This window comes from Delphinus delphis, chromosome 5, assembly GCF_949987515.2.
Source record: "Delphinus delphis chromosome 5, mDelDel1.2, whole genome shotgun sequence".
Lineage (NCBI taxonomy): Eukaryota > Metazoa > Chordata > Mammalia > Artiodactyla > Delphinidae > Delphinus > Delphinus delphis.
Genome location: NC_082687.1, coordinates 116,917,386 through 117,128,955, shown reverse-complemented (window position 1 = coordinate 117,128,955; position 211,570 = coordinate 116,917,386). Strand labels below are relative to the sequence as shown.

At 39.1% G+C, this 211,570-nt stretch overlaps 2 protein-coding genes across 7 annotated transcripts; one reads left to right on the top strand and one right to left on the bottom strand.

The window, feature by feature from the left end:
• Positions 1 to 15,932: 15,932 nt before the first annotated feature.
• SEC24D (SEC24 homolog D, COPII coat complex component) lies at positions 15,933 to 127,976 on the top strand. Of its 2 annotated transcripts, none has more exons than XM_060012929.1 (23): positions 15,933 to 16,180; positions 18,359 to 18,517; positions 26,637 to 26,766; positions 31,868 to 32,016; positions 33,597 to 33,875; positions 34,158 to 34,288; positions 50,201 to 50,312; positions 60,061 to 60,188; positions 83,244 to 83,382; positions 86,796 to 86,911; positions 96,091 to 96,215; positions 101,093 to 101,284; positions 102,240 to 102,333; positions 109,864 to 109,980; positions 110,999 to 111,169; positions 112,189 to 112,285; positions 112,418 to 112,563; positions 113,523 to 113,661; positions 114,454 to 114,572; positions 119,749 to 119,928; positions 122,199 to 122,390; positions 123,353 to 123,442; positions 126,610 to 127,976. In XM_060012929.1, exons 2-23 carry the CDS (start codon positions 18,400 to 18,402, stop codon positions 126,748 to 126,750), a joined length of 3,105 nt encoding a protein of 1,034 aa, XP_059868912.1. In that variant the 5' UTR covers positions 15,933 to 16,180; positions 18,359 to 18,399; the 3' UTR covers positions 126,751 to 127,976. The 2 variants fall into 2 exon arrangements, with proteins under 2 accessions (XP_059868912.1, XP_059868913.1); XM_060012930.1 differs by having other exon boundaries at positions 15,934 to 16,180; positions 34,161 to 34,288; positions 126,610 to 127,975.
• Positions 124,018 to 179,983, bottom strand: METTL14 (methyltransferase 14, N6-adenosine-methyltransferase non-catalytic subunit). Of its 5 annotated transcripts, none has more exons than XR_009519602.1 (14): positions 179,625 to 179,983; positions 175,485 to 175,573; positions 171,607 to 171,694; positions 170,133 to 170,213; positions 169,686 to 169,773; positions 164,780 to 164,870; positions 163,437 to 163,578; positions 159,306 to 159,398; positions 156,470 to 156,586; positions 155,138 to 155,348; positions 142,991 to 149,756; positions 140,366 to 140,532; positions 125,516 to 125,716; positions 124,018 to 125,386 (listed from the first exon to the last, which is right to left on the bottom strand). XR_009519602.1 is itself a non-coding variant. In XM_060012932.1 (11 exons), the coding sequence occupies exons 1-11, from the start codon at positions 179,688 to 179,690 to the stop codon at positions 149,452 to 149,454; spliced, it is 1,371 nt and encodes a 456-aa protein (XP_059868915.1). In that variant the 5' UTR covers positions 179,691 to 179,983; the 3' UTR covers positions 142,861 to 149,451. The 5 variants fall into 5 exon arrangements, 1 of the variants encoding a protein (XP_059868915.1); XR_009519603.1 differs by having other exon boundaries at positions 124,018 to 125,080; XR_009519601.1 differs by having other exon boundaries at positions 124,018 to 125,716.
• Between the last annotated feature and the right edge of the window lie 31,587 nt (positions 179,984 to 211,570).

The window sequence follows — 211,570 nt, the reverse complement described above, 5'->3', positions numbered from 1 at the left end:
CTTCAACATTAGCTTTTTTGAGAAACAGAAACTCAGTACTTAATTTTTCATGAAACACTCTTGGCTTTCAGCCTATTACTGTCAAAAGAGTTGACTGCAATTTTTATAAAGGCATGGATAACAAAATAAGAAAATTTTAAAGATTTTTACCATGGGATACTGACAAAACTGCTGTAGCAAGAGTACTCAGACCACTCTTTGTACACAGTATGGTAACCAGCCTCCATTTCCTGAACATATTTCGTGGACAACTAATCTGTAATTACCCACATTTCCTAATGACCCTGCTGATTAGCAGCCTGGCAGCTTGTTACATCATGAAATCTGTAGCATGGGCCATGGCATAATTGGCTAGAACACCAAATAGATTGCAGGGGCAACTGTGTTGAATACTTCTTCCTCCACCCTCAAGACCAGAAGGATTTAACTGTTCCTAGTCACCTGAATCCAAGGGCACATCATTTTATCAATTAAGACTCCACATGCTATCCTGAACAGCAGTTGTTATTTTATGTATGTATAGTTTATATATAATACATATATATATTATATATATATATATATATATATATAAAATATATATTTAGAAAGGTTCTGGAATAGAAAGATATTCTCTCTAACCAGGCAACTCTCTTTATATGTCTTAAACTGAGAATTCTTTTCCCTGCGTATTAGCCTCATACTTCTAGATGAGACTACAGCAGAAGTTGCAAGTACAGAATAAAGGCCCATCAAATTGATCTTTGCTTATTTTAATACAACACTTAACACTACTTGTTTAAATCAGGAAAAAAAATCCTAAAGTGGATGGTACAAGGGAATAGGCATAAATGGGGATTGTCTCAGGCATACTGGGGCATATGAAAACCCTAAAGTAGTTTAAATTCACAGTGGAAATAAATTCAATTCAAATCCACAAATATTTGTTGCGGACCTACTAAGTCCAAGAACTTTAGCTATAAGCTGAAAGGAAAATACAAATAGGAATTGAGCTAATTCTTTCCTCTTACCCTTAGGAAGGATAAGGCATATATACAAAGGATTCATATTCAGAGTAGAATGGTATGACATTTTCTTGAAAATTAATGATGTAAGACTCTTGCATTGAAGAAAATAACACAGTATTTGTTTCCAATGATTAAACTTGAGCTTTTGAGTAAAAACGAAAATTTGGAAAAATTGTATCCACCACTGTGAGTTTGACAGTTTCCCAATATCGAAAGGCTTTTCTGATGCGATTCATAATATGATAGTAATATGAACAAATGTGATAGTGAAAAGTGTCAACATTTCAAGGACTTGCATAACTCAGTGGATCAATACTTTCCAAATGACTAATGTGTAAGCAATGTTACAAAAATCACACATGGGTAGAAAATGGCCATCCAAATTGCAAGATAGACAAATGGATTTTAATATAACAGTCTGAACATTTTATTGATATGGTTTCAGAGTTCACATTACAAACTAACCTTTAAGAAACAACCCCTTGTTAAGTTTTGGTGTATATCCAAAAAAGAAAGAATATCCACAGTTTTCTGAAAAGGCTATTAAATACGTCCTTCTTTTTCCAACTACCTATCGCTATAAGGCTGAACTTTCTTTCTGTCCTTCAGCCAAACAGCTAATCACAACAGATTTAATACAAAAATGGTTATGATAATCCAGCTGTCTTCTAGTAAACCAGGCATTAAAGAGGTTTGCAAAAATGTAAAACAATGCTACTTTTCTCACTAAATTGTTCTGTCTTAGAAAATATATTTTTTCATTAAAATATTACTTACACTGACATGTAATGGCCTTATTGTTATTTTGAAAGGAATTAATATATAAAGATTGCCTTAAATAATACAACTGTGTCTAATTTCATGACACTGGTGCTACAGGGAAAACAGGGGAAAGAGAGATTATGGCAGAAAAGATACAGAAAGTTTTCACAAAAGACCTGGTATTCCACTTTAGACTCTGAAAAGTAGGACTTTAAGAGGAACTCTTTTTGAAAGGATGAAAAGTCATACGTAAAGGCTTAGAAACAGGAAAGCATCTGTTATTCTCAGGAAATAATGAGTAATGAGTTCAGTTGGCTGAAATATAAGGAAGGCACCATTCTCTCCTGCTTCTCTTGTTAACTCTCCCTCTCCCTCTCCCTTTCTGGCTTTTCTTTCTCTCCCACTCCATAAATCTTGATGCTTCCAACAGTTTTGTCTTTGGATCTGTCTTCTCACTCTATATGTCTCCCTCAACAATCATGTCCATCTTCAAGATTGGAACTTCACTTCTTGGCTGCTGAATTCCAGATGTTTATCTCACATTCCTTCCTGAGCTCTAGAATTATATGTTCTGGACATCTTGAAAGCAACAAACCAAAAATGGAATAAATGTTTTCCCAGAAGCCACTCCCCCTCCTATATCCCCTTTCTTGGCATCCCCCCATATTCAGAAATAACTCAAGTCAAAAACAGCAGAGTCACTTTAATCTTCCCTCTCACCTTCCTCCCCTATCTTCTTTCAATTTCATCCCCTTCCATCACCACTCTTCCTTGTTTTTCTTTTCTGTACTATTATGGTATTTTCTTAGTTCTTTTCTGCCACTAGTCTCACAACCTTCCATTTTATCCTCCTTATTGCTACTAAATCCAATAGTACAAAAGCAACAAATCTAATCATGTTTCCCTGTCTTGAAACCCTTTGATGCCTGCCCCCCTCCAAGGATTCCCTAACACCTTGGTGGAACATAAAATGTCATCCATTACCTGGCCCTTGATTACTTCTCCATCCTTAATGCTTGGCAGGTACCCTCCACAGCCCATAGCAAACCTATTTCTTGATTCTGCCATATTAAAGAACTTGTAGTTCTCAAAATGACTCCAGGTTGTTTTACTTTTCCATGACCTTGTTCAGGTGTTTTCTCATCCAGGAATGTCTTTTTCTGCCCCATCAACAAAGGATACCAATTCACCTTTCATCATTATTCTAGAGATACATTTCCTCTAAGAATTTTTCTCTTCACATTGGCTTAAGTAACATATTTATTTTCCTCTTTTAATAATAACATTTAAAGTGATTATTAGCATGTGATATCTGTTTCTGAAGCTGTTCTTAATTGATTTCCCCTCTTCACAGCACAAAATACTGAATAAAGCATTTTGCAAGGGTTCATCTTGTTTTAAATAAAAAGCAAAGAAAATTTAAATATCTAGCAGAAAGTACCCAAATCCATATTTCTTCTAATATTTCTACATATAAACTGGCAAAAAAAAGAGCCAAGGTTTACAAAACACATGTCCAATAGCCATGTGTGTATTATGTCCTTTCAAAACTTTTTTCACAAATAATTTTATATTTCTGGAATTCCTTGAATATTTTGCAAATTTAATTTTTGATAGATTTGACATTCTTTTATATCACAGAGGTATTTTGTTTTGAGAGGTTTTTTCCTCAAACTGAGTCACATTTCTAGTCTTTAATATTAATATAGCTGCTTATTCACAGCTCATTTTAAAAAGGATTAAAATTCTTAAGCAGCAACATCATAGCTGTATTTGCCATCCCCTGAATTCAAGTGATATCAGAGGTACAGATATGCCTGCCAGAGACTTGCTTCATTACTGAGCTCAAGTCCCCCAAATCAGTGAGCGTCCAATCCAGCAGATAGAAAGAAGCTCTGAGCAGCTGCACAAAATGAAAGGCTTTTATAGGTAGAAGGGAGTGGGAACAAGGAAGTTTTATCAGGCAAAAAGCAAATTGGTTACTGCAAGGTTATTTTCCTTTAGGGGATGGCACGGGTCTATCAGGCAGCATGGGTCTATCAGGCAGATTACCTCACTACTGCTGATCAGGCAACTCCCGATTGACTGGTGTGAGATTTCATTTCTGGGAGAGCCCAAACTGTAATTAAGTCTTGGTTTGGTGACGTGGGGCTTAGTATGAGTGACCCCATTTGAGGCCTGTTGTCTTATCTTAAAAAAAACAAATTTGGATGGAGATATACGGAGGAAATGCAAAATGTTCAAAGCTTTTATGCCTAATTACATGAGGAAGACATTATCCCAGTTATAGAAACGACAGGTCACACATTTACATAGGAGCCTAGACTTCAGTCTATCACACTCATGCAAAGAGCAGGAACAATGATTATAAAGACAGGGAAGTGCCGCTCATTTGCTAACTCAGGTGATTCAGTGATAAGAGATTTTTTTCATCGATCTGTAATTGCAGGGATGTTTTTCAGGGCCTTGTAAGCACCTGATGCATGGGAGGAGGGAGCTGGTTCTTTTAAAAGGGCTTAATAGAGAGAGGCAAGAAATAAGGAAGCAAGGCAGTGACGAATTAGAAAAAAGAAAAGGTTATGTGAAAACCATCTGAGAAATTAGCCAACATTTGTGGAGAGAATATAGAATGTAGAAGTTAGGGTTCTTTATGTAGATAATGAGACTATCAAGATTTAGTGAAGCCAAAGTTTTATGACAGAGTGGTGAGATCTAACAAATCAGATTTTCCCTCATTTATATTACCATTTAAAAGATTTTGTTTCATTGTAAACTGTATGGTTAATTTAGTGGGGCAATAAATGGTTTAAAACCATAGTAGAAACAGTAGATACATTAGTGATACGTTTAAACAGGACAGAAAGTTCAACCTCAGAAATAGGAAAGAGGAGGCGGTTCCTCCTCTCCAAGAGAGTACATGGAAGGTCATCCTATCTAAGGAGAAGGTTTTGATTTCCCACTTTCTGCTTCCCACTCAGTGACACTTTGCACCTGCTTTCTGTAAAGATGAGCTCTTAAAGCTGAAATTTGGAGGCAGAAGAATTGGCTTTTAGAGTTAAAGCATTGTGCTACAAAAACAGATTTGTATCTTCCCTTGGACGGCTTGGAAACTGTCAGTGCAATCCAGGGTGAGAAGCTGTGGAACCTAGAAAGACAGAAGGTAAGAGCCAAATTCCCAGGAACTCAAGCACTGTGTACAGTGTTGGGTTAAAGTGAGCCATAAATGGATGACTTCCCTTCCCCTCCCCTCCCTTCTCCCCTCCCCCTCTCTATTTGTTACACATTTTAATGTGTGTGTGTGTGTATATATATATATATAGAGAGAGAGAGAGAGAGAGAGAGAGAGAGAGAGAGAGACAGAATTCTTTTATAAAATTTTGCTTCAAAGTATTCTCTTGGGGCTTCCCTGGTGGCGCAGTGGTTGAGAGTCCGCCTGCTGATGCAGGGGACACGGGTTCGTGCCCCGGTCCGGGAAGATCCCACATGCTGCGGAGCGGCTGGGCCCGTGAGCCATGGCTACTGAGCCTGTGCGTCCGGAGCCTATGCTCTGCAACGGGAGAGGCCATAACAGTGAGAGGCCCGCGTACAGCAAAAAAAAAAAAAAGTATTCTCTTGAAATGCAGTTATAATTCAAATTTGCTTAACTCTTAAAATAGGCTTTTTTTTTTTTTTTTTTGGCTGTGTTGGGTCTTCGTTTCTGTGCGAGGGCTTTCTCTAGTTGCTGAGAGCGGGGGCCACTTTTCATCGCGGTGCGCGGGCCTCTCACTGTCGCGGCCTCTCGTTGCGGAGCACAGGCTCCAGACGCGCGGGCTCAGTAGTTGTGGCTCACAGGCCTAGTAGCTCCGCAGCATGTGGGATCTTCCCAGATCAGGGCTCGAACCCGTGTCCCCTGCATTGGCAGGCAGATTCTCAACCACTGCGCCACCAGGGAAGCCCAGACTAGAATGATTTTTAAGGCTTCTTCCAACTCTGACATTTGATTATCCTATGAAATCTGGGTTAAGTAGAGGGGCACATTCGTATAGCACATTAACATCTGGTAGAGGCACACCTGAAGTGTAAGAGCAGAGAGGGACAAAATCAGCTTCTGAAATATTGAAATTGCCCCTCCTCAACAAATGAGTAGCTTGCTTTGTAACAAAGTAAGAACAAAAAGGATCACATTATAGCAACAAGTAGAATTTGTTACAAGTGAACAGGGCTAAAAGCAGCAAAGGCAAAGAATACATAGGTGAGATCACCAAAAGACAAGTGCCAACATGTATGCTGGGCTGTTCTTATTCAATCTTCCAAGTGAGATAGATAATGCAAATAAAATTTAGATAACAAATAATGCAATTACAATACAATAATAAATCCAATGAGAAGCAACCATGCTCATTGGGACAGTGTTTTGACGGATATACTTGTGTATATTTATTTGGCTTGACCACTTACCAGCTGTGTGTACTTGGGTTAAGTTATGTGTTCCCTGTAGAAAATTTGAAAAATACAGAAAATATCAAAGAACGAAAAAAATCCTCAATGCAAGGAATTCTGGAAAATATTATTTTAGCTTTCCAACCTTTATACTAAAGGAAAGCAAACCAGAACAGGTGTTTCTGTATTTGTGATGTTTATCACTTTTACCTAAAACATCATTTGAATACATGTGCTAAAGCCATTTCCTTTAAGAGCGCGAACAGAAATGTTCACCATCGTTTTTTGTTTTTTTTTTAATTTATGTATTTTATTTATTTTATTTTTGGCTGCGTTGGGTCTTAGTTGCTGCACATGGGCTTTCTCTAGTTGCGGCAAGCAGGGGCTACTCTTCTTTGCAGTGTGCGGGCTTCTCACTGCGGTGGCTTCTCTTGTTGAGGAGCATAGGCTCTACGTGCGCGGGCTTCAGTAGTGTGGCTCATGGGCTCTAGAGCGCAGGCTCAGTAGCTCAGGTGCATGGGCCTAGTTGCTCCGCAGCATGTGGGATCTTCCCAGACCAGGGCTCGAACCCGTGTCCCCTGCATTGGCAGGCAGATTCTTAAGCACTGTGCCACCAGGGAAGCCCACCATCATTTACTAATCAACATTATTTTGGAAGTTTCAATGAGAGCAATAAAAAATGTTAAATGAAATAATTTGTAAAACCACTGGTATAAAAAATATAGAGAGCTGATGATGTAGTTGTACACCTAAAAAAATCAGTTTTAAAGTAATAAAAAAGAGAATTTGATAATTTGATCACATATATATTTAAAAATCAATAGCTTTTCTTTCCCTTACTATCAATAAACAGACACAGACATGAGAAAAAGCAAACACACATAAAACAGATAGCAATAAAGAATTAAGCTAAAAAGAAAAATACAGGACCAATATTAAAAAAAAACAACAAAAAATAGAAACCAAAAAAATCTATACTAACTTATTGAAGGGCTGAAAGGCAAAGCAATCAACTGAGTATGGTCTGGGTTGGAAAATCTTAATATCACAAAAATATCAAGCCTGTAGAAAAACAATAAATTCAATTAAAAGTATGTAATTAAAATACAGTAAACTCTACATAATTAAATACACAATTTGAGATACACAGACACGCACACCACACACACACACCTGTAAAACCATCATCACAATCAAGATAATGAACATATCCATCAACCTCAAAAGTATCCATTGCCCCTCTATAATCCCCCACTCTGCCCCCTCCCCATTTCTAGCAACTACTGATCTACTTTCTGTCACTATACATTAGTTTTCATTTTTTGGATATTTATGAAAATGGAATCTTCTGTTCTCCTTTTTGTTTGGCTTTTTTCACTCAACATAATTATTTTGAGATTCATTCATTTGTTGCATGTAGTTCATTCCTCTTTATTGTTGAGTATTTTACTGTATGGATATACCACAATTTGTATACCTATTCACCTGTTCATAGAAATTTGGGTTAATTTCAGCTTTGAGCCTTTACAAATAATGCTGTTATGAACATTTGTGTACAGACATGTGTTTTTGTTCTTGGAACATTGAAGTCTCTAGAAGAAAACAGGAGAAAAGTATTTGTGATCTAGATTTTAAAGTTTTAGGTTTTTCATTAAGATCTATGTTCCATTTTGAATTAATTTTTTTTTTTTTTTTGCAGTACGTGGGCCTCTCACTGCTGTGGCCTCTCCCGTTGCGGAGCACAGGCTCCGGACGCTCAGGCTCAGTGGCCATGGCTCACAGGCCCAGCCGCTCCACGGCATGCGGGATCCTCCCAGACCGGGGCATGAACCCACGTCCCCTGCATTGGCAGGTGGACTCTCAACCACTGCGCCACCAGGGAAGCCCTTGGATTAATTTTTAAATATGATGCGAGGTAGGAGGTACAGATTGAAGTTCATTTTTTTGCATGTGAATATCAAATTGTTCCAGTACCATTTATTGGAATGACAAGAAAAGCCTGTTCTCCTTTTTTAACTTTGTTGAAAATCAATTGAATATAAATATATATATTTCTATATAAATATATCCAGAATCTCTAATCTGTTTCCTTAATGTTTTTGTCTATTTTGTTGCTAATACCATACTGATTTGATTATTGTAGCTTTATAATAAGTCTTAAAGTCAGATGATATAAGTTCCCCAACTCTGTTCTTTTTCAAAGTTGTTTTGATTTTTTTTTTAAAATAAATTTTATTTATTTATTTATTTATGGCTGTGTTGGGTCTTCACTGCTGTGGGAGGGCTTTTTCTAGTTGCAGTGAGCAGGGGCTACTCTTCTTGTGCAGGCTTCTCATTGCGGTGGTTTCTCTTGTTGCGGAGCACGGGCTCTAGGCGCACGGGCTTCAGTAGTTGTGGCATGTGGGTTCAGTAGTTGTGGCTCGCGGGCTTAGTTGCTTCATGGCATAAGGGATCTTTCTGGACAAGGGCTCGAACCTGTGTCCCCTATACTGGCAGGCGGATTCCTAACCACTGTGCCACCAGGGAAGTCCCTCAAAGTTGTTTTGATTAATATAGGTATTTCATATTTCCATATGAATTTTTGAATAGCTAGTCATTTTCTCAAGAAAAAACCCTTGCTGGGATTTTGATTCAGGTTGCATAGAATCTACAGATGAATTTGGGAAGAATTGACTTCTTAACAATATTAAGGCTTCCAATTAATCAGAGCCAAAGTGAGAAAGAACCCTGCCCTACTCACCTCTAAACAATTGCTCTCAATGCCTGTTGGTGGAGATGAATGGGACTCAGAAGTGCTCGTAGAGGCTGCAGGTGCTCCAGAGGAAACGGGCTTCTGCTCTTACTATTGCCACCAACACAGGACATTTGTGGCCAGGATGAGCTCTCCAGACCTACTCCCCAACTGGCATAGTGGCAGACTTCTCTGTGTCTCTAAGTCTAGACTGAACTTTTAGACCTAGGAGAAGGGGAGAGGGAACCCTCTCCTTCCACAGTCCAGAAAATCACCGTAGTTTTTGGTCAATAAAACACTATCCATTTTGATTAATGATAGAAACATCTGCTCCCTTCAAAAGAAAACTCCACCCTTACCCATCAGGGTATGGTTTTAATGCTAGACTCCATCAAAGCAATAGAATCACCAAACTGTCTCTACATTTTCTCATATTTGGTTAATTCAGTCTTATCCATAGTACCCTTGTTATTCTAGTATATATGCTGATCTGTTGTTTATGACAGATTTACTCTGACTAGTATAATTATATATTTTAAATTAGTATATTCAATGTACAATTGACAGGTATTACTTTTTTTTTTGAATATACTAATTTAAAATATATAATTATTTGTTGTAAGAGGTCCCTCCTCCACCCAAAATCACTGGCTCAAACTAGAGTTTATTTTTCTGTCATATAACAGCTCAGAGGTAGACATGAGTTTCATGGAGATATCCAGGGACCAGAGTTCCTTTCATCTTATTTCTTGTCATCACCCCTAGAGAATTGTCCTCATTTAGATGGCTAATTTGCCTTGATCGCTACCATGTCTACATCTCAGCTTGCAGGAAGATGAGAGAATTGGGATGGAAACTCTAAAGATGAGACAAAGAAGTTGCACACGTAATTTCCACTCTGGTCAGTGCATCACAGAATGAAAACCAGTTGTAAAGAAGGCTAGGGCTGCTGTCTTTGGCTGAGTAATCAATCACACACCAGCTGAAACTCAGAAGAATGGATAGTATCCCAGAAAAATTATCAGTCTCTGTCACAAATATAATATTCCAAAATCTAAATTTCTGATATTTTAATTTATAATTAACAATATAGAATTGCATTATTTTTCTAGGTAATCAAGTAAGTGGATTCAAGGAAGGAATCAAAGGAAAATCATTTCTTCTTGTTAATGATCATGTGTTCAAGCACTGACTTCAATTAAGTTGTGAGTACCATTTCTACTTCTTCCTATTTTAGTGAATTATCAGCTGCTTTTTATTTCTCAATTCAATCTTAATAGCAAGATTGTGATAGAATACCACATAATAAGCTTTCAATATTATGAAAGTGAGAGTACCTTCTTTATAAGCACTTTGTTACATAAAAATTGGGTTTCATTCACCTCTTAAGTGCCTGTTCTCCTGACTTTTTTGCTTAGATCAAGAAAGTCAGTGCAAGAAAAACACTGAGTCTTATCTCAGTTACTTCATCAATTGGAAAACCTTTCAAGTCACCAGGAATATGGTCTAAGGGGTGAGCTATGAATACAGAACTATGGCCATGCAGCCGTCATGACTCAAGTTTTCCTCCTACTTTTATAGTAGGTCCTAAAGCTACGTTTGCTGTTCCTCCTCAAACCTTAGCCAGCACCAAGAAAACTTATGGGAAACCAAATGATTGAAGGATAAATTTCTGAGGCCTAAAATCTCACTGAGACTTTGTAAAATAAATGTTTTCTGAACACCAGATTCTCTATGAAGAGATGCCGCCTCACATATAAGTAAAAAAAAAAATTGAAAAACAAATCAGATCCTACCATTCCTCAGTTCAAAACTTGAAATGACCCCTTTAAAAAATCAGAATAAAAATCAAACTCTTTTAAAATGGCCTAAAGTATCATATACCATCTCCTTCCCCACTTTGCCCTTCTATCCTACAATTTTCCCTCATTCCCTCAGCTCCTCCCTTGCTGGTCTCCTCCTCCTGGAGCATGCCAGGCACCCTCCTTCTTAACATGGGGACTCTGGAGGCTCTCCCTTCTGCATGGAATGCCAGGCCCCCAGGTAATCTGCATGGCTGCCTCCATGACCTCCTTCAAGGCTTTGCTCAGATCACACCTTGCGATGCTGTATCAATTCAGGCCCCCTGAAAAGCAGTCACCAATGTGGAATTAGATGTACAAGAGAGTTATTGGGGAAAACACATGTGAAGAATATAAAAGAGGGAACAGGAGGCAGGAGGCATGCAGATCTGACACCTGTGAAAAGCAGTGGAGGAGGTGGGAGGATTGGGTAGGATGAGCCTCAAATTGCACTGCAGCTCTCTGAGGAAGTCTTGGCCAGGGCAATAGGAACCCCAGAGGAGAGGTTTCTTACAGAGGAGTCCCATGTTGGACAGAAATACTGTGACTTTAGTATTCCACCATACTCAGCCATTGGCCTGGAACTGCTGAGAGGGCATTTGCTTTGGGATGAATGCCCCAGCAAGCCCAAAGGCATGAAAACTGAAGGCTGTCAGTCCCTTACATTCCTTGAAGCAAGTTATCTTGAAAGGAGATCTGAGTGAACTGCCTCCAGGGCCCCCTCAGAACCCTACCCTAACTACCCTATGTAATACTATAATCACTTAATTACACCATTTAATACTCTCCACTGCCAACTCAGCATTCCCAATCCTCCTTACCCTGCTCTATTTCACCTTATTCCATAGCACTTCATTTATTTTATATCCTTTAATGTTCATGATCACAATGAGAAGAATGTATCCGACATGTACAAATGAGCCAAGGTTCGTAAGCTTAGAAACTGCACCCATTGTAGGGTTCCCTGGGGTTTCATCCTTAGACTTTATCTACTTACATTCAATTGTCACAAATATGCTATTAATAATGAAGGTTATGACAATGGCACCAAAACATCATTGAGCACTTATCATGTGCCAAACACTGTACTAAGTGCTTTATCTGCATTATCTCATTTAATACCCAGAACAATCTTTGAGGTTACTATTATTATTACTCCCACTTTTATAGATGAGGATACTGAGGTTTAGACAGGGAACACACTCCCTCTACCGGGAGATAGCTCTCACGTTTCAAGTCTGGGCTAAGTGTCCCTTCTTACATTTTCCTGTGGCAACCTGGATCTTCTCACTGAATGCTAATCCACTGAACTAGAATTGTAGGTCCCACCAGACCAGGGGTTGGCAAGCTTTTTCTGTAAAGGGCCAGGTAGTATATATTTCATATTTTGTGGGCTTTGTGGTCTCTGTCACAACTACTCAACTCTGCCATTGCAGTGCAAAAGCAACCACAGAGTATGTTAATGAAAAGTATGGCTGTGTTCCAATAAAACTTTATTTATGGACACTGAAATTTGAATTTCATGTAATTTGCATGTGTCACAAAGTATTATTCTTCTTTTGATTTTTTTCAACCACTTAAAAATGTAAAAATCATTCTCAGCTCACAGGCTTTACAAAAACAGGCAGGTTGGCCAGGTTTCGTAGTTTGCCCATCCCTATACTATTCCATGAACTTTTAACAGCCAGAGCGGTATCACATCTGACTTTGTATCCACGGCACTTAGAATAGTATCCAGCTTATAGTGGGTGCTTAATAAATACTTGTTACATAAATAAAACTCACATAGCTAGTAGTGAGTGATAGTGTCAGGATTTAAACCTGAGTCAACTGGTTTGGCAGTGCAATCATACTGCCCACTCTGTGGCCAAAGCCATAAGTGATGTAGCACACTCAGAGCAAGATACTGAGATACTCAAAAAGTAATTCTACCTAGGAGTGAAAGTACTGGGTCATATGGTAGCTCTGTGTTTAACTTCTTTTCTGTTTCTTCTTGAATCAGCTTTGGTGAGTTATATTCTCAACTGATTTCAATTTTAATTTGTTTTTTTTTGTGGTTTGCATTGCATATTTTATTTTAAAAATAAAATTTCATACAGAGTGACAATATTGCATAGTTGCTAAGAGCACAACCTTTGGAGCCAGACTGTCTGTTTTTTTTTTTTTAAGTACATTTTTAATTTGATTTGGGAATTAAATTCCCGAGAGGAATGCAAACATATATCCAAACAAAAACTTGTACATAAGTGTTCATGGCAGCATTATTCATAATAGCCAGAAGGGTGAAGCAACCTAAATGCCCATCAACTGATGAGTAGATAAATAAAATGTGCTATATCCACATAATGGAATATTAGTTGGCAATAAAAAGGAGAGAAATACTGATACATACTACAACATGAACGTGTAAAAGGATCATCACAAAGGGCCACGTATTATATGATTCCATTTATATGAAATGTACATAATAAGCAAATCTATAGACAGAAAGTAAATCAGTGGTTGCCTAGGACTGTGGAATGAGGAAGGTAGGGGGGAAAGGGGAGTTACTATACCAATGGATAGAGTTTATTGAGGAGGGATGAAAATGTTCTAAAATTGATCGTGGTGATGGCTATACAACTCTGTGAACATACTAAAAACCATTGGATTGTATACTTTAAATGGGTGATTGTTAATTATATCTCAATAAAGCTGTTATTTGTAAAAAAGTAATTCCAGAAACACGTTGGTGTTGGCCCTTGTAGAACACCTGAACTCTATTGTTACTGTTATTGGTTGCTACTCAGCCTACCATGTACCCTTTCCCCTAGCCCCACTTAACTTGGCCTAATTTACTGTGCTTCCATGTATGTAACATAGTCCAAATCTTGGCCATTTCAGTTTTTTTAAAAAAATATAAAGCTGCTTCAAACTGTAGCTTTGTAATTAGAAACCTCTTAGTTTACATAAATGCTTAGAGCATCATAATTCTGACTTTCCAAAGGCCACCTATCAGACAGAACCCTGAGTATTGTCAGGAAATTCCTTCTTTCTGTATAGTCTTTGCAGAGTTGACTCTCTTCTTTCTTTTCCTTTTAAAGTTAGAACAGAAAGACCCTAAGAACACAGAACCCCAGCACATGGGCATTCCCTGTGACCTCACCTTTCAATTAGGATATGGTTACCAGGGTGACCAAGTTAATTACATATGGAATATCAGCAGCTGACCGCAGGTGGAAAGAGCTCAGGTCAGACCCAGGAGGGCTGGGAATCCAGGCTGACCCTCAGGTCTAATGAAGTTCAGGGGCCCAATCACAGGAATAAAGTAAGAAGTTAGTCACTTAAGGGATGGGTACTGGGGTCGATGAGAAGGGAAGCAGGACTGAAACCAGAATTCCATGTCATCAGAAAAAGAGATTTCTGATTAGTAACTCCAATCACTGGTGGAATTGTGTGGTTAATTAATATTTTAGTTATTTGAAAGCTTGAATATAAAGCAGTAACAGGAGAAAAAGGCAGAACCAGTTAATAGAGAATAGCAAATCAGAGTAATATCAAAAAGAAAAAACAATATGAGATGAAAAGAACTTTGGAATTAGAATCAGAAGGCATGACTTCCCACTGACTCTAAGACTAGTAAGTCATCTTAATTTCCTGAACCTCAGTTTATTAAACTATAAAATGATTGGGTTGAACTCAGACCTTACTGAATATTGAGTTGAATATCCATCTCTCTAAAATCCCTCCCAGCTTTAAACATTAAGGAATTAAAAACGGTCTTAGAACTGAAACCACAAGTTGTTTGTCCTGGTGCCCTGAGTAAGGAGAGAGAACAAATGTACTAATTCAAATTTAATGGTTTTACAGGAGCTACAAGCTAACGAAGTCATCACTTCCTATTTCCAAGTGACTCTACTCTCTCCTACATTGTGTCATGGCTGTGATATGAAAACTTTTTTTTTAATTGCTCTTACAAGTTGTACTGCTTCAACAAGGCAAAGCTTCCTAAACTCTATCAAATATTTCCATCATATTGAGAATATAAGAAACAAATTTAAAACCAAATTTTCATTGCAGATTTTCAAACCTGACCAGTGTTGAACTGGACGTGGGCAGGGCATCACAGCTTAACATCTTACAAAAGTAACATGCGGAAAGGGACCATTAGTCTTCACTACCCTGGAACAACATAAAATGCCTGCAAAACTCATGGAGCATTTCAGCAGAAGCATCATACTCATGTAAGTTTTTACTAATACCTAGGCATTTCATCACTAAAGGAATCTGTCAAGTAGCTTTCATTTTCTTGTACCCCAGAAGAAAGTGTGTTTTGAAAACAAAACACTGGTCTGGTTTTAGTTTGAACAAAGTGGTAGTGACACCAAACCTCGGGTTGTCTGAAGGTCTTTCTATTTAGCAGTGGGGGGTTGTGAGAAAGCAGCCGGATGGTCCTGATTTTTAAGTCTAGAGAGAGAGGTCAAGTTCCAGGTCCCACATAGGTCACCTTTCTTTCTCAGCTGTTTCTCACAGTACAGTGAGCTAAACGTTGGGTGCTTACACATGTAGCGATCCTTATTTTGGGGTGGGATCAGTCATCCTACTTCACAGACAACGAATATGTAGACATTCGTTGAAGGAATACACAGAAATCTAGCAATCCTAGCTTGAGTGAAGACACGTCTTCCCATACTTTTCAGTTGGGACATCCTCTCCTCCCTTTTTGCGCCGCGCTGACAGCTGCCTTGGGAGTTCCTTCCTCTCTAGTGCATCGCACGAGTACGTCATCAAGTTGCCCGTGTACGCGTGCCAGATTCGCCTTTAGACTGCAATCTCTTCGAGATCCAGGAAGCGTGTACCTTCCGGTATCGGCAGTGCAGTGCCTGAAATATCCTAGTTACTCAAGTAATATGTAATGAATGAACAGCCGAATCTGCAACCTGTTGAATGAAAGAATGAATGAACCCTCAATACAAACTCCCTCCTTCCTACGGGGCTGCACGGTGAAAATGTTGCTCTGATTCAGCAACAGCATTAAAATCTTTGACCTGTTGGAGGGAAAGGAACAGGCAAACAAGACGGACAGGAAGGGGCAAAAAGACAAAAAAAAAGGGAGGACGCGCGGCCAATACGCGTGCCGCGCTGGGTGGCGGGCGCCGCCGCAGGCCCCGCCCTGCCGGCGTTTGTGCGCGTGCGCCGGCTGGAGCGCGGCCGCTGGTCAGAGCCCGGGCGCCGGGGGCGCGCAGCCGGGAGAGTGTTTGACGTGGCAGTTCCCAGCCCAGCTGCAACTCCGCGAGCGAAGCCACCCTGTGGGGACACCGGCCCGAGGCGAGGCACGGCGGGAGAAGCGGCCGCCGCGGGACCTGGGTCACCGGGGGCAACCGGCACTGGGAGCAGAGCGCAGGCTCTCGGAAGCCCGGCGGCGTGCGGGAGCCGACCAGGTAATGCCTCGCCCAGCCTAGCTGCGCTCCGGCGGGACCCTCCCCAGGCACAGCTGGAGTGGGGTGCGGTGCCCGGACGGGGGTCGGGGGTGGGCAGAGGCTGGATGCTCACCTGTGGCAGGGCAGCGGAGGAGACCTCCTACTTTGCTCCTTTAGCCCCTTCGTGCAGTTTAATAATTGGGGGTGGGGTGGGTGGGCGTGGGCATTTTTTACCCGCCCCCATCTTTGTGTCTGGGGATGCTGGAACTAACTCCCTGATTACGGCCCTCAGTAGCCACGGTATTCCAGCGTCGCTGCCAGTGGTTTTCTGATCTCCGTATCAACTTAATTTCCCCTTCTTTGGAGGAAGGGAATGTTGTGAATTCTCATGGTAATATTGGCAGCTGTATCTTCAAGCTTCGGGACAGCCTGATAGTGAAACTGATTTGTCCAAATCTGAACTTGGCCCAGGGGCAGATTCCATCTTGGCTGGAATGGTCGAGTGACAGCGGACTGGGGGTTGTCCTGGGCTTGAAGCTCCCCAGATTTTGAGCCTCGGTCTGCTCGTGGCAAGTGGCTTTCTGCCATGTTGCCTCTTGAAGCTGAGTCAGGTTTCTGTAACTTGGGGCTCCGTGTGAGGAAGTTTGACGTGGCAAACTGGATTGCGTGGGGAAGCAAATTCCTGCCAGGACCAGTTAAGAGGGACCCGACTGCTTCCTGCTCTTTGGAGTGAACATCCCTGCCTTTCCTTTCTGTCACTCAGCAACAGGCTGCTACGTAGGTGTGTTCCTGCTGACTTCCTAAATGCGCTTGGTTGGATGAGCTTGACCAAAGCTCAGGCTGCCACGTCTCTCTCCGCTAAGTGGGAGGAGGGAAAATATATTGTCAGTAACACAGTGGACCAGCAGGCCTATCTCTCCTTTCTTTAGATCTCCTTTTCCAAGGAGAAGAAAGTGATCTTATAATATTTTTACTTCGTTGCTTTAATTTTGGAGTCTTAGAGTTTAATACGAAAACGAAACCAAATGAAGAATGCAGTTTCCTGAATATAGATTTCAGACCTTAGCAGGTTGCACTGAACTTTTAGCGTAAAAGGTAGCATCATAAAATAACAAAAGGAAGAATATTCCTATGCTGGGTGAAAAAACTGGAGAGAAATCATAGAATCATTGTTTTATATCTGGAGAGGCTTTTAGAAGCTTTATTTTGTAAGAGGGACCTGATGCCCAGAGAGGTTCTTCAGCTTATTCCGTGTCACACAGCCAAGTATTGGCAGATTTGTAGTGTAAACCCACTTCTCTTGCCAGGATTCAGAGCTTTTTCTATTATAAATTTTTTTTAAGAATAGTTCTATGAAATGTCTCTTATTTATGAAACTTGGAGAAAATGACAAATTTAAAACAAATTGATGTTTGGGTTCTGAGTAGAATCAAGATAGATCTGTTGTATTTGTGAGTTGTGTGTGTATGTGCCTAAACACATATGCAATTGGACTTTTTTCCTTAGTTTCTTAAATATATGTGCATATGTTCTTAGAGGTATGATATTTAAATCAGAAAGAAAGTCTGTCATCTTTGACCGAGAAACCACTGACAACTCTCAAATAGTTGTAGGCTGCCACCTGGCTTCATCAATATATGACTCATAAAGTCAGTCCATTATCACCTTACCTTCTGCTATATTTGTTGGACTTTTGATTTCTCTTTATCTTAACTGCCTGGTTAAAATGACTAATTAGGATAGCACTAAACTGACACAAGTCAAAACATCTGATTGCAGACTACTGGCAGTTCTGCTGGTCAGTCGATTGAATGACAAGGTGATTATTGCCAGTGACAAGCTCTGTGCTGTAATGGGGCTGTGGAAACCAAAGGCACCAAAATAGTAGATACGTTTATGAGAGACTGTGAAACAGTTTAGTCTTACAATGAAAAAGTGGTTGGCAGCTGTTATTCAGGATTTCATGCCTGAGAATTTGCCTAGGGCTATAGAAGTGAGTTGCTGAGTTCCACAGAGCTATGGTTAGAGCCTTTTTAGGGGGTAATGATATGATATATTGTATGATATGAAGCTGTCTCATGCACCTGATAATTGTACCTTTCCTCAAACCATCAAAAACATTTATTAACAGTGTTTATATTTTTAATAATGTTAAGTGACTCAAACCCACTTGTTAACAATTTCTTTTTTCTGTTGCAGGGTTCTTTTATAGAACTGTTCCTTGGAATGATATTTTCATAATGAGTCAACAAGGCTATGTGGCTACACCTCCTTATTCTCAGTCCCAGCCTGGAATAGGCCTTTCTCCACCGCATTATGGGCACTATGGGGACCCATCTCACACAGGTTCTCCACCAGGTAAAGTGCATTATTTTGACCCATATGTGATTATCGAATCTCAGCCTCAGAGACATAAGATGTTCTGAAAGAGCTTTGGAAGAGTTGAATGGTCATGGCTTGAGATTATAGGATTATTTGGAAAAGCCTACCTCATTAGTTTGGTTATTGCATGGACCAGAATGAGTTTGTTTGAAAACAAAGACACTTGCTGAGTGTTTTGTTTTTACTGTTAGACTTGCTCTTGCTATTAATCAGTGGTGTGAGGTTATTGTAAACACTAAAAAACCCCACAAATTATGTATGTATGTATATATATATATATATATACACACACACACACACTATATATACTAAATATATGTATATTAAATATATACATATGTTGATATTGGAAAAATATCATTAGATTTGTATGCAGAAGATTACTCAGTGATGATAATAACAAGAAAAACATGGCCTTGTTTTGAAATCATTATTGAATAATATTGGTTGCCTTAAAATATGGTACCCAGCAGGGAATCTTGGCTTTGGAGCAGAGGTGGGAGAAAAAGGAGTAATGGAGTGGGATTGCTATTGCTCTGATGGCAGTTGACACGATGAAGTCACCTCCTGTTATCAAGGGGCTGCTCTGAGGGACCAAGTTTCAGTCAGAAGTGAGGCTAATACGAGCTTGTTTCAGTTCTGATGATCCTAGATTCCTGAAAAATATTTGTGTAAGACAGTTCTTGGGACTTCTGAGGGAATTCTGAGGAATTCAGTTCAAATCCTTGGTGGGAATGGGCTGTGTATAAATCAATGAGTGTCTCTTGGGGTTCACTAAGACTGACTCAGGTGTGTAGGATCCAGGCTGTGCTGAGTAGCATGTATGGGTGCAGAGTCAGCCAGGGGTGAGGAAAGCCTCTAGGGAGGCTTGGTGGTAGCAGCCATGCACAGTTTGCTGTAGAAGATGCTGTGAGACTGTGAATTTCCTGTGGGAAGTCACTCTGATGACTTAGTCTGCCCATAATTTTTAAAAACCTCCAAATGAGGCATCCTCCTCTTGAGGACCAGTCCTCCCCATGACATTTCTAGGTCTGGATCCTGTAGGAACCATTTAACCCATCTTTCTCTGGTTTCTTTCTGTCCGGTGGTTCATTCCCGCTCAGCATTTATATATAATGATAATTATAAATTTCTCTTTGCATGCTTTCCATGTATCAAAAGCTGGTCCTAAAAGATTTATGTGGATTATTTTCTTTAATCCTCATGCAGTGCTACTCAGGACGTTATTAGCCCTATTTTGCAGCTAAGAAAACTGAATGTCTGGTATACGATGATTTATCCAAGGTCACAGAGCTGGTGGTGTAGCCAAGATTCATGCCCCGGTCCCTCAAGAAAACAAACAACAAACTCCAATACACACCTAAGTATAACATTCAGTATTATTCACTTTTCCTACCTGTCTTCACAGCCATCTTCTTAAACAAGTACTCACTTCACTCACTCACTCTCCATCCTTGCCTTGCAGCCCCTCCATGGCTCAGTGTGGTCTCTGCTCCATAGCTTGGGCCCCATCCACCCTTCCCCTTCTCCACCGGGGTGGTTGGTGGCCTCCTATTACCAAATGCAGTAGACGCTCTCCTGTCCTCTTTTGAATTTGACACTGTTTATTGCTCTTGTTTGTACAAAACTCTTTTCTCCTTTGGTTTCAGTGACACTATCCTTTTGTTATTTTTCTTGGTGGGTTTCTGGACATCTTCTAAGGAGTTCCCACCCCTCTACATGACCCGTAAGCAGTGCTGTTTTTCCTTCTTTCTTCTGTCTCCACCCCTCTTTTCCTCTCACTCTAGATTTTTTCCCTTAACCGTATCGTTCCATATAAAGTACTAGTCTCTCAGATCTATTTCTCCAGTTCACATGTCTCTCCTAAACTCCAAATCTGTATTTTCAATTGCCCACCTGTTTACATAGTATATCAAACTCATCGTGTCCAAAATAATTCTGTATTTTTTTTATAAAACCTATTTTTTTCTGATATTCTGTATCTCACCCGGCAGCTATCATTCATTCAGCTACCCAAATTAGAAAGTTTCACTGTTTAAAAAAAACTCTCCCTTTTACCTTCTCTAATCCAAATTCTTCTGGGGTAATCGTAAGTGTCTTTTCTACCTATTTCCTTTTTATCCTGTTGTCACTATTCTTGTTCCAGCCATCCACCTCTCACCTGGATTACTAACATGGTCTCTTAACCCTCTCTGCCTTTCTCCAAACATTCAGCCCTGTGCTGGAGGGACTCTTATAGCCTGCAAATCTAATTCTGACTTTCTTTTGCTTCAGACCTTTCCGGAACCACCAGAAAGCCAACCTGTGCCTGTATTTTCTTCCTCCCAGCAGGGTGTACCTCACACTCCTCCTTCAGACTCAGTTCACCTGTGGTGCTTGCAGGCATTTCTGACCATTGTTCTCATCAAGCTATTTGTAAATCCTCTTCTCCTGTGTTCTCTAACACCTGTGCAGCCTCACTACAATTTACCATACTGTGTCTAATAGATGTGCCTGAGCAGAGAAGGTCTTCATTCAATGTATGTTCGACGAATGAGTGAATGACCAGCTGCTGCATTCATCAGCAAAACACTCAGGTGTTTACCAATAATAAAAAAAAACTGTCTTTGTTGGATTAAATCCTTCATGCTTTAATTTAAACCTCTTTCTCCTTATTCAATTCTCAGATGGATACCAGGCTCTCTGACTCTGTATACTTACCTTTCTGTAAATTATGGTGTCTTTGTTTAATGATTTAAGGAGGTCACTAAATTACCCTAGCCTCTATTTCTCTGTGCTGAATGACCTTAGATCTCTTAGTCTTTGGTCATCCCGTGCCTTCTTTTCTAGCCTTTTGGTGATCCTTTTGTTATTTTTTGTGTGTGTGTGACAGACACAGGCAACTTAGCTGCGGTTCCTTGAAATATCTATTTTACTGTAGATCTGGCCAGTGCTAAGTCTTGGTTTGAATTTCTTAGATGCCATATTGCCATTTGTGCCTGTTGTGTAATGCTAGTGCTATATAATAACAACTATAACAGATTTATTGAGTGAGCAAAGTACTTGTGGAGATACGACAATGAATAAAATGAACCTAATCTCTGTCCTTATAGTACTTACTTGTCTGGCAGGACATGCATTAAGGAAATTGACAATGACAGTGCGGGGGAAGCACCATCTTGAGGAGGTAGAGGTGGGCTGGAAGCACACAGTGGGTGCACCTAACCAAGGCTTACAGGTGAAGGGAGTCTTCCTGGAAGGAAAGACCTGAAAGATGAGTGAGAGTTGGCCAGGTAGGGAGGCAGTTTGCTGGGGTTGGGGAGGTGCCACTTTTGAGGACCTGCAAGAGGTTTACCATGGCTGAGGTGTAGAGTGTGAGCAGTGAGAGGTGCCTGAAGTGGAAAGTGGGGCCACTAAGGCTTTATTTAGGCTTTATTCTAAGGGCCGTGGGGTGCTGCTGAAGCATTGTAAGCTGGGAAGGGTCACGATCCCGTGCATATTTTTCAGTTACACTCCACATTAGGAAGAGTGTGGAGAAGGAATCAGAGTGGGCACACTGCTTTCTGGAGCAAGGTTTCTCGTCCTCAGCACTGGTGACATTTGGGGCCAGCTAGTTCTTTGTTGTGGGAGGCTGTGCTGTGCATTGTAGGGCCTTTAGCAGCGTCCGTGGCTTCTGCCCGTTAGTATTAGATACCGGTTCTCCCTCTCCTCCCCCAGCCCCCGGCCCCAAGCCCTGGCAACCAAAAGCCCTAGACATTGCCTGTTGTCCCTTCAGGTGCAACATCGCCCTTGGTTGAGGACCACTGGTCTGGAAGCTGAGGGGCAAGAACTGTTGATGTCCTGGAACTGAGGCTGGGGGCTCTGGGGGTGGTGAGGCTTCTGATAAATAGTGAGCTTATGTAGGTACAGCACCAGGCACAGTGCCTCGGGAACAGTAGTCATTACAGTTCTGCCCATATAATAGGGAGTTTATCTTTGTTTATTTTAGAGAAACTTTTTTTAACAAATGGTTTTTAATTTTGGTTTTAGTTTGTCAGATCCAGGGCCAAATCCAAGATGTGCTTCTCTGCGATGTTGTTTTGGTCGGGGTTCTTTTGCCAATAACAGAAGCCAGTCTAGCAGAAAGAGATGTGTAAAAGGGTATCAGGAAGCTAAGAGAATATTAGAGAGTCAGAGAACCAGGCTTGGGACTCTGCGGTCCATAGAGTGCGCACCCTACATGGGGCTATTCCGTCAGCAGCCACTGCCTGTCTAACCTGGAGCCACCATCTCTGCCCCCTGGCCAGGGTCTCCCAAAGGTGTTTGGCTTTGCTGAATTTAGAGCACATGGCAGCCCAGTTTATAAGGGAGTCTAGGAAATGGAGATTCCATCTTTCCAGCTCGGGACCATACAGAAAGGCAAGCCAGAAAGGAATTGGAATTGGTATTGAATAAGCTGGTCTATAAAATCTGTCACTGCATTAAAGACCAGTTTATGATTTTAGATATTTTTCTTTGAGCATAAGCATAGTTAGATCTTTCTCTTGGTATGGTTTTGCTTTCCTATTAAAATTCTCATACTGCTCTATAAAGAACCTGATTTCTCTTTATCTCTGATCACTTATGAAAATGCCAGTGACGTGGCCAGGCAAAGACTATGACTTTGCAGATAACAGTGATACTGACTTCCCTTTGCCCTGAGTATAGAGTCCAAATGGCACCCAGGACTTTGCAGTCTGACCCCAGCCAACCTGGACAATCTCTGCTCCAGCCACTTTCCCCACCATCTGTTCACACCGCACCTTTTGCCAGTCCCTGATCACACCATGCTCTCTCAGGTCTTCACTTGAGCTTTGCCTTCTGCCTGGAATCCCCTATCCTGTTTCTGTACTAAGACAACTCCTGCCTGTCCTTCAAGATTCAGCTCAAGTAGTCCTTCCTCTTTGAACTTTTCTTGATTCCCCTCGGAAGAGTTAGGTAGTCCCTCTGCACATTACAACACTCGTCACAGGGCACTGTAATTGTTTACATGGTTATCTCTTCCCTAAGAGCTCTTAGTGCCTCAGAGGCACATTGAATGTATGTTGAACAAGAGTGAGTTTGAGTCATTGCTATAGAGTTAATTTCCAAAAATAAAAGGGATTGACATGTACACACTACTATATTTAAAATAGATAACCAACGAGGACCTACTGTATAGCACAGGGAACTCTGCTCAATATTATGTAACAACCTAAATGGGAAAAGAATTTGAAAAAGAATAGATTCATGTATACGTATAATTGAATCACTTTGCTGTACACCTGAAGCTAACACAACATTGTTAATCAACTGTACTCCAATATAAAATAAAAAGTTAAAAAAATAAAAGGGAAAGAACATTTTAGTAAGATTGGTGTATGACATTTCTGCTTGAGTAAGAACTGTGTTTTGTTTTGTTTTGTTTCAGTTCTGTTTTTAGAAACAAGTCAATATGTGCATCTCATGTACACATGACATGAGTAACTCCGAGGACAGTTTTTTGATTTTCTAGACATATATGAGGGTTGTTGATGAAATTGCTGTTTACCTACTTATTTAAGAAACGAGAATATCTTTAGTTTCTTGTAGTGCATGTGATTGTTTACTGCTTTAGTGCTAGTATTGTAGATTTTCTACTTTTGTCCAAAATAATGTTTTAAAAATGAAAATACTAGTGTGCATATAATTATGGTATATATGTGTTGTTAGAATATAAATCCTTGAAAAAAAGGGCAAGGGATATGGCCAGGGAGAGAAACTAAGATTTCTTGAGAGATTACTTGATTTATCGGGCATTGTTCTGGATGCTTTTATACCCATTGCCTCATTTAATTCTCAGAACAATCCGCAGAGACAGGGGACATTATTGCCGTGGTACAGTGTTAAAAGCTTAGGTTTCGAAAGAACAACGTATCTTGTCAGGGTCACAGGTGTTTAATGGTAGGGGAGGAATACAAACTCCAGTCTGTGTGACTGCAAGTCTCATGTTTTTCTAACTTTGCTGGATTTGGGGTTTAAACTCTATGTAAAAATAAGAGTAATATTTGTTGTTTTTGTTCATGGTATATGGAAAATGGCTAAATATACTGTGACTGTAAAGGTAATATAAAATTTTTCTTAAGTTTGAGGAATCCTGTTTTAAGAAAAGAAACCTTTGTAAAAGTTTCAATAATATTATTCACGAATACTGCCACCTCACTGGTTATATTTCATCCTGCATTACCCGGGCATCTGAGAGCATGCGCTCCAAAGAATTGGCCAAAAAGTTCATTCGGTTTTAAGTAGAAATGAAAGGCACATTTTTCGTTTCACCAAGAACTTTATTGAACAATATATTCATTAACGTATTCATTAACCGAACGAACTTTTTGGCAAACCCAGTGTGACAATGTAAGAAATTCTTTCGGGGCTACTGCAAGGTCATCCAGTCACTTCCCTTACTGTCTGAGCGAATAAACTTTCTAGAAGAAGATAAAAGCAGAAAGGAGATGTTGAGTATGAAATACCATCATGAGGTCACATGGAGGAGTGCACAGAAGCCAGCCAGGAGGTCACTGGTGGTGGTGCCAGAGAGGAAAATGGGGTCAAAAGTAAATTGAATGGTAGAAAACAAACTTATGGTTACCAGGGGTAAGGGAGGGAGGGATAAATTGGGAGATTGGGATTGACATATACATGCTACTACATATAAAACAGATAACTAATAAGGACCTACTGTATAGCACAGGGAGCTCTACTCAATATTCTATAATGGCCTATATAGGAAAAGAATCTAAAAAAGAGTGGATATATGTATATATGTAACAGATTCACTGCTGTACAGCAGAAACTAACACAACATTGTAAACCAACTATACTCCAATAAAAATTAAAAAAAAAAAAAAGTAAATTTAATGGCCTGGAGCAAAAACAAGCAGGATGGAAGTAGAGAGAGCAAATAGAAGAAATATACTTCTTCTCTTTTTTTTTCCTTTTAAAAGACTGAAAGAGGTGTCGCAAGTAATCTAGTCTAAGCCTCTCCTTTTGCAGTAAGGGAAAACTGAGGTCCACAAAGATAAACTTCTTTCCCAGAGCCATCCATCTGCTAGTAAGTGGCCAGATGGGGCGTCGAACTGCTCTAACCCAAGCTCAATGATTTTTCTCCTCTTCCATGATTTCTCTAGAAGAAGGAGAGAAAAATGTCTGAGAATGGTTTTAAAGAGAAACCTTTAAAGATCTCTATTGGAGAAGAGCTGCTTATAAATTAAAATGCCGGCACTGCCAAGAGCATCTCTTAATCACGTGTGATTCTGTATTTTGTGGGTTTTTTTGTTTTTTTTGTTTTTGTTTGTTTGTTTTTCGGTACACGGGCGTCTCACTGTTGTGGCCCCTCCCGTTGCGGAGCACAGGCTCCGTACGCACAGGCTCAGCTGCCATGGCTCACGGGCCCAGCCACTCCGCGGCATGTGGGATCTTCCCGGACTGGGGCACGAACCCGTGTCCCCTGCATCGGCAGGTGGACTCTCAACCACTGCGCCACCAGGGAAGCCCTGATTCCGTATTTTGTATGAGTGACCATGATGACTTGAGAAGTCCCTCAACTCTTGAGAATCCTGGAAAAATTATTAACTCTGAAGGCCGTGCTCTGGATTCATTGGAGAAACAGATGCTATTCTCCGTTCGTGTTCCTCCTGCTGTAACTCAAATAAAGGCATTTTCAGAGGCTTTTTCCCCCCATAATTAGAGTTAGGATGTTTTGTGATGCCTCATACTGTTTTTTTTTTCCAGATTTGTATTCTGATATCCAATGGACATTTTTCACTGTGTATTCTAGCATTCTTTGTGTGATAGTGTGTTCCATCAAGTTGCCTCTCTACCAAATGCAAAGATTTATTTCTTCTATTTTAGTTTCTGTTTAGCGTTAAAAGGATTTCTGCTCTTCTATCATTGTGATGGTCAAATAGTGATGCCACAGCCTGGCATTGGTAAGCAAGATGGTTAAAGCAAGTGTGAAGGAGAACTTGTTCTAATCTGTTTTTCCTCCTCCCCCTCCTATTTTGCATTTTTAACCTAATATCTTTGTGTCCTCTCTCTTTGCACTTTCATACTCTTCTAAACTCATGTCCTTCCCTTGCAGGTATGATGAAGCCAGCAGGGCCTTTGGGGGCTGCTGCCCCCGGGGGGATGTTGCCTCAGGGCCATCCGCCTCATGGACCCCATCAGTTTGGCCAGAATGGAGCTCATGCCCAAGGTCCTCCTCTTCAAAGGTGAGTGAGATTCCAGCCCTCATTTGTATAATCTACTAAAATGATCTTACAAGTCCCTTCTACACTTGGATGTTGGTTGATTGAAACTTTGACCTCCTGATACTGCCCACATCCTCTAAAGGGTCTACTGGAAAACTGCCAGGAAACAAAGCATTTAGAGAAGTTAGGCCAGTGGTAAAGCCTGTGGATTTGATGTGGAAGGCACACGGATGCCAGTGAGGGACTCTTGAAAGGCAGGGTGATAGTAAAAACAACACGGGGAATAAATCATCTGTGTTTATAAATTAAGGAAGGGAGAAGTTGGAGGCAGGCCTGGAAAAGCCAAGGTATGAGATGTGGGAGATGCTGGGACCATGCAACCCCTCAGGACTGTGCCCTGGGAAGGGAGTCCGCATCACACCTTCCCTGCTGGAATCCCATTGTTGTTTGTCCTGTGAGGTGTTGCTGGTGAGAATCCCAGTGCCAAGCTGTACACAGTGTTTACGTTGGAATTTCTCCCAGGATCACCCAGAGGCTTCATTTCCCAGGTTCCTTTCTCAGGTTGTCAGGCTGCCAGGTTGGGGTTGGTGGAGGAGTAACCCTTCTGGAGGGTTCTGGCCCTTGCTGATGGGGAGGCCATTTCGTTACCCTCTGAAGGAGCCTGTAGTCCCTGCTAGTGGGAGAACTCCCTCTGGAGTGTTTTAAATCATCAAGTTCATTCACTGACAGGGCATTTGTGAGGTTGACATTCCCTGGCTCTTGTCTGTTGTGATAACATTTGCCATTGACGTGGTAGCTCTGAGATGCAGAGTGAAGGTTGATGTAGGAATCACTGGCTGAGTGAGACTGAGTAATTGTGTTTACATGGGATCGTGGTTTGAACAAGGAGCACGAAGTCAAAGGGCCTGACTCAGGACCTGCCCCTCCTGTCTCTAGCCTCAATAGCATGGTGGGGAGGCACGAGGGGAGGGCAGAAAGCCTGAACCAAGACGCTGCCTCTGGTTCAAGCAATTCACTAGCCTTGTAATGCTGGTGACGTTCCTGGCCCTCTAGACCTCATTTTCCTCACTTGTGAAATGAGGAAGTAGAATTCTCAGTCCAGAGTATGGAGGAGAAAATCTGTAGAAGTACATTGTTGTGAACTGCCAAGCAAGTCAGATTTTTTTTTTTTTTTAAGAAATGCGAAAATTGAAAGCCACTTTGAAGTTAAGAAAAGATTTGAGTCACCGGTATTAGCCTAGATTGGATTGAACTTTTCAGTTATTTCTACTTGTTTCACTTGAATTAGGTTGCTTAGAAGTAGGTAAATCACAGACGTTGCCATCAGACCGATCTAAGCTGTGTGATTGTGAGCTCAGCACAGCGTCTGGCACAGTGATGAACAGAGGCTCTAGGGTTGGGCACGTTTGATACCCTTGGCTCAGGGAGTTTTGGCTGGATAAGTTACTCTGCCTCTATGTGCCTTGGTTTCCTCATCACAGTTGTAGCAATAATAGTGTGGTGGTGAGGATTTTGATCACTAATCCATGCAAAAAACCTTGCACAGTGCACAGCGCCCATGAAAGACAATGCATGTTAGCAGTTATCAGCACTGTTTCCACTGCATATGGAAAGTCTACGGTCTCTTACTTGCCCTTCCTACTAGCTCGGTGTTGCTACCCACCTCAGCTCGGTTTAGGAATCTGCCTTATTGTGATTCCCAGGGAAGCACTGACAGATTTTGCCCCATGTCTTCCTCCTCCACTGTTCACTTGCCTCAGCTTGAACTGCGAATTAAAGGTTGGAAATGGGATTTAAAGATGGAAAAGTCTAGTATTCAGGCTAAGCCTCCATGGTGAGGCTACCTAGCCTCATGGGACATATTTCTGTGTATACAGTTCAGTGCAACCACAGAGGGCTCAGTGACTGTGCAGGTGAATCACACCAGTCTGATAACAGGGGTTGTCAGAGCATAGATCCCATATGACCTGGCTATGGTTATAAGCACTTCAGGGAGTCATTTGTACTTAGAGGACCCATCATGGACCCATCATAGAAATCTTTTGATTTTTACCATATCGAAACTGTCGAATAAAAACGTGATTAATTCAGAGTCATTATGTTGATTTAAATTTAAAAATTATAAGTTTTATTTTTAAATGTTGCTACTTCAAAGGTAATGTTTCCTAAAACTTAAAAATAATACCTAATCACTTGTCTTTTGATGTTGGCTAAAGCGGAATAAATGTCTTAAACTTGTAAGTGGTACTAAAGTTATCTACAAAGTGTTACTGCTGGGTGGGATTAATCTCCTAAATAAATTCCATAACCTAAAGTTCCTTTTTTTAATTATAGGGGAAAAAGTCAATTGTAAGTGTTCTGTTTTGACCAAGAAATGGCAAATTGGGTGGGAAGGAAGGTTGGAAGGAGACTCGTCTTCCCAAATCGAAGCTATTATTAGGGTGAATCTAATAAGAAATTGGTTGCAATGGAAAAGGAGAAAACAAGAAAAATAAGAGAAATACATACTTGTTTTCTCTTCCATTTGTGTGTGTATGTGTAAAGCAATGACATGATTGAGCAGAGCTTTGTTTTTCTCTAGTCTATGGGCTAAGTATTTAACAATCTAGATTTTGTATCAGTCAAGTCTTGAAAAATTTGGTACCTTATCTCCAAATTCTCACAAACTTCAGCATACAGCTCACTTCCTATGCAATTTGAAAGTGAAACTTGAAAATGAAAAGTATTTGAGGTTGAGCAGGCCACAGACAACTGAGTCAACTCTCTAGAGGTTTAGGGTTAAACTGAGGCTAAATTTTCATGTTTTGTTAATCCTCTGGTTATGATCCTTTATGGTTCTTTTTGGTTCTTTTTGATGGTGAATCTGCCCTCTTCTGACAGTCAATGAAACAGTTAATTAAAATATGTAATTGAATGTTTCTCAGCCCAGAAATATGTTAAATGAAGTAATCAATGAGAAATATTTAAATCTATATGATTGTTAATTCTAACCACATTATATTTACAGCAGGGAAAGGGATTGTTCCATTTTTATGGATTGAAAGCTGAAAGCTACAGAGAACTAAGTGGCTTGTCCATGCTCACACACCAGCTCTCCAGGCTAGGGTCAGGGGCCTGGATTCTCATCTAAGCTCTGACACCCACATGCTGTGTGGTGTTGGATAAACTAATTGAGTAAAGTAATGAAATTGAAAAATATTAAACCACTCTGTATGTTTAATATGTTTTGTTAATCTCTTTTTTCATATGTATGTCAGAGTTCTTTTAAATTTTTTTTTTTTTGCGGTACACGTACCTCTCACTGTTGTGGCCTCTCCCGTTGCGGAGCACAGGCTCCGGACCGCAGGCTCAGCGGCCATGGCTCACGGGCCCAGCCGCTCCGCGGCATGTGGGATCTTCCCGGACCAGGGCACGAACCCGTATCCCCTGCAGCGGCAGGCGGACTCTCAACCACTGCGCCACCAGGGAAGCCCTAAAATACTTTTTATAAAAAAAATACTTAATAAAAGTTACCCTTTGCTTTTTTACTTTTAAGTTGATAATATTGCATTTAAAATCCAGATCTGTTTAAGACTTAGTTGATCAGAAAAAAAAAATTTGTGAATTTCTGACGCCTAACTCCTAGGATATGTATTATGCAATGAATGATGAGTCGGTTTTTTCAAGTCAAAAAGTAATAGCTAATGGTGTGCATTCTTTCATTCTGTATTTTAAATCTTTAACCTTTTGTTAAGTTAAAAAAAATACTTGACTGGAGCCTGTGCTCCGCAACGGGAGAGGCCACAACAGTGAGAGGCCCGCATACCGCAAAAAAAAAAAAAAAAAAAAATACTTGAGGGTGCTTGTCATAACTTCCATTTGAAACATATTTCATCCTACCTGTACTATCTCTATAAAAAATGATTCACAGAATGTTATATTTTAAAAATATTTTTAACATCTGTGAAATATCTCTGAACATGTTTGGGGGAATTTTTTTCTCAAATGATTAAATAACACTACCCACCACCTCCTCCCATTAACTGCTGGTTAGCCCAAGCCCTGTAACCATACTTCACACTACAGCCACTAATACATTCTTGTAGAGAATGTACATTCTGCCTGTGTGCAATTGTTTCATGTATCTATGAAACTCCATGCATGAGTTTTAAGAAAAAGACAAAAAGCATCATTTCTTGAGAAAAAGAAATGATTTCTTTTTGTGATGCAGTGGATTTACAAAACATGTCTTTTTTTTTTTTTTTTTTTTTGCGGTACGTGGGTCTCTCACTGCTGTGGCCTCTCCCGCAGCGGAGCACAGGCTCCAGATGCGCAGGCTCAGCGGTCATGGCTCACGGGCCCAGCCGCTCTGCGGCATGTGGGATCTTCCCGGACCGGGGCACGAACCCGTGTCCCCTGCATCGGCAGGCGGACTCTCAACCACTGCGCCACCAGGGAAGCCCTACAAAACGTATCTTTAAGACAGTTCTCAAAATCATTTCTAAGTGATCATAAAGATACAGTCACAGAGCATTTTAGTTTTCTTGACTTCTGGTCTATTGATCATTAGCCCTAGCATAGTTTAGGCTGTGATGGACTCAACTTCCCAAATTGATTTCCAAAACTTGTTCTTTGTTTATGTTAGAATTTTTTTTTTTTTTGGCTAGGTGTCTTGATATGTTTAGCATGTAAGCATAGATATGGGATGATGCTACATGATTCATTTTGAGCTCACATTGAGGTTAATTAAAGATTTAGTGTATAACTGCTGTATTTAAAATGGGTAACCAACAAGGACCTACTGTTTAGCACAGAGACCTCTGCTCAATGTTATGTGGCAGCCTGGATGGGAGGTGAGTTTGGGGGAGAATGGATACATATATATGTATGGCTGTGTCCCTTTGCTGTGCACCTAAAACTATCACAACATTGTTAATCGGCTATACTCCAATATAAAATAAAGAGTTAAACAATAAATAAATAAAAGACTTAGTGTATAATATCAGTCATTTTCCTAGTGCCACTAGATGGGCTGATTTAATTTTACAAGTTACTGACATTTGTTGTATGTCATTTGCATATGAGACTATATGATATTTTGCATATGAGACTATATGATATTAACACCCCTTTTCTCTCTCAGATTTCCTGGCCCTCCACCTGTCAACAGTGCGGCCCCCTCCTATGCACCATACTCACCCTCTACACAATCGTCTTACCCAAGTCCAGTGTCCACTTCATCTGTCGCCCAGCTGGGCACTCAGCTCAGTGCTATGCAGGTCAACAGCTATGGTAACAATTTCATTATTCATGCTCATTGATTGTCTTGTCTCATGAGTATTTTTACTAAGAAAGGTTTTCTTCAAGTTCAAAATAGACATACCTCTGACATACCATATTGAAGTAGTATTTGGACATTTTCGTATAAATCATCTGTATTATGTAAGGCAATAATTATTTTTTTCCAAATCATGCTGCCATTTATTTCAAGATAATTGAAGGGCCCTCAGAATACCTTATGTTCAACACCACATCAATAAAGAACAAAAAATGCTGACTTCACAAATAAACATTAGACCAGTGAAATTATTTTAAGAAATGTGAGGATAGTTCAACCCTGTGTTTATTATGAGGCCCCCAAATCAAAAATATAGTACTCTTTGTTTCACAGTGCTTTTTTTGTTGTTGTTGTTTTTAATATAAATTTACTTATTTATTTATTTTGGCTGTGTTGGGTCTTTGTTGCTGTGCGCGTGAGCTTTCTCTTGTTGTGGCGAGCGGGGGCTACTCTTCGTTGCAGTGCGCGGGCTTCTCGTTGCAGTGGCTTCTCTTGTTGCAGAGCACGGGCTCTAGGCGCACGGGCTTCAGTAGTTGCAGCACGTGGGCTCAGTAGTTGTGGCTCGCGGGCTCTAGAGCGCAGGCTCAGTAGTTGTGGCGCACGGGCTTAGTTGCTCTGCGGCATGTGGGATCTTCCCGGACCAGGGCTCGAATCCGTGTACCCTGCATTGGCAGGCAGATTCTTAACCACTGCGCCACCAGGAAAGCCCCACGGTGCATTTTAATTCTGCATTTAGATGATGGGAAGAATGGAAGCTCAGATGCTGTGGGACAGAAAAGAGAACACTAGGAGAGAAAACAGTTACAGTACCGAGATTAACATCAATAGCAGTGCTGTATAAGAGCCATAGAAATTCTCTCTGGAACAACAGCATAGTCAGCCATTTATCTTGATGACAGATGTTTTCATTACTTAAAGTTAGTTTCTTAAAAGTATCAGTAGGAAAAACCCTCAGAGTATTTCTTTTTACTGGTTTCAAAATGGCTAAGTCTCCAAAGCAGCAGCAGTGCAGTTTCACATAATCAAAGAAAGGAAAAAATAATCTGGTTTTATGATTTCCAGTATAATTCGGTAGAATTTTAGTGACCCATCCCGTCTCCTTGGTTATTTCTACCTACTTCCAAAATCCATTCGATCAAGTCAAGCACAGGATGCAAATAATTTATTGACTTGAGTGAATAATGCTTGTCATGCAAAAAAATGTTTTTCTTCTGTATGATTTTCTATATTCTGTACCAGGTAAAATTCCTGAATTAATGCCATGTGTCATGAAAAGTGAATGCAACTGAGTTTAAATTTATCCTGCTAATTTTCTCACTATCATTATAAGTGTTGCTCCACTTGTATGCAGTACTCCAAATAGCATTTGTGTCACTTTCTGAATGATGATTTCATCTTTGGGGGAAAAAAATGTGACTTTTACGGGTGCCTTCTTGCTTTATTCTGAAAAGGAAGTGTCCCTGTTGTATACGTGGTAGAAGTCAGAGTGTTGAGAAGTGTGGCATTTAGGTGGGCTGGTCTTTTTCTGGCCTAGGTTCGGGCATGGCTCCCCCCAGCCAGGGCCCCCCTGGCCCTCCATCAGCAGCAGCAGCATTCCAGGGTCCTTCACGGTCTCCGCAGCCATCCATCTTGCAGCCTGGATCTCAGGTTCTCCCACCACCACCCACTGCACTAAACGGCCCCGGTGCCTCACCCTTGCCTCCATCAACGCACAGACAAGATGGGCTTCCCGGGCCTGCTCCTCCGAACGCCCAGTACCAGCCCCCGCCTCTTCCAGGACAGACCCTGGGCCCTGGATATCCTCTGCAGCAGGGTAAGGTGGGCAGGGCTCAGAGGAATGCCTTGGGCCCCCTGAGGGTACCCTTAATTGGGAATCATCAGATTTGTTCCTATGTTACTAGGCATCTATCACTTACTGTTTTTGAATAGTGTGGCAAGTGCAAAGTAAAGGGGAACTGTAAATATTCACGTTTAACTCCCTGCCTTATTTAATATGAAAAATGCAAGGTGCTTGACTGAACAGTATAGTATTGTCAATGAGCCCTACATCTGGGTTTGGGGATTATAATCATTTCTTTTTAAAATTTTTTCTAAGCAGCCAACTATGGCCCCCAGATGGCAGGTGCACAGCTCTCCTACCCAGGAGGCTTCCCCGGAGGTCCTGCACAGATGGCTGGTCCACCGCAGCCCCAGAAGAAGCTGGATCCTGACTCTATCCCCAGCCCAGTAAGTGCTCTTTTCACTCTCACAGTCTACCTAACAAAAAAACATTCTTCATTCATTGTTCTCAGAAACTATTCAGTTTGTTAGCATTTGTCCTGTCCTTTATTGTCAAAGCACAATACCCATCACATGGATAAGGCTTGCTTCCTTCTGTGTATGTATGGGGGTGGTGAGGGTGGGTTATGGCATACCAGAGGTCTCCATGAGAGAAACAGCCTGTGCAGAGTTTTTTTTGGTATCACGTAAACTTGGCAGTATCTATTGATGTTTATATTCACATATATTGGCAGTATGTATTGATATTTAATGAGTAATTAGTAGTAAGAGTATAGTCTATATAAAAATGCTATTTTAAGAAACTAAAGGACCCTTTTCAGGATACTCAGAGGAGTACAAAGTATTTGGCGTATTTAAAAAAACTGTTTTAAATAAAATTAGAGCTGTAACTTAATTCTCCTCCACCCAAGTGATTTTCTTTGGAGAATTACTTTTTAGTAACTGTATCAGTTGGCTTTTATTAGGTTAATCTGCATAACAAACAGTCCCCAACTTGGCTTACATCCACAAAGATTTATTTATCACTTAGGTTACATGTACACTGCAGTAGCTGCAGTTTGGTTTTAGGTTCTGTTCCATATGCCCTTATCACTCCAGAATCTAAGGTGAAAGGGTACCCCTTATCGGGGACATGTATTCGCATGGCAAAGAGAGAAAAGGAGGAAAACTGGTGAAAAGGTTCAATAGCTGTTAAAGCTTCCAGTCAGATGTGGGACATGTCACAACCACACACATGCCCTTGGCTGAAACAAGTCATATAACAAATCTGATGTCAATGGGGGAGGGATATAAACACTTCCCTCAGAAGAAACTGCAAGTCTTATGGCTTTGAGCAGGGATATAAAGTCCTTTAGAATAAGAATGAAATTGTCTACAGTTAACTTGCATCTTTGAAGTGGTTCTATAAACATGAGTAGAAAAAATTAGAAAGAGACTAAGGAGCACTAAGAGGTATTATATTTCATATATATATACATATATATATATATGTATATATATATATGGCCTAACTTTTGCATGTAACAAACCACCAGCAAACTTAGTAGCTTACAACCACTGTTTATTATGCTCATGAGTCAGTAGGTCCTCTGGGCTGGGCTTGACTGATTTTGGCTGGGCTTGCTTTGTGCATCTGGGGTCCACTAGAGGCTTGACTGGAGCCCAAATGGTCTAGGATGGTCTATGAGTTTTCTGCGGTTGCTATAATCCAAGTACCATAACCTGGGTGACTTTCCAGCGTCTGGTGGCTCCAGGCATTCCTTGGCTTGTGGCCGCATCATTCCAATCTTTGCCTCTGTTGTCATATCACCTCCCCCTCTTCTCTGTGTCTTTTCTTCCGGGTGTTGACCTCAGAACTCCCTGTGTCCCTCTCATCAGTTTCATCCACCCAGATAATCTAGGATAAGCACTATCTTTCAAGATCCTTAATTTAATCAATCCTTTTGCTATATGCAGTGTTAGTCACAGGTTTCAGGGATTAGGACATGGATGTATCTTTTTGGGGGGCTATATATTCAGCCCACTATAAATGGTATCATTCATGCATTTGGTATTTGTTACCCATCTGTTAGCTGGGGATGGTTGAGTCCTGTCACCAAGCAGGATAGCCTAGGTTTGGCGGTGCCAGAGATCCAAGAGGGAAAGTAGGAATATGCAAGGCCTGCTGAGGATGGTCTGCAGTGTTCTCTCATCCAAAGCAAGTCCCAAGACCACCCCAGAGTCAAGGGGCAGAAAAATAGACCCTGCCTCTGCATGGGAGGAGCAACAAGGTCCTTAAAAATGGCATAGGTATAGGTAGGGGTGGAGGATTTTGGCTGTTTTTGTACTCTACCACTTATTCTATATTTTTTAAAATATAAACTTGAAGACTTGTGATAAAGTATCTGATGCTATGTTAGAAATTAATTTTTTTTTTTTTGCGGTACGTGTGCCTCTCACTGTTGTGGCCTGTCCCGCTGCGGAGCACAGGCTCCGGACACGCAGGCTCAGCGGCCATGGCTCACGGGCCCAGCCGCTCCGCGGCATGTGGGATCTTCCCGGACCGGGGCACAAACCCGTGTCCCCTGCATCGGCAGGCGGACTCTCAACCACTGCGCCACCAGGGAAGCCCAGAAATTAAATTTTAATAACTCTTAGTGCCCTTATTGATGATCATGTTACCAGCCATTACTTTTCTAGTTTAATATTATTTGATTATTCCAGTGGAAGAAGTATCATGTATTTACATGATTTACATTTTGACTTCCTGTTTCTCTGCTTGTATACAACATCTACAGACCATTTGGGTCATTCCATTTCATTCTCTGATGTTTCTATCTCCTGGTTCATTGTTAGTTAATCTCTCCAGTACTGTTTCTGTTACAGTTATTGGCAATTTTACTATCCATCTGTAGAAACTTCCATTTCTCTGGCCTCTCAGTTCTTGATCTTATTTTCTTCCAATGTTCTTTGTATCTACCCCACTTACTCCTATCATAACCAGTGACTGTACACCTTCAAAGTCTCAGCTGAAAGCATCCCATCCTCCAACCACTGCCTTCTATCTTTTCAGCTCATTCCCTTTAGGACTCAAACTTCAATAATAATTCACCTACCAGGATTTACAGCCTACCACTTTTTCTTGACTCACGCCACCTTCATCTTCGCACTTCTCCTCTGCAGCTTATATTATGTGATCCATGATTATAAATCTGTCCCTTGCATCTTCTACCCTGAACTCCTTTGCCCCGTCCCTCCACTGCATTCACCTAGAAAATTCCCATTTGTTGTTAAACCAACTCTCCACCTACGCCGTGCCTGCACCCCAGATGCAGAAGGCAACTTGAGAAAGATGCACACCACGCTTACTGGTCTCACTTTGAATTCATAACCACTAAACTAAAGTGAACCTTTAGTTGTGTGTTTCTAAAACCTGACTGCACAGAATAATAACTGGTAGAGCATTTAAAATTATTGATGCCTTGCTCCCAGCCCCCCAAATTACGATTTCATTGTACTGGGCATTGGAGTTTTTCAAAGTTCCTCTGTTAATTCTAACGTGTAGCAAGTTTGGAGACCATCATCCAACTCCGCTGACCCTCCCATTTTCCTGGATGACTATCATTTCTTCTCTCTTGAAACTCCTAACACTACCTTTTCCTTTTCTGACTCTTTAATGATAACCTGCTCCTTATTACACTGAGAAAATAGAAGAAATCCAAAGAGGACCTCTGCATGTTTCATTTCCACATCTCGCTGCATCTGTGCTCATTTTTCCCTCTTCCTCCTGTTAGTGTGGATAAGCTTGTCCATACTCCTGACCAAGGCCATCACCTCCACTTGTGCCCTAGAATCCACCTCTACGGCCTTTCAAGAGCAGCCCTTCAGAAAATGTCCCCTGTATTAGAGTTCTCCAAAAAACAGAACCAATAGGATATATGTCTATATATGGAAATAAATTTATTTTAAAGAATTGGTTTACTCAGTTGTTGGAGACTGGCAAGGCCAAAATCTGCTGGGCTGGCCAGTGCTCTGGAGACACAGGAGGAGCTGATGTTGCAGCTTGACTCTGAAGGCATCTGAAGCAGAATTCCCTCTTCCTCAGGGAGACCTCGGTATTTTTCTCATAATCCTTCAACAGGTCACAAGAGGCCTACCCACACTGTGGAGGGTACTCTGCTTCACTCAAGGTCTACTGAATAAATGTTAATCGCATTTTAAAAAATACCTTCACAGCAAGATCTAGACTGGTATTTGAAACTGGGTACCATGGCCTAGCCAAGTTGACACATAAAATTAACCATCACATCCCCTCTCTGCTGCATTATCTTTACTTATTTGAAGATAAACTGAAGTTTTTCTCTGTCTAGATCATTCTCATCAGAATATAAACCTCCCGAAATACCTCTTATTGTTAATGAAAGAAGCCTCCTTTGTCCCTTCCCCATATCTATCCAGTTTCCTCCCTATTTTGTGGCTCTCTTTTACAGCAAGAAATCTCTAGAAGGGTTGCCTTTACCCACTGTCTTGGTTCATCTCCTCCTATTCCCTCCTGAACCTGTTCCAGTTTAGATCTTATCACTACAACCCTACTAATACTATGCTTGTTCAGGTCTCCAGTGACCTCCCATTTCCAAATCTTGTGGCCAATTCTCAGATCTCCTCTGTCTTGACCTGTCAGCAACAGATTTGACACATCTGTTCATTCCATCCTCCTTGAAACACCTTTTCAGTGGGGTTACCGTGTCCCCAGCACATAGAACAGTGCCCAGTACATAGTATGCACTCATATTTGTTGAACGAATGAACGTTAACAACAAAAGCAATGAGCAGTATATTGTATCATTCATCCAAGACCCTTAAAATACACACATACAAATCAGTCCAATATTATTTTATCTTAAGAGTAATGGCAACACCACCCACTCCTTTACATCTCTGCTTATTTCACTGGTGGCTCTTTCCTGTCTCCTTTGTTGGTTTCACCTTGTCTTTGCAACCTCCTCGTGTTAAAAGTGTCCCAGAGTCTTTGGACCCATCCCCTTCTCCATCGACATTTACTCTCTAGTCAGCTCTACTCGAAGTGTGCTCCTAGGACGGCACATGAATATTGGCTGGAGCAACCAAAATGTCCATCAGCAGATGACTAGATAAGGAAGATGTGGTACATTTATACAATGGAATACTACTCAGCCATAGAAAGCATAAAATAATGCCATTTGCAGCAATATGGATGGACCTAGAGATTATCATACTAAGTGAAGTCAGTCAGACAAAGACAAATACCATATGATATTACTTATATGTGGAATCTAAAATATGATACAAATGAACTTATTTATGAAACAGAAATAGACTCACAGACATAGAAAACAAGTTTATGGTTACCAAAGAGGAAACGGGATGGGGGAGATAAATTAGGAGTTTGGGATTAGCAGATACAAACTAATATATATAAAATAGATAAACAACAAGGTCCTACTGTATAGCACAGGGAACTATATTCAATATCCTGTAATAAACCATAATGGAAAAGAATATAAAAAAGAATATATATATATGTATAACTGAATCAATTTACTGTACACCAGAAACTAATACAACATTGTAAATCTACTATACTTCAATAAAAAATTAAAAACAAAGCAAAACAAAAAAAACATTGACTTGGAGCTTAATAGAAATGCATGTTCTCAGGCTCCACCCCAGACCTGAATCAGAATCTCTAGGAATGGGGCCCTGGAACCTGTTTTAACAAGCTCTTCAGATGTTTCTTAGGCACCCTAAGGTTTGAGAAGTACCACTTTAGGGATTTCCCTGATGGTCCAGTAGTTAGGACTCCACACTGTCACTGCTGAGGGGCCGGGTTCAATCCCTGGTCAGGGAACTATCATCCCACAAGCCACACAGCACGGCCAAAAAATAAATTAAAAAAAAACAAAACACAATAACAAAAAAACCCCAAAACGTGGCCCGAGAAGTACCGCTTTCGATGACTCATTCTCATGGCTTTAAATGAGAATGTAGATACTCCTAGTCAAGACCTTTTCCTTGAAATCTAGATTAAAACCCCATTCTTCCAGGTCCTCTGGCCAAAAAACTTGGAGTCATCCTTGATTCTCTCTTTCTCACATTTAGTCCTTTAGCTAATTCCATTGCTTCTGCCTTTTGTGCTCATCCTGGTCCAAGCCTCTACCATCTGTACCCACCTGGATTATCATAAGAGCATCCTAACTGGTCTCCCTGCTATTCTAGTCTGCACAGCAGCCAGGGTGATCCTTTCACATTCTAAGTCAGATAATGTCACGGCTCATAACAAACCCTCCAATACTCCTCTAGTTAGAAACCAAAGTTCTTACAAAGGCCTGCAAGACCCTACCGTATTTGCCACCCCTGACACCGCCCACCCCCGCCACACACACACGCACGCACGCACGCACCCACACCCACACCCACACATGCACGCACGCCACTCTGACCTGGTCTCTTACCACTCTTCTCCATCACTTTGCTTTGCGTCACACCAGCCTCCTTGTTATGCCTCAGCCACGCCAAGCGTACTCCTGCCTCAAGGCCTTTGCACTTGCAGTTTCCTGTGCCTAGATTCTCCTCCCCTGCGTACATACAGGGCATGGCTCAATCCTGCATTTCCTTCACGTCCTCATTGCTCATCCCCCATCTCACTGGCACCCCATCCATATCACTTCATATCCACAGCACTTATTACCTGACATAGGATGTATCTTATTTACACATTTATATATCGCCTGCCTTCCATACTAGAATGTCAGCTCCAAGAGGTCAAGGATTTGGCATTGTTCACTGCTGTGCCCCTAACACATAGAACAGGGCCTGGTACAGAGTATGTGCTCACATATTTGTTCAATGAATGAATGTTAACAACAAAAGCAATAAGCAGTATGCGATGTGATTTATTCAAGACCCTTAAAATATGCACATATAAGTCAGTCCAATATTATTTTTATCTTAAAAGTAATAAAATAGCAATACCAGATGGAGCCTGTTTTTATATTCTTAATACCAGAGTAGGATGCTTTTGCTAACTAAATTAATTCTTCCTTCTGGAAAGAAAGATGTGAAATCATGTTTACCGAACTCCTGTTGCCTTCCAGCCCTGAGCTAAGTGCTCACTACAACTCTTTTGGATGGTGGTCTTAGCCATATTTTGGAAGTGAGGACACTGGTATCACCATCAAACTCTTCCTCACTCCTTGTATCAGCAGGAGGATTATTCAGCAGTTGAGATCTTCCTGTTCTCCTCTTTCTCTCACTGTGCCCAAGTGCAAATAATTCTGCTTTAGGCAGCCTGCCTTAGATGTGTACATGCATCTTATTATCTTGTCTCTCCCTTATCCTTTTTGTTCATTTATCTCAAGAGAATCACTTTCTTTTTTTCTCTTTCCTGATTCTATTTTGTGAAACTAGAATACTCTGTTCATAGCAGATATGTGTGAAAGTAATTCTAGTGGCGGAAAAAGAAATCTATACATTTTGAAGTAGCATTGGCATTATCAGGAGTCACCGTCACCAAATTTGAAACCCTTTAAGAACTGAGACACAGTCACAATCTCTATTGAAATTTCTGTGTTTTATCTCTAAGCTGTTTTCCGAGAATATGGATTTGAGGTAAAAAAAAAAAAAAAAACAACCACCAAAAAAACCCCTGTATTTTTAGAAATTACTAGAACTGTTTGTTATATTTCTCACTCTCTTTGTAGTATTCTAGCCAAGATGTGAATTAATTTAGAAATGTAATTACTACCAATGACATTGTTTCTTTGGAGGCAGTGCTTTGTGAGTTGCAAATGGCTAATTTAAAATAAACTTTTTAGAGGTAGAGTCTATCTGAAGACTGAGAGCTATCTATGTTCAATATATACATTATTATGACTTTTACCTCGCTTTCGTATTTGACACTTCATTGGTTGAAATGATGACAGTAAATGTAAACTACTCCAGTTTTGAATGAACCACATGAACCTTGTGGTTGAAATGTAGAGTATAATTACAGTGTTTTGATTTTTCTGTTTGCTTCTTGTCTCTGCCCATGGTAGCTTTTAGTCTCGTTTGTATCTTAACAGTAGTTGTGTTTGGAGCATATTCTATATCCTTAATTTAATAAAAATTCAAATCCTATGAAATTAAAAAGACAGAAATGCATGGATTTAAAAGCAGGCTAAACCTGTCTCTGATATGCTGTAAAAACCAATGATATCAATGCCAGGTGGGGCCTGGATTAGGATGAGATGGGAAGGGAAAATGGAGCAGGTAACGTTTCAGAGCTTGGGGGAAGACAGTTTTTATATTAGTAGTAGTTTCTTTTTTTTTAATCGAAATACAGTTGATTTACAATATTGTGTATGTACAGTGAAGTGATTCAGTTATACATACATACATTTTTTTCAGATTCTTTCCCATTATAGGTTATTATAAGGTATTGAATATAGTTCCCTGTGCTATAAACACAACAGTAAATCCTTGTTGTTTATTAATTTTATGTATAGTGGTGTGTATATGTTAACCCCAAACTCCTAGTTTATCTCCTGCCCCTTCCCCTTTGGTAACCATAAATTTGTTTTCTATGTCTGTGAGTCTGTTTCTGGTTTTTTTTTTTTTTTTGCGGTACGTGGGCCTCTCACTGCTGTGGCCTCTCCCGTTGCGGAGCACAGGCTCCGGACACGCAGGCTCAACGGCCATGGCTCACGGGCCCAGCCGCTCCGCAGCATGTGGGATTTTCCCAGACCGGGGCACGAACCTGTGTCCCCTGCATCGGCAGGCGGACTCTCAACCACTGCGCCACCAGGGAAGCCTCTGTTCCTGTTTTGTAAATAAATTCATTTGTATTATTTTTTAGATTCCACATATAAGTGATATCATGTATTTGTCTTTATCTTACTTCGCTTAGTATGATAATCTCTAAGTCCATTCACGTTGCTGCAAATGGCAATATTTCATTCTTTTTTATGGTTGAGTAATATTCCATGGTGTATATACGTGTGTGTGTGTGTGTATGTATGTATACACGCACCACATCTTCTTTATCCACTCATCTGTTGATAGACACTTAGATTGCTTCCAAGTCTTAGCTATTGTAAATAGTGCTGCTATGAACGTTGGGGTGCATGTATCTTTTTGAATTAGTTTTCATCTTTTCTAGGTATATACTCAGGAATGGCATCACTAGATCATGCGGTAGCTCTATTTTTGTTTTTTGAGGAAACTCCATACTGTTTTCCATAGTGGCTGTACCAGTTATATTCCCACCAACAGTGTAGGAGTGTTCCTTTTTCTCCACACCCTCTCCTGCATTTATTATTTGTAGACTTTTTGATGATAGTAATTCTGACCAGTGATACCTCACTGTAGTTTTGATTTGCATTTCTCTAATAATTAGTGATGTTGAGCATCTTTTCATGGGCCTTTTGGCCATCTGTATGTCTTCTTTGGAGAAATATCGATTTAGGTCTTCTGCCCATTTTTTGATTGGGTTGTTTTTTTCTTTGATATTGAGCTGTATGAGCTGTTTGTATATTTTGGAAATTAATCCCTTGTCAGTCTCATCGTTGGCAAACATTTTCTCCCAGTCAGTGGGTTGTCTTTTTGTTTTGTTTATGGTTTCCTTTGTTGTGCAAAAGCTTTTAAGTTTGATTAGACCCCATTTGTTAATTTTTTATTTTATTTCTTTTGCCTTGTGAGACTGATCTAAGAAAATATTGCTATGATTTATGTTGGAGAATGTTTTGCCTATGTTCTCTTCTAGGAGTTTTATGGTGTCATGTCTTATATTTAAGTCTTTAAACCATTTTGAGTTTATTTTTGTATATGGTGTGAGGGAGTGTTCTTACTTCACTGATTTACATGAGGCTATCCACCTTTCTCAGCACCACTTTCTGAAGAGACTGACTGTTTTCCATTGTATATTCTTGCCTGCTTTGTTGAAGATTAATTGACCATGGGTGTGTGGGTTTATGTCTGGCCTCTCTACTCTGTTCCATTGAGCTGTGTTTGGTTTTGTGCCAGTACCATACTGTTTTGATTACAGTAGCTTTGTAGTGTTGGCCGAAGTCTGGGAGGGTTATGCCTCCAGCTTTGTTCTTTTTCCTCAGGATTGCTTTGGTAATTCTGGGTTGTTTGTGGTTCCATATAAATTTTAGGATTATTTGTTCTAGTTCTGTGAAAAATGTCTTAGGTAATTTGATAGGATCACATTAAATCTGTAGATTGTTTTGGGTAGTATGGCCGTTTTAACAATATTAATTCTTCCAATCCAAGAGATGGGATATCTTTCCATTTTACTTTCTCATTCTGATATTTCATTATTAGTATAAAGAAATGCAACAGATTTCTGTATATTAATCTTGTATCCTGCTACCTTCCTGAATTCATTTATTAGTTCTCATAGTGTTGGTGTGGAGTGTTTAGGGTTTTCTATATAGAGTATCATGTCATCTGCATATAATGACAATTTTACCTCGTCCTTCTAATTTGGATACCTTTTACTTCTTTTTCCTGTCTGATTGCTATGGCTAGGGCTTCCAGTACTATTTGAATAGAAGTGATGAGAGAGGGTATCCATGTCTTCTTTCAGAATTTAGCAGGAAGGCTTTCAGCTTTTCACTGTTGAGTATTATAATGGCTATGGGTTTGTCGTAAATGGCTTTTATTATGTTGAGATACGTTCCCTCTGTACCCACTTTGGTGAAAGTTTTTATCATGAATGGATGTTGAATTTATCAAATGCTTTTTCTGCATCAGTTGAGATGACCATGTGGTTTTTGTCTTTTGTTGATATGGTCTATCTGATTGATTTGCATATTTTGAACCATCCTTGTGACCCTGGAATGAATCCAACTTGATCATGGTGCATAATCCTTATTATGTGCTGGATTCAGTTTGCTAATATTTTGTTGAGGATTTTTGCATCTATATTCATCAAAGATATTAGCCTGTAATTTTCTTTTTTTGTAGTGTCTGTCTGGTTTTGGTATCAGGGTGATGATGGCTTCATAGAATGACTTTGGGAGTGTTCCTTCCTCTTCAGTCTTTTGGAAGAGTTTGAGAAGGATAGGTGTAAGTTCTTTGTATGTTTGGTAGAATTCCCCAGTGAAGCCATCCATTCCTGGAGTTTTGTTTGCAGGGAGTTTTTTTAAAAGTTACAGATTTTATTTCACTTCTAGTGATTGGTCTGTTCATATTATCTATTTCTACTTGACTCAGTTTTGGCAGGTGGTATGTTTCTCGATATTTGTCCATTTCTTCTAGGTTGTCCAATTTGTTCACATATAACTTCATAGTATTTTCTTATGATTTTTTGTATTTCTGTGGTATCGGTTGTTATTTTTCCTCTTTCATTTTTTGTTTATTTTTTAAATTTATTTATTTTTCTTCTTGGTGAGCCTGGCTAGAGGTTTGTCAATTTTGTTTGTCCTTTCAAAAAGCGAGCTCTGGTTTTATTGATTTTTTTTCTTTTTCTTCTTTTTTGGATCTCTAGTTTATTTATTTCCTCTTTGATCTTTATTCTTTCCTTCCTTCTGCTCACTTTGGGTTTTGTTCTTTTTCTGATTCTTTTAATTGGTAGTTTAAGTTGTTTGAGATTTTTCTTGTTTTTTGAGAAAGGCTTGTATTGCTATGAACTTTCCTCTTAGGACTGCTTTTGCTGCATCCCATAGATTTTGTATGGTTGTGTTTTCATTGTTGTTTGTCTCGAGGTATTTTTTGATTCCCCTCTTGATTTTATTGTTGACCCATTGGTTTTTTTAGTAGCATATTGTTTAGTTTCCATGTAATCATTTTTTTCCTCATTTTTCTTCCTGTGATTGATTTCTAGTTTCATACCATTGTGGTCAGAAAAAAATGCTTGAAATAATTTCTGTCCTCTTAAATTTGTCCTAGTATGTGGTCTGTCCTAGAGAATGTTCCATGCATGCTTGAAAAGAATGTGCATTCTGGGTTTTTTGGATGTAGTGTCCTGTAGATATCAATGAAGTTCAACTATTCTATTGTGTGATTTAGGATCTCTGTTACCTTATTGGTTTTCTTTCTGGAAGATCTGTCCATTGATGTCAGTGGAGTGTTAAAGTCTCCTACTGTTATTGTATTCCCCTCAGTTTCTCCCTTTATGTCTGTTAGTATTTGTTTTATGTATTTAGGTGCTCCTATATTGGGTACATATATGTTAACCAGTGTAATATCCTCTTCTTGTATTGATCCTTTTATCATTATATAGTGTCCTTCTTTATGGCCTTTGCTTTAAAGTCTATTTTGTCTGATATGAGTATTGCTACCCTTGCTTTCTTGTCGTTTCCATTTGCATGAAATATCTTTTTCCATCTCCTCACTTTCAATCTATGTATGTCTTTCACCCTAAAGTGGGCAGCATATTATAGGTTCTTGGTTTTTTTTAATCCAGTCTTCCACTCTATGTCTTTTGATCAGAGCATTTAGTCCATTGACATTTAAAGTAATTATTGATAAGCATGTATTTATTGCCATTTTAAACCTTGTTTTGCAGTTTATTGTGTAGTTCTTCTTTGTTCCTTTCTTCTGTTTTTCTTTTGTGATTTGATGGTTTTCTTTTGTATTATGTTTAAGCTCCTTTTTGTTTTTTGTGAATCTATTGTATGTTTTTGATTTGTGGTTACCCTGTTTTTCAAGTATGTTAACCCATAACTATTTCTACCTTCTTTAGACTCATAGTCATATAAGTTCAAATACATTCTAAAATATCTACATTTTTTATGCCCCTCCCCCACATTTTGTGATTTTGATGTCCTATTTTACATCTTCATGTTTATTTTATTTGCTGTTCATTATAGTTATAACTGCTTTTATAAAAATTTTCTTACTGGCTTATTTAAGTGATCTTCAATCTTTTTATATATTTGCCTCTCCTATTGTGTTTTTCCCTTTCCTATAGATTCTTGCTTCTTTTCTGCTTAGAGAAGACCCTACAATATTTCTTTTAGGTTAGGTTTAGTATTGCTATCTTCTTTTAGTTTTTGCTTATCTGAGAAATTCTTAGTTTCTCCTTCTATTCTAAAGGATAATCTTCCTGTGTAGAGCATCCTAGGTTGCAGGTTTTTCCCTTTCAGGACTTTGAATGTATAATGCTACTCCCTTCTGGCCTGCAACATTTCTGCAGAGAAATCAGCTGATAACCTTATGGGGGTTCCCTTGTACTGACTCTTTGTTTTTCTCTTGCTGCCTTTAGAATCCTCTCTTTATCTTTAACTTTTGCCATTTTAATTATGTTATGTCTCATTGTGGGTCCATTTAAGTTCATCTTGTTTGGGACCCTCTGTACTTCCTGTACCTGGATATCTGTTTCCTTCTTAGGTTTGGGAAGCTTTCAGCCATAAATTCTTCAAATACGTTTTTGATCCTCTTTTCTCTCTCTTCTCCTTCTGGAACCCCTATTGTATATGTGTTGGCATGCTTTGTATTATCCAGTAGATCTTGTATGTTCCTTTAATTTTTTTTCTTCTTTTTTTTTTTTTTTACATTTGTCTTCCTGTCTGCTGTTCTGATTGGGTGATTTCTATTATTTATCTTCCAGATCACTTATTTGTTCTTCTGCATTATTTGGTCTGCTATTCATTGCCTTTAGCTTGGTATTTATCTTGGCAGTTGAGTTGTCTAATTTTGATTGGTTCCTCTTTATAGTTTCTAGTTCCTTGTTACAGTGACCTGCATTTCTATAGATAAATTTTCTTAATTCCTTCAGCATTTTTATTACCTCATTTTTGAACTTGGGATGTGGTAGACTGGAGTTGTCTTTTTCATTGTTTATTCTTTCAGGGGGTTTCTCCAGTTCTTTTAATTGGAAGTAGTTCCTCTGCTTTTTCATTTTACTTAAATTTCTCTGACTCTGTGAATTTAGGAGAAACAGTTATCTACTGTGGTCTTGAAGGGCTTTTTTTAATGTGCGAGTGTCCTTGTGTAGACTGTGTGAGTCCAGTATTTTTGATATAAGGGCTGTTTTTAGTATGGATGTCTGCCACGTCTTTCCTCAGAGTGTTCTGGCTATTGTCCCCTTGATATGGGGTGTGTTCGGTGTTGTGACCAGAGCCTGCACTGGATTTTGGGTGGGGCCTCCTCTTTGCTATGTGGTTGTCACAGCCCTGTCATGGGCAGGGTCAGCTCCCCAGTTGTTGTAGTAGAAGCCCCTAGATCTAGTTCTAAGCTGTGATGTGAGATCGGTGGGACTGGAGTGCTCCCGCTGGGAAAGGAGGCGCTGTATATTCCTCCCCAGGGGCTTTCCGCTGCAGGCATGCAATTCTGTGAGGATTCTGTGACACCACCCACCACTTGGTGTGCTTGCCCACAAAGTCCACCACTGCTGGTGTGCCCCCTGGACCTTCCCCCACTGTGGGAGCACTGATAATTGACTGGGATGTCAGCCCCACCTCTGGCGTGTGCCTGCTGCCAGAGGCCACTGCCACCAGAGGCATGACCTGCCAGGAGCATGCCAGTAATGGGGCTTGTGTGGTGGACCTGTGCTCCATCTTGCGCACACCAACAGTGGCGTCCCCGACCACACTCCAGGCCCCCTGGGCTGCCTCTGTGCAGCCAAACTGAGTCCCCTCCCTGGGTCTGTCCACTGAAGCTTATGTTTCAAGACCCAGCCACTGTGCACACCAGGAGGCACATGTCTCGGGCTAGGAAGTGGGACAGCATGGCAGCCCTCAGAGCTGGTCCCTCTCTGTGCTGCCTACCAGCAAGCCAGAACCTACGCACTCCTCCCGAGCAAAGTCCAGGCCTCTCCCACTCCCCCTCTGTCCCGGCAGACCTCCCAGCAGGGGAAGGAGGTTCCCAGGGTGAGAGAACCTTTCCTCCTTCACAGCTCCCTCCCAGGGGCACAGGTCTCCTCCCGATTCCTCCTTCCTTTTTGTTTATTCCCTTTTGTACTACCTGGTTACATGGGGATCCTTCTTGCAGCTTTGATCTTGTGCCAGCTTTCAGTTGGTATTCTCTGAGAATTCTTCCACATGTAGATGTATTTTTGATGTGTTTGTGGGAGGAGGTGAGCTCCACATCCTTCTACTCTGCCATCTTGATCTCCCCTCACATTAATAGTTTCTTTAGGGCCACAAAAACTTCGTATCCTCCAAGGCTACGTGTTGCAGTCTGGGCACTCATCTCATTTCTCCCCTTTTTTCCCTCTTTTTACTGCCTCCTTTTTTTTTTTTTTTTAACCCCCTTATCTCTTGTCATTTTTATCCTATAAAGAAAGAAGTGAGGACAGGGAGAAGATAAAGAGGAAGAGAAAGATCCCTTTATTATTAGAATTCCTTCTTAACTCCATGCAACTAGATTTTGCTCATTATTTTAATCCCTAGACAGTTACAACAGAAAGGCAATGTTTTGTCTCTATAGTCTTCATCAATAAATGTTTCAGTAGAGAAATATAAGATGTTTCCAAATTAAAGGACAAAACTTAAGGGGACTTCCCTCGAGGTCCAGTGCTTAAGACTCTGAGCTTCCAATGCAGGGGGCGCGGGTTCAATCCCTGGTTGGGGAACTAAGATCCCATGTGCCGTGCGGCACAGCCAAAAAAAAAAAAAAAGAAATAGGGACTTTTGTTCTCATTTCTATATGATAGGCAAAAATCATATGGGAACACGATATTGTTTGTTTCTTTTGTCTCAAGGAGCAGGGGTGTGGTGGAGGAAACTTGAAAGGCAAATTGAACATCAAGAGGGATTTGAGGAGAAAAGTCTTCTTCAGCTTATATATTTTAAATCATTTCTTCTGAATTTATTTTTAGCCTTTTAGAGTTTTCTTTAACTTCAAAAAATATTTTCTTTGGGCTTCCCTGGTGGCGCAGTGGTTGAGAGTCCGCCTGCCGATGCAGGGGACACGAATTCGTGCCCCAGTCCGGGAAGATCCCACATGCCACGGAGCGGCTGGGCCCGTGAGCCGTGGCCGCTGGGCCTGCGCGTCCAGAGCCTGTGCTCCGCAACGGGAGAGGCCACAGCAGTGAGAGGCCCGCGTACCGCAAAAAAAAAAAAAAAAAAAGTATTTTCTTTTAAAAAAAAAAAAGGTATTTTCAGTTTCTTATCCTATGAGAATCTTTTCCCAAAAAACTCTTATTTATGGGCCCAAGAAACAAATTGAATAAAAATAAAAAGATCAGGGCTCAAGAACATTACAGAATAGAATTTGGAAGCTACTGGCATAAAGTTGTGAAAGTAAGCAAAAGTGGGACTGAAGACATGGTGGGTTCTCAACGAGAGTTTGATCTGAAATGAGCTGAAAGGATTTAGAAAATGCCTTTGTGTGTGCGTGTGTGAATAGTGTGAGGGGAAGGTTGGGAAGTTTTAACTTACTTTAACGTGCTCTTGATCTCTTATTTATCAGATCCAGGTGATCGAGAATGACAGAGCCACCAGAGGGGGACAGGTTTATACCACCAACACCAGAGGCCAGATCCCTCCCCTGGTCACTACAGATTGTACGATACAAGACCAAGGTATCTCTTTTCAGTTACGGTTTTGACTAAGGTCTTAGTATTTCTCACAGTTTTTAAGCAAATACATTGATACCCTTCAATAATGCTGTCACCGATGGGCAACCCCTTTATAGCTGGTTAACAGGAACTAATTTGCCATTAATCAAGTAACGAGAAGGTACTGTCGTCTGAGTTCTACTGTATTCTCTGCTTGTAAAAATCTAGAGAGTTTCTGGTGAGGTACAGTGCAATGTATCAATTTAAGAAAATTTTAAATTTTAATTTATATGTTTAAAATTGTTCATGCCCTACTTTGGTTTAATTTATTTACTACAGTGGAAACCTGGCAGTATGACATGAGCAGAGCAGTAGGGGATTGAGTACTTGAGTCAGCAGACCTGGTGCTAGTCCCAATGACATTTTTTTCAGCAGGTCCCTTAACATTTGGGGTTCTGGTTTCCTACTTTTAAACTGGGATGAGGAGAGGCTGAGCTCTGTCTCTACTGCCTCTGTCCCATGTCTGCTATCAGTTTCATATATCTGTCAAGCCTCGTGCAGGTTTGATCTTTCTGGGAATATATTATTCTGTTATTTATGGCAAGTTAAAATATAGCCTGATGAGATGTGGCATCTCAGATTCTGAATAAACCCTTTTAATGGGTCATATACTCAGTCCTGGAAATATAACATTGGTATACAGGCAATCGTGTTGTCTCATCTCAAAGTTGTCAAGCCACCAGTTTCCAGATGGGGCTCCCCTCCCTTCAGTCCCTCCTCTGTGCTGCCTTCGGCACTGTCCTTACAGGGCAGGCAGCACAGCGAGGCAGAAAGCGCTCCGATTGGGAGCCTCACACGCCTGCACGCAAATCCAGGGTCTCTTCCTTAGTGTCCTGAGCTCTGCTTATCCCACCTCTCTGAACCTCAGTGTCGCCCTCTGTAAGATGTTAGGACTAAGACCTGCCCTGCAGGGGCAATGTACGGGTTAGAGGTGACTCATGTGTGCGCGTGTGCACACGTATGTATGTTTATATGTATGGGGGCTCGACATGTAGAAGGGGTTGATGTAAGTCACAGATGATGTTACTGTTATAGGTATTAATATTAAAACACACTTCAGATTACTTCATTTTCTATTCTAAAAATAATCTGTTCCTGACTACTTACAGAATCCATCCAAACTTAAATGAATTCACATTTGTTAAGCACTTAGGACCTGGTATATAATAGGTTGAGGTATATGAAATTACTGATTTTTTTCTATTATTGTTGACCTACAAGAATGGCAATTTCATTTCAACCTAATAGTAAGTGTTATGTTCATGTTTTTAATATTTATTTATTTATTTAATATTTTAGTTTGAGGCACTTTGCAGACCTAAAGAATATTCCTTACCAGCCTCATCTCTCGGCTGTTTCTTCCTCTGCATCTGCCTCAGCCATACCAAACTCATCCCCTTCCCCTCCTGTCTCTGATTCTCACTTTGTACTGCTTTCTCTGTAACGGACTGGGGACTGTTTTTTGTTCACTGTTGTACCCCTAGAAATTCACCTGGTATTTAGAATATAATGGTTGCCCAACAAATAGCTATTGAATAACTGTATTTGGTATATATAAGTCTCACCTTTCTAGTTGGGAAATTCTTAGTTCTTCTAACCTCAATTTAATTTTTTCTTCGAAATCTCCTACAGTTTCTTCCCCCACAGTGCTTTGTATTCACTTCTTTCATAGCTCTTGTTCCATTAAATTTTACTGTGCTTTGGGTCTGTCTTTCCCACGAGCCTATGAGCTACTTAGGAGCAGGATCGTACTTGTTCATTCATTCATTCACTTATTCAGCAAATATTGATTCAGTACCTAATACCAACGTGGTTAATATTGATCAAGTGCTTGCTATGCATTAAGATGGTCTTCTAAACACTTTATGTGGCTTAATCCCCCCTGTAACTTAATGAGATAAGCATTAATATCATTCTCATTTTACAGAATGTGAAACGGAGGTGCAGAATGCTTAGGTAACTTACGCAAGATACGCAGCTAATAGGAAGCAAAGCTAGAATTTGAACCCCAGCATTCTGATGCTAGAGCCCATGCTCTTAACCACTCACGTACTGCCTTTATTCAGAAATAAAAGTCACGGTTCTATCCTTAAATGGGTGTACAATCTGGCAGGGAAAAAGAGATAACTTAGTATTAATTAAACTGTTACAATAGCAGGATAAAAGGAATATTGCTGTGGGAACTCATATGTCAGGTAACTAACCCAGCCTGTCCTGCTAGAGTGGGGACAACTAAGCTGAGTCTCAAGTGAGCAGGTGTAAACCAGAACAAAAGTGGAGACGTCGGGAGAGGAAAAGGTTGCCCGGCCGCAGAGTGGATGTGCTAAGGTTTGGCAGTGGGAGAGGGTGTACGTGTTAAGGAGCACCATGTGCAGTTTTTTTGTTTTCTGTTTTATTTTTGAACGTAGAGGTGATTTTATTATTGTGGTTAAATACACCTAAAATAAACTTTGCTGTGTTCATGATTTTTAAGTGTACAATTCAGTGACATTAATTACATTCACAGCGTTGGGCACCGTCATGATGATCCATTTCCAGAAGGTTTTCACCAACCTGCACTGACACTCAGTACTCAATAAACAATCACTGCCCACTCCTCCACTCCACCAGCCCCTGGTATCTCATATTCTACTTTCTGTCTCTATAATTGGCCTGGTCTAGGTGCCTCACATAAGTGGATTCATACAATATTTGTCCTCCTGTGTCTGGCTTATTTCACTTAGCATAGTATTTTCAAAGTTCGTCCATGTTGTAGCATGTATCAGAATTTCATTCCTTTTTAGGGCTGAATGATATTCACTTTTATGTATATGCTGCATTTTGTTTATCCATTTATCTTTTGAAGGACATTTGGGTTGTTTCCATCTTTTGACTACAGTGAATAGCCATAGCTATGAACATTGGTGTACAGGTATCTCTTTGAGTTCCTGCTTTCAGTTCTCTTGGGTGTATACCTAGGAGTGGAACTGCTGGGTCATATGGTACATGTAGGGAAAGAGTATGAGGAAGAAGCAGAAAGAGAAGGAAAGACTAGGATGGCAGGGTCCACATCATTATCTTCTCTCTATAGCCTGCAGCCCAGCCTTTGGCAAAAAGAAAGACCTGCCTGCCATGGAGGGAGCCCCGAAGTTGGCCCAGTCACATCCCATTTACTGTAAAGCCCCTTCCTTTAGCCTGGGTTATTTGTTAATACTTATTAGTAGGCTTTAAAAAATTTTTTTTTAATTGAAGTATAGTTGATTTACAATATCATGTTAGTTTCAAATGTACAGCAGAATGATTCAGTTTTATATAGATTCTTTTCCTTTATAGGTTATTACAAAATATTGAGCAGAGTTCCCTGTGCTATGCAGTAGGTTGTTGCTGATTATCTATTTTATACACAGTAGTGTGTATATGTTAATCCCAACCTCCTAATTTATCCCTCCCCAACCCTCCTTTCCCCTTTGGTAACCGTAAGTTTCTTTTCTATGTCTGTGTGAGTCTCTTTCTGTTTTGGAAGTAAGTTCATTCCTGTCTTTTTTTTTTTTAGATTCCACATGTAAGTGATATCATATATCACATGATATTTGTCTTTGTCTGGCTTACTTCACTTAGTATGATAATCTCTAGGTACATCCATGTTGCTTCAAATGGCATTGTTTCATTCTTTTTTATGGCTGAGTAATATTCCATTGTATAAATATACCACATCTTTACCCATTCATCTGTTGATGGACATTTAGGTTGCTTCCATGTCTTGGCTATTGTAAATAGTGCTGCAGTGAACACTGGGGTGCACGTATCTTTTCAAATTATGGTTTTCTCCAGATATATCCCCTGGAGTGGAATTGCAGGATCATATGGTAGCTCTATTTTTAGTTTTTTGAGGAACCTCCATACTGTTCTCCATAGTGGCTGCACCAATTTACATTCCCACCAACGTAGGAGGGTTTCCCTTCTCTCCACACCCTCTCCAGCATTTATTATTTGTAGACTTTTTGATGATGGCCATTCTGACTGGTGTGAGATGATACCTCACTGTAGTTTTGACTTGCATTTCTCTAATAACTAGGGATGTTAAGCATCTTTTCATGTACCTTTTGGCTATCTGTAGGTCTTTGGAGAAATCTCCATTGAGATCTTCTGCCCATTTTTTTGATTGGTTGGTTGGTTGGTTTGTTTTTGATATTGAACTGCATGAGCTGTTTGTATATTTTGGAGATTAATCCCTTGTTGGTAACATCATTTGCAAATATATTTTCTCCCATTCTGTAGGTTGTCTTTTCATCTTGTTGATGGTTTCCTTTGCTGTGCAAAAGCTTTTAAGTTTAATTAGCTCCCATTTGTTTATTTTTGTTTTTATTTCCATTACTCTAAGAGACGGATTGAAAAAGATACTGCTGCAATTTGTCAAAGAGTGTTCTGCCTATGTTTCCCTCTAGGAGATTTATAGTATTCGGTCTTACATTTAGGTCTTTAACCCATTTTGAGTTTTTTTTTGTGTATGGTGTTAGAGAATGTTCTAATTTCATTCTTTTACATGTAGCTGTCCAGTTTTCCCAGCACCACTTATTGAAGAGACTGTCTTTTCTCCATTGTATATTCTTGCCCCCTTTGTCGTAGATTAATTGACCGTAGGTATGTGGGTTTATTTCTGGGCATTAGTAGACTTTTTAGGGTGTAGCCCAAGGATCTCAGACACACACAGAAATTCACAGATATAAATATAGAAACAGAAGGAGCCTTGGACTTCGTTTAGTGTGCTCTCTCACTTTACAGACCTGAGGGCACTAAGACCCAGAGAGGTTAAGTGATTCGCCCAGGGCCACACAAATGATTAGTGGCAAAGCCAGTGAAGAGAAACACCTACTTCAAGAATATTACTCCTTTGCCTTTGGCTGCAGGATCTAATTTAAGACTCAACTTGTCCTTTGTTTCTGTGCTTCTGCCCATCCTACAAGACCCTGTTCAAGCACTGCATCCTTTGTGTAATCACCTCTGATCCACGTGGCAGACTCATTGCCTCCCTTGGGCCACTTCATAATTGATTTGCTCTTCTGTGATACTTGCCAGCCATGTTGTAATTATCTGTTTTATTATTATTCTCTTCTACCAGACCTTGAAGCCAGAAGCTTCATTCTGTCCTGTCTCTAAGCTTCTAGCATGGGGATTGGCTTCATAAATATTTGTTGAATGAATAACTTATTGAATGTTTTTAGTCAGATTATCCCATAAGTTTCTTTATTAAGCATATTAGGAATTTGGCTCTTAATTACCAAGGTTGCTAAATTATCTACTATTACCTTACCTTTCACGCCCCACTTCTGTATACTGGCTTAAAAAACAAATTCTTCATTGCTTTTTAAAAATTTTATTCTTTGTGTGCATTGTCTTCTTGTAACAAGTTTGTTTAGTCACCTTCACGAGCTCATTCATATGCATATTTCACTGTAAAAGATAAGTGTTTTAAAGATAACAAATAATTTCAATATATTATTGGAAATGTTGAGTAGTGAAAATTGAGTACAATGAAAAAATATACTTTAAAGTATTCAAAAATTCTTATTTCCCACTATGTGTAACTTTGTGTGATGATGATAATGAGGAAGATTTTATCTAAGTTATATGAAATATACAATAATAAGGGTTCAAGCATATTTACATTTACTACCTAATATTGGATTGGCCAAAAAGTTCCTTTGGGTTTTTCTGTAACATCTTATAGAAAAACCCGAACGAACTTTTTGGCCAACCCAATATTTCTTCTTCTATTCCGGTTGCCAAAACTCTTGTTTTACCCTGTGTTAGTATTCACCTGGATTCTTACAGCAATGGACCCATCTACCTGTCTCTGATCTTTTTTCCTGCTCCCAGAAGCTATCCAGTACATTCTGAATAGACTAATTTTCTTCAGGTATTTATTTGATCATATTGCTAAAAAATGTCCCATCATTGCCCCTGGGCAAACAGGATTGGTCTTAACTCCTCATCCAGGATTCAAGACCTGGACCCAACTTATCTGGGATGTTGTAGAGAATTGTGATAGGTTCTAATACCAGTTTTGCCATTTACTAACCCTTTGATTAAGTTAAGTCCCTTAACCTCACAGTGTCTCAGTTTTCTCCTCTGTAAAATCGGGTCATAGGGTATCAACCTCATAGGCGACTGTGAGATGAAAGTGAATTTACATATAACAGTCTTAGAATAATGCCTAACCCACTGTCAATTATCATTATTATTGTTATCCTTTTTGTTAGTACCACATTTCTCCCTTTTCTCAGACCCTCGGCAGCAGAGCCCCCGAACTGGATTCAGCCTACAGTCATGTTAATTAATCATACAGAATAATTTGTTTCTATTTGAATTAGTTGCCATTATATAAAAATCAGAATATTTTATGTAAAGATCCATATTTCTAGCTGGTCCCCCCCAAAATGTAAAATGTGGCAATAATAGATTGAAGATGAAAAGAAACTCAGCTTTCTTAGGTCCAGCCTTCCCCTCTTTCTGGACCCACCTGTGCAGTGAAACATGGCCAGAGAAAGGCTCACAGCCACACTGCACGGTCTGTTTAAACTCAGGACCATGAACTTCCCAGCACATTGTCCTTCCCAAGTCCTTTCACTTTTCCACTCTCCTTAGTAACTGTTTCACAATCCCTTCTGAAACCGGTAACCTCCCATCCTTTCTTTGAGCTGCTCTTACTTCCTCCTTTCTGAGAAAAGTGCACAATCAGAAGAGAGTTCTCACCATCATATCAGCCCCCTGTTGTAATGTGTCATCAGGCTCTGCCTTCCTGATTTGGCCACAAATGTGCTCTGGTTGTAAGCCAGCCTCTCCTGCTGTGCGCTACTCAAGTGTGTTGCTACCATAAGTCTCCCTTCTTTATTCTTAGGTCATCAATATTTCCGCTTTTACACAAGTATTCCCATCTTTTAAAAAATCTTCTCCTATCTTAAAAAAATAAAAATGTTCTCTTGATCCACTTCTTTTACCAGCTACCCCTCTTTTCTTTGCTCCCCTCCACGATAAAACTTGAAAGGACTATTGCCAATTCCTCGCCTGCCTTTCTCTCTTAAACTCACTCTAGGCAGCCCCCCTACCGCACCCCCACTCCTCACTCCCCCATTCCACCAATTCTGTCTTCCGGGTCTCCACCACCCTCCACGTTGATAAATCCAGCGGTCATGTTGATCTGGAGGCACCGCCTGGCACAGATGCTCCTGCCTTTTCCTTGATGTACTTCCTTCACTTCACCTCCAGCACACCCAGACTCCCTTGTTTTTTCCCTTCTCAGTCCTTTAGCTGATTTCTCCTTTTCCTCTGGCTTCTTTATGTTAAGAGGACCAAGGGCTCAGTCCTCGGTCGTCTTCTCTTCTCTGGCCACCGTGATTCCCTGGGTGGCTTTAATCTAGTTTTGTGGTTTCAAATGCCATCTATATGCTAAGAACTCCCAAATGTGTGTCTCCAGCTCAGCTTTCAGCCCAACACCAAGACTCATGTATCTAAGTGTTTGCTCAGCATCACTGTTTGATTGCTTAATAGATTTCCCAAATGGACATGTCCAAACCCAGATTCCTGATCTCCACCCACACATCTGTTTAAAAAAAAAAACAAAAAAAAAAACCCGTTCCCTCCCTGCAGCCTTTCTCTTTTCTGTTGGTGGCAACTTCGTGCTTCTGATTCCTCAGGCCAGAAACTTTGGAGTCATCCCTAACCCTGTCCTTCTGTCATAGCCCCCATCTTCACACCTCATACATCATGCCCATCAACAAGTAAGCCACTGTACCTTCAAAATATGTCCAGAATCTGCTGCTATCAGGCTGGTTCCCACCGCCACCCTGTTTCTCACCTTGTTACTGCACAGCCTCCAAACTGGTCTTCCTGGTTCTCCTCCCTATTAGTCCATCCTGAAAACCACAGGTAGAGTCAACCTAAGTCCGATCACAGCACTTTTCTGCTCAAAGCTTGGCAGTGTCTCCCCATTTCATTCGGAGTACAAGCCAGAGGGTTGAAAAATGGTATCAAGCATCTAGCTAATCTGGCTTCTGTGACTTCTCTGAACTCCTCAACAGCTGCTGTGCCCCACTTACCCCACTGTCAGGCTCCTGACATTCCTCTACCAGGCCAGGCACGCCCTTGCGCCAGATACCTGCCAGATAAATCCCTTGCCACCTTGGAGTCTTTGCTCAAATGTTGCCTTGTGATGAAGACCAACTCTAACTATTTAACATAGCGGCCTGCTTCCCACTATGGCACCCCTTAACCAGAAATGCTTTCTTCGTAGCATTTATCATCTTCTAAGGGCCTATATAATTTACTCATTTATTGAGTTTAATACTTACTGTCTGTGTCCTCTGCAAGAACATAAGCTCTGCAAGGAAGCACCTAGTCTAAAACTTAGTAGACACTCAGTAAATATCTGATGTTCTTTTGCCAAAATACATTATAATTTAATTCAAAATTTATTTTAGATAAGTTATTCTGGTGATTTAAAAATATTCTTCATGTCATGGATAGAGTTTTAATTCTCATGTATGCCTTGAAAAAAATATTTGGTCAGGAAACCTAATGTGTTTTTTAAATAGATTAGGGTGTTTAAAAAATATTTCTATTATTTTATTTATTTATTTATTTTTTTTTGTGGTACGCGGGCCTCTCACTGTTGTGGCCTCTCCTGTTTTGGAGCACAGGCTCCGGACGCGCAGGCTCAGCGGCCATGGCTCACGGGCCCAGCCACTCCGCGGCACGTGGGATCTTCCCGGACTGGGGCACGAACCCGTGTCCCCTGCATCAGCAGGGGGACTCTCAACCACTGCGCCACCAGGGAAGCCCATATTTCTATTATCTAGAATTTTCATTTCTAAATTGAATTTCAAGTTTAGAAAAAAAAACTCATAGTCAAATGGAATCATATTTGACAAAGTATAACTTGCTGATGTGAAATGGCATACAAATACTTACCATTCCCATAGCAGATGTATTGATAGAAGAGGATGAAGAAGAAATTTTATTCTTATGTTTTGTACCTTTGCTTTATTTCTCCCATTGAATCTAAACACCTCTCAAGTCTCTGAGCGTCTATATTAATACCCGGCTTCTGAAAAATAATAATAAGTTTAAAATCTCTTTTATATTTTTGCAGTAGAATGCAGAGTGTTTTATTTTACAAGAAACTACAGTGTGCTTAGACTATGGATTGTAAAGTTAGACAATACTACCTTTTTTGTAGAAATCATGAAGAAGTTTTACAAAGAAGACAATGCATTGTCTAGAAGTACCTTTATTTTTTTAATAAATTTTATTTATTTATTTATTTTTGGCTGCGTTGGGTCTTCATTGCTGCACACGGGCTTTCTCTTGTTGCGGCAAGCGGGGGCTACTCTTCATTGCGTTGCGCATTTTTCATTGTGGTGGCGGCTTCTCTTGTCATGGAGCACAGGCTTCAGTAGTTGTGGCACACGGGCTCAGTAGTTGTGGCTCGCAGGCTCAGTAGTTGTGGCTCACAGGCTGTAGAGCTCAGGCTCAGTAGTTGTGGCACACAGGTGTAGTCACTCCGCAGCATGTGGGATCTTCCCAGACCAGGGCTTGAACCTGTGTCCCCTGCATTGGCATTCTTAACCACTGTGCCACCAGGGAAGTCCTAGAGGTACCTTTATAAATATTTAAATATTATAGGGCAGATTTTTTTTCTAAGCCGATTTTAAGTATGCATCCTTGAATATTTCAGGTAATGCAAGTCCTCGATACATCCGTTGCACAACATACTGTTTCCCATGCACGTCAGATATGGCCAAGCAAGCTCAGATTCCATTAGCTGCCATCATCAAACCCTTTGCCACGATTCCCTCAAACGAGGTAAGTGATAAAAAAAAAATTCAGTAATTTATCAATTCCAGAATTTTTCTTTCATCATTATTTCTCTGTGCATTATTCTGTATTGTAAACAGAAAGCTGGAGTATATATAATGTGGAAAACATGTAGTCATTCACTTCATTAAGGAAACAAAAATCTGACAAACTATGTTTTTTGGCATCCTGTATTCCAAACACTGATGGGCTAGGTCACTTTTTGGCTTAGTGTAACAATGCACATATATGGGAAATATGGACTATCACACAGTGACAAATACCCAAACCTCTTGTGAGGCCCTTATGCCCTAGTTCAGGGCCCCAATATCTAGGTGCTCAGGTAAAGGAAGATAATAGAGCCTAAGGTGCTTGGTCTTACTACTACATCTGCTTTAATAATCACTGGGCCAAGATGCTCATAAACTCCTATTTAAAGTCAGCATGATTAGAAAGCACGAGGTAGATAAATCTGTATCTTTCAACTGGGGAAGCTGTGCCCAATTTATAGTTAATGGGGAAAAAAGACAAGAAGTGGTGTACATTTAAGATTTCTGATATTAGGATGCTGTTAGTGGATATTATGATCAGGGCATCTACTCTATGCAGCTGCCATTCCTCCTTTTGATGCCCCTGAGTGGTGGATACCCACATGCACACGGAGACAGACACAAGGTACTATAGCAGAGCTGGTCAGATGGGAGGTGAAGAAAAGCCTTACTTCTGGCTGGAATTTCTTTACAGTGGTCCAGTAAGCTAGGCTGAACTGAATTCTTGATTCCTTTCGCTCACTAAAAGGCCGAAGCCTCAGATTCTCTTCCCAATTTAAACCTCAGCTTGGCTTTAGTGATCCTTTGAGGTTGCTGATCTAACACACACCTAGAAGCACCTGAGCAAGAGGTAGAGCATCTCTAAGAATAGATTTGTACCCTTTCTTGGGCCAGTCACGCCAGCTGGGATGGGGGGTAAAGTGGCCTGGGATGGGGAGGGGGCCTGCTTTGTGTCCCCTCAGGGAGGGAAGAAAGAGTAGAGAGACAGTGTCCACATGGGCAGTGGCCTTTGAGATGTCCACTTACTCGTTTTATGAGTGTAGCAGAATGCTGCCATCTCTTCTTTTTGAGAGTATAGTGAACTGGGTTAGAGCTGGGCATAGAAGACAGACTGGGCTATTCCTAAAATCCAGTCTTACATGCAGTGTGGTCTCATAGTTGTAAATCAAGAAGTACATTCAGTATTTACTTATTTTAGACATGGTGTCTTCTATGATGGTCCCAGAAATTTAATGTAATGCTCATAAACTTCTCTTTAAAATCTCTATACTTAATAAAGTGGACCAATATATAATGACAAAGAGATCCATGCTAAATAAGATATATGTGTTTTGAATACTAGCTAGCTATTTTAACCAGATATTTTTCGACATTTTATTATGAAAATGTTTGAACATACAGAAAATTTAAAAGAATTTTACAGTGAACGCCTATATACCTGCCACCTAGATTCTATCATTAACATTTAACTACACTTGTTTTATCACACATTGACCCATCTGTTCATCAATCCATCTTTTTTATGCATTTCAAAATGAATTGCAGTTATAAGTATACTTCCCCATAAATACTGCAGCATGCATATCATTAGCCAGGGTTTAATATTTGGTTATATATTATTTTTCCTTTTGCGACAAAATTCATTTACAATAAAATGCACATATCTTAAACATTTTACTGAGTTTTGACAAATGCGTACACCTGTGTAATCCAAACCCCTGTCAAGATGTGGCACATCACTATCACCCTAGAAAGTTATCTCATGCCCCTTCCTCAGTCAGCCTCCCAGCCCTTCTCACAACCTCCCTTCTCTGACAACCATTGTTCTGATTTTTTTTTTCCCACCGTAGATTTGTTTTGCCTGTTCTAGGTCTTCACATAAATAGACTTACAGAGTCCAAATTCTTTTGTGTAAGTTTCTCTCACCCAGCATCATGTTTTAAGGAGCCATCACGTTGTTGCCAGTTTCAGTGGTTTGTTCCTTTTTTATTGCTGAACAGTATTTCATTGTGTGGATATACCAGTTTGCTTATCTACTCCTTTACTTATCTACTCCTTTACTGATGGGCTATTTCTACTTTTTGGCTTTTGTGAATAAAGCAGCTTCTATAAATATTCTAGTACAAGTCTTCCCGTGGATATGTATTCATTTCTCCTGGATTAATACCTGTGAGTAGATTGCTGGCTAATGGGGTACATGTTTATTTAGTTTTATAAGAAGCTGCCAGATCATCTTCCAAAGTGGTTATATGATTTTACAGTCCTTTCAACATGGTATCTGGGTTCCAGTTGCTTTACATCCTCTCCAACCTTTGGTATTCTCTTTTTAATTTTGGCAGTTCTGATGGCTGTGTAGTAGTATCCATGAGAGATTTTTTTTTTTAATCTTGATCCTTTGAACAAAATTTAAAGTACTAGTGAATAGTATCACACCCACGTACATACCACCATCATTAACAAATATTAATATTTTGTCGTATTTGCTTAAGATCATTTTCTGAGAATTAAAACTTCATAGCTACGTAGGATGTCTCCTCTAATCAGGCCATTCTTCTCTTCCCCCCCACTCCAGACACAAACACTAATGAATTTGATGTGTAATCCTTCCTACATGAGGATTTTATATATTGACTTCATATGCATGTATCCATAACAATATGTAGTATTTTTTGCTCTTTAATGAATCAGTTACTTTTAAATAAGTAAAATATAAACATTCAAAAGATGAAAAGGGTATACAATGAAAAAGGTCCATTCCTGGGCTTCCCTGGTGGCGCAGTGGTTGGGAGTCCACCTGCCGATGCAGGGGACACAGGTTCGTGCCCCGGTCTGGGAAGATCCCACATGCCGCGGAGCGGCTGGGCCCGTGAGCCACAGCCGCTGAGCCTGCGCGTCCGGAGCCTGTGCTCTGCAGCGGGAGAGCTCTGAGGGCCTCTGAGAGGCCCGCGTACCGCAAAAAAAAAAAAAAAAATGGTCCATTCCTACCCCTCTACTCCACTCCCCACCCTTACAGACAGTTTTTACCCATTCTTTGTGATTCCTCCTAGAAATAAATATGCATATACCAGCATATCAATATCCATCCTTAAAAAAAAATAAATATATAAATGATAGTATAGCACACACACTGTTCGGCCCTGTTCTTTTTTCAGTTAATAGGACTGGCACTTCATTCATGTTGCTACCTACAGAGCGGCCTCATCCTTTGCAACAGCTGTGTAGTATGATATATTAGTAAGACAAACACTGTTGTAACTGTAGGTGTCAATTTTAATTTACCTACAGATTTCAGAAACGTGAAAATTTAAGAACATGAATCCTAAAATTGAAGGAAATATGTTAACATAATGTACATGGGTTTGCAGCAGATGTGCACGCTGTCTTACTCATTCCCATACTGTCTGAATCTTTCTACAGTGATCTTCTGTTATTTTCATAATCAGGAGAAGATGACAGTTCTACCCTGAAAGAAATCTAGGCAGCAACTTTATTGTTTTATGGGATGTATGCTCCCCAGCAGGGTTAGCTTGAGTGCATCTTGTTCATGGCAATGAGTTTGCAGTTTTCACTACATGCTAGCAAAAAACCTCTCCTCCCTGCCCCCTCCCCACTAGACAGCTGACCTGGGTCATGCATGCAAGGAACAGAACAAAATTCAACGTTCTCCAGACCCCAAACCAGAATGTGTAACCACCCTCTTGTTATCACCATTTCATATTAGCAACGAAATTATTCAGTAACGTTTCCTGAAAATGAAACCTTGTATTTAGTTTTTTGGTTGAAAAAAGGTTTCAAACATTAGTCCAAACCTCCCGCTAAATGTATATACACATTCCATACACACACTGAATGTGTGTGCTTTCTATTTTCTGAAGTTGTTTGATCTAACCAAATAGCACCTTCTCACCAGCATAAGGTTTTCCCTTAGTGAAACTTATGCTGTATTTTAGTTTCTGTGCTTTCCAAAGTAATAAGTAGATGAGTTTAGAGTGATGGCTTATTTTCAGAATCTGACTTAGGGTGAAACTCTGCTTAAGCAAATAACACACTCTAGTCTTTTCATGTTGCTATAGACCCTGTGTGCTGACCAGGTAAACGTATTTTCTCTATTCAGGCTCTCTCTACAGAAGCCTTTCCTTTTTTCTTAGACCTTCAAGAACAGGATTACTCAAAGATATATTTATGTATTATACATATGAATATTTATATATAATTAATTTATATATATTATATATATAATTGAGGTAAAATCAATGAACAAAATTGTAAGCTATTTAATGGATATACTGTATTTGAGAAGGATTGCTATTTCTTATATAGCAGTGTGTCCTGGGTTGAATGAAGACATTCTCTATTTTAAAGAATACTTTAACTTTTATTTGTTGGAATAGACTTAAAGGTGAAAAAAAAAGAAATGTAAAAGGGATGCTAAAACACCAGGAAGAAGTTCCTAAATGTTGTGCCCTCAAGAAAGTTGTCTCCCTCTTTGGGCGTTTAACTGGACCTGAACGTGGAGAGCCGCTAGCATTAGGGAACCATCACTGCTCCTCTCTGCCACTGCCTGGATGAAAGTCTAGGTCACCAAGCATCTGGGCCTTCTTGGCAGCTTCCCCTCTTGTGGTTTCCATGACACCTTTTCTGGTATATTTTTTCCTGCTTCACAAGCAGGGAACATTTGAGTTCCCTTTGTTGTCTTCCTGACATCTAATATTGGGGTTCATTAAGGCTTGGGCTTGGGGTCTCCTCTTTTCTCTTGCATACTCCCTGTCCCCCCAAGGACTTAGGTATCATCTATAACAGCTACTAGAGTAGCTAGAGAGAATAATAGTAGTCAAAACTTATAGAGTACTCATTGAGCACGATTATAAGTTTTTAAATGTATGTTTATTTATTTCATCCTCACATAAACCTATTTATTGTTCCATTTTAGATATAAGGAAACAGGCACAGAGTTAGATAACTCATTAAGGCCAATGGCTGCTAAGTAACAGAGCTAGGATTCCAAGCCAGGCAGTCAGAACCCGAGTCCCTAACTCTAAATCACTATGCTGTTGCTCCCTTATTCATTCATCCCTATACCTGTAACCCCACAGTCACATATCCAAATGCCTTTCTGAAATCTCTCCTTGGGTAACTTATAGACCCCTCAAACTTAACATGCTCAAAAGTGAATTTCTGATCTCTACACCCTAAGCCTGTTCATACTTCCACATATACATAAATGGCATTATCATTTATTTAATTGTTCAAGCCCAAAGCTAAACAATTAGCGCTAATAATAGAAAATAAGGGGCATGCTGATTTTTGATATTTATAACCTATAATCAGGGAAATAAGTTTTAAAGTATGTTTCTTGAAGGTAAATGAATTACATGAATACTGCTATTCTCCCTGTGAGTAGCATTTTAATTTATTTTCCTCTAGAATAAATGGCTTGCTTATTTTTAGGTATAGTAAAACTTTCCTACAAGGAAAATCCAGATAAGGATTTTATTCCTTATCTGACTAATATTACCATCAATACTGCAATTTAAAAAAAGATATCCTGATATGGCATTGATCAAAAGGATTTATTTAGTACAGTTTTGTGTGTGTTTTTTTTTTTTAAGTCCTGTTGTTTGACAGAACCATTAAAGCATGTCATGGTGTTAGCAACGGACTATAAAAATAAACCTAGCCCGGGCAGTTACCATCTCAGAATGTTCCTTGTGAGCGTTTGCTTTGGAGATGTATGCTATTTCCAAGGGCATATCTGTGTCATCTTTGTTTAATATTTCATATTCCTTACCATAAATTTTAACTTTTTTTGGTATGTGTTTTATATGAAACCCATTGCCATATTTAATATACTTAACTATGAGGTATTTATTCAGCAAAAGTAATCAGTTATCTTGTAAGCTCTTTTGCTTAGTAACCTGTGATTTTATTTTTGATGCCATATTTTAAGACTGAGGTAGAAATGGTATAGATTTCCAGCACAAAGGATTGCAGATTATACTTAATTTTGCATTTTCTTCAAAATAGGAAATCTTTAGATTTTGGGCAAGTACATACGTCATCTAATTATACATGAAATTAAATAATTTCACCTATAAACCAGATGGCAGAAGCTTTTACTCCATCTGTGAATAGATTCAGGAATATCTGTGTATTTTTTTTAGACTATAAACGGATATAACAGTCAAAGTAATTTCCTTCCTTATTGAATTAACTTAATCAGATAAATTTTTATCCAAGACTTTAAACTTCACTTGATTTATAATCCCCTACTTACTTTATAGGAACTGAGCTGGACTTTAGGAACATGGGGAAAAACAAGACCAGTTATTCTTGTCTAGAACGTATAGAAAATCTGCTGGGACAGAGCTAATTTTTGTACAGTGTGAAAAAGGCTGTAATGGAAATAATCTCATTCTTTTGAGTTTAGGTTCAGGGAAATTTTACATTAGTTATGACTTAATGAATAAAGAAGTTTGTACTGTTATTAAATACTGTTTAAATTATTTTTCTTTATGATTATTCATATTCTGATAGATTCGGTAGGTATGAAGAAGATGCCATTGGAAAGAAAAAGGGTTGGATGTCAATGAACTGACAAATGAGGTTAACAAAAAGGGAAAAGACTGTTAGAGAATAAACTAAACACCAACACATTACGTCCACATCCATCACCTGCAGAGAGCGTTGCTTGGTCATACACTTGACCTAGCCAGTCTTGCTGGCATGAGTTGGCAGAGTTTAGGCAGAGTTTCCACTGCTGTTTAATGCATCAAAGGAAAAAAATTCTGCCTCACTGTAGTATTTTGTTTGTGTGTCAACAACTTTTTTAAAGGAAGATAGCTTGTGGAATGGGTGTTATCCGAGTTTTATAGGTATAGAAGTTCTACAGGTTCTGGGGCAATGAAAGTCACACAGCTAATAAGTAATGCTGCCGGAGCTCGAGTTTCCAAATTCCGAGTTCTTTCAGCAGCATCTGCCTTGTCGAGGTTTTATTTGGTTAAACACATAAAATAGCATTCCTTTCTCTTGCTGGCAGTTGTTTTAGCAATGGGCCTCCTGTTTCTGCAAGCTTGTGAGTTATCTTGACATGTCCATCTTAGACCTCTTTTCTTGAAGTCTTTTGACTTCAAGCTGCTGCTTAGTACTCCCTGAAGGCAAAGACCATCCAGAATCTGGCAGTGGGCTGGGCATACAGTAGAGGTTCTAGGTGAGTAAATGCATTCTTCTGAGGATTGGGTAGACATGACATTTAAAAGACAAAGACAAATCAAACTACAAAACAGTGGTTGATTTCTAGGTATTTTAGGCTTCTGACAGACTCTGTGGATAAAGAAAAAAATCATTTGAGAGATCATAGATATATTCTATCACATTAATGAGAGAGGTTATATTTCATTATAGAGCAGAACAGCTAAACAAGTAGGAAGAATTTTTGACCATATAAAGATATTTCAGAAACCAATAAAAATTGACTACTTTCTCCAAAGCACCATAGATAGTAATCAATAGGTGGAACACCTGTTGGATCAGGAGCCAGGAAATGACTGTAGGTCTCCGCTGTGCCTTGTATTGTGACCTTGGGCGCCATTCCCAAGAGGCAGAAGCCTGGCTCAGATGTTCTATAAATCTAGAAGGCTGCTAGTGTCTGCTTTACTTTTCCACTCTTTACTGGACTTTCAGCGTGGATTACCATGTATTTGTCACACATCCTATGTGTTATTAGAAATATATGTGAGTATGTTGTACAACCCAACCCAAAGGGGTTTCATTTATATTATGCTTTTACTATAAGAAATCTGTAGTATATTATTCACTTTAAAAAGCACATGAAGATTGTGAGACTATGCATTTTTTATATATAGCCCCAATTTAGCTAGCTTTAGTGATAAATATGCTCTGAAATGAAACTGATTACTGCATAATATTGCGTCCTTTGAAGAACTTAAAGAAGACTTATATCTTAAATTATTTTAAAATGAAAGCTTCAAAAACCTGAATCTATTTTTTAATATGTGCATTGTAGTCTTAAATTGTTTGCTTTAATGCAATATTTTAAAAGTATTAATATAAAAACTTGGAAAAATAAAATCTATGTACTCGTGTAGAAATAGAATTACGAATATAACACTTAAAATACTTAACGTATAGGGCTTCCCTGGTGGCGCAGTGGTTGAGAGTCCGCCTGCCGATGCAGGGGACACGGGTTTGTGCCCCAGTCCGGGAAGATCCCACATGCCGCGGAGCGGCTGGGCCTGTGAGCCATGGCCGCTGAGCCTGCGCGTCCGGAGCCTGTGCTCCGCAGCGGGAGAGGCCACAACAGTGAGAGGCCCACGTACCGCAAAAAAAAAGAAAAAAAAAAAAAAAAAGTATAAAGTTACTTTAGAAACTAAATCTTATCCCTTAAGGATTTTGGCCACTGTTTGTATAGTGCTATGAAAAAGTACTATGAAAAAGCTAGGCAGCTGAAGAACAGAATGTAATCCCTTTTTAGAATGGTGTTACAGCAGACATACGGGGAGAGTCACATTTGTCAGGTCAAAGGTTGTTAGAATTCTATTTTAAGTTACAATTTAGAAGTTTAAATATACCAAGCTTATGTTTTCAATCACAGAATTATTCATGTAACTCTTTAGTTTTATTTTTTTTAATTAAATGGAGAGTAACATCAGGAGAAACAAGAATGAAAAAGAAAGCATTCTTCCTTGGTTTAACTTTCAGTGAATCCAGGTGTGGGTTTTATGACCTTCACTGCCTGGCAATTGAGTATACAGCATCCATCACATAGGAGCCGAGAAGACCAGGCTCCCTGGATGTAGAATGCTGGGCATCTGTGAGGAGCCACCACAGGAGAGGAAGTATCTTAGAGCCTCTCACTATCATTTTCATCAATTCTAAGGCCCACATTTTCTCACATTTTCTTCACATTTCAACATTTCTAAAAGAGAAATATATCTTCCTAACAGTGACTTCTTAGCATTGTGTCATGTTGAGTTGGAAGTTTGATGAGATTTTAGAATCGGTGAAGTACACTGTTTCTACACTGCTTCGTTATTACTAACTTCAGTCACATTTTATGGATATTTAGGTAATACAAGAACTTAACATTTCTGCAGTTGATGTGTCTCCTCAGTGCTCAAGTATACGAAAGTCAAAATTTTAAAGGTTTTTATTTGAAAGTTTCCTAAGCAACAAGTTCTCACTGAATAAAAGGCTAAAAAAAATTAATAAAGTCATATTTTTAAGGGTGGAAGGAAGAGAAAGCCCTATGCAAACTGTAATTTGAAATTGTTTCATGAAGTGTTTGAAAATAGCACCCAAGTTTGTCTGATGCATAAGTGATTTGGGGACCAGTTCTTTGTCAGGAATTGAACATCGTGTGGGTAAGGTGGCACAGGCAGGAATTTGAGCGTCAATTGAAATTGGGTGCACAAATTGCCTACCACTTCTAGCAGTATGACCTTGAAAATTTTTACTTAACTTTTTTGAACCTCATTTGTCTCATAAAATTATAGCACCACTTAACTCTTGTTGTTTAAAAATAAAATAAACTGGTATGAGAAATGATATCTTTGTCATTAGTTATGATTATTTTCTGTACCATATAAATTCCTGTTAGGAAAATTTAATTTGATCCAACAATCATTGACTTGGGGTTTCTACTATGTGCAAGGAAGAGAAGTATGAAAACTACAGTAATTTAAATTTACCAGAAGTGTATACATCTAAGAGAGATATTATCATACCCCTTCAGTGATTCTAGCTACATATCTTACATAAGAAGAAGGAGGAAACTGATGTGGATGCCACAGTTTATATTCATATAAAAGGGAAAGAGCTACTCATTTACGTTTTTTAAAAAATGTTGCATGGTCTCTGTCATTTGACATTACATCACTATTTTCTATTTTTACTATTCAAATGATAAACACCCACCGTTATATAAACATTTCTATAGCTTTTGTTTTTTCATAAGGTGCTTCATGGACATTTGCTGGAATAATTTTCTCTCCATCTCCCACACACTGTCCTGTCCTTTTAGCCTAGTTAATTACTATTCACTTTTTAGATTTCAGTTCAAGGTCACCTCCTCCGGATAGCTTTCCAGGATACCCCGCATTATACTCCCTGGAGCTCTCCTAATACTATGTATCACCGTTTGCAATTTTGTATTTGTGTATTTGATTCCTGTCTTTCTCCCACTAGGTTCTATGAGGGTAAGGACCACCTGTAATTTTTCCTCACTATTTTATTCCCAAGACCTAAAACAGTTCCTGGAAAACCTTTGTGTTAAATCAATATTTAACATGATAGTTTCATTCCACACAATATCATTTGTATTTGGAAGTAAATTAGACTTTTGAGGCCAAGTAATTTGATGAGATTTTCACATAGAGATCTATGCTGAAACACTTACTGAGCATGTACTTTATGTAAAAATGCTGCATTTGCTACTGAACAAGTTCCAAGGTAATTTAAAAAGGAACCGACAGGGCTTCCCTGGTGGCGCAGTGGTTGAGAGTCTGCCTGCCGATGCAGGGGACGTGGGTTCGTGCCCCGGTCCAGGAGGATCCCACATGCCGCGGAGCGGCTGGGCCCGTGAGCCATGGCTCTGAGCCTGCGCCTCCGGAGCCTGTGCTCCGCAACGGGAGAGGCCACAACAGTGAGAGGCCCGCGTACCGCAAAAAAAAAAGAAAGGAACTGACAATCCAGGAGCCAAGTTGTGCTGACTAGGATAATAGTTGCTTAAAGAATTTCCTGGACAGTAAAATTCTTCATACGTTTAGCTTAGGTTTCACTTTATTCTCCCTCCCAGTATTTGTTTCTTTCCATATCATCTCACTATAAAGTGAAGATGTACTCTGTGTGTGTGTGTGTATTTATGAGAGAGGGGGGAGGATATATGGACATGTTTAAAAAAAAGGATTAAAATCTTTAAAATGTTATTATTTGGGAAAATAAGAGCATCTTTGACTTTCTTGAACAATATATCTGCAAAATACAGGTAAAACAGGAGAGCCATAATGTTGAACTCTAGTGTATGTAGATATCATGGAACTCATCCACCACAAAGTTCACTCTTTTTAAAAAAATAATTAATTAATTTTTGGCTGTGTTGGGCCTTCGTTGCTGCGCGTGGGCTTTCTCTAGTTGCAGCGAACGGGGGCTACTCTTCGCTGAAGTGCATGGGCTTCTCACTGCAGTGGCTTCTCTTGTTGCGGAGCACAGGCTCTAGGCGTGCGGGCTTCAGTAGTTGCAGCACGTGGGCTCAGTAGTTGTGGCTCGTGGGTTCTAGGGTGCAGGCTCAGTAGTTGTGGCGCATGGGCTTAGTTGCTCCGCGGCATGTGGGATCTTCCCGGACCAGGGCTCAAACCCGTGTCCCCTGCATTGGCAGGCAGATTCTTAACCACTGCGCCACCAGGGAAGTCCCAAGTTCACTCTTCTTAATCCAGAACTGAACTACCAAGGTAAATTGATGTATATCATAGTCTTTAACATGAGCATGAGATTTAAGTTTCTTTTTGTTTACTATATTCCATACTCTCTTCTCCTCCACAGTTTAAAAAGTTTTGAAAAACTCTTTTATATAAGTACTTCAAATATCAGTTTTGTCTGCATTTCTCCTTTTCCTGTAGAAAAAGGATAGAAAATTTATTAGCTCATATTTATCAATTTTTATTATTTATTTGATAAATTAAAAAGTCATCTTTCCTCTCCTTCCAGCTCATTATTGATATATAATAAATATATAAATGTGTTTATTTCTCTAGATGCTTTCAAATTGGTCACACACATTTTTTAAATTAAAAATTTCTTCTCAACTTTTTTTAAAACCCTGTTTTCAAGTCTTACCTCCCAATGTCTTTGGTCTATTTGCCCAGATCAAATTAACTCACAAAAGATGATTTGCTGCATTACTTGGAAGTGGCCTGGCCAGTGCATGGGGCTGTCCACCAGGGATGGTGACCTTGATAGCACATCGGACTGCATGAATCTTAGAGTCCTGTGTTTTTTTCCCACTCTAAAAGCAATTCATATAAAAAGCTTGGATAAATGTGTAGCTTCTGTAGGTGTCAACTCTGAAAAGGGAAATAGTAATTTGACTTTTCTGATACACTTATTTACAGAATCAGTTTTATAGTCACATGAATTTTTAGGAAGTTTTCAATTGTTTTGTACAACATAATCTGGACAATAATACATTGTTTTGTGATATGATGAGCAGTGTCCATTTTTATGAAGGATTACTAATTTACTTTATTTCAACAAGATTTTTTTTTCTTTTTTTATTGAAGTATAGTTGATTTACAACGTAGTGTTAATTTGAGGTGTACAGCAAAGTGATTCAGTTATACATACACACATATATACATATATATATATTTTTTCAGATTCCTTTCCCTTACAGGTTATTACAAAATATTGAGTATAGTTCCTTGTGCTAAACAGTAGGTCCTTATTGGTTATCTGTTTTATATATAGTAGTGTATGTATGTTAGTCCCAAACTCCTAATTTATCCCTCCCCCCCCTTTTCCCCTTGGTAAACATGTTTCTTTTCTATGTCTATGGCTCTATTTCTGTTTTGTATATAAGTTCATCGTGTCATTTTCCCCCTAGATTTCACATATAAGGGGTATCGTATGATATTTGTCTTTCTGTGTCTGGCTTACTTCACTTAATATGACAGTCCATGAAATAGTGGAGAAGGATAGAAAATTTATTAGCTCATATTTATAATGCAAATGGCATTATTTCATTCTTTTTTATGGCTGAGTAATATTCCATTGTATAAATATACCACATCTTCTTTATCCATTCATCTGTTGGTGGACATTTAGGTTGCTTCCATGTCTTGGCTATTGTAAATAGTGCTGCTGTGAACATTGGAGTGCAAGTATTTTTTCGAATTAGAGTTTTGTCCAGATATGTGCCCAGGATTGGGAATGCAAGATCATACAGTAGCCCTATTTTTAGTTTTTTAAGGAAGCTCCATACTGTTCTCCATAGTCGCTGTACCAACTTGAATTCCCACCAACAGTGTAGGAGGGTTCCCTTCTCTCCACACCCTCTCCAGCATTTATAATGTGTAGATTTCTTGATGATGGCCATTCTGACTGGTGTGAGATGATATTACATTGTAGTTTTGATTTACGTTTCTCTAATAATTAGTGATGTTGAGCATCTTTTCATGTGCCTTTTGGCCATCTGTGTGTCTTCTTTGGAGAAATCTCTATTTAGATCTTCTGCCCATTTTTTGATTGGGTTGTTTGGGTTTTTTGATATTGAGCTGTATGAGCTGTTTATATATTTCGGAGATTAATCCCTTGTCGGTCATATCATTTGCAAATGTTTTCTCCCATCCTGCATGTTGTCTTTTTGTTTTCTTTATGGTTTCCTTTGCTGTGCAAAAGCTTTTACGTTTAATTAGGTCCCATTTGTTTATTTTTGTTTTTATTTCCATTACTCTAGGAGACGGATCCAAAAAGATACTGCTGCGATTTATGTCAAAGAGTGTTCTGCCTGTGTTTTCCTCTAGGAGTTTTATAGTATCAGGTTTTACATTTAAGTTTCTCATCCATTTTTAGTTTATTTTTGTATATGGTGTTAGAGAATGTTCTAATTTCATTCTTCTCCCTGTATCTGTCCAGTTTTCTCAGCACCACTTATTGAAGAGACTGTCTTTTCTCCATTGTATATTCTTGCCTCCTTTGTCGTAGATCAATTGACCGTAGGTGCGTGGGTTTATTTCTTTCTATGCTATTCAACAGGTATTGAATTCAACAAACATTTACTCTTTACCCAGTATGTGCCAGGTACTCTTCTTGGTCCTGGGATATGTCAGTGAACAAAACAGACAAAGACCTCTGCCCTCATCGAGCTCACATTTTAACAGAAAGAGGCAAGACAATGAACCTGATAATAAGAAAATTATTGAACAAATGGAGGAGGGAAAAAGTAGAGCGGATTGTGGGATGAGAACTGCCCGTGGGAGGGGGTAGAGTGCAGGTTTCTGATTGAATAGGTTAGACAGGTATGCTTGATTGAGAGGGTGTCATTTAAACAGTAGACTTGACTCATGCATAGGGGGGAACATTTTGAAGGTGTTTTCATGGCCATAAAGAAGTGAGATAAATGGAGGGAAGATGTTGTCTGACTTGTAATTCTGTCAGAGAGACAAAGGAAGTTTGCCTCTAGGCTTATTATTTTTAACGCTTTCATCTTTAAAGTGGAGTATTTTACAACTTTCCTTTGAGGAACAAAAAACTGCCAATCATTTTGTTATGGAAGAAACAAACTTGATTCATAGAGTTTTTAAGTCTACAATATATTTTCATCATCTGCGGAACATTGTGCGTTCTTATAGCAGTTGAAGCAATTAAACATGGCTTCTGCAAGTGGTCTATAATTAGACAACAAAATGTAATTCTTCCTTAGGGACCAAAGATAAACTGTAATAGGTCAAAGTTTAAAAGAAATGTGGGAAAATGTCTCTCAGCTATAGAATTCCTGAATATCATAGCTCCTTGAGAGGGAATGTCTTACTCAAATTGCCAACATGTGTTCCAGGAAGAAAAATGAGGCTGATCTTTGCAAATATACCCATAACTTGAAAGACTGCATCAGCATAACCCAATCCAAACAGAGCAGTTTTTGGTTAAGAATCATTTCTCACGGTTTATAATTTAGTCATGAACTATGACTTCCATTCAGGAAAACTGATATTATTGCTCTCCGAACTGCACTGGTATTTATTTTCACTTTCGAAACTCTGGATGCCCCATCACGAGGAGCAGCCCTTTCATAGACTTCAGCATATAGTCCAATTTGACCTTCCCACTAAAAAGTCCCCCTGGCATTAGAGGGCCTGGGGAGAAAGGTCACAGCTGTGTTTGCTTTAAGATGCTATCGGCCATTGCAAGAGAAGAGTCTCCCGGTGTAGTTATTTGTTGGGATGAACTTATTTAACATATTAAGGTTTTTCACACCCACACCTAATCTTCTGTGATAAAAACTGGCAAATATCTTCATGTCCAAACGTGACTTCTGTATTTTCCTTCTTCCTTCATTTTTTTTTTGTTTTCATTCAGACTTCAGTTTTTCCTTTTCCCCTCCCTTCCTCCCTCCTTTTCTTATCATGTATTCAGTAAATATTTATTGAGCATATACTCTGAAATACAGGCCCTGGGGATCAGTGGTGAACCTGAGGTTTACCTAGGCTGTTGAGGAATGAATTTTTTTATAGTTAGAAATTTACCTTAAAAATTAGATCTAATATTCAAACATCTTTTGAGTTTATGTTTAAAAGAGTTTTTAGGAATTGAATAAAATACAGGGGATGATGAAACAAACAGAAATTCTAAAGATTCCCTCATGGTAATTGTAAAACATATGATAGAATTTACTAATTGATAGGCAGGTTTCAAAACCTATACCAACCATTCTTCCAAAGACATGATTTTTGTTTTGTGCACGGTGAAATCTCTTAACTATGTTCTGTCAGAATTGTTACTGTGCAGCAACAACTGATTTGAGATGGGAGAGAGAGAGAGAAACCTGGTCAGTGAGGACATACTACTCTACCTGGCTTTGACAACTCTCCATAAAATCACTCCATCCTTCCTCTTTATCTTCCTTCTTAGCTGGACTAGGCTACTTGCATGCTACTCACCAACAGACGCCAAGCTCAGGCTTTTCTTCCCGAGTTGTGCTGTTCTCACTCTTCCCTCTCTGTCAGTCAGTGGAAGTGTATCTCTGAGTAACTACCCACCTTGAAAGAATGCTTTATTGACCACTCCCCCGTGCCCAGCCCCGCCCCCCATCACCACAAGTGATTTCTTCTTTTGTCTGTGCCTTTTGCTTAGCACCTATCATGAACTGCCCCTGAGTCATGGTGGTATATTTGTGGGTAACTGGTGGATATTCTGTTCATTCATTCAAAAACTATCACTGCCCACCCTCTCAGGTATTGTGCCACAGGAGACACGCGATAAAACAAATGGTAGACATGTGAGGCATGGGTCTGAGAATTTAGCAGTGATGCTGAAAAGTAAAGCATCGTGATGAGTGCTGTTGGGCGCAAGGTCCTATGGTAACACACAGCTGAAATGCCTAAGCCAGCCCTGAGGGGCCAGATTGAGACTTGGTCCCAGTTTAGACAAGGTCACTGACAACAAGTCAGGAGGAGGGAGGGATACCCCTTCTGTTGTAACAGGAGGGAGAAAGGAAGACCTTAGGTAGGTGCTGGTAAATCCGTGGGGAAAAGTCAAGGGAGTTCCTCTCTGAGGTTTTTTGTTTTTCCTTAAGAGCAATGCGGCAAAGTTACCTGTTGAGGGCGGTGGGAGGAAAGCTTATTCGAAGGATAAAATGGAGTTTAAAAGATATAAAATAGCTCCTGTAGAGAAAGAGAGAGAAATGGCAGGAGACACTTCATGGATACCAGGGACCACCAAGGGCTTGGTTCAAGTCACAGACCGTGTGTGATGGCAGCTTTCTCTGAAATTATGTGCTTTTTCTACAGAAGCGAGCTGCAAGCTGTTTCTGAATGTTTCACACAGAAAATGCATGGGGATTCAAGCTATAGCTCTGCAGTTTATTGGACAAGTCACTGCCCCTCACATGTCCATTCCCTTCTGAACAGCATGGATGACAATTCCCACTGCCAGGGTTGTTAGCATCTCAACGTCACGATTAGAGTTTATATACATGAAAGCATTTAAAACTATTGAATATAAATCATACAGATGACAGTTATGATCTTTCATATATTATAAATTTGAATCAGTAACGTTTTCCAGGATTTTTCAATGCTGGATAGACCAAAACAAAAAATAAACCCCCCCCCCAAACCAAAAAAGACCAATTTCCAAATAAAAGACATGTTCAAATCCAATATAAGCTCGAGATATAGTTATAACAAGAATAAATAGACTTAACAGGGATTTCCTTGGCAGTCCAGTGGTTAGGACTTCACCTTCCAATGCAGGGGGTACAGGTTCGATTCCTGATTGGGGAGCTAAGATCCCACATGCCTCACAGCCAAAAAGCCAAAACATAAAAACAGAAGCAGTACTGTAACAAATTCAATAAAGACTTAAAAAAAAATAAAAATAAATAGATTTAACAGCATTGTTGAAGAGGAAAAAGTTGAAAATAATCTCTCAAGTGCCACAAATACCGAAACTAGCAAGAGATTAATTTTCTGGAAATACGAAAATGCCAAGTTTTAGGGCCAACTGAAAACATTTTTTAAAAGTCTAAATAATTTTCATAATTATTACAGCACATTGAGTATTTTATTATCAGGCTCGGTTTCTTTTTAAAGGTTGCATAACATGATTTTTAAAAGGCATTCAGAAAATATTATTCTTTCATGCCATACTTGTTATTTTAAAGAGTCCAACAAAATAGAACTGCTGTTGAGAAAACGTGTGTACAATAAGCAGCCTACTGTCCTGTACTTTTTCTGCCCATGTAGGCTGACTGAATGTCATATATGGTGAAGCCAAAAATAGAAAACACACACAAGCTGCTTCTCATTTCTCTTTCCTATGGAAATATCTTTAATAAGTGCAGTTGATACAGACTCTCTTTTCATTTTCGCTGCTGGGCATAATCCTCTGGGAATCCGACTCTGCTTGTCCTCCAGCGTGCCTAACAGTCTGAATGTTTAACATTTTTAGAGGGTAGTTGTTTGTCACAGGTTCTGGATTATCTTTTCACATACCATTTTCATGCTTGTACTTATACCCCCTGATTAATCCAAATTACCAACTGACCTCTCTTGAGACAGATCCAAAAAATAAGATGCACTCCAGTCCCAAAGAAGTAGCTGTGTGCCGGAATCACATTTGACACAAAACCTTTGCTGACCATTGTAAAGATCACATTTATTGGGGAGTATAATCTGATGTTGAATACGATCCTTTATCGAGCTGGAGGACCGTGTCACATTTTGGCAGGTCTTCTTGCTGTAAATCTTCTGATCTGATTTAGGAACCACTGTAGGCAAAAATGTCTCTCCCATTACTAGTAATTATTTAGCTGAGATATTTCCTTCAGGCACTTAGTAAAGTAGAATATTGGTCAGGTGGGAACAACTATATCATCCCAGGACACTGATTACTTTCCTGGAGACGTCTAACGCAGGAAATAGAAGGAGAGGAAAAAAAGGAAGAGAAGTATACATTGAAAATGGGAAATGTGTATATTTTCAAAATCAGTAAACAAGTGTTGGAAGACAGGGGAAAGTAGGTGGTTAAAGTGTGAGCATGTGTGTGCGTGCGTTAGAACTTAGGAGAACGCTCGTCCTGAAAAAATGAGGTGAACAGTGGAGCAATGGAAGAAAGAAGAAAGAGGAGAGGGGGACGGTTTTCGCCCAGGAATATCCTGGAGATAGGCAGGAATACCTTCCCAAGCCAGGGTGTTCCTGAAATCTCCGATTTGGCCACTCTGTCTCGTCTCTCCCCTCAGCCACACTGTTGCCTGTGATTTGATGTTCCAACAGGAAGATCATTTCTCCATCACAGTGCATTGCTGAGCACCATGATGCAAGCCTCCTTGTCTTTGCTTTGTTATTTTGCACCTCGAGTGCGAACGCAGAGAGCGGGGGCTGGGCGCTGGCAGCAGGAGCGCTGGCTTCCTCACCTCCCAGGCTGCTGTCAGCGGCCTACTGTGCCTGCTGTGCTCGGGGCTGCCTATCCCATCACTGTGTCCGTTTTCCTCCATGTAGACAAGGAAAAGTTGGAAGAGGATTAGAAACTTTTAAAATAAGTTTTTCTTGGCTATTGTCTTCAGTTAATTTGGCACACTCTGTAATTTCTGTGTCATTCATGCTTAAAATAGCCTGTATTTCATGTTTAATCACGTTTTGTTTCACCCACAATATTTTTTAAACATTATCAGAGGATTTTTCAAGAAAAGTATAAGTTTCTTCATTTTGTGATGGTAATAACTGATGTCAGTCAGGTCAATGTTATTATAGTTACATAAAATGAGTGTAGCATAATTATCTTGAGTATTTTATTACCTACTGAGGAAATTATAGTTTTGTTTTAATTTTTAGTTGTACAGTGCCACCTAGTGGATCTATGCTATAAGAACACTTTCATATTTTCTTCAGCTTTCCAGATTTGGGATAATCAGCTTGTAATATTTAGCTGCCTTCTGTTATTCATCACTTTGCTAGGACAAAGACTATACAGCAAGACTTGGGTATTCAGACTTTTCTTAGTTATAGAGATGCCAAAACAAAAATACAGAGGCTCTAAACTTTGCCAGAATTCTTCATGTTGGATCTTTCTAGGTTGTGCTTCATTTCTTTGTTTGTTTTGGATTACAATCTGTGAATGGTTTAGCGGTACTTTTTATTAATGATGATTTCGCAAGTATTCTTTCTACTCTGGCCTTGCTCTTTTAATCGCACGTTTGCCTGCTTGTTTGTTTGTCTGTCTATCCCGCTGGACTGTATGCCCCACCAAGGCACACAGCCTACCCAGCACCGAATGCACAGATGTTAAAGAGGATGGCAGTAATGCTTAGACAACTGGTAATATGTAAATACAGGAAAACTTTAAAAATTGTATCAGTAGTGCCGAGGAGTTGTTGATTGATACATTTTGTTATCTACTCCTTTTACGCGGAATAATAACTGAAAGTTTTACCACTGAACCTAATTTCTCAATGAATTATATTCTTTCTTGTTCTCCAGAATCGACCATGGTGTTACATATGCACAAAAGAGAGATACATTTTATTCAATCAAAGCATCTTAATTAAAACTACTACCAATAAAGTATTTGGCATAACCCTGGTAGTCCAAAAATACAAGCCAAAGATTCAAATATTATTCTCCTCCCTCTTCTTTCCCCAGCATCCCCATCACTTACATGTTATATAAACTCATGCCACACAGGACCAGAGCCAAGAATAGGCAGATGAAGGTTTTAGAGCAAGGCTCTCCATCCTTTTACTTTTTCCATTTAAGAGAAGAACAGAAAAGAAGGAGCAGGCAGGAATATACCAGAGGCCAAAAGATTAAAACACACTTATAAACAAAATTGCAAAGTCTGAAAATAGCTCTGAGGTAAGTATAATATAATGCCCTTGGTAAGGAGAAAAAAAAAACGTAGGCAACTTTTTGGAAAGTAATGTGATTTTTTTTTTAAAGCCGTATATACACTGAAGTTGAACTCAGAAGAAAAGTGAGATTAACTATTTCTGAGCTCATGTACGCTACTGTAGAGCAGATAAGCAGACATCTGGAGAGAGCAAAGAAAAATCTCTGATGGTCTTCAGCATAGTCTAAGAGAGATGAAACAAGACAGTGTAATTTGGAAACCCTTGTCCTGTTGCCCAAAAAGAAAATGCAAACAGTTAAAAAGCTTTTAACATTCTTTACTGTCACCTCCATTGTCTGAGGACCTTCCTTACCTATCCATCATCCAGTTTCCAGAAGAGTGAAAATAGAAAAAATGCAGGCGTATTTCACAGGCTCGATACAGTCATTACTCGACTCCAATTTGTTACTAGACATTCATTTTCAGTTCTGCAAGTTTGAATCTGCCAGGACTGGAATGCTTAGGTGGTAGCTGCCGACAATTTCACAGTCATTTTAGGCTGGGCCTGTCTTTCAGTAAATCATATCAGTAAAAATAAGGTTAATTTTCCTTCCATTACCTCTGCTTTGTCTAGCAAGTAATTGCATCAGATTTTGTTTCTAAAGTGTCTCAGGGAATTAATTATAGCCTTTGAACTCTTTGAAAATAAAAGGATGAGAGAAGTAAACTTGGCTGGAGTTTATGCACATTGCAGGCTTTAACCCTAGTTTAACTCTCTTGAAATCATCTCCTCAGCTGCGAGGTTGAAGCTGGAGAACAGAGCAGCAACCAAAGTCATGACCGATGACTGGATTTCTGACCCAGAAAAAGCTACCTTATTGTTACATTTTTTGTTGTCTTTCACTTCTTATTCTGATTCTCTGTTCACTGTCCTAAGAATCTCTTGTCGGTACCAATATCTTTGTTTGCTTCCCTTTTGTCCCCTCAGGTTATTTCTTATTATTACCAGTTGAAGAAGATACACATTCATCACTTTATGCTTTTCAAACAAAAAATTTATGTTAAGAAAATATTGTGTATGTCAATATTTTATCGAAGGATAAAATGGAGTTTTATCCTTCGATAAAATATATATGTGTGTATTTAAATCAAACTCCTAGAATGTCTTTAAAATCTGCTGTACCTGTCAACTTTTGTAACCATCAGATACTATCAAAAGCTCCAGCAAGGTAGATTCCCTGTCTTCTAGATCATTTTTTACAGTAACATTTTACAGTAACAAGGTAGCTAATTTGAAAGTTTATGTAAATAAATGCCTTTAGAAACTCAAGCCTATCTCACACTTATCAGACTATAACTGTCCTATTAAATATACACTTTCTCCTGAGCTGAGTGGTTTGGAGGAAAGTCTGTTCAGCACAGATGTGGTAACAACAGTTAGTTATGCCAGGCTTAGTAGTCTGTCCTGCACATGGCTTCCTCATTTAATCCTGTCACAACCCTGTCCATGGGACACCAGAGCTACGCCATGCGTACAGATCAGAAGAGACCAGAAATAAGAAAGTCCAATCCATCTTCTGGCTTCCTTGAGGCAAGAGATGGGGGAGAGGGCAGTGCAGAGGGAGTGATTCTGAATGTATTTTTTTTTATCCTTTTCCTGATTCTTTTATGTATTCTACTATCTATGTCTTCCTGCTCTTGAGGTCTCACAACTCATTTCTGAAACCTCAGCAGTGGATTAGTTTCCACACTGAACGTCTGGGCAGCGACAGACAGTAGATCTCTCTCATTTCTTTTTTTTTCCCCCCAAGAAAATGGCAGAAAATGGCCTTATGACCCCACTTCATCGACACCTTCCTCCTGCTCTTCAAGTCTCCATGAAACAGCAGTCTGCTTTATTTACATTTTTTTCTTTAAAGAAAAACTTGGTTGATGTGCCAAACCCTGTAATTGTCAAGCTTTTCCAGAAATGTTATCTTTAAGGAGATTTATAAAAGCAAAAAGAATCTGTGTGGTTTTATTCTGAAAGCTGGAAGTGTTGAGGAACAAGGCAGACTTCTAATGCTGAGTTTTTTCACTTTCAAGCTGTAAAAAGATGTGTTTCTATGCATGTTTGTGAGGAAGAAGCAATTGAAATATTTATTTTGTTGTTCTGGCAAAGCATGACCAGCCACATTGAAAGTACTTCATGAGGCGTTTTGTCCTGGGATTAAAGAAACAGAAAAGGCAGAATCAACCTCCTTGCCTAAATAAGTGAACATTATTGCATATTTCTTCAGAGAGTTGCATTTTTGAAGAAACATTTTATATACTGTGATGGAATTAGCTAAGTGGCATTACCACTATGCAAACTAGAGCATTTATTTGTTTGTTTATTTATTTATAAATATTTTGGGTGCTCTTTGTGACATGTGGGATCTTAGTTCCCTGACCAGGGATCAAACCCACGCCCCCTGCAGTGGAAGCACAGAGTTTTAACTGCTGGACCACCAAGGAAGTCCTGCTCTGTTTTTTTTTTTTCTTTCAAACCAGAGCTTTTAAAATCAGACCCAGTTCCTCCTTCTTTGTTTATAGTTAATGAACAAACTTAGCAAAATATGTGATACACGGTGTGCGGGACGTTTCCAACATAAGCTTTATTAACTGTTACTACCATCATGGTATTTTTTCTCTGTCTTCACACATGTGGGTAAATACACATATACATAAATGTACACATATGCTTATTAATTACATGTACATTTAAATTAATTTTTGTTTGGGTAGTGCCTTGAGTTCCACAAGGTACCAAGAGAGGCAACCTTACTCCCCAGGTGAACACTAAGAGTTGAGTTCCTTAATGAGTCCAGAGTTTTCAAATTACAATTAATACGTAAGACTTCTGAAATAACCTTGGTTATTTAGAATAACCTAGAAATCCTGTACCCACATGTCTCTTACTTGTGCTTGCTTCCTGTAGACGCCCCTCTACTTGGTAAATCATGGGGAGACTGGACCAGTCAGATGCAACAGGTGTAAAGCCTACATGTGCCCATTCATGCAGTTCATTGAAGGAGGAAGGAGGTACCAGTGTGGATTTTGCAACTGCGTGAATGACGGTAGGTGGCGCCAGCACGTGCCCTCAGGGAAAGTTCTGTAGTAAACGGAACATATTATACTTCTTAGCTTAGGAAAAAAATATATGTCTGTTAAGGCTCTTAGTTAGACCTGAGCTTTTCCTAAACACCCTCAAGAATAACTCAAAGGAATGATGAGACAAGGAACAATCTCTGAGGTTTATCTTCTGTAAACATAAGAGGTAAAATTTCATTTTGCCTCCAACTGAGTCTTTGTGGAAAGGAATTGAGAAATTAAGTGACTTCCCTATTTTTGAGTTTTATAAGAAACATAGCAACTTCCCTGTGGGACTCACGCATTTATATGAGAGTAGGAGGGGCTTGGATATGATGTCCTAAGCTGAGGGTGTTCTGGTTGGCTTCCCTTCAGGGAAATTACACAGAACTGTCTTTTATCTACGTTTACAGATGATAAACTTGAGAGATTGTTCCATCTTTCACCATTCCTCCGAATTATTCTTGAATAAGTTCATCAGTATTTAGGAAAAGCTCAGGTATAGCTAAGGGCTTTAACACATATATAGATTTTTTTCCTCCAATATGAATGTCAGATTGTTTAAAAAAGAAAAAAAAACTTTATTATGAAGGGCTTTCCCAGATTCACTGTATTTTCAATTTCATCCTGGTATGAATTCACAGATGTTGAAAAAAACTGCAAGCTTGCCAAAAGTGTTTACATTCATTATATTTATAACATGTCTGTCTTTTTAATTCTTTGGTGTGAAATGAAGCACATTCTCAGGCTGAGAACATTCCCATATTCATTTACATTTATAGAGTTTTTCTAGAACCACATGATGATTATGAGAGCATGAGTCTTTTACGTGTTTTCCTCTGTTTCTTATCTTTGTAGACATCCTTCCCTCCAGGGCACTAGATCTGAGGCACGTACAGCACTCTGCCCAGGAGCCTGTGGCTGCTGGCTGCTCCTTGATGAAAAGGGAGCTCAGGCAGTTTTCTGCCTGTGTCACGGCGTTCTCGGCCCCTTGGTTCCTGTGTGTGCTCTGGTGGGAGAGCAATGCTGGTCTCCTTGTTTACCCGCCCCCTTATCACAGTCCATGGCTTTGCCCAACTCCCAGTGCCAGAGACTGACATGGGGAGGCTTACTCACAAAGACCTTTAAAAATGCCTTGCTGTGGGGTGGATTCATTGGTTCCCAGCCTCATCTCAAAGACTGGGTCGTGGTCCTCTTGGGCGGTCTGTTTCCTTGCTCCACCTGTGGCACCTACTCAGTGCAAATTGGATACACTAGTGAGACCAGACCTTGTTCGTTCTCCACCCTTACTTTTCTTTCTAAGGAAGATCTTATTCCATCTCTCATCCTGGACGAAATCTACAACCAAATCCTTGGCTGTCACACAATCTTGGGACCTGGATTTTAGGAACCCTGTGACCGTGCACTTCCCGGGGCTTTAGTTTTGGAGGAAAAAAGTCACGAGACGGCAGAGGCCTCTCCTGAAGCATTTTGATAAATGCCTCCACCAAGGTCACCACATTTCCACTGTCTTCACTCGAGCCTTCAACCTTCTTAGCAAGGTGATCAGAAATTTGTCCAGCATCTATCCACTTAGAACATCTAGGATCTTCAATTTGGGCTGACCCTCTGGCTTAACGCCCAAAGTGTCAGCTCAGAACCTTAAAAGGCCCCGCCACTTCCTAGTAGAGAAAAACCACACAGAGTTCCTGTATTTCTACACAGTAAATTCCCCTCCCTTGATATCCACGCCTAGGAAGCTGCCATGTTCATTTTCTCCAATATTAGTTCCTGCAAGAAAGCCAGACTCCCTTAGATTGACACAGATGCCTGCATTCTTCATTTAGGTTTAAAGGAGACAGAGGTTTGTTGGAGTTAGAAAGAACCCACCGGGCTTGGTCACAGGGCTCCACTCTGTTTCCCTTCAAAGCGTCCAGAGATTACACAGTGGGAAGCACATGAGGCCAAAAGACAGGCTGGAAGACGAGTATCGTGTGGCTGTGCACGATTTACGGGGGGGACTTGAATTCTGGTTTATAAAACATGGCCGATAATATTAAATGCTAAAATTAATTGATTTGATTTGATTGATTTGATTCCCCCTAAAATTAATTGATTTTAAGGGGAAATTTTTTCACATCTTACATGCAGATGTGTGAAAATAAATTACAGGAACTGTAGAAAGTACCACCCATACATCCTAGGACAGCCAGTGCAGCATCCTTCATCGCATCTAAATGTAATAAAGTAGCAGTTTAAGGCCCCCATAGCTTTCTTAGCTCAGCCAAGACTATCAGTGTCCCACTTCCATAATCTTTTCAAGACATTGAATTTTCCTAATTCAGAGATCCGTATGTACCTATGAATCTTATAAAACTTGTTTAAAAAGAAATGGCCATGATATGGTAAGAAAATAGAAAAAAATCAAGCCTTGGTGATTATTTTCTTAAGGCAAAAAAAAACTAAGAAAACAGTCCTGTTGTAACCCATGTGTTAGTTCACAACTGAAAATAAAGAATACTGAGTTACTGGTTTTAAAACAGGTCATTACTTCTGTGGTTTTACAAATGAAAATGTTCTTTACGAAACACTTAAAACCAGAGCATGACTGCTTATTCTAAATACTTCTATTGTCAGTGGTTTAACAGCCAGCTGTATTAATCTCAAGGCAACAGGAGTTCATTTTCACAGAGATACCAGGCCATATTTGTCCAAGTGTTTGGTGTGTGACTCATAAGTGTTCCTATGCTATTGGATGACTTCCAGCGCTTTGCCAGAACTAACCTTCTTAGACATTTGAATCAAATTAAGAGTTCCTCAGCTGAGATCTTAGTGGTGTATTCTTTCCCAAATACAGTAATCCTTTCCACTCTGAAGCCCAAACATTAAAGATTACCATGCAAACTACCCATGGCTGAAGACATCTCTTAATTAAAGGATAATAAACATTATTGTTAATAATATGGTCCAAATAAGAAGATAGTATAAACGAGTCTTTCTTTTCTCTGTGTGTGTAGACTTCTGTTTCTAATATTCTGAGGAAAATTCTGGACCAATTACCTGCTTATTGTTAAATAGTTAGAAAAGTCAAAATTCCTTTTAAAAGAGGTAATTAAATAGGGACAATTAAATTTTGGTTGTGACAATTTTAAAACGCCAGTACTTTTATCCACTATTTCTCTGTAACGATCCAAGTCATTAATGATTCTTTGTCATCAATAATTTGCAGAAGGGTCAAGAAGATATTTTAGAAAACCCTTATTCTTTCTAAGACATGCTTTTTAATAGTGGATATTTAGAATATACTAAAATATTTTTTTCTCATACTAACTCCTTTCTTCCCGTAATAAATTTTGAGAACTTACTAAATTGTCTGTATTGTAAAAATAAAAGATTTCCTTTCCTATTTTGTTTTTATTAGTTCCACCATTCTATTTCCAACATCTGGACCACATCGGAAGAAGACTGGACCACTATGAGAAGCCAGAGCTATCTCTAGGATCATATGAATATGTTGCTACTTTGGATTACTGCAGAGTAAGTGTTCCCAGGACTTCAAGTGTTTATATATGGATGTCAGATACAAGTGAATTACTTTTATATGTCATGAACTGACCTTTGATTCACAGACAAAGCATTCGGGTGGTGCCACGGGGATGTAGAAATGTCTTAAGACACAGATCAATCCTCCTAGGCTGTTAACGTGATTAAATAGCCAGACCATCCACTGCAGTGATCATCTTTAAAAACTAAAAAGTGGTGGCAGAAAAAAAAAATAGGGACTTCCCTGGTGGTGCAGTGGTTGGGAGTACACCTGCCAACGGAAGGGACATGGGTTCGAGCCCTGGTCCAGGAAGATCCCACATGCCGTGGAGCAGCTGAACTTACGTGCCACAACTACTGAGCCTGCGCTCTAGAGCCCGCGAGCTGCAACTATGGAAGCCCGTGTGCACTAGGGCCCATGTGCTGCAACTACTGAGCCCACGTGCCACAACTACTGAAGCCTGTGCACCTAGAGCCCGTGCTTCGCAGCAAGAGAAGCCACTGCAGTGAGAAACCCACGCACCGCAACGAAGAGTAGCTCCTGCTCACCGCAGCTAGAGAAAGCCCGTGCACAGCAATGAAGACCCAACACAGCCAAAAAATATATATATAATAGTGATAATTTCATTTGTATGTCCCTTTCAGATAGAATATGATGCTAGGTTCTTTTTCTTTCTTTCTTTTTTTAAGTTTTTTTTGATGTGGACCATTTTTTTATAAAATAAATTTATTCATTCATTTATTTTTGGTTGCGTTGGGTCTTCGTTCCTGTGCACGGGCTTTCTCTAGTTGCAGTGAGCGGGGGCTACTCTTTGTTGCGGTGTGCGGGCTTCTCGTTGCAGTGGCTTCTCTTGTTGTGGAGCACGGGCTCAAGGAGCGCGGGCTTCAGTAGTTGTGGCCCACGGGCCCTAGAGCACAGGCTCAGTAGTTGTGGCCCACGGGCCCTAGAGCGCAGGCTCAGTAGTTGTGGCCCACGGGCCCTAGAGCGCAGGTTCAGTAGTTGTGGCCCACGGGCCCTAGAGCGCAGGCTCAGTAGTTGTGGCTCACGGGCCCTAGAGCGCAGGCTCAGTAATTGTGGCACACGGGCTTAGTTGCTCCATGGCATGTGGGATCTTCCTGGACCAGGGCTTGAACCCGTTTCCCCTGCATTGGCAGGCAGATTCCCAACCACTGTGCCACCAGGGAAGTCCCTTGATGTGGACCATTTTTAAAGTCTTTATTGAATTTGTTACAGTATTGCTTCTGCTTTATGTTTTTTGGTTTTTTTGGATGCGAGGCACATGGTATTGTAACTCCCCGACCAGGGATTGAACCCACACCCCCTGCATCGGAAGGTGAAGTCTTAACCACCGGATTACCAGGGAAGGCCCTCCGCTAGGTTCTTAATGCAGCAGTTTCATATAGTGCCTCTGCCTTATTTGTTTTGTCAATCATCTCAGAAAAATTTCCCTTCCAAGGGAGAAGCTCAGCTGATACGGTCAGTAAGACTATTGACGTGTTTCTGTAGCTCCTTCTCCACTCCAGCTGTCATCGCAGTGATTTAGGCTCTCAGAGTCTCCCTGAGACTGTTTCAGCAGCCTGGGATCCTGGCCTCTGGTTTCCTTGCTTTAAAATGTAACCATGAAACTCCCCCCACTACCTTAATCTAAAAAATTAAATTCAAAAATTTAAGTTTCTTTATAAGACCGTTAGCTACCACCTTAGCTACGTCTTCAGTTGTAGAAAATTCTGGCTCATGTACTCTGAACACATCACTCCCCTGTACAACTCCATGCTTTTATCTGAGATGCTCTTTTGACCCAACTACCTTTCCATCCTCCTGTTACATCTATACATACCCCACCTAGCAAACTCCTACTTATTCTCTAATCCCTGGCTGAAATTTTGTTTTATGTGAGTGTGTGTGAATGTGCACACACCTTTCTCTGACTTCATCGTGGTTGTTATTTACTAAATCTTCTGATTTTTTTCCCATATAATTTGGTCCATATGTCTGTTTTAGCAGTTATCCCCATAGAATTTAAATCTTCCTATATTTTCCCTCTTCCTAGATTCTGATATCCTTGGGGACAAGAATCTTGTCCTAGCTGTCTTTACAGCATCTATCATAGTGCCTGCCACAGCGTAGGCAGTTGATCAGTGCATGTGGATGAATGAATGAATGAGCAAGTGAATGAGTGAATGAATTTGCAGGTGGGTCGCTATTCCCAGGGCTGGCTGTTTCCCTTCTCCAGCGTCATAGTGATAGTGACATCATTATGGATATCTTGAATATCTTTCAAATTCTTCAGTGATTTGAAAATATCTTCGTGAGTATTGGTTCAGATTTCAGCTTGTATCTGAAGTACCTGTGTAGACTTGAAGAAACAGAATCATTCTGACTTACTTCCTTTTCCACAAATGAATGCCTCCTAGTGCCCAGTCCTCAGAAAATAGCCTCTGACCACAGATTTCTTTCCTAGATATTTGCTAGGGGACCAGTCCATGTTGTGTTGAATATAAATTACAAAGAACATTATTCCTAACTAGAAGTTTTTTCAACTGAGTGGATTTTAAAACGTTTTCCAATTAACATACGTTTTGCATTTATTTTAGTATTTTGTATGAGTTTTTCAACTAGTTATTAAAGAAGAATTAACACTTTATTAGTTTTAACTGTAACATTTGAACATATTTTGGGAAACATAAGAACATTTTTGGTGCAAATGATTTATTTCAGGCACAGAAAAAAACAAAACAACAAAAAAATGTCCTAAAATGCCAGTTACTTTTGGACAGTTTATTTGTCCTTTACTGTTGTTGGCTGAAGGAGAATGATCAGGCAGAACATAAACATTTGAAGTTCTAATTAAATGTAATAAAGCCATTGTATCTAGTGATGGAAAATTTATTCACTCATCTTTCCAACCGTAGTGTAAATCTAACTATGCTCTGACTTTCCAGTTCTCTGCCAAAAAGGCTATATTATCTTGATTTTATGCTTTTCTTAGCAGAAACTTAGGCAGGGAGTCAAATCTATTTCTGGGAACAAAAGTCTCAGTATCTTCAAACTCTTTTATCTGGAAATGTTCCAGATGTCTAATTGATGGGAAAGCTCACAGAGCAGGCAAGGAACCAAATAAAAACTGTACATTTTGAAGAGTTTTTTCTAAGGTTAATCTTCCTTTTATTATTCCAAATAAGGTTCATAATAAAAGAACTCTTAATATCTTCAAATTTAATTATACCTTAAAATGTAAAGGAAGAATAATAATGAATTGCCTTAGGGATTTGGGTGATGAATAAGAGCTTATATAATTGGTATGTGTATTTTTTAATACCATACAAACTTAAAGGAGAATTACAAAATAACATTTTTCCTGTTCATTTTAGATAATCTTAATGCCAATTTTAGATAATAGAATTAACATTCATTGAACATTCACTATGTGTGATGCTCTGTGCTAAGTGCTTTCTATGTATTGTATCATTTAGTTCTCACAGTGACCTCATGTGGTGAGTATTACCATGATGTGGGGAAACTGAGGCTTAGAGAGGTTAAGTACCAACCTCAGGCCATACATACAGAAAATGACCACAGAACCCCTATTTCTCTATCACTGTGGATATGTAGGCATGTATTTACAAAATCACCATGGAGTTCCCCTGGAAAAAAAGACCCAGCTCTGTCTAATAACTGACAGTTTTTCACTTAGAAGTTTACAGAATATATCTATCTACATATAAAGTGTACCTGAAAGGTAAAATCTCATTCCAAGCCAGCCTGCTTTTTTTTTTCCTAAATAAAAATGTAGTTTCTCCACTTAATTTTAGTTCACTTTGACATTTATTATACACCTAGCATGTCCAAGGCACTTTGGCTGTGTTTGTGAGTGATAATAAGATTAGCAAGAATATGAACCTGATCTCAAAGTCCTTAGCGTGCATAGACCTGATAATTAAAGTATATAATTATGATATAAATAATATGATAAATGCTGTAAGAATAGAATAGTCAGAGTGCCATAAGAAAACAGATGAGCAATAATTTATGATTTGGTGAATCAGGGAAGGGTTCTAAGAGTAAGTGACATTTGAGTTGGTTAAACCACGAGCAGAGAAGTAGAAACTAAATGGTAAGCAGAGGCAGTTTCTCAGAGGTATTTGCAACTTACTCCAATTTCTTCAGGGGCTATGGGGGGCTTTGTAGATGAGTGATGGGGACCTAGTATAGAGACTAGGATAGTTGGAGCGTATATTCCCCCTTCTCCCAAAGCACATTCAAATTCAAATATTTTTTAAAACACTATGCCAAATGAAATACTTTTCCAGCCAAGGAAATACTTTTCTTGGCCCACACCCACTAGATTGGGACCTCTGGATAGAAAATGTTTTGAAAATGGCAAACACTTAAATTAGTTGGAGGAATGTGTATTGGGGCATAATAGGAAGTAAAGCTGGGAAATTGTTTTGAGACACAGACTATCCTTTTATTTTCCACTAGACTTGGCATCAGAGCTTTGATCTCTTAGGCTTTTATACGTGTTTGCTAAATGAGTATTATGGGGAGTCTCAAATGCCAGGCCATTGAAGGATTGTACTAATTCAGTAGGCCTTGAGGACAATTAAAGGCAAAGTGGGAGTTGTTTCTATTCATCCATCCATCCATCTACACATTCATTCACTCATCTAACAGTATTGAGCGCTCTCTTGAGCCATGCTCTGTGCTTGGCTCTGGGGACTCAGTAAACTTCCTGTCCTCAGAGGCAGTAGCCTTGGGATCTATCTTGTGCCTTGGATAGTTTATTCTGATAGCAGTCTGTATGATGAGAGGAGATTGGAGGTAGGGAGGTAGGTATTAGAAGTTATTAATCTCCAAAATTTACAAGCAGCTCATGCAGCTCAATAACAAAAAAACAAAAACCCAATCCAAAAATGGGCAGAAGACCTAAATAGACATTTCTCCAAAGAAGATATACAGATTGCCAACAAACACATGAAAGAATGCTCAACATCATTAATCATTAGAGAAATGCAAATCAAAACTACAATGAGATATCATCTCACACTGGTCAGAATGGGCATCATCAAAAAATCTAGAAACAATAAATGCTGGAGAGGGTGTGGAGAAAAGGGAAAACTCTTGCACTGCTGGTGGGAATGTAAATTGGTACAGCCACTATGGAGAACAGTATGGAGGTTCCTTAAAAAACTAAAAATAGAACTACCATACGACCCAGCAATCCCACTACTGGGCATATACCCTGAGAAAACCAAAATTCAAAAAGAGTCATGTACCAAAATGTTCATTGCAGCTCTATGTACAATAGCCAGGAGATGGAAATAACCTAAGTGTCCATCATCGGATGAATGGATAAAGAAGATGTGGCACATACCTACAATGGAATATTACTCAGCCATAAAAAGAAATGAAATTGAGTTATTTGTAGTGAGGTGGATGGACCTAGAGTCTGTCATACAGAGTGAAGTAAGTCAGAAAGAGAAAGACAAATACCATATGCTAACACATATATATAGAATCTAAGAAAAAAATTAAAATGTCATGAAGAACCTAGGGGTAAGACGGGAATAAAGACACAGACCTACTAGAGCATGGACTTGAGGATATGGGGAGGGGGGAAGGGTAAGCTGGGACAAAGTGAGAGAGTGGCATGGACATATATACACTACCAAACGTAAAATAGATAGCTAATGGGAAGCAGCCGCATAGCACAGGGAGATCAGCTTGGTGCTTTGTGACCATCTAGAGGTGTGGGAATAGGGAGGGTGGGAGGGAGCGAGACGCAAGTGGGAAGAGATATGGGAACATATGTATATGTATAACTGATTCACTTTGTTATAAAGCAGAAACTAACACACCATTGTAAAGCAATTATACTCCAATAAAGATGTTAAAAAAAAAAGTTAAGGTAGTAGTCGAAACAAGAGAAAATGAGGATAATATAACAATTCCTCAAAAAATTAAAAGCTGAATTTCCAAATGATCCAGCAATTCTCCTTCTGGGTATATACTCAAAATAATTGAAAAGAGAGTCTCAAAGAGATATTTTCACACCCATGTTCATAATAGCATTAGTCACAATAGCCAAAAGGTAGAAGCAACCCAAATATCCATCGATGGATGAATGGATAAACAAAATGTGGACTATACATACCATGCAATATTATCAAGCCTTAAAAAAGAAGGAAATTCTGACATATGCCACAACACGGATGAATGTTCAGGACGTGATGCTAAGAGAAATAAGCCAATCACATAAATGACAAATACTGTATGATTTTACTTTTATGAAGTACCTAGAGTAGTCCAATTCATAGAGACAGAAAGTAGAAATGTAGAAAGATGGTTCCCAGGGCTGGAGAGGGGGGGAAATGGTAAATGATTGTTTAAAGGGTACGAAGTTTCCGTTTCCGCAGGGTAGAAAGAGTTCTAGAAATGGATGGTGGTTACAGTTGCACAACAACGTAAATGTACTTGAAACCACTGAACTGCACACTTAAAAATGGTTAAGATGGTGAATTATATTCTGTGTATTTTACCACAGTTGAAAATAGTTTTTAAAAAGGATGAAAATGAGGGTCTAAATTTGGGTACTGGAGCAAGAAGGAGCCGCTGAGGGCTTCACAATTAACTAGGTGTGGATAGCAAGGGGGATGAACAATTCCACAGAGGAGATGAGGCGTCAAGCCCAGAGCATTCTGGAGGATCATATTTTCTGTAAGTTCCTTGTAGAAAGGGCCAGCATAGTGGGAGAAATGTTGTTTTCACTTCTAAGATTTTGAGTGTAAGGTGCTGGTGGGACCTTGCTGTGGAGGTGTGCTGTGGTTGATTGGAATGCTGGTCGGGAGCTCAGAAGACAGACCACATGGAGAGAATCTGAGGGGTCGCCTACAGAGAGGTGCTGGTTAAAAATGAGCAAATGAGATTCTGTGATGGAGCATGTGGTAAGGAAAGAGAAGAGAGTATCCTTTGGAGAAAGATAACAAAATGAAAAACAGAAGCAGCAGTCAGAAAAGTGGGAGAGGAAATGACACCACGGTACCTGGGCTGCTGAAAAAGGGAAAGGGGTCTGCCCGGCCGAAAATTGCAGAGATAAGAGAGATTGAGGATGAGAGCCGGGTTTTATTTCAGATCACTGTAGTTTGCAGCCAGGAGATCTGTGAGCTTCAAGATGTCACGGTAAACCAGGTTATAGAGTTCATACACGCTGAGGTTGACCGGACAAAGCCAGCTGGATTGAATGGGTAGAGTGATTGATTAAGGCAGCCAGGGATGAAGCCAGTACAGTTGTCTAGGTGCAGGAGGATAGACTTCCGGGTGGTTAAGAGTGGGGATGGGGTAAAACATGTGGAAGAAGCATTTTGAAAGAATAAATCAATGGGGCTTGGTGATGGAAAGAAAAGGAATAGTCAAATCTAATTTCATGTTTTCAAGCCTTTGGGTTGACGTGTAGTGATGTTATGGATAGAGATATTGGAAGAGAACGTTATTTATAGAGGAGTGATGTATTAGTTTTGCATACGTAGAAAACAAGTTACGGTGAAGCATTCTGTAGAAACGTGTAGGTTGGAGATATCAGAAATATTCAGTGGGGAACTGGTGATGCTGAACTTGGGAGAGAATGTGAGAATGGTAAGCCACATTTGGATTGGTCACAGGTTTTGGTTTAATTAGTGGAAACGATTGTTATTTTCATTCTATGTAAATCAGCATAAGTTTCTGTTATGAATTAGATTAGGTGGGAATCAGGAATGGTTTGCAATAAAAATCATTGCTCATGGGACTTCCCTGGTGGTGCAGTGGTTAAGAATCCGCCTGCCAGTGCAGGGGACACAGGTTCAAGCCCTGGTCCGGGAAGATCCCACATGCCATGGAGCAACTAAGCCCCTGCGCCACAACTACTGAGCCTGCGCTCTAGAGCCCGCGAGCCACAAATACTGAACCCGCGCACCTAGGGCCCGTGCTCTGCAACAAGAGAAGCCACCACAATGAGAAGCCCACGCACCACAACGAAGAGTAGCCTGCACTGGCCGCAACTAGAGAAAGGCCACGCGCAGCAACAAAGACCCAACACAGCCAAAAATGAATAAATAAATAAATAAATTTTTAAAAATCATTGCTCATGTAGACAGCAACAGAGTCCCTACATTTCTTTGTTGGTCTGATTTTGGATGTGGCAAAGCAATGGAGTTTTCAGGTTGATAACTTTCAAGTCCTACAATTTTTTTCCTTTTTTCAAATGAAAGACTTTTATTAGAGGAACGTTACATCTAGCCCTATAGTGGACATAGGATGAATTAGTAACTTAATTTGGAGATAGTGTCATCTAGTTTTATAATTGTAACAATTAAAATTTAATCTAGAGCATTTTTTTCATTTATCACAAAGATTAGCCTTAATTCTTTACCCTCTAGTGTGAGTCACTAAAGTTGTTTGCCTGTGGTTCTATTTTCTAAATATTTTGTAAGATCCAACTGAAGAATTGCTTCCTAAGAGCTGTTTGAACACCAGCCAGTAAAGGGACCAAAAGCTGCAAAACATTTATGTAGCAGCTGCTTTATGTTATAGTGATTGTTTTAAACAGAGAAAAGGCCCAGTATTCAATTTTTTTTTACCATAAATATGTAAGGAACAGGTACATATTTAATAATACAGCACAATTTTTTAAGTATACAATTATATTTTAGTATTTAATTTCATATCTTTGAAGAGCTTATAAAGGAAGAGAGTTGAAAATGGTGATATCAAGTAAACGAAGCTTTACTTCAGTTTCAAAAACAAACACTAATTATAGTTTTGTACTATTTTGGGCCACAGTTTGCCAGGGTTCCAGACATATTTCTTCCCCTAAGGCAGAGTGTTCTAAGCGAGGTCGCCACAAGACTGTACTCACCTTTGGGGAATTGTGGTAATAAGGTCTTCTGAGCCTTTCTCTGCTAGCTGTCATAATCCTGTCTAATTCAATAGTGGGACCCAGGTCATAGCCTGGAAAATAAACAGCTTTTATCTTTTTTATAGCATCAGAGACTGTTCCAGAAAATGACTTAATTCCACACATGTTATATTAAATGAGATGTCTGATGACCTTAAAGAGTTTCTGGGGGTTTTAATTTGATTATGAAATGTTTGTACATTATAATTATATGTGTGTGACTTGTTTGCTTTCTTGTAGAAGAATAAGCCTCCCAACCCACCAGCCTTTATCTTCATGATTGATGTTTCTTATAGTAACATTAAGAATGGACTTGTGAAGCTCATATGTGAAGAACTGAAGACTGTGCTGGAAAAACTTCCGAAGTAAGGGAACTGCCATTCTTTTTGTGACTCATACAGTATTGCTGAATTAGTATATTGGCCAGAAAACAAGTGCTGAATGGCCCGTGGTCTCTTTTGCTAATGGGGACATCGGATAATCGTTTATAATTTATAAACAATTATAAACAGCATCAGACCTTAAAAAATCAGAGTGATCTTTTGTACAAAGCAAAAGAAACTCAACTGATAAGAAATAATGCCACGGTAAACAACATTCAAAAAATCCATTCTAGATTATAAGGAGAATCCCAGCAGTGTGGTGGAAAAGGCCTTGGAAGTCTGTTATTCACTTTTCAAAAACATTGATTTTCCAGCAGAAACGGGTAGGTTGCTGGGCGTGGTAGGGAGTTCTAAGGGATGCCAGGAAACTGAACTGTTGTCTCATGGCAGGCCCCGTGGCTTTTTGGCCAAATTCCTTTTTGCCCTTAGAGTACCCTGTCTAACCCCTCTGCAGCTTTCCTGCCTCTATGTCCTGTAACTTTAGGGCACAGGGTACATCATTTGTCCTGCTGTTGCAGGGGGCAGCGCATAAAAGGAAAGGTGGAAAGGTATATTAGAAAACATGACTATGTTTTATCGTGTATAAACCAGTTGTTTAGGCTAGGAACTAACTTCTAGTAAGGAGACTTGTGAGCAGGGAGAAAGCTTTCCTTTATGAGAAGATGACATGCTTAAGAAAATAAAAGAGGTTAGAAAAAATTGTCTGTCTGAAACCTAGTGTCTGCACCAGTCTTAGCATCTTCCACCCCTCCCTATGTTCTGAACATAAGCAACCTCTGTTCTGAACGGGGATGCTTTGAGGGGCGAGTTGTCCGCAGCCCCTAGGTCTCCCCAGGTCCTCGGGTGCCCACTCCTCTGTATTTGTTCCACATGTGGCGGGTGCTTGGGTTGCCTGTGAGGCTCAGTTGAGCGAACTCTGGACCTCCCAGGAGTAGTTTTGTTTGTATCCATGAAGCTGAAGTCATAATATTCTCAAGGATGGTTTGGAAAAGCAGTGGGGATGTTTAAAAAACATTGAGGTGATTTCAAACTGAATTCTACAATGAAGAATGAGCTGGGAGCAAGTTGAAGATGGGGCAAAAGAAAGGCCTCTGATGCCTGCCGACTCTTGTGACTATAGTTTCTGTGACCTCATTCTCAGGGACACTTGACAAGTATGGACTTTCTGCCTAAAATGGCATATTTGATCACAGACCTCCCCCAGGGCTGCTTTAACACTACATCTGAATTTTGAACTTGAGTTGTATGAAAGCAAACTACTCTAATTTCTGGAAGTGGTCTCTCTCTCTCTCTCTCTCTCTGTCTCTGTCTCTCTCTGTTTCTCTGTCTCTCTCTCCTCTCTCTCTCTCTCTTTTCAAACTGGTTCAAATTAGTTTCTCATAACCTATTTTCATAGTCACTTCACCAACCCCTTGTTTCTTTTCAACACACTGGTGATATGAAGCTTGTAACCTATTGATGCAAGTTATGAAATCACACTGTTAGGTGTCATCATGACCTTTATATCCCATTGGAGCAGAAGTGTGGCTTTGGCAAGAGATGGCGAGCGGGGGGCGGGAGAGTACTGCTGGCTATTCCCCTCCACTTTTCAAGTAACTCTCTTGAAAGTTTTTATTCAAGCCAAAATACCTTCTCTTTCTTTATCTTTTAAAATAAATCTGTTTTCTCTTTTCTCCTCTGAAATTTATTTTGGGCTGCGTGTATGTATAACTTTATATTTTCGATGGTAAGATTGCCATCAATTTGATTTACTTCTGTGAACTAAAGCAGTGTTTTTAAAGCATAGTATATAAGTCTTGATTAATATCTAAGGTATGTTCATCTCTCAGCTAATCTTTTGAAAAGGGAAAGCCCATTCCTACTCTTTAACTTTGAATTTGCATCTTTCATATTGCCAGGTTGCCAGACTTTTCTGTCTGACTTCTCTGGAACAGGAAAGAAAAGATTTGAAGTGCTTCACTCGTTACTCAGATCAAACTCTCAGACTTTTTTCTGGTTGTTTTTTTTTTTTTTTTTGCGGTGCACAGGCCTCTCACTGTTGTGACCTCTCCCGTTGCGGAGCACAGGCTCCGGACCCGCAGGCTCAGCGGCCATGGCTCACGGGCCCAGCCGCTCTGCGGCATGTGGGATCTTCCCGGACCGGGGCACGAACCCGTGTCCCCTGCATCGGCAGGCGGACTCTCAACCACTGCGTCACCAGGGAAGCCCTGGTTGTTTGTTTTTAATGCTGCTGTAGCTAAGATGTTCAAAATGCTTGATTTTGGAATATTCTGGTTCTTCCAGTTACTAATATCTTCAGTGTTGCTCTGTCAGATTCATTCCATTAATAGGGGCAACTGTTGAGGGAAGGGGTCATTGAAAAATGGAACAAAACATGTTCTTTATTAAGATATCCCTTATATAACTTTACAAAATTTGTGTAGAATCAAATGAAGGAGAGACTGAGGTTTTGTTTTCTCGTGGATATGATGTAACAGGGCAGCTATACTGTTGAAAAAGAACATTTTAGGATAGTTCTTTGTTTCTCAAATTTAAAAAGAGTTGTTCCAATGGAAACACTACTACTATTTTGTAATAATGTGAGATGTCCTGATTAGATGTTTATAAAAAATGTTAATTAGATTTTAAGTGAACCCTATGAATCCCAGGATACTCTTTCCCCATCACTAAAAATGTCCAAATCCAATGGGGAATAGCAATCCAGATTCTTCTCTTTAATTTTTCTTTTGTGTCTTTTGCCTTGGTTGACTCCAAATTAACTATTACAAGGAATAAATCCCCTTCATGATTTGCTGGACATTTTTCACCCTATGTCGTAAAAGGTTTACTGGGAAATAGGAGCTTAACTGGTGGTGTGCTGGAAAACTGGCTCTCAAATAAATAAAGCCTTGATTTGTAGTGTTTGCTCATTCCTGTGGTATAAATACTTCCAGCTGGGCTGATTTTAAACTACCAAGGCGACATCACTCCATGGGAGCTGAGAAGGGATACAGACAAATCAGTTTATCAGTTTGGGTTCTAACTTGCCCTCTCAGACAGTGTCCCACATCATGACAGTCATTCTCAACGAGACCTCTATTCTTCTCCACGTTGTGCTTGACCCTCCAGGAGCAGAGAGTGTAAGCCTTGAGCCCTGCCCTTTATTGGTTTATTGTCAGGGATTCCTGAAATGTTAACTAAAAGGCACTTTCTACCAAGAGCCAAATGTGAATGAGTTGTAGAAATTTAGGAAGAGGAAATAACTTCTGGTTGGTAGCATCGGGGGAGACTTCACAGAAGGAGGATTTGTGCTTGGCCTTGAAGAGTAAAATTCTAATAAATAGGGAGGGGGAAGGGGAACACGGATACAATATAGTATAGTCGTTGGTTGCATAAAGTCATACAGTTTAGATTGTGGAGGGGGGTGTGTGTGTGTGTGTGTGTGTGTGTGTGTGTGTGTGTGTGTGTGTGTGTGTGTGTGTGTGTGTGTGTGTGTGTGTGTCAAGTCTGTGTATGTGTAGCTACAAAGGATAAGGATTCCCATTTCTAAAAATTTTGCAAGACTCCAAAATGTAAACATTTACCAAGTGCTTTTGGGATTATGAGGATCTATTTAAACTGCCTGGCCATTTATCAAGGCCACAATGAAGAGCAAATGTCCTCAGTTAGCAAAGTAAGTAGAGAAGAAATAGAACAGAGTTTAAAGTGAATAGTTTGTCAGCCTGTACTCTGCTGAAACATCAAGGAAATTGGGAAGTCTTCGGTGGGAACTTCAGACACTTCCATTGTCCTTTCTCTTGTACTCAAGGAACTCTTTAGGCTATGTGCAAAATGTAGAAACTGAGCAAACTAGGTTCTTTTTCACAAAAGTTGTCCCCGAAGCAAAATAAGTTTTACCGATGTCTAAGGGTCAAAGAAAATGGCTTTCATGTAGCCGCTGAGCACTATGTTATATCCACTGCTGAAAATGAGTAAGAATATCAGTGGTGTCGAGGTATGTTTCTTTAGGAGGGGGTGTGGAAGGAGGGAGGGGGAGGAGAGACAGAATAAAAACGAGTCTAGACCACTCAACTCTGAATATACTCAGTATAGACTTTAACAGCAATATTCATGCCTTTGTACTCCTTTCCAGAAGATTAAGGCCTTGTCCTGGAACTCCTCAAAAAAAATTTTACTAAAAAAAAAAATTTTTTTTTACGTTTTGTTACAGTTTTGGAGATTTTATTGCTTTTATTCTCTAGCCATGAACATCACAAATCGTTACCTAATAAGAATTACATTGTCAATTCGTATATATGATTTATTTTAGTATTTAAACTATATGTTTATATGGTATATAGCTTTTAAAATCTAGCCCATTTTCTGTTGAGAGTCTTGAGAATGCGTAAAAAAAAATCACAAAGGAGGAGCAAGTCCTTGATAAAAATAGCTGTCCTGTTTGTAATCTGAATATGCCTTTCTCTTGCTTCAGATATGCCATTTGTTACTCTGACCTTCTGGTGACTTCTGAGAGCTTTGTTTCTAAAGACTGTAATAATCCTAGCTTGTTTGTGGGGGGAAAAAAAAAGCACCTTGTAATTGCTATGGTTAGAATAAATATAGTAGAAAATATCAGCACATGTTTTCATAATATCTATTTGGTTTTTTACCTAGATTTTTGAGAATTTTTTTCAAATCAACTTAAGTTAGTTTTGTAGTATCTCCCATCCCCTACCACTGTGACTCAGTATTATCTATATCCTGTAAACGATAATTAAGACCAAACCTTTACACCTGTCTTCTGTATATTTTATAGAATGTGTTCTTACTGAATTTCTCATAGAAGCCACTCTCTCAGGACTTCATGGAAGAACGTCAAACCCTTTTTTGCTCTCTCACAGGGAGGATCAGGAAGAGACTTCCTCACTTCGAGTCGGTTTCATCACGTACAACAAAGTCCTCCATTTCTTTAACGTAAAGAGCACTTTGGCACGGCCCCAGATGATGGTGGTGACCGACGTCAGCGAGGTCTTTGTTCCTCTGTTGGATGGCTTCCTTGTCAGCTATCAAGAATCCCAATCTGTGATTCACAAGTAAGTATCGAGTGCTTTATAATTTAGATCCTCATCAGTTGTCTGTTTTTTTAAAATAAATCTTTATTGGAGTAGAGTTGGTTTACAATGGTGTGTTAGTTTCTGCCGTACAGCAGAGGGAATCAGTTATACATATCCCTGTATCCACTCTTTTTGAGATTCTGTTCCCATGTAGGTCATTACAGAGCACTGAGTAGAGGTCCCTGTGCTATGCAGTAGGTCCTTATTAGCTATCTGTTTTATACATAGTAGTGTGTATATGTCCATCCCAATCTCCGAGTTACCCCTCCCCACCTCTTTCCCCCCTTGGTAACCATACGTTTGTTTTCTACATCTGTGACTATTTTTGTTTTGTAAATAGGTTCATTTGTACCGTTTTTTAGATTCCACATGCAAGTGATATCATATGATAATTTGTCTTTCTCTTTTTTAATGTTTTGATTCAATCACACATGTTTTGTTTTGTCATTAGCAAGGGGGTTTTAACACATGGATTATAAAGCTTTATTATTTGTGTTAGTTCTGTCTCTTTTCATTGCAGACTGGTATCTAAAAGGAGGAATTTTTTTAGTACACATACTCAGCCCTACCAGTCCCTTCTCTTTGCTGGAAGGCAATGCAAGGGAGTTATTTCCTGATTGCGCATGAGAGTACTTGGTGATGATATAGCCACTGTTCCATAATCTATAGTCTAAGAGATCAGAAATGTAGTAAGTAGGAAAAAAATCTATCAAGAGTGTGACTTTGTAAATGTTCCAACCACATCATAAATTTTGGTGCCAAACCATGCCAGGATATCATTCCTTGAGGAATAACCTCTGAAAGTCCCCCACAGGTGTTCAGTGTAAAAAAAACACCATATGTACTTAGGCCTGAAGTGTTCGTGATTTATTTCCTGATGTTTATTACACATATGCTAAATATTTAAAACCTTTTGCTCATTCATTTCTTGCAGTTTATTGGACCAGATTCCAGAGATGTTTGCAGACTCTAATGAAAATGAGACCGTCTTTGCTCCTGTCATCCGGGCTGGCATGGAAGCACTAAAGGTGAGAAGAAGGCCCTTTTAGTTGCTAGTAAATAAATTCTAAAAACACACACACACACACACACACACAGAGGAATTTTCATCCATGAAAGGTGATACAGCCTTCATTAAAACACGCAGGTTGCTGGAGGCTGTTCAAACTTCCCTACAAATCTCAGGAGGAAACGGCCCAAACCACAGCTTGCTCCCAGCGTTTACATTCCAGCACTGTTAGCATCTGAACAACTGATTTTGTCGGGGTTTCCAGTTTAGCTCCTCCTTTTGGCTTTTATGTGAACTTTATATGATCTATTTTTAAATTATTTCAACAATATCTGAACCACCAGATATGAAAAGAAAAATCTCCATCTCTCTCCTTCCTTGGGGTTTTCAAACATGCAAGGGCAAGGTCGTCACATTCAGTGACAGAAGTGAATGCTGCCTGGGGCCTTGCTGAATGCCAGAAGCAGAGTGGGGTTGGCTGACTCCCTGGTTGGGAAGCTGAGCCCAAGGGACTCTGGTCATTTTCATAGTAATAACGACATTAATCTGAGGAAGGCAGAATGGTTGGAAAGTGCTTACTCTTAATCATTATTACCTTAGCACAAGAGTCAAACCACTTTGGCCCAGACAGCTAGTTCCTAAAATTGATTTTTAAATTTTATTATTAAAGTTACATTTGAATTATTTTTTAAGATAAAATGGCTAGCAGTAATAACAAACAGCAACAACAACCCTGCAGAATTAAGTTTGTGAAATACTTACACGTAAATTTTATGACCCAACATTATAGTCTGGATCCAGCATAGTGATTCTTGCCTGGGTTCTTTGGTCTTCAGAGTGTTCACTTACAGGATCAAAGACTCGTAGATATCCCTCAAAAAGCCTCAATACAAGTTAATTTAACATAAAATTAAAGATAAATTTTACATCAGAAAGCGATTTGGAGATGTTGAGTTTCATCCCGTGGAAGCCAGCAGTGATCCTTGTTTGGACTACAGAAAGACTTGGGAATTTCTATTTTATTCCACATTGCTAAAGACTAATATCTTCTGTTTCAATTTGAAAGAGTTTTGCAACTGTTGTTGTTCTCTCCTCCATTAAGGTGTCTAGAAATTCATATGTAAATTTCCTGATACGTGATAAGTTATATATGACGCTACAAGTCTTTCTACTCTGAGAAGTTAGTACTGGGAGTAACATTGTATTCACGTGCTCATGCCTGAAAGATGAGTGGATATTCATAAGCCAATAAATCATTAGTTAAGACAGTAGAGTGGAAAGAAGAGTGCGGCATGGCTCTTCTTTAGTTGCTGGTAAATAAATGTTAAAGAAGACAGATAGGCACATGCGTGCGTGCGCACACACACACACACACACAGGAAGCTTCATCCATGAAAGAATATACAGGCTTCATTAAAACACGCATCCAGAATCCCAGCTCAAACGAATATATCGTTTCTAAAAGGGAGCAAATACTGTCTTGTCACAATGGGTTCCACACTGGCAGTCCACAAGAGGTCCAGAGGCTGCATAGCAGCCTTGAAAGAAAAAATATGTAAAGCACCTTGTGTACATGCATTCCACGTATCTAAAATGTGATATTATGACACATGACTAAAAACCACTGTGTTCTTATTAAGCATGATGTTCTTCGAGGTTGCTCAGTACCATGATAACTGCGCTGTCAGTGTTCTCAGCTGCCTGTCGTTTGCCAGAGGCCAGTGCATTTCAGTCAATCTACTTTCATGTCTTTTGCATGTTATTTTTTGTTATACTTTCAATTTTTAATGTTAGAGTAGCATGTACTTTTACACTGAAGTTTAAAGATGAGAAGAAACTAATATCTAAATATAATCAGAATAACTTTACAAATATCAAAGTAAATAAGTAGCATTATTCTTACAAAGTAGAATGAACTCCCTTTAGAGAAGGTAAAGAACTTTTTTTATAGCTTTTTTTCTTTTATAAATTTATTTTATTTATTTATTTTTGGCTGCGTTGGGTCCTTGTTGCCGCGCGCGGGCTTTCTCTAGTTGCGGATAGCGGGGGCTACTCTTCATTGCAGTGTGCAGGCTTCTCATTGTGGTGGCTTCTCTTGTTGTGGAGCACGGGCTCTAGGCGCGCGGGCTTCAGTAGTTGTGTTACACGTGTTCAGTAGTTGTGGCTCGCGGGCTCTAGAGCGCAGGCTCAGTAGTTATGGTGCATGGGCTTAGTTGCTCCGCGGCATGTGGGATCTTCCCAGACCAGGGCTCAAACCCCATGTCTCCTGCATTGGCAGGCGGATTCTTAACGACTGCGCCACCAGGGAAGCCCCAAGAACTGTCTTTATATGAAGATAAGAAGCTACCTTTATAAAATGACACTGTTGGACATAATGTTAGTGGTGCTTACTGCCCTGTGCCTGCTGGCAGATCGCTCTCCCAGCCCGTCTTCACACAGACTCCACGGCTGCAGAAGACCGCATGCCCCAAGTCGTGGAGTCACGTATTAAAGGGCGGGTACTTTTTTCAAATGCAGATCTCTGGCCCCACTTCCAGAGATCCTGCCTGATTCATTAGCTCCCCAGCTTGCTCTGCTGATTATCCATATTTGGGAACCACCAGCATAAAGAATTGTTATTCATTCTGCCATCTCTTGGAATATCCTTACATTAAGTTAACTCACGAGAAAATTGCATACCTGACCCGTACAACTTCACATTACACTTGCACTAAGAACGCTTGTGTTTAACTCTGATTTAATGTCTTGCCCTAAGCTGTTAATTAATGGTTAAATTAAGAAAGAACACTATGAAGAAAGTTCTTTCTTGTGTAGAACATTAACTGGAGACCTTATTGCATGATTCAATCTCTTACACGTAGAAAGATTCGCTAGCTGGTTTCCTAGAGTCGGTTGCTATAAGCAGTCTAACGCATAATGTTTCTTTTAGCTTTAACTACTAAGATACTACTTAGGGTAGATATTCTAATATAACGATTTCTTTTCCCTGACCTTCTTAGTGATTTCCAGTTCTTTACATTTGCCTTAGCATTTCTATTATATATGTACCTTTAATCATCTGTTTCCTCAACACTTTTTTGTATAAATAGACCATTGCCATAAATAACCTTAATGAAAAAGGTTTCTTCTGCATCTTCCAAGAAGATTCGGGGTGATTATAATTCGTTGTATAAGAGCAGACACTGCTGTAGTACAATTCGATACTTTCTCCCTCGTAGCAACTTTATCAGGTTTGGATGAAGGAAAAAAAATTCCAAATAAGATAAAAGTGTGTGTGTGTGTGTAAATGTCTGATGTGTGTAAATGTCTGATGTGTGTAAATGTCTGATGTGTGTATGATAGCTTAGCTGCCTGTGACCGTCACATCATCTCATCATCTTTTCAGGTCCCGTGTGGCTAAGACTTAAATTTGTATAACATATACAGGGTACTAAAATTCTTGCCTGAAGTCATTATTAGGTAAGAGCTAACATTTTTGAGAATGTGCAGGGTAATATCTAAATACTGAAGAGACCACATCATTCATTCACTTATTCTTTCAGTCAACAAAGATTGATTAAATGCCTGTGTTTTGTTAAGACAATGTGAGGACTACTGTCCCTGCTTCTAAGTTGCTCATAGTGTAAAAGAGATGTAACTCTGTAATACCATGTGTGATGTTCATTGCTTATGTTCCCAAAAATAAAGGGGGTGGGGGAGGAGAGCAAAGAGTAACTTTGGGAAGTCCGGGACCGCAGCAGGTCAGCCGAGGAGCTCAGGGTGTTCTGCACGAGAGGCCGGAGCTGAGAGTCTCATTCTCTGTGGAGGGGAGGAGAAACTGAGAGAGCATCAGAGTGCAATGTTTCTTATTTGTGTCCAAGTGGAGACACTTTAGAACTGGACTCCCCCATTTGAATTATAGCTCTACTTTCTATCAGCTAGATGCCAAGTAAAATCTATATATAATTAGTTGTAATAAACTTTTTGAAGCAAAGGAAGAGAGTAGACAAAAACTAACATAAAACATGTGCTAATTTGTCACAAAGATAAAGAGGGACTGTTTGGTAACTTCTGATGCATACTTTCTCAAAATCCCTTGAACTATCCAACTAAAGGTTTCCATTCCCTATTTTCTGTTGTACATGCTTCCGTGTCCACAGCCTCTTGTACTCCTAGTGTCTTTTTTTCCATATAGTCTTCCAAAATCTGCATCTCTTTCAAAATCTGACACTCATAACTCAACTATATGTGAATTTCTGGCATTGTCTTTTAAGTTGGCCTCAGAACAGTTTTCTGAGTTAGCTCTTCCTTCCCCCATAAAACTAGATAAATAGAGTTTGGCAAAATGTTGGAGGGAAATGGCCTTCAGTGGTTATGCTTCAAATATATCATTAGGTGGGGGGAATTTATGTTTCAGTTGTCTTAATATATGCTTAAATTTGGATTCAAGACGATGCATCACAACATTCCTTCCACAAAAATGTACGGAGCATCTATAGAGCGAAAGGTACCAGACCCTGGGCAGGGGCCTTGGAGAAATACATTGTAGAAAAATCAAGGTCCTTCCTTTTTCATGGAGCCTGTGATCCATGGAAGACAGTAGAATACCTAAAGTTGTAACACAGTGTCATTAATTCTAGAAAAGTCTTATTTACAAAGCAGAGTAGGGACATAGAGGTAGAGGCAACCAGCTCTGCTGAGGGGGATAATAACACATCTCTCAGAGGAAAGGACATCGGAGCTGAATTTCAAACAATGGGTTCTCCAGGCCAGCCTTTCTCAACCTGTTTCCACCATAATAAGAATGACATGTCATTCGTCTAACCCTACATGTTGCACTTATGTGGGCACAATCAGATTTTGGTAAAAACATAAATTTTGTAGGGATTATAAAGCATATAATGCCATAGGAGCTCTTTCTTTTATTGCTACTCATAAAAGATTTTATAAGGATGTGATTAATGAAATAATAAATCTGAAATTAATAGCCATTATATAAGGAAAAAAGATAAATAGGGCTTCTTTATTTTTTTCAATATTGTACTTTTTTTTTCCTTCAGAGTTTTACTCCATAGGTAATATTAACTAGGCAATCATGTATGTGTAATTATGATTAACACCATGTCCTGGGTCATTGAATTCTCTCAACAATATTTTGTAGTTACTGTTTTTCCTGCATCATATAATTAGGTAGCTGAGGCTTAGAGAAGTTAAATATTTTGCCCAGTGTCACTTAGCTGATAAAATGGCTGGGATTCTAACCCATGCAGTTAGGAACTAGGACCCATGCTTTTAACTACTGTGGTATAAAGTTACAGTGCATCTGTGAGTACAGAAGATCTAGATGATAGAAGAATTTTTTATTTTTTATTTTTTTTGCGGTACGCGGGCCTCTCACTGTTGTGGCCTCTCCCGTTGCGAAGCACAGGCTCTGGACGCTCAGGCTCAGCGGCTGTGGCTCATGGGCCCAGCTGCTCCGTGGGATGTGGGATCTTCCCGGACTGGGACACGAACCCGTGTCCCCTGCATTGGCAGGCGGACTCTCAACCACTGCGCCACCAGGGAAGCCCGACAGAAGAATTTTTGACAATGAATTCTTTAGGGGAATTGGGCAGGCGAGGCATGAAAAGTCAGGGAAAAGATAGACGTTTAAGAAAAGTTTTATACCTTTTCTGCTACTTGGATTAAAATTAAAAGTACTTTTATAAAAGTGATAGAAATGAAAAAAATTTAGTCATAGAATTGCAAAATATTTAACATGTTATTATCAATATTACTGGAAATTTTACTTGGATTTGGTCATTGGAACTACTGTGTTTGTTGGCCAAAGTGTTGAAAACACCTTTTCCTATGTGGTGTGTATACACATGGAGGGTCACTGTCCGTGCTCTTCATTCAGCCTTGCCTTCCTTCTTATGAATGCTGTTATGTATCAGTAATTTGCGGTAAAAGACTTGGGCAACAATAAAGTCACTGCTCACTACTGGACACACAGCAAAGACAAGATGGGGCATGGGTTACACACCCTCCCCAGGGTGTCAGCTGGGACCCACTCCACAAAGCATATCACAGTGTCACTCGGTGAGACACATTAAGACAGGGCTAGCCTTGAATTCTCTTCATTTGTTTTTTAAGGAACTTATTCACAAACCCAAGTACCTTATTATTAGTAGCAAATGACTTCACATCTTGCAGCTGACCCAGGCACACAAGTGTGCAAACAACAGCTCCAGGCCAAGGAAAAGGAGAGATGGATTCCAGGCAGAGGGAACAAATACGGAGGTGTGTAAAGCACGTGGTGTGTTCCAGGAAAGCAAGAAGGTTGTGTGGCTGCAACTTCCAGTGCAGGGGATGGTCAGGGGCGAGATTAGACTGGAAAGACAGATTCAGACTGAACTCCAAAGGGCCTCAAAACTGTTGCTTACAGGCTGTGTGAACTCGCCAGATTGGATGAGCCTCCGTTTTCCTATCCTTAACATGCAGACAATACTACCTTTGTCACCAGGTTGTGAGGATTACATAAGAAATGTGCGCGAAGGGTCTGGTGCAGAGCTGCACACAGCGAAGGAACATTGGTAGCAACACATCTCACTGTTTCCCAGCCTTCCTGCTCCCACCCAAATAAAGGAATGTGGACTTTATCCTGTAATGGAAAGGCTTCAGGAGTCTTGAGGAGAAAAGTCACCTATGTGATCAGAACAGTTGCCTTGAAATTATTTCAAGGCAACAGTGTGCCTGGATGGTTTGGAGAGAGGCAAGATGGGAGAGGAGCAATATACTGAATCATTTAATTTCAGTAAATTTTTCTTGTACGTTACTTCTTAGCTCCCTAAATAAGATTTTAAATATTTTTAATGCTGATTTGACTTTCATGGAGCCTCCCTGGGCTTTTTGTTGCTTCCCAGGGACTACAGATAGTGTGATGTTGATCCCGCATTTTTTCCTTTTGTCATCTTGCCTGATAGCTGATTCCTTGTGTCTGCTGTTGCCACACCACCGCTGCATTCTTGTGCATTCTTCCTTGAAGTACCCCTTCAGGTTTAATCTGTTTACTAATGATTTCAAAGAAGAGCTTGTATTACATCATGATCCTGGGAATCCTATCATCAGGGGATTTACCTGGTCCTGAAAGACTACTGTTGGCTAAATGAGAAAGTATTTTTACCTGGACACATCATTTTAATAGGTGTTTAAAGCATCATGGTATAGAGACCTACATTTATACATTGACTCTTTGGGGAATTTCCTGGTGGTCCAGTCGTTAGGACCTGGTGCTTTCACTGCTGTGGGCCCGGGTGCGATCCCTGATCAGGGAACTAAGATCCTGCAAGCCGCACAGTGTGGTCCCCCCAAAAAAAAATTGGCCCCTTCGTTTATAACTTGTGTGACTTTAGGCATATCACTTAGCCTCCCTGAGCCTCAGTTTTCCAATCTATAGAAGACACAAGGTTACTGTGAGTATTAATGAGATGTATACAGTGCTTGGCTCATAGAAAGTACTTATATTTTATTTTCCTGAGTCCCTTAAAATAAAACTTCCCGCCCAAAACTCTTTTTTTTTCCCCCCCAGGCAGCTGACTGTCCCGGGAAGCTGTTCATCTTCCATTCCTCCTTGCCAACTGCGGAAGCACCAGGGAAGCTCAAAAACAGAGATGACAAAAAACTGATTAATACGGACAAAGAGAAGGTATTTGTAAACAGTTGCCCTTTGAAGTCCATATGTCAGTTCTTAAGATGGAATAAAGGGAGAGGGAGTGTGTGCTTTGTATAGGAAAGGGGGAGAAGCTACATGTAATGTATAAATCCAGGACATTGTATTTTGTAGGAAAATTTTGAATTGTAAATAATTTAGGAAATTGTATATTCCTAGAAAAACTGATGTCTGAAATAAGATAAGGTCTCAAACTTTTTTCATGTATAATCTGTGTAAGAGACGGAGTAATAAGACTATTAGGGGAATGGAAGAAATGGGGGGAAATGCAGAAAGAAGATAAAGGTAGAGGGCGAATGTAGTGGACGGTCCCGTATGACAGCACTCCCGAGGCATGAAGCAGACGTGCCTGGGGCTCAAAATATGCTTTGCTCAGACCCTCTCTGGCAGTGTAGCCGTGGGGACAAGTCGGGGGAAAGGATAAACCGTGAGGTAAGCATCCAGCCGCGGCCACGTGACACCAAGCAAGTTGCCTCATCTCGGTCTGTCAAAGGGAGGACTAAACATCAGCTTCCTTAGAGCTGTCGGAGGATCAGATAACATTGCGCACATACGTGTATTAAACACGGCACACGCCTGGCGCACAGGGTGCTCGACACATGGCCTCTGCACTGATGATTATCACGGCTCACTTCTTCTTCTGCATTTAACTGGGAAAAAAAATTCATTTAAAAAACTTCAGTGAGGGGCTTCCCTGGTGGCGCAGTGGTTGAGAGTCCGCCTGCCGATGCAGGGGACACGGGTTCGTGCCCCGGTCCGGGAAGATCCCACATGCCGCGGAGCGGCTGGGCCCGTGAGCCATGGCCACTGAGCCTGCGCGTCCGGAGCCTGTGCTCCGCAACGCAAGAGGCCACAACAGTGAGAGGCCCGTGTACCGCAAAAAAAAAAAAAAGAAAAAAAAAAAAACTTCAGTGAGAATTCAATAGAAATTAAAAACAGAAACCAGAAACATTACGTGGTTTTCTTTTTCCCCTTTGTGTATCTTTTTCTTCAGATCCTCTTCCAGCCCCAGACAAATGTCTACGACCCTCTAGCCAAGGACTGCGTGGCTCATGGCTGCTGCGTGACGCTCTTCCTCTTCCCCAGTCAGTACGTGGACGTGGCCTCCTTGGGTCTCGTGCCTCAGCTCACGGGAGGAACCCTCTACAAGTACAACAATTTCCAGGTAAAGGCCAGCAATTTGTTTGCCTCGGTTTTCCACTGCTGGTTTACTTTTGGTGCTTAGATCTGTGAGAAAGCTGTGCCCCCTTGTGGGCAGCCGACACATGTAAATTCTAGGTCCGATGGAAAAGGATGGACAGATGGTTAGGAATTGCTTGCCTGCTCCCTAAGGTATGGCCACAGATTGACTCATTCAGCCTCCGAGTTGAATGTCAATGTTAAGCTTCCATGTTGGGGGGAAATATATTTAATATAAAATCTTGGTATTTTATATTAAATATATTTAAGGTATTGTTTTTAAAAGTGACTATATATTTGTTTTAAAGTGTTATGATATGGGGGCGGGTCAGTTCATGATACTCCTCCCGCCCCCTCCAAGCCTGAACTGAGAGACAGAGTCAAGAGACGATCAGAACGCCAGCCCTGGAACGGACCTAGGTCTGTGGGCAAGTGGGGTTCCTAGCGCTTTCCCCTCAGTGAGACAAACTTTACACCGAGGCGGCACAGACAAAAGCGTCTCCTGCGGACTCCTGCCTCCTGCTGCTGTACTGAGGGCCAGGAAGCGTGTGCTTCCTGCAGGCAGGCTGCTTCCCCAGAAAGAAGATGTGGAAGAGGCCGAGCTACGCCTGCCCAGTTCCTTTTCCCAAGCTTAGAAATTGGATAAGTCACCTGTCCTCCCCTGAGGAGAAGAGGTTGGGGGGCACCTCTAAGTTATGTGCCTCCAGAGGGAAACATGGAGGGGGAACGAGTGTTCCCCCAACATAAATGACAGTGTTCATCATCTAGTTGTATTTTGATGAAAGCAGTTATTTTTCATTGCCTAGCTACATATTTATATTAGGAACTAGATGAGGGATTTGATAAGACCAAAGAGTATAAATGAAATGACACTGAAAAAGCTTTCAGAACCCTTTCTGAGATTTCTGGATAAAGTAGGTTTTAATCAAGATTTGTTTAAAAAAGAATTGTTATTTTAAGTATTTTGCCGCCACCTGGTGGGCATGATCATACTTTATTTTTTAGGTGCACTTGGACAGCCAACAATTTTTGAATGACCTCAGAAATGATATTGAGAAGAAAATAGGATTTGATGCTATTATGAGGGTTCGTACCAGCACAGGTACTTCTCGTTTTTATTATTTTTCAGGTCTCTGTTGTGTAATTGTTTCCTCTTCAAACTCATTAACAGGCCAACAAAGAAAGTAACAGTAAAATAAGGAGAAGCAAAATTTCCCTCTTCCCTCATCCTTAGGTTTCAGAGCCACTGACTTCTTTGGTGGCATCTATATGAACAACACCACCGATGTAGAGATGGCAGCCATTGACTGTGACAAGGCAGTGACTGTGGAGTTCAAGCATGATGACAAACTCAGTGAAGACAGTGGAGCCTTAATCCAGGTGATCTAAAATGTCTTCCCATCTTTTGCTTTGTAGTTTGTTACTGACAGTGATCAGTGGGGGAGACTCCAGGGCCATCAACTGTGTTAGTCTCTCCATAAAGAAATTCAACTCCATTTCTCCAAAGGCAAAAGTGACTAGAGCACTCTGTGGTGTATTCTCCATACTGATTCATATATGCTATTTATGTGAAGTAACCATTATGTATGTCTTTGCATGAGAGCCCCGCAGACTTGAGGTCAGAATGACAGGCATCAGTACCCACTCACTCACTGGTTTGCTGCATTCCTGAATGCCGTGTGCGGGACACCATTGCTGAGACGTGTTATCATAACAGAAGCAAGTAACGATGGGATTTGGCTTTGTAGCAAATAAGATTAACTAGAAGCCATGGAGACTTTGAATTAAAACAGGAGAAATTCTAATGGTCATAGTTTTCAGACACGAGCATCAACCTCAAAGAAAGGAGAGAGACTGGCATCAAGTTGAGGAAAAACTCTGTTTATTTTAAAATCACACCTATTTGGGGAAATGGTTACTTGTTTGCATTTTTGAAATGTATGCATATATTATTAGTATAAAACCTAAGTACCTCACCAAAGCTAGTTGTCCATTTTTAATCGAAGTGAGCCTTGAGGAGGACTATGAGAACATGAAGGTATTATTTCTGGACCTGGATCCCTGGTAATAAAATCTGAGCTACGAAATGTAGACTAGTTGTGGAAATGCACAGTTATTTGCATGTGAACAGCCCCATTAAGTTTAAACCAGTGAAATGCTACATGAGAACCCAGTGTATGACTGGTCATTATTCCTCCCTTATGTGTTGTTGTTCAGTCTTTAGCAATAATAGAAAAAATCCTGTAGGAAAGTTTAGAGGTCTTTTGGCCGTACACACTGTTCTGCTTGGGTGAATATGTTAACCAGAAAAACATGTGCCCTCCATGTTGCCTCTGCAGTGTGCCGTGCTTTACACGACTGTCAGCGGGCAGAGAAGACTTCGGATTCACAATCTGGGCTTGAACTGCAGCTCCCAGCTGGCTGATCTCTATAAGAGCTGCGAGACTGATGCCCTTATCAACTTCTTTGCCAAGTCAGGTAACACTTTGCTAATTCTGGGGTGCAGTATACCTTGCTGGTAATGCAGGCAGGCCTGCATTGGTTAATCGAGTTAGTAGCTGACAGGTCCTGCGGTAGTGCAGACTTTCGGTGGGTAAATTCAGAATTTGTAAAAGCTAAGGGTGAAGGAGAATAATCAGCATTTCTAACTCTAGACTAATAGGGACAGCAGTGAGTCAGGCCGTGCTATCCAGTTTTGTTTAAAGTTTCTTTCCCAGGGGGACTGAGTTGAAATTGAGGAAGGTGATAACTTAGACTCATTATGGTATGAGTGTGCCCTCTGGGACATGAGGATAATAGAAGATGGTCCCTCATGTGAGACTGAATTTGCTTATCCATGCCAAGATAATTAGGAAGTGGTAGGGGCCTGAGGTGGAGTTTTCTGGCTGCTTCTCCCCTCCCTGCTCCAAACCCCAATTGAAATGCTACAGTAAGGTTTAGAAGAAAGAGCAATCCAGCCCATAAGAATTCAGAACATCAGAAGATAGTAAACTGGTCTTTCTTTTCTGTGTGTGTGTGCAGAGTTCTGTTTCTAATATTCTGAGGAAAATTCTGGACCAATTACCTGCCTATTGTTGTAGGTAGGCTATTGTTCTTCATTTGCTAAATTATAATTAGTCAAGTGGAGAGCATTAACACATGGCGTGAACATTTTTAAATGCTGTTATCCCTTGCTGAGTGGTCTGAAGAGCAATTTTTTTTATTATTATTTGAAGGGATCAATTTCTGAGCTAAACCTTTGATGCCCTTTTCACTGTTTTGTGCAAGTAGCTTTTAAAGCAGTTCTACACCAGCCCTTGAAGGTCATCAGGGAAATTCTGGTTAATCAGACCGCCCACGTGTTGGCCTGTTACCGGAAGAATTGTGCTAGTCCGTCTGCAGCCAGCCAGGTAAGTTACCTGCTGTCCTCAGGTGCTGAAGTGTTATAAACACCTACTTGTTCATTCAGCGTTCTGCTAGTAAAGGCTTATGACGTTCCAGGCACTTAGATGCTGTATAGTAAACCATACAACGAAAGATTGACAATGCCATTTTTGGGGGGCTATGGTTTATTTATAGCAACATTAAAATGCTTAGTGGCTTTACAAGATGCATGAACCCAAAAACGTGTTGAGGGTCACTACATTATTTATAAACAAAAGCATGTTATATGTAAGAAATGTCAATATAAATGGGGTTATCTTTTGCATGGATGAAGATGGATATAGAGTTATGAAATGGCGGTGCTTAAATACTTTTTGGACATTTATTAACAATCAAAGTTGACATGAACTAATGGCAGTAATGATTCATTTATATATATATATATATATTTTTTTTTTTTTTTTTTTTTTTTTTGCGGTACGCGGGCCTCTCACTGTTGTGGCCTCTCCCGTTGTGGAGCACAGGCTCCGACGCGCAGGCTCAGCGGCCATGGCTCACGGGCCCAGCCGCTCCGCGGCATGTGGGATCTTCCCAGACCAGGGCACGAACCCATGTCCCCTGCATCGGCAGGCGGACTCTCAACCACTGCGCCACCAGGGAAGCCCCTCTTTTATAAACAAATAAAATTTATAAATTTTGGCGTTCTTTATATTTAAAAGTTAATAATAGGTATGAAGAGTTTTGAAAAAATTGTCTCTCTCATCTAGTAATTTGAAATTTTAGAAGATCCTTTAAACCTCTCTCTTGTGAAAACAAAACACAAAAAAAAGCAAAAAGAAAAGGTAGAACCTCTTGTCCACATTTATTTTTGCATCTGTTTTCTTTTTCATATTCTTCCCCATCAAAGCTAGATGCCATTTTTCATAGTTATGTATTGAATATCTGAGTATAGAATTTGGATTAAAGAGAAGGCAGTAAGCAACAGATGGGAAAACTTTCTGGTTAATTCCTTGTGGACAGTGACATCTGAAACCCCACCCAAAGCAACCCTTCAGCAGCAGCGATAGTGCAGATACATCTGGGGGCCAAATTCATAATCTGGGTAAAGAAGGAAATTAAAACAAACATAGTTATTAGCTTGGACTTCTCACAAAAATTCCTTTCTGTGCTGTCCGGAGAGATTAGAGTAGCCATCCATTCTTTCATCTCCTGTTGATAATCACAAAAGCAGCTCTTAAATCTGTGTAAGTCAGTTCTCTTTATTATTCAGAGGACTTGCCACTCCAGTAAATTCCAGTATCAGTCCTGTTTCAGAGCACACGTGTTTACTTTATACAAAGCCCCCCAGGTGCACCTGGATATAGTCCAACCAAGACCACTTTACTCCCCAGTTTTACTACTTGTTTTGGAGCTCTGGAAACATGGAGTGTTTCCATACTCTGTCTCTGGAGTGTCTCATACTTCGGAAGGATTGTTGAAGAAGAACAGGTACAGTTAGTGTCCTCTCAGGAAGTTTATTTGCTAATGTTAAAACAACTGGATTCAGAGACCTTAAGTCAAAGATCTGTTGCCTATTAAGGGAAGAAATGAAACTGGTCGGTTGCTGCTGGTTTAAAGTTAAAAGATTTGACTCTACTACTAGATCATCTGTTTGCAGTTGAATTGTTTCTGGAGTAACAACATTATGATGACAATTTTTTTTCTGAAAAAATGGATAAAGATTATTCCTGTTCTTTTGGAGATTTTTCTTTCTCCATTAGCACATTTCAAGTGTACCTTTAACCTAGGATTATCCATCATGGAGTGGGGAAAATGTAGAGATTATAAAACTGTTAATAACAATAATATATTAAAATATACCATTATTTAAAAACAGAATGGCTGGACTTCAGGTTCTCCTCAGAGAATGTAACTTCAAATTTGGTGGTTTTCCATAGTTCACTTGCAAGAAATAATTTCCATGGAGAAATTCGTAAAGGAATTGCACTGTTTTACTATAGAGCCCAGTTTCCTTGATCAAAGCAAGACTGTTAAGGACCTATATACCTGGATTATATGATACTGGACCTCAGGAGATATGCTTTTACTGAATTGCCAGGGTCAGGACTAGGCTGATGCAGAAGAGGTGCTTAAGGTGTAAAATTTAAGGAGACACCCACCTTGGGCTGGGGGGGGGGGGGCGGTCACAGGATAGATGCTGGGTTAAGACATATAATTAAAAACAACATTAAAACAAATTTTTAAGTTTACATAAGCAATGTAGATTCTTTTTCATTAAATCTAACAACTTACTGTTCTGAACTTAAATATATTACATCATATGGGAGTACACTGACTTTAAAAGGCAAGTCACATGAACTTAACTGCAAAGTAATCGTTTTTTTCATTACCACATCTGTTACTTCAAAACCCAAAGTGGAGAATTCTTCAAATTCAATTAAACTGTGGATTCATGAATTTCCACTCCTTCCTCACTCACACTTTTTCTCCCTGAGAATAATTTCATTATTTATGGAGAGGATCAAGGAGGTGGGGAAAGGTTTTAATTGCCGATCTGTTGCCACATTTTCTTCCCCACCTCAAAAACACTAAGACTGTCTCTCTGTTTTCTTTCACTCTAACTCCATTTTTCTTCTTTATAATAAAATTTCCTTCTTACCTCCTCTGTTCTCTTCCCCCTGCCCTCTATAATCCAGTCTCCTCTAATCAGATTTTTTAGTCCTGATAGTGTCATCATGGGCCTCTTTGTGGTTTTCAGGACAACAAATTTCTAAACTGTCTTAATATGACCTGATTAATGAGCAGCAACCAGTGAACTGCAAGACGATATTAAAAAACTGTACATATATGCTTCTCTATGGGAATCTAAGAACATTCTTAATCCATAACATCTAAGATGCCTAACTGGTAATTAGCCCCAAAATAGTATTGGAGCCACGTGGCTCTGGAATATGACCATGATCTGTGTCCTATACCTTTGGATAATATTTTTTTTCTTTTTTTTTTTTAATCCTAATTTTCCTTGGCTGAAAACATATTCCAGTACCATAGTTGTCAAATAAAAATACTTTACGCTAAACAAGTGAAAGAAGTCAGAGAAAGACAAATACCATATGGATCTCATTTGTATGTAGAATCTAAAAAACAAACAGAAACCAAGCTCATAGATACTGAGATCAGAATGGTGATTGCCAGAGGCCTGGGGGGTGGGGGGTGGGCAAAATGGTTGAAGGGGCTCAAAAGGTACAGACTTCCAGTTATAACATAAATAAGTCCTGGGGAAGTAATGTACAGCATGGGGACTGTAGATAATAACACTGAACTGCATATTTGATAGTTGCTAAGAGAGCAGGTGTCAACAGTTCTCATTACAAGAAAAGATTCTGTAATTTTGTACGGTGATGATATTAACTAGATTTATTGTGGTCACTATTTCACAGTATATACAAACATGAATTATCACGATATATACCTGAAACTAATATAATGTTGAACAGTGATTATTCCTCAACCTAAAAAAAGAAAAAAAATTTATGCTAGAGAGCAGATTACAAGAAGAGCTTTTCCTCATATGAGGAAACATAAATTTATTTAACTGTCTTTGGTTCTTTGAAAGGAGATAAAAGTTGAGAGGGAAAACTAACTACAAAGTAGGATTGTTCTGAAATATGTTTTCCTGAACCAGTGAAGTAAGTTCTGTTTACACATTCCTTAATAGATCATGAGAAGAGACCTGTGATAAAGGGATTTAAGTTGAGGAATAAATCCTTACAGAGCCCTGAGGAAAATTTCCTTTTTGGTATGGATTCTGAAAAGTATATATTCTTTTTCATCATTAAGATAGAAAGCTAAAAAGAAATCATGAATTTATAGACCAGATATTTCTATTTGCAGATTATCATTATCTCCTATATATACTTTTTTTTTTTGGATATTTCGTTGTCCATTGACCTACTGTTAAATGGAAGGAAGTGACACTCAGATCATTCGATCTTGATTCTTAGCCATATTTATAAAATTGAGTTGGGAAGAAGGTTAAACACACAGGCAAATTACTTGTAATTTTACAAATTACAAATTATTTGTAGTTTTTTTACCCATCAGGTTGTGTTTCTAGAACTGTTTAATTGTGTTATTATTTGGAGCGTCACTTTATGGTATGTACTTTGAGGCGGCTAGAATGAAGTCAGAATGAGGTCACGTGAGCCAAAGAGAGGATGGAGAGGAAGGTACAGGTGGATTATAAATGTAGAATAGAAAGAATTCATGTACTAATTGAAGGTAAAGAAAAAGTGAAATTAGGGTTCATCTGGTAGTTCTAGTATCTAAAATAGGAACCATAACAGGAAGAACATGTTTGTACGTTTGTGGAATTGTAGGAGTTTGAGTTTTCGTTAGCATACAGTAGTTACGCAGCTAATAAATTCATGAAGCACTTCCTGTTTTATTTTCTACATATGGTATTGCAATTTCCTTATTATGGTTTATCTTTTATATGTATATCATCCCCAGTAGACATTAGACATCTTGCATGTGGACTATGCCTCATTCCTCTGTAGATCCTTGATACTTTGATAGAACCTGTGACGTGGTGGCACTCATTCAATGTCTGATGAGTCTATGACTAACAGATGCATGAAGAGCAGAGAGGAAGAGATATCTCGTGGACAGTTGGAAATGCTGTTCTTGAACTCAAGAGGTAGAAGCTGGTGATACAGATTAGGAAATAACTTGTTTATTTCATTTTATTTAATAAACATGTATATGATACTATCTGTTTGGCACTATTGTAAGTGCTTCACAAATTAGAAATAATTTAATCCTCGTAACAACCCCATGATCATGAAGTAGAGGGGCTATTATTCCTTTTTTAGAAGAGAAAACCGGGGGAAAGAGAGGGTAAGGAATTTGCTCAGTGTCACACAGCAGATGAGAGGCAGCGCTGGGACGGCACTGCCGGCCGTGAGTTGTGCTGATAAGCACTACACCAAGCTGCTAGAGCACTAGAGAAAATAAAACCCCCTGCCGCGCTCTCAGTATCTACTCTGTGCCAGTGTCTGTGCTCTAGGTGCTTTACGTGGGTTACCATTTAATCCTCTCCACAATCTCAACAGCAAACCTTTCTATTTTACAGGTAAAGTGCTGCAGGTGTTGATTTTCGGTAAAGACCAAGCATCTGAAACTAATGTCTCTCTCTTCCAGCTTATTTTACCAGATTCCATGAAAGTACTGCCAGTGTACATGAACTGTTTGTTAAAAAACTGTGTGCTGCTCAGCAGACCAGAGATCTCAACGGATGAGCGGGCCTACCAGAGGCAGCTGGTCATGACCATGGGTGTGGCCGACTCTCAGCTTTTCTTCTACCCACAGCTTCGGCCAATAGTAAGCACACTGCGCTGGTGCATTTCCTAAGGAGTCTGGAAGGGAATCATATTTTGCCTTTTCCCATATGTTATGTCTGAAATATTTCGTTCTTAACAAGAAACTTACGAGTCACGTATGGCTTCACAACGCGTAGTGTGGGCCTGAGAGCCGGGGCTCTGGGCGAGCTGCGCATGCGCTTCAACCTGTGCTCAGGGTCCGTGTGGGTGGTGGGCGGACCTGAGGAGTTCTTCACGGAATCCTTCCGATGACTGCTTTTCCTTCCTCATTCCCAAATTGGTACTCTTCAGTTGAATAGGCAGGTTGAAAAGTGAGTCGACAAGTTGTTGAAGAAATCCAGCCTTACGGCATGAAAGGCAACTGATACGTGTGTATACGGGATTTCACGTGCACACGTTATCTGTTTTTTGACAGTATATGAATGTCTAAGTCACCACATTTAATCAGAATGGCTATGATTAGTCTTAAGCAAATGCTATCAGGGTTTACAAATCAACATATATTTGAGGCTACCTACACTGTACACGGAAGGAACTGTCCTTGTCCTCAGAGAGTTTACTTGGCAATGTATTCTACTTATTTAAAGGTAATCCTTGATGTCGTGAATGCCCTTGTACTCTCTGACTAGACTCCTTCCCCTGAGACCTAACAAGTTATAATTGAGGGATAAAAGGGGGGAAGGCTGATGGCTTATTTCTATCTCCTGTATCCAAACTCGTACCCAGGCCCTCAGTGCAATTGGAGAGTTAAATTAAGTTGGAAATAAAAAGCTATTGATCCTTTCAATCAATATGAATGTTAGATGTAAATTGTTAACAATTGATTTTCATATAAAATTGGATTATCAGCTATGTGCCAGAGAAACTAGAACTCTTAGGGACATGAACATCACCACTCCACTAAAATCACCTTGCTAAATCCAGTGGGCAGTGCTTCTCTTTTCTGACTTGTCCACAGCATCTGACAGTTTTCTCCCTCTGGAAACACCCTCTTTACTTGGTTTGTCCCAGTTTCTCTCCTGCTTCCTTTGCTAGTTTACCCTGTTTTCCCTGTTCAAGTACCCCAGAGCTCAGTCCAGGGAAGCTTCTCCTGTCTATCTACACTTAATCCCTTGGGGGGGTCTTACCTATGCTCTCAGCAACATTTCTATACTGATGGTTCCCAAGTTCCTATCTCCAGCAGTACCGCTGCCCTGAACCGTGGGCGTGTCTGTGCCTGTAGCCTCCCGAGCATCTCTCCGTGAGCGTGTTAACGGGCATCTTAAACTGAGTCCTGACTGGGCCTCCCAGGCCTGCTTCTCCTGCAGTCTTCCCCATCTCCATTTATCACCCCTCCCTCCTTCCAGTTCTTCAGGACCAGCGTCCTGCAGTCACCCATGGCTGCTTTCTTCCTCATCCACCCCATCTCATCCATCAGCAAACATGTCAGCTCTCCTTTCCAAGATTATCCAGAGGCTGACCACTTTTCACCCCCATATGTCACCACCCAGACTCAAGCATAATCACCTCTCCTGTGGACCACGGCAATCCCTCCTAACAAGTCTCCTTGCTTGCCCCTCCAGTCTGTTTTTGGCACAGAAGTTAGAGTGATCCTGTTAAAATAATTGTCAGTTCACGTCCCTCCGCTACTCAGAACACTCCAGGATTTCGCATTTCAGTAAAAGCCAAAGTTCTTACTGCCCTGGCCCAGTGCTGCCTGTGCTACTCTGCCCTCCCTTCTGTCTGACTCATCTTATTACTCTCCCCTTTCTCACTCCACTCCAGCCACACTGGCCTCCTTGCTTGAACATCCCAGATAAGCTCTTGCCTCAGGACCTCTGCACCAGCTGTTCCCTCCATCTGAATGCTCTTCCCCAGATATCCCCATGGCCCTCCACTCATGCCCTCAGGTCTTTACTCAAAAGTTATCTTTTCAACAAGCCTTCCTGGGCTCCCCTATTTAAAACTGTAACACTGCCACCGTGGACGTGCCCTATCCCACTTTCCTGCTTCTTTTCTTCATAACTCTTAACACCACCTAAATTTCTATATATTTAACTTAGATTATTTGTTGTCTCTTCTTCCCTCCAGAAAATGGTTAGCTGTACAAGGCAGGGATTATTGTCTAATGACTAGTAGGATAGTAGTAGATAGGACTAGTAGAGAGTAGGAACTCATTAAATATGTACTGGAAGGAAGGGAAGAAAGGAGGGAGGGAGGGAGGGGAAAAGAGAGGAAGGAAGGAAGGGAAGAAAGAGGGAGTTTCTAACTCTCTTGCCTTTGCCTGCATAGCACACATTAGATGTCAAGAGTACAACATTACCTGCTGCTATTCGTTGCTCTGAGAGCCGTCTTTCAGAAGAAGGAATATTCCTATTGGCTAATGGTGTGAACATGTTCTTATGGTTGGGAGTAAGTAGCCCACCAGAACTCATCCAAGGAATATTTAACGTGCCATCTTTTGCACATGTCAACACAGATATAGTAAGTATATTTTTTCTTTGTTTTGTAGTAATATACAAATCCTTAGTTGCTTTCTTTTTAGAGGCAGTTGGCACTTTGAGACATACATATGAAGTATACTTATGTGTTTTTTTTAAATAAAAAGATCTTAATAGTCTTAATGTCAAAGAATACACAGAGGGAGTGGAATGTGAATATAAGTAATGAATTTCCTGCTTTTTTTTTTTTTTAACAACTCCTATGAAAAATATTGGCCATGATCTTTCCCTGAGACTTGTGACTTTGTGGTAAAATGTTCTAATTCACTTTTTCAATGGCTAACTCAAAGATGATCTATTAGCTCTTGGTGTCTTCTTGCTTAGAAGTAAGCATTAGCATTTTACTGTCTTAATGGAGGAAATCTAAGTCCAGATCTTTCACATCGCCCAGGGGCCACATGCAGCTGGGTGTTATCTTTTGTTCACCATGAACCAGATTTCAGGGAAATCTAAGAGGCCACATTCCCTTTGAGAAATCACATTTGGTGGTTTATTTTAATGTTGAAACAGTGGTATTTGGATAGCATTTTCCAAATGGGGTAATGCCTCAGGGTCCTGCAACTGATCCGCTGAAGGAATAAAGTGTGTCCTTTTCTCACACAACATAGCCTTGAAATATCCATCTTGCAAAGGGATTAAAGACATCCTTTGTAAAAAAACATAACACCCTTTGTGTCATTTCAGTGATATACATGTGTCAAGTTCCAGGGAAGGATTTTTATTTTCAAAAGAGAGTTCATTGGTGGAAATGCATGCTGATACATATGAATAATTTTTAGTACATTTTTTCATATTTTTGGTTTTTAGGTAAATGAACTAAGCCAAGAGTTCAGTATATGGTTTAGAAAGATGTTTTTTAACTTTAACATTCTAGTAATCTCATTCTGCTTCTATCTAAATGTCAGAAATTGTACTGAAACTTAAACTTGAATTTCTTAAATTTAGACATCATTGCCTGAGCTGGGAAACCCATACTCACAAACACTCAGAATGATAATGGGTATTATCCAACAAAAGCGGCCATATTCAATGAAGGTAAGAATGAGATTTTATTTTTTCCCTTTTTCAAGTCTTTTTAAAAAAATTTCCTTACAAACTTTTAAAATGCATGTCCTATATTTTTATAACATGATTTTTTGATAGAAAACTCACATTAACCTCTAAGTATATCTACCTACTTGTCAATCACAAACATAAAAATAAACAGCTATCACTATGGGTTAACCATGGGTCATCTTACTAAGTATTAACTTAGAAACAATTGATAATATTAACAGGCTTTGAAATGATTTTTCCATCAGTGCTTAAAATTACTTAGAACATTTGTTATATTTGGATTTTATAATTTTTGATTTATTATCTCTGAAAAGTTTTGCTATTCTAGTCCGTCTAAGGACTCCTTTTTGAGTTTGAGGAGGAGTTTAAAATGTCTGTATCTCAGGAAAATTATGCCTTGTCGCTAAATCCCATGTACTCGCCTCTGTCTTCCTTCTCAAGCTCAATATTAGAATCTCCTGGAGTTTGGAATGTACAGATGACAGTGGTCTATTACTGTACTACTTCCTGCAGAGGTACAGGACACTCACCTGAAGGCAGGCCTATATAGGATATTATGGGGCTATTTTTCCCCTGAAACATAAATGTGATATCAGTTTACGTCAACATTCTTTACCATTGATACTCACGCATGCAAACATCAACTTTGGGTAGAACTTAGGAAATTTGAACTAATATAGAGCTTTATAATCTCTATGATCTCTGGAAAGGACAACCTTTCCAGAACTGTTTTTACATCACTACTTGGGTTCAGTTTTAGGACAGGACCTAGAGATGGCAGAGAAGGTTCAAAATAAACATGTTCTTCACTCTCTGAACACCCTGGAGACATGTAATGAAATCTTAGGGTCTTATGAAACACAAATTGAAGACCGCTGGTACTCAGAATGCACAGCAAGGATGATCCACCTTTGTCCCAGCAGCAGCAACTGCATCTCCACAGTTGACCCCATTTGCAGAGAAGAGGCCAAACTAAACATGGGGATCATCCTTGTGCTCAGTAGCCCCTCCTTCCAGGGGGAAAAAAAACCCTTTCCTCTCCTCTGCTTTCTCCCACCTGCTCCAGTAACTCCTTATCAAGGTCATGTCAGCTTTGGTTACTAAAATATCTGGGGTAAGCTCTAAATATGATATGTAAATAAAATATAAGCAATTGTGTAATAAAATAATTTTAGCTTGAATGCTTAATCAGATTTTTTTATGTACCAGTGGCAAACTTATCTGTTGTTTGTAAAATCCTTGACATTTTCAGGGTATCATCTGAAAATCCCCTTGAGGAGAAGACCACTAGCATGTCAAGACAGCATATCCCACACTTCTATAAATGCAATTCCCTGAGACCTTCCACCAACAAGTGCTGGGTGGTCCAACTTTGTAGAGACTCAAATGGTAGAGCAGGATATTAATTACTTTACCTTATAGTTGAGTTTCCCCCAAGGCCGAAATTCATTCCCCATTCTATTTCCCACTTCACATGATGGCCAGATGCATTCATCAGAGAAGGTTTTACAGTGAGTACCACATGAAAACCAAAATGTTGAGGTTTTGGACCCACAATGAGGCTGGACCCACACTGCTGTTGCCGATAATGGACAATGGCAGAGGTCTTAGTGTTACCTGGTGAAAGGTGGAGAAAACACAAGAAAAGAGAAAACTGCCTTGGTTTCAGGCTCACCAGGATGCACATCTTAAACTCCTTTGGAGATGTTTCCATGAAGGGGTTCGTTTCTTTCCCCATGTCAGAGTGGAATATGACTATCCACACAGCTGTTCCAGTGTCAGCTCCCAGGGCTTGGCACTAACAGGCCAAGACATCACACGTGTCCATATCCACATAGAATTAGCTGGCTTGTAATGGTAGCAGCAGTTGTTATATTATTATTATTAGTTCAGGGTTGGTTCAGAGTTTATCAGCCTAAGGCCCTGGCCAAAATAACACAAAGGAAAAAAAGCAAGCCATGTTGACAACATTATTCTACTTGATTAAAAAAAAAAGCCTATATAAAGCAGCAGTAGGGAGGGCTGGGCCCTCCCAGCCAATATGTAACAAACCTTCCTCGCTGCAGCTGGCGTGAAGCTAGTAGCTGCAGGCCCTTTGGGTGATTCCGCACATGAAAGGAAGTAAGATGATGTCCTGGCTCTTCTGAATTATACAGGAGGCAGGTGGAGACAGTGATTTGCATGTGTGGCTCCATTAACCACGCTCATGGCTCAACAGATATCAAATTCGTTCTGATTATCTGCTCTGAATTCCTGAAACAGGAGTGAGTAAGGAGGCAGTAAGTAGAAGGGCTCAGAGTATTCATGACGGACTACCCTCTTCTGGGTTTCTTCTCCACGTGCCTCTTCCTCTAGAGCAGCATCGTCCAATAATGTAAGCTGCACATGCAATTCTATACTTGGTAGTAGCCACAATTCAAATGTAAAAAATCCATTTTGATAACAGATTTTATTAATCTGGTATATCCAAAATATTATCATTTCCACATGTAATCAGTGTAAAAATTGTTCTGAATATTTTTGAAGAATTAATTTATTAATTTTAGTGGTTGAAGAACTTTACATTTTCTCTTTCATCCACTTCCTTTGCACCTACACTGCCTAATTCAGATCCTGATCATCTCCCACCTAGATGCTTCCGACTGCTTCCTGTCTGGTTTCCCTCATCTCCCCAGTGCATTCTAGGCACCATAACCAGTTCTTAAACACCTTCACTGGATCACATTCCCTACAAAAACCCAAAGGCATTACCTCCCATTGCCTCTCAGAAGTGTGGGCTAGTTTACATACCAGGCAGGACTGTGTCTTTTGTATGTGGTCCCCGCATGGAATGCTAGCTCGGCCCCCACCTCCTTAAGGAAATCCCACCCTGTCCTTTAAGGTTCGGTACAGTCACTACATTGTGAAGCCTTTCCCGTAGCACTCGGCTTATGTTTCATTGTTGCCACTTACAATTAATTGTATGTCTTGGTTTTTGTGGTTTTGGGGTTATTGCCTCTCTCCACTCTGGATAATAGGCACTTTCCTATCATCCTCCAAGGCCTCACAGACAGTGGACATTATGTAATTTTGGTGAAATTGAAGGATACAAAATTTAGCCACATTCAGAAAATGTTTATAACCAGCTAACTTGTTTTTTTTCCTAGCTCACGATAGTAAAGCAGCGAGAACAGCCAGAAATGGTTTTCCGACAGTTCCTGGTAGAAGACAAAGGACTTTATGGAGGATCATCCTATGTGGATTTCCTTTGCTGTGTTCACAAGGAGATCTGTCAGCTGCTTAATTAATTGAAACTTCTCTATTGTTAATACTGCATTTCTAAGGAGATAATCTCCTTCTTGGTGCCTAATTCTCCTGACAATAACAGGCTAGTTTTGATTTCTTACTCATTTTCAGAATAGCTTTCCAAGACGGCATTTAGAACTACAGCTTTGGTGCTCAGGTATAAAGCCAATGAAGGTACAATTGTACCTTAAAGGGAACAGTCTATTTCTGATTGCACAATTTTTACCTGTTAAAACTGATGCAGTTTGCATTTCTTGAAAGGCATAGTTTACAGAACTGTAAACATCCTCAATTTTCTTTCTTTGTGCTAGACATATAAATTATTTTTCAAAATGTATAGATTTGGAGTAAAAAGTTTTGGTTCCTCTCCCATTTGCAGTGAGGAAAAAAACAACTTTTTACATTATGCTTAATTTTTTTAAAACCATGTAACCCCATTGAACACATTTTTCAACTTAAAGTTTGCATAGCAGACTTTTAAATAACCTTGGAATCTATTTGGTAGAACAATTTGTGTTCTATATTTTTTTCATAATTATATGTTATGTATGTTAAAACTATTTTCCAGTTGTCATTTTATCTGTAAAACTGTCTTTATCAATATTCTTAATGGTTCCCTGTACAATTTTGATGGTTTCTACCTGTATATAATGGATCTTAACCAGGTCAATAAATCACTTCATATGCTCTTACTCAGCAGACAGAATTCATTATTTAGGTATTTTGAGATTTTAAAAAGAAATAAGGGTAGTAGTTAAAGCGTCTTGGAAAACATTGTTTGGATGGATCACTAAAAACTAAATATTTTGGGGGGGGAGTTGAGGAGAATTAGGTAAATAAATAAATATAAGCAATGTCAGAGACAGTGTACTTGAGAAAGGCAATTTAAAAGTTCTCCAATATGTGGGGCTTCCCTGGTGGCCGAGTGGTTAAGAACCCATCTGCCAATGCAGGGGACACGGGTTCGAGCCTTGGCCTGGGAAGATCCCACATGCCACGGAGCAGCTATGCCCGTGCACCACAACTACTGAGCCTGCACTCTACAGCCCACGTGCCACAACTACTGAGCCCGCGAGCCACAACTACTGAAGCCCGTACGCCTAGAGCCCGTGCTCTGCAACAAGAGAAGCCACCGCAATGAGAAGCCCACACACTACACTGAAGAGTAGCCCCCACTCACCACAACTACAGAAAAACCCACGCGCAGCAACGAAGACCCAATGCAGCCAAAAATAAAAATAAATTTATTTAAAAAAAAAAGAAATGTAGGTTTGTCAACATGAACGTTCAGTGGGATGAGTCCTTTTTTACAAGGACTGCCTGCCTGTCAAGTAAGTATAGCGATGATCCCACTCCACTCTGAGGTGAGTGTTCAGTTCTAGGCACCATACAATGTGTGAAACAGAAGCCCAGACCACATTCCTTAATTCACTTGAAGACAGTCTAATGAATCAGATCAGCCAAGATGGCAGAGTAGAAAGATCCTGAACTCACCACCTCTCACATGCACAACAAAAACACTATTTGCAGAACAACCATTGATGCAAAAACACAGAACCTACCAGGAAAGATATACAACTAAAGATAAAAAGGAACCACAGGGAGATGGGTAGGAGGGGCGGAGTCATGATACAAACAAGTCTCATAACTCCAGGTGGGCAACCCACAAATCGGAGAATAATTACAATTGCAGAGTTTCTCCCAAAGGAGTGAGAGGTCTGAGCCTCATGTCGGGCTCCCCAGCCCAGGAGTCCTGGACTGGGAAGATGAGCCCCCAGAGCATTTGATTTTGAAGGCCAGTGGGGCTTACTTTCAGGAGTCCCAGAGGGCTGAGGAAATAGTAACTCCACTCTCTAAGAGTGCACACAAAACCTCACCTGCTCCGGGACCCAGGGCAGAAGCAGTAATTTGATAGGAGCCTGGGTTAGGCCTACTTGCTGATCTTGAAAAGTCTCCCAGAGAGGCAGGAGGCATCTGCAGCTCCCCTGGAGACACAGACACTGGTGGCAGTCATTTTGGGGCGCTTGTTCTACCAGGTGGACACTGGTGCTGGCAAGTGCCATTTTGGAACCATCCCTCTAGCTTATCAGCCTCAGGACCCAGCCCTGCCCCACTCAACAGCCTGTGGGTGCCAGTGCTGGGATGCCTCAGGTCAAGTAACTAACTGCATGGGAACACAGGCCCACCCACAGGGAGACAGGCTGATTGAAGACCCTCTGTGCAAAGCCCTGCCACCACAGGGCTCAGGGCCCAGCCCTACACAGCAGACCACAGGCAATAGCCCTGGGACAGCCCAGGGCTCTCCAGCCAGAGACCCCAGGACCCAGCCCTATCCACCAGAGGGCAGACACCAGCCAAAAGAAAACCGCAGCTCTACATACCTGGCCCACCCACTACCAAGCTAACAGAAGCTTCAGGATCCCCCAGACCCCACACCCAACTGTGTCAGGAACCAGCCCCAACCCCCAGCCATCTGACACCAGCTCTGGGACACCTGGGCCCTGCATCCAGACTCCAGGACCTGTTTCTGCCCTCCAGTAGGCCAGCACTAGCCCCAGGAGCTGGCTTTACCGACCAGTGGGTGGGCAAATGTGCACGGGGTCTCCTGGACCCTGACTCCACCCACCAGTGAGCCAGCATTAGCCACAGGGCCCCTGGGGTTCTGCAGTCAGTCACCTTGTGACCCAGACCTGGGCTAGGAAAAGGTAAAACAATTGAAATTTCTTTCTCAGACTCATCAAGAAAAAAGAGGGCCCAAATCAATAAAATCAAACACAAAATTAGTTACAACCAACACCACAGAAATACATAGGATCATAAGAGATTACTAAGGACAACTATATGCCAATACAATGGACAACTTAGAAGAAATGGACAAATTCCTAAAAAAGTACAGTCTCCCATGGCTGAACTAGGAAGAAACAGAAAACATGAACAGACCAATTACCAGTAATGAAATTGAATCAGTAATATTAAAAAAAAAAAAAAAAAAAAACAACTCCTAACAAAGAAAAGTTCAGGACCAAATGACTTCTCAGGTGAATTCTACCAAAGGTTCAGATAAGAGTTAACGCCTATCCTTCTAAAACTATTCCAAAAAGTTGCAGAGGAAGGAACACTTCCAAACTTACTCTATGAGGCCAGCATCACCCTGATACCAAAACCAGATGAAAATATCAAAAAAAGGAAATTACAGGCCAATGTCACTGATGAACATAGATGCAAAAATCCTCAACAAAATATTGGCGAACCAAATCCAACAATAAATTAAAAGGATAATATACCATGATCAAGTGGGATTTATTCCAAGGATACAAAGATTTTTCAATATCCACAAATCAATCAGTGTGATACTCCACATTAACAAACTGAAGAATAAAAACCACGTGATCATCTCAACAGATGCAGAAAAAGCTTTAGACGAAATTCAACATCCATTTATGATAAAAACTCTCCAGAAAGTGGGCAAAGAGGGAACATACCTCAACAAAATAAAAGCCATATATGACAAGCTCGCAGCTAACATCATACTCAACAATGAAAAGCTGAAAGCATTTCCTCTAATATCAGGAACTCTTGTGTGCCCACTCTTACCACTTTCATTCAACAGCGCTGGAAGTCATAGCCACATCAATCAGACAAGAAAAAGAAAGAAAAGAAATCCAAATTGGAAAGGAAGCAGTAAAACTGTCACTGTTTGCAGATATCACACTATAGGAAGAAAATCCTAAAGATGTCACAAAAAAACTACTAGAGCTCATCAATGAATTCAGTAAAGTTGGAGGGTACAAAATTAATACAGAGAAATCTGTTGCATTTCTATATACTAATAACAAACAGAAAGAGAAATTAAGGAAATAATACCATTTACAATCGCATCAAAAAGAATAAAATACCTAGGAATAAACCTACCTAAGACATGTACTTGGAAATCTATAAGACACTGACGAAAGAAATTAAGGACAACACAAACAGATGGAAAGATATACTGTGTTCATGGGTTGGAAGAATTAATATTGTTAAAATGACTATACTACCTGGGGCAATCTACAGGTTCAGTGCAATCCCTATCAAAATACCAAGGGCATTTTTCACAGAAGTAGAGCAAATAATTTTAAAATTTGTATGGAAACACAAAAGACTCCAAAGAGCCCAAACAATCTTGAGAAAGAAGAAAAGAACTGGAGGAATTATGGTCCCTTACTTCAGACTATACTACAAAGCTACAGTAGTCAAAACAGTACAGTACTGGCACAAAAACAGACACATAGCAATGGAACAAAGCAGCCCAGAAATAAACCCACACACTTATGCAATTAATCTATGACAAAGTAGGCAAAAATATACAATGAGGAAAAGACGATCTTTTCAATAATGCTGAGAAAACAAGACAGCTACATGTAAAAGAATGAAATGAGAACATTCTTTAACACCATATACAAAAATAAACTCAAAATGTATTACACAGCTAAATGTAAGACCAGAAACCATAAATCTCCTAGAAGAAAACATACGCAGAATGCTTTTTGACATAAATTGTAGCAATACATTTTTGTATCTGTCTCCTGAAGTAAAGGAAATAAAAGCAAAAACACAAATGGGACCTAATTAAATTTAAAAGCTTTTGCACAGCAAAGGAAACCATAAACAAAACGAAAAGACAACTACTGAACGGCAGAAAATATTTGCAAATGATATAACCGATAAGGGATTAACATACAAAATGTATAAACAGCTCATACAACATCAAAAAAACAAACAACCCAGGACTTCCCTGGTGGTACAGTGGTTACAAATCCACCTGCCAATGCAGAAGACACAGGTTCAACCCCTGGTCTGGGAAGATCCCACACACCGTGGAGCAACTAAGCCCATGCGCCACAACTACTGAGCCTGCACTCTAGAGCCCGCAAGCCACAACTACTGAGCCCGAGTGTCACAACTACTGAAGCCCACGTGCCTAGAGCCTGTGCTCCACAACAAGCCAGCACAATGAGAAGCCTGCACACCTCAACAAAGAGTAGCCCCCACTCGCCACAACTAGAGAAAGCCTCTGCACAGCAACAAAGACCCAATGTAACCAAAAATAAATAAATAAATTTTTAAAAAAAACTAAAAAAATGGGAAGAAGACCTGAATAGACATTTTTCCAAGACATACAGATGGCCAACAGGCACATGAAAAGACGCTCAACATCATTAATCGTCAGAGAAATGCAAATCAAAACCACAATGAGATATCACACCTGTTAGAGTGGCTAGCCTCATAAACAAGACAAAAAAACAACCCTCAGAATGGGAGAAAATATTTGCCAATGAAACGACAAAGGATTAATCTCCAAAATATACAAACAGCTCATGCAGCTCAATATCAATAAAACAAACAATCCAGTTAAAAAGTGGGTGGAAGACCTAAATAGACATTTCACCAAGGAAGATATACAGATGGCCAAAGACACATGAAAAGGTGCTCAACATCACTATTAGAGAAATGCAAATCAAAACTACAATGAGGTATCACCTCACACCAGTCAGAATAGCCATTATCAAAAAATCTACAAATAGTAAATACTGGAGAGAGGGTGTGGAGAAAAGGGAACCCTCTTGCACTGTTGGTGGGAATGTAAATTGATACAGCCACTATGGAGAACAGTATGGAGATTCCTTAAAAAAATAAAAATAGAGCTACCATACGACCCAGTAATCCCACTACCGGGCGTATACCCTGAAAAAACCATAATTCGAAAAGAGTCATGTACCACAATGTTCATTGAAGCACTATTTATAATAGCCAGGACATGGAAGCAACCTAAGTGTCCATCAACAGATGAATGCATAAAGAAGGTGTGACACATATATACAGTGGAATATTAGCCATAAAAAGGAACGAAATTGAGTTATTTGTAGTGAGGTGGATGGACCTAGAGTCTGTCATACAGAGTGAAGTAAGTCAGAGAAAAACAAATACCATGTGCTAACACATATATATGGAATTAAAAAAAAAAATGGTACTGATGAGCCTAGTTGCCGGGCAGGAATAAAGAGGCAGACATAGAGAATGGACTTGAGGACGTGGGGTGGGAGGGGGAAGCTTGGGCGAAGTGAGAGTAGCATCGACATATATACACTACCAAATGTAAAACAGTTAGGTGGTGGGAAGCAGCAGCATAGCATAGGGAGATCGGCTCGGTGCTTTGTGATGACCTAGAGGGGTGGGATAGGGAGGATGGGAGGGAGGCTCAAGAGGGAGGGGATATGGGGACATATGTATGCATATGTCTGATTTGCTTTGTTGTGCAACAGAAAATAGCACAGTATTGTGAAGCAATTATACTCCAATAAAGATTTAAAAAAAAAAAGAATGGCTAGCATCGAAAAGGGCACAACAAATGTTGACGAGGATGTGAAGAAAAGGGAACCCTTGTACACTGCTGGTGGGAATGTACATTGGTGCAGCCAATGTGGAAAACTAAAACTAAAAATAGAACTACCATATGACCCAGCAATTCCACTCCTGGGTACATATCTGGAAAAAACAAAAACACTAAGTTGAAAAGATACATGCACCCCAATGTACACAGCAGCATTATTTACAACAGCCAAGATAAGGAAGCAACCTAAGTGTCCATCAACAGATGAATAGGTAAAGATGTGGAATACATATACGATGAAATACTACTCAGCAATAAAAAGAAAACGAAATTTTGCCATTTGCAACAACATAGATGGACTTGGAAGGTATTATGCTTAGTGAAATAAGTCAGAGAAGATAAACACTGTATGTTATCACTTACATGTAGAATCTAAAAATTAAAACAAGCTAGTAAATATAACAAAAAAGAAAGACTCACAGATATAGAGAACTAGTGGTTACCAGTGGGTAAAGGGAATGGGGGGAGAGCAAGGTAGGGGTAGGGCATTAACAGGTACAAACTACTACATATAAAATAAACTACAAGGATATACTGTACAACACAGGGAATATAGCCAATATTTCATAATAACTATAAGTGGGGTACAACTTTAAAAAAAATAAAAAGATAGTCTAATGACTGCCCTGTGTGTTCCCAAGGGTACAGAAATAGAACCAATAAATAGAAGTGACAAGGTGCTGCTCAACTGAAAGAAGAACCTAAGTAATTAGGTGCTCAAAGAATGTGCTGTTCAAAGAGGCAGTATGTTCTCACTTAACAAATATTTATTTCACACCTGCTATGTGCCAGGCACTATGCCCTCTACTGGGGAGACAGACAACAGTAAGCAGCACAAACCAAATCCCTGCCATCTCTACAATTAAAGTTTCATAAATGTCATGACATGCTATATATATATTGTATGTATATGTATTCCTGATATGCAAATATATATGTAGCATATATACTAGGGATATCTGACCTAGTCTAGCTAGGGGGCAGGGTGTAGTCAGTAAAGATTTCACAGTAGTTACACTGAAGCTGGGACCTGGAAAATTTAGTAGACATTAGCCAGGTCATTGGGAGTATTGGTAAATATTCCAGAAGAGGGAAAAATATGCATGAAGGCCCCGAGTAAGAGAGGGCATATATTACCCTTTCAATAAACTTAAAGGATTTTAAGTTTAAAGTTGACTGGAACTTACTAAGGAGAAAAAAAGTGGCAAAAGATAAAACTGAGTGAGTCCTAGTCAAGGGGGAGTTTGGACTTAAGCCTAAAGGCAAACTGGAGACATTCAGTGACTTCAGCAAGAGTGAAAATATCACACTCTAGGAAGATCACTTCGGGGGTGTAAGGTGGCAGAACTAGAAGCAGAGAGCCCATTTAGGCGGCTCTCAGAGTAGTCCATTGAGGATACATGTGGTGGCCTGAACTAAAATAAGGGTACCTGACAGAGGGGGACAGGGAGGAATTGGAGTTAGTGAGGGAAAAGGAAGTGTCTGAAAATGATTTCTGCTTTGGGCAGCTAGGTAGACAGTGAGACCATTCCCTAAGAAACTGGAGTTGAAGCAGATTGTGCATATGTGTGTGTGTCTCTCTGTGTGTAAGGGGTAAGGGGCAGTAGTTCACATCTGTACATGCTGAGGTCCCTTGTAAGCTATGCAAGTGAGATCAACTATATAACCTAAATATATGGGGTCTGAGGCTCAGGAGAGAACTCTGGGCTGGAAATTTGCAAGCCACCTACATATAGAGGGGAAAAAAAGCTACACAAATGGATGAAAAAAACAGGGCAATACTGTAGTGAGAGCACAGCAAATCCTTGACAGAGTGAAACAGAAACCTGAAGAGACTGGGGAGGAAGCGCCAGAGAAGTAAGAAGAAAAACCTGGCGAGAGGATGTCACAAAGCCAAGGGAAAAGAGGGGTGCAGGCAGGGTGGGCAGCCAAGTTGCAGGCTTCCCAAAGGCAAGCTAAGACTAAAACATGTTGAAATTAGTAAAAAGGTCATGGGGAATTGGTGAGAGCAGTTTTACTGGGTCAACGAGCTTAAATGCTAGATTGGAATAGCTTGAGAAATGGGGGGCAGAATGGCGGCAACTCAAGAAGGGGATGAGGGGGGTCACAGACAGAAGGGAGGATTTTGTTGTTTAGGACGGGCAGGGATGATTTGACATTTAAATGCTGGTGGAGAGTCCAGTATTATGCTGGAAAAAAAAATAGTGGCAGTACTCTTTCATTCTTCAACTCTAAAGAATGTTGAAGATTGAAAACAGAAAAAAACAAAACCAATCAAACAAACAAAACCCTTAGAAGAACAAGACTTGGAGGACAGAAGGGAACATAATACAGAGTACAAATGGAGAGATTCGATTTCAATGGTAGAAGAACCCAATATATAATGGAACTGCTCCAGTGAATCCTGAATGAGCACTTGCCAAAAATGGTGTGAGTGCTGACCCATGGTGTTTTGAAACAGTCACACCTTCCCCCAAACCTTGAGAGGCACTAGAACATAATGGCTAAGAGCATGAGCTCCAGAACCGACCACACAGATTTCTATACCAGCTCTACCACACAGCTGTGTGATACAGGTGAATTAGAAACCTTTCTGTGCCTCGGTTTCCTACTCGGTTGTTCAAGGATTAGGTTAATAAGTGTAAAAGGTTTAGAACAGTCCCTGGCACAATGTGGCACCCAGGCATCACAGTTCATTGCCGTTATTATTTTATTAGGTTTTTAAATTAAACTTGCTAAGGATCATGAAAAGTAGGACTAATCGGACTCCTACATGCCATGAGAATCTTAATTTATATCCTTAAAACCAAGCATCTTTAAATGCTATAGAAGGATCCAGTTAAAAGATGGTTTCAGAGATTTCACTTCCTAGAAATCTAACCTAATGACAGTAGGTTGAGAATTAGGAACAGTATATTAGTCTTTTTTGTAATGTTGTCAGATGGAAACATGGTTCTCTATTAATGTAATAATGAGGAGTAAGGATCAAAATTTACATCATGTTCAAGGATAATCTGAAATTGAACTTCAGCTCCTCTAGGAGGCATTACACACTATAGTGTCTGAAAGCTTCCAAAAAGCTTCGTCAGTAATCTTCCAGAGAAGACAATTCTTTGGGGAGAATTAAATGTGTGATTTATAATTGCTGAAAACCTAAGATGTAATACTGAATAACCTGGATAAAAAGGAAAAAAAATCTTAATTGAAAAGGCAAGAGAAATCCCCTAGTCATCATCTCTAACAGATGTTTTCTGGCCTCTGCTTGAAAAAAAAAGTGATGAGAAGCTTACTCCTTCCCAAGCAGCCATTTATGAACAGTTCTGTTAGAAAATCATACTTAGCAGACTGTTTTAATGAAATATCCCCTTTTTGTGCAAACTGTCTTTTGAGGGCACAGGTGAATTCTTCTTCCACCTGATGGCAGTTTTCAGATAGTTCAAAGGCTATCACGTATCCCTATCATGTCCCTTGTCCAGGCCAAACTCTCCCAATTCCCAAAGTATGTCCTCATGAACATAATTTCCAGAGCCATTGTCATCCCAACTTAATACAATAAAATCCAGTTTTAAATCACATAAAGAACAAACTCAATTTGGGAAGCAAAATGACTAATGTCTAGTTTAGGGAACTATCATTATAATAGTGACTGCAGATCCAATCCCACTAGTATGACTTGTGCAAGAATTTCTAGGGTGTACTTTTTATTTTCATGACATTTAAAAAAATTGTTACCAGTTATAAACACACAGCTCTTTTACGATAAGAATTTTCAATTTTAAGACCTTTTACAGAATAAGACTTTGAAGTCAGTATTTTTCAAACTGAGGTATCCTCTGGGTCCATGGAAAACTGTTTCTTTGGAAACATATTAATGTTTGAAAAATAGTTTTAGGATACCCCATGGGATTTAGAATAATGTTACCCAATCAGTGTTTTAGGGACTTAATATGCCTATTTGGCAGAAAGGTTATTACATTTATAAATTCGGGGAAATCAGATTCAGCATACTGATATAAATTTGCAGCAGTGAACTTTAGTGTACAAAAAAAAGTCATGTTTTAGAAATCAACCTAATTGGGCTTCCCTGGTGGCACAGTGGTTGAGAGTCCGCCTGCCGATGCAGGGGACACAGGTTCGTGCCCCGGTCCGGGAAGATCCCACATGCCGCAGAGCAGCTAGGCCCGTGAGCCACTGCCGCTGAGCCTGCGCATCCGGAGCCTGTGCTCCGCAACGGGAGAGGCCACAACACTGAGAGGCCCGCGTACCGCAAAAAAAAAAAAAAAAAAAAAAATTAAATTAACCTAATTGGGGCTTCCCTGGTGGTGTAGTAGATAAGAATCTGCCTGCCAATGCAGGGGACACAGGTTTGATCCCTGGTCAGGGAAGATCCCACATGCCATGGAGCAACTAAGCCCGTGCACCACAACTACCGAGCCTGTGCTCTAGAGCCCGTGAGCCACAACTACTAAAGCCCATGCGCCTAGAGTCCATGCTCTACAACAAGAGAAGCCACCACGAGAAGCCCGCGCACTGCAACGAAGAGTAGCCCCCACTCTCCGCAACTAGAGAAAGCCCACACGCAGCAACAAAGACCCAACACAGCCATAAATAAATAAATAAATAAATATTTTTTTTTAAAAATCAACCTAACTGAATCAGAATCTCTATTTCATAGGACTGGCAGGTAAGATTTCCTATCTTTGGTCCATACTGATGACTAGTGTCAAAGCCCCACAGTCTCCTGAAGTCCAGGGCTCCTCTGCTTCCACGTTGTGTTTTGGGGAAATGAATGTGTAGCCTGGGGACGACACTTTCCTATGTGCGCAACTCAGCTACCTCCCGGTGAGGTCATCTCTCCCTGAGGCAATATTACCGACTAGCAGCAGTTTCCCAAGACTCCTGGGAGCCACCCTGTGCCCGTCCTCAACCATCCTGTCCTCTCCTCACTCTCAGGCAATCTACTCTCCCTTGGGTCCACTGTTACAAATAGGAGGCATACAGTCCAACTTTTTACTTAAGCCATTATTAACAAGGTGATACAGATGTGGTTAAATAATTTGTCTTTTTTAATAGGTTGCATCTGGCACAAGTATTTTAAAAATTTGTTCCTGGGGAAAGAGTCAGATGCCTTTAAAGTCAGACCAAAGTAAATTGATTCTGTAAGTCCACTGATAAGTAGTAAGTCAGTGGAAATTACTTTGTTTCCTCAGCCTCAAAGATGATATTCTGTTATTTGAGAGAAAAAAAATCCCTACTAGAGAAACACATTCCTCTTATGCAGCAAAAAAGTAACAACAGAAGGGAAAAGAAGTGAAAAGAGAAGGTTATTAAAAAATCCTCTGGGAATTACTTACAATTATTAGTCAAGCAAAGAGTAAAGGATTATTTATTTATTGAGCACTTACTATGTGTCACACAGTAGACGCTGAGAAAGCATCCTGCTGCCTTTATAAAGTCAATGACACAGACCAATTGCTAAGAGCATGAGCAGCAGGGTTATTAACTCAGAACTAAATGAGCCCGCAAAGACAGGTTATCAAATGGAACGGGAATCTTTCACTTAAGAAGCAATCACTCGAAAGCAATCAGAACTGGGAATGTTCCCCAAAGAGGTTCTAATGCCATTCTGACCCAATCTCCTGTCAGTATCATCTCAAGGACGTGGGTGGGATTTAAAATTTAGGAAGTCAGTTGGCTGACAAGCTTACATGTGCTTGTATTTTCTTAAATTTTGCTTTGGAATTATTTTTATAAATACAATATTCTTAATCATGCTTATATGCTTTAACATTTTTATTTCATAAGACATAGCAGTAGAAAAGTAAGCTATAATCTTGAGCTCCTATTTACCATGCATATATATATGCCTTGCTTTTTGAACAAGGCCAAATAATCCGTCCACCTATGCAGCTTATCTGAATCATAGTCAACATGATTACATCAAAAACCAATCCTTGGGGCTTCCCTGGTGGCGCAGTGGTTGAGAATCTGCCTGCTAATGCAAGGGACACGGGTTCGAGCCCTGGTCTGGGAAGATCCCACATGCCGCGAAGCAACTAGGCCCGTGAGCCACAACTACTGAGCCTGCGCATCTGGAGCCTGTGTTCCGCAACGAGAGGCCACGATAGTGAGAGGCCCATGCACCGCGATGAAGAGTGGCCCCCGCTTGCCACTAGAGAAAGCCCTCGCACAGAAACGAAGACCCAACACAGCAAAAATAAATTAATAAACTCCTACCCCAACATCTTCTTAAAAAAAAAAAAACCAATCCTTTACTTAATATGAAAGTATGTACCTACCCAGTTGTCCTGAAAAGCATAAACCTATAAAAGGATGGCAAATTCTGTAAGACATTTAAGCAATTACCTTGGAAATTTAACCAGCATAAACTACTAAACTGGGCATCTCTGAACAAAACTGTGTTTGACATTTTGTCCTCTGCTTTAAAAAGACAAAGAAAACAAAAAGAACACGCAAAAAAGGTAGAATAATGATGTATTCTTTTATGATATTAACAACTGTAATTATAAACTAAAGACTTGTGCAGATGTGGAATTCTATAAAAGGTGTGACAACACAGGCCTATACCTCCACATTTTCTCCACTGGACAGATGCATGAATGGCTGCAGTAACATCACTGTATTCAACTTTAAGGTATTAGTCCATGTCTGCACTTATTTGTGTGTTCCAAAGTATACCAACTACATAACTTGTTTTCAAAGGTGATGGTTTCTGTCCTAATCAAGTAAAGTTTTTTCTTCAAATAAATAGTTTTCTTTAAGTAAATTTGGTCATAGTATTTAGAAGCCTGAATTTAAAATATGCATGCAGTATTTAGCTAGTCAAATTAATTTTTAAAAATTTTAGTTCTATGAAAGGAAAATATAAGCAAGGACACCAAACTATTTTATTTTATTTATTTATTTATTTTTTGCCGTACGCGGGCCTCTCACTGTTGTGGCCTCTCCCATTGCGGAGCACAGGCTCCCGACATGCAGGCTCAGTGGCCATGGCTCACAGGCCCAGTCGCTCCGCGGCATGTGGGATCGTCCCAGACCGGGGCACAAACCCATGTCCCCTGCATCGGCAGGCGGACTTTCAACCACTGTGCCACCAGGGAAGCCCCCACCAAACTATTTTAATTGCCAACATCTAGGGAGATTTCACATGAACATTTCAGACTTACCGTCTTCCCTCTGTGGTGACGATCAGCTGGAGTTGAGTAGTGATGTCCGCCTTACCTAGGGAATGAGGTCTCTCCCCATCTCCCTCTCAGGTCTCCATGGCCCTGAGATCAAGTCAGTGTATGTTTATTAAGGGGCTCTGGGCTGCTCCACTTTTCTTAGAGAGGAGCTGAGAAAACCCACCAATGTGGGAAAACAGCACAGACAAAAGGGAGAAAGTAAATGAATGTAAGTAAATACTCCCACATTAAGTATGCAAATAAAATGTGTCTAAAAAAGAATTATTCCACTATAAAACAAACTCATGGCTTGTTTCACTGATTTATATTACATGCTTAGTTCCTATATGTGTTTTACATCATTGACTTTGATTTCAATTTTTTAGAAGTATTTTTGGAAAAAACCTACCTTATCTGATTTCACTGTTTATTAGCACCTCCAGTTAGAGGCAAGAACTGTAGCACGTACTTAAACTGATCATTTTGACATTTTGCCTAATTCTAGAAAAAGGGCTTACTGTAAATGAACATCTAGATTAAATGAGGTAGTATTTTCTCTGTGCACTGTAGCTAGTAATGTTTATATTTGAGTAATTGACTGGGGACCCTGAGAGCAGAAGCAATGTGACTTTTTCAGAAATGGAGTCTTCGATGGGCTCAATTTGCTGGATTAATGTTCTAACATTCTGGTGAGTCCCAAATTTATAGCTTCAAAACTGATGGCAGATACTTGAGACCCAAGTTGGACAATTCAATCCCTATCACTAAACATCAAAGACAGGATAATGCTAAAAGTCCTACATGGACTCCAAGATTCAGGATTGTTCTAAGAAAGGCCTTTCTTATAAGCAAAGTCTTATGTTTTTAATAGCTCACACAAATATGAAACACTTTGAGATCAAGGACTACTATTCAGAATGAATCCCAACTGGGCCATCATTTTGTCAAGTTAATAAAAATTACATTAAATTGGTAAATCTGGAACTATACTTCAAAGACCAAATCTTATGTTCTCAAATTCAGGATGAAAATAGTACATGTTTTAAAATAAGCTGCTGTAACTAATCAGAACATTGTAATTTATCAATTAAGATGGGTAGGAAGTATTTTAAGAGACATGAAAAAGAATCATTCCTAGTAACAGCCATGACACAAGACTCTCAGCTATCAACAGCACACTCAAACTCACAAGCATCCTACCATTACGACTCTGTCAACTTAAAATGAAACTGTGGCATGATGCTTACTGGGTTTTCGAATAAGAGAGACATGTATTGACAGTTTAAGTTTCTACATTTATGATCTAGGCACTCATAGGTGGCTCTTCTACTTACCAAAGTAGCAGCAGTATACTGCTGGTACAGTACTGATCCACTCCAACTCTGGATATGTGACCTGGCTGCCAAGCCAGACTTGATCCCCTGCTCACCAGCTTGACACCTCTTGCACTGTGCTGTCTCATTCCACACTTTGATTGACATCTCTACAATTCCTTGGTCTAATCTGGTGCAGCAGTATTTGGGTATGATATTCCCCACCACGAACTCTACCCTATCTGACATCATCAACCTGCTCCCCTTTTCTATTCTACACAGTGAGGAAAAGTCAAAAAGTACTTTGGGCCTCCTAATCTCCATCCTCTGAAAGGAGACAGGTAACAGGGAAAACTGTTGCCAAGGAAAATAAACATCAACATTTAGCTTAAAATACCTAGAACTGTAATTATGTATAATACTAGGAATGCTGATCTTAAAATTTTTAAACTAAAAAAGTTTAGGGTTATTACAGAGTTACCGGTTTCAATCCTCCATAAGGAATTAGTAAATAAAGCAACTAAAAATCATTTTTGGTGATCCCTAGATGATTCTGTGACATATAAAAATGATCAATATAAATAGATGACCAAAAGTCAGAAGAGGTCAGAGTAACTGAGTTTTCATTGGAAACCGTTCCTCAATGAATGCAGATCTGTTGTAAAACTGATATCCCAACCTTTACTGAAAGTGAAGGGTAGCAAAACTAGTAGGTCAATTCCATCCCATTATAAAAATGATCATTACGTTGTCAAAGAGAAATTCTAGGCCTTACTTTTTTTTTCCTGACACCTACACTTTTCTTATTTACTCTATTCTAAATATGGTGGGCTGTGGCTCCTTTTAACTTTCAATCTACAAAAAAGCCATTCCTAACTCTCTGTAAGATGACATTATGATACAGATCTCACAGATGACTAGAGCAGCTAAGTACCAGAAATGCTGCGTCTCTTGGCTAGGCCCAGGGCATGGACCAGACTACAGTCCTGTTTAAAGAACAGAGTCACTCCCTAGCTGATATTTCTAAGGACCTACACTGGGCAACTGGAGCATCTCTTTTTTTTTTTTTTTTATACAGCAGGTTCTTATTAGTCATCAATTTTATACACATCAGTGTATACATGTCAATCCCAATCTCCCAATTTATCACACCACCACCACCACCACCACTCCCGCCTTCTCCCCCTTGGTATCCATACGTTTGTTCTTTACATCTGTCTCTCAATTTCTGTCCTGAAAACCAGTTCATCTGTACCATTTTTCTAGATTCCACATATGTGCGTTAATATATGATATTTGTTTTTCTCTGACTTACTTCACTCCGTATGACAGTCTCTAGATCCATCCACGTCTCAACAAATGACCCAATTTCGTTCCTTTTTCCATTGCATATATGTACCACATCTTCTTTATCCATTCATCTGTCGGTGGGCATTTAAGTTGCTTCCATGACCTGGCTATTGTAAATAGTGCTGCAATGAACATTGGGGTGCACGTGTTTGAATTGTGGTTTTCTCTGGGTATATGCCCAGTAGTGGGATTGCTTGATTGTATGGAAATTCTATTTTTAGTTTTTTAAGGAACATCCATACTGTTCTCCATAGTGGCTACATCAGTTTACATTCCCACCAACAGTGCAAGAGGGTTCCCTTTTCTCCACACCCTCTCCAGCATTTGTTGTTTGTAGATTTTCTGATGATGCCCATTCTAACTGGTATGGGATGATACCTCATTGTAGTTTTTGTTTGCATTTCTCTAGTAATTAGTGATGTTGTGCAGCTTCTCATGTGCTTCTTGGCCATCTGTATGACTTCTTTGGAGAAATGTCTATTTAGGTCTTCTGCCCATTTTTGGTTTGGGTTGTTTGTTTTTGTAATATTGAGCTGCATGAGCTGTTTATATATTTTGGAGATTAATCCTTTGTCCGTTGATTCGTTTGCAAATATTTTCTCCCATTCTGAGGGTTGTCTTTTCGTCTTGTTTAGCGTTTCCTTTGCTGTGCAAAAGCTTTTAAGCTTCATTAGGTCCCATTTGTTTACTGTTGTTTCTATTTCCATTTCTCTCAGAGGTGGGTCAAAAAAGATCTTGCTGTGATTTATGTCAAAGAGTGTTCTTCCTACGTTTTCCTCTAAGGGTTTTATAGTGTCGTCTTACATTTAGGTCTCAAATTCATTTTGAGTTTATTTTTGTGTATGGTGTTAGGGAGTGTTCTAATTTCATTCTTTTACATGTAGCTGTCCAGTTTTCCCAGCACCACTTATTGAAGAGGCTGTCTTTTCTCCATTGTAAATCCTTGCCTCCTTTGTCATAGATAAGTTGACCATAGGTGCATGGGTTTACCTCTGGGCTTTCTATCTTGTACCATTGATCTATGTTTCTGTTTTTGTGTCAGTACCATATTGTCTTCATTACTGTAGCTTTGCAGTATAGTCTGAAGTAAGGGAGTCTGATTCCTCCAGCTCCGTTGTTTGCCCTCAAGACTGCTTTGGCTATTCGGGGTCTTTTGTGTCTCCACACAAATTTTAAGATTTTTTGTTCTAGTTCTGTAAAAAATGACATTGGTAATTTGATACAGATTGCATTGAATCTGTAGATTGCTTTGGGTAGTATAGTCATTTTCACAATATTGATTCTTCCAATCCAAGAACATGGTATATCTCTCCATCTGTTCGTATCAGCTTTAATTTCTTTCATCAGTGTCTTATAGTTTTCTGCATACAGGTTTTTGTCTCCCTAGGTAGGTTTATTCCTAGGTATTTTATTCTTTTTGTTGCAATGGTAAATGGGAGTGTTTCCTTAATTTCACTTTCAGATAATTCATCATTAGTGTATAGGAATGCAAGAGGTTTCTGTGCATTAATTTTGTATCCTGCTACTTTACCAAATTCATTGATTAGCTCTAGTAGTTTTCTGGTGGCATCTTTAGGATTCTCTATGTATAGTATCATGTCATCTGCAAACAGTGAGTTTTACTTCTTCTTTTCCAATTTGTATTCCTTTTCTTTTTCTTCTCTGATTGCCGTGGCTGGGACTTCCAAAACTACGTTGAATAATAGCGGTGAGAGTGGACATCCTTGTCTTGTTCCTGATCTTAGAGGAAATGCTTTCAGTTTTTCACCATTGAGAATGATGTTTGCTGTGGGTTTGTCATATACGGCCTTTTTCATTTCTAATTTTATTGATTTGAATCCTCTCCCTCTTTTTCTTGGTGAGTCTGGCTAATGGTGTATCAATTTTGTTTATCTTCTCCAAGGACCGGCTTTTAGTTTTATTGATCTTTGCTATTGTTTTCTTTGTTTCTATTTCATTTATTTCTGCTCTGATCTTTATGATTTCTTTCCTTCTGCTAACTTTGGGCTTTGTTTTTCTTTCTCTAGTTCCTTTAGGTGTAAGGTTAGATTATTTGAGATTTTTCTTGTTTCTTGAGGTTGTATAGCTATAAACTTCCCTTAGAACTGCTTTTGCTGCATCCCATAGGTTTTGGATTGTGGTGTTTTCATTGTCATTTGTCTCTAGGTATTTTTTGATTTCCTCTTTGATTTCTTCAGTGATCTCTTGGTTATTTAGTAACGTATTGTTTAGCCTCCATGTGTTTTTTTAACGTTCTTTCCCCTGTAATTCATTTCTAATCTCATAGCGTTGTGGTCAGAAAAGATGCTTGATATGATTTCAATTTTCTTAAATTTACTGAGGCTTGATTTGTGACCCAAGATGTGATCTATCCTGGAGAATATTCCGTGTGCACTTGAGAAGAAAGTGTAATCTGCTGTTTTTGGACGGAATGTCCTACAAATATCAATTAAATCTATCTGGTCTATTGTGTCATTTAAAGCTTGTGTTTCCTTATTTATTTTCATTTTGGATGATCTGTCCATTGGTGTAAGTGAGGTGTTAAAGTCCCCCACTATTATTGTGTTACTGTCAATTTCCTCTTTTACAGCTGTTAGCAGTTGCCATATGTATTGAGGTGATCCTATGTTGGGTGCATATATAATTGTTGTATCTTCTTCTTGGATTGATCCCTTGATCTTTATGTAGTGTCTTTCCTTGTCTCTTGTAACCTTCTTTAAAGTCTATTTTATCTGATATGAGTACTGCTACTCCAGCTTTCTTTTGATTTCCATGGAGTATCTTTTTCCATCCCCTCGCTTTCAGTCTGTATGTGTCCCTAGGTCTGAAGTGGGTCTCTTGTAGACAGCAAATATATGGGTCTTGTTTTTGTATCCATTCAGCAAGCCTGTGTCGTTTGGTTGGAGCACTTAATCCATTCACGTTTAAGGTAATTATCAATATGTATGTTCCTATGACCATTTACTTGTTTTGGGTTTTTTCAGGTCCTTTCCTTCTCTTGTGTTTCCCACTTAGAGAAGTTCCTTTAGCATTTGTTGTAGAGCTGGTTTGGTGGTGCTGAATTCTCTTAGCTTTTGCTTGTCTGTAAAGCTTTTGATTTCTCCATCGAATCTGAATGAGATCCTTGCCAAGTAGAGTAATCATGGTTGTAGGTTCTTCCCCTTCATCACTTTTATATCATGCCACTCCCTTCTGGCTTGTAAAGTTTCTGCTGAGAAATCAGCTGTTAACCTTATGGGAGTTCCCTTGTATGTTATTTGTTGTTTTTCCCTTGCTGCTTTCAATAATTTTTCTTTGTCTTTAATTTTTGCCAGTTTGATTACTATATGTCTCAGCGTGTTTCTCCTGTATGGGACTTGCTGCACTTCCTGGACTTGGGTGGCTATTTCCTTTCGCATGTTAGGGAAGTTTTCGACTATAGTCTCTTCAAATATTTTCTCGGGTCCTTTCTCTCTCTTCTCCTTCTGGGACCCCAGTAATGCAAACATTGTTGCGTTTAATGTTGTCCCAGAGGTCTCTTAGGCTGTCTTCATTTCTTTTCATTCTTTTTTCTTTATTCTGTTCTGCAGCAGTGAATTCCAGCACTCTGTCTTCCAGGTCACTTATCCATTATTCTGCCTCAGTTATTCTGCTATTGATTCCTTCTGGTGTAGTTTTCATTTCAGTTACTGTATTGTCCATCTGTTTGTTCTTTAATTCTTCTAGGTCTTTGTTAAACAGTTCTTGCATCTTCTCCATCTTTGCCTCCATTGTTTTTCCGAGGTCCTGGATCATCTTCACTGTCATTATTCTGAATTCTTTTTCTGGAAGGTTGCATATCTCTACTTCATTTAGTTATTTTTCTGAGGTTTTATCTTGTTCCTTCATCTGGTACATAGCCCTCTGCCCTTTCACCTTGTCTATCTTTCTGTGAATGTGGTTTTTGTTCCACAGGCTGCAGGACTGCAGTTCTTCTTGCTTCTGCTGTCCTCTGGTGGATGAGGCTATCTAAGAGGCTTGTGCAGGTTTACTGATGGGAGGGACTGGTGGTGGGTAGAGCTGGGTGTTGCTCTGGTGGGCAGAGCTCAGTAAAACTTTAATCCACTTGTCTGCTGACAGGTGGGGCTGGGTTCCCTCCCTGTTGGTTGTTTGGCCTGAGGTGACCCAACACTGGATCCTGCCCAGCTCTTTGGTGGGGCTAATGGTGGACTCTGGGAGGGCTCACACCAAGGACTACTTCCCAGAACTTCTGCTGCCAGTGTCCTTGTCCCCACGGTGAAAGAGAGCCACCCCCCACCTCTGCAGGAGACCCTCCAACACTAGCAGGTAGGTCTGGTTCATTCTCCCCTGGGTTCACTGCTCCTTCCCCTGCGTCCCAATGCACACACTACTTTGTGTGTGCCCTCCAAGAGTGAAGTCTGTTTCCCCAAGTCCTGTCGAAGTCCTGCAATCAAATCCCACTAGCCTTCAAAGCCTCCAAATTCTCTAGGAATTCCTCCTCCCATTGCCAGACCCCCAGGTTGGGAAGCCTGACATGGGGCTCAGAACCTTCACTCCAGTGGGTGGACTTCTGTGGTATAACTGTTCTCCAGTCTGTGAGTCACCCACCCAGCAGTTATGGGATTTGATTTTGCTGTGATTGCGCCCCTCCTACCGTCTCACTGTGGCTTCTCCTTTGTCTTTGGATGTGGAATATCTTTTTTGGTGAGTTCCAGTGTCTTCCTGTCGATGACTGTCCAGCAGCTAGTTGTGATTCTGGTGTTCTCACAAGAGGGAGTGAAAGCACATCCTTCTTCTCTGCCATCTTGGTTCAGTCTCAAGACCAGCATCTCTGTCTTCTTCATTCCCCGGTCAACTGTGAGAAATACAGTTCTATCTCTAGGTAAGTTTTAATCACTAAAGTTGAAAATATAGCATCATTTCAGTAAAAATTCTAACCAACAGTTCCACATCATATCTACATCAAGAAAAGCGTTAGTCAAATGCTATCTGTACTAGAAAGCACTAACATGCTGAACAAGTTAAATTCATCAGGCTTTTAAGGATCTCAAACCTATTTCTGTAATTCAGTCCCTATCTTCAAACTGAGTCTTTAGTGGATATAACAAAACCTCGTTTTATGAGCCAATGAAAAGCACAGAACAGCTACTCACAGACCAAGAGAATAGTCTCATCTTAGGTCAGTCCTTTTTCATTTGGTAACAATGACAATTCCACTCACAGAAAAGAGACTCCCAAATTTCAAAGGTTTAAAGTTTCATTAGAAAAATCATACACAAAATAAAAAATAGATTTATCAAGAACAATAATGGCATTATTTCATTCAGCAAATTCATTTAAAACATGGGTTACAGTACAGAAAGAGAAATGACAACATAAAGTCTCATATAACTAACTGATCTGGGAAACCAGTCCCTTAAAAGGCAACTGCAGTTCCATTTTCCAAGCTCTCTTCTTAAGTTGAGGGTCTTCTGTAATTGGGTTTTACATTAAGTTTTCTCCGTAATAAGTTTAAAGATGCATGTCACTTCCTCATCACCACGTACTTTATTCCCCAAAATGTTTAAACCAAGTACCTGATAAACAGGTGTCTCTGTTGCATCCAATTCTTTTATTTTGTTAAGGAATATGAAACTGCTCTGAAAGTCAATCCAAGATCAAGTCCATACCAAAGTTCTAGCACTTGGATATTTGTCCTTGTTTTTTTGGAAGTATTATTAACAGTCATCAATAGCTGCACAACTGAGATTATAATGAGTTTTTTTTTTTCTCTTTGTAAAGTCTGCCTACTAGGTTCTACCTCTTCCCTTCCGACACCTGGGAGCTCCACCTCCCCAATCAGATTTAGATTTGGGAGGACGTGATTTTGTTCTAAGTCTCTCAATTTCTTCTATGGTCAAATTATATGAGTTTAAAATTTTTCATAAAGAAAAAAAAAAAGAAGTCTCTTTTTATTGTTTCAACAAGAAAATATTAAAAGCCTAAGAGAAGTTTACCATCTGTCCCAACTCCATTCCATCAAGGCTGTCAAACAGTTTCCCTTTTGCTGTGACAGCAGTGGCAGGATGCCCATTATCAACTACTGTCAGCACTAGTATGATACTCCAGATTGGGTCTTCTTCACTGCTCACTTTATTTCTAAAAAGCAAAAGCCTTTGTAATTAGTTGAAATCTATCAGAATAAATTCTGTCTCTGAAAGTGAAAGTATTTGTGTTGTTCCATTCTGTTCGGTTACATGCACATGACAAAAGACAGGATGACTCATTTATTCTGGACAAAACCAGACAGTGACAACTGCAAGGGAGTTTGCCTAAAATATTCCTGCAGCTTGGAGAAACTAAAGCAAAGTGCAAGTTGGAACAGAGTTCTAAACAACGTCTCCCAGTTGAAATTCATACTATCAGAAAGAAGGTGAAGGGGCATTAATAGGATCACTGTCCTAAAAACTATCGAGGTGGAAAGCCACCTCTGTGTGCTCCTCCACGGCCTCCCCTGAAACCACCTCTTTCTCCTCGGAAGTTAGATCGATTTCTTTCTCGCCCGCGGCCAGCAGAAGTCCCACCTCTTCCTCCTCCTCTGGGAGCTCCACCTCCCCGATCAGATTTAGATTTGGGAGGAGGTGATTTCGGTCGAAGTCTCTCAATTTCTTCTGTACATCCAGTCAAGTAGGAATTCGGGGTACTGAAGTAGGATGCATACGTTTCTGCATTGTAGTTGCTATTTGTAAGAGTTGGTCCAACTGTAAGCCAGCCTGAAATGGAGGGAAAAGTGATTATCCTTTCTTTTTCTTTTTTCCAATTCTCTCTTATTGATCCTCTAGGAGCTATTTCAAATCTCCAATGCATTCTTTTTCTCACTGTTGTGGCCTCACCTATTGCAGAGCACAGGCTCCGGACGCGCAGGCTCAGCGGCCATGGCTCACGGGCCCAGCTGCTCCGCAGCATGTGGGATCTTCCCAGACTGGGGCACAAACCCATGTCCCCTGCATCGGCAGGCGGACTCTCAACCACTGCGCCACCAGGGAAGCCCCTTCAATGCATTCTTAAAGGTGTCCCAATCACTCACCCAATATTGATATTTTTTACAGAACACATGGCATTTAATCATGGTTATAAAGATTTCATATGTATATATCCTGTTTTTCCTCTTAGACTGTAACTTTTATAATATAATTTCTTCATTGTCTCCATCCACATTTCACATTCTGTGAGAACAGCACTTAGAAAAAAATATTACACACTGTACTGAGTTTGGGCTTAGTGAAAATTTAATAAATTTTATATCACCTTCCTACTTGTAGAAAGGATACAACAGTTTTCTGATTAACATCCTGAAACTAACTTTTGCCTCTACTCTTCCCAACCACAAGAAGCCTGTGCACTGCAACTAGACAAAGCCCACATGCAGCAATGAAGACCCAACACAGCCAAAAATAAATAAATTAATTAATTAAATTAAAAAGAATCAGGTTCTTCATAGGTTCACACTATTTCTGCCCTATCATTGTGAAGATTATTTCTTAGAATATTAGGTCCATTATAAAATGCTATAAAATGAAAATATTTTACTAGGATCATATTCTAAAATATAGCAGCCATTTTTTACAAAATTTTGTTCAGCATTTAAAAAAATCGTCAGTATCTAACAGTACACAGATAACTAAGATCTGTAATATATGAAGAAAAAATGACAGATAAATCAGATTGTGCCTTTTATGTCTCATCTAGTAGATACCACCCTGATAAGTAGAGAAGTACCTAATCAGATGAAAGAGTACATTGCACACCTATGTGGTCTCACTGACAACTGAATTTATGAGACTTTTACTTGCTCCCTTCTGGTTTGTTTTTTGGCATGTATGTTGTGTTGTGGAACACAACACACAAGCAAGAGGAAAGAAAGGAGAAAATTTAAAGATTTAATAAAAATAGTTCATATTGCCTCTTTCATGCTATACTGCCCCTTACATAAATAAGACATGTAAATCTTTACAGAGTAAACTGCAAGGGACTCCGCCTCCCACCCACAAATTCTTCATTGCAATAGCATTTTATTACAACTTCTAAAGGAATTACTAAGACCCAAGTTAGTTTAAATTAGCCTGGCTTCAGCATACACGACACATATAGCAACTTTTAAACCTTTTAAAGCAATAGTAGAGTACTCCTATGGTATATGTGGTATATACCTCTGACTACCTCCTTGAGGAAGAAGTGCATTTGAGGATTCAACCCAAATAAATTAAGGCCCCTTGAACAGACTTCCCTCAATTGCTCCTACTATTATTTACATGGTTAACCTCCAACTACCTACAATTTCCCCAAGCAGATATTCCTTCTTAATTTTGTTTTACTAAAGCTAATACTAAAATAATTTTTGCGGCACTTCCCTGGTGGCGCAGTGGTTAAGATTCCGCACTCCCAATGCAGGGGGCCTGGGTTTGATCCCTAGTCAGGGAACTAGATCCCACATGCACGCCACAACTAAGAGTTCACATGCCACAACTAAGGAGCCCACAAGCCACAACTAAGGAGCCCACCTGCCACAACTAAAGAGCTGGCGAGCCACAACAAAGGAACCCACCTGCCACAACTAAGACCCAACGCAACCAAATAAAGAAACAAATAGAATAGAATAAAATAATTTTTGCATGGGCAAAGAATGGGCAAAGATAAAGAACTGGATAGTAGTTCGAAGCAAAAAATAAAATTTGTACCTCTAAGACTTTGTTCAACTGGTAGAGATACAGATAGAAGTATATTGTATATGAAAGATATAATGTATAATCTAAAGTGGATAAGGTGGCCACAGCTAAATGGATGGAGAAAACCCGCATTATATTATAGTTTTGAAATATTATAGTTATAAATAAAAATTGGCATTAAGCAAAATTTCTATTTTAGTTGCTGTTTATGCTTATACCTATAATATACGTAACAATTATTCTCTCTACTCCTTAAGTTCTTCTACTCATGTTTAAAAAAACCCACTAATTACAATAATGCTATACGGCCATTAAAAGCATTGTAACTAATTATTTAAAATGTAGAAATATATTTGACATAATATTGAGAAAAATACAAAATGATGACTACAGTTATATAAAAATTTGTATGCACAAGAGAAGTGGAAAATATTATGTAAAAAAAAATGAAAATAATTCTTGGAAGTAGTGAGGTTGAATCTCTTTCCCTCTTCAAAATTTTCTTTAATGTTGTTACACTGATTTTCAATTACTAAAAGATATCCATCTGTTTGATGTTGCTATTACTCTTCAAATAGTTTTGCTTTTTCTTTAAAGTTTTCTACTTCCTTTAAACAGCAGTTGCCACTGGAGATTGTTCCCAGATTCAGGAGCTGTTTTTGGGTAGAACAGGTCAATGATGGAAGAGAAAAATCTGTTCCTTATTTCCTCAAACACTAGAGCCATAATCTTGATATTCAATATATATGGACATCTACACTTTCTGAAAAACACACCACTCCAGTTGAGTATCTAGTGATGTTACTTTCTTTTAAGCCAGTGAAGAGGAAACATTTGCTTGCCACAAGCTCTGCTGCCAAAATATTTTACTTTGATAACAGAGTAAAATCATCCACAAAATTTCCAAACAAGATTTCATGTATATGTTCAATGGAAGTCTAAACAACTCAAAGTTCATTCTATAGCTGTATATATACTATGTATGTAGTGACTTATGCATGAACTGTATGTGTATTGTGAAAAACTGGTTTAAAAAGATTAAATTTAAACCACAGCATTCCCACCCTTTAAAAATCAATATAACATTTTAATTTAGAATAATTCAAGGATGCATGCTGCAATTTCCGAGATAAACACTGAAGGAACAATAAAAGAATATCTAAACAAGCTAATTAAAAAAAGAAAAATTGAATAATACAAGAATACTTAATCCAAAAGAAACAAGAGAAAAGGGAACACAGAACAGGTGGTACCAATGTAAAGCAAACAGTTAGATGGTAATTTATGCCCCAATATATCAGGAATTACATTAAATATAAACTGACTAAACAATTCAATTAAAAGATAAAGATAAAATGGATGAAAACTATGTGTTTGCTCACAAGAGATACACCTTAAATGTAAGGATATGGAAGATCGAAAGTAGAAGGCTGGAAATAATATGCCAAGCAAACACAAACCAAAAGGAAGCTGAAATAGCTATAATAATGTCAGATGAAGTAGAATTTAAAGTTGAGAAACACTGGATAAAGAAGGACATTTCATAATACTAAGAGGGTCAATCTACTAGGAAGGCATAAAAATTTTTACCTTTTAGATACACCTAGTAACAGAATCTCAGATATAAACTAACAACTAAACAAAACCACAAACCCATAATCCTTATAGATTTTAACATACCTTTCTTATAGAATAAGTAGTTTTAAAAAAAATCAGTAAAGACATGGCTGATATAAACAGCAACAACAAATACTACAACCAATCAAAAAAAAAACATATTGTTACATTCTTTTCAATCAGACTTAGAATATTTATCTAAATTGGGTCAAAAGCAAATCATAACAAATTACAAACAAGTGAAATCTTATGGTATATGTTATTTGACAGTATTAATCCAAAAAGCAATGACAAAATGATAACTTAAGCAACACAATACTGAATAACCTGCCAGCAGCAAAACTTTACTTTTAAATATAGGAAACATTTTCTCTAAAGCCAAGCCCCAGAGTAAACATTTCACATGCAAAATATTTCTTTGTAAAGAGAATGTAGTTTTTTACTTTCCTCTTTATCATTTTGCACAATTTTATGAAACTTAAGGCCATCAGTTTCTACAACTGAAATAGTTTTAAGATACTGTGTTCACCAACGCACACTCACAAAGAAATAGCTGACAGGGCTGAGGAGTGGGTAGAGAAGTGATGGATTACGTCATACATACATAAGGCAACTTTAAGGATTACTTTTTTTTTAGAATGAACATCAGAGTTTCTTCTAAATTCTTAGGTACTTTTAAGGCCAATTATTCCACTGTAACTTCTTCAATTTTTACTTTTTATAAAATGTAGACTGTTTAAGACAAATAAGATCCTGGCTCATTTCAGCTTTTTTTTTTTTTTTTCCCTTCAGCTTTAAACAGCATTTCTAGCATGGTAAGGCCAAACAGGTTGATTTTATATATTGTGACTGAAGCGATGCAATGTTCTTAAAAGCTACTTCTATATTTTCTGAGAAGAAACAGATGCACTATTATTTCAACAATACTTTGTAAACAAAAGCTGTGCCCTCTATAAAAGAAAATCCTAGTCCATAAGATTATTATTTTCTATTCATTTTTTTTTCAAAATAGTAAATTCACATTATACCGATTTAGTAAAGTGTTAAAATTTTGATGAAACAACATCATGATACATTTAAGGAAAGAAGCCAGGTACTTTAGTTTCTAATAAAGCCAAGATCTGTATTTCACAAAGGTATGGTTATTTTCTGCAGGATCATTTTATTAGCAGACATTTAGTCCTGTCCAAAAAGTCAGAAGACATTTGGTTCATGCCAAAAGATACTTGAAATTTAGTCCTATCCAAAACATCCATGAGCAAATTTGGTCCATGCCAAATGGTTTTGGACAGGGCCATATATCAAGGTCATTTTGGTGTGGACCAAATATCTTACAGACATTTTGGACAGGACCAAATGTCCTTTATGCATTTCTTCACTCAACATAATATTTACTCAATAACCTGAATGTTGGGTAGAGAGAATAAGACAATCTCCGATTTCTATGAGACTGCATACTAAAGAGACTGACTATAAACATATGCCCAAATGAATCTATAATTCAGATAACGATAAGTGCTATGAAGAAAAAGCAAATAGATTAAAGGGAAAGACAGCAGTAGGAGGAAGGGAGTGGAGTGGCAAGTTGGCTAATTTAGACAGGGTTGTGAGAAAAGATCCATCAGGTATTTGAATGATAGGAGAAAAGTCCATGGAAGAGTACTGAGACAAGACTGAGCTTAGCATATTTGAAGTATAGCAAGAAGAAGAATCAAATATATAAGAATTTTATTTTACATAACACTGTGTGTTCTTTCTTAACATCTATATCCCAAGGAACTATCAGTTTTTTTTTCCTCCTGAGGTCTTACCTGGTCGAATTGTACTATCTCTTCCAAATAAATGAAGGCGTCTTCTACCAAGACAAAAATGTTCAATTATATGAAAAATTTCTACAGGCTTTTCTATATTGCCAATTTCAGGTTCTTCTGTGATAATCAAGTCAATGTCAACATTAGCATGAATGAAGTCCCCGTCTGTGCTACGCTTAACAGTTCCTTTGATCCCCATAAGGCAGTGTTCCTAAATAATAATAAGAGCAGAACAATTAATCTCTTTTCATCAACAGTCATATTTCACAACATTTTACATTTCTGACGTTCCTCAATTCCAAAACAATCCTCATTTCTCTGAATCTTTGGGATATAGGTCTCTGGGCAAAAACACAAAAGGAAAAACCTGGATCTCTGGATCTGAGAAGACTGCCAGGGAAACTAGACATTACAGTATTAAACTTGGGGCCATGACATTTTAGAATTGAGTCAACAATCGTAGAATCTTTTCCTCTGCAACCCTTGATAATAACTTCTCTTCAGCAGTTATGGGCATAGCACTTGACCTTGGAATCTTAAAATGATGTTATACTGGGCTTCACATGATCCAAGATCAAAACTATATATAAGGTATAAGCCTTTTCATATGGAGAGGACTTCAAGCATGGATACAGACTTATAAATACTCAACATAAGTAAATGTGAAAACCAAATGATTTCCTTTTTTGTTGTTTGTTTTTTGACCTCTATTTAATCTGGATGACAGAGTATAGTTTAAATAAATTTAATCTCACTTGACTCCATGAATCAATAATAGCAAGGATGGCTTAGATTCCCTTCAAACAGAATTTCTAGTCCAAGAAAAACTTTAAAAAGACCCTCCACCAGAGTCTCCCTGAAGAGTGAAAGACTGGAGGACAAACTGTTAAACCCTGATAACTAGCTGGGCAGTCCTCTGAAGCAGAGGTTCTCAGTGGTTCTTGTTCAGGTTCTTACGTAGAAAAAAGAAAGGAAGGGGAAAGAAATATTCATCTAAGCTGGCCAGCTATGAGTCTTGCTGCCATTTCTTTTTTCTCAGCATAGAGAAAGGAAAAAAAGCTCAGGGTCAGAAGTACTAAAAGCCCATATCTGACTTAGAATTACATCAGTTTAAGATATACAGGAATACCTTCTTCAGCTCAGTATAGGTTGATCTGAGTGAATAAAATATTTTTAAATTAACTTGGACGTATTACTTTAATGCTCAATGCCATTTGTACAAGTCAAAGAGAAGGATCTTTCCACCAAAATTAATTAAACAGTATACAGTCATTTGGAAAAGCTTGAGAGAAAATAATGAAAATAAAGAAAACAAAACAGTAAAGGCAATACCTTTGTTCTCTGGAAGACAGCCTTTGGATCTAAAGTCTTAGTCTTCCCAGGATTGTTTTTATTGGTTTTAATCCAACAAATATCTTCACATCTTCTGTAACCCCACTTGCGTAAACACTAGAAATGAAAGAATTTTTTTAAAAATCCTTAGCTAAAAGAAGTAAACAATACTTAAAATAACCAACCAGCATTAAAAACTTCCTAAAGGTTTGAGACATTAAATTCCAAGGTGTCACAGTAATTTTGTCTTTGTGCAGAAATAGAAAAAAAGAAATACTAGTCTTTAAATATACAGCCATTATACAGAATACATATACCTTCTGAATATTAATATACAGTTGATATCAAAACATAGAAAGGATTACATAATACTCTGATTCTTTAATACTACCTTCTACTGTCATCAATAGAAAGTTTTAAATCATAAGAAAACTCAGTCCCTCTTTAATCAGAAAATAATTCAAAAGATAATTTTGAATAAATGGGCCACACTCTTCAAAATGTTAAGGTCATGAAAGATAAGAAAAACTAAGAAAGTCTTCCAAATAAAAGAAGATTGAAGAGACATGAAAACTGATGACACTAAGTGATCCTAAGACCAGAAAAAAATTATTTATACTGTATAGATGTTATAAGTGGGACAACTGCAAAAACTGTCTTATTGAGAACAGTATCAAAACAGTGTTAATTTTATGATGCTAATAATTGTACTATTATTATATAAGAAAATGACCTTATCTTCCAGAAATATAACTGAAACACTTAAGGGGAAAGGGACATTATGTCTAGAATTTACTCTGAAATGGGGGAGGGAAAAATGGTAAGAATGAAAAAGAGTAAAAGAGAGAGTGAGGGGGAGAGGAGAATAAAAAAGTAAATGTGAACATTTGAGTTTCTGGGTGAATGGTAAATGCGGATTGTTGCATAATTTTTAGAACTTTTCTGTAAGACTGAAGTTATTTTGAAATAAAATGTCTTAAAATCAAAAAAAAAAAAAAAATTTTGTTCCTTCCACCTCAACTTTCTATCCTCCGACAAAGCTAAAAACTGTTGAAAATGTTCTAACTGATAACTTCTTTCCAAATGAGTCTTATGTTATTTTTATGATTTAATGCTAAACCTCAAAAATTCAAAGACTTAAAATTGTTATTATATTTCTTTACTGAGTAAAACTTTACTTTCATCTTTATGTAATCTAGACAATAGAGAGATTTGAACCTTAGTGTCCTAGAACATGTTATATATGAACATATAACAAATACTAGTTAAGTGAGTACTCAGAGTGGCATTTTGAGGCCCACAATATGTATGTGTTGGCTAGCTGCTGGGAAAAAAAACGTGAATAAGATATAGTCCTTACCCCTAGTTGATTAAGAGCAAAGTAGGGGGAAATAAGTAAATTGTGCAGTACAATATTGTTGGTACTATGATCAAGTATAAATAGAGATGTAGTGGAACACAAAATATACACACTTTTCAGGAATGCTCTTATTGTATAAACTGAGTTTCACCACAAAATGAAACTTAGATTTTTAATTTAAAATCTCAAAAATCAAGATCAGTACCTGTTCCTGTTGCCAAGTATTTGTTTCGCACTGCATTAAATATCACAAGGGCCTAAATCCAACATTTCCTAATCAACTTAGCACAACTCATGAGTATTTATCATGCTGAATTATTTTTGTAATCATTTGGAGCCAAAAGCTGCTTTCACCAATATGATAAATTGCTGCATAAACAAATAAGATAAAACCTCCTAATCAATTTCAACCTAATTTGGGGGGTGGGAGAAAAGTCCAAAGCCAAACATTAGAACTAAAAAAGCTAAATACCAATATACCTATAAAAACATACAGTATGTCTCTATTTTCTTAGATTTTCTATAGCATCTTAGGGAGGTGCCAGCAATAAAATAGATACCCTATATACAGTTATAGTCTTACCATGGATTTAATAAATGACAGAAGCAATGATGTTATCCAACAGTCTCAAACTTGCTATTTATACAAAGAATACACAAGCAATTGCAGAATTTCAGGATTTGACAACCAATTCATCTCAATATAATCCTACTTAAATTCTTCACCTGTCAAATGGACACCTCCTAAAATTACCAGGATTTAAATGAGATCATAGGCAGTAGATCAAGTAATATTTCCTAAAAATGGAAAGTATTATTCAATAACAAGTGAGGTAACTGAAACACACAGAGTAAATATCTCTTTACCCAAAGTTTCACTGTTGGACATCAGAATTGAGACCAGAACTAGCCACAATGCTTCCATCATAAAAAAGCTTTATTATTTTGTTTCCATTTAGAAATCCAAAATAATCCAATCAAAAAACCAAAAAAAGTTCTGAAATACAATAAATATAAGGTACTTAAATTGAGATGTTATAACTTCTTTCTCACTCTCATGAATTTATTCAAATTATGTGCTCCAGATGCTGTGTTATTTTTCCAATTTGATTTGGCTTTCATTTGGAATTCAGGAGTTAATGCTAGCCAGAAGAATACTTTTTAGCTACTAATAATGAACAGTAAATGACACTAAGCAGCTTGCTTTTGAGCAGCAATTCAGTTTCAAATCTCTGAACTGTTCTCTTCCTGCAGTTGTAATAAATCATATTTTGATTTATTCACCCCTAATGCTAGTTAACTAAGGGATACTGCCTTTTGCACATTCTTTTTTAAACATTTTTTTCTTCTGAATATTTTAATACTGTTCAAGAAACAAAGGAGAAAATAACATTAATCTTCAAACTTTTTATGCAACATACTGTGTTATTTTTTTCTTACAAATTTAAAAAACCACTTAAAAAAACACCATCTTACCACTCTTCCAAGGTCCAATCCCTCCCCAGAACCACACCAGAGAAAAATAAATGATCGAGGTGCTGCAATCTCATCAATTTCTAACTTCATGATCTGTAAGAAACCAAACCAATATTGCATAGAAGCATTGTTTCCCATTCATCCTAAATCCAAAAGAACAACCATTGAGATTTATCAGGACTTACAGTAAATGTGTTCTTTAAATGTACTAATTTTCATTAGGAAATACAATGGAAAATAAATTTTATTCTTAAAACTTGTTCTTCTGGTTTTTTATTCCCTATTAAGACAACACAGATGCACACATGCACATACATACACTTGATTTTCTATGGAAAGAGTTTACAGGAAACCATATTTATAGAATTACAGAATTTTATAAGTTATGGCTTGAGAGCAACCTGTTACCATTTACAGAAAAACTGAAAAGGGATTAAATTACGCCAAAGATAGGGGCAAAATTAAAACCATAACCACAAATGTTTGGGGGAGGACTTGGTTTCCAGTTCTAAATAAAATAAATCAATATACACATTTCAGTATAATGACTAAGTCTGAAATGTCACAAACAATAGACTATAATTGTTTGCTTTGTATTTGTTAAGTGTGTCAATTTTAAAAAAAGTTCTGCAATAATTAAATCTCTAAATTGGGGAAATACCATATACTTGTATAAATGACTATAAAAGCAACCATTTTACATGGTATTCCTTTTCTTTTAGCTTCCTGTCACAGTTAAGAAGTTCCAGAGACAACGGTTCAAGCAAATATTTTTAGTTTCACGTATTAAGAAAACCTTAACTTCTACCTGAGTGGATCATAACCACATCATCTATAATTTATCTAGGTAAAAATACATTATTTGACAGTGATAATGGAAAAAAAATTACAATAGGCATAAACCCATTCAGTTTTATACTTCCGACTTTAAGTCTTCATATATCTCATCTTATATTCTCATAGGAATATGAATTAAAATAAATATGTAATACGCACACACACATAATATTCCTACAAACGTCTATACATGGTATGGCTAAAGATAAGTGATGGCACACATCAGTGAAGAACATTAAGCAAATTACTCTCTTGACATTACAATTATAAATGCTAAATGTTGGTATTTTAAGAAAGTGCTTATATTCTTTTTGTTTTTGTTTTTTGTTTTTGCGGTACGCGGGCCTCTCACTGTTGTGGCCTCTCCCGTTGCGGAGCACAGGCTCCAGACGCGCAGGCTCAGCGGCCATGGCTCACGGGCCCAGCCGCTCCGTGGCATGTGGGATCTTACCAGACCGGGGCACAAACCCATGTCCCCTGCATCGGCAAGCGGACTCTCAACCACTGCGCCACCAGGGAAGCCTGAAAATGCTTATATTCTTAAACAAAACACACTGGCCTCTACTGACTCTCTAATGTGAAAAAGAATACCTGTGAAACCCGAATGCTTTTCTTATTTATACTTTATTTATATTAGCTACTGGCACTTTAAGGTATTATCACATAAACGTTAAGAGCTTAGGGCTCTGGGGCCAGACAAAACTTTTCAATATACATATAAAATGGAATTCCTTTATTTCAAAAACTCTGTTAGTTTATCATATATAATTGAAGCTCCTGTACCTTCACTGACCAAACCTTAGAGATTCGCTAGAGAAAATAAAGTTCAACCTAACCACTAATCATAGACATAATAAGATTAATTTTTCAATTTTCTTTTGACTAAATTGACCAAGATTGTTTTACATTATTAATCAATTTTGATGAGGATATGGTGAAATAGATATTTCTTAAACACTACTAGAAGGAATGTAAATTTGTGCAACCTATCTGGAGAAATTCTCAGCAATATCAAGAGCATTACATCTTTAACCTTAAGTTTTGGGGATACTATATACTGTATACTTTTCTGTTTCAACAATAAACACAGATTACACTTATCAGAGGAGAGGAAAAACTTTTGTAAAGTAAAATAAAATAAATAAAATTGCCAGAGGTACTGAAGCTGAAAGGGAAAGCTTCAAGGAAGAAAAACTGAAGTTATTACATCTTGAAAAATAAGTAATATTAACAATAGTTAATAATTATTAACTCGGAAGATGTGCAAGGATTCAAAGCAGTTCTCTATGAAACACCAGTCTAGAATTTCAGTCCTTTCCCGTCCCTACCTCTCTTCTGTGTTCAGTGCTCCTGATCACACTCTCCTCCTCGAAATTCCCTATTCCCTTGGTTTCCGTGACATTCATACTCTCTTGGTTCACCTCATTCATCTTTCACCCATTCTTTTCACATCTCTTTTATAATGTGCCTCTTAAATGTAAGTTTCCTGAGGATTTACAGTAAATCCACTGTATCTTAATTGAGACACTATCTCAAGACAAATTCATTTATTCTCATAGGTTTAATGTGCTAAGGCTTTAAAATCTGTATTTTGAGATGATCATATCTGTCTTTTAAGTTTCATAATCTTATTACAACCTCTACTTGAATGTCTCACATACACCTCTAAATCAACACATTCAGTAGAATCTAATCACTCTAATCCTGCTACTATTCTTAAATTGACTCTCTCAGCTGGTGATCTCAACCCATTTATCCCAAGATTCAAATTCCTGAGTCATCCTTTACTCTTCCCCTCTTCCCAATCACTAGATCTCGCCAGAAGTATCCACAAAACATTACTGAATTTATCACCTCCTTTCTATTCTTATTAACATCACCCTAAATCAGGGCCCCTTCATCTCCTAACTAGACTACTGCAACAGTGTTCTATCTGCTCTCCCCTCTCCAGACTTCATTTTCTCTAGTCTATCCTCCTCTACACACTAATCTGACCATTTTACTAAACTGGTTAAAGCCCTTCAAAGACTCCTTAATGCCTTTAGGCATTAAGCTAAGCTTCTAAGAAGACAAGTCCAAGCTTCTAAGAAGACAGCATCTCAAGACAGTCCCAATCTGTGTTCCAACATCAACCTACATACAGACCTCCCTCATCCGTCTCTTTGCCTCCATCCCTTCTGCTCTTGCTGTTCCTTCTGCTTGGAATCCCTAATCCACCCTTTTCTTCAGCTGTCCAATTCCAGCTAATCTATCCATACATACTGTTCATGTGTCATCTCCTCTTTGTTTATGTCCCCCAGCTTCCTCAGCTTGGTCAGTTTTTCTCAGATCACCTTATGCAGTCCTCTATTATTGAACTAACAATATGATAATGCAATTATCTGTTTAGGTCATTGTTTATTTTATCCCATTAAACTGTGTGCCCCTTAAGGCCAAATACTAAGTCTTATTCATCTTTCAATCTCCAGTACCTAGTTGCCTAGTACAAAGTGGTGCTGAATAAATATTTGTTATTTTTGTTATTGATCAGTAGAAACAGGTTACTTTATGTAACTAACTGAAGCTATCAGCTTGTTCAATTTTATTTAGGAAAATATAACATCACAATTATATAATACTGAATTATATCACAATTATATAATACATATGTCCCTTAAATCTATTATACTGTAAGTTCTATAAAGAGTAGAAATTATGTTCATATGTGTGTGTGTGTGTGTGTGTGTGTGTACGTATACTCTGATGTTTACTAAAACTAACCAAATATGGAATGTTATCAACCAATCTGTTTTTAGACTTATTTCTAGCTATACATTCAAGGACTCTAAGACTGGAATTTTGAGTCTTCCACAGACGATTTACTCACTACCTGCTCAACTTCTGCCTCAAAAAGACAAATCAGGGCTTCCCTGGTGGCGCAGTGGTTGAGAGTCCGCCTGCCGATGCAGAAGACACAGGTTCGTGCCCTGGTCCGGAAAGATCCCACATGCCGCGGAGCGGCTGGGCCCATGAGCCATGGCCGCTGAGCCTGCGCGTCTGGAGCCCGTGCTCCGCAACGGGAGAGGCCACAACAGTGAGAGGCCCGCGTACCAAAAAAAAAAAAAAAAAAAGACAAATCAGACTAAAGATATAATATTTGTTAATGTACCTTAGACCTTCAGCCATAATATATACTATAAATCTGTATTTACAATTCCTAAAAAAGTAGGGATATTTATAATATTACTTTCTGATCAGACATATATTTATTTGAAAAATAAATAATTCATTACAATGTAGAAAGTTTGATCATACATCATCCCAAGTCCAGCATTTTTCATTAGCAGTGATGCCAGTCTCTCTGTAATATTCTTCTAAAGGGGGTTCAAGAAGAATCACATCAAATTTGGGTGTTAGTTCTCTGATGTCAAAGGCTTCTATATCTGCTTGTAAGTACCTATTTGATTAAAGCATAAAATGTAAGAGATTTTCAAATACTTTACAGTGGTAATGAAAGAAATTTCTTAAATATTTCCTAAACACTATTTACAAAGTCACCATGAGCTAATTACTGAATACCTTTTTATGGAGGAGTATCCTTCCTCAGTACAGACAGTAAACCATCTACCAGTGCTCTTCCAGAGGACATGGATACACTCACACCACAAAGTAAAATCACAGTCCCACACAAACATCCAAAATACAAACTTCTCTCATTTCTTATATTGAAAATCCATACTCAGATGAGTGTCTGAGCCCCTTTCCATTATCACCTTAATATTCCAAAGAATACCATATTACTTTTTCCATAATTGTTAAGTTAGAAAAACTATTTGTTAGTAAGTTTTAAATTCCTCCCTCTAAAAAAGTTTCTAAAAATGGACATAATTTTCTTTCCTTAGTTTGTGCCTTAGTAATATTGTTTAACAGTTTTTTCTAGCTACTTAGTATAAATTACTACTAGCCTTTACTTAATGGTTATTTCCACATAGTATGAAAGTATTTTAAATATACTTTAAATGTAAGAGTGTTTTTAAATAGGATGAATATTAGTCTGCTTAAATTTTTGCCACAAACTCAGACTTCTTTGCGGTTCTTCTAATCATTAACAGTATACATTTTAGCAAACTGTTAAATGTACAAAATGTTCAAAGTAAGCTAAATGTGAAATAAAGAGAGTCTCCAATTTCAAAGACCTTAAACACATTTTTTTAGGAAAGCATTAGTCTGTTTAGCAAAGGTTAAAATGAATTTTTGTATTCCAAAATGTTAATAGCATCTCTGGTTGCTGAGTTATAATTAACTTTCATTTTCTTACTTTCTCTAAGTTTTCTAACTTTCTTCAATAAATAATTTTTGGGAAGAAAAGTCATTTAAAAACATTTTAAGATAATCAGGAATACAACAAATATGATTTTCTAAGAAAAAAATTTAATTTAGTAATTTAAAGTAAATTGTCTAGAAAACTGAAAATAAATTAAATGAGAACCTACTGTGTACTCAGCACTGGAGTTTCAAACTAATATATTTTACTATACAGAAGAAAGTGAATGTGTTAACCTTACAAAGACAGTGAATTTTTTTCAAACAGAAAAGGGGTTACATGATAAAAAGACTAATATTTTAAGCCTGAGTTGGGAACAAAAAACCCCACTTACATAGGAGGAGTGTTAGATTTAGCTATTAACTCATCCTTCAGCCTGATGAGCTCCCTCAGTTTAGGGTATTCTTCAAATCTGTCAGCCAAACCTGAAGAGGAAACATAGTAAATTCCAAATTTCAATACAAATGAGTATCAATACATTCAAACGTGACGAGCCTGCTCAGAACACAACAATACACAACCACCTCTTCATCCTCACATCCTTTTAAAATAGTCTGAGGACTTTTAAACAATTCATATATACATTTTATATACCTAATGACCCTAATCCCACATGCAGGCAAACTCCCAGATGTTCTAAAGCCCAGATCAAGTCAATTAACCATTTAATTTCTCAAATTTATTAAATTAACTAACCTGCTTATAGCATCAAATTTTGCCATTTGGTTCTCAGGAAAAGAAAAATTTTTCTTTCAATCATGCTTTTTGCATTTTCTTTTTACTCAAAAAAGTCTTTCTCCCAAAGAATCTAGTGATTGTTAAAATTTTTACTTAGTTTCTTAGACAGTTATCCAAAGCAGAGAAAATGAGGATTTCTCTTCTTTACTACTGATGATCTTAAATTAAGTGGCTACACTTTATGGACACAATCCCAGAACAAATCTAGTTAAAAAGATAATGAGTCCCTAACAGTCATTACCTCACACCTCATTCACTCTGATTACTTATCTAAATTGTACTACCAATTCCAAGATAAGTCACTTTCTCTAAGAATATTTCCTATATCAATATTTATAGTTTTAAAGATCTCACTCCACATTATTATAAACCAAATCCTCAGATACATTTTCAAGCTTAAGACCTTGAAAAACATCTCCAAGTTCCATAAAGGTTAAAAACAGGAGACTTGTTCCCATGTCCTCAAAAATATTTAAATCTCTGAGCCTCAGAAGAAATTTTAGGTAAAACAACATAATAACTGTTTAAACAACTGTAGGAGTAAGTAGGGCTTGAATATCAAAGATTCCTAAAAGTTTTTATTTTGTTTTTTCTTTCTTCCCTACAAGAAGCATATTCATGACAATATAAATTATATAAACATCTTAAGTTGAAAACCAGAAGTACATTTTAATAACTTTAATATCAAAGAGTAAAAAAGTGAAAGATTTTATAAAGCCTCCTCAATCAGTGGTTACAGATCAAATTTCAAATGAAACAAGTTTGAAGATTTTAGTACAGTCAGGTTTCAATCACAATAGAGTCAGCTCTCAATCATCTACAAAACAGGTACACCTTTTTCTCAATCCATAATAGTTTCCTAAGTACATTTTCTTTGCCTTGGAGAAATAAGTATCTTAAAAGCAGAAAGTCTGATAATGAAATTTGATTATATCAATATAACTTATCATAACTTTGAGGAGAAAAACAGCTTTTTGAAGTATAATTGATAAATAAAAACCTTATATATTAAACTATATTTAACGTATGCAATTCGATGAGTTTGAACATATGCATACACCTGTGAAACCACCACCACAATCAAGGTAAGACATATCAATAACCTCCAAAAGTTTCTTTGTGTTCCTCTGGTTTTAGTGTGTGTGCATGTGTATGTGTGTGTGGTAAGAACACTTAAGTAAGATGAAATCTACCCTCTTAAATTTTTTTAAGTACTGCTGACTATAGTCAACAGTATTGCTGACTACAGACAATTTGCTACACAACAGATCTACAGAAAAAATTTATCTTGCATAACTGAAATTTTATACCAATTGAACAACAACTCCCCATTTTCCTCTCTCTCTAGACCCTGACAATCACTCCTGCATTCTCTGCTCCTATGAGACTGACTACTCCAGGTACCTCATAAAAGTGTATGTATTTATATACACATACTATTTTAGGTACCTCTGTAAGTGCATGCATATTTGTCATCCTATGACTCGTCTATTTCACTTACCATTATCATAACTTTTTGTGCTACATCTAAATTTTGCCTGTGAAAACATTAAAATCAGTTTCTACATGTTGCTTACAAACAAGAAAGGAAAAAATAAATTGGATTACATCAAAATTAAAATTTTTGTGTTGCAAATGGTACCAACAAGAAAGTAAAAAATGGGAATTCCCTGGCGGTCAAGTGGTTAGGACTCTGCGCTCTCACTGCCAAGGGTGTGGGTTCAATCTCTGGTCGGGGAACTAAGATCCTGCAAGCCGCAGTGTGGCCAAAAGAAAGACAACCCAAAGAATGGGAGAGAATATTTGCAGATCATACATCTGATAAGGGACTTGTACTGAGAATATATAAAGAACTCTTACAATGTAATAATAAAAAGACAAATTACCAATTAAAAAATAAGCAGGGTTTAGACATCTCTCTAAAGTAGGTATTTAAGTGGAAAAATATGCATAGGAAAAGATTCTTAATATCATTAGTCACTTAGGCAATGTAGATCAAAACCACAATGAAATACTACTTTATACCACTAGGACTGCTATAATTAAAAAGATAATAAAATGTCAAGGGTGGTAAGAAACTGGAAGCCTCACATATTGTTGGTAGGAATGTAAATGGTACAACTGCTCTGAAAAACATTTGGGCAGTTCCTCAAAAAGTTAAACATAGAATTACCACATAACACAGCAATTCCACTCCCAGGTATATACCGAAGAGAAATGAAAGCATACATTTACACAAAAACTTTACATGAATATTCATAGCAGCAGAGTTTATAACAATCAAAAAGTGGAAACAACACAAATGAATAAATGAAATGTGGTATGTACATACAATGGAATATTTGGCAATAAAAAGAAATGAAGTACTGATAATATGCTGCAACATCAATGGCCCCTGAAAACATTATGTTAAGTGAAAAAAGCCCAGTCACGAAATATCACATGTTGTATGAGTCCAATTATATGAAATGTCTAGAATAGGCAAACTGATAGACAATAGTCAATTAATGATTACTTAAGGCTGGGGGGCAACTGTGGGAGAAGGAATGGGAATTGACTGCTAATGAGTACTGAATTTCTTTAGGGGAGATGAAAATGTTCTAAGGATGTGGAGAAAGGGGACTTGTACACTGTTGGTAGGAATGTAAACCAGTGCAGCCACTGTGGAAAACAGTATGGAGGTTTCTCAAAAATCTAAAAATAGAACTACCACATGATCCAGCAACTCCATTTCTGGGTATATATCTGAAGAAAATGAAAACACTAATTCAAAAAGATACACGCACCCCAGTGTTCTTAGCAGCATTATTTACAATAGCCAAGAAATGGAAGCAACCTAAGCGTCCAGCAAAGGTAAATGGATAAAGACAATGTGCCATATATATATATATACATACACACACACACACACACACACACACACACACACACACAATGTGGTGTATACACACATACACACACTTATTACTCAGCCATAAAAAAAAGTGAAATTTTGCCTTTTGCAACAACATGGATGGATTGGAGGGTATTATGCTTAGTGAAATAAGTCAGACAGAGAAAGACAAATACTGTATATTATCACCTATACGTGGAATCTAAAAAATAAACTAGTGAATATAACAAAAAAGAAACAGACTCACAGATAAAGAGAACAATCTAGTGGTTACGGGGGGGAGAAGTGGGGAGAGCAAAATAGGGGGAGGGGATTAAGAAGTACAAACTTCTATGCATATAATAAATAAGCTACAAGGATATATTGTACAGCAGAGAAAATACAGCCAATATTTTATAATAACTATAAATGAAATATAATCTTTAAAAATTGTAAACTACTATTTGTACACCTAAAACTTATATAATATTGTAAATCAACGATACCTCAATTTTTTAAAAAGTTCTAAAATTAGATTGTGGCAATGGTTGCACAAATCTATAGATATTCTTAAAAAACTCAATTATATTCTTTAAATGGGTGCACTGTATGGTACATGAATTCTCTCAGTCAAGCTGTTTTTAAAAATGTAGGGATAATGCCTTTGGTAAGCTTATCGGTAGACTGGACACAGCTGAGAAAAGATTCTGAGCGTGATGATATCTCAATAGAAACCTCAAAAACTGAAAAGTAAATAGAACAAAAATTGGAAAAAAAAAAGCCAGACTATCTAAGGAATGTGGGACAACTACAAAAGGTAAAATGTGTAATGGAAATATAAGAAGGAGAAAAAACAGAAAGAGGAACAGAAGAAATATTTGAAATAATAATGACTGAGAATTTTCCCAAAATAATGTCAGACATCAAACCCCAGACACAGGAAGCTCAGAGAGTACCAAAGAGGATAAACGCAAAAAAAACCCAAAGCAAACAAAACCCAGCTATACCTACACATATCATTTTCAAACTACAGAAAATCAAAGCTAACGAAAAAATTCTGAAAGAAACCAGAAAAAAAAAAAAACCAAACCTATTGAGGAACAAAGTTAAGAATTATACCCAACTTCTCAGAAACAAGCAAGAACAGGGTGAAGTAAAATACTTAAGTGTTGAAAGAAAGAAAACACCAATCTAGAATTCTGTACTTTGCAAAATTAATCTTTCAAAAGTAAAGGAAAAATAAAGACTTCCTCAGGCAAAAATTGAGGGAATTTGTTGCCAACAGGCCTGCCTTGCAAGAAATGTTAAAAGAAATTCTTTAGACAAAAGGAAAATAATGTAAGTCAGAGAATCAGATTTACATAAAGAAAGGAAGAGCATCGAAGGAATAAATGAAGGCAAAATAAAAATGAGGGATAGTTACAGAACCAAAATGAAGGAAAGATGGAAGGAAGAAGGAAAAAAGTAACACTGCTTGATGGAAAAAGAGAGTGTACTAGAAGTACTAGGAATGGAAAGGGGAAGCCAAGCCAGGAAAAATAACTTTGTTAGAAATAAACCACAAAATGGATAAATTACATGCATGTAATCAACAGCCAGCAATAGCATATTCCCAACAAATCTGACATACCTACATCTCTGATGAAATTTTGAGGTCTATGTCCGGTGTCTACAAAATGTTGGCAGTAATCATTATGGGGATTTAAACTCTGTGTTCCCTAAAGAAAACGTCAAAATTAAATAAACAGCATTCGCTCTGAGGGCAGATACACTAACTCTGTACTTTATTTTTTATTATGAGGCCATACAAAATATAAGTTAATTGACATTAAAAAAAACAGAAAACATCACTATTAAAATAATAGTATTACAATTCAGTATCTACAGACATTAATAAAGCATTATCTCATCCTAAATGGGCAAGCATCAGAAGAATATTTCATGAATAATTTTAAATGACCTTTATAATAATGATCCCTCAATAACTGAAAAAATCTTGAAAACAAATAAGTATTTAAAATCTTTTCAGGCATAGAGCTGAAATGTGAAGTTATGGACGTGAAAATTATTTTTTTACCTTAAGAAAAGTACTAGAATCTTTGTAAATCTCTTCTTCATATGGCAAATTCTCTTCCTCCTGTTGTAGTTCTAATTCATCCTTGGAAAAGGAAGTATACATTTTATGTATAAGAGGAGTATCTTACATATTATGATATCTCGAGTATTAAGACTCATATAAATATTTTCTTTCCCTAAGACACAATAAAGTTTTCAAATTACTGTTAAAGTCAAATATTGAAGTCAGGACTTCCCTGGTGGTCCAGTGGTTCAGAATCTGCCTTCCAACGCAGGGGACACGGGTTGGATCCCTGGTCAGGGAACTAAGATCCCACATGCCGTGGGGGAACTAAGATCCCACGTGCCGCGGGGCAAGTAAGCCCGTGCACGCGGCCGACAGCTAGAGAGAAGCCCACGGGTGGCAATGAAGAGCCCACATGCCACAACTAAGGCCTGATGCAGCCAAATATATAAATATATAAAATACAAATTAAAAAAAAATTTTTTAATCTAAAAAAAACTTGAAGTTTTTGCTTTCTCATCATTAGCTGTAACTAGTTATGCTTATAATATATAAAATAAATATTTCTTTTTCATTCTCTTCAGTAATAATTGTCTATAACTACTAATTTTGTTGACTAAGTTATCTAGGATTATTTATCTCTGATATAATACCTTAAATATTAGAATTTAGCTCAAATCATGAAAGATATGACCACCAATGGGCAATTTTATTTCTACTAGATCAAACCATAAGAAACTGCTATTTTATAAGTCAAAAATGTTAAAATATCAGAAACTGTATATGGTTTGACCTAATATAATCACAAACAGTTAAGTTATATAAGAGGATATATCAAATGCAACCAATACACAAGAGAATATCTATGAAATTAGATAATTATACCTAAAGATTTACTGAAACTATTTATTCTCTTCTCTATTGAATATAGTTCTATGACAATTAATTTGAAAAAAATGGAGGTAGGTTTTTTTGTCCTTAACTTTCTTTCTTTTCAACTACATATTGTAATTACAAGTTGAGAAGCTGGGTTTTTGCCTTGGGCCTCTGTCAGAAATGGTTCTACACTGCTGTCTAGCCCATGAGTTCTCAAAATATTTTAATTGTACTACCCTATATTGTTAACATGGAATAATGCAACTCAAAGAAGACAGTATTGTAGCCCCTTGAAATATGATTGAATTATCCAAAGTTTCTGATACATCTACCTCCTTACTCTTATTTAAGAATGCTATTGCCTAGTGCTTACTAGGCATTATGCTAAGTGCTTCATATACATCACCTAATTTAATCCACATACTTCTGTGTTAAACTGATATAAATGTCTTAAATTTACCTAATTACATCAACAATTATTCAGTATTCTGTCAAAATTCAGCTTCTGTCAAATTCTGTTTTCCTGGGTAAGACTCTACGGATTGTAAGGACTTACTTTCTTCTTGACCATAAAATTGTCCCATTCTCTACTTGCCTTATATTCTTCCATTTTGTCTTCATCTGTCTCTCCTTCATCCTGATACTTACGTTTTGCATTTGGAGCAGAGGTATCATAGGAAGCCCTGAAAATTAAAACTGAAATATCACTCACAAATACATACAAGATGTATAAATGTGTCCATTAATAATATTAAAGAACTGGTTATAAAAACAGAACAAGGCAAATTTTTCCTGACTAAACAGTATCTATTCACCCAGTTTATAAATCTTAAAAGTAACACAACCTGACGAATAATCTGTACTTTTTTTTGAGAAAGCAAACAAATAAGAAACTAAGCTTTTATAAGGTATGCATGGCAAAATAGAAACTTCTACATTATGTATCATTCTAATGTGTCTTGAGCAAAACTGATGTTCGATAAAGGATCATAAAGACTACTACAAGCAACTATATGCCAATAAAATGGACAACCTGGAAGAAATGGACACATTTTTAGAAAGGTAAAAAATTCCCAGACTGAACCAGGAAGAAACAGAAAATATAAACAGACCAATCACAAGTAATAAAATTGAAACTGTAATTAAAAATCTTCCATCAAAGGAAAGTCCAGGAACAGATGACTTCACAGGTGAATTCTATCAAACATTTAGAGACGAGCTAACACCTATCCTTCTCAAGCTCTTCCAAAAACTGCAGATGGAGGAACACTCCCAAACTCTATTAATCTCTATTAAAAGGATCATACACCATGATCAAGTGGGATTTATCCCAGCAATGCAAGGATTCTTCAATATATGCAAATCAATCAATGTGATACACCATATCAACAAATTAAAGAATAAAAACCATATGATCATCTCAATAGATGCAGAAAAACTTCGACAAAAATTTGACAAAATTAACACGCATTTAAGATAAAAACTCTCCAGAAAATGGGCATATAGGGCACCTACCTCAACATAATAAAGGCCATATATGACAAACCCACAGCAAACATCATTCTCAATGGTGAAAAACTGAAAGCATTTCCTCTAAGATCAGGAACAAGACAAGGATGTCCACTCTCACCACTATTATTCAACATAGTTGTGGAAGTCCTAGCCACAGCAATCAGAAAAGAAAAAGAAATAAAAGGAATACAAATTGGAGGGACTTCCCTGGTGGCACAGTGGTTAAGAATCCACCTGCCAATGCAGGTGACACGGGTTCGAGCCCTGGGCCGGGAAGATCCCACATGCCGCGGAGCAACTAGGCCCATGTGCCACAACTACTGAGCCTGCGCTCTAGAACCCACGAGCCACAACTAATGAAGCCCACGTGCCTAGAGCCCATGCTCCGCAACAAGAGAAGCCACCGCAATGAGAAGCCCACGTACCGCAATGAAGAGTAGCCCCTGCTCGCTGCAACTAGAGAAAGCCTGTGCACAGCAACAAAGACCCAACACAGTGAAAAATAAATATTTTTTTTAAAAAAGGAATACAAATTGGAAAAGAAGAAGTAAAACCATTGCTGCTTGCAGATGACATGATGATACACACAGAAAAATCCTAGATGCCACCAGAAAACTGCTAGAGCTAATCAATGAATTTGGTACAGGATACCAAATTAATGCACAGAAATCTCTTGCATCCCTATACACTAACTACAGGAGATAAGAAAAATAAATTAAGGAAACAATCCCATTTACCAATGCAACAAAAAGAATAAAATACCTAGGAATAAACCTACCTAATGAGGCAAAAGACCTGTACTCAGAAAACTATAAAACACTGATGAAAGAAATCAAATATGACACTAACAGATGGAGAGATATACCATGTTCTTGGATCTGAAGAATCAATATTGTGAAAATGACTATATTGCCCAAAGCAATCTACAGATTCAATGCAATCCCTATCAAATTACTAAAGGCATTTTTCACAGAATCAAAACAAAGAATTTTACAATTTATATGGAAACAGAAATGGTGCCATACAGCCAAAGCAATATTGAGAAAGAAAAACAGAGCTGGAGGAATCAGGCTCCCAACTTCAGACTCTACTACAAAGCTATAGTAATCAAGACAGTATGGTACTGACACAAAAACAGAAAGATAGATCAGTGGAACAGGATATAAAGCCCAGAGATAAACCCCCCACACCTATGGTCACCTTATCTTTGATAAAGGAGGCAAGAATATACAATGGAGAAAAGTCAGCCTCTTCACTAAGTGGTGCTGAGAAAACTGGACAGCTACATATAAAAGAATGAAATCAGAACACTACCTAACACCACACACAAAAATAAACTCAAAATGGATTAAAGACCTAAATGTAAGACTGGACACCAAAAAGCTTTTAGAGGAAAATGTAGGAAAAACACTCTGACATAAATCACAGCAAGATGTTTTTTGACCCACCTCCTAGAGTAATAAAAATAAAAACAAACAAATGGGACCTAATGAAACTTTAAAGCTTTTGCACAGCAAAGGAAACCATAAACAAAATGAAAAGACAACCCTCAGAATGGGAGAAAATATTTGCAAATGAAGCAACTGACAAAGGATTAATCTCCAAAATATACAAACAGCTCATGCAGCTCAATATCAAAAAAACAGATAACCCAACCGAAAAATGGGTGGAAGACCTAAACAGACATTTCACCAAAGAAGACATACAGGTGGCCAAGAGGCACATGAAAAGATGCTCAACATCACTAATTATTAGAGAAATGCAAATCAAAACAACAATGAGGTATCACCTCACACCAGTCAGAAAGGTCACCATCAAAAAAACCTATGAACAGTAAATGCTGGAGAGGGTGTGGAGAAAAGGGAACCCTCTGGCACTGTTGGTAGAAATGTATTTGATACAGCCACTATGGAGAACAGTATGGACATTCATTAAAAAACTAAAAATAGAAGTACCATATGACCCAGCAATCCCACTACTGGGCATATACCCTGAGAAAACCATAATTCAAAAAGACACATGTACCCCAATGTTCATTACAGCACTATTTACAATAGCCAGGACATGGAAGCAACCTAAATGTCCAACGACAGAGGAATGGATAAAGAAGATGTGGTACATGTATACAATGGAATATTACTCAGCCATAAAAAGGAACGAAATTGGGACACTTGCAGAGATGTGGGTCGACTTAGAGTCTGTCATACAGAGTGAAGTAAGTCAGAAAGAGAAAAACAAATATCATATATTAACACATATATGTGAAATCTAGAAAATGGTACAGATGAACCTATTTGCAGGGCAGGAATAGAGACAAAGTAGTAGAGAACAGATGAGTGGACACAGCGGGCAGAGGGAAGGGGAGGGTGGGATGAACTGGGAGATTAGGACTGACATATATTCACCACTATGTGTAAAACAGCTAGTGGGAACCTGCTGTATAGCACAGGGAGTTCAGCTTGGTGCTCTGTGATGACCTAGATGGGTGGGATAGCAGGGGGTGGGAGGGAGGTGCAAGAGGGAGGGGATATATGTATACATATAGCTGATTCACTTCACTGTACAGCAGAAATTAACACAACATTGTGAAATAATTATACTCCAATAAAAAAAAACTGATAACTACAATACTGAAAAATTCTAAATGCTTTATGAACTATCAATACCACTTTTAGGGCAAAGTGTGTTTTTTTTAATAAGGATTTTTTAAATAAAATTATATATGGTATATAAGCTAATTCCTAGCCTAACATTCCATTTTCTAACTACTTTATAAATGAAAACTTACTGTATTCAGATAATAAGTATTTCATAATTCATGAACTAACAATAAAAACCAATGTTTCCTAAATCTGTATGCTTAATCTTATAACAACACACTTCATACCTAGGATTATTGTTTATTAAAACAGTGATCCTTTCACAAATACTAACATGTCACTAAAAAAATATTCAACTGACCTGCAAGTTTCTCTTGTTTCAGCAATTTCTCTCTGCTCATCTTTGCTATTTAACACAGCACCAATACTGTCAGCACTTTCAGCTCCCAACTGAGAAAAGGCAAAAACCAAAAATTAGATGACAGTGTACTGAATAGCCTTCCTAGTCATTTGTAGCAGCATTTAATACATCAAGTATTTAAAAAAAATACAACCCGTAACTACTGCAGCAGGCAAATGGACAAATTACCTTGCAGGAAAAACAGAAAACACCTTGGAGCAAAACCATGTTAATTAAGAATGATTTTGCCAGCTGAAAAGTATTTTATGCTTTCAGTTATTTTTAAATTAAAACAACTTGACCAATCCTCTACTTTTAAAGCAAATAATAAAACACAATTTAGCAGCAGTAGCAATAACAAAACAACAAAAAAAGCAGCTAACATAGTGTTTATAAGTGTGATATGCACTATGTTAAACACTCTGCATCCATCAGCTCACGTATTGTACCTTATTTATTCCATGCCGTAATAAATACCTTTTCAGTTTTATTCAAGCCAAGTCTTTATAATGATTATAGGCACAATACTAAACTTTACAAAAACCTGAAAAATAGTGATGCAAATTCGGGTTGGCAGTTCGGGAAATTTTGCAAAATACAACAAATGTAAACAAATCACTAGTTGAAATAGGCCTGGCTACATAGTGTGGGATCAATTCATGGAAAACTTTAAAAGCCAAACCAAGAAGTATAGAATGCAACTTACAGGCCATGAGGAACCACTTAATATTTTTAAGCACACGAAGGGCATGAGGAAATCTGCATTAAATAATCCCTTAGCTCAAGAAAGGTGAGAAGGCACACTACAATATTAGAGCTGCAAGTCCCAGCCTTGATCTTAAACAATTACCACTGCCTCTTTAGACTACCCACTTCATGACTCCCCTAAGGTTTCCCCAATGATAAATCTCTTCCAATATATCAACTGTTCCTGATATTTTAACTCTTCCATACCCCTATTCTCTTTAGTCAGAAAACACATTTATTCCCATAGGTGGAATGCTTTATAACCTTCTTCCCAAGACTGAGTCGGACTCCCTTCAAATCTCAGATGAGTACATTTCTTCTGAGGGTCCTTCCATGAACACTATCTACAGAATAGGTAGCCTCCTTTCCATTATTTTTACCTCCTCATTTCCTCATTCTGATCATAGCACTTAATACACCCTTTTTGTTTTACTTTTGTTTCACAGTCGCTATCACAACTTCCAATTTTTTATTTGTACAATTCAATTACTTTATCAGTTTACTTTTGTTTACTTCTCCCCCACTGAAATGTTAGCTCACTGAGGGGAAGAACTCTGTCCTGTTGATATCTGTATGTTCAGCAGCTACTATAACATCTGACTTATAGTACATGCTTATAAATATGTGAATGAACCAATGAGATTTTCTACCAAGGTGTAAATCAGAATACAATGTTTTACAAGAGGAACGCTTTAAATCAAATTGTGCTTACATATATAATTGTCTTCTCATGCTCCAACATTTTTAAAAAATTGTGGAATGACTGGAGTAACAGACTTCCCATTGTGGTAGCACTAAATATATTATTTGAATAACTATGACAATTTGGAATCATTTGAAAGCATGTATAATTTTTTGAAACAAAGCTACAAGTTAAATAAAAACAGGTGTAAATCGTTGGTGATAGCATTAATTGCCACAATCGTGGTCTGGGCCTATATATTGCATCCGATATCTTCATCCAGCAGCCAAGTCAGTCAAGCAAATTATACACACTTGAGTTGTGCTCTACTCTGACAGATCATCAATCAACAAAAATTTATTAAAAACTTACTTTGAAAAAAAAAAAAAACTTACTTTGGGCAAGAAACAAAGTTAGGATAGAAGATTAAGCCAACAGGAATTAAATGCAAAGACGCTGCACACAAACTGTTTATATTCTGTATGATGGTTAATAATATACAGTAGTGGACACCAACAGTAAGGAAAATGGATGCTCAGAGGGAGAAGAGTCTAAGCCAGGGAGATCACAATAGGTTTCATCACAAAATTCTGACCTGGGCTGTCACAGAGGATAGACAGAAATCAGAAAGGACAACTTTTAAAAATCATAAAGTATGTACTGCACAAATCACGTTCCGGAGAGTAATAAACCAGTCTGTCTTGTTCATACAGAGAAAAGTAAGTGAAAGGAAGGCTGCTAAAGTGGAAGTCTGTCATTGATTATACTGTACATCCTTAGGTGGAAAGGTTCCTATCCAACTGTACTAGGAGGCAGCCATGTGTATTGCAAAGGCCTGAAACTGCAGCTTGCAAATGTAAACGGTTTGTGGCCTTCAGCATGTAACAAATTTCCTGAGCTTTATTTTCTTCATCTATAAGTCACAGATAGCATCTGACTGGTATGATCAAATATAATGTATGTACAAGCTTGGCAGAGTCTTGACACACAGAAAGGACTTAATAAACGGCAGCCATTATTAAATTCTGTGCAGTATGTAAGCTCTCTGAGGGTAGGACCACCTATTATTATTCATAGCTGAATTGCCAATGTCTACAAAAGCTCCTGGCACATAGTAAGACACTCAACCAATCATTGTTTACGACTATTTTCAGTCAAACAGACGTCTGAATTCAAAACTAAAGAGTAAGAACCTTGGCGGTAACAAAGAGCTGCTGAACATTTTTGAAGATAACATAATAGAAACTGGGAAAAGGAAGGCTTGGAAAAGATACCTGATTTGTCCAAAATCACTATGCCAGGAACAGATCTGATTCCAAACGCCCCCTTTTTTTTTGGCCACGCGTTTGTGGGATCTTAGCTGCCGACCACGGATTGAACCCGGGCCACAGCAGTGAAAGCGCTGAGTCCTAACCACTGAACCACCAGGGAACTCCCTAAACGCCCACACTTTTAACACTGTACCATAAATCTTTTCATCCGATCATAAAAGAGGATAGGTCTCAGATTTCCATGTACTAAAACGAAAACTTATTACTGAAAAAAATAACAGTAAGATGCCTCATCAAAACCTGTGAGCATTTCTCCCATCCCTTTTACCGGTCTGAGTGGTAGAAAGTAAAACACAACCTCTAACTTTAATTAAGCAGAGGTGTGCATCTGCATTTTCTGCAATGTGTACTCTACTAATCAAGTATTAACTTACTCCTACACAAGAAGGAGTGAGGCCAAGATCTGGAGAGACAAACCTGGGTTTAACTTTCTGGCCCAGAGGTGAAGGAGCCGGGGCAAAAATTAACCTCTGGAGCCTCTGTTTCATTATCCGATAAGTGAAGACAATATTACCTATTTCAGAGATTTGTTGTGATCGATACAGATTAAGAATTCAAACGTTAGCTGCGAGTGAGGACGAGGATACCGTACACGGCAGGGTCGACAGCAATACGCATCATGCAGAATCTAAAATTTACACTCAGGCTTCTACCAATGCAGTCGTTAGACACTATCCCAGAGAAAATACCGTAAACCTGACCCACAATGAAGCCCCAATCTCAAGAATAGGGAGCTGATTACAAAGAAAGGCAAGACACAAACGACCATTTAAAAAGTGAACAGAAGGGTTTCCCTGGTGGCGCAGTGGTTGAGAGTCCGCCTGCCGATGCAGGGGACACGGGTTCGTGCCCCGGTCCGGGAAGATCCCACATGCCGCGGAGCGGCTGGGCCCGTGAGCCATGGCTGCTGAGCCTGCGCGTCCGGAGCCTGTGCTCCGCAACAGGAAAGAGGCCACAACAGTGAGAGGCCCGCGTACAGCAAAAAAAAAAAAAGTGAACAGAAATTCTGGAGGATAACAAGTCACTTTTCTTTGCGTGAACTGCGGTAACTTATACAGAAAGACCACTGTATTCTCATCATTGAGCACCACTCGGCGGCCATTCCATAACGGTTGCTGAAGACCAAGCGTGGCGTTCGGTTCAGCACCACAATGACCGCGAGGTAAAAGAGGAAAAGATTCGGGGTACCCCGGGGGTTGAGAACAAGAGGGTAGGTGGGCGCAGGGATTAAGGTCGCGGGACCAGAAAGGACTGCACCGTGGCCAGTAACGAGACAGAAAAGGGAGGAGGTAACAGGCCGGCCGCGCACGCGCATTCGCGATCCCTCCCTGGGCCCCGGACCTGCTGCGCGAGAAGCTGTCGCCGTAACTTCTGCCGCTCCCGGATCTCCTGCAAGCGGCTGTCCATGTCCCAACTCTTGCTTTCCACTGCCTCGAAAACTTGGCAATGAGCGGACGAACCCCCGCCCAATTTTTCTTCGGAGACTTGTGGAACACAAAATTCTCCAGGAGCTTCTAGCGGCGCGTACCCAGTGTTTTTTCCTCAGTAGGTGTTTCCGGCGCGGCCGGAATTTGGCGCCACCGCTCCCGGAAGTCCCGCCTCCTTAAGGACGCCCGCGATTTGACGCTGCCTAGAAGAGGCCCAATGAGGGTCCTGCGACGCCGGCGCTAGAGGCGTCTCTGGAGGCTTCGGCGGTCCAGGGCTGGGGCTGTTGGAGCTGTGGTGGCGAATCGCTGACCCCTCACTTTCCCCTTCCTGGGACTTGAGGCTCCCTTGGTCTTTCAGCACTGTTGCCACGTGGTGGGCCGTTTTGTTGATTCCCTTTTCTATTAGTTCCCCAGTTGCCAGTTCTGACGTTTTAATCATTGCCAGATACCCGTTTTTTCGTGAAAGCACTAACGCGGGTCAGATTTCGGGGTTTGAACCCTGGACTGTCGTTTACTAGCTGAGTGGCCTTGTCCAGATAATCAACCTCTGTGAGCCTCTAGTTTTCTCATTTGTAAGTTGGGAGGGATGAGAGTGCCTACCTCACAGAGTTGTGAAGATTGAAAGAATAAACAGAGCCAAACATCCCGCCATGCAAGTGTTCATTAAGCTTTTTATTATTACTTTCCGCTTGAGGCAGGGAACAGCAACTGCATCTGCCCGTGCTCTTCTCCACAACTCACTAGCCCTTGAGAAGTTTCCTGTTTTACCATAATGCATTTTATGGATTCTTTAGAGAGGTGGGAGGGTGATAGTAAAATTTGTCTTGGTTCATGTCCTAGAGGTCAGAGGCTACGGGGGCCCTTTTTGTGCTTGGGCATTTGTCTTAAATGGAAATAACACTGAGATATGAAAACAAATAGCCTACTGATGCTTGTGGCGGGGGGGGGGGGGGGGGGGGCTCAGTGATGATTCTCCTTTCTTCATAGGAAGGCAACAAGGACCAAAGTTGTTTTTTTTTTAAATCTTTATTGGAGTATAATTGCTTTACAATGGTGTGCTAGTTTCTGCTTCATAACAAAGTGAATCAGTCACACACACACATATGTTCCCATATCCCTTCCCCCTCACGTCTCCCTCCCTCCCTCCCTCCCAGGACCAAAGTCTTAAGTTATTACCATTATATACCATATTTGGTATATATATACCAAATATATATATATATGTATTACCAAATATACCATATTTGTCACCTTATTCCAAATTCAAAGTAGCAGAAGTAGACTAAGACGTCATGTTGCCCCAAGTTTAATTGGAAGTTGTGGCACATACTTACCAAGATTAGTTACAAGTCTGTTCTTTGAGAGAGGATTTAATTTTTGAAAATAGTATTAAATCCTCCAGATCAAAAGCAGGTGGGTCAGGGTAGGCCAAAAGTGGGCAGACTAGGCTCTTACTAATTGTCATGTCTTTCTCAAGAACTAGCTCTGAAAGGCAATTTCAAAAGAGGAGTCCTAAAAATCCCTTGAGTAATGGCAGCACTGTTTGAAAAAGTATGTTAACTTCCAAGGGGCCTATACTGTAAAAGACAATACTAATTTGTACATATGAATTAAAGTGTGTTTCTTTAACAGTCAGCTGCATCACCTGCCAGTCAGGTAAGCTGAGTACTGATTTGAACCATATTTCAGTGATGTGAATAGACATTTTGTTCACTCAAAAATTTATTATAGGGCTTCCCTGGTGGCGCAGTGGTTGAGAGTCCACCTGCCGATGCAGGGGACATGGGTTCGTGCCCTGGTCCGGGAAGATCCCACATGCCGCGGAGCGACTGGGCCCGTGAGCCATGGCCGCTGAGCCTGCGCGTCTGGAGACTGTGCTCTGCAACGGGAGAGGCCACAACAGTGAGAGGCCCGCATACCGCAAAAAAAATAAATAAAATAAAAAATAATTTATTGAGCATTTTATATGACAGACACTCTGATGGACCCTTGAGTCTATCAAAGACCAAAAACCAAATCAGTCAGTTTTTCTTTAGGGAGTTTACTACCTAAAGGAGGAAAAAAAATTTTTCCTGGTAAAGTGTAGTGCAGGTGCTAGTGGTATTTAAGCCCCATACTCACCTGAACTCTGCTCTGTGACGATGGTTGGGCTGGGAGTTTGCAAACTGTAGTTCCCAGCTTTCCTTGTCAGACAGCTTCCTGTAAGATTCTTGTAAGAATTCTGCACAGGCAGAAAATCAGAAGGTGGAACATGGGAAAGCTATTGTTCCTTAGTTCTCTTCCTCTCTGTTTCTGGTATTCAGGGCAGTGTCTGTGCCTTTTACAAAGTCCAGCACCAGCTGCAGCAACCCCTCCTTGGTGGTCCTGTTTTCCCTTTCCCTACACTCACGTGGCATCCCCAAGAGAGCATTTGCTCTTGGGCTCTGATAATACCACCTCCACCCTCTGTTCTACCAGCTCTAGGACTAGTAGCCACTTCCTGCAGTTAGGAATTTCTGATTTAATCTCACCTTCCCCTTTATGCTCTTTTAGCCGTCAACATTTCTCCATAACAAATGCTGTCTGTTTAGAATTCCTTACTTGATTTCTGTTTTCTTGCCTGGGACCTGTACTGATGAAGATGCAAATGTGAACTACCTTTAGTATTTACAAAGTCTTTGGAATGCAGCAGAGGGTTGTCCCGGTTTCCACAAAGAAAGGGATATAACTCTGAAATCTGTCTCCCAACCAATGAATTTTAAAATACCAGACCACACCTGTGGAGTACTGTACATGCCTATCAGTAACATTTGTTCATCACAGCAACATAAGGACCACTAGGGAATGTGTGTGGTGGGGAGAAGGGGGAGAAGAAATTTAGAAAGTCCCCACATATAATTCATATTCTTTGAAAAAGCAATTTAACTTCTAGGCGCTTATTTTAAGGAAGTAATGAGAGATCCACGTAACAATGAATGCATCTCCCCTGTTGAGCTGCATCCCATAGGCCTACAAGTCTTGTGCTTGCCCAGCTTCAAGACTAAGACAGAGCCCAGAGTCAGCAACAGAGACATCAATGCATGGGGGAGACTACACGTCTGAAGCAAAATCCTGGAGCAAAACCCCACCGGGTGCAGTGGAGGGCAGGCAGAACAAGGTGGCCGTCTTTGCTGTGGGGAAGGGAGGGAGATTACCAGTTACAGGGGAAATAGATGTCAGGTGGGCTCATTAGTTACCAGGGAAACCAGTAGAGGCGAATGCCCCTCCCCGCCTTTGATAAGAAGGCTAGCTGGGGCCTGGAGCAAGTACAAAGGAAGGTCAGTCATGTGAGTAGGCTGTAGGTGCAGCAGGCGCTGGTTGAGCAGGGGACACACAGAGAGCAAGAGAACAGCCATCTTGAGTGGCCTGACCATACATTCCCCCTAAGATCCTTGAGAATGACTCTTCCAAATCTATGTATCCAACTGCCTATTGTCCATCTTACTAAAGTGTCCCTCACAATCTCAAAGTTAACATGGATATAACCTGAATTTGTCAGTCACCCCCATCTTCTCAAAAATAATTTTTTAATTCTACTCCTAAGGTGTTTCCTATTTCAGTGAATGGGATCAGTATCCACCCATTTTCCTAAATAAAAAGCACTCTACCTCTTCTTCAGCCTCCTTATCTACTCTGTGCCTGTAGTTCCACCCTTAACCTCAACCCACACACACACACACACACACACACACACACACACACACACACACACCATTCTTCATTTCTGCAAACACAACTTCTGATGATACATATCTTGATTCATATCCTAATTTCGCTACCAGTTTCCAGCCTATCAGATTCTTCCTAGAGATTTGTGGAAAATTATAATTTTATCACTTCCAACTCTGCTCAAAATTTTTACATGTCTCCTCAATGTTTGGGGCAGTGCTGTCCAAGAGAACTTCTGTGTGAATATATCTTCATTTCTTTGGGATAAATGCCTAGAGTGCAATTACTGTGTCATGTGGTAGTTGCATGTTTACTTTTTTGGTTTTGTTTTTTTAACTGCCAGACTTTTCCAGAGCATATGTATCATTTTATATTCCCACAAGCAATGTGTAAGTGATCCAGTTTCTCCACATCCTTGTGTGCATTTATTATTTTACCTATTCTGATATTTTATATACATACACACACAGTGTGGCTTACATAGCAATTTGATGAAGCATAGAACATTGCAGACACATTCCTTGTTTTGAAATGAAAAAACTTTCTGATGTTACTAAAAGCATCTCGTGGTTTTAATTTGCACTTCCCTAATGAATAATGATGTTGAACATCATTTTATTTCTTTATTTGCCATTACATACCTTTTCTGGTGAAATATCTCTTCATGTCTCTTACCCATTTATTAACTGGATTGTTTGCTTTTTACTGTTGTGTTTTAAGAGTTCTTTGTATGTTCTAGATATTAGTCCTTTGTTGCATACACAGTTTTCAAATTTTTTCTCCCAATCTGTAGCTTGTCTTTTTGTCCTCTTAACAGAGTCTTTCACAAAGTGAAAGTTTTAATTTTGATGAAGTCTAAATTTTATTTTTATGGATCGTACTTGTGGTATAAAGTAATAGGTAACATTTTTTTGCATGGAAATAAGCATCCTCTCCCTCACTTCCCTTGTCCAAATCATTGGCACATCCTGTAAGAAACAATTCTAAAATATAACCTAAATATGTCTACTTTTTCTCCATTTTTACAACTATCTCCCAGGTTCAAATCACCATCACCACTCAATTTATTTTCCTTCTTCCCTTCCTTCCCTATTTTAAAACTGTAAATTAGATCATGTGATTCCTTAACTTAAAATTCTCCGAAAGTTTCCCATTAGGCTTAGAGTGAAATCCAAATTCTGCTACAGCTTATGAGAACTTACCTCATCTGGCCTGCCCATCTCTGACCTCACCCCGGTATACGAACCTCTGATCTTCCTGCACCTCACCCTAGTGCCCTAAACTGCAGCCAAACTCTTTTCTGTTTGTCTTTCAAATACAACAAGCTTCATCCTACTTTTGGCCCCAGCATCTACAGGTCCCTCTTCCAATGTTTGTAGGACTAGCTTTTCCTCATTAGGTCTCTCCACGGTCAACTGCTCCAAGGTGCCTTCACTGATGGCCTCATTGAATGAAGCCTGTGTTTCTTTTATCACTTTGTGTTATTACTCTGTTTCACTATTATTATCTTTTTGCACTTGACCAGGTGAAGTTATTTGTTTACTTCATCTACCCCCACTTAAAGGTGGGCAGTTGGCCCACCTTTATCAGAGCAGTGGCCTTCCCTTTCATATTCACCACATCTCAAACACCAAGCACATAGGGGTCATTCAAATACTATTTATTAAATGTTTAATATTTCCATTTTCTTTTTGAGTATTCAACTATTGGTAGATTCAGTATGTCCTCAGAAGGAACTATTTATAATATAATGTTTCTAATTAATTACAGAAACAAAGATGGTGAGTTCTGGTTTCTGATAATTTCAACTCATGCTATCTACCACTAAGTCATGTCCTTTATTCATGTTTCATGAAGTAAATTAAAAATGTAGAACAATATATAACTCAAACATATCTTGATTCTAACTGCAAGACAGGATACTGTTATTGTGTTTCACAAGTTTCAGAAACCATGGAAATTTTTATCCTTTGACTTCACCAGTAATTCTATGATTTAAGCTAGGCAAGTCTGAACAGGTCTTTACTGCTTAGTGTCTTGCTGTGTTAAAAGGATATAACACAAGCTTACCTCATCAAGATGCTATGTAAAACAGTTTCTATTTATTCCAAGTACTGTATGATTTTGTGTCTATATTTGTGTGGAACAGGACATTTATTACACAATGGCATCAAAAGAGTTATGCCACAAAGCAGGCGACATTCTTAGAGATACTAGTGGGATTATGTTACGTCTGGTAAATTAATTTTGGGGATTGTGTTGCAACTAAATCTAACGATAAATTTGGAATTTAGCTAGCCTGAAAAATTGTCTCGGATCATTTTAAATTGTGTTTTTAGAATAAGACTCAGATATCTCAGGATAGCCTCAAAACTTTAGTAGAAAATCAGTGAAATATATCTTATAAACTTATAATTTTATAAAGTTTATGTGTGTGTTTATTACATAATTAGAACATTGAAGACACACTCCTTATTTTGAAATGAAAAAACTTTCTGATATTATTAGTATTCATTTACTTGAAACCCTGTGGAACTCAACACAATAATAGAACACAGGGATAGAAAAAAAACTGTCAACTTATCCAAGATGTAAGTCTGATTCTGAAAGGATTTTCAAAGAAGCTGAAACTTGAAATATACTCTACAGTTTCATAAAATGCATTGTGTAGAATTTTTAAAAGAATTTTAAAATGTCAAGTCTTTTAGTCACCTTAATATAACCAGCAGTAATATTGTAATAGAATTCAGCAAAATAACAAATGTAATTTAATTTATAAAAGTAGAATTTTTATTTATAAATTATAAAGTAGGCTTTTAAAATTCTGGAGCCATGAAGATGAACTAGCTTTATGACTTGGATCAAGTGATCTAACCATTTTGTATCCCAGGTTCCTCAACTGTAATTCAAAGGGAATGAAATAATTCAGTGGTTCTCAAAGATTTTGGTCAAGGACCCCTTTACTCTCTTAAAACTGAGGACCTTAACGAGCTCAATTTATGTTTGTGAGGATTTATCAATCATTATTTACGATATTAGAAATTAAGACTGAGAAAAACTTAAGAATTTTTAAATAACTATTTCACTATATGTTAGCATAAACAATATATTTTATGAAAAATAACTATATTTTCCAAAACAAAAGATTTTTTTTGAGAAGAGTGGCATTGTTTTACATTATAAAAAAATTGTTCAATGTCTGACTTAAAGAATGGCTGGATTCTTATATTTTTTCCTGCATTAATTTTGCTGTCATATGTTGTTTTGGCTAAAGCATATGAAGAAAATCTGGCCTCATGCAGATATTTGGAAAGGGTTTAAGCCTTTAAAACTTTAATATTCTTTTAAGATAACTATGGATATTTTTCTTCATACTGCATGGAAACTTGACATGTGATCATTTTTAAAGCCTAGTTGCTATGTGAAATCTGAAATCATAGCAATGAATTTTTCATATCAAAGAGTAATAATAACTTTTTGGAGAATGGCTTGAAAAATGAATAGAAATTATGCCACCCTTTAGCATACCACTGAAGAGTGATGTGATGAGAGCTTTTTATTCCTTTATCTTTATTTGACTACTTTTCATTATTGAATAATTCTTTCATTGTTTTAAAACATATTTATTTTTGGTGAATTTTCTTATGGCTAGATAATAGTTAAATAATCTCTCTATATAGATGGGTAGTTAAATAGGTCGCACAGTAAAATGACAAATACTGAATATCATTAATTTAATCAGAAATTCTGTGAGTCTCTCTCAACTGAAAGATAGAAGTAGATTGGTGGGAGAGGAGAGAAGTTAGAACAGTGTTAGTGGCTAAGTACAGTCACAGTAATAGTAATAATAGAATAATTCTCTGATTCAATTCTACCGGCAGAATCACGGGAACCTAACTCCTAAATCTTTTGTTCAGGATCGAGAAGTGCCCAAAATGTCTCTTAGATCTATTTACAGTCTGAGTTTTCTTAGTCCTCTCTTAGCAGTCTCCCTTTCTGCTGCTGATAATGGCCTCTTGGGTCCTATATCACCAGATCTCTGATCATCTGTTCTTCCCTGAATTGAAGAAACACCCTGCTCCTCATCTGTCTGTGCCATTAGGACATAATGTAACTCTCCTCAAAATGACGTTATTCCACTCTTCGTTTTATTTTGAGAGTTTCTTTCCATCTGACACTCTGGCTGAGAGGTTAAAGGTTAGATCCTGTTCTCTAATGATTTAGGGACCTTACACCTGAGCCAGGGAACAGCTACCAAAAGTAGCTAAGCCAGGGGCTTCCCTGGTGGTGCAGTGGTTGAGAGTCAGCCTGCCGATGCAGGGGACACGGGTTCATGCCCCGGTCCGGGAAGATCCCACATGCCGCGGAGCGGCTGGGCCCGTGAGCCATGGCCGCTGAGCCTGCGCGTCCGGAGCCTGTGCTCCGCAACGGGAGAGGCCACAGCAGTGAGAGGCCCGCGTACCGCAAAAAAAAAAAAAAAAAAAAAAAAAAAGTAGCTAAGCCAGCTATTGCCCTTCTCAAGAATTTTACAGTTCTTCAAGGAAGTAGACCCAGCAAGTCCACCTGCTTTCACCATAAAAGTAGCTAGTGGATACACAAGTGGTACATGCTTTGGACCTCATTCTGGGAAACTTCCTGCCCAGAATTTTGGTCTACCTTGCTCTCTCTCTTGATTTTATTTTCTTTCAGTCTCAGATACTCCTGTGCCTGCATTCTCTCACTCTCTCTAGCCCAATTATTACTTGCTTAATCATAAGCAAGTAAATTTGATCCATGCTCCAAAGGTTTAAATACTTCTCTGTGTCTCAGAATCATCTGAGGATATTTATAAAAGTTTTATTCTAAGGTTGTGTCTACCTCTTTTGAGATACAAAGGCTGTGTGTATGTGCCTGGAAGAGGAAGGAGGTGATGACAGAGAATGGTGACCTACAATGAAGAGAGCTAGGCATTAGGAATGGAAGTTTGGTTGGAGGAAAAGTTGCCCTTTTCTCTCTCTTACATTGTTCTGGCCAATTATTCCCCATCCCATTGCCTCTTCAGGGCCTAAAAACAGTGGCATCAGCTCAGTGCCAGCCCAGGGTAATGACATGGTAGCATATAACAGCTAATGCAGGAAAGCTGGCTATGCCCTGAGCATTCATTCTACCCCTTCATCCCCTTCACCCCAACTCTTCGGCCAGATAATTACAGCTGAAGGAAACAGTTGCTGGAAAGAGCAGTGCCCAGGTTGGTAAAGGTGTTAGAAGGTCTCCTAAGGGTTAGGATTGCCTGGTAGATCATGGAAAGTGTGGCAATGGGAGTGGTCAGTCCACATTGCAACATCAAAGACAAAGAAAACATTTTAGAAGATTTCTGAGAGACAATGCATATCACCTATAAAGAAACAAAAATCAGATTGACATCAGCCTTTCATTATCAACTCTAGATGCAGGAAGATAATGTAGTAATATTTTCTTTCAAAGGATTTTAGCAAAACAACCTTTAACCTAGATTTTCACTTCTAGGTAAACTACATTTTGTTTGTTTGTTTTTTCCCGAGATTTTTTTTTTAAATCTTTATTGGGGTATAATTGCTTTACCATGTTATGTTACTTTCTGCTGTACAATGTAGGTAAACTACATTTGTGTGTAAGGGCTTGATAATACAAGGAGGCAAAAGTTTATCCCTCAAAATTCTTCTTTGAGAGCACTCTTGGAAGAAATACTCCATCAAGAGAGAAATAAATCCTAGAGAAAACAACTATATATTTATATTTAAAGGTGAACAGTAAGTTAATTAAGCATTGACTCAAGGAAAAGAACACAAAATAAACACTTAAAAGATATTCATACCAATTTGGAACAAAAGTGCTAGATGGCACCAATATGGCCTGGTGAAGGGCTGGGCCAGAACAGAAAGAAATGGGCTGACTGGGGCTTCCCTGGTGGCGCAGTGGTTGAGAGTCCACCTGCCGATGCAGGGGACACGGGTTCGTGCCCCGGTCCAGGACGATCCCACATGCCGTGGAGCGGCTGGGCCCGTGAGCCATGGCCGCTGAGCCTGCGTGTCCGGAGCCTGTGCTCCACAACGTGAGAGGCCACAACAGTGAGAGGCCCGTGTACCGCAAAAAAGAAAAAGAAAAAAAAAAAAGAAAAGAAATGGGCTGATGCTAAGGTCCTTATCTTGTTTGAGGCAAGACATATTTGTTGATAAGCTTAACCAATTTATAGGAGAAATTGATTCTAACCCTTTGGGTTTTAGGAAGAGATAATAAAGAACAAAAATAACACAATACATAACTTTTAAATTAGCAAAAGATAATATGCATTATCCTACAGGAAGTAGGAAAGGAAGAAAAGGATATGGCAATTGCAAAACTCTAAGTAAGGGATCAGAAAAGATTCCAAATATTACAATAATTTAAATCAATGTCAGTGGGTTAAATTTACAGATTACAAGGCAGAAATGTTCAGATTGGATTAAAAATATAACAATTTCTGAAAAAAAAAAATATATTTCCTAAAAGAGACTTTTTTTTTTTTCTCAGAGAGATACATGGGTGAGCTTTGTATCCTCATTGGCATCGGCAGCACTGTCCTCCCTCATTACTGGACATCAAGAACCTACAGCCAGATCTTCACCATATCTGTTTTCAAGATCATTGCCAAAGCTTCCTAGAAAGCTTGGTGTTGAGGTTAAGCTTTACATCAGAAAATTTCTCTTCAGAACTCTTCTAATAGCATGTCCATCAGTGTATATAAGGCCCTCAAGTTCTGGGAAACAATGAGGAAAAGTGCCACAAAAGCTGTCAAACACATCAATGAAACTATTGGGACTGCCTAGTAAACAAGGGACTGAGTGTTATGAATAGGAGATTGACAAACTGATGACAAATTGGCACTGAGAAGGAATTTAAATAGAAAAATTGTCAAACTAGGCATTCCCCTTGCTGTCAAGGCTGAAACTGCTGAAAAAGGGGCTCCCTCTCCTATCTCATTACCAACTTATCTGGCCATTCAGATGTCATCTAGTCAGTTCCAGTTTTCAGTGTGCTCAAGAATGGATCTTACACCAGCAACAAGCTCACAATGCAGCATTTCATAATCCTTCCCTATCGGTGCTGCAAACTTCAGATAATCCACATGCACCAGAGCTGAGGTCTAACAAAGCAAAAGAATGTCATCAAGGAGGAATAAGGAAAGATGCTGCCAATTCGGGGCATAGGGGTTTTTCTCTAAATGTCCTAGAGAATGGTGAAGCCCTGGAGCTGCTAAAGAATATCATTGGAAAGACTGCATACATGGATAAAGTCGTTGACATTGATGAAAGTACCTCTGGTTCTTCCAGGGCTGGAAATAGCACCTGGATTTCAAGTCCTCTGTTAACTCTAGCTGGCATATCATATCTGACTAGTTATCAAACATGTACAAGTTTTTCATCAAGGATGATTTGGTGGTGTAGTGCTGTTATGTATTTAACATCCTTTTGACAAGGATGACTGGGAAACTTGAAAGAAGTTCCCCAGCATACAGTTTTCCAGGTGGTAGGAGTTGATCTCATAGTGACAAACCCAAAGCAAATTTCCAAGGTTATGATAAGAAGTCATGCCATTGCATTCTTTTTTTTTTTAAATAAATTTATTCATTTATTTTTGGCTGCATTGGGTCTTCATTGCTGCACGTGGGCTTTTCTCTAGCTGCGGTTAGCGGGGCCTACTCTTGGTTGCAGTGCACGGGCTGCTCACTGCGGTGGCTTCTCTTGTGGAGCACGGGCTCTAGGCACATGGGCTTCAGTAGTTGTGGCACATGGTCTCAGTAGTTGTGGCTTGCGGGCTCTAGAGCACAGATTCAGTAGTTGTGGCACATGGGCCCTAGAGCACAGGCTCAGTAGTTGTGGCCCACAGGCCCTAGAGCGGAGGTTCAGTAGTTGTGGCTCACGGGCTCTAGAGCACAGGCTCAGTAGTTGTGGCGCATGGGCTTAGTTGCTCCACGGCATCTTCCCAGACCAGGGCTCAAACCCATGTCTCTGCATTGGCAGGCAGATTCTTAACCACTGCGCCACCAGGGAAGTCCCATGCCATTGCCTTCTGCTCACAGTGAACCAGATCAGCTCTGCAACTGAGTCTTTTCAGGTGTGGTATTTGGTTCAGTCCAAAAGGTAAATTCTCATTGTTTCCCGTAATTCTATAGATACTGAGATATTATTATTGTCAACATGGACAAAACAAGACCATCCCTGTTCCAATCTTAGTGCTTGGCCAAGTACAATCAGGCAGCAAAGAAACCAAAAATTCCTTAAATAAGCATTACTAAGCTGAGGAGGACCTCTGCTGCTATTCTAAAAGCAGGCAGCCCAAGATAGTATAAATACCTCTTTTGCCCATTTACCTTTTGATATGCCCACTGCTAAACTGGAAACTAAGCTTGCATCTGGAACATGTTGGAAGTATATAGATTTTGTGTCTGGCTCGGTATTGTTATGTTATCTCATCTTTCTCCATGAAGCTATATACTTACAAGGTAGACCTTAAGGTCTTTGTAAGCAAGACCTCCTGTGGCTTTATGTGGTGAGAAAAAATTCAGTGACATACCTGAAATATTTTATAAAGGTCATATGTTAAGGGATAGAAAAAGAGATATCAGGTAAATATGAACAAATCTCTTTAAAAGAAGCCATGATAGCAAAATAGAATTTAAGGCTAAAGTTAATCTTTAAATAATCATATGCCAGTAAACTGTAATGATATGAATATATTAGCAACAAACAATACGGCTTTGAATTATATAAGGAAGCAGAAAGCACTACTGAGAGAAATTCATAAGTCAATTTAAACTGGAGATTTTGTCATCCTTCTAAAAAAACTGATTGAAGAAGCTTTCAAAAAAATCAAAATTATACAAAATTATAACATGATTTATAAACTGAAATGAAGATGTAGAATCTTACACTCAACAGAGTATACATATTATTTTCAAATACATATGGAACACCCACAAAAATTAACCAGGATTAAGTCATAAAGATAGCTTTCTATATTTCAAAGTATCCATGAAATATAGATTATTTTCTTTCATCATTTAACAATTTAATTAGGAATAAATACTAAAAAGATGTCTGGAAAAAAATCCTATAAGTCTAGGAACTAAAAATGATTAATAGCCCCTGGATTAAAAAGAAGAGGAAAAAATTTAAGGGAAATTTAAAAATTCTTTTAGGTGAATGAATAACTTTAAATACATTTATCAGAAAACACGAAAGATTGAGAAAAATAAAGAAAGAATTAAGCTCAAAGAACTGGAAAAGGAAACAATAGAAAACATACAGAAATAAGAAGGGAGGAGATAATACAAATGAGGAAAAATCAATAAGAAAGAAAGAAATCAATAGAGATGATAAACAATCAAAACCTAATTCTCTGAAGAGATAAAGTACAAATATCTGACAAAGCTGATCAACCAAATAAAAGAGAGTATAAATTAAATTTAACCCCCAAAAGAGAATTAACTATAGAAATAATAGACATTTTAAAAACAACAAAAACTATACAACAATAATATCAAAAATCTAAATAAAAATATAATTTTCAGGGAAAAATGTTGCCTGAGAAGAAATAGAAAACGTGGATAATGTGCTAACCATGAAAGAGATTTCTATCTGGTAATCATTTCGTGATGTATTTAAGTTGAATCATTATGCTGTATACCTTAAACTTACAGTGCTGTATGTCAAATATATCCCAGCAAAACTGGAAGAAAAAGAAGTGAATGCACTGTACCCTGTTTCCACGAGACTCAATCTTGAATCAAAATCTCCCACAAGGGCTTCCCTGGTGGCGCAGTGGTTGAGAGTCCGCCTGCCGAGGCAGGGGACACGGGTTCGTGTCCCGGTCCGCGAAGATCCCACATGCCGCGGAGCAGCTGGGCCCGTGAGCCATGGCCGCTGAGCCTGCGCGTCCAGAGCCTGTGCTTCGCAACGGGAGAGGCCACAACAGTGAGAGGCCGAGAGGCCACAACAGTGAGAGGCTGCGTACAGCAAAAAAAAAAAAAAATCTCCCACAAGTGAATCTTATTGCCAGACCTTAAATCACATTCAGAATTCTAACTGTCAGGGAATTTGAAACATGTAGATTTTACTTTCAGTTTCTGCATGTTATAAAATGTTTAGAATGAGATTGAAAAATTAATCCATAGGATCATACAATTTTTTGAGTTCTTCAAAACTTTCAAAGTAAAGATAATTCCAACTGATATAAAGTGTTCCAGAAAAAAGAAAATGAGGGAAAGCTGTGCAACTCATTTTAGGTCTCAGTTCAAATTAACTTATTAATTATAATCTTCAGACCAATACTAGATTAGATCAGTACAAGAAAATAATCTATTAGCCCATTTCACTTATAAACAAAATGTGAAACCCTAAATCAATATTAGTTGAGTTCAACAGTGTTTTAATAAATAAAACATGGTGATGTAAATTTTATTCTAGAAATGTAAGGAGGTTCATCACCAGAAAAGATAGCAATACAATTTAGTACATTAATGACCTAAAGGGGAAAAAATTACTTCAGCATACGCAGAAAGAATATTTGGTAAAGTTTAAAACTTATTTATATTTTTAAGTGTTAAAAAATTAGGAATGAAAGATACTTTCCTTAACTTGATAAAAGCTTTTAACAAAAACCTATGAAAAGATTATGACACATTATGAACAGGGAAGAGAGGCTTGTTATCACAGCTCCCATAGTGAGGAGTTCTTAGCAAATACAATAAGACAAGAAAAAAGTAGTAGATGTATAAGGATAGGATAGAATGGATAAGTCTGTCACTGCAGATTATGGGGTGATCTTCTATTAGAAGACCTAACTGAATCAATAGGCAAACTATTAGAACTAATAGAAGAGGGACTTCCCTGGTGGCACAGTGATTGGGAATCCACCTGCCAATGCAGTGGACACGGGTTTGAGTCCTGGTCTGGGAAGATCCCACATGCCACAGAGCAACTAAGCCCATGCGCCACAAATACTGAGCCTACACTCTACAGTGTGGCCCACGGGGGCCACAACTACTGAGCCCGTGGACCACAACTACTGAAGCCTACTCTCCTAGAACCCGTGCTCTGCAACAAGAGAAGCCACCTCAATGAGAAGCCCATGCACTGCAACGAAGAGTAGCCCCCGCTTGATGAGAAAGCCCGTGCGCAGCAACGAAGACCCAGTGCAACCAAAAATAAATAAATAAATAAATTAATTAATTAAAATTTATTTTAAAAAAAGAATTAATAGCGTTCAGAAAGATTGTGCAGTTGCAGGATCAATAATAGGCAACAACAATAATAATAGCAAATACTAAGTAACATGTAAGCACTTACTAAGTACTATATAAGAAACTTTATAAATATTTTACTTATACTAATGTATTAGTATAAGTAATAGGTTTCATGTAAATATCAAAACAGTCTTCTGTATTAGCAGCACCCAACTAGAAATAAGTATGGAGAATATGGCTTCACTCACATTAGCAACAAAAACTACAATGTACATAAGATATAACCTAGTGAAGAAGTACTAATCTTTCACAAAGTACTTTTCAAATTGTATTAAATGACATAAAATAAGATTTAGGTAAAAAGAGAAAAGTAACATGTTCATGGACGGGAAAAACTACACTGTAAAAATATCATTCTCCATAAATGAACTTATAAATTCAATGCAGTTTTGATGAAAATTTTAGCAGGGTTTTGTGAGGAACTAGAAAAATAGTTTCTGTGCATGGAAGAATAATGGACTAAGGAAAGGGAACTTGTCTTATTGGATATATTAAGACATCTTATAAAACCATAGCAATAAAAACAGTATGGTACTAGTATAGGAACAGATAAAAAAAAATAGATGCAACAGAATCCAAAAGCAATGAACAGTGCCTGTTATATATGAGGATGTGGAATGTAGCAGAAATTAGCATCACAAATCAGAGGGGAAAAGAGGGATTATTTAGTATATGGCTCAATACATAGGGAAAAGTAAATGTATTTATTTATTTTTTACATCTTTATTGCAGTATAATTGCTTTACAATGGTGTGTCAGCTTCTGCTCCATAACAAAGTGAATCAGCCATACATATACACATGTTCCCACATCTCTTCCCTCTTGCGTCTCCCTCCCTCCCACCCTCCCTATCCCACCCCTCTAGGTGGTCACAAAGCACCGAGCTGATCTCCCTGTGCTATGCAGCTGCTTTCCACCAGCTGAAAAGTAAATTTAGATTCTTACCTCACTCCAAATACAGAAATAAATTCCAAATAGATTAAAAACCTAATTATAAAAGGCAGTATATAAAGTAATAAAATATATGAGGCTATCTTTGTGAACTTAGGATGGGAAAGGATGTTTAAACAAGACTAAAAAAGTATCAACTTTAAGGGTGGGTGGTAGAAATTGATGGATGTGTTCATATTAAAATTAAGTATTTCTGTATGAAGAGGACACGATAGACAAACTTAACAGGCTGGTGGCAGATTAAAAGATGTGTTCAGAATTTAAATCTGAAAACTGATTATTAACAAATAGAGTACAAAAGGAACTACTAAAATCTACAGGGAAACAATAATTGGACAGGAGTAAAAATAGACAATTCATGGAAGAGGAATTCTAAATAGCCAAAATGTGTATGAAGAGATGCTCAACTTCACATGAAGTCAGAGAAATTCAAATTAAGTCAACATAGTATTGGGAAAAATTTTAAAGTCAGCTAATACCAAATGTTGGCTAGAATGAGGAGGCATGAGAAACTTTATGCACTATTGGTGGGAGAGCAAGCTCATAACACTGAGTGAAATTAATTAGCCATATATTCAGTATACATCATTCCTTCATCTGGGTTTATACTGTGTACAAGTTTTTAAGGGGACATTTATGAGGTAAATATCATTGCATTATTTGTGTTATCAAGAAGTTACAAGAAACCTTGATATCTGTCCCTAGAGAAATGAATAACCAGAATGTGTGGTGTATACATGCAATGGAATACAGTACAGCAATAAGAAGTAGTTAATCATTTTAGGCAATATAGATAGATCTTAGAAATATAGAATGAATTCTATAGAGCAAAACAATTTATGTACATTCAAAACATACATGCATAGGGCTTCCCTGGTGGCGCAGTGGTTGAGAGTCCGCCTGCTGATGCAGGGGACGCGGGTTCGTGCCCCGATCCGGGAAGATCCCACATGCCGCGGAGCGGCTGGGCGCGTGAGCCATGGCCGCTGAGCCTGCGCGTCCGGAGCCTCTGCTCCGCAACGGGGGAGGCCACAACAGTGAGAGGCCCGCGTACCGGAAAAAAAAAAAAAAAACACACGCATAGAAAATAATACATTATTTCTCAGGGTTATATTTTCAGATGCCTAAGGACATATATTGAATATACTATTGTAAACTTCTCTGATGGGAAGGACAATGTAAATGAGAATGGGTAGGACAAAGGGGAAAGAATAATGAAATAAAATGAGAAGGGTGTTGCACGGACTTATAATAGCAGAAAATGAAATCTGTGTATTTGAGAGCCATATGACTCATGGATAATTAGCATATTTGTCCTAATTTGGGAGAGGAATAAGTAATGTTCCAAGCAAAAGGATGCACATGTTTAAAAACAGATTCTTGGAAGATTTGAGTGGTCTTATGTAGAAGACAGATGGATATCTGATTAGTATAAATTCTTGCTTTAAATATATTCCTCCATCAAAAGTGTTAGAAATTAATCTGAAATTTGCCTCCAGCAATCAGTCTGGGAAAGGAGTAGAAATTTGAAAATGTGATTTTTTAGTATTCGAAGAGAATTGCTCTGTAAACTGGAAAATGCAAAATACTCTGTAAAAAGTTTACCTTTTGTTGAGTTTCATGTAATCTGTCAGGTAGTAGTTTAAAAAGCATCAGTTTGTTTTCTTCTGATGGTATTATCTCATTCCACATACTCATTGGCTAAACCTTTTATTCATCAATAAAATTTTCCCTATCATTTATTCTTGTGTGAACAATATACTACAAATTATAGCTTGTAAATGCTGCTCTGTCATGCTTAGCATATTGCATTATTCAATTGCTTTGGTATTCTTGGTATTAATCTTAGACTCTTTAATGTCTCCTGGGTATAGTGTCACTTCTGTCCACATTGTACTTTATAAATCATAGCCATGTCCTCTATATAATGAAATGAAGGTTAAATTCTATGGACTGTAATATTCAAAGAGCGCTACTTTTTGATAGTCCAACCTCATTTAGAAGCTTTCATGGATGTTTTTCTTGGTTAAATAGAAAGTGTTCGATATAACCATCTTTTCCTACGACTGTTTCACATTTTAGAAATAATATGATTTTCATTATTAATATTTTAAACCATATTCTTTAATCAGAGTTAAATATCTCTACTAAAATGTCTTGGAGCTTGTCAAAAATATTCCTAATAATGTTTTATATATATATATTTCTTATTGTTTCAGATTTTTGTGATTCTTATTCAATATTTCATGTTCTTTTCTAACTCACTGAAAAGTGGGTCAGTATACAAATGTTCTGAGCATATTAATGTTCTTCTTTCTAACGTTTTTCATGCCATGGCAACATAAAATATGATAATATTTATAAAACACCCAGAGAAAGACCTGTGAAGCTGCTTGTAGCCAGAGGTAACTGCCCTGCCCTGGACGTCTTGCCCCACTACCCTGAAGCTGAAGGGGGAGCTATTTCCTACACACTTAACACCTATTTGTGCTCCAGCAACCCAATTGGAAAGCTCTGAATTAATGCTTTGAAATTTTTCAAAAGAAAGAACTTCTTTTCCAGCCTCCAGAGGTAAGATTAGTTCTAGAACATAGTGAGACCTCCTCTTTTATACAGAAAGAAGAAATAAAAGATAATAAGTTGTATGGCCCTTCAAAGAGTAGGGAAGACTCAGGGAAAATATCTGGAGACTACTTACTAGTAGTAGTAGTAGTAGTAATGATTTATATTTGGAATCATGACATCAATGTCTGTCTAGATTTATTAGTATTTAATGGACGCTAGCAATGGGGCAGGTATAGAAAGGTGACAGGCAAGCAGGAGAGGACACTTGGAGTAGCAATGGGGTGGACAAAAGGAGACTACGTTGCAGGTGAGACAAGGTTACTTGAGAACAATGATCCACAAACTGCTCAATCTTTTTGTTGTTGTTGTTTTTGCGGTACGCGGGCCTCTCACTGTTGTGGCCTCTCCCGTTGCAGAGCACAGGCTCCGGACGCGCAGGCTCAGCGGCCATGGCTCACGCGCCCAGCCGCTCCGCGGCGTGTGGGATCTTCCAGGACCGGGGCACGAACCCGTGTCCCCTGCATCAGGAGGCGGACTCTCAACCACTGCGCCACCAGGGAAGCCCTGGTTTTGTTATTTTTTAAACTTCATATTTTGAAATAATTGGAAATCTACCTAAAAGTTTCAGAAATGTATGCAAACATCCCATATACCTACAGTTTTTGAGCACTTCCTTACTGACACACCAAAGTATTTCAGGCTTGTACTTTGCTAATCCTGACCCTGAAATAGACAATATTCCAAGGATCTTGGTCCCTTTTATAAGGTAATGGAATTTAAAAACAGGATCTGGGCACTACATGTTTTCTTTTTTGTGTTTTTTAAATGAATATAATGACGCGGCATAAGATGGAGATGAGTGCATGAATTTGTAAGCACAAGCTTCCAGTTTTGAGCAGCTGTGTTGCCAGATGTGTAACCTAGGGGCATTATCCTCCCTGATGTTTGGTTTCCTCATCTTTAAAAAAAATAGTAACAACAAAAACAATAATGATAACAAAGAAGAGAAGGATAATGATATATGGTTACTGTAATCTGATGGGTACTGTTCTAAGTTCTTATATAAATACATTTAATTTTCAAACAATATTATTATTATAACCATTTTACAGATGAGATAAATGAAGATCATAATAAAATATTTGTATCGTGAGGTTATGAGGATCATATAAAATGAAGTTTGTGAAAGTCCTATGTAAAAAGCACTACAGATGTATATGATAGTTATTTATGTGAATATTTATACAGTTGACCCTTGAACGACATGGATTTGAACTGTTTGGGTTCGCTCATATGCTGATTTTCTTCAACAGTAAATACTACAGTACTACACAATACAAAGCTGGTTTCATCTGGGGATCTGGAACCTCGGATTCAGAGGAACAGCATAGTTGGAGGGCCAACTATAAATTATACACAGTTTCGGACTAAATCCCCACGTTGTTCAAGAGTCAACTGTATATGTATACATATAATCCCTCGATTGAGGGATTATTGAGTCAATCAGTGAGCATCTACTAAGTACCATACGCAATGTTTATGCTAAGTATAAAATAAAACAATATATATGTATTAAGTTTAACATTATATATACATATTTATATGCTTATAACCCCATGGAATATTTCTTTTAAAGTGCTGTTCAGGGCTTCCCTGGTGGCACAGTGGTTGAGAGTCCGCCTGCCGTTGCAGGGGACACGGGTGCGTGCCCCGGTCTGGGAAGATCCCACATGCCGCGGAGCGGCTGGGCCCGTGAGCCATGGCCGCTGAGCCTGTGCGTCCGGAGCCTGTGCTCCGCAGCGGAAGAGGCCACAACAGTGAGAGGCCCGCATACCGCAAAAAGAAAAATAAATAAATAAAATAAAGTGCTGTTCAACAGAAATATAATGTAAGTCAAAGATGTAATTTTGAATTTCCCAGTAGCCATAGTAAAATGGCTTTATTACAGGACTAATTAATTTTAATTACATATTTTATTTCATCTAATATATCCAAGATATTGTCATTCTTACATGTAAATGTAAAACAGTTATTAATGGTATATTTTACACTTTCTATATTGTCTTCAAAATCCATTGTGTATTTTATACTTAGCACATCTCAGTTAGAACAAGCCACATCTTAAGTTTACAATAGTCACATGTATCCATTGGACATCTAGGGTCTAGAATAATATACAAAAAACTGGGTGGGAGATGGGAGAAGGAAAGAGATTTATCTTTTACTATATATACTTTTGTAATTTTGATTCTTGTGTTCTGTGTACTTGTTGCCTACACAAAGAAAATTGAAAAAGTGAATTAATAAATTAAAAGCATCATGTTTTTATCTGTGCATGTGTGTGCATTCTTCCATGTCAGTGGTTTTCAACTGGGGGTGATTCCCCCCTCCCCAGGGGACATTTGACAATGTCTGGAGATATTTTGGGTAGGTGGGTGGGGACTACTGGCATCTAGTGAGTAGATGTCAGGAGTGCTATTATATATCCTACTATGCGTGACAGGGATCCCCAACCCCCGGATGGCAGACCAGGCCACAGATCAGGAGGTGAGTGGCAGGCAAGGGAGCGAAGCTTCATCTGCCCTCCCCATCGCTCGCATTACCACCTGAACCATCCTCCCCCGACACCCCCCCACCCCACTCGCAGAAAAATTGTCTTCCACGAAACCGGCCCCTGGTGCCAAAATGGTTGGGGACCACTGATGTATGGTATAGTCCACATCCCCCAATTAAGGATTATATGACCCCAAATGTCAATAGTGTTGAGGCTGAGAAACTCCATTCTATGTATGTGCTTTAAAAAGTAAAAATTTTGTTACTAGGCATTATCAAGGCCCTGGGTATGCAAAGACGGTTCACACACAGCACCTGCACCTCAATGGCTCACAGTCTAGTGAGGGAGAGTAGGCAAATAATTTCAGGAATGTGATCAATTCTAGAATAGAGTGGAAATAAGGCATTAAGCAAGAGTTAAAGTATCTGTAAACATATTCACTAACTAGAATGCCACTTTCTTGAAACATCAATTTGGATTGAATAGTTGAAGTTGCAACATCAATACCAGAAGTTATTTCCCACCAAATCCTCTAGGCTGACAGTGTAGTACTTTATTCAAAGGCTTTAATGTGCCTCTGTACCAATCTACTATCCATAAAAGATGTCTGAGAAGAGCCCTTAATTAGGTTATAACATTTGTTACTATATTTCTGTGCTGAGTACCACATTTTGGAACTTTAAATGGACTCTAATATGTTTTAAAAATAACGTGTAAGTCATGAACTAATTTTGTTGCTGTCTGAAAGAGATGGCTATATTTTATAAGAACAACAGTTCAAGGGATTATCATGTTTTGCATATCTTCTCCCACGAACATCTCCATTTTTGTGAAAGGCTCACAAGTTCAACCATATTTCATCACCAATCAAAGAAACCAAAGCTCAGACTCTGAAATCCATGGGCTTTGTTTAGGTTTTCTTAAACCTCAGGGCTGTCATATTTTTGCTTTGGTTTAGTTTTTCACTAGTGAGCTCACAAAGTACTGTACATATCTGTTTGAAAGTCAGAAGAAATCTTGTGTCCTTCTCACTGCCTGCAAGCTACCAACACAAGAGGCTGCACAGGGCAGTGGTGAAGGGCAAGTGCTTTGACATCTGGTAAGACCTGGGTCACCTCTTAAGGTGCAGCACATTACTTAACCTCACCAAACCTCGGTATCCTCATGTAAAATGTCTATCATGCAAGGGTTGCCAGATTGATTAAACTGAGATAGCATATTAAATTCATTTATCATTGCTAAGAATTAATCACATTATGGGAACTGTTACTGTCCAAATGGCACAAAACAAAAAGCAGACAAAAAGCCACAAGTCAGAATAGAGTGCATGTGATTTCTCCACTAGAATTTATTTATGTATTCATAGTCATTATTTGCCTAAAAAATAAGTGATTCCCTATCTTTTTAGTTGACACCTTAATTAAATGGAGAGATTTGAGTACTGTTTCGGCACTCTGGGTTGAATTGGTCCACATTTGTGCTCATTATTCATTTCTTGCTACCTTTCACCACTGTGCTGTTAGAACACAGTACTAACTCCTGTTTTTTGATGTCTGCCTCTTCCCAGCTAAGTTCACATTGTCTATTTAAAACCCAACTTTTTTTGAAAATCTCCCTTGTGCCCTCATTATCACACTAACTAACGCTCCCTAAATAGTAACCTAAATCTCTTCAGCAACAAGCCCATCCTCAGTAGCTTGAAGAAATACACTGCAGCTCTACAGAGTTCATTTATAGACAGAGACAAAAGGCTTCTTCTTGACTGTAATTTCAACAGACCTAGTGAATGTAATGTTACTGTGGTAAAAAATGCAGCTGCATTTTTTCATGCTTTCTAGAAAAGTCGAGACAAAATCTTATAGTCACACCACTCATATTTTATACTTTAAATCTCAGAGGGGTTTTGTTTCATTCAAAAAGCTGAAATTGTAAATTTCATTTTGTTTGTGTGAAAAGTTATACTGTAATTAATTAATTTTACAGAACATCTTATATTTCTCTTCTATTATGTTAAAATATCCACTGGATGCTTAATTGAAAGACGCAATAGTTTTCTTAATCTTTTAATATGTTGATATTTTACACTACCCTATTTTAATGATAGCAAAAAATTAATGACTGAATTAGATATTAGAGAAGGTTAAATAACAAAAAATATAGGTAATTTCATTGTTTTTCTTATGATCAATATCAATAATGATAGTATTAATTGAGTAGAGCATAAATAAAAGGCAAAATAATTATTTAGTAGCCTAATGACTTGAGACAGATAATTAAGGTTTCAATCCATCAAGGGAGATGAAGAAACCTCCAAGGTTAGTAGGTTTTTTGTAGAGAGGGAGGGCCTGGTTTCTGTTTTTCCCTTTGCCCCACAGAGGAAGATGAGAAACGGATCCAGGCTTCTTTCATCTTTCTTCCTCTGTTTTTCCCTTTATTCCATTCCTGAGGGGAAAATTTCAGAGCTGGTATGTCCATTATACATGTAACAGATCCCAAAAGAGGGATTTTTTTTTTTTTAATGATAGAGCTTATATAGGAATGAGGAAAATACAAACGGTGTAGGGATAGAAAAATTTCAGGCTGAGTAAGCTATGGAGAAAAAAAATGTCACAGATATGGACATGGGAAGAGACAAAGAGAACATTCAGGGGGAAAGTGGCTGAGGGGAGAACAATTGGGAATGTAGATGTTTAAAAATTACCATAGAAAATCTAAAGCATCAAGTGGATCATTTTATTTTTTCCCCAAAGAATGTGCTCAAGTTGATTCTTTATCCAGTTCTGGAAGGCTGTGAGAGAAAGTCGTTGGCCACATACCCAGCAGAATTTGAGCTGTTCAACAAGCTACGCATCAGAAGCATCTGTCTCAACCTGTTACTTGCCTTCGCCTCTTACCTGGTCTAGAATTTTAACCTCTTCTCTCATTCCTTTAGGTGACACACCAAAGTGGATGGTTATCTTAAAAAGCTACAATTAAGACTGCTGGAGGTGAAGAGGCCCTGAGGGTTCCTTTAGTCTAGCACAAAGGAATGTATCAAATCAACAGCAGGCAAACACTGAGGGCCTGATGTTGTCCATAAGACAGTGTTTGTGATAAGGGACTTGCAGGGAGAGGAGAGTTTGCAGCTTGTAAACCTCTGGGTACGAATGGCTGGAAAGTGCCAGACCTGGGAATGCAGGCCCCGGGATCCCGTTCAGGAGGCATACGCCTACAGAGGGCAGAGAGTGCCCAAAGTGAAGAATATGGAAAAACAAGAAGTACAGGGTTTAGTTATTTCTTTTTAACTTATCTATTTTATATAAGGCTTAACTTGGTTTGCTGTCAGTTAACAACCAAGATTGGAATGGGCCTCGGTGGGGTCTTTACTGTCTTGAGCAGGCTGGTATGAAAAAGTAGGGATTACACTGCTCTCCTTCCTAAAATTTACTGTCTGGAATAGGAATAGTGTCTGGGGGCAGTCTTGAGAATCCTGAGCTAAGAATCCTGGACTAATGCCTTCAGGGGTTACAGACTCACCAAACAGTCTCCCAGAACTGATTGGGATGAAAACGGATCGATTCCAACCTAAATCAAGGGCAATCATTCGGGTGAGTTGACTAGCCATTGAAACTTAGGGCAGAGTCGTGAGGAATTCTAACAGGTGGTCTAATATTTTTAAAATGAAGGCCATTGTTTTAATCAACATTGTGGACGAGAGTCCTCTGAAAGGATATTTATAGGGAAAAAAAATGGACCGTGATTTTTTTCTTTTTTTTTTTTTGCGGTATGCGGGCCTCTCGCCGTTGTGGCCTCTCCCATTGCGGAGCACGGGCTCCGGACGCGCAGGCTCAGCGGCCGTGGCTCACGGGCCCAGCCGCTCCGCAGCATGTGGGATCTTCCTGGACTGGGGCACGAACCCGCGTCCCCTGCATCGGCAAGCAGACTCTCAACCACTGCGCCACCAGGGAAGCCCCTTGATTTTTTTTTTAATAGATTTATTTATTTTATTTATTTATTGTTGGCTGTGTTGGGTCTTCGTTGCTGTGCGTGGGCTTTCTCTAGTTGCCACGAGCGGGGCTACTCTTCATTGCAGTGCACATGTTCTCATTGGGCTGACTTCTCTTTTTGCAGAGCATGGGCTCTAGGTGCGGGGGCTTCATTCATTGTGGCACACAGGCTCAGTACTTATGGCACACGGGCTTAGTTGCTCCTCAGCATGTGGGATCTTCCCCGACCAGGAATCGAACCCATGTCCCGTGCCTTGGCAGGCGGATTCTTAACCACTGTGCCACCAGGGAAGTCCCTGGACCTTGATTAATTGGCAACATTAAATAGGTGGAGAAGAGGATGAAGACAGTCATAGATTCGTTCATCTATTCCTTCAAGAAATTATTCATGAAGCCTCTATGGGAACTGTGCGAAACACTAGGGATTTTGTGGAGAGCAAAAGCGACAAGGTTCCTGCCTTATATGGAGCTTACCTTCCAGCATGTGGAGTCAGACGACAAACACAGTAAAAGACAAAGATCCCTTCAGATAGTAATAGGTGCTATGGAGGAAGGAGAACAGTTTAATGGGATGAAAAGTGACCTGGGGGGAGGTTGACTGCGAGTGTTTTAGGTACGGAGGGCAGAGACTACCGGGGCAGGTAGATTTGATTGAGATCTAAGAGTTGAAGAGTGGCCCTGTGAAGACCCAGAGGAGGGGCATTCTTTGAAGAGGGAGTAGCAAGTACAAGAGGCCTGAAATAGCAATGAACTTGATACACTGGAGGACAAAATCAACAACACCAACAATAAAAACAAAACAGGGCTTCCCTGGTGGCGCAGTGGTTGAGAGTCCACCTGCCGATGCAGGGGACACGGGTTCGTGCCCCGGTCCGGGAGGATCCCACATGCCGCGGAGCGGCTGGGCCCATGAGCCATGGCCGCTGAGCCAGCACGTCCGGAGCCTGTGCTCCGCAACGAGAGAGGCCACAACAGTGAGAGGCCCACATAACGCAAAAAACAAAACAAAACAAAACAAAAAACAGTGTGGCCAAAGAAAGTAAACAAAGTACAAAAAGTCCAAGACAAAGTTAGTAGGATAGGCCACAAGGAAACAGTTCCTTTTAATCACAAAGAGAATTTAAAAGGAAGGTTAAAGTAGAGGACAATTTAGATCCCGAGAAGACTCAGGAAAAATAAGAATCTGTTAAAACAGCATTTTTGAGGATATAGAGAAAAGACGGTAACCCTGGGTGTAACGCCCCTATACTAGTAAAGACAAGATCTAAAACCTGGTTGACACTCAGTATCAGAAAGCTTTGGTTTACAAATGTGTGCTCCAGAAGGAAAGGCAAAACCCTCACTGCTGCTGTTGGCAGCAGGTAAGGATCAGTGATCAACCCAAACTACAATGTTGTAGCTGCCACAGTTGGTATTTGAAATCCAGCGGGAAATAGAGATGATTATCACTGATATCTTCATTAAACAACAACAAACTACGTAGGTAAAATTTAATGGCCTAAGTGCTTTAGATTTTTAATAAAGTAAAAATGTTAAAACTCCTGTGTGAGAACCCCAAAAATTATCAGTACATAATTTAGTCCTTAGAGGTAATATTTCATTTGTTTTATGTTTCAAAGGCTTAACAGCACTTTAATTTGGTCTGAATTCCTTTGTCTACCAATTTGAAAGGCAAAGAAAGTTCACTTCTTTCCCAAAGAAGCTGAGATTTTAATTAACTACACATTATTTACTGGACTTTGGGGCCCCAAATACAGACTGGATGAGATTATTTAAAGGTTAACATGTTCTCGAGGATCTGTAGCAACTTTTCCTGACCAGTTCTACTTCAGCCTGGATTGTGAAACTGCATCTTGATTCAGCATGCTTTGGTAGGAAAAAACTCTTAGCCTTTCAATAATATAGGACAAACACTGAGCTTAGACAAAGGGGACAAAAATGAAACAGAAAACGTACCATCTGTTGAGTGGCCATGAAGTAGCCAACACAGCACTTTTCATATCCCTGCACAACAGCACTCTGGGGTGGCACTGTCACCCCCAGATGCAACTTGGAGAGAAACTAGCAAACGTTTGAGCTATTAAATGGCTGAGGAGAATTTGCTATAACATCCTTTGGTTGACAGTTTATGTGCTGTCCACCAGACAATACGGTATCCCCTATTTAGATGTAACAGTGACGATAAGAAGAATTTGTTTACTAATGTTAAGAAAAAATCCAGCTTATGAATGGTCACCTTAATTGTAACACACCGCTTTTCTGATGGAAAAGTTACCTATTAGAAATTTGCCCAGCAAAGTGGTAAGAATCCGCCTGCCAATGAAGGGGACACGGGTTCAAGCCCTGGTCCAGGAAGATCCCACATGCCGCGGAGCAACTAAGCCTGTGCGCCACAACTACTAAGCCTGCGCTCTAGAGCCTGTGAGCCACAACTACTGAAGCCCGTGTGCCTAGAGCCCGTGCTCCGCAACAAGAGAAGTCACCTCAGTAAGAGAAGTCACTGCAATGAGAAGTCTGTGCACCGCAACGAAGAGTAGCTCCCGCTCGCTGCAACTAGAGAAAAGCCCGCATGCAGCAACTAAGACCCAAGGCAGCCAAAATAAAGAAAATTTAAAAATTAATTATTAATTTTAAAAAAAGAGAGAAGTAGATAAGAAACTGGATATAGAGTCAGTGAAAAATATTTATTGAGAAACTTGTAGTAAGTAATGAGGATCCGGAAATGAATAAGATCCTATAGCTCACTCAAGAGCTTTCTTAAAGAGAGCACAAATCCATCCAACCACTTGAGTAAAAGTCCTCATTATGAAAAAGTCAGTATATCTTTTTTTTTTTTTTTTTTTGCGGTACGCAGACCTCTCATTGTTGTGGCCTCTCCCCTTGCGGAGCACAGGCTCCAGACGCAAGCTCAGCGGCCATGGCTCACGGGCGCAGCCGCTCCGCGGCATGTGGGATCTTCCCGGACTGGGGCACGAACCCGTGTCCCCTGCATCGGCAGGCAGACTCAACCACTGCGCCACCAAGGAAACCCAAGTCAGTATATCTTTAAGTGATCATTTGGATGCCACTAAATTGGTGTACATTAAAGATCCTTGTATTACCTTTTGTGCTCTTTCTTTCTAAATATTTATCAAACATTTTGAAAATGAAAGAATATAGAAAATTATAAAGTATAACATCATAGCTTCAAATTATAGTTACACATACTATTATGTATCACAATCAAAAATAAATATCATGGCATTATCTATATTCTTAAAACTGATGTTATTGTTCAGGTTTTTCTGTTGATGTTCAGGGTTTTAAACATTTTAACATCTTCAAGAGATCTATGTCTTAACAGGTTTCTTCCTTCTGCCTTTATTATTATATGCCCTGTTGAGCTAGTTAAGTTCCAAAGGTTAAAATTATTCAAAGTTATTGTTGAGTCTCTGAGATAATTTACCTAAAATATTTCTGAAGACAAGCATTCCACAAGACACATGCCATTACATTAACAGCCGTTCTGTCACAGAAGGAAACCTTACTAATTAACGTCTTATTTCAGGCTCCCAGATGGAACCCAGCATCTTCCATAAAGTTGCTTTTGCTTAGACTCAGCTGTGAGCTGCAACAGAACTGATACTGTGTGTCAAGTATTGCTTTTCTTGTTGACTGTCTGACCATATTTCATTTTTCTGATGACCATTTGATAGCAAGGAACATTTAGTCACATGTAGAGCCTTTGTACACTGGGTAGAGGTTTTCTAAGCCTTCTAAAAATAAAGACTAGTCTAGAGTAGCATTATATTTTTGTTTATTATTATTATTTAATTTATTTATTTTTGGCTGCGTTGGGTCTTCGCTGCTGCACACGGGCTTCCGCTAGTTGTGGAGAGCGGGGGCTACTCTTCGTTGCGGTGCACGTGCTTCTCACTGTGGTGCCTTCTCTTGTTGGGGAGCACAGGCTCTAGGCATGCGGGCTCAGTAGTTGTGGCTTGCAGGCTCTAGAGCACAGGCTCAGTAGTTGTGGCGCACGGGCTTAGTTGCTCCGCGGCATGGGCTCCTCCTGGACCAGGGCTCAAACCCATGTCCCGACACTGGCAGGAGGATTCTTAACCACTGCGCCACCAGGGAAGCCCACAGAGTAGCATCATATTTTTAATGCCCTGGTTTGTTTTACTACACAACTCAGCTATAATTACTGCCAATGAGTCTCTGTTTCAAAACTGTATCTATCTTTCAGTCCCCAAATGAGGGCAAAATGTCCTTCACAATGTAACTGTTTCATGGAAGGGTGGGGGCAAAAGAAATTCTTTCTGATTTCAGCTCCACTAGAAAATTCTGTTTCCAGTTGTTATAACAGTGTTATACATAAATAAGCCTTTTGATGCTTTAGGGTTTTTTTTTTTTTTAATGAGGGTGTGTAGGAAAGCAACAGTAATGTACATAGCTTAATTGCTTAGACAAGAAACTCTGTTGCATTACAAAATGCCGGGAGTTGTTTTATGGATGGTGAATATAATTTAGCTGAAAAGGTTTGTAATCTTCTCATCAAATTAAACCATGGCTATTTTTGTTTTGTCTTATCTTTGTTTTTCTTTAGCAATATTCTAATATGGACAGCCTTACACATGATACAGTTGCAGGAGGCATCTTCTTTATCGAAATTCCTGCTCTCCTGGGACTCAGTTCAGGGGATGCCTGAAAGCCCATAATTCCTTTGACCATGCATTCTTTTGTCCCTGTTGAAAAGTTAATAATTCCAGACTGGCTGACACATTAAGTCTTATCAGGCAGCTGGTACACTTGGGAGTCTTTTACTAGGAGTCTAGATACCTGATTCATTGATACAATCTTTATTTTTTCTTGCAAACAGATAAAAAACAAGACTGAGTCTGCTTATAATGTAGCATGGGAGATGCAATTCTGGGGAAATTAAGACAACTTTGCTTACAGCTGACCCTATGTTTCATGTAAAGTGATTGTTTAATTGACAATGCACTCCCCAAATATTTAGCATTTGGAAAATTCATGTAGTCACACTACAAATAAGTATCTGTTTAAATTCCCTGTCAACAGATCAATTTTGCAGAATGTAACTATGGTAGCCAGCCTCAAAGACGGCCCCCAGCAATCTCCGCTTCCTGGAACTCACACCCGTCCTGCACTGCACCAGGGTTAGTTTACTTTGTGAGCAATAGAATATGGCAGAAGTGATGGTATGTCAGTTCTGAGATTAGGTTATAAGAGCCTTTGTGATTTCTGTTTTGGTCACTCTTGTTCTCTTGGATCACTGGCCCCAGGGGAAGCCAATACCATGCCGTGAGTGGCGTTATAGAGAATTCCATGTGGTGATGAACTGAGGCCTCCAACCAACAACCTATGAGTGAGCTTGGAAGCAGATCCTTTAGCCCACCCAGGTCTTCAGATGACTGCAGCCCCATCACCACTTGGACTGCAACTTCATAAGACACCTTGAGTCAGAACCACCCAGCTTAGCCGCTCGCAGATTCCTGACTCCCAGAAACTCTGTGAGATAATAAATGCTTGTTGTTTTAAGCCACTAAGTTGTGGGATAAAAACTTATGTCACTATAGATACTAACATAATTACCCATAATTACCCATTCATCATTAGTCTCCAGAATCCATAGGCTTGAAATACCTATGGAATATCATAATTTAGCATAAAACTCCTGCCAGATAAAAAAGTATAAACTAGGTGTAGTAAACCCAAATGCTCAAAAAGTCCAGGCAGGACTTCCCTGGTGGCACAGTGGTTAAGAATCCACGTGCCAATGCAGGGGACATGGGTTCAATCCCCGGTCTGGGAAGATCCCACATGTCGCGGAGCGACTAAGCCCGTGAGCCACAACTACTGAGCCTGCACTCTGGAGCCTGCGAGCCACAACTACTGAAACCCATGCACCTAGAGCCCGTGCTCCACAACAAGAGAAGCCACTGCAATGAGAAGCCCGCGCACTGCAACGAAGAGTAGCCCTCACTCACCACAACTAGAGAGAGCCCACGCGCAGCAACGAAAACCCAATGCAGCCAAAAATAAATAAATAAAATAAATTTATTAAAAAAAAAAAAAGTCCAGGCAAGTAGTGATCAATGGTGAACTGAGGACTGTTCCCTAAGTCTAAGGATGGAAACAGCAATAGACATTTGTTACCATGTGGGAATTAGGGTTGCAATGTTGCCAGATCTTTTGATTTTTCAAGGTATACCTAGGTTGATCTCTTCCCAAGCTCCCAGATAATTAGTTTAAGCTAATCACAGTAAGTCTATCTTCCAGTCAGTGAATGTTTCAGGAACAGGCATGTGACCCAATAATGGTCTATAAGGTGTGAGGGGAAATCTCCTCAGAAGCTTCTGGGAAAGATTACTTCACTCCTGAAAAAGAGGCACAGAAAGAACAAGTCTCTTTTCTTCTTCTGAACATGGACTCTATCTAGATGTAATGTCCTGTTCTTTGCAGGCAGTCTGAAGATGAAGCCAACCCTAAGATGACCAAGTAGAGAGATACAGAGCCTGGCACCTCAAAGACATGGTTAGGCACTGAAGCAATCAACCTGGATTGGTTGGTATTTCCTATTGTATGAGATCATATAATCCTTTAAAATACCTGATTTTAAGCCAGTTTGATTTGAAGTGGCTTTTACTTGCAGCCAAAAGCTTTCTAACAGATACACAAGGGAGGCGGGTAGTCCTCAATTTTATGGATGAGCTACTGATTTTAAATAATGCATAAAGTTCAGTTATTAAAATGATTCTCTACCAAACAAAATATTGATATATCTGGATGGCATGTCAATCTTGTTGGCTGCT

Excerpts from the sequence above, each read along its gene's own strand:
- METTL14 (XM_060012932.1), bottom strand. The coding sequence starts at position 179,690 with ATGGACAGCCGCTTGCAGGAGATCCGGGAGCGGCAGAAGTTACGGCGA. Across the intron at positions 159,399-163,436 it reads AATGCTGGACTTGGGATGAT|ATCATGAAGTTAGAAATTGA; the intron begins GTATGATCAAAC and ends GGTTTCTTACAG. Across the intron at positions 149,757-155,137 it reads AGATAGTACAATTCGACCAG|GCTGGCTTACAGTTGGACCA; the intron begins GTAAGACCTCAG and ends CCTCCATTTCAG.
- SEC24D (XM_060012929.1), top strand. The coding sequence starts at position 18,400 with ATGAGTCAACAAGGCTATGTGGCTACACCTCCTTATTCTCAGTCCCAG. Across the intron at positions 34,289-50,200 it reads CTGACTCTATCCCCAGCCCA|ATCCAGGTGATCGAGAATGA; the intron begins GTAAGTGCTCTT and ends CTTATTTATCAG. Across the intron at positions 60,189-83,243 it reads CCACGATTCCCTCAAACGAG|ACGCCCCTCTACTTGGTAAA; the intron begins GTAAGTGATAAA and ends TGCTTCCTGTAG.